At 36.4% G+C, this 288,358-nt stretch overlaps 6 protein-coding genes and 2 long non-coding RNA genes across 13 annotated transcripts; 5 read left to right on the forward strand and 3 right to left on the reverse strand.

Moving 5' to 3' along the window:
* Positions 1-14,212: 14,212 nt before the first annotated feature.
* Positions 14,213-62,964, reverse strand: rab32a (RAB32a, member RAS oncogene family). Its single transcript, XM_088625174.1, has 3 exons — positions 62,582-62,964; positions 33,536-33,816; positions 14,213-18,222 (listed from the first exon to the last, which is right to left on the reverse strand). The coding sequence occupies exons 1-3, from the start codon at positions 62,793-62,795 to the stop codon at positions 18,073-18,075; spliced, it is 645 nt and encodes a 214-aa protein (XP_088481300.1). The 5' UTR covers positions 62,796-62,964; the 3' UTR covers positions 14,213-18,072.
* Positions 62,965-63,796: 832 nt separating this feature from the next.
* On the reverse strand, positions 63,797-154,264 carry LOC148674707 (metabotropic glutamate receptor 1-like). The gene is made up of 9 exons (XM_088625172.1): positions 154,112-154,264; positions 151,810-152,674; positions 142,839-143,088; positions 83,608-83,843; positions 76,089-76,335; positions 74,157-74,325; positions 73,058-73,184; positions 67,938-68,868; positions 63,797-66,173 (listed from the first exon to the last, which is right to left on the reverse strand). Exons 2-9 carry the CDS (start codon positions 152,519-152,521, stop codon positions 65,354-65,356), a joined length of 3,492 nt encoding a protein of 1,163 aa, XP_088481298.1. The 5' UTR covers positions 152,522-152,674; positions 154,112-154,264; the 3' UTR covers positions 63,797-65,353.
* Positions 86,642-88,020, forward strand: LOC148674708 (uncharacterized). The gene is made up of 2 exons (XR_015935369.1): positions 86,642-86,751; positions 87,823-88,020. It is a non-coding gene; the product is annotated as an uncharacterized LOC148674708 (long non-coding RNA).
* A 17,434-nt stretch (positions 154,265-171,698) lies between the features above and the next one.
* On the forward strand, positions 171,699-207,392 carry shprh (SNF2 histone linker PHD RING helicase). 3 transcript variants are annotated; one of them, XM_088625175.1, is made up of 30 exons: positions 171,699-171,806; positions 172,861-173,489; positions 174,274-174,403; positions 174,946-175,164; positions 175,994-176,072; positions 176,625-176,775; positions 177,691-177,784; positions 178,094-178,350; positions 178,685-179,389; positions 180,741-180,992; positions 182,145-182,223; positions 182,660-182,823; positions 183,534-183,790; positions 184,323-184,444; positions 184,879-184,967; positions 185,127-185,219; positions 186,221-186,328; positions 187,463-187,605; positions 188,046-188,219; positions 190,824-190,886; positions 195,441-195,666; positions 195,909-196,046; positions 196,562-196,663; positions 197,149-197,220; positions 198,794-198,982; positions 199,388-199,480; positions 200,854-200,940; positions 202,576-202,754; positions 204,407-204,487; positions 205,355-207,392. In XM_088625175.1, exons 2-30 carry the CDS (start codon positions 172,887-172,889, stop codon positions 205,449-205,451), a joined length of 5,046 nt encoding a protein of 1,681 aa, XP_088481301.1. In that variant the 5' UTR covers positions 171,699-171,806; positions 172,861-172,886; the 3' UTR covers positions 205,452-207,392. The 3 variants fall into 3 exon arrangements, 2 of the variants coding, with proteins under 2 accessions (XP_088481301.1, XP_088481302.1); XM_088625176.1 differs by having other exon boundaries at positions 171,716-171,802; XR_015935370.1 differs by lacking the exons at positions 197,149-197,220; positions 198,794-198,982; positions 199,388-199,480; ... (2 more) ...; positions 204,407-204,487; positions 205,355-207,392 and having other exon boundaries at positions 195,441-195,670.
* Positions 207,393-214,394: 7,002 nt separating this feature from the next.
* Positions 214,395-229,230, forward strand: LOC148674710 (pancreatic secretory granule membrane major glycoprotein GP2). Its single transcript, XM_088627179.1, has 9 exons — positions 214,395-214,694; positions 215,986-216,074; positions 217,989-218,093; positions 222,516-222,676; positions 223,224-223,359; positions 225,728-225,822; positions 227,026-227,194; positions 227,725-227,839; positions 228,679-229,230. Exons 1-9 carry the CDS (start codon positions 214,607-214,609, stop codon positions 228,852-228,854), a joined length of 1,134 nt encoding a protein of 377 aa, XP_088483305.1. The 5' UTR covers positions 214,395-214,606; the 3' UTR covers positions 228,855-229,230.
* A 4,052-nt stretch (positions 229,231-233,282) lies between these two features.
* fbxo30a (F-box protein 30a) lies at positions 233,283-244,636 on the forward strand. Its single transcript, XM_088625177.1, has 3 exons — positions 233,283-233,469; positions 238,737-240,874; positions 241,257-244,636. Exons 2-3 carry the CDS (start codon positions 238,754-238,756, stop codon positions 241,458-241,460), a joined length of 2,325 nt encoding a protein of 774 aa, XP_088481303.1. The 5' UTR covers positions 233,283-233,469; positions 238,737-238,753; the 3' UTR covers positions 241,461-244,636.
* A 1,445-nt stretch (positions 244,637-246,081) lies between these two features.
* epm2a (EPM2A glucan phosphatase, laforin) lies at positions 246,082-280,172 on the forward strand. 4 transcript variants are annotated; one of them, XM_088625180.1, is made up of 5 exons: positions 246,082-246,170; positions 246,573-246,825; positions 264,468-264,642; positions 275,581-275,825; positions 277,077-280,172. In XM_088625180.1, exons 2-5 carry the CDS (start codon positions 246,576-246,578, stop codon positions 277,361-277,363), a joined length of 957 nt encoding a protein of 318 aa, XP_088481306.1. In that variant the 5' UTR covers positions 246,082-246,170; positions 246,573-246,575; the 3' UTR covers positions 277,364-280,172. The 4 variants fall into 4 exon arrangements, with proteins under 4 accessions (XP_088481306.1, XP_088481305.1, XP_088481304.1 ...); XM_088625179.1 differs by having other exon boundaries at positions 246,108-246,279; XM_088625178.1 differs by having other exon boundaries at positions 246,109-246,318.
* LOC148674713 (uncharacterized) lies at positions 272,445-284,743 on the reverse strand. The gene is made up of 2 exons (XR_015935371.1): positions 284,399-284,743; positions 272,445-272,709 (listed from the first exon to the last, which is right to left on the reverse strand). It is a non-coding gene; the product is annotated as an uncharacterized LOC148674713 (long non-coding RNA).
* Positions 284,744-288,358: the final 3,615 nt, after the last annotated feature.

A 288,358-nucleotide genomic window follows, 5' to 3' on the forward strand; every position in this document is an offset into this window, starting at 1 on the left:
GTTGCTGAGAAGTTTTCAAGGGATCCTAACAGAAAAAGCGGGAATGTGCCGTATACTGTAACTTCTACTTCTACACATGTGCTATATGCAATATGTATTGGTGGTATAATGACTTACACTAAATATTTTCAGTTTTAAACAGGCTAAACATTCAAGCCACACAACCCAGCTATGAGGGACTGCATCTGGCAGTAAAAAAAGGATAGTTGAATCGTTCCACGACAACTGCTTTTCTGAATAAAATGCAGAGCTCTCTTTGTGTTGTAGCTAAGGAAATATTTAATGTTTGTGTCACAATAGTGACCATCTGTAGGTAGTGTAGTTTAATAGTGTAGCTATGTTTAAGGAACTAGGACCTTTCTCCCTGCACAAGTTCTCAGATCCACCAGAACCACCAGTGCACTCACAGGCCAGCACAGGAAGGTGCTCTTTTATTCCTCTAGCAATTACAATAATATACTGTTCTACTGTCTACTCAAACAAAAGAACAAAAATAAAAGTATTCACAAAGGACAGCAAAAACCCCCAAAACAAATTAACATCATTGGCCCCAATCCGAAGAGCAAAGAAAGAAAAAAAGATCCCAGGAAAAACTAGTTACATAATGCACAGTTCTCTCTCTCTCCATTCTTTGCCATGTCCTTACAAATCCAGTCATTGAGTAAAAAATGCCAAAACTCCAGTGCCAGGGTCCTCTCCATGATATTTCCCTCTGTCCTCCCCATGAATACTCCCTCCAGTCTGGCAATCCATCTTCAAAAAACAAAAACCCAGAGCAGTCTTTCAATTGTCTCACTTGAACTTCTCATGTCTTATTAGTCAATGAGCTATGTGTTTCAATATACCTCCTGTGCAAACCACAGCAGGGGAAGAAGAGAGCACCCAAGACCCCAGGCCTCTGCTGACCTATAGTGTCTTCTTTCTGGCCAGAACTCCAGGATTGTCCAGGAGATTATGGAATGTAGACAGATACAAACAATGCAGATTTCCAGGTTACATGGCCATCCTTCCTTTCACCATTGTCTTTTCTGGTTTTAACATGCTTAGTACCTCACATACAGTATCTAATGTGTCACCCCTGACTTTGTGATAACTGGTACTGTAGGTGTCTAGGCAAACAATATCACTCAATCTGATGTCTGTTGTAGTGTTTGCTCTAGAAATAAAGGAGGACCTTAAGAGGAGAGATAAGCAGACAGAAATTCAGAAAACACCATACTGTACATGACAAAGGCACTGGCCAATATACAGTATGCATAATATAGCTCCCAAGCCTCTGCCCTACTTTCACTTTTGTCACCCCATGACATTTGTTCCTTTTTTAATCGGAATATTAGCCAATGCAACAGCAAGCTGCTCTCCTTAACTAGATCAGGATACTAAATTTAGACTTAATGCATTATGTAGATAGATTTACTTTTAAGTAAATGGTTTGAACTAGTATCAAATTTTCACTTAATAATTTCAGTTTTTATTCTCATATGCTTATACTGCAACTCTTTGCTGGCAACCTTTTTTCCATGTTGTACTCATTACATTTTTTCTGATGTAGCTTGGAATGTTCCACCACATTTTCATACCCAGTACAAAAAGAACATGAGTCCTTGAACTGAGTATAGCAATTATACTGACTGACAAATTAACCCGTGGTGTCATTGTTACTAAGTTGTGAGATCAATTTAAAACATAAATAATACCAATGGTATTATCTAATGGTGTAATACTGCATCAAATATTGTTTTTACTTTAGAATAAAATTTAAATTGCAATTTAAACAGCTTTTTAAGGTCAAATCGAGATTTACAAGAATCTGACTCTTCCCCTGAATAGTAATCAACTACTGGTAATACTGATATTACTGATACCCGAAGAAGGCTCGACAGCTGAAACATTGTGTTTTCTTTCTTCTCTTTTCAGCATGGATAAAACCTATTGCTCCTTTACAGCCTATGCATGCTAATGCAGCTACACACCTGATATTATTGATACAGATGTTAAAAAGAGGTGTTCTGGTAGAGTTCGGAGGACTTCTATTATACAGCATGTTATCGGATTTGTTGTGGGCTGTTCTGCTGAAAGTGTCTGTGAAAACAGGAAATTATTTTTCAAACCACAACAAAATTTAATATATTGTTGCAGGCTGAGGTAGGTGACAATGGAGGTGTCTAAGGCTCTAAGTGTGTAGCACCTTGAAGTGTAAACATTTCCAGCTTCAATGCAGAGGGGATATTTTTTGAGATGTAGTGGGTTCAGAGTCTATTCAAAGAAAGAAAAGGAAGAGAAAGCAGGGGAAAAGAGGGTGAGAAGATTAGAGAAAGAGTAGAAGAAGAGAGGGAACTTAAAACTTGTGCCAGGTGAGAGTACCTACTTCATCATCATCCCAAAAAAAAACCCAGATTTGAGCTTAGTATTTGAACCTTGCTACATTGAGCTTGCTGTTCAGCATTTTTATGGAATTTGAATTTCCAGCGTAAAAGATACCTCAGTTAAAGACAGCCTTTCCTACTTCTGGGAACATTTTTAGTATAGGGAGATAGGCTCCCATTTATTTTGTGGCATCTGGATTTACAGAGAGAGAGAGATTTATCTGCAGTTTGTATTGCATTTAGTTTAGGAGGCAGCTTATCTCTTTTTGGGCTTCTACAGGCATTATTTAAGAGTCAAGTACTTGGTATCACCCTGGGGTTTTCTGGGTGATGTAGATGTAGGCCTCTGAAATGGCCTGTCTGTAAACTTGTAAATACAGTAAATTGTGTGTGGTATGTTTATGTTGTATGTAATGAATATTTGTTTGACCAAGTGTGCATTAATTATTATTCTTTTCACAAAAGGTGTGCCAGGGAACAAATAATTCACATGCCTCTAACCATACCAACCACTTGCATATATTCCTGGCAGAAATGAATATGAATATTTATTTTATTTATTGACTAAACTGCACTATATTTTCCATGATATTGATATTGTCCATTTCTGTAACCCCACATTTGCAAGAATATTGTATTAAATATACTGCATAGTATACTAAGATCTAAGGAAATAGAGATAAACTCAGAAACTATACCTGAAAATATGTGTGTATTTTCAAGCATGTACGACTGAATGAACTGTAAAAAAAGTATAATAATAAAATAATAATAATAATAAAAATATTTTCTATATTACTAGTATACAGACATGACAAATTCCAGTTATTAATGTAAATCCATGGGAATACCTGATGAAAGTTTGAAGTGCTTGGACAACCTGTAAACATATTATGAACTGGGGAAGAAAGTGGTTTATTATCTGAATGTTTGACAGCTTCAAACTTGTTATGCTTGATACACACTTATCAAAACTTAAGCCTTCACCGTGGCCTTACTGTTGCTGAAAAATTAATACCTTTAAAGTCCTTGACAGCCCTTCAACATCGTGTTTCATTAGCTTCCTCTGTCCAGCCCCAGATCAAGCCAAGCCATAACATACTCTGACAGCAATAATTCCTTAAATGTTGGAACCTGGAGGCGCCTTGGCTAGACAGGTGAGTGGGCCCTTGCAAGGTTGATGAGCAGGGAAAGGAGACCGGGACAGGTCGAAGCCAATGTGCCCATGCTCGCTCCAACACAGGGTTCCCCTTTATGAAAGAACAGGGGAGGACCAGGCAGATTGACTATTTTCTGCTTTTTCACTTAATAGAAATAGGAAGAAATCTCCTTTCTTTCTCATTCTTCTTCGTCCAGCGCATCCCTGGTCTTTCTCTCTCTGCCTCCATACTGTATCAATTTCTCTGCTCTGTGAATTGCACATCCTACTGTAATGAAAAGGGCAATAAAACTGTCTGTGAGCCTGTAAAGGTTGTCTCCAGCCTGTCATTCGCCTGGCTGCCAACACCGGCACTACCAGGAGTTTTAGTTACAATACCAAGCACTCAGCTTCTCATTCTTCTCCACGCGTTCAAAAACACAAGGATTGTGTCTTATGTTCTGCAGTGAATTTGCACACATTTTAGCATTGTGTTTATGGATAGCAGAATAAAATATCAAATACAAATCTCTTAAAGAAACATTACTGTCAACATTCATCATTTTGGACTATCCAGTACACATCTATTTTTTAACTGATGACTGGATGGTTAGCTTTACCATTCTGGTTACAAGTTGGTTGTAATGTATGAATGAAGCTTGTGCTGTTTTACTTTTGTAATTGGAATTGTAATGCACCTTGGTTTGGTACAGTATATTCACGATCCACTCCCCCCAGAATGGATTGTTCCTGTGTCATTGGCCCTTTCCCTGCTGCCCCTTCTTTTCCCACTTTTTACCCCCTACAAAAGGACTGAGAGACCCTTGCTCTCCCTCTTTCCGCTGGGGATTATTCAGGAGCTGCACCTGTCTCTCTCCTCTTCTTCATGACTTCTCTACTTCTGTGAGCAGCACTCCCACTGTAAAAAAGGGGCAATAAATCTTCCCTATGAGCCAGAACAACAACCTCCTAGTCTCCCTTCTTCCACTGCCTGCCTCATACATGCTCAATATCACAATACTAATAACAAGTAAAATTGATCAGAAGAAAATTATAATAACATGGAATTAATAGGGTTGGCGTTCACTCTGTTACAGTGTATGGGCACACACTGTGCAGAGAACCTGCTCCACATCTTAAGTTACCTCTGGACATTTTCTTACATCAAGCAAGGTTTGTGTGTGTTCCCTCTAGACAGCAGTGTGTATTTTCTCATCCTTATTTAATTCAGCTAAACACAGCGAGAGGGTTATTTGTATATTTCAGTATACACAGAGAAGTTGGTGACATTTTTAGATTCTTTTTTTCTCATATGGCATTAAACTAAAAGCTGTTTTGTGAGTAGATCTTCACAGTTAATCAAATCACTTATGTGTTGCGGAATATGTAACAATACAAATCAAGATTGTCCCAAATGTTAGGCAAACTTCCTCAGTGCTTTAAATCCTCCGCTCCATTCATTTTATTGATGCTGATTTTATCTTCTCCATTGTAATAGATGTAATCTAACTGTCTGTTTAAATTTGATTTGTTCAAATCTATCTGCAAAGCAAAGGCTAAATATATTATTTATGCTTTTACAGTTTAGTATTTGCAACTAAAACATTAAATACCACAGCTGTCATTAGAGACTTCTGTTTCAAGCCACTTAAATAAAGTCAGAACACAAAGCTTTTGCCAGTTTCCCCCTGCTAGTTTCACATGCAGTTCAGCTGAACAAACTGTAATTACATGTCAAGGTCCTGTAATTCACAGATGAAACAGGCTTACAAAATTATGCCCTTTTAAAATGTCATTAATGTAAATCTGTCCATGATGATAAACAGATAAAAGGAATTGTATTCTTCAAGCTTATCACATTTTCTTTGGTGTTTAAAATTACAATTATTAATCAATTTAAATTAACCTAATACTATTTGAGTAGTGCATTGATGGATCCATAAAATCATTAAATGAATTACAATGAATCAAATGTTAAGGCAGAGCTCTGTACACTTTGTACATGATGATGATTGTGTGTGGAAGGACGACTGCTCATAAAATGTAAACACCCAATAAGTATTGTATGAACACATTCAAAACAGAAAACCAAAAAGGTCAGAGTACAATAAATGACTTGAAATACCTTTTTGCAATTTTCTTCCAGAAAAACAAATCCAAATAAGCAAAACAATCTTTGTATCTGCAACAGCAGGACATTTAGCAACCACAAGCAATGCATATGATAAAATATAGATCATATTATAATATAGATCATATAGAATAAAAAGCATGTTGGTTTGAAAGACATTGAGGAAATCAAACAAAATTGAAAAACAATAAACAGTACAGTATGTAATATTGTACAGTAGTCTGCTTATCATGGTGAAGTTTGTCATACAAAGCAAATCAAATCTTTTAATGTTTTACAACATTTGTTTTTCGCTGTTTACATTCATTAGTTAAGAATATTAACATTTTCTGTGACACTGATTATGTTTGAGGGGCAAATGTTATTAGTATTTTTAACACACCTCAGGAAAGGAATTATTAGAAATATCAGCAACATTTTAAAATAAAGACAGCAAATTCCTAAAGAATTTTGACTTAATATCATAGGAGTAAATTTGCTCTCTGAAGACGGGAGTTGTTGATCCAATAATGATCACTAAAAGCCCTACACTCATGATAAAGTAAAGTGGCCATGATAAAGTAAAGACAACATGGTGGTCTGTTGGTAAGAATTAGCCCTACTATCCTGGGTTAGATTCTGAAATGACTGTGAATGTGATTTTCACGTTTTCCCCTTGTTTTGCTTTGGTTATCACTTGGGGCTCATACTGTATTTTGAGTCAGCTCCCAAATTCATGATTGGTTACTCACATTTTTTTCTTTTAGGAGGGAATTTAATACTGATATCTTGTAAGAAATATATGGTTTTGTTTGTTGTAGGGGGTCTTATTTCCATTATAACTAGTGCTAACTATGCCAATATTGAGGGATAGAACCAAATGAGCACTCTGGGACAAATGACTGTTTCTTGTTTGTGACCACTCTGATGCTCTTTAAAATTAGGCTTATTTATGGCTTATTGTGTTATAGCATTCCTGTTTATCAAGATATTTTCCTTATTATTTGGAGAAGAATTTAAGTTGTTTTACTTTTATCACACATTTTCAATTTTGGCTCACCTGATACCAATTATTTTCAGAACTTTAAAATGGGTTTCCTGTTTCTTTATGAAGGCTAACAGCTTGAGTGAGACCATTGTAAAAGTCTCATTAAGATCTTGTGGTTAAAAAAACTAAAATACATTATTCTTTGAATTTATACAGTAGATTAGCTCTTATACTTTATCTTACATATTTCATACAACAGATTATTTTGACATTCCAGCCACTGATTTTTGTGAATCTAATTTGTTGGACTGGAATCTGATTTTTGTTGTATCATGTTGTTTTACAGTATGAATTTCAAAGCCTATACTAAGAGCTTGAACATATGAAAACACTGAGTTCAGGCCAGTCATTGAACCTGATGATAACATACTCTGTCCTGTGCAAATACACTGGGAGAGCAAAGTTAATAATGTTTTTCTTTGCTTTGTAGATTAGCGATTCGTATGTGTGATCATGAGACTTAATCTAAATGATAAGTAGAATACACGATTAATTTTATGTAATTCCATTCATATTTTAATTATATTAGAACAAAAACATACTTTATTATAAACCCAGTGATTTCAAGGGACCATAAGTATTGAGAAGCTTTCTCTACTTTCTAACCTCTTTGTCCAATATGTCTATCCTGTCAAGAAACAGGGGCTCTGTAGTTGGGAAACAGTTGGGATACGCCATGAATGGGTTACCAGTCCATCACAGGGCACACACAGACACAAACATGCACACACTCACATCAGGGACAATTTAACAAGAAGCCAATTAACTTACAAGTATGTGTTTTTTCTGTGGGAGGAAACTGGAACACTGGGAGAGGACACAGAGAACATGCAGACTCCACACAGATAACACCCCAGGTCCGAAATTAACCCAGGGCCCCAGCACTGCAAGGCAACAATGGTAACCACTGCGCCACCATGCTGCCCAGGAACACATTCATTTTAAGTCAATTGTAAAAGTTGATATTTAATTGCATCTCTCCTTGAGGCAATGACTACACTATATGCATATCACACTGTTTGCTGTGTGTAACCATTTATGATACTTTGCTGCAGCCACTTTGAGTTTGTAGCTATTCATGGGATGTTCTGTTAACAGCCTCTGCAAACAAGAAATTGAAACTCCAGATTTAAACCCAACTGATCATGTTATTTACATTTTGCACAAAAAAGTAAGCAAAAACACCCAAAGAATCACAAGAAAAAAATCATAAATAACAGTTTTGACATTTCTATCTTCTATGCATTCAAAAAGCCATGTAATTGAATAGATCACCAAGAACTTTCAACAAAATGAAAAGCTTTTTAAATTCTTAGTGGTGAATGAAACATTATTAATTGTCATAACTGTTACATAATTTGACATTTCCTTGAAAGTATAATTGATAACAAGGACATTTGCACTGACTTTAATTTTTTGCATGACTTTCATACTTGATACATTGAATGGTTCTTATCTTTAGAAATAGTCTCTGCATTTCTCAATCTATAGCCCCATCATCTATCTCTGTAGGTATTCCAGTATATTACCACGTACTGTAGATGCAGTAAACTTCATGCCATTCTCAAGATAAGTTCAAGGCCCACCTTTCTAATATGAGAATTCTTCTTTTTTTTCATGACACATATTCATATTAAACCATACTGTAGGTATTAACAGATACTTTGCTTCAGTTGTGTCACTATTCCTTGTCTGTAGATTTTAATTAAAGGGTGTTAAAATACAAGATGTTCTAAATAGTTTTAAAGGACTCCTGTAGATTGGTAATAATCTCAAATTTAGGTTCCCTTGGCATGGCACTTTTACGGTGAATTTCTAATCAACAGGGAATGTTGCATATTCTGCCAGCATGACGCTCAGTGCGCCTGACTCACAGATCTTTGGCTCTGGAATGGGGTACCTTCTGTGATACATGTTCTCCCTTTGTTCACAAGGTTTTTTTCTAGGGTGATCAGGTTTTTTCCCACCTTCCAAAGACATGCTGGCTGAGTTAATTAAAGTCCCTAGTAGTCCCCGGTATGTGCCCTGCGATAGACCAGCATCATGTCCTACCTTGAGCACTATGTGCTTTTTGGGTATTCTCTAGGTACTGTATCTCCAGATCTTAGGAACATAAGAATGGTTATGAGAAGAAATTATTACATTCATCTGGCCTGTTTGGTACAGTAGTTAATGGGTGATCAATTGATTGGAGGATTTCTAGACATTTCTTGAAAGAAGTCAGCGTATCAGCTTCAACAAAATTGCTGGGCATCTTCTTCCATATTTCCAAGAACCTTTTGTGCCCACTTGTGTCCTCTGTTTTGTGTTTCACTGTGTTTCAGAAATTCACTGGGTTGACTTTGGCAATGCCTGTAGGAATTTAGGGTACATTAATCCTTGTAACAAGAGCACTTCACTTCTGAGTACTTACTAAAACAAACATACACATACCTATTTTTTTAATTGACTTTTTTTAGTCCCCCTGTTAATCTAAGCTCCAAGCATTAGTTTGTTCTTTCATTTTCATTTATCACTTCTTTCGGGTATTGTTGTTTTAACCAGTTTAACGGAAATTGTAAGGGTGTGATACTAGTTATAGTGTAGAATAATATTTTTAATGTATAATTTGTAAACATAATATTTATTCACATATTTTAACATTTAAAAAAATGAAATGTTTTATTTTGATTATGCACGCTATGAATGTACTGTACAGTATCAATCAAAATCACAAGACAGCTTAATGCTCTATCTCACTTTTGCAATTGTGGGTTTTATTCTATCTTTGACTGCACAAGATTTATTAACTAAACATAATAAACAATTTTTTTTAAGTAAGACATTTAGATTAGGTCATTTTGTATTTATTGCATCATGCAAATGAGATAATGCAAATATTATTCCTCCACATAATTGCTTCATAATACATTTAAACATAACAGCTGGCATTAAAAAGATGTGCTGGTAAAATCTGCTTGTTGTAACATAAAAATGTATAGTGCCAATATATTCAAGTACATCCAAAAAGTCCTTCAATGAATGGAAAGAATCTGAGATTTTTTGGACATAGTGTTGCTTTTACAATAATTCACCAATGAGATAAACTGTGGAACCAATTTATGCTCATATAACAAAGGATGAGTGTACTTATATCAGGTCTCCTCACAGTATTCTCTGTTCAAGACAAGGTTCAAGTGCCTACAGCCTGTCATGCTATTTCATTAAGACCAGGAATATAGCTGGCTCCTTTTGTCCACGCTGATTCCAAATTATGATCAAAATTATACACAATATTCTAAATGATTCTAACATAATTTACATTTTATGCTTTTAACAACATACACTAATATTTTTTGGCTTTATTTCTGCCCCACATTGTCTTGAAAATAATACATCATAAAATAAGTACAGTACTTGAGAAACGCTGCTTACATCCTATATATTTTTATGTATAAGATATTTTGCCTTGAATACAGAATGAAAAAAAATGGATTTGGTAGACAAAAATGTATTTATAAAATTGATTTTGTAAACAAAAATGTATTACATATTGCTCCATTTTCCTCCCTTGCTTCATTTTCCAGACTGATATCACTACTGTACATTGTGCTAATGTACTTTATGTGTGCCAGGTTATAGTGTTTTCTGCCTTGTGCGCTGTGTTTCAGTTATATGCTCTCAGTTGCCAGGCTTCTTAACTACCACATGCAAGGATGAAAAGAGAATGCATTTTCTGTAAGTGAAACTGCATTTCTCATCTATATTTAGATTATATTCTTAAAGCTATGCATTTTGTGAATATTGAATCTTTACATGCTTAAGAAGCTTTAGGCTTTTCAGACAGAAATTCTTTTATTCAAAGAGAATAGAGCACATGATACATTTTGGAATTTATCAGCCATGTGACATACAACTTCTTCCATCTGGTTTACACTTCCCAGACACAATCTAAGAGCAAACTGAAGATAAATGACTAAATACACAATTTTATGAGCAAACAATAGCCACAGATCCAAAATATAATCGTATCAGTCATTGTTTTAAAACTGTCCTTTAAGTTGTGGGATTTATTCACAAATGTACTCACAATGACTCCAAGACAAAAGAGGTTCACTGTATTTTTGCACAAAACAGTATGATGCTGATAGTTTCACATATAGCACAGTACACAATTAAAAAACATACATATTTTACTTTAAACACAGTGATACATTTAAATATTCTAATGTAACATCTGATGTATGAAGTTTTTGTTTATTTCTCGATACATATTCAGTTTGGGTTTGCACAGTGGTGCAGCAGATGCAATGCAGTTTGCATTGCTATCTGGGTTCAATTCTGGATCTGGGGTGCTATCTGTGTGGAGTTGGTATGGTCTCCCCATGTTCACATGGGATTCATCCTGGTGCTGCAGTTTCCTCTCACAGTAAAAAGTCATACTGGTAGGTTAATTCGGTTCCGGAAAAAATGTTCCATAGTGTGAGTGTGTGCGTCTGAGTCCATGTGTGTCCTCGGTAGACTGATATCCCATCCAGTATGTATCCCACTGTGTGCCTATTAGATGCTGTGGATATGCTCTGGGTCCCCTGTGACCCTGAATTGGATTCAGTGGTTGGAAAATGGATGGATATTCAGTTAGATGTGTTGTGCGTAATACTCTACTGTTTCTGATCTGTTTGCAATTGGTCATACCGAACATCATACAATCTGTCAGTTATACAGTAGCTTTAGAATAAACGATTTGTGTTGGTCATAGGCAATTTTATAATTTTAAAAGGAATCGTAACAGTATCATTAAAGAGAGTGAAAATAAAATTCTCATTATCAACAACAATAAAACTGTTACAGGTATGTAGGAAATACTATTGATTCACATAGAAATAATGTATTTTAATTGAATAAGAAAAATATTGTTTTCCCCTGAATATAATTGTTGAAGAAACATATTGCACTTAATACCAAAAAAAACCTCAAGAGTCCTTAAACATCAAAGAAGATTAAATAAGAAACTGTACAGTTATTATTTTTTGACATAGTGGCTCTAAAAACATTCACTGATAACTCAAATTAGTGTAATTGAGAACAAAATGCATTCTCTTGAATATATGTGCAAAATTTTATTTTATTTATTTTCATTTTAGGTAGAGCACATGTGAGCTGAACAGTTGATTTTTCTAGGTTATTTCCCAAGGTTAGGGTTTTGTATCTGGTTCATGTGTATCTTATAAATATACTGCAAACTAATATATTTATAAGGACATATCAGTAAAGGTGACAAAAGTAACTTTGGCTCTGACTCACTTCAGAGTATCTTTAACAACATGTCAGGAAAGCAGTTTAACCATGTAATCTGGAGAAATACATTTGAACAGCCTGTTTTTGAGAGAACAGGGCACATGTGTAAAAAACAAATTTACCAAAGCAGATATTAGAAAATTGCCAAGACAAGTCATTAGATGATAGGTCATCCTATAGTGGTTGTATTGGAAAGATCAAACTCTCTCAAGTTTAATGCTTGACCCTATGAAAGGTATTCACAAGGTTGATACTTGTAATATGTGTGATAGTTCACATGATATTACATGAAACAAATTAATAAAGAAGAGCTACAAAAAATGTGCATAAGATGCTTCTTTTATGACTGACACACACAAATATCAGCTTTCCTTCTGTCTTCATTTCTGTTTGTAGTTTGAATTCCTAGCTTTTTTACACAAATAACCCATTTCTAAAATCTAGCATCTTAAAATACTACTAGAATTATATTAATGATTTCCATGACCCTCAAATTTATCAAATTTTAAAAAGGAAACAATTAAAAAGAATGATTAAAGATAAGGAGGATCAGAAATGGTGAGAGTTCAAAGAGCCCCAGGTACTATATGTAAATACACATTTCAATGCAAGGACTTAAGGTTACATGACAGGAGGCATGTACACAGACCAAAAACATGCTGGTAGGTTAATTGACTTCTCTAAATTGGCCCTGGTGTGAGTGTCTGCATGTTTGTGCCCAGTAATGGACTGGCATCCCATACAGGGTGAATCCCACCTTACGCCCAATGCTTCCTAGGATAGACTACAGGCCACTGTGACCCTGAATTGAATAAGTAGTCATTGAAAAGTGAGCAATATTTATATACTATTTGCACTACAAAATAAGATAAGTGACTTCGCCGTGGCACCATGGAACAACATCTCTTGGGTCAAAAGCAAAACTCAGGCCAAGAAATATTTAATAACAAGAAACGGCAAACATACAAGACAATCCCTTTACATTGAAGGGATTGATTAGAGAATTGTAAAATTCCTTTTTTATCTGCATAGTCTTGCTGTAGCAGTCAGGCATATTACTCCCACAGGCCACTGTGGTTGCCAACAGCAACACTGCAACATTGGTGTGAGAAAAAGTAAATGCAGTATTCCAGTGAATGAAACTGTGGTACAACAAGATTTCCTACCCGTTCAACAACAACAAAAAAACATTGCTTAGACCTGTTTGAAAACTGATGTAATTTTTGGGGGATATAAAAAAAAGCTAAAGAAAGTAATACCCCATAAATACCATATTTTTATCTTTAATAAAGATGAAACATTTTCTGTTTCTGTTTCATTGAACCTTCTTCTGAAGGATTTATTTTTCATAAAATGAGCACCATATACTGTATTATCCATACAGTGCTCAAGCTGCCATTCTGGTCTTATGTAGGCATCACTTTATGGACCAGATGTCCAAATAATCCAATTTGCAGTTCTGTTGCATCCTACCTACTAAAAGAAAGCCTTTATCAGAGGAGGTCCAAATTACTGATTTCAATCTGTTGAAAAACTTTAGAGAAAGAATTCAGCGAGCTTTGTGGCAGCTTTCTGAATAAGTAGCAGTAGGTCATTTGTGATTAATTTGGCATGTAGTATAGCCTACTATACTACAGCAGGCCTTGTATCCTAGACTAGAAACTGAAAAATGTTCTGGGTAGCTGTCCTGATCTATCTTACTTGGACCAAACTAGGCACTAGTAACAAAAAGGAAGGTGGAGAAGGGGAAGTAAAAAAAGAAAGCAAATTTTTTCTGAAGGTATCCAACACACATTTTATATTTCTCTTCTCTCAGCTATACAAAAATGCAGCTGTTCTTGAGAAAATAAGAGACACTTACTTGGCATAACTCTGATAATTATAATTTGCCTGCGATAATTATAATTTCATTTGTATCACACACTCATAGATCAGGCGTGTTTCTGATACACAGCTTCCAAGTCGTCTTTGAGATAATCCAGTACTTATTTGGTGCTTCACTTAACTGGAACAGACGAGAGAGAATAAGAAATACTCTTTTATAAACCTACTGTATAATTTAGTGTCTGTTTGGTTGATTGTTACTCACAGGGTGGTGATAGATTGAAGCAGCAGCTTAGGATATGCCTTCCAAAATTAACAAACAGGAGCTATTCTAAGTCCTATAATTGTACATACAGTATCATTGTAATGTTTGAGAAACCTCACATAAAAATCTACTCCATTTATATGGTCTCCTACAGGAATTAAATTTTTCAGTAAGGACAAAGGCATATTTTTTATTTGAGTTTATTTGACCGCCAAGACATATTGCAGCCACAAAGTGAGAGCAAGCTGCAAAAAGACAAAGTCCTAATGCAAGAAATTGTATATGGCTAATAAAGTGATCTTATCTTATCTTACCTATTACAGAGTACATTATGACACTCAGTACAGACAATTTCGTTCAACTAGCATTAAATGTATTCTTCCAGCAGATTTTTAGATATTTAGGGGCTAAGGTATGCATAGAATTTTTAAAAAGATCTTAAATTTAAAGATCTTAAGCAGTGGCACTGGAGCTCCATAGTCCAGAAGTCAGAGTTTTCAAGCACAGGCAAATCTTTAGTCAAGTGTGGCTGGGATTTTCCAAGTGACATGAATTGCTGGAGTACAGTTAGCACAAGTTTCCTAAGATTGCAACAGTTATTCTAAGGACCTGCTGGGCACAGCTGGCTTGTACTGATGTCAGTGTCTAGTGCACACTGACCTTCAGTCAGTGCTAACTCTCCTGTAAAGCACTGCAGGACTTATAATGTGTCAGTGAAAGTCCTTATTCTTTGCATTTGGAATTTGGACAATTTCAAATATTATGAAAAAACTACATGGAAAATAAAAGTTTTGTGTTCACTCTGGTTTGCAAAAATTCTATTATGTGCATTATGTGCACATACAGTACAGTAATAGAACAGTACATTTTTAATGCCAATGTGTATTTTAATAGGTTTTCATAGAAAAAACTTTTAAAAAGCAATTCTGCAATTATTTATTGTTTGCTTCTATAATCCTGGTTGATAAATAAGAGACATTATTGCCATACACAGTGAAAACAATACTGTTCTTGTTTCTCAATGCACATGTAAAACTATTTGAATTTTTGAAAACAGAAAGGAACACAATCAATCATATTGATATCTGAAGCCTTTTAGAGGATCCGATACATTTTTCTCTAAAGGTTTAACAGGATCACTTTACTGAACTACTTACAGATTGTCGTCAAACATGAATGGTTTAATATTATGTGATTTTAGTTTATTTCAATGAAAGACATGCACACTTCAGATTCATCCTTTTCTAGTTTGCACAATCTGTTCAGCCATTAATTAAAACAAAATAAAAATCATGCATCCATTTCAGTTTTGTGTCATAAGCCTCTACAACGCTAAAAAGCAAAAAGTAGGTAGCACATTTATGTGCAGAGCTGCCCAAAACTGATGAATAAAATCGCCATAGTTAAGCGGCTACCAGTTAATGATAAAGTTCCATAACATTTAAGTAAAAAACAAAATGGCTGGTTTGATGACTGGTGTTTCAGTGCATTTCGGATCATTTCTATAGAGCTGCATATGCTTAGTTATATACTTCTAGTATGTAAACTATTAGTTCACTTAAAAGTATTTTATGAAAAATGACACATTGCATTTAAAAAGAGTGAATTTTTTCCTCCATTTACTTGAACCATATAAATGATAACAATAGGAATGGCAGTAATGTTATTTTTAAAGGACATCATTTGCAGTATTTTAATGCCTCTTGGTATGGATAGTAATTTCCCACAATTTTTATTGGTTATATAAATATAATTTATATTTAGATTTAAAACTATTGGAATATAGTGTATAGGGAACTCAGGGGAAATATCTTTTATATTTTGCTTTTCTAATAGTAATTTTACTCTTGTATATTTAAGTATCTACCACAAGCCTTTGACAGATCTAATTCCTATTCAATAAACTATTTTTTACATTTAAAATGTATCTACTAGTGAATTTCTAAAACATTCAGAAAAACACATGACTTGTTTAGTCTGTCACTTATATATTAAAGAATTTAATAAAGATTTAAAAGATAATAAAATGGATTTTCAAAAACTGAATAAAAATAGAACATTAAAGATAAGAATTAGCTTAGAGAATTAAATGATTAATGGCTGCAAATATTTTAAATAATACAAAAATGATATAATTTGTCATGTTACCTCTTTTACACTGCTTCAATTAATCTCTGAAAGCAAACCACTGAATAGAAGGCAGCTCCACTGACCTTTCTCTAATACTGTAACTGAGTGTGCTGCATAATTATTTAAGCTCATGTTAATTAGTGTTACATGCAACCCCATCCTAAAAGTGCTCTTAATGTTTTATACATTAGTTTACTGGAAGGTACATTACAAATGATACAGGTGAATTGCTGAATCAAATTATTGCTAAGCCCTGTTAAGCGTTCTCAAACAATAAACTAGAGATTTTATGATTCATGCTAAACCCATCAGTCCTTTTATTGTAAACATTTTACATAGAATGATGTCCTTAAAAGTGTCTTTGAAGTACCTTTTGCATTGTGAAACCTTGATATTCATGGCTTTACAAAAACGTACTAAAAAAGATTTGTAATTTTTGATTAATGTAACCCTCTTTATTATAGTATGTTGTACAGTATAAATGCTTATATGCAAAATATTAGAGAAATATTTATAAACTGAGGCACACACTATTTAATTACATTAGTTATCTGTCAATACTACTGTTTATTCCAAAAATAAGGCTAATGCGGACATTAATGTAACCTTAACTACACTATGTGAGAAAGAGGCTGTTAATTGAATAGAAAGTGAGTTTATTCTAACCTAGGCCTGGAGTTGGTTTTTTAGAAACCCTTTTTACAGACAACTCTTCAGCTTGGTACAGGCATTCCCCAAGCCACAAACATGCTCAATAAGATATTATTCTTGAAGGTGGGATTCTAATTAAGTGGTGTTCAGTCATAATCCGACAGATGGGAGCTTCTCAGCATCCTCAACCAAACACAGACCCCAACTGTCTGAACCTGCAGTTCCTCTCATACTGAGCAGGATTACTACTGCAATAACACATCATCCATAGGGTAAAGTAACCTGTCTCGTGACATGAGATATATGTATGCTAACCCGTACATGCTCTCTTCTAGAATTAGAACTACTTGCAGCAGAAAACTGTATCATGTATGCATGTACATGAAACACATGTACTGTACCTGCTACATACCAGGGAGAGAAGCACAAGTTCACTGTATTTGTGAGACAGAAAGCCAGGACCCTAATCACGGCTAAAAATGTAAGAACAGTGCTAGTGATACACCTACCTGTATATCAAAGAAAAAAGAAAGCCACAATTGTATGATAAAATAAAAAAATATAAGATAGTATTCAAAGATGGAAGAAAGACTAGTAAAGTGTTTGTAAAATGCACCTAGTTAAAATTTCATGCAGCAGAAACATTTATCAAATCAATTATTTAATTTCATGGTTTCAGCTTTGTTGGTTACTTAAGATGTCTTCAATGGAAATCAGTAAAACTCTGGCACTTAAACCAAATAAAGGAAGACAAACATATACAACCCCCTTTTTCTCACTGCAAAACTAAAGCAGAAACTATATTCATAAAAAAATGTTAGGTCATTGTTAAATGAAGCAGCACCTTTCAATGTTTTCATTCTAATTGCTCAGACAGAAATGTGATATAATACAATTGGGCCTCTGTGTAAAGGGGTATATTAAAACAAGAACATTAAAAATTCTAGCCCCTATTTCTACCAGTGAGACCACTGAAGGCTAAAAGGGCTTAGGACTCTGGGCCCAACTTAGCCAAACCATTAGATTTGAGGAATGATCATATTAACATTGTGAAAGTTTTCTGAGACATACCACATGATGCCACAGTGCTTAAATGGCCCACGGAATTACAATTACAATTACAAAGTAGTGGTAACAGTTAGCCAGAATGAGGTCAAAGACTGTATTACTGACTTTAGCTCAAACTGACGTGGGATTCAGAGTTTAATGTTGAGTCCTGAAATCCAGTCCTTGACTTGAATGTTCTCTTGATTAGCTGTAACGCTAGCAGCACTGGGACTTGCTCTCTGCTGCCACAGCTTCCTGGTCCAGTTTCACCTTGTCTCCATTACTGTCCTCATAAGGCAAGCCCTTGTCATTGGCTAGGATGTTCTCCACCAGGAAATGGGCAGCTTCATCCACATTTATGTTATCCTGAAACACAGCAAAACAGACAGTGAGGGGTGGCACGTCAGATGCAGTGGTGTTAATTCAATTACCACAACTGCGAGGTAAAAATAACTGTAAGTTGTTCACTACAGTCTACCTTTCTGTATGTGACATTACAATTTAAATTTAAATAAAAAACATAAAAGTATTAAAATCTAAATGTTTAATGTTGATTTGGGGAAATGTTTTCATTTTAGTGATCAAAAGAAGATAGACCCTAACTTAAATTTTACAGTGAGAACTAACCTTTCAAAAAGTAAAATAAAATACCTAAAATCATTCATCGTTTTTTGGACTGCTTCTTACATTTCAGAACTTCCAGAGTCCAATCCCAGCATGTAGCGGGTGCAAGACAGGGTATACCCTGGATGGGACACCAGTCTATCACAAGTCAGACAAAGAAATGCGCACACTCAAACCAGGGCCAATTTTTCCCAGAAGTCAATTAACCTACCAGAATGTTTTTGGACTGTGGGAGGAAACTGGAACACCCGGAGAAACTGACATAAACATGGGGAGAACATACAAACTCCATGCAGACAGGACCCAGGATTGAACCCAGGACCCCAGTACTGCAAAACAGCAATGCTAACTATTGTGCCTAATACCAAAAACCAAAACCAAAAAATAGAACAATTGGTTTATTACTTCTTAAAAGAACCAAGTCCATCAGTTTACATTATAAGCAATGTCATAAGCCTGTATTGTTTGAATATGAACATTAACTGGATCCTTAAGCACATTTAACTTTACTAAATGCAGAACCTAAATATTAACCGATTCTATTCCTGTTGCTTAGTTATTTCTCATAACTGTCTTATTTAGTTATACAGCATTTGATTGGGCTGACTGTGAGAATAAAAATACATAAAATAATATTCCTCACTTCCTTAAGCGCATCTGCGAAAAAAACATCAGTACCTGCCAAATAACTAGCATTTAGTCCTCCGACACTGAGGTTCTAAAGGGTCTAGGTTATATGAAATTTTATTACCATAATAATGCATAACTTAATTATGTTTAAAAAAATAACATTCTGGAGAAGGAAGCCATCACACCCTGATGGAGGAACATGATTCCTGATCAATAAAAAACACCGGAAGTATGGTTAACAATGACTGAAAAATCGCTAGAGAAATATTCAATGAAGTCACTATACACTGAAACAGTGTTTTATTTACTGTGTCCTGTTAGAAATTACATTGTAAGATTCACATCACATTTCCCTGATGATTTTTTTTTCTAGTTGTATTTATTTTTGCATTGCATTCATTTGGTGATGTAAAATTGCATATTACATTGTGTTCCACATTTTTGGTATTCATTTTGCAATGACTTATATCTCTTTAAATCATAATTAGCAAAACTGGAATCCAGTGATAATTGCTATTCACCTCAGTGCTGCAGAAAATAAAGTTTAGTATGTCTATCAAAAAGATAAATGCACAATCACATCGATTTGTAAAATGGGGACTAAAATATACTGTAGGTCAAATAGGCTCCTAGATCAGTGATCACCTGCAAAATTGTGCTTGTGGTTTTGATAAAGCAAAACACTCAACAGTTGTGATGTGATGTGAAAAGCACTTTGGCCCATTTCATATTTCGCTGGGTTTTATTGCTTTAAAGTTGGAAACAGAATTTGCTGAACGCAAGTTCAAAAAGGAGATCAAGTGAAAAAAATAAACACAGAAACTGCAAAACACTATATATGAGTCTGGAAAGCAATAACAAAACAGGATCTGCCTCCCTTATGTCAGTCATGGACTACATCCTATTACAGACACTTTCTCATTTTAGGTGTGTATGACAAAAACCATAACTGGAGAAAAGTCTGAATCAAAGGGAAGTTGAAAGAAAATCTCTTGTCATTAGGCTGAACTGTAGTATTGAAGCACAGCAGGAGCAAAATTAAGGGAAAAAAAGATGACAGCACCTTGACAAGAAGTCAATAAGGACAGAAGTCAGTGATGGATGATTTCATCAGGTGATATTTAGCCCAGCAGTTGCAAAGTATTTTTCTACTTCAAGCACCTGAAGGAGCCAATTTCCACACAGGTGTCAACAGAGATTCAAACAGCTAAATCACATTTAACTAAAAATGCTTCCTTTTTCTCCAATTCTGTGGAAGAGAATAACTGATTTCCCATTTGTAACCAAATAACAAACCACACAAAAAATCTTCTCTATTTGAGAGTAAAACACCTAAATGAACCTTTAGTCTGAGAATTGTATTCTGCTATTCAGCAACAACAAAGATGTGGTATAAATACTGACCAGTAAATCAGGTGTAGTGGTAGTGGTAGAAGTAATAATAATAATAATAATAATAATAATAATAATAATAATAATAATAATAATAATACCCACAGAAAGTCAGGACCTTCGTTTTATGTCTCATCTGAAGGATGGCGCCTATTTACAGTATAGTGTCCCCGTCACTATACTGGGGCATTAGGATCCACACAAACATAGGATGAGCGCCACTAACACCTAGTTAGTGGCCCCACTAACACCTCTTCCAGCAGCAACCTTTTCCCAGGAGGTTCCCACTCAGGTACTGACCAGACTCACACCTGCTTAGCTCCAGTGGGTTGCCAGTTGTGAGTTGCTGCTGGTGTAACATCCAAAACTCCAAAATACAATAATTGAACCCTTTAATTAGGAATATGATTGCAATTATCTTGGGTCACTGTGCTGTAGTGATGTTAAAGCACTTTAAGTTGTCTGAACATTAAATTAAATTATTATGCTAAGGACTTGCTCAAAACACACAGCGGTATCTGAGGAACACAACGAATGGCCTTCCTCTTCAGGGATTATCCTGTTATGTGGCAGTGTACATGATGTGACTGTCTGACATTACATCAATTCCAAGTCATATACAGTAGATGACCAAACTGATATTTTGTTAATCTCGCTGCTCTGAATAGGCCTACATTCCTGATGTACTTATTTATTTAAAATAAAATAAGGCAATATTATTTTGCCTGGTTACAGTGAACAAATAAATGTTTTGTTTTAGATACTTTGTCTAGGCATGTGTATGGAGTACATTCACAAAAATGCACAGTATAATTCTTGCATTTGCAAACCATTTGCTATAGTCTTTACAAAATGTTAGCATAATATAAAACGTACACTAACAAATATCTTGTGTACATGTAAAGCACAGGAGTCTAAAACTGATTAGCACAGGTCAATAAAGAGGGTGAGAATTTTCAGATCACAACCCCCAACGTGTAAGGATTTCTGCCAGAATATACCCGAGCAGTTGGTATAGAAAACTCCAGCCTGATACCAAGTACTGGACTATTAAATAATGCCTACTGTGGTCAAAGAGGAGATAAGCTGCCTTCTAAACTAAACAGAACTTATGATTAAACCAACCTCTCTCTCTAACCTGGATGCCACAAAATAAATGAGAGCCCATCTCCTTATTCTACTATGCATCCACTAGCAGGAGAGGCAGTATTAAACTGAGGAGTTATTCTCTAAAAGCTACAGAATAGCAATCTCTCTTAGCAAGATCCAAATACTTAGCTCCAACCGGGTCTTTTCTGATGATCTTGAACATCTGTCCTTCTTTTTCCCTTTTCTTTTTTTTGCTCTCCTTCTCTTGATCTGATCTGTTTCTGGACTGTTGATTGACACTTAACTAAAGTGAACTTTATGAGTACTTTAATTAGACTCTAGAGCCCCTACATCTCTGCTTTGAAGCTAGAAATGTTTACACAGCCAGGTGTTACACACTTTATCTAGAGCCTTTGACACCTCCATTGTCACCAACAGTACCTCACCCTGTAAAATATAATCATATATTTCTGGATAATCCTTAAATGTGCTGTTTTAATTTTTTTTTTTAATTTAAAGATTCATTTATATACTGTGCAGAGTTAGGCAGGACTGTTGACAAAGTGTGCTGTGCAAATTGCACAGGATACAAGGCTTCAGTAAATGAAAAGGTTTAATCTTCCTTTGTACATGCATGCAAATTTTCACAGCTGTGCAAGAATTAGACAGCTTAGTCCCAAACAGTAATTACAACATATGCATATAATAAGCATCAGAGCCTCTGCTGGTGTGTTATATGTTAACAACTTTCACCATTATTAACACAGCTTAGCTGTGTGAGAAGGAACCACAATTTTGTTCCTTAGAAAACTGTAAATCACATTGATCAGAACCTACAAAACCTGTTTTTTTGCACTACACATCGATAAATTAACAAGGCTACAAATCAGGGATTTTTGTACTACAAAATACTGCTCTTTCAGAATTATCTTAACAACCAAAGTGAAATGAGATTGACAGAAATTTACTTAGCAGTGTACAGCATGCACAGTGAGAGTTTCATGTCAGAAGTTTTGTCAGCTTTTAAGGTTAAACATTCAACCTTACAGATTGGAGCGAACCTGACCTCTTTCCTCTAATGAATCTTTCCAGTAATGAAAGGGGAATAATGTCTGAAAATAAATTAATAACTCATAATCAATTTGAAGAAGAAAATAATAAATACAATGAAGGTAATTTAGTGAACAATCTGGAAGCGTCAGCCTAGAAATAGACCAGTCTCAGATATTTGATGCAAGGTTTCTGCGTGTGACCACAGGTGACACAAAGTCAAATGGGTGGAACATGGATGATATACAGTACGGATAAAGTGAAATGTCACTGAAGCAGAGACAAAGTTAGGAATACCCTATATACTGTATATATAGAATGTCCATTTTGCAGTCAATACAGTAGCTCAAGAACATGTCCTGAATAAGAATGTGTTTTTTTTCATTATATGTTTCAATACTAGATCAACATCTAAGAAAATGCAATAACAACCAATTTTATATATAATTTAAAAAAACATCTTGATATTAGGGAAAGCTAGGTGGTTCTGCCTCTTCCATGACTTCACTTTTTTCCATTCTTCTGCAACTGTGTTAAATAACCTTTTGCTATAATTACTGTAACTGAGCATTATAGCATTATAGTCTCAATCTGCAGCTGTGCTGCAAAACACAAAGAGTTTACAGCATCATAAGACTGCCAAGACCATTTCATTCTTATTGCTTACGTCAAAGATGAAGGCTGCCTCACAGACTGCTGTCTTATGAGGTTATTTGCTTCAAACAAGAAAACTGCTTTTTTTTGTTAAAGGAAGAAGTGGGAGGGGAAGAAAGAGCAAGGAATTGAGTGTCTCTTTCTATCACAGGCATGCGCTAACCAAACTGATTCTGACATTCTTGCCATATCATTGCAACAGACAATGTACAATTGAGATACGAACACTGTCATTTTATGTACTTTTCTGTTTTAAATGATACACATTAGAAGTATGGAATGGTTTCATATTAAAGAAGCTCAAATGTTCTGTGAGGTCTATTTTATCACAATGTCACTCTAATCTATGAATAAGAATTATTACATCAGGAAATTAATTCCAAATTTAGGCTTCAAGTTAAATGGATAATAGGACCACGGCTTCCCCCAGGTTCTGCTTTATATTGTAGCTTTGAAACAGAAATAGGAAACAAAACCAAAGTGCACTAATCTGAAGTTCTGAACATATTACGGTAATAATGTAATATTCTGTTACACCTGAGATATGCCACAACTAAATCATAAATGTACAGTAGCCAACTCAAACACAAAATACACCTCCTCTTCTACAAGAAGGACAGGTAAACACCCAGTGCACATTCATAGATGCACTAGAACATTTGTGTAGAAGCACTCTGGGCTGCGACCGGCACGGGGGAAAATCATAAATCAATAGGAGGCAACATATTCACTAATTTTATCTGTCCTTGATTGTTAAATACTGTATAACTAGGGGGTTAGGTGTACATAAATAGGCGTATTATAGACAAGATAGATGACATTTAAAACATCCCTGAAAAGAGCACCCAAAGTCTTTTTCCAAGTTTCTCAGAGTGGTGAAGTAATTTCTCTACTTGATCTGTTGTGTGGTGAGCTCTTGTCACTGGGATGCAATGAGACATGCAAATGCAAGACATTTTTATGATTTAAATAATACAATTATATGCATGTTTAACTTTGTTCTCATTTCTTATTCCATGCATGTAAATCTCTATCTGAAATCTCAAACAGTGTTTCATGGGTTGTCTCACTACACAGTGGATCAGGTGAAGTAAGAAATCAATCCACCAGTTTGAGAGAATCTAAAAGAGAGTCAGCATGTCAGGAAGAATGCCCTCATGTACCAGCTCTGATATTCTTGATGGGTTTGTAGTCCAACTATCAATCGTTAAATTTCATATTCAAAGGCTTCAAACAGCATAATGAAGGAATTACATTTTGTTACAATGAGTAATTTGATTTTGAATTACTTATTGTGTTATTATTAGTTATTGTGAATTAGGCATACTTTAAGTAGTTGTCATCTCTAAATACTTGTATTAACCACCTTTTAATGCTAAGTAAAGTAATTAAACTGTTCTCTCGCCACTTGTTTTTGTGCATGAAGTATCTAATTAATATTGATAAAATAATTTAAATAATTCATTTCAGAAAGAGAATGTTTTTGTGTTATACTTTAGTCGAAATCAATAATCTCCAAGCCTGGTTCTGGAGAGTCCTAAATCTTAAGTAAGTCATACAGGTCACCTGTTCCTAAAGATTGGCAACATCTGCTAGTTACAGTAGGTTAGTACAATAACTAACTTGATATTTTATTGATATAATTTCTTCATATACTGTACATTTAACAGCTGTCCTATGTAAATGTCTTACAGTGGCTAAAATATTTACACTGCTAAGAATTTTTCACACTTTATTGTTTTACAATATGGAATCATAATGTATTTAAGTGGGATTTTTTGCCAATGATCGCTATAAAACTCTCTGTATGGTCAAACTGAAAACAAAATTCTACAGATCCTCCTAAATTAATTAGAAATATAAAACTTCCATAAGTAATCACCCCCCTTTGTTATAACACACCTAAATAGTGTGAATCTCGAGAAACTAGTCGTTGTGTACTGTGTAATGATTTGCTGCATAGAAAACCCCAAGCCCCATTCTAAATATTTTTAATGCAGTGTAGTGTGCACCAAAATAGAAATGACCCAATTTGGTATCTGAAGCCACAGTTATACCATAATCAAACAAAAGGAAAGTCTAGTTTCAATCCTGGAAGTTGAAGGTGCTGAGAGTCTCAGGAAAGCATGAACATGATGCAGAAATATACACTTATGGCAAGTAACTATCAATGCCCTATCTGCTTGAGAGACATTTCTGTCTTTAAAATGTTCAAGTGTTGAACTTACCGTACATTAACAGTGACTGAAGCTCAAGCAGCTCAAGCAGCTCAGTGCTGTTGTGAGAATTCGCAGCAGAATCCTTTTTATAATGAATTTCTCAAGCACTCCCTCTAAAAATTCTAAATGAGTTGAGCACTCTGTACCAGGGGTAATTAGATGCCATACCATCTAATCAATCCCAATGCAGGATTTATATCTAACAATCCTTACTTGTTTGATTGAAATAATAATTAATTGAATTATATAATTAAACAGCTAGTTGCATCAAAGTTGAGTTGATTGGAAGGTCTGATACATGGCTATCTGCTATAGACAGTATATATGAAGTACCTCCATTATATATTTGTACACCTTGTGGATTCTTAGTATATAGAGAAGCAGTATAGCCTATTTATATTTGAATTTTAAGGTAAACTTTTTCATTCACATTATCTAAAAAAATACCTATTTATAACTTAAAATTTGTAACTTTATAAATGAAAAACAGCAAAAGCAAAAATAGGAACAGGGCTTTTCCAATTCCTCACAGACTGAAAATAAATTAGAAATGGATCCCTAGATTCTAGATAAACATTAGGCATGATAAGTTCAATTATTGTAAATTTTAGCTGTGCTATCATTTTATAATTTGCAACTGAGTTTCGGACAAAAGAGCTCACACATCATGCACAGTGCCTGTCACATGGTATCTCCCAGTAAGAAACCCCAAGCATGAACGTACCATTTGTAATAAATTGTCCACCTTTGTGTGCACACTAGCAAGAAAGCAGAATGGCACAGGCACAGTAGATGTTCCACATGAAGCACAGGGACATTCCTCTATGAGGTCTTTAAATCAGATCTATAGTCAGCAGTTATTTTATTCCTGCTCATTTACCCAGCTAACCTCACTGGTACAGAATTTTGACAGAAGAAAAAACTAAAAATAAAAAACTAATTACATTAGTCGGGTTAAAAAAGCTGTCCAGCTTTCAGTGTCCTGTCTTGATGAGTAACTATTTTCTTCCAACTGCTTTTTAACAGACTACATTCTGCAAATCACATAAGAAGAAAAAATGACCATCTACATGAGGGAACTAACATTAGTTTTGATAGAAAAAACACCATGAAATGATCCCCAAAACTGTGCAGCAGGAGCAACAGCATCACCTCTTGCCCTGATCCTGATACTGTTACCAGGGGTGCCAAACTGGCTCAACTGGGAAAACCTTTTTTTAGGTTGCCTATCAAACATCAGTGACAAGTGCCGTGACACCTTTTAACACAGTGTAGATCAAATGATGTAAAATACACCACACCATAATTATTTCATTCACTGAAATGTTCTGCCAAATAATTCAATTCTAATAAGCAGAGAGTCACAGAGAAAATACACTGGCAGAGAAACAGCTAAATGCACAGGATTATTTTTTGCTAAACAGAGGGCTGACAAAGAGACTTCTAAACTTGCATGTGAACAGCAAAACTCTTCATCTTTCTTCATGACAGGGTACTGTAGGTCCACCTGACCTAATTTCAGTCTATATGCATTACTTCAGAGCACCAGGGGATTACAGGCTGAGAGCATTTTTAATGTGCTTCTATGTTCCATAGAGTACAAATCTGAAAGAGACTCCTTTGACCTATTTTTGTTCAACTTAATATTTTTAGATTTAATATTTTAGATAAAATGTAAAATGATGTTTATGCCACCCATGCAGTTTTAAACCTAAACTGAGAAGCAATTTAGACAGCTCTGAAACACACAAAAAAGAAGAGCTCTTAAAAGTGCACTCATTTGGTGGAAGAGATTTACATGAATACTACTAAACTTCTCAACATTTTATTTCATCTCAAACTATTCACATCAAATATCTTGGCAACAATCACATTTTCTAGGTGTTCCATCACACAACTTTCAAATACTCAAAATGTGCCTGCATTACTGTGCCTTTTAAATGCATTTCTAGCAAAGTGAACTCTTTACCTGTGTGAAAAAATGATGACAAACCCTGACCCCTGTGCTAAAGTCCTGCAATCAATTTATTTTAGCTGATAGTGAAGTTTGGATTTAAATGGCAAGCCACTGTTTAGCTTTCTGTATTTAAACAAAAAAAAATATAATGACTGTAACTGCTGTCAGACCCCTCATTTCCATAATTTCACAAATGTTACCACAATCACTGTTAGTGTATCCTTAATGGGTATTATTATTGCACATAATCTCTTTGAGTTGAAATGGACATCTTACATTACAATGTTTAACCTCTAAAATGACACCAGAATGGTCCTTCCAGTTGCACCCTAAAGTATCTGAATATGCTTCCCAATGCAGGGAGCTGGCATTCTTGTGCCTGACACACTTTGCTTCTAGGAAAGATTCAGTTGCAGTAGTACTGTATCACTGAAGTCCTAACTAATGAAATGTAGATACTGTTGAAAAACTAAAAATATTTAAACAGTATTTCCAAAGTTTCAATGTTGCTCATTGTCACAGCAATTAAAAAAAAATATGTTAGGTTTGATAAAGACAGGTGTAGGCACAGTTAACAAATGATATAGTACAGTAGCACAGAACAGCAGTAAAAGTGTCAATGAAAACATAGGCATCCTCTCACGAGGCACCAATAAATGTAGGGGTTTTGTGCATTTACTGGGACAATTATTAATTGTAGCAGTAAGTCACAAAATGATTCTTTGATGGCTATTAGAAAACCGACCTTGTGGGATACTCAGTAACACACACACACGGATACTAATACACGAGAATACATTTATTATTGCATAAAATATGCATATAAACATAACAGGTCTTATAGTGAGGGTTGGCAGAATACAAAAAGTATATATTCAATCACGAAGAGTTACAAACCAAGAGGGACATACATTCAGTATACCATTCATTAAGACTATTATCGTTTCGTAAATGAACTTGGATTACAACTTCTACACTAGATACTCAAAAGCAAGTACATCACTCATAGGAATTAAATTGATATCAACTGGCGTTGAGGTAACAATTGAATTCTCGAGCTGTAATGCACAAGGTTGAATACTCATCCAATCTGTGGGGATTCAGATCTCCCGCGGACACAAAGGAACAGTGGCAGGCTGTTGCTGTGTCCAATCGGCGTTCTCTGGCCCAGTGCCAGGCAGTGCTGATTCGGCTGGAGGGGTGGGAGAAGGAGGGAAAGATTTCTGCTGCGGCGCATTAGCAGTGAGCTCTCTGAAGACCGGCTAATTAGTGTTGGCTGAACTAGCAGAGTTTGTGCACATGAAAAGTGACAGCGGGTCCCAGTAGGTTACACTCTTTAGACGGGAAGAAGACCGGTTTGCTCCCGATGTAGCGCTAGTCCTGAATACTGATATTCAGCTGTCCACAGTTCAGACCTTATTTCACTTGTTGATCAGGTGAGCGTTCGTGGTGGGTTCACGAGGCTTGCTGCTGGGCTAACCTCGGTGGATCCTTTGGTTACGCGCTGGCGACCTCCGTTCTCGACTCTTAGAACAAAGTCCTGGCACTTGGACATACTGGCTGTTACGTGATTGTCTGAGATGAGTCTGAGGATGTCCTGGAGTAGCACTGGAGGAGCCCTGTGCTGCCTGTTTTATCTGGAGGAACTAAGGTCGGTCATTGGTTTAAAGTTCCGCGGGCATTCGAGACCCACGTGGGGTTACCCTGCCCTACCAGTTCCTGATTGGCTGATCGAGGTGGATGATGAGTAACAAGGCACACTGACTTTAGGGTTGTAAACCTTGGGATGAGACTCTCCCTTGGAATCTCCCAGACAGTAAGGCGCCAGAGATGACCATTTATTAGGGTTGCTGGAGAATCTCAGCATTGGGAGCTTCTCCTTATCAGGAAACTCTATCAGCTAGAAAAACACCTTAAATATGAACCAAATGAAATGGCCTCTCTGTATCCAGCACCACTGAGATAAGAGACAGAGAGACTGGCAAGGGAGCAGCAAACTTAATTCCTGTATTTTTAATAAGCCTTTCCACTACAAAAGCAAAAAAATAAATAAAAGTGTGACTATTTTTATTTAATTTTTAAATAAGCAAGGAATTCAGTGGCCCAATTAACTGGCCTTATGGTATGCAGCAAGACTGTTAGAGTGACAACAGTGCCCAGGTGATTTTCAAAAGTATTTAAACTCTCCAAGCAAAGGCCTGCACAGAACAGGAGCGCCAAAGTGACTGTGGCATCATTTCAAATCTTGGGCCCTATGACATGTTCAACACATGGATATGTCATATTTGTGACATGTAGCATTCACTTCTTAAAACCTTGTTTTCACAGAACAAGAAATAAGCATGATCAAATTGATACCCGTACAAGGGGAACTCCAAATCTTTATGGTGGAAAAAATGGTTAATTAAAGGAGTTTTGGAGATTTTGAAAATAACATTGGTTTTGTATTCTCAGGTGCATAACCTATACATTGATGAAACTAAAGCTGTGGTGAACAATTACTGTACCTTCCACATACAGTATCTCTTTGGAAAAGAAGTGCCCTTGGTTGCTGTGTAAGGATCATGTAGAAAAAAAAAGCTTTTTCTACAATCAGAACAGAACCAAGGTCAGGTAAGATGTTAATTTAAAAATTATTTTCACCCCACATTTTTTTTAAGCACAATTGTGGTATTAAATAAAACAAGAATACCAACAAAATCTCACCCCCTAACATGTAAGATTGCTTATACGTTCTCTAAATAAAAAGGGAGTGCACTATATTAAAATTAATCAAATTGTAACAGATGTTTGTTGAAACACTGTACATCAAAACAGTGAGCACATTCTTTTTCTTCTGTAGGTTTCCAGAAGAGGGCTGCTGAATACTAAAGGATCAGGGATGACAAGCAGAAACAAGGAAACTGGGATGACTTAAGCAAAGAAAATAGCAGAACGGTTTGTAAAAATCAAACAGCTGAAAATGGTCTTTGCTACAAGCCATGTTTAAAGTTTTATGTATTCCTTTTTCAGGTAGGCTATGAACTAGGAATGTGAACTCTCCTGTAGCAGGTGAATGTTAATCTTCACAAAATATTGATATTATCTTAAAACCTTCATTTTGTGACGTCCGACATCCCTCCCTAGAGGGCGGTCCACTACTCCTGTGATTAAGCTCCCCAGGTGTACCTTCTTAGGTGTATTATTTTAAAGACTAGCTCCTCCACTAGGGCTCATCATTAGGGTAAGGATGTCGCGAGGCCCGCCTAGCACCAGGAAACCCTCCGTCTCCTGAGGGCATAGGCCTCATCCCTTACACTTCCTGCTTCCTGAGCCTGGGGTCTGGAGGATCTCGCCCAGTCACCCTTGGACCTCTGTTCGTGTTTTTCCCCCTTCCCGAGGGATTTTAACCTTGTCGCGTCCCATGAATCCCTTAAACGTTGTAGGTCATTGCAATATGCACTGAATAAAGTGATAATGAGACACATTTGATTAACTTTCCTTTTTCAATTAGGTACATATTCTTACATGTAACACATGTAATAAACTTAATAAACAGTATTAAAAAAAGTAAATTCAGTCATTAAAATCACATTTAGGTGTTATTTAGGTGTTAAATGAGCAAAACAATTCTAAATGATTTTCTAGTCAAGCACAACAAATCACTGTAGAAGTCATTAAATTGCAGAAATTGCTGGAGTGGCTAGACGGAATCTAATCTGACCAAATCAAGTAGATGATCAGCATCAGTGAAAAATTACTTTATATCACTCTTTAAATTAATTTGGAAGGAAGTGTTCTTCCATCCATTCATCCATTTTCTACACTACTTTACTCAGTACAGGGTCACAGGGGGAGCTGAAACAATGGATGCAAGGCAGGATGTGATGCCAATAATTTTGGGGGTGACTATACAGTACATACAGTATAAAAAGGATGGCCAACCCTGGTCCTGGAGAGTAACAATCCACATGAAATCTTAATGCACTTGAACTAAGTTTCACAGATCACCCCTAAATCATCAATTTGTAAAGATGATTAGTCTTGATCATATAAGCAAGTGATTTATTCAATGAAGTAGTTCACAGATCATGCAAATCTCAACACCCCATACAGCAGCTTTCAAAGACCATACATGGCAACTGAGGTCTGAAGTGAACCAATAAATTTACTAAACTGATGAAGGTTTACATGTTCCAAGTCTTTACAAATTGTTGATTTAAGGCTGAATTGTGGCTCTCTGGGACCAGGACTGGCCATCCCTGACATACACATAATGACAAATGTATACAATAAATACATTACTGTAAATACAATTAACAAGTTAAAGCTAGGATCTCTTGCTAGGCTTATTTCATCAAGAAACTGGAAGAGCAGCTCTCTCCATAATCAGCTTTAGCTACAAATACATCTAGAGAAGTAATTGCGATTTAGAACTCAAATTGTTTCAATCAATGATCACAAAGCACCTGTTCTGTATTAGTAGCATCTGAAGATCTAAAATTGCCAAGAATCACAGCTAAGTCAAAGTGTACACAGCTAAGTGTATGTTACCACAGCACAAATCAGTTTCACAAAGTTTATATTGTTTTTTCTGAAGTCCAGTCAGAATTCCAGAGTACTACTCATCACATAGTCATGCTGACCTTAGTTCTTAGTTACATTCTGAGGATGAATTAAGACAGACACACATAGTGCAATATTTAATTATTTTAATGCTGAAATGGATTTGTATCTCAATATCTAGCATAAACGCCATTTTAAAGAGAACGTCATTAGATGTGATGAATTACTACAATTAAAGTTGTATAGTTACTTCGATTTTTTCTATCTTTGCCCAAAATTGAACTACAATGCTTCAAGACCTTTTCCACAATAGGGTTCCACCGGTTGTCTTAAACCTCAAGGCTGAGAATTTTTTGCACTCCTGAACTCTGTTCACAAATGACTGTGTGTCTCCACTGACGATTGTATAAATAAGTTAAACTTTGTCAATAAAACCAGTGTTGTGGTACTAATTCATACTGAAGATAAATCTTGAGTACAAAGAAGATGCAATGGTGAACTTGTGCTCAAATAATGTGAAGCTCAATTCAAGAAAACCTAAAGAAGTTATTGCTGATAACACAAAAGAAAAGACACCAGTGTAATAAATGGTTGGAGCATCAAAGCTGCTGATGAATGCAAGTTTCTGTGCATCAACATCTCTAATCTCAAGTTGAATAACATCATTTATACCATTGTAAAGAAAGCACAACAGAAAATATTTTTCTTAAAAAGTGGAAAAGTGTGTAGGTCAAGTTAACATTTTAAAATACATTGCAAATACAGCGTGGTTCAGAAGTGCATCAAAATGTGTCTCTAACAACTCTAAATCTACCATCAGGAGGTTTTTTTAATCAGATTCACCATGTTATAGACATTATAGATCTTTTAAAGCAATTGTCATGTATTTCAGAAAATGTTTAGATTCCACAGCTATTTAAACATAATATCATGGTGGACCTTATATATTGCTCACATCCAAAAAAGGCTCCATAGTCAAAATGTTGTGTTTTTTTTCTTCTCTTTTCAGCATGGAATAAACCTATTACTTGTTCCTTATATATTGTAATTTGTCACTGTACTGTATGTGCAATAGATTTGTATGAAGTGTGATATATTATTTGTGTACGAGTAGAATAATGAATTGACTTATCTGCAAACTCACAACAAAAACTCTTTTTATTCTTTGTCACTTGGCAGTGATGTACTCTTACTGAGCTTATAACACCTTTCTATTCTCACACACCATATGTTAATTTGATGACCTTGATGATCAGTATAAGTGCACTGCACATGACTGAAAGCCCTTACTGTAAGGCTTAAAAATATGCAATATTTTCTCTCATGCAAGTTTCACAATTGAAAACAATTTAAAAGCTATTAAATTATATACTTTTGAAAGATTATGTGCATGTCCTTCAAGCCTTTATTACTTGCACAGCTCTTATTCTAACCTATAATTCCTCTTGAAAACACAATGCGTGCCTTATTTTAAAGCCCACACACACTACTGTAAGTAGCTCTAACTAGCATCTCTTACCTTTGCTGAGGTTTCAAACCAACCCAAGAAGCCAGACTCTTTGCAAAAATTGTCCATGAGGGTGAAGTTGTCAGTGGTGCTGTCTTTCTTCTGGTCACACTTATTGGCAAGCAGCACAGCAGGGATAGGATTCCCATTGGTCAGCTTCACCTTGCTGTCCAGGTCGTGTTTCCACTTTGAGACTGCCTCGAAGGTGGACCCTCTTGTGACATCAAAGACAACAAATGCTCCAACTGCTTCTTTGTAGTACACCCTGGTCATGTTACCAAACCGTTCCTGACCTGAAAAAAAGGGGCAGAATTTTAATGAAACATAATTAACATAACATAATTTAATATAACAAAAACCTCCTAAATTTCAGGAGAAAAATAAACTTTAAATTTTACCTAAGCAGTGCCATTTGTTTGTCCTTTCTCCAAATGTGCGTGCTCTGTACCTGATCTGTAATTTTCATTTGTAACCATGAAGTCAAGAGGCATCTCTAACAATAAACAGCATCTAACCCTTTCAAATTTATAGGCTCATTACAAATTAGGAAAAGTCTGCAAAAAATATTAAGTTACATCTCAGCACTATCATCTGTTGAGAGGTATCATGTAACAGCCCATGCAGTTTTCCACATGCAGGATATAAATGCTTCACAAACATGCTCCCAGAAAAAGATCCTTAGATCATGTCTTGCAAAGCAGGGAGAACTGGGATCATTAGGCTTCGTTTCCAATCTATGATGTCACTCTCTGCTGTCTAAATGTGGAGCAAAGCTCTCTCTTGTTTTTGGGAAAACCTTGGTCTAAGGGACATTTCACAGCAAGATCCACTTTCATCTAGGAAAATTCCAGTCCAAGAAAATTAAACCATTTGATTTTTTTAACTAATTCTTTTTCTTTACATAAATCTGTTTCTCCTACAGTTGTCATCATCTTAGCAATTCTGTAGTGTGTAGAACAGGCTGAACAGTCACCTGAAAAGTAGTAAATGGAGTTAAGTTTTCCAGGAATCTCCTGCAAATCAAATGCCATACCTGAATGACATTTACTGAGTCTATTACTATTAACAATACAGATTAACTTTCAACACCTGAGACACCAAGAGACAACAAATGTTGGAACGTTGGAACTGGCATCCTATATTGGTAACTGAACTGAGATAAAGCATAGTAGGGCTTCTCAAACACTTAATTAGGTTCTGCATGAATTGTAAGGAGCTCACGAAATTTTACCGTGAAAAAAATAAGCAATGATGATGCAATATTCTAAAGGCTGGAAAAGCAGGAATTTAATTAGGACATTATTTCTTTGTAATAAAAGCTACTCAACTACTCTTTGCAAGAAAGGGAAAGAAGACACCATAGTATTATGACAGCACAATGTTTGTACTATAAATCATCTAATAAGGAATTCTTAAGATGATGGGATCCATGTGCACCCTTTGGACTGCCAAATTAGTCTATTTAATGTAACAAAATAATAAAATCTGAAATGTAAGCTTTAGTAGATTTGACTTCTATTTTTTAAATTAAAATACAGATTTGTAAAAAAAATCTATTGTAGTTACATCTGCAGCTTTCTTGTTGTTTAATAGACTTTCAAAAATTGTAGAATCAACTTATATATGTTCCATCATGTTAAATATTCAGCTGTATATAATGCATATTTCTGTCGCAGGCTCCTTTAATGGGACGATCAAGAATCTGCTATGTAAATCTGTCCACATAAACTAATTCACACTCAAGCACTTGCAGGAACAGCAAGCTTCTAAAAGAACAGGCAGAAATAATTAGTCACACTCTCACTCCAGGTAGTAAAGCTGGCAGAACTGCTTACAGGATGTCATTGAATATTAAAAAATAGGCATGACAGCATTCTGTCTCTACAGCACAAAACAAAGGCACAGTTGGTTAAAAGTGTGGTGTGAACCTAAAATAATGTGTGAATGTATGACAACATACAGTACAGTTCTTACTTTGTAAACTGGTTTTGATTTTCCTTGCAGTGTGTAGGAAACCACATCTTACACATATCTACTTTTACCACTGTAAAAATATGAAAGGGGATTAAACTGCATTTTGAATTGTTCTTGACACTTGTTTTAACACAGTTAATCTTTTCAGTTTGTATTGTATACAGCACACTTTGTAACTCAAGAAAAGGAATTTGTTGACAAAAATTAAATCTACACAAACTAGACATTTTTATTAATGGAGTTGGAATAAAAACACTCCCAGCAGTGTTTTAAGTTGAATTGTATTTACATTCTTTGAAAAAGCATAACCTGAATGTTTGTGGAGGAGTGGTATAAGATAAATATGTGATCTTGTGAAATGAAGAATACTAGCTGAGGAACAGAAATCTCGAGTGAAAAGCATTTAAAAGATATTCAGATATAGAATATATAGCCTGAAAAGGACAAACAGAGCACTGTTCTTGACTGCACAGCTGATGTTAAAGTAGAAGCTCAGCAGTTCATGTGATCATCAGCATTTGTATGTGGTAGAGATTAGGAAGAAAGCATAGAAGAGAAGGAAGTTTACTTCTCACTATGGAAACATAGAGTCTAATAGAATCTTACTGAATTCTAGAAACATACTGTATGTATTAAAGGGCATATTTTCCTCAGCAAAACTGACTTCAGGTGTTTCTTTCAGACAAATCAGTAGGACTATCTTGCTAAATCTTTTGGAGGCTCACTTGTAAATGAAAGCCTTATTTTTAAAAAATATAAAGATCTTAAAACACGGACAAACCCAAAATTGAATAAATAGGACATACAACACGTTTTGAAACTGATACAAACTGGCTCTCCAGCTCAGATCTCTGTGGAACTGTTACATGAGGAGATTGACAGAGGAGAGAAAATGAAGAATGCCTCTAGTAGAGATCACCCTAGGAGGCTGTCACAATGTCACTGTTCTTGCACTAACAAAACACTCCAGCTATACTATTGTACTTTTTATTAGGCAAGAGGCAACCCAAAGCGCTCCATCATGGGACACTCCCAAAAGGCACAGTTAGGTGCATTTAAGCCAAGGCTAGTAAGAAGGGTAAAGACTCCTACAATCCTCTGTTTTCAAAAATGGCTCAGCCTGTGGCCTCCTTATTAAACTTGGCTTCATTTTGTCTTTCTTCTTGCAACAAGACTTAACATGGGATGTTAATACAAATGTTCATGGATTAGGAAGGAAACCTGTAATATAGGCTCTTTTTCATTTTAGAGAAATTAAATATTAGTCATTGATTTAAAACAATGGAATACTTCAAATCTTCTTAATAATATCAATTAGGACTTTTGTCCCTTTTAGAAAATAAATGAAAGGAAAGGCTTTCACTGGCTAATTAATCAGACTGGTTTACACAAAATGTATATATTAATGTTCTGGTCTTCCTTTATTAGGACCTCCATAATGCTAAGCTGCTTTAAAGTTCATCTCACTTCTGCAGTCATCTTGCTATAGGCCACTGCTCATAATCCCAGATGTAATAACTGTTTGGGGCTGGAAGCAAACACAAAACCTCTCATTGCTGGTCAACAAACATCATCTTGGTCAGGAAACCCTTCTTTTAAATATGTATAAAACAAATATACTATAACAAAAATTAGGGAAGAAAATAACCTATGCCAAGAACTGTTATGAAAGAGTGTTAGGGGGCTGATAAAATTATAAGAGAATATCAAATTAATATCCCAATAAAATAAGAATCAGGTCCTGAGATCAGTTTGCTTTGCAAGCACGCTACTTAATTCTGCACTACAACATGATAATGCAATATGGACCTGGCAGCAATCGCAGACAGCATAAACTATTTTACAATAAATTACACCACTACACAAACACACAATGTTTACAAATATACTGTATGCAGATACTACACTTCTGTGCATGTCGGAGCAATATAGACATAGAAAATGCAAATTTCTGACTCTAATCCAAACAAAAAACGCCTCAATGGGTGAAGGGACAACTTTTGTCCTATTAAATGAAAGTATCTTACCCAGGACTAAATCCAGCTTTCTAAATGTTTGTGCACAATTTAATGGGAACTGATTTCCCTATTTTAAACCTCAGGACTAACCAAGAACAGATGCTTTCAGCCTGAGGATACCACAATCTAGGACATTAGAATTTCTTCTAATAAAACAGCATACCTCTTTTATGAAGACTAGGAAGACTCTTCCAGTATTCAGATTACCTGTACAGAATGTGGTATTAAGGATGATGAAAGTATAAAAAACTCTTTTGGTTTAAGATTAATTCACTACCTAAGATGCTGCTGTTGCCTTCCTTTCCTCCTTTAATTCTCACTTTTATTTTTACTGTCTTTCTGTATATCTTACTCTGAGACCTAGCCATTCCTAAGATCCACCCCTTTGAAGGCTGACATAATGACCACTAGTACTAGTATTTTTCGTTGTAATGATCTAACAGTGAATTAGATTAATCTGAGATAATCACACCTTTCATCATCTGTATCTTTTGCCATGTTTACTTGCCATCAAGGTCCAACCACAGCTCTGTAAATACAGCAAAGCAATGCTCAAACAGTACGCTGTAGAATCAGAAATCAATAAAGGAAGCACAAACATCTACTGTAGATAACCCCCCATCTGTTACAATATAGATCTGTACAACTTATTTCTTAAAGACTGTTGCAACAATACTGAGGTTCAAATATTTCTTGTTAAATTCATTTTCAAGATTGGATTTTAGTGATATGTTAGAGAACAGTTTGCTAGAATTTTAAAGCTAAACTCACATTTTGCCAGCTAACCATATCTTTTCATATTGGCAAAAAAAGAAATGCACACAGATCTTCAATGAGCACTGACACAAATTTGGGAGTGAATGGAACATGGAATGGTTTTTATATACAGTAGAGTGCCATCCCCAGCCAGACCAGTTTTTAACTTAGTTAATCAGAATTTACCACTAGGTTCCCAGTACCCAGTAATCTTACTCAGATTAAATTCTGAGTATGCTGTACCTTTCAAAAGTGGAGCTGGTAGAACTCAGCCACATAATTGCTCTTTATTATCCTACTAAATTTAGTCTGCACCAAAAGGAGGTTAATTCATAGAGGACAAGACACAGAAGAGAACCACTTCTTACTGTAACTGTAGTTTAGTTTTAGAATGTCATTCTAAATATAAAAACTATGTAAAGCATTGCTATTAAAATTATTAATAGACCCTACAGAAACAGTGGGGGACCGTTAGTGATAGTCTATTGTGAGTTCCAATAAGCAGAAATTCTTATATTTCCTTCTTGAGGAAAACCTATGTAACTGATATTAAAATTAAAACACATGCTCACACAACATAAGAACACTTGCAGAGAATGAAATACTTTGCTGCTTAAGGAAATTCATGGCACACATTATGAAAAACCTCATTATGCAACAACTGTGTTGCAATGGGACAATGTTTATGAAACATGTTGCTGTGCCTTCTTGCATGAAAAATGCAGTGCAGATAGACACATGAGACTGCAGTTACAGAATTTTAAACAAACTGACATCCCTCATTGCTGCTAAGGCAGAGGACAAAGAAAATAAATTACATAACTGACCTCAACAGATGATTCAAACTGTCACTAGAAAACTGTTGTGAAACAGTGAATTTTACACAAAGACAAAATAAACTGAAACAGATATTCTGACCAGATTTGTCTTATTTCCATTCAGTGGTTGCCTTTAAACTTTGAAACCAGTCAATACTGTAATCTCAAGATTTTGCACAGAAGAAAGGCTACAAATAAAAAGTTGTTTGGCCCACCTTTCTCATTTAAAAGTAAGTATTTTAGTCATCTAAGGGTCTCTCTGGTCTCTAACCATTTTCTGGGGGATCACAGGATCCTGGCTTGAGCAGTGTGATTGGGCTGTTTGTTTCAGACACACACCCCTCTCCTGTTTTCATTCTTAAGCCTATTTCCTCATAATTGTGTACTCAGACAGCATGTTCCACGCTTGTTTCTAAGAAGAAAAACATAAATGTTGCATTTATACCATACTGTACAGATGCAGCCACTTAGAACATGCAGTATTTCTTCCAAATGCATTACTTGCAATGCCACGCGTTGTGTTATCCAATTCACTAGCCAAAGATGATCAGTAAGTGGCTCTTGTGGTGCATTAGATGTTAGTGAAAGAATTGTTTCATTTAATCTTTATCTCTTCTGTGAATGTTTAAATAAGCTTAATATGGAATATTAATATGGAATTTTACAAATAAAGTGAAATTTTAGTAGCTGAGCAAAAAAGTATCAGAACCATAACATCTCTGAACATCATAAACAATTTTAATTTAAGGAACATAAATATATTATACACACAGTACTGTATACGGCTGATAGAGGTAGCTAAAAAATAACACAACAGTAATCCAGTTTCTTCATAAACATTTTATGCATCAAAGTCTTTAACTCGGTCACTTACTGTGGTTATTTTGTGGTACTGTGGTAAGTTTTGACGTACTCATTCTAACTATACTCATATACTTTATAAGAAGCTGTGATGTTTAGCCTCTTCTATGAATACTTGCTCTTGTTATTGTTGTAAACATAATAGTACTTTTATCCTATAATACTTTTTTCCATTAATATCATATAGCTGGTAATAGTAGCGTATTCCACTTTCTTCTTAAGCATCTGCATCAATTTCTTTGATCTGTTCACTTGTGATTATTTTGGAAACATTTTAATGTGTTTCAGCTAGTGTACAGTATGTTACTGAGTGATGCTTTGGTACAGTGGGGGTAAGTGCGTTCCTATCACCCTGAAGGTCACGTTTTCGATTCCCAGTCAAGGGAACTAATTTTATTTTTAACAAAGATTCCTTCTCAGAAAATAAAATAATAAATAATATGTACACTATATTAACATTTTTATTATTTTATACATCACAACATGTTAAATATTAAAATGGTATTAATTAATGAGAGTATAATAACATCACTGATCATTATTAACAATAATAATTTAATATTAAATATAAATATTCCAATTTAAATGCAATGCGTACTATATTTTATGTTAATATGAATGAATGATGTTAAGCATTGTGTTAATTACCACATTAATCTGGCCGTGTTTTCAGAGCACAACGTCATATAAGGGTTGGTGTGGTGATTATCATTAGATCACAGGACCTGTCTTATGCCTGCTCTTAGTGTTTTAGAATCCTAGGTCACATAGTTTGGGTCTTGTGCTTACAACAGTGCCTAAGGTTTAGTTGGGTGATGTTCTCCCAGAATATGTACATGATTGACTGGAGGTTCGGGCAACCCTCCAAAATCATAATTTTTGTCAGAGAGTTTCTCAATTTCTCCATAATAACTTTGTCATAATAACTTTTTGATATAATTTGTCATTATTTCAACCAAAACACTTGTCCTTGATACTTCACATAAATGTTCCCAACAGTAAGAATACTTTTCATAGAAATGTAAAAATAATAGCGAGACTGAAGCTGCTTTCACAAATTCCAAGGAAATCAGGAAATACAAAAGCAAAGCTGTGTGGCAGTAACAAGCTGTGAACATTAGAACATTAGCTGTGAATACAGGCTGCTCACCAGCAACACAATAAAATGGTATTCAGGACATCTTGGTTTTTGAAAAGCCCTATTACCCCATAATTTTATTTCCAATTACAATAGACATAAATTGGCCAATTTTATCCTATACGTTTTGTATTGGATAAAACAGAACTTCACAAAAATCTTGAATTGAGCTTAAATCAAGACAGATACCTAACACACTATTCTCTCCTCAAACTGGAAATTACAGACTTTTTAGAAACCACCACATAAAATACCACCATTTTTCAAAACCACACCACACTGATTGACGTGAAACTTGGCAGGTGCCACCCTACTAAATCTTGCACCTCTAAGGATATAGCAATACTTATTACCTATAACAGACCTTCACCTCCCCTTCAGTCTCATATCGCTTACTGTTCAAGTGTCCCACCAATGACTCCAAAATTGGTAGGTTTATCTCTAATTTTCTTTTAGTTTGATTACAGTTCAGTAGTATTGTTAAAGAAAGGTGTAAATTCATCTCCCCGTTACCACTATTTTTCAAGCTCTGTCGATATCTAAATTTCTTCTTTGCATGTAGGTTGTTTTGTTACACAGTGTAGGTGGGGACTTGCTTGGAAGCCTCCAAAACTGCTGAATGTTTTCTAGTATAAATTAGGCTTTTCCACCAGTTGTCAAAATTCTATCAATGATTTCCTTTAAGGTGGAGAGATGCAAAAAGTCACAGCACAGGTCAGTGCAGATTTGAAATGTTTTATTACAAAGGCCCCCAAAAAGCAGTGCAAAGAGTTTTGTCTCCTCAAATCTGTAACTCTGAAGCCAAATTGATTACTCTCCTTTTGAACAGCAAGGAGCAAGTAACTTTCTATGCTACCGTGTTATGTTAGCAAAAAAGGAAATATTTGGAAAGGATATACTGTACAGTATACTGTACATGAACATTAGCACAGGAGGGATATCTTCAGACATTTAAAATCATTGCCCAGAGAACAGATATGCTCTACTGAGAAAAAAAAAATCAGCTGTTTTTTAAACGTAAAGGGAAAAACATTCTAAATAAAAGTGAAAAAGTGCAGAATGACGGCAAGATAGTGTTTTTGCAACACTTTTGAGCCGGTTAAGGCGGGTAAATTTCAGCCACAGGCTGCAGAGAAACTGAACACAGCAATGATGAAAGCACACATGGGACAAATTTTTAAATCACCACTCACATGAAGAATTCTTGTGTTCAGTTCAGTTTTGCTTTTGGTGCTATTGAAGTGGCTGACTGCATAAAATTTGTAAGCTTTAAAACTGAAGTGATACCTACCAAAATTTCTCTTTGATTGTTAGGAAGAGAGCAAAAAGGAAAGCACCAATGCTTGTCCTTATGTAAATCTCTGAAAGGCTTTGTAGCAAATGATTTACACTACAAAAAGGAATCCACTCACTATTTGAACCAGAATATTTGTAACAACACAATCCCCCTTTTTCTATTTCACCAAAGTCTTATTAAACCTTAATAATAAATACAGTAATAGCAATAACCAGAACAAAAATGGAAGACACTGAATGTAATAGCTTATATAGCCCTCAAAGGAAATTATGAAAATAGAAAATGTTTTTTCTGTAGAAGTTTTGGCCAGGCATGTTTGTTGCCACAACACTAGTACAGTCCAAATCCTGGGAAGTTGTCGACGTGGAGATCAGAGTTATTACATTGTGATATTTCAATGAATCTGGAGAATCGTGTTCATTCCTTATTCATCCCTGCAATGCATACTGTAACTTACACTAAAAACATAATTTATCTAAGGGAGGCACAACAAGTGACTTCTATACAATTCTATTCAAACACATAGTATTTATGGAGCACAGGCTGAAGGATCCAGACATTTATAGTGTGAGCCTAGATCATACCACCAGCCAAATATGAATGTGATCACCAGAGCTTTCGGGCAACCAATTTGTCCTGTGAAATGCTAAATTCCTGCTAGTCTGCAGTGACACCAATGAGACACACTGTTCTTATATTGGGGACTTCTCGTGTCAGACACCGTGGAGCTTGCAGACTTGGTAAATTACTAATGTGTCTGCAGGTGGGAGCGTCTGCACGTCTCAGTCTCTCAAACAGGCGCAGAAGTCACGTCTTAAAAAACAACCAATTAATCCAAATTGTGTGTGTACATAAAGACGAGAATATCTGATGATTTCTAATTTAAAATGGCCTTTTTCACTAACTACTAACACTAAATTGTCTGCAGAACAGAAAAAGAAAGGATGTAATTACCCTGCTACTGCTACACCAAATTACCTAGACTTTATCCTAAAGCTATATCATATAAAGGTACAGTTCCCTCCAAATTCACTGATACGTCTGACAAAACAGGAACAAAAAACATTGTATTACAGAATGAGTTAACAATTGGATAATGTTGTGATATAAAAATATAATAGTGTAATAGTACTGGAGAGAGAAAAATTATATTTATCATAACTGAATTCCAGAGGATGAGAGGGTAACATTTATTCCTACCTGTTAATATTCTGAAATATGTACACCACTATGTTACGTAGAAAGAAAAAAATACTATTGTATACAGTATATTAGAGGTACATAAACAACAAATATTTTCAGGAAACTGCAGGACTCAAAGCCATTTACTGTATTACTAACATCACATGTACAGGTTGAAATAATTTAGCTGGAACCTTCACAACATAATGACACCTGCTATTGTAGATGGAAAGACAAGAAACAAAGGCCTGAAGCAGAGAGCATGAATAGATAAATAAAATGAGTTTCAAACCTTACCTCCTTATATGATTGTTCATAAAATGACTAAACCACTGTCACACTATTATATACACAGATATCATTACAGGATCACAAAGTCACAAATCAGGTCAAACACATTATCATTTTCTCATCGGGGTTACAAAGATGGTGAATATTTAGCCTATAACAAAATGCGCTTCTTAAAAAGTTGAATTTGTTATAATATTTAAGGCAGGACCTATGGAGGCAATAAAATGTAAATGAGGGTCATGAGCACAGGCAATGGACTGATCTTGAGAAGGCTCACGGGAAGATCAAACAAAAGTAAATACGTCAGTCCTGGCCGGAAACACTGACTTACTCAAAAATGTAAGGTAAAGCAGAAAAACAGAAAAATGTAATAAATCAGAGTTTGAATCAAATAATATTAGGTGTAAAACCACATTGAATATCAGAACTTAAATTCTGATCAATTGAGTCTTTTAGTTTTTACTTTTCACATGTTACTCCATTCACTACAATGTAGAATTCTGATTTGACTTTTAATCCAACTCAAGAGTTTCTGTATTTGTTATTGATACGTTCTCCTTTCTTGATTGCTTTGTTTACAGAAAAAAATAAACAATCTGAAATTAAAATGACCTACTATTTTTCCTACGTTTTGGTAAACTAATAATACAATTTGCCCAACTAATAATACAATTTGAAATTCACACCAAAGGTACCAAGGTCAGGCTCACACCCAGACCAACAAAGCAGGGAGTCAGTACTGCTAACTGTCATGCCAGTATGGCGGCATGGTAAAATGTTTAACGGCAATATGAGGCTTTTCATAAAATCATTCTATACAGCAGTGATGCTATATTTTCAAATTTATAATAGAACTGAATAATATTCAATTGACATGAAACTAGAACACTTGAAACTTACGATTTAAACCATTTTATACATATTAATAAGAAGAAATTAAGGACACTGAGCATTTATACTGTAGCTAATTTTATCATAGCTATAAATACATATTAAACTATATATATTTTATATTATACTGTATATACATTTTAACATGTATTGCTCCCTGATGAGAAAATATCTTTGGAAATTATTATTAAAAATCTACCTAAGTGTATACGTAAATCATTCTAGCAAATAAAAACAGCACTTAAATATGAGTGCCAGGCTACTGAGTCAGCAGGCACCGCGGGTAAAGATTCATTTTATCAGAGTGCTCTAGGAACATGGCTTGGTAACTGCAAGCTATAATTTATCCCCAAACAATATTTCAAAAGGCACAGGCCTTCTCTTTATCTTATCTTTAACAACCCTGCCAATTCTGCCTACATGAACATAGCTGTTTGCTTCCACTGTAACCCTGCCAAACACCTGGCACACTTTCTCAAAATCAAAACCTCCCCTTCACTAAACTGCTCCCACCCCACCAAAAAAAAGGCTAGAAATTAAATTAATAAATTAATTTCTGCCGATCGTGTACACTGAGTCATAGTACTGAGCCAGAAGACAACTTTTTAGGAAGGGCTTTCTTGACTCTTAACATAAAGAATTCCTTCTCCCTAAGGACAGTTACATTTTATTTCTTTTCTCTTAATTCAGTGTGAAAATCTTCCATGGAAAATGTAATTTAATCTTTTAGAACTGATACTGCACAATGTAATGTTTCATTTCTGTAGCACATACCTCTTACTAAGGAAATAGTAATGGGAAATGAAGAATATTCAGTACAGTATATTTACTGTGAATAAAGGAAGCAAAGGGATGCACAATGTATGTGAAGTCCTGTGCACATCACATGAGCTGTATGTTTGGTAGATAAGAATTCTAGTGGAACTCATAAGAATTGAACCCACATAACCCACATAAGAATTGAACAGATGAATCAAACCACATAGCCAAAACAGTAAAATTTCAAATTAACATGACCTTTAAATAATCCTATGGAATGCTACATATGTCCTTTTAATATTTGGCATGTGTTGTTTAACTCCAGAATTTGCTAATGTATGAGTGTTACACTTCAGATTTTCAGAATTAATTTCTCAAGAGATGCTATAGCCACTAGACTTTCGCTCATAGGGAGTTATGAAATAAAAAAAAGATTCCCAGTACAGAAACCTACTGTATGTCTATCAAAAGGGATCAATGTTAAAATTCTTAAAATATTTAATCTCATGGACACAAGTGAAGTGTTCCAAAGCAAAAAAAAAAGCAAGCAGTGCACCTGCAGGGTGCTTAAACTAGCATTCTTGGTGATGTGTGACATCCAGTTACTTTAACATGTGTCTGGTACCACACGTCTGGATATTGTATACAAAAAAGCTTCTCCAAAAGGGCCAACAGCAAAGCAATTGAAAGATACTGTATAAATTCACAAAGAATATGCCAGTTTTGCCTTTAGAAACAGAAGTACTGTCAAATGTTATAATTAAAATGTCAACAATTTCATAGCCCAAAGGTTACTGATAAATCAGAAACCACATTCTACAGTATGTGATCCATGATAAATATCCATATTATTGTACACTATAGACAGGCAAGTTCATTTGGCCCAACTAATAATACAATTTGAAATCCACACCAAAGGATCTGGTGGCATGGTTTTAATATGGGCATCCGTCCTTTGAGATAAACAGGTATAGATATACGTATCCGCTTCACGTGTATTTTTTATTTCAATGCTATACATTTCATTAGCAAAAACAACATTTTTTAATAACATCTCAAAATACAGTATCTCAAATGAAAGTGATCTTGAATATTCTCTTCACACAACCGTTAAGTTTGTTTCCACAGAAGTACAAATATTTTATATTTATATAAACAAACAAATTAATAGCAGAATGCTGACAACAGTATTTGAGACAGAAACTGCACAAAACAACAATATTTTTACCAGCAAAACCAAAACACAGCACCAAAGATTATACATCACAAGATACAAGAAGACCTAAGATTTTTAACAGTAACTGGATACAAAAGAATAAAGTAAAAGAGTCTTTTTCATAGGTATATTTATGTAGCGTTTCTGTTTTATGATCAATTTTGCAGCAATGTACTGTACAATCGCAAAAGCAAAAATTCACCAAAACACATACAAACCATTGTCACCTAACTTCCAGAGTAAAACTTAGCCCATGTGCCAAGGAAGTAAACAAAAGAAGAAATGGCTACCAAAGGACCCCTTATGTTTTCAAACCGACCAGCTACGTAAAAAGCTAATCGGTAGAAATCGCTGTCATTCAGCAAACTCCGACCATTCAGAGACTTAGGGTGGGTTATTAGCTGTTTTCTGAGTTTTTTTAGAAGAAATGAAGTGAAGAAAGATAACATAGCCTCTTGTCAATCTGTCAAATGCACACCAGAGGTGTTCAGAAATGTGTAAATCCCACTTTTTTCTCACATCATAAATGGACTCTTTAGCACTGCCATAAATCAATGTAATGAACAATTTATACTTTTTATTATTAATTATTTCACATTTTTGGAAGGGTGAGAAAACCATTCCAGGTCCAGTCTCTATATAATTTCCTTAAGATTTTTTTTTACATTTGTTCAATCACTTTCAAATTTTATACAGTAAGTAGAGAAAATCTAGAAAAAGAAATTTGCATCATAGGTGTGCAACAACTTGAGAAATTGACATTTGAAGGAAGACAATAAAATGTGTCTGTGTTTTTTTATCCTGTTTTTGAACTGGATGTTTCTTTCCAGTGTGTGAAGGACATAAAAATCTGAAGGTTCAGACAGGATGTCCAAGGATGTTGGAAGGTTAAAGACCCAAACCAGGCCTGCACTGTGGATAATTTCCATGATAATTCAATATAGTAAAGGGTACATCCATTCCGGGAGGACACTGACCTGGATTTCAATTTGGGGGAGGGGATAGATAATGTTAAGGGTCTTTAATATAAGTGCCAATAGTCATAACAGACTATAGAAGTAGAACAGCCAACAAAAGAGAAGCTTTTCTCTCCTGTTTACAATCACTGGTTCCTAAGGTGGTTTTTAATATTGCAGCTTGTGTATTTCACAGAAATTGTGCAGCTTCTTAAACAAATCAAATATTTTAAAAAGTCAGATGCTGAACAATTACTTTGTAGATCTCAAGACCTTGAGAACATGTAATCTGTGAATCAGTTACGTCAGAGAAGAGAAAGTGTGTCTGAAGCCATCGTTGACATGAAAAAGTGAGATTGTCAAAAAGGGAAGACTGACAGCAAAAACACCTGTGCTACACACTTCCATGTATGCATGAGTGATAAACTTGCTTTACTAGCAGGTATGGAGAAAAAAGATAGCAACGTTTCCAGTCTATTTTAGTATAATGCATGATGTTTGGGATAAAAAATAGGCCAAATATTTATTTGCTGTAATTATAAAAGTATGCTATCGGTCTTGGATTCTTAATTAAGACATCTATGAGGCAAGGCAACATCAAGCAGTGCTGTGTTTATTTGAGATGTTTTGCAAAAAACATTTTTGCCAGTGGGATGTTGATGCAGACTGTAATCGTTTTAATCATTTTAAACAGTGTATTCATTTTAAAAATTACTACTACTGTTATTAGGATGACTTTTATACAAATTGACTTACATTTGCACCCATTTATACAGCTCAGTATTTATTCTGGATGAGAAGCAGCACACATAGGTGAAGAACCTTGCTTATGGGTACAATATCTATATTTCATTTGTAATTTGAACCTATAGCCTTCCAGTACAAGTCCAAAGTCCAGGTGCTCTACACCTCTTCCCAAATTATACCAAAATGCCCATTTCTACTAACTATGGCATCAATTTCATACTATTCCTACTATTAAGTGTAGCTTTATATAAAAACTGATCAGTTACACAATTCTAAATGATCAGTACTATCACCTTTTAGACTGTTCTTGTGAAAACTCAGAAGATAAGCAAGGTTGGACCTAGTCAGTACCGGGATGGATGGCCTCTAAGGAAAACTAGGCTGCTGCTGTTTGTGGTGCTCGTGGACCAGTAAAGGAGCATTTTTTAGTCTGGACAATAATTTCTAACCCAAAGATAAAACACAGTAACCAGACACACTATGCTATAGGAAATACTGCCTTTAAGATGAAATATAGAAACAGAAATACTGAATACTCAGTTCATAACCTGTTCATAGCCCTGTACATGAACTGGCGTCTGGAAAAATTGGTCCTGTTGTGAGCATGTGTTTGTTCTGGCCTTGCAGAACAAAAACGAGTTGAACAAACTGATCAGGACTGGTGGCCAGAGTTTACCAGAGCATCCTTTGACTCAAAAAACATATTCATTCTGAAGTGACCCCTCTCATCCACTCTTTTTAGAATATTGGAGGAGGAAGTACTACAGTATATATATAAAGATTTTAAGGAAATATTTATTTACTTCCTTTATACTTAAAAGTATTCAATTGTTGCACAAAAAATGAATTGATTGTCTGAAAAAAATTATTTGCGGATCTTATTATTGTTGTTCTTGTTATTGTTTTAGACTCTTCACAAGCTGTCTGTAGTATTGCCGTACACAAATGCAGCCATTCAGAATGCGCATTAATTCTTAAAACTGCAACGCAGTACAGTGTTTGATTCACTGGCCTAAGACGGTTGATAGGTGGCACTTGTGGTGCGTTAGATGTTAGTAAAATGGTTGCTTCATTTAATCGGTTTCTCTATCATGCATCTTTAGATCCACTTAATATGGATTACTAATATGGAAGTATGTAACTAAAGAGAACCTTCTGGTAGCTGAAAATAAAAACAACAGAAGTACAGTATAATGTCTCTGAAACATCTGAAAGTCAAAAACATAGATTAATGTATGAATATACTGTAAATCTATTATACCTTATGCCCATACAGTAGCTGTTAGTGGTAGCTAAAAATAAAGTACACAACATAATTCCACCTTCTTCATAAACATTTTCTGCATCAAATGTTTTACTCTGTCACTTGCTGTGGTCTTTTTGGGAAGGTGTTGACAAGTTCATTTAAGTACATCTGTTGAAATGGAAAATCAAACGCCAGAGTGATGCATGTGTGGCTCAGTGGTAGAATTCTGCACTATCATGTGACTGGGTCTGAATTTGATTCCAGCCAAAACCCAATTTACCTTTATAAGAAATTGTCACTTGTGGATAATATAGACCTCTCACAATAAAATAATATGCAACTATATTCACATTTATGATCATTGATAGGGCTTCAGTTTTGGCATGGAGTGCGGGTATGCCACAATTTTAGTTATCCACGCAAATCCAGCATTTATAATGCGAGAATTTCCCACACGCATTTATTGGCAAGCCATCTCCCAAGTGGAATTAGTCTAAATCAATCCACACATATTCTCTGTCAGACTGAGTTTACCTGGAATGTTGCATGACACTACTACACGATACAGTGATGTCACAATCTTTGTGTGGTTGCATTGCATGTCTTGCATTCATTATAGGAAGACAAATAGAGATACATAACGGATTTTGAATCAGTTAACTTTTGTTCAACGTGAAAACTTCAACATCAACCTAATAAACTTGATCAAAAATGGAATTTTGGCTGTAAAGAAAGTCTTCTTCTGAAGAAGGCGAGCCCCCACAGAAAAAAATACCAGACCCTGAACAATGTAATGATGGAGATAAAGAGATTTACAAAAGAAACAGCGAGAAAAAAGCGTGCCAGGATAAGATTCAGGCAAGTCGGCTGAAAATATACCCATGGCTTGAAATGAAAGATGGAGAAATGAGCTGCTCTGTTTGCAACATGTCCAGTAGTGTGAGGTTTACTAGCCGGTGTTAAAAACCGTCTACATTAATTAGACACCCGAATGCAGTTGCTCATGAGGCAAATATTTTTAAATACGACTGAATTCTGTATGTTGATATGTTAGTGTTTCCAAAGTTGTTTTACAGATTTGTTATTAACTACTTACAGTAAGTAAACTTAGAACATAGCGCCTTTTTCAATGTGTGGCTCGACAGACAGGTTGAAAATTTAAAGTAAATGTTCTTTGAATTGCCTAGCAATTTAAAAAGGATTAAATCAGAAACTGATTACAAACGTCTTTGGTTTATAAAAAAAAAATAGACACAGCTATGAAGTATTATGACAGTCACTAGTTAAAGCCTTTTTTAAGAGAATGTAACTGTTTGGTGTTTCCCTTTTAAGGCTGAAATGCCAACTCTTCTGGTTTTTGGACATACTTTACTGGTTACTGTTATCTTACTGTTCACAAAAAAACACACTTACTTAAGTAATCCGGTTGAGTAATCATACTTTGTCTCCTGGTCCTCATTGAATCTTCACACCCTCAGTATAATCAAAACCAATCAAAACACAACACCCACTGGCTACACCGTGATCTCACATGCAGGTGTGAAATACAGTAGGGCTAATAACTTCTGTTTCAAAAGATTTCAGATTTATTTTATTTTTTATCTGTTGTAACTGTTAATAAAATGGCAAACATGATTGTGATTGCACTGTTCGTCACCTAATATTACATGACATACCCGTTAGTTAGTGGGTGGGTAGAAACTGTTAGGTCTTGGCGTTTTCACATTGGAAAAAAAATATGCATGTGCTGTGTTGATGTTATTAGTATTCTAATAAATAAGCCTGCTTTATTACTAAATCATCATTTGGCACTCCCTCAAGGACTATATTCGGAAGACAGCAAAACAGAGCACAAAAGAAGAATTAATCATAGCAATTCCCAGGTTCTAGGAGGAGCTGCCCAAACAAAGCTGTAATAATGTTATTTAACAGACTTTTGTGTTTTCCCAAAGGCTGTAGAATGCAGTGGGGCCACTCAAGAATGTAATTTCATGAATGCATTTGTTCTGTCTTAAACCGTCACATTGTAAAATAACAAAACAATTTAACTTAAGAGGGAAGTGTAATGTTAATAGAAAAATAAATATAATAAATAACATGAATATGAAACTGCTTCTCAATAATGTTGAATGTTTTTTGTGTGTAAATGTTCAATAATATTATAAGTATAATGTGTAAAATATATTGTATACAGTATAAACAGTCCACCCTAACCTGCTTCTCTTCAGCTGGGACAGGGGCTCTAGTCAAGAGAGATGGGATATGACTAACTCCAAATATCAAGATATTTTGGCATAAAACTTGCTGGCCTCTGACAGAAAGCCGAAGATGAAGAGGAATTTCACCTTCCAACATGATAACGACCCAAAGCACACATCCAAGTCAACCAAGGAAAGGCCTCAGAAAAGAACGGTCAAAGTCTTGGAATGGCCCATTCAGAGCCCAGACCTCAATCCCATAGAAAACCTGTGGAATGATCTAAAGAAGGCTGTGCACAGGAGACCCCTGTTCAAGGAGATTGCAATTTTATCCCACTCTTCCTTGCTGAAAAGTTCAAAGTCCAGGTGCGCAAAGTTAATAGAGACTTATTCACAAAAACTTACTGCTGTAATAAATGCAAAACGTGCTTCCACAAAGTATTATTTGGGGTGGGGGGTGCACACTTATGCAACCAGGGTGTTGTAGGTTTTTTTATTATCAAATATCAATAATAATTATCTATTTGTATCCATTTTGTTGGTTGAAAGGTCACATTAAAGATGGAAAAAAGTCTGACATGATTTATCTTGATTTCTGGCTTTACATCACAAAAACCTGCAGTTTCAATAAGGGTGTGTAGACTTTTTATATCTAGTGTATATTACTGTACTTACAGTATGTACCGGAAATGTCTGCAAATGTTGTATATGGTTTTGGCAACACATTCGTTTTCAAACACAAATAATTTCTCATATCCGCAACAGTGTAATCATCACATTGTTTAGGTTACAAGCTTAGTTTAACATACATAACTGAAAAAAGATTGTCCCTATGGGGCTGAGAATTGACAAGGAATCGAAACCTGGATTTTTTGTTCACAAGGAATCACTGTGCCACCTGGCAGTTCTGCAACAAAATATTTTTTAAAGCTTGGTACAATGTGATATGTACACCATATTATACCTCATTATTTGTTGTACATTCTCAATGGCTGGATCTGTATGTTATATGTTGATGAGCTCTTGACAAATTTCTTTAGGGGCAATAAGGGTTAATGCAATACAGTGTGTGTGTCCTGAATTGATTAGCATCCTGTCCAGGGTGTACCCTGCCTTGCTCAGACTCCCTGGCAACCCTGTATTGGATAATGTGGTCAGAAAATGGATGGATGGTTTACCTAAAGCTCCCCATGAAACACTTTTACCAGTACGGGTGTTGGTGGATAATGGCTGCCACATAAAGTGGGGCTCTCTTACATATAGGAGGATAGTTCATGATGCTTTAGGATAAAATGCACAATACAAATTCAATTAACTATTATTAATCAACAGAAACCTTTATGGATTGCCCCATCTGCAAAGCTGCTGAAATGAACAGCAATATTAAAAAGAGGACAGGACCTTATTCGAACCAGCTTGAGCTTGATCACTTGACTTCAATTAAAATGTAGAACTTCATCATACTGTACATTTAAAAAAAACTGGCAAATATGATGTAATGGGAATAAATGGACAATGTAATATAATCAAGATAATCAAAAATCCTGGCTGCTTCAACCATGTTCAAATGACAGTGTGCTGCAACTGTCACTGTTCACTGGGCTGAGATGCCCACCCCCATCTTAATATACACATCATAAACACAGATGATAAAAACCTATATTGTACCTGTGCAATAGAATGCTTTCCTAGACCTGAAATCATCAAAAATCCAGGGAGTGCCTGCTGCACTTTCTTAGAGTATATAACAAGAATATTTAGATGACTCCACATGTAAAAGAGTCTTTTATCAAAGCCCCTAGCAACCTCTCTTTTCTCATATGGCATTTATCAAGATATTATCTGTGGGTAGGTTTCCATGGAAACCAGCCAAGACACAGAAGATTCAACGGTGAAGGACGAAGATTGTGCTTGTTAAGAGACCATCAATAGGCTGGTGCGATGTTCCCTTCTTGGACTGAGGCTCAGCAGCTCCCAAGTGAGGCAGATTTCTGAAACTTAAAATCTGATTTGTGAAGTCATCATGTTACGTGGACAACCGTGCTCAGAAGTTGCTCTTCAAAGTTACCTAATTAAGGTAGAGCAGGACTTACAGTACAATTCCAGTTCAATGCAACATTCTTCCTAGATGTTAACACTGGAAGTAATTTTAAATTCACTACAATGTGAAAAATACAGTGTGAAAAAGAAGGGAGAAGTTCCCTTTTCCACTTTCCCCTCCATTTCTGTCTCACAGTATAAGATAACTACTCCTTTAAGAAGTCTAAATCTCTAGCATTAGACACTGGCTTAAGGCACACTTATAATCATCTCATCTCACAAAGACAGATCAAATGAAGTGTTTCTATTTCAACAAGGATGAGGGGGTGGGATGTCTTTAACAATTCTGGAAAGCCAGATTACTATTATTTAACTCATGACATTTATCGCTAAGACCAATTTGGACTTTTTATTTCCAACATTACCAAACTGAAGAACTGAAGAAATGTTATGGATTTGCAGAGAATTGACTTTTTCACAGCTGTCAACAGGATAAAATTTCTGGAACACTGGCACAGTTCTGTGAATGACAACTGCCTGCCTGTTCATTGTTTATCACAAGTCGAAAATAAGCTTCCCCTCACCATTAATCTGAGATAAAATGACTCCTGGCTCTTACAGCCCATTTCCTTCTGTCTCGTCGTGGATGCCACAAACCAGTACCAACTGTGACTGCAGTAATTCGCACTCCTGTGTGGCAGTCTCATAGACGAAGAGAGGATCTGACAGACATGACTGTTAAAACATACTTTTCTGAACACAACTGTTGTTCTGTAAATTATTATGCTTCTTTCAAAAGTGGCTTTAACAGCTGGCAATCTGTTTTTTTTTTCTTTTTTAAGTCTTAATAGGTCAGCTCCTTTCCATTATTGCTTAATTTAGAAATTTATAAGGAATTTTCCAATGTATAAGATCAATTTATTAACCCTATACAATTTCTTGCATTAGGAATTTGTCTTTTCACATACCCCAGCTTGCTCTCCATGATACTATATTTACAGTACACATGTACGCACACACAAGTAAACACACTAAATGGTGTTTTCCACATGCTGTAAAACTGTATGGGGGGCTTCTCTGATGCATAATTCCATCTTCTTCCTGCACAAGCAAAAATACTCTTATTAATTAGGTTCTGTATAGATCTATATTTCTTTAAAAGGGTCACAAAGCATGTGCTGTATGAGTTTCTAAGAATTTCTAAAACCTTTTCCAACTTTATAGATCGATTTTTGTTTGTAATATTATATTTATATTATATAGAGGTATTGTTTTGTTAGGGAGTCTTTACAGCATGGTATTGTTAATAGGTTGTACTGCTGCAGGCTCAGCTGAGGTTCATCTATTGCAAAACACTGCTAGATTATATTGCTAAAAAGCTCTCTATGAATCTAAATTTAATTAATTCATTCTCTCAGTAGTTTTCAAGAGTAATGCCATTCAGAAATTTCTTCCATATAATAAAGTACAGCATACTGCATTGGCGTTTAAACATTAAAGTTAGTGCTTGGAATCTTTGAAATGCTGTATAATTCAATAGCCACGGACTAGCGTTGTCCACTGAATTTGCTGAAAATCCTATTAGTTCTCCTCAAACAATCATGAATGACAGCAGAACAAAAAGCTATGAGACTTCACTAACAGACCCAATTATATGTGTACATCCCAAGATTATGAAAAGTACTCACGTGCAATATTCAAACATAATGCACTTAATGTGTCACAGGTTGAAACATCTTAAAACACACCCATTTCTGGATCACTGCACCATTTCCTATTTTTGTAAGAGTTAGGCAATCAAACATCTGGTGTTTCAACTGAGTCACAGAAATCTGGTAAAATCATGCAATGCATGCATGCATGTTCAATTCCTTATAATATTGATTTTTTTCTTTTTACTTGCATCACAAAAAGATACTAAAGCAAACAGTAATATCCTAGTGGCAGGGATCCTGGAAGCATTAAAACCTGCGAAACTCCTGAGAAGTGCCACTGAGATTTTGTCTCAAGAGAGGGTGAAATCAGGGTTTTCTTTCAAGCAGATAAGTTCTGGTGTTTATAAATTATAATAATTAATTTTCTGTTTCTCATACACTCAGTTCACAACTTTCTCCAGCCTGTCCCTTTTGCCCTCTCTGCCCTAAGAAAATATTCTGAATATTCATCAGCACAACTAAAATATTTCCATATTGTATGAAAAGTCTCCACAAGCTTTATTTAAACTTGTCATAACAATGTTACTAATGTAATCCGAAATGATGGTCACTCCAAAAAAACTCAGCGATCCCTCAACACCATATAATTGTCAGCCTCTATGTGCTGACAGTCTTGAAACCACTTGAGACTGCACTGGTCCTAAATGACAGAAATCATGATTAAACCTAAAATACTGGTAATCTCAAGACTAAGCCTAAAATACTGGTAAAGCAAAGACTTTTCAAAACTGTTTTAAGTCTTGCAAAAGTAAAGTTGTTCTGCAATTAAAATCTTATCTTGAATCATATGCAATAACTGGAACTTTGCAAGTGTTAATAGCATTCTCACTACAGTTTCCTATTTAAATTTTTGTGCCACCATTACTTGCTAAACAACTACAAGCCATGTTAATATGTAATTTAAATGAACCTAAAAAAAATGCGATTTGTTAATATTTTAAAGCTTTCATATGTGGACACTCTGTACAGAATATATCCTACTGGTATCAACTACTGCATGGTAAAGTAACTACCAACATGCTGAAAACAAACAATAATTGATCGAATTCTGACCACATCCGCCACCCTTCAGAAATAAAAGACAAAAATGTTCATATACGTCTTACAAAGAAACTTTCTTTATCGTCTACGAGTTTCAGTGTCACTCTACTACCGTAAATAATAAATTATTTATTTTAAAAATACTCATTCAATGTAATTGCACTAGATCTGCTTTAATAGCAACTCTCCCTTAGAAACATATAATAGTGGATACCCACAAAAAAAAGATACATCACTGGATGCAGGATATGCAAATCATTGTTCGAATGCTGCTCTGTGTTTCTAGACATGATAGTTGATGACTATTTTTTTGAGGTGCTGTGTCACACACAGGAAAGCACATTTACTGGTTCTTAAAGGCAAAAACATTTTGCTTCATTTTGGTTGTTGTGAATATGAAAAATATGTCTTGTGTCAACTACAACACTGGAGATGTCAATTCACTGTTGATAGACCTCAGGGACCGTCTTAATAGCACCTCTTCTCTGATACTGGCAGGACAGTACAAAGCCTTTACATTTGTTACATACTGTATGTTTTAACACTCTGCACAGTGAATACATACTATGAATTCACCTGTGAAAGTGTCAGCTGTATTTCAGCATGTTTTAAAATTTTGTGCTCATTTGCCCAAAATAATGATTATTGTATTTCACTTGTCAGAATCAAGTGAAGGTCAATTGCTTAATTACCTTTAATATGAGTATATCACTTCAGAGACAAGTACTGCATTTCAGAGCAAAACACTGCATGACTCATCCACACTAAAATTACTAAGTTGCTCTTAGAAAATCCACACATTTTGTGCCTTCATATTGAAAGGACAGTTACACTTTAACATTTGTAATTATTGTTTTATTGCAATAAAACAAAAGGACTCATAATATCATATTGGTTACTCCTGTTGTAATCTTCATAGAAACCTTTTAACATTTCCTTAAAACAGGAAATGGATGTGAACACAGTATTGTTACAAAAAGGTATATCCCACTGTAAAAAAACAGACCAGGATTTAAGTTAACTCAAAACCTCAGCAAGTCCCTAACAACTGAATATGTCCCTTCTTACAGACCTAAAGCAGCAGGTTCTTCAGCGGGATTCCCCAGGCCTACAAAACTGTACATAGTACCATAAACTAATCTAATAAAACACAATGTTTCTTGTGAAGAAGCACAACACCAGATTTTGTTTCTGAACAGGAGTATATATTTATCAAATAAAAGTTAAGAGTTACTGAAAGTTTTTTTCAGATAATATATGAAAAGTGTATAATTTTATTATTTTTAATTAGGGGCTAGTTTATGGGCTATACCTATAATTTACATATGAGATAAATTCACCAGTAAATAAGTGGATAATGATTTTTACAGAATCTGTGACCCTATGTTTGTTATTGAGTAAAAAAAGAATAGTTGCAAAATTAGTTCAATTCATTAAGATATTTAAACCTGCTTAATATCAGTATTACAGTGTTAAAGTGGACTCAACTAAAGTGCTTCAACTACATAAACCCAACTAACCACATACTGTAATAAAGATTTTTTTTTCAACCGAATTACAACTTTAATTTGTTCAGAAAAGTTTAAATAGGTATTTGAACAAAAATATGACCGATCCTCTATATGATCTACAGTATATCACTTTACTGTTTTTTTGGCATTTGTTGTGGTTTACTTTATGGAGATGAATTAAAGGTATTTAATGCTTCTTTTGTTATTGATGCTTGCTTTACATATTATGCGTTCACTGCTTTTTTTCTTTAACATTTTTAAATTCACGTGACTGCTCCTTTCGTGTTTTTCCTTTGTTCTGAGCTCCTGGAGCCTCCTATATGCTAAAGCTTGGGTAGGCATTTCAATCTGATTATTTTGGCTAGCTGGTGGTGTGTCCGTAATTCTTCTTTGGCTCTAGCTTCCTTCGGGAGACTTCTCCAAGCCTTTTTTTTCTCCCTCTCTCTTGCTCAAGTCTCCTACATTTCTGAAAGCCACCCAAATCTGCCCTTCATTAGGTAAAGCTTAGTGAGATTTCATGTCTGGACCACTTCGTTTTAGATTTTAGCACTTGAGAGAAATCTGTCCAACTGCTCAAGCTAAAATGTACAATAAATAAAATTACATGATGAAAATGTTTTTTTTCAGATACTTTTAATATGTTTAATTTGTTAAACAAAACTAGCAATGCAGTGTAAGTTGGCAACTGGAACTGGAGTGTCAAGAATAGTTTAAAACATAGGAGGCCGGCATCGAGACATCCCAGATCGACGGAGAAAACATAATCAAAATCACACAGGGATATTAAAGGATTGCCGTCAGTGCTGTGAAGGCAGTGAATGGTCCTAGTCGACTCCTAGTCGGGGAGTCAGACGCTCACTTTTAGGTCTGGCAGTGAGCAATAGGGGCTTACAAAGACACTGTTGATGTGCAGCACAGTGGAGTCAGACCCTCACTGGCATAGAGACAATGAGAGGCAGGGTTCTATAATTTATATATTATATAATGGTTTTATATTAAATTGAATTCACAAAAATTAACTACAGACCGTCTTCTTTTTTTTCGTTTCAGCTGAATGGGACAAATTGAAAGTTAAATCAGTCAGGATCTCGGAGTTCAATAAACGAGCACATGGGTGTAAAACCTTTTGCATAACAAGACCGTCAAAGAAACAGACCTTAAGTTTAGATCAGATGACACAGAAGGTGTCGGAATTGTTTCACATGATAGCCTGGAATTCCTCCAAATGCAACGTTAATCACTCACTACACCACCTGGTGGTTTTACAAAGTAGTGCAGTCCTGCATCTGATTATTTAAAAAAGTAAAAAGGTATTGTATGTTTCAACGCGGTGAAACAGAGTACACTATTTGCATCATCTCACATTATGCTTTGAGCATTCTGAATGGCTGGATCTGTATAGGACTCTGGGATCCTCTGAGATATAAATCTGTATAAACGCTATTTTATCTATCTGTAGTTAGAACTTTTTTTTACAAAAATTAGAGTAAAGAAGAGGAAGAGAGGAAGAAACTTGGGAATGACACCTGAAGTTGTTTTTTGTGTTAAAAACAGAGAAAAACAAAAATGGCTAGAGATTGATTAATTAATAAATAATTTTAACAATCTGAATAGTATTATTCGTACTCAGGAGGAGGTGGCTCCCGGGGTCTCCAAAAATTTACTATAAAAAATAATTTAGCTATGTTCATATCACTTTTATATAACGTTAAGACATTTTTTACATACAGTATTATTCTTGTTAAGAATAATTACTAGCTATGATTCTGCAAGCCTGTTTTACCCCAATTCCCAAGGATCAGTGAACATACAATTCAGTGCCACTTATAAGTACAGGATAAAGTGTGATCGGATTACCATCTAGAGAATGCAACACTTAATAGGCATATTCATATCATGAAAGAGCCATACAGAGCCATACAGTGACTATAATGAATGATCCCCATACTGTGGGCTTTTCAATCCCAGAAGGCAAATACAAAAACATAAAACGTAAAGTGGGAACAAAAATATTGATTAACTTTATGCTTTTAAACAAGAATATTCATTTTAAAACATTATACTACTGCTTACATATTAGAGGGATGAAATACATAATTATTCAATTTACTTAAACATTGTTTTATTATTTAAAGAGTTGTTTGAGGACTATATACAGTACAGTATATACAGCTTACAGTAATAAGCCATGAGTGACAAGTTAAAATGCGTAAAAGTTGATAAAGAAGGCTTATATTAAAAAAATTGTCAAAGTGAAAGCAGAGGTAACAGTACACTAAAAAAATAGTGGATGAAAGCCAAATCTACAATTTCTACTGTTTGTTTGGAGCTTATGTGACAGGAGAATTTAATTATATAATATTGTATGCCATTAGCAAGATGTGAGCAGACTTTACATTGTACAATGGCTGCAGACTTTCTTGTGGCAAATACTGGTAACACTGAACTCTCACTCTCAAATCCTCTCAAATCAGAACTTCAAAAAACCTCCTCACCAACTGCTATGGTTAGAAACACTCAGCTACTGAAGTCCAATACACTCACAAACCTAGGATTTCTCCAGGACACTAGCCTAAATTTCAATGGACACAATGAGTTTACTATAAAACATTGTCAGCCATATGTGAAACACTGCACAGTACTCTCCTGTAGTTTCTGTCTCTTCCCTATTATTATACTACTACACTATGCTTAGTAAACCAAAGTCCATTAAAAAACAGTGTTAACTTATTACAGCATAGCTGGCTCTTGTACGATAATTGATGCTTTTTGAACTACAGTAACTCCAAATTTCCACCTGTCAGAGTAGAACTTCATCCTTAAAACCACTCTGTCCCCTTCCAGTACTAAGGTCATCTGATTATGAGGTACACTACAGAGAATTGTACTCTGAAACTACCCCTCTCCTCAGTCAGACATGAACTGAAGAGCTATTGATCACCTGACTTTCCTTTAAACCACTTTCTTTCTTAAAACCACCGTGATATGGTGCTTGTTCTCATCTATTACACAAGCTTCTTCCTCTTTCATACTGATTTCTTCATTCCCTAAGCCACCTTAGAAATGTTAACGTCATTTTGACGGTTTTCATAAAAAAAAACACAGAACTTTTTACTATTAGTAATAAATACTATAGTTCAGGTGGGTAGCTGCGACAGCATGCGTAGGCTGCAAAGGAACAAGTAATGAAAAGAGAAGAAAGAAAACACAACATTTACACCCCAAGAAGGCCCTACAGCTGAAATGTTGTGTTTTCTTTCTTCTCTTTTCAGCATGGAATATACCTATTACTTGATCCTAATAAATACTATCCCTGCTTTAGGCTAGATCATGTTGTCATGATGTGGTTCTAGGTAACACATTTGAGAAGAAGCTCACCATGAAATATAATTCAAAAAAACTTTCAGCAGTAAATTTTAAACCATACCGCACAAAATATTGTTACCAAAAATTTCATTTGCACAACACTCAAAACAGTACCGCAATCACACCAAATAGGGCAGGTTCACAGAACACGGTATGGATACGTAATATGTAAAGTGTTGTTTTCCTTATACTGAAAATTACCCTGTAGGTAATGTAACCATGTAGATACTGTAGGTAGTAGTGTATTCTCACCGTTAAATCAAGCAATAGTAAAGGTGACTCAGGCATCTCCACCTGCGCATGAAAGAATCTGTTCTCAGGTACAGCAATGACTTTATTGTTTTAATTCAGACAATACCTTCTTTTCTTCCAAATGATAATAAAGGTCTGGCAGTTGTTTTAAACCAGTTCTTTAAAATGTTTCATTTTCACACACTGAAACCAATTATACTGTAAGTAATCTAATTTTCAAATAAAAAACTGCCTGGTTATTTATAATGGGATTTCACAACCATTGGGCGGCACAGAGGTTAGCATTGCTACCTGGCAGCACTGGGGCCCTGGATTCAATCCCAGACCTGGGGTGCCATCTGTGTGGAGTTTGTATAGTTGCCCCTTGTTCGTGTGGGTTTCCGCCCATAGTCCAGAAACATACTAGTGGGTTAATTGGCTTCTAGGGAAATGGCCCCTGATGAGTGAGTGCGTGTCTATGTCTATGTGTGCCCTGGATTGGACTGGCATCCCGTCCAGGGTGGACCCCCTTCTTGCGCCCGTTTCTTTTCGGTATGGGTTCTTTTCCCTCTACGATCCAGAATTGGAAGAAGCGGTTAGAAAATGGACGGATGTATTTCACAACCACCAGACTTAATATTATTTTTAAAATCAACTGAAATAGGCGACACAATAAAGGTGATATTTGAGTGCCCATTATAAAGCGGCGCACAATTTTTTGAGTTTCCCGTTTCCAGTGTGCCGCGCTACAGGACTGCAGACTGCAGACTAAAGTTTAGGTAACATACTTGATTAAAAAAGCTTACCTGCTATGTCCCATAGCTGTAATCTCACCAGAGTCTTGCTGTCCCAGTTGATAACTTTTAGAGCGAAATCGACTCCAATAGTAGCCCTGTAATGCTGTGAAAAAAGCTGATGGACGTAGCGCTTTATAATGCTCGTTTTCCCTACACCCAGCTCTCCAATAACCAAAACTTTAAACAAGTACTCCTTACACTCTGACACAGAACCACTAGCCATGACAGAAACTCTCTTTAGCCGTCTCTCGCGGTTGCCTGTCCTCCTAACTGTCAGTACCTGTAGCACTATCGTGCTATACCGTTGGGGTATTCGTCTTGTTTCGAAAGTACAATCCCGCAGAAAAAAGCACTTTCCCCTCTTCCTGCTCCTCTTACTCAACAACCACCTGACTGAGTCACAGGACCCGGAAACTCGAGTTGAACCACCCTTTTGCGTGTTCTAGGTTTGTGTTAGTACACATATTTTATGGAGAGGGGAGAAATTCCTTCTTACTGCGTGTTTATGGGTATTTTAAAATAATTTATTGTGTGCTTTTGTCTAGCTATCCAAGAGTTCTTGAATGCGAACGTCTGGAGTTGACTGCTGCTGTACTTGTGGACGGTTATGGAACACGATTGGTAAAAAAGGAAGAAAACGTTTTGAGTTTCAGCTCATTAAATCCAGTCTTCCCCCTTATACGTACAGTATGCACTGCAGATGACTTTCTAATTTTAATTTAACCTGCTTACAACCCCCTTTGGAAAAACAATATGTTCTTAAAATTAACCAGGAGGGTGGAAAATATTTGAATTTCGGTTGTGTCAAATATTCAATGGATTGTGTAATGCTTTCTAGACAAACATGAAAAGACAGTGCTGGAATATCTCTTAAAGCTAAGTGGTTTAAATCGGGAACACCTCACTAATTTTAAAAGGATACGCAACCTTCCCAGAAACCCAAAGGCACAAAGTTGTTTACACTTTCTTGGCTTCTACCGTGACTTTGTCGAAACTTGTTACTGTAACAATTAACATTACAGCCGTTTCCACTTCTCTAGCTGATATTCATCATGATAAGTGCTGTATAGTAATCCGTTCAAACGATTCAGAATTCCAGTGATACATTAAACACACTAAAAACAAAATACTACTTGAGAATTATTTAAAGGAAAACATAGTATCATTACCCCTAGCAAGATATCATTTAAAAAATATAATAGGAATAAATACAAGGGACAAGTGTTTTAACTAGAAAATATTTATTTTACATCATTATTAAGATTATCTTGACAAAAAAGTAATTTCCCCCAATAGTAGTCCTGACCATTTCAAATAGGAGTTTTTTTTCTATGACTTAAACTGAATATTATTTTCAAACTACATACACTGAGTAGACTATATCAATTCATCATAACAATAATACTATCCATTATAATTATGTATTTATATGTTGGACAGATGCAGTCTAATACTAAGCTACTAACTTAGAATCCAATAATTACAGCTGTAAAATGTTCATATGAGTAGATCATTCTCAGCAAGATCTTAACTGCAACGCCTTATTACTAGAAGCAACTACAAACTGATGTACCTTAAACCTATAGCTTTTAAAAGATTTTAATACTGACTTGTAAATGTATTCTCTGAAAAGTTACCCAAATTTAATGCAAACATACTTTCTCCACAAAACATTGGTAAGACAATTTCCAGATTATAGATACTTCACATTTTTAAAATATATAAGCAATTACATGTTTACAAACATAGCATCTCTGTATGAAAAGAACAAGATTTGACAAATTACAAACTTTGCAAATCCCAAATCATTACAATGACATAAAAACATCAGGAACAAGAAAATATTAATAGCGAATGTACTGTACTGTATATGTTCATTTTTTTAATCACAAACTCCTGGCATTCAACCAGTCTCGCTCATCTTTTTATTGTAAAGCAGAAACAAACAAGCTCATTTCTTATCAACCTCTTATATTTTTTATTATATTCTGTATTATAGTCATCTAATGTAATATTAATTCTTGTTTCCATGTTTTTGTCATGTAAGGGATTGATTTCAGTCAGTTTTAATACTTTTAAACCTGCCTTTCCAGCTGGTTATCTGAAGCAGTCTCTTAAAGCAAGGATACAGAAATGAGGATAGAATCTAAAAATATTAACCAAAGATAATGTAAAAGGGATACTTATGATTTTGAACACAAAATATATAAAACATTGTTGTTGTTGAAGGAAATGAGACTGTATATGATAAATGTTTGCTTTGATTTGAGGCCAAATGGCATGAAAAAGTGTCACAGTCCTTAAAATGCATGTTTTGTACAATACCTTTTGTACAGATACCTTCCATATATCTTAACTACAAGCTAGAATCTGCACATAAAGTGGTCTTTTGTGATTTTCATCTGCTTTTTGCTGCTTGCACTCATCACCTGAAAAGCTGTACTTAATTCTCAATGAGCTGCCCCATGGGACTTCAGAATGAGGAAGAGCTAATTACTTATGAAAGCTCCCCTCATCTGTATTTAATATCATAATACAAAAAATCACAAAACTACCCATATATTTTTTAACTTCTCTTGTGCTTTTTATTTATCTCCTTGTTACGCAGACTAAACAGTGTCTTTGTTCCTACATTTTGAAATTTACCAAAGCAGGCACACAGTCCTTGAAAACTACTTACTACTGGACATTCCATTTGCTTCTGATTTTTTGCTCTGACTAGCATTGTTCAAAACTACAGAAGTAGTCAGTTATTTAATGGTCTTAATTTTATTTTTTGCCTCACAGCGTTGAAGAGCTTTGCTTATAGTCTCTCAGGATAACAGATGCATATGTAACATTTGGCGGGGTGCACAGCACAGATTCGGACACAGGTGAGCTGGGAACAGAGCTGCCAGAACCTACAGAATCTCTAAAAGGAGAGGGTGGTGTGAGTGCTGGAGAATCCTCCAGAGTTAGTTTGGTTGGAACAAGGTCCTCTTCTTCATGGATCTCGGCATTGTCGTACATGTACCCATGGATAAGGTTAAACTGCTCACTTTCAACCTCCTCAATTGGGGAAACAGGCTCCTCACTGAACGTGTCCATCTGGAGAGGAAGGACTTGTTGTTGCATGAGATGAGGCTGATAGATGGGCCTCACACCATTGCCTGGGCCTGGAAGAGTGATCATGGAATTCAGATCCTGAATGCTGGGAGTGAACTTGCCAACTACATCTTGGAGCTGATCCATTATCAGCTGCGGGGGCAGGACACTATTGTGCATGTGCTCTGGCGAGTACATTTGAGATTCTTCATTTTCTTTCATTGGGCCTGTTGCAGGCATTCGCCTGTGTACCATCATGGAAGGGCTAACAGGCCGGTTGTACCTGATGGAGTCGCTCTCATCTTCTTCGGCCACATTGTACAAAGTCTTGGTGCTGAGGTCCGAGAAGTTGAGGCTCTTGTTCTGGTAGGTTTTAGTTAGGGGTTTGATGACTGCCATCTGATTCGACCCTGCCTCCTGTCTCTTCACATGGACAGACAATCTGTGCCACATGTGCTGCCCCTTCGGTGGCTGTCTTGCACCTGGTTCAGACCATGACACAGACTTTCCATTAGAACTATGAACAAAATAAAGACGACTGTTATTTCACAGGAACCCAGAAAGTGGAAGCAAAAAACATTTCTGGTTCATGTAAAAAATGTCATTAGGTAGAAAAGAACTATAAAAATACATTTAACATTTACGAATTTTTCATAATTTCTTAAAAACTAATGGCACTCTTAAGTAATGCTAAAACTTGTGTGTTGAAAGTGCAGAAATGTATTTGTGCAAAATACCACATAAACAAGTTTTTTTAAATAAGTTGTATCTTACAAGCTTACTGTATGTTATACGTGTACACTTAAGAATGCTTATTAGCTTTAAAAAAAAGGCTGCAGGAAATGGCAACAAATTAACTCCTCCTTAAGAAACAACCCAGAGTTTTAAACAGTGCATACCATTTTTTGTCAGTACAATGAGTCTTTTAAAAATAAGGAGTGGTATCAAAGGTTTAGTCAGTGAGATAAAAGTCTAGTGAAAAGCAAAAATCGTTTACTCACAAACCCCTGTTCATCCTTAGAGGTTTGAGCTGTGAAATTTTAGAATACATGCTGCTTTTGTCATTTTTGGAAGACATTACATTTTTTTTTAAGCATATTAAATGTGTCTTGCCAGATTTGTTGAGTGGGAGAAGATTTTGCTAAAACAATCTGTTTTATTTTCATGAAGTACTATACAGTGTAATTTCTTAAACAGTTACTCTTTTTTAAAATGTACAGTATATTCTGCATAGCTTAAAATTCTTGCAATGGGCTTTATACAAGCATTTACAGTACAGTATATCATGTTTCAGTTACATGTCATCTCCTAAAAACAGCACTGTGAAGGTGAAAAATGTCACACAAGTTGTAAAATTCAATTAAAAATCCCAGTGGGCAATTTAACTTTAAAACATCATACTCTATTTAGGAGTTTGAATCTCCTTTTGAATAAAAAAGTGTCTTGATTACTTTATGGTTTCCACAAGCTTGATAATAATTAGGTACAGAAAACACTTTTAAATACTAAGCAAACTTTACCTCAATCTTAATATATCTGTACAACTCAAGTTTTCCTAAATTGATTTAGTTTTTTAAAATTATTTTTCATTTTCTCCTCAAAGATGTCTGTAATCAATTTTTAAAATTATTTCATTGTGCTCTCATTTTTAAAAACACTACTGATAAGAAATTGTACTGTATTTCAAGTTTCTGTAACATTTACAAGGTTAATTAATTTACTGCCCTCAGCATTGATATTGAACAAAGAAGAGTACATTTCTCTTCTTCAGTACAGAGTACATTTTCTCTTCACAAAATAAGTGTTTATGTGCTCACGAACAACAAAACAACGTTTTATTTTAAAAGAGAAGTTGAATATTAAACTGGTGGATAAGAGTGGTAATTCTAAAGGTGCCATGGCAAAATGACCCTACTTTGAAAAAACTACTTAGCGTGCTTGTGCTCACTAAACCATTGAAGAGCTTGTAATAATGTAATGGTAATACTGCTCATGCTTTGGTATACTTACACTAAATCTAAAACAAACATATTTACAGTCGGTCCTGTTTATACATGATTCCTGGAAAACATGCAGTACTGTTTATACCATTTCAAATAAAACATTATTCTACTTTTCTTGTCAATTGTTATGTATATTTTTCTAAATTTAGCAAATTTAACTTGTACTGCAACTGCACAAAGCCTTTGGAACTTTGCATGTGTTAGGGGTAAAAGCAATGTACCTACCTATGAGAAAACATACTTGTACAGTATAAACTTATTCTATTGCATTGACTTACTTGGCATTTCCTGTAGCAGGTTTCTTCCTTCTGAACATATTTAGCAAGCTGTTGCTCCTGCAGGCTATTTTCCCATCACCTACATGCATGCGTACAACGTCTGAAGTGGTAAACGCGCTGCGGACATTCCTTTCAGGTTTGGCTATGATTATGTACATCTTTGGGGTGAACATGCACCCCAGGGCCACTGTCACGCTCAGGCTCACCGAGAAGGATGTGGTAATTATTTTGTAGTTGCTGCCAAAATATATAGGTACAAAGGCCAGCCATATAATGCAGGTGGTGTACATAGTGAAAGCTATATATTTTGCCTCGTTGAAGTTTGCAGGGACATTCCTGGTCTTGAAAGCATAATAGGTGCAGCTCATTATGAGCAGTCCATTGTACCCTAGAGGGGCCACCATCCCAAGGTTGCTGGTGTTGCATATCAAGTAGACCTCCCTGATGCTGGGATAAGACTTGATAGGTTCAGGAGGCTCCATAATTATGAGGGTGATCTCCAAAGTTAGCTGAACACTGATTAAGATGGAAGCAATCACAACTTGGGCCCAGGCGCTCATGAATCTGGGTTTCCTGGTGCAAATCTTCTTCTTGCTGCCAGCTAGGATCCGCGCAATCCTGTTGGTTTTTGTGACCAGAGCTGAGTAGCACATGGCTGAAGACAGCCCCACTAGGAGCCGCTGAAGGTAACATGATGCCACAGTGGGCCTGGCAATAAGAGTGAAGGGGCAGATATAACCCAGGAAGATGCCAGCTAGGATGATGTAGCAGAGCTCACGGCTGGAAGACTTGACCACTGGAGTGTCACGGTATAGCACAAAGATGAAAGTCACAAACATGGTGACCAGGATTCCCAGACAGGAGAACACCACTGCTGCTATGGACTCTGCATTGCTCCACTCAAGATACCGCAAAGGTATGGGCTCACAACCTGCAAAATTAGACAGGGCTTTATTGAAAAACCACATCAACATGAATTTTAAATGAAAATCATACAAATCTATAGATGTCTAAATTTAATATTTGCTTCCCTTGCGTATGATAGTATAGTCATTGAAATGTTAATTTTTTATTCTTTTAAATTTTTGCTGTTTGTACATTTCTGTTACATAAAAAAATGTAACGCACACCTTTCTTCAAAGCCCAGAGTGATACTGGAGTTTGGCTTCAGGTATGGCAATATATTTTTTAGACATTGGTATATTTTTAATAGTAAAAATGTTTTGTTAATGTAACAAGATTGTAAAGCTATTTCGAACTGAGACCATGTGAGGTAGGTGGAGTTATTATGACCAAATCAGCTGAACTGCCACTAGAGGCTGTTAAACACCTCTAATACGCCAATTCCTTGTGCTTAATGTACTCCTGAAAATCTCTCATATAAAGAAAACTCATAAATTGAAGACTAAGTTACCATTAATTTACATGGGGAAAATTATAATGCGTTCCTGAACCCAAAACATCCACCCCTTTTCACCAGTAAATGATCAAAATACAACCAAAACCATTTAAAGTACAAGCACAAATTCTATTCATTATGAATAATATTAATTATTTATATAATTTTTTATATTATCAAAAAATCTAATAACCTTCAATGGTATTTTTACTGTAAAGGAGAGATATGACAACTTTCTTTCCCAAATCAATCGGTGATACTGTAATTATTATTTTTTCATTGTTTTATTTAGCTATTAATAATTTAAGAAAAAATGTTTTATTTTCAAATCAAACTTTTGAGAATTAGGAAACAGCTTAGCCTTCATGTTTCTTATTGATGGTAACAGTGATGAATGGTAGGTGCTGTACATAATAACACTCACATCCTTATTATTACATATATACTGTAGCACACACACCAGATGAAGATAAATGTGGTGCCTGACAAATGTCTTTGTTATGCTGGCTTTCATCGATGCATCATATCACATCCAGTTTTATACTAATGGGTATGGATTTGCTTTACTTTTTTGGCTTAGATTTTTTTTAATCACTTTCTTTAAAGATTTTCCTTTCTTTGGGAGCCATGTTAAGAAAAGCACTGATGGAAGTAATGTAAAACAACACTAGCAAACATAGGGGAGGTTGCTTTGGCACACACATGTTGCTACATTGGAACTGAGATGGGTAAGGTAGCAAAGTTAGATCTTGCTTGTAGCCTTTCTAGTATTATCAAGTTGTGTGTTTGTTATTTGAAATTTTGTTATTAATTGTAACTGCTCGTGTAAGCCAATTCTTGAAAATGGAGGGCTCATACTGTAAATTGAGGGATAGGTGTACTTTAAATACTATAACTACACTTGAGTTGAATCTGGTAATCGGTAGTTAATTGGTGAAAGGCTCAGTGTTACATTCTTACATCGGGATAATTTAGTGTGTTTGGTATATAAATTCTTTCATAGTATTAGTTTGTGGGTGGATTTTAGTAAATATTTGTCTACAAGGGTTTTGCTGTACTTCTATAGTTTGTTGTAAATTTTTGTAAGTGCTCTAGCTCTGCAAGTCTTATTTAAATTGCAGCTTGTCACAACTTGATAGTTAAAATTTGAAAGTGTACATTCATTGTTTACAATCATTTAGACACTGTCATAATTTACAGAGAAATGTAATTAGTATAATAAAAGTACAGTCTTTCCTAAAATAATCTATTTGATTAAAAGTATCCAGAAAATAAAATACGTATGTACAGATCTCTGAAAACTATACTAACTGTAAGTACCTGTATTTCCATTACTGTATTTTACTTCATAATGCTGAAATGTAGGTATGCAAGGCTTGCGGGCTCTAAATTTACATAAATGTTGGATTATTGAGTGAGAGAAGTTTAAATTAACATAGTTTCAGTCTATAGAATTTTTATTATTTTGTTTTTATTAATATACATGATGGTATTTTGTAGTTCATGCTTTTGCCCTTAACCCCACACTTTAAGGTAACCTTGAGACATTAAACAAATGTCCTGACTATATGTCATTAAAGATAAACTAGAGCTGTTTATAAGAGCTGAGGTGTAAACTATGGTGTCCTGGTTTAATAACATTCTGCTCTTGCATAATCTGCCCAGCCTGTTCTCCCTTAATTCAAGTGATGAAGCAATTTCATACTCCTCCATCTGATGTGTTTAGCGTGTCTGCTGGCACATAATGGCAGCTACAGTACGCATCACCCAGGTGAGAGCTGCATGTTATTGGCGGGTGACGCAGGTCACCTAATGTTTATAAAAACACTTAGAGCCTTCACACAAGTGTAAAATTAGGTGGAGGTGTATTTACAACTGGAAACAAGTGGCACTTTTTTACTAAAAAGGTTGTGGGAGTATGGAACAAGCCCCACAGCCATGATGTTGAGCTGATACATTGGTGTCTTTCAAAAAATGTCTGGATGAGATCCTTGGATATACTAGCTGCTAACTTCCAAATGGGCTAGATGGGCTGAATGCCCTACTATTATTAACTGTTCTGATGACCTTAATATATGATGAATATAAGGAGGGAGAATAGATGATAATAGTATGGAGGCCACAGTGCTTAAATACTGCATGAATAGCCAGGAGCTTTAACTGACAGAGGAATGATAGTACAATTACTGTAGGTAAGAAGCAAAAAACCTAATTTAGAATCTGCTCTGTTGGATATGAATTAAAAACCACATGGCTTCACTGTGTATCATAGCTTTATAAAGCACTCATCTGAACCTGGCAGAAGAGCTCCCATTTTGAAAAGGCACCAAATATCAAAGTAGGTTTTTAGATCAACTAAAAATAAAACCCTTCTGTTCTGAGACTGAAAGCAGATATATTACAGTCAATAGGTTTGATGCACTTTTTCTGTATCTTTACTTTCTGCTAAAAAAATCAACATTTTTAACAAACTGCTGCCCTGCACATTTTAGTCATTGTAACTGCAGTACAAATATAAACAAAGTAAAGGTACATGAAAAATTATATCTTGAAATCATACAGCATATAGTAGATGTATTTGGATTTAGAATATCATCATGTTTTGTAGTTTCCGTTTCAATCAAATGTCTACATTTGCACTTACTTGCAAGAACTATTTGCTTATTTCCTACTGCTCAGGTCTTAAAGAAAAAAGTGCTTTCTTTTTAACAGTTTTTCCAAGACTGGTGCTGCTGTACTATCCTAATTAAAGTTAAAATATAATTGTGAAACATAATCAGTGTCAACTTACTGTATTTGAAAAGTAATATATGGATTTTAACATGATCTATACTGGACAGGCTTGAATCTCCATGTTTGTGCGGCTTAAATCTCCATGTATGTGCAGTGTTGCTTTAAGAATTTCTGTTGCTAAAACAAATAGCTAAATTATCAATGCACTACAAAATCAGACAGCAAACAGCAGATGGTCTTTTCACTGTAAAATGTAAAGTACAAGCTCCCCAGTATGTGTGACAATCTAACTTTAGAAACATTTAACTTAATTTACTGAAACATGCAATGGGAGTACATTTTTCTACATAAAAATGGTTGTTTAGAAATGTAAGTGGTAAGGTGTTAGGGTTTAAAGCAAAGCAAAACCCAGACAATCACCCTTATCCTTCTGGAGAAAAAACTCAGAGGCAGATGACCGGCTTGTTCCAGACAAAAAAGAGCACTGTTGTGAAAAGGTTTGATAACTGAAGGAAGAGGGCACACAGAACATGTAGAAGCTGCATTTATTCATACTAGGACGATGCACTGACAAGGATGAGTACTACACCTGAGGTTTGCACCTAGGCTTTAAACATGCTAGGATGCTTTATTTTTTTATTTCCATATTTGATATAACTTCTTATTGTAGATTTGCTCATCATCAAAAAAGACAAAGGGAGTTCTATGACATGTCCTATACCAAGACCTCTTTCAGGATACGTAAAGTTGGTGTTCTGGAGTGTAGAACAGAAGTCTTTTAAAGAGCAGGTAAAGAGGACTACAATCTATCAGGACAAATAAAACTGACAAAATTATATGCTGAGGCCACATGCACAGACCTTCCTCAGAAAGCACAATAGGATTTTTTTAAATTTTCAGCTCGAAGCAGTTTCTTCTAAGTAAAAAACAGTCAAAACAACAGCAGCTGATCCACAGTAGAGTGAAAACATCTAAAACGAACACATACCTTCAAGCTCCTCATCTGGCCACCATCCTAGGTCACAGGCCTTACAGGTAAACTCATCCTGAACATATTCATTATCTTTGCAGGCTGTACAGATCCAACAGCAGCTGACCTCTCCTTTTCTGATAACCTGTAACAATACAATCTGTGAGTACTGTACATAATTATGTATTTACCCATAAGCTCACTTTTCAGCACTTTCAAATTAAAAAAAAAACAATCAAGTGAATTCACTACTTAAAAGCAGCAAGATCAATTTATTTACACAATTTATTATCAGAATGTGATCTTTGGAAGAATTTGCCTGACTTGATATGTCAGAAATATGGAAAAAAGATTAAATTTATGGACTATTATGACAGTTCTTATGTGTTTGTTGACCATTAAGTATAGTCAGTGATATGCTCATTTATTATCTTACTTCAGAGCAACACTTGAGTATATTTGAAAGGAGTTTTGTCAGAAAGACTAATGATGCCAAGGATTATAGGAAGAAAAACAACAATCATTAATATAATATATAAACATGTTACGAAAAACATACTGTGTTTGTGTTGGAACACTAGTGAATGGACTGCAATGCCTGTTTTGTGGTAATATTTTGTGTCAGTTTATCCGACAGTATCATATGTGTCACGGATGTCGGAAGGGCATGCCATGGAATGACAAGGAGAGCAGTAGAGACCCTATGCGTAGTGGCTAAAGGGGCAACACGTGGGTTAACCCAGGCTTAGGGGGTCAGACGATGTCGGTAGAGAAACCTATGCCCTGGGACGTGGGGCGACCTGGTTATAGGTGGGTCTCACGACATCAGTACCCTCAATGCTGAGCCAGGAGCAGAGCAGACACAAGAAGTAAATAGGCAACACAGGAAGACACACCCGAAAGACATGAATAATCACAGGGAACTAGGAACAGGGAAGAAGAGCAGCACCCTCTAGGTGTAGAGGGCATGACAATATGGATCACAATAATGTTGACACTAACCAAAGGCAAGGAAAGGAAAATAAACAAGCACTGATAAAGCATTCTGGTTTACCCAATGTAACCAAACTGGTAATGTTTTGATAATGATTACATATCATCTCTGGACCCACTGTACCTTTATCTCCCCCTTTGAGCAAGGTTCGCTGCATACAGAGCGCACCATCCCACTGCGGTTCATTTGAATTCTGTAGTCATCAATATTTAAGTTTCCTTCATGCCAGGATCCAACATTGATATAGTCATAATGACCAGGTTCCACATACTGGAGATTCATGATATCATACCTAAAAGTAAAATCAGAGATAAAGTGTCTCAGGATGACCACTGTCACACAAAAAATATGCTGCTTGTCCTAGAGTAAATACATTATATGATTAAACTAGTGTGATACAATTATTTAAACTTATGGTTCATCAGAAAAACTCTCACTCATGGACTACTAATGAACACTTTAGTATAGCAATAGAATAACCGTCTTTAAAGTCTTTGCAGTGATACCTTGAACCTGTTCTTAATATCAGAATATGACTTTTAATACAGAAGCTTATTAGAGCCAAAGAGAAAAAGAAATATCTTGCTTATACGAGATAGTATTGGATTTATATGAGAAAATGATTGAGTTTAAACAAGAAAATTATTGCGTTTAAATGCAGTAGTTAATTTGTGAACAACATCGCCTACTATTTTATTGCATTATATATGTAATAATATTGTACCGAGCAAAGTAGTTTTGACTTTAACAACAGAATAATATTGTTACACTCTTTTTGGAAAACAATAATGTATACATGAAGTAGAGCACAGTCTGTGAGCAGTCCTCTGTTAAATGCATGTGCTTGTCGCTGTTTCTGTGACAAGTAGAAATGACACAGCTTTCCAAACGTATGTTATTCTTGATGTGAAACTGCAGAAATATGTACTGTGCAGGGGGTTTTGCAGACTCTTTAAACATTGAACAGAATACTGACAAAGATTCCTACCATGGATTTCAAAGATTAAAACAATATTGAACCAGTCACCATCTAGTGCTGAATTTGTGTTTTTACATTAAAATCCTCAAACCTTCTATGGTATTATTTATATTTACAAAATAATGTCTTTACTATTTTATTTCAATCAAAAGAGAAAATGGAAATGTACATGTTAATCAAACAAAAATGGAGCCTCAAAAACTCCCTGGGTTTCCATATTAATGTATACTTTGTGATGGTCCAAGGGGCTATGTCTTCAAGGGGCGTTACTTCCCCCTTGGTTTCTTACAATTTTTAGAAGCTTTCCCCTGCCAAGAGCCTGGACTTCGGCAATTACTGGAGCAAAGATCAACTGTGCACCCTGCTCCAACACATACAGTATAAAAACAGTGCCAGACCAGTGACGTACGAGAGAAGAAGTCGGAGTATGAACGACACAAGACCTTCACATCAGCTTCTACCTTGCACAAGCTGATACACCACTAAACTAGCTTCTTGGCTGAAGACTCCCGACTCCAGACACTCGGCTGCCTACAAGCCTTTGGGCTGAGGACTGGCAGTGGTACTATAACTAGTACAGGCTGCTGGCTCACTAACACAAAGATTTCACTTACTCAACCTTACATGCCTCGGATTGCATACACACTCCTTTTTTACTACCTTAGCCATCATGGACAAGCATCGACCACCCTGTTGCTGTGCCAGATAGAGAGCCGAAAATGGTTCAAGTCAATAAAGAGCAGTCTGACTTCAGACCTGTGTGTGGTGTGCATTTTTGATTGGGGCCTTATATAGAGCCGGTGCTCCTATTGTGAGCTGCCCATGCACCATTCACAATTTGTAATTTGTACACACAACATAACTTATTGAATTGAAGTAATATTTTTTTTCTGGGACACAAATATATGAAAATCAGTACTTATGTTACCATAAAGAAACAAACATACAGAGAAAATAGTCATCTCATTTTCCAAGAAATAAATGTTTAAAAAATAGTAATCTTTGCAAAGCTTTAAAACGTTCTTTACAAAATGAATTGGTTCAAACTCTTGTAGATATAAGAATAAGATCATTACCTGCCAAGTGTGTCCCCTTTCTCATCAAACCGTACCTCCTCTCCAGATATACCTGTGAAAGAGGTATTTAACAGGAATTCTAGCAGCTTGCTGCCATCAATGGGGTTCATGGCATCACAGAGCCCAGTGTGTCCTGAGCACAATTTATGATGCATATCATGTAGCCCATGGGCCATGGCATAAATGGCATTGATGACGAATCCCATCTTACTGTCTTGCACATAGTTTTCTTCCAAGCTCTCATTGCCTGAAAATAAACAAAAGTACTAAAAATTAACAACAAATAACCTAACAGCTTATATGAACTGAAGAAATGTACTTATGCACAAAAGAAGTTGCAACACTTGGGTCAGAATCGATTAGTCAATTAGTCAAAAGTCATTTAATTGGGTTAGATGGGACAAAAAGCCTCCTTTCATTTGTAGCCTTTCTTATTTTAAATCACAAAATGCAGATGAAAGAATCGTGATAATTTTCAGTATTGATGGGCAGCTTCACTCTTCCTGAAATTTCTCAAGCTGTGGACGCTAGACAGCTTAGACAGATGTGACCGTCCTGGGGTGGTGACCCTTGGCCCTACAGGATATGGCCTGTCCCTTACAGAGCCAGGTTTATTATGCCTCTGGACTATTCTCTAGTCTGTTCGAATAGAAAATCATATTCTCTGAGCTTTTATCAAAGATGGGCCAATCATACCAAAAGCAACAAGGTAATCTTTATGAGTGAAGCAGGGTATAATCCTCATTTTATGCTGTGCTTACATCAGATGTCATGTCTTAAATCACGTCTTTCAAATGGCTATTTATACCGTTTCTCATATATTCATTATGGGATTTTAACTCAATTAAAATGCCAGATACTGACACTTTTAAGAAATCACATTACGTGGGGTCAATATTTTGCAATTTAAGAAGTAGATTACATTATATATGTGCCTCAGGAGCAACTGCTAAGTCTAGCATTTTCATTGTGCATCTTATAAGATGAATAACAAAACACAGAAGCTTTCTAAGAGTTAACTACTGCATGTACAAAATGGACCAGGCCTTTTAGCACATCATAAAGCAGCTGTAAGGACTGTAAAATGTGTATTGTACAAAATTGCCTTGTTTTGTTGTTACAACAATAATTCTTTCTTGCTATGACAATGTCACTCAATGCAGTAACAAAATGTACAAGATAGTTTATACTGTTAGGAGAGGTACAATAGCTGCTGAAATAAAGTATTTTGGTCATGTCAGATGCATGAATGATACAAAACGTTTGGAAGTTTGTGTATGTTGTGTCTCTGTAGAAGACAATAACATGGGTGTTTATTAGCAGTTGTAATGCTACAAAATCCCAAACTGACAATTGAACATTGGTTCTAATGGATGTTTTTACAACATGTAGTCTACAAATACTTATTGTCACATCCATTTTGTACAAAATGAAAACTAATTTTTAAATGCTGTCACAAGGTTTTTTACAATCATGGCTTCATCTAACAAAGCACAATATATTAACTTAAATAGAACTGGACCATTACTATTATGCAAAAGTTTTACCTACTGTGTAGTACAACCATTTTGTCATTAAAATTAAATAATTATTAATCTTAAAACAAACTAAATTGGCAAAAAATAATTAAATGGTCAGAAGGTACTAATGCATTCAACCAGTAAACATTTCCATGCACTGAAACACCATTTAATTTTCTTTAAATCTAGAGCTTAATAAAATTCTGTAGTTCACAACAGGGAGTCAAGATGATAGATTATTTGTACTGAATCTGTCAGGCTCGCCCCTGCTGCAGAGCTGCGGAGTGAGTTACTGTAGTGTTTGCCATGGTAGCTGGCCACACATCCACCCCCTGTCACTCTGTGCCTGTTACCATGGAAATGCATTCTGATGGGAAATCTGCATCACCTGTGGGCAACATACATCCATGTCCACACCAGGTGGTGCAGAATATTTAAGGACTCCTAGCACTTCAAGGGTTCTTTTACAGAGTTTTTTTTGTCTGAGTCTCTCAAATCTTTTCTGTTTCCCTAGCTTTGCCTTGCTTGGAATCCCAACTTTTGCTTTGTTTATTATCTCATCACCAGGTCACACATTGGCTTGTTACCTCTCTGTGTTTTCTTGGCTTTGAATTATGTTTTGTTTATTACAATATCTTCTAGATTTGCACTTTGCTACAGACTTTCACTGTGTTTCCTGGATCTGACCCTCATGTACAGTAGGTCTGACCACACCTATTGGATTTCCTTTGTACCTTGGACTATATTTCATATCACTTTCACCAGTTTTGACACCCTGCCTGCTCGACCACGAATGGTGACAAACGTGGACTGTGTTTGCTCCCTGATTTCCTTGCCTGTCTGCTCTTGTCTGTCCCATGCGTGCACAACACAGTGCATTTCCATAGTCAGAGGGATAATTTGGTGTTTCCCTGTCTCATCTACTCTGTTGCTCTGCATGTGGTTCATCTTAGGTCTCATATACCCACTACTAATTCCACATGAGCAGCAGGATATTACAGAATCATTTTATTTCTTATATCAGGGAGTTTAAAATAGGATAAGCAAAATAGAATGTTTTTTTATTTTTTTGTCCACAAGTACATAACAGTTCTTAAATATGAATTAAAGTCTATTTACTGTACCTCTTGAAATTCAGGACAGATCTAATCTTATTTATAATTAAATACTGGCAAAGTGAAGCATCACATGTTCTAAAATAAGCATCCTAGTACATTCTTTTGGCTTCCTTTCTAAGAGTACAGAACAAGCTACCCTGACTTTTTTCAATAAACAGCTGGATGACATCCTTGGATCAATAAGATACTAACTGCCAAATGGGCCAGGTGGGCCAAGTAGCTCGTCATGTTTGTATCTTATCTTATTTCCTTTATTCTTAAGAGTCTATTGCATAATGTTATCTTAAAGATGTGCATTAAGTTTCTTTGCATGATTGCTGAAAAATGCGAATGCTTTATTATTCATACATTAAGCCAGTTAGAAGTAGTATCACTCAATACTGCCAAAACTTACCATTTTATTCTATCTACATAAGAGGTGTGGACACAATTACTGAAATATATTCATTATATATTATACATTTTTTTTTTAATATGAGAAAATATTTCACCAAGTGTGTTAAAAGTGATGCAGTGCTGCCTCGCTGTGCTGGGGTTCTAGGTTCAATTCCAAACCTAAGATGCTATCTGCATGGTGTTTGTATGTTCTCCCCATGTTTACATGAGTTTGCTCCAGTTTCCTCTGACAGTTCAAAGATTTACCGGTAGATTAATTAGCTTCTGGAAAAATTGTGTCCAGAAGTGTGTGCGTGTCTGTTTGTGTCTGCCTCCTGGCAATGGATTGGCGTATTTCTTGCTGGGGTCTGGTTCCCTCAATCCTGTCTTAGATAAAGTTATTATGAAAAGGATGGATAGATTTTTCTTACTTTGTCCCATGTAGGATATTTCATACATTTTTAACAGTTATAATATTCGAGTTAAAACATTCACTTCATTAAACGTTAGTGTATTAGAAAACAATCTGGAGTCCGGTTAGACGTATTACAATTATGTAACTAATAAAGTAATTAAATGTACTATAACAGAGAGCTTTGGGTGGAACAAAGAAGAAAAACACTAGGCCTTTCAAGAATTGAGTTAGACACCCCTGGTCTAGGCTCCAACATGAGGTGGTAAATTAAGTAAGTCACAGCATGGCTCTACTTGTTTCTTTATAGTTTCATATCTTCTAGTTTAGCTTTAACTATTCACACCCAATTGTGAAACTAAAGATCTGAAATCTCTAATATTCAAATACAACAACCACTCAAGGGAGATACAATCTGTTGCACTGATAATACCGCAGCAAAGATAATGTTTAATTAATTTCAGAAGTTTCTTTTACAAATTTGCCACCAAAATACTAACATTTGATTTTTATTTTCCTCTTGTCACTTGAAAGGATTGATGTCTGAGCTTAGAAATGAAATTGTTCAGCAATAAACTTAATAAAGCATCACAAGGGAAAATTATTGAAACAAACAAGAAAATACTTACTTAGATATGTTCAGACACATTAAGCAGATATTGCTATTCTTTTAATTTGTAGTGGCAATGCTTATTAATAAGCCAGAAATAAGTGATGCTGTGCTTTCTCAGGGAGGCCTCTCTCTCTCATCTCTGTGGAGCAGGACACACACAGGCCATCCCATTTTGTTTCTGATTTAAAGTGTTTTCTTGCTGATTAGGAACAATTCCCAGTATCCCGAGGCAACCAGGGATGCGCCTACATAATGGATGGGCTACTCCTGGCGCCAGAGTGTCTGGGAGACCCACTCGGACCTTACAAACACCTGGTTTATGGTCCTAGGGTGAAGAGGTCAATGTTATTCTTTCCTACAGTTGACCAATCAGTCAGGAACCTGCAGGGCGTGGTAACCCCATGTGGGTCTCAAATGCCTGCCAAATTCTCAACCAACCATTGCCCGTCTTTGTTCTAGTTAAAAGACACTGCCGAGCTCTCAGACTTAATCACGTTTCTGCCACTGTTGTTTGAGTGTGGGACTTGCAAAATTGTTCCAAGCTGAGCCAGGGGGAAGCCTGCGCATAAAGACAGATCAGCCCGAGGTGGATGTCACGGATGTTGGAAGGAACGAATCATGGAATGGCAGGAGAGCGTGAAAGACCCTATGTGTAGCGGCGAGACAGGGGGTAGCCCGGGCTCAGCTGTTCAGGAAGTGCCGTATAGAAACCTATGCCCTAAGGTAGCGGCCGTGGGGCGAACTGGTGCTAGAAGGGTTTCAGGACATCTGAACGTCAATGCTGAGCGAGTAGCAGAGCAGAAGCAGGAAATAAATAGGCTACACAACAAGACACACCAGAAAGACAAGAATAATCACAGGGAACTAGGAACAGGAGGAAAGTAGAGCGCCCTCTAGGTGTTCTGGGCGTGACAGTCGAGCCTCCAGCAAAAGACCTCGTGAATTTGCTGGTGCCACCGTGAACATGAGGACCTAAAGAAGGTTCCACAGCCAAAACATTGTGTTTCCTTTCTTCTGTTTTCAGCATGGAATAAACCTATTACTTTCCTTTACAGCCTATGCATACTGACGCAGCTACAGTACCCACCTGAACTACTTCCTTGTTTTGTATCTCTTAGTGGTTATATATTTATCTTTTGTATTCTGATAACCTTCACAGTAAGATCTGGTATCTGTATCCAGGCAGACAGTTATATGTATTTATATGCACAGTTTTATGTATTAATAAATGTATTCCGTGTATTTGAATCTACAGTATGTGTGTGCATTGCTGATTGTTCTGATGATTGATCCTCTAATAGCCATAAAAGAATCACCTCGTGATGTACTGTTACAATTAATAGATTGTTCCAGTAAGTTCACAAAACCCCTACAAATTAAATATATAAATAAACCCCTTAGTATAAATGGCTGTTTATGTACTTTAAGCACTTTTATGAATCTGCTACAGCTGTTCAAATATTAAGTATTCGGTGAACGCTAAACCATTGCATTATATAATTATTACTGATATGCTGATTTTTCAGTGCTTTAAGGATGCTGGATTTGTCTACTTATTTTCTATCCTTGGGTGATACTTTCAAACTGCAATGGACCCTTATAAAGTTCTGTATTTCTGTAACCTCCACTGTTTTGGTAGGAGCAAAAACACTACAGAAGCAAACTATCTGGACTACAAGATAAAATAAAGAGCGTCTTTATTTAACATATTTCTTTTCACATTGGCAGATGGAAAAATGTGAAAAGAACAATAATTAATAAATAATTAATTCATGTTGGTGACTTCACTTTGGTTTTCTTGTGCAAAAATGTTTAAATCAAACTGATGAATGATAGTTTAGTAAAAATATATTTTGCCATGCCATATATAGATTAAAACAAAGTCAAAGAAATATTGTGTTGCACATAATTCAATGAGTATTTGTCAGAGCATTTATCTTATTCAACATTATATGACACAACCAGTGAGAGAAAACTCAAAATTCAGAGAAAAGACCATAAAATAAAACAGAATGAATGTACTGTAGTACTTTTATTTTTTACAAGTGTTTCAATAGATAGTACACTTGCTGATGGGATATGGGCAAATGCACTGTAGTAGCACTTTACTTTCAATTATCCAGTTAATCTAAAATATTATTTTCACCTCTTCACTATTCATTTCAGTTTAAGTTTCCAATTGGTTACAGTAAGCTAATAATTAGATGTGAAAAAGATCCTAACATCAAAAAACCCATTCTCCATTAGTGAACGTTACTGTTCAAGGTACTTAAAACATTATTATGTAGGTCACAAAAAGACACACCAATTACATGTTTTAGTACAAATAAGACATTGGTGGAAGTATATTTGTTCTGAAAATATACTTTCAGTTTATATTTTATACAGTATTTGTAGTATTTAGTTCCCCCTATTACATGAAACTGGAAATACCATATATACTGTATGTAATAGTGCAAAGAAACTCTAAGAGATGTTTATGAGAGACTCATAGAAAGCAGCTGTTCTGGAATCTTGTAACTTCTTCAGATGAGAAATGTCATGTTTTTTTTCTTTCCCACTTAAACCCATTCATATTATTAGAACATACAGTTCTTTTAAAACTCTGAAATCCTTTTCTCTTTTAGATAAACACCCCACTTATTCAACTACAGCTTATCCCTGAATCCCTCTACTGCCTCACCTGCCAACACCTACTGGTGCAGGTACCACACCTACTCTGATCATCAGCTATAATGAAAACCTTTTGTTTTACAGCATCTTGTTGTAGCAAAGGGTGTCTGAGTTGAGCTGATTTCTTATGCATAGTACTATATAGAGTACAACCATTTTCAAAGTTAGTTTTTTTAAGTAGTAAGACTGGCATATAGTTTAGGATTATCCCTGTCCTGTTCTGTCATTCATATCATGATAAATGTAGGAACATAATGATCTCTGTTCTCATCATACCTTGATAAATTGAACTAATTTGTTATGCATAGTACTGTATATAACCATTTTCAAAATGATTTTTTTTCAATAGTAAGACTGGCATAATTTATTTAGATCATATCTTGACCAGCAAACTCAAAGCAATATAAGTAGAAAGTATTTGCCATTAATATTAGCATGTATAAGCTACAGTAAATCGGTTCAGAGTGTAACTTGTGTGCTTTATACATGTATCCTTTCATCCCAATTTAAAATGATGGGCCACTCAGAAGACCAGTTAATCCAACTCAGCGGGGGTGATTAATACTTGTCTGCTTGACAAGTCACAGACAGAATCCACCAGACATTTTAGCACCCTAATTTGTTCAGCCATCTTAGCAAGTCTTAAAAACAGCTGTGTGATCTGTAAACAATATTTACATTTTTTCCTTCTTTCTACCACCCAGAGAGCAAAACTTTGCAACCCAGGTACAACATCATGGCAATGGTGCTGTTATTTTCAGCTTCACAGAAGAATAATTTCTCACTGCAGCATTTTAGTGTGTTTTACCTGTACATGTTTTTTTGAAGTTGTGATTCTCAAGAGGGTGTCCAGGGATTCTGCACTGAAAGCGATGCTGCCAGAATTCAGGAAACCACGGATTCCTAGTATTGGTGTTGAGCCGGAGTTTCAGGTAATAATCGTCAAAGGAGGTGACCTCTTCCGACTGCAGCTTCATGGTGATACCGCCCACTGCTTCCTGTTCATATCCTTCGATTACCTCATCTCGGTCTGCCCAGCCGTCGCTGAAACACAAAATGAAATATGCTGACATATTTGCTTAAACACTCTGTGAGATTATCTGAAGATGCACGGCTTCAGCAAGCTGCAACTGCCACATGGTCAAGGTTTGTCTTAGGGATAAAGCTAGAGCCAGAGTCTCCAGTGATGTTTAGGGAGGAATTACAGTTAGGGTGAGGGATGGAGGCAGGGCTAGTAAGGAACCATTTAAATAAGAAAACTTTATCTAACCATTAGATTATTTTATGGTCTTGGTGAGCAAAATGGAAACACCACATCGTCATGAACAGTCAGCTGCATGAAGGGATATTTAAGCTCTTAAATGTGCTCTAAATGTGCAACAGATTAAATTTAATAATACATAATTCCAAACTAATTATTTTACAGATATTGTCTGTGTTAACTCCCAATGCATATAAAAGAAAAGAAAAATGCTAAATTTAATAATTTCAGTCATAAAGAGGAGCTGCTTACCATATAGGACTAAAAAACTTAAAGGACTCTTTTTCTATTTAGGATGAGCAGAGAACTGATTATTCACTGATTTACTGCTTACAATATGGATTAATCACGAGCCTGTGATATTCTCTCATTCTTTCTTCAGCACTGAGCAGAAATGGAATTTAAACTCCGAGGGAGGTAGTCTACAGGATTACTCCTGTCCTGTTCTGTCATTCATATCATGGGAAATGTAGAAGCACTAAAGATCTCTGTCCTCACCATACCTTGATAAATATGTAAATCATCAAGCAGCTATCTCAAAGTTTCAAGAAAATATCTCAAAAGTGTTCAATTAACAGTAAGCATAGACAGACCAAGAAAGTGCACTATAATTCTGGTACAAAGCTGCATTTCTCTTCATGGCACTGATCATTCTGCATCCACCCACTAAAATGACTCAGTGACTTAAGTGGCAAAAAGGGAAGAAACACAATTTGGTCTTTATGTAACACAGAAGTGCTACTATGGAGGAGTCAGACTGAGAGAAAAAAAGGAAGTTAATTGCTTGTGCAACAAAAGAGCTAACCACAATTGTCCTAGTATATACAGTAGTGCTCACTATAATGCCTCTTCATTCAAAAGGATACAACAGAGTTTCAGATGGACTAAGCATCCCAGTATTTCCACCACTGAAAGAGTTACATGCAGTAACCATTATGTGCCTGCAGCATCTGTATACAGTACATTGAATGGTCAGATGAGAAAATCTTTGCTAATTAAAAGTGGGCAGCATGGTGACTTAGTGGTTAGCATTACTGCCTCACAGCACTGGGGCCCTGGGTTCAATTCTGGACCTGGGGTGCTATCTGCTTGGAGTTTGTATGTTCTCCCTGTGTGTGTGCTTGGGTTTCCTCTGGGTGCTCTGATTTCTTCCCATAGTCCAAAGACACACAGGTAGGATAGGTGGCTTCTGGGAAAACTGGCCCTGGTGTGACTGTATGTGTCTGTGTGCCCTGTGATGGACTTCTGCCCTGTCCTGGTTGTAGACAGCCTTTTTCACCAGTTGCTTGCTGAGATCAGCTCTGACTTCTCCATGACCCTGAATTGGAAGAAGAGCTTACAAAATGGATAGATGGATGAATTAAAAGGTATCTTAAGGTAGGTCAGACTGTTAAACCCCAATGTGAAATTTAGTGGCACTCTCCTACAAGCCTATTCTTTACATGGAAACGTAAAGACCCAGTAATTACGCACAGTGTCCGCAGTCACCACACTGGGAATACTGTACATTGGAATTTCTGGTTCAGAACAAAGATTGCCACCCACTTCTATACCAAATCTATGGAGCAAAACAACATCTGAAAAGTAGACCAATTTTGGATTCTTTCTTCAAACCACAAAAGACACCACTGGAATCACTCACACAAGAACCACAAGTAGGAACCTCTTCATGTGATGCAACAACCTCGGACTATGTATCCTATTATAGTGGTTCAAGACAGTCGTGATGGTGAAACAACAGTTGGTGATTCTTCATCTGCCTCTCCATCATCATCCTCTGATTAATATTCTCTCTAACTCTTATCTCAAGCAAAACTCAACCACTCAAATTAAGAAAAAAAATTAAGACTAAAATTCAATGTTTACATATCCATGCTTTTTGCAATAAAAGTATTTCACGTGTATCATTACTTAAGAAATGAAACAGATTATGTTTATGTTGTAAAGCTTTGAATTGAGTCGTGACGTGAATGGAATTTCTCTGATACCATAACAGGTTATTAAGAATGAAAAACAACTTAAAAACATCCGTTTAACATTAAGGTTACAACTCACTGTTCAGTGTTCAATGCTTTTTACAGTAAAAATGTTTTTGTGTGAGTCATTGCTAAAAAAAAAGGTTTATATTATATATAAAAAAAGATTTAAAGACACAGAAATATCTCTATTAATTACTTTTATGAGAAAAATAACAGTTTAATGGTTCAAACCCCATAACTTTTTTGTATTCTTAACGGGGGGGGATTCTCCCTTATATGTTGATTCGCTTTAAGACGCTACTTTTTGTCTACGTATAATGCGGACCCCCTGTACTGACCAGGTATATTGTTTTTTCTCTGTTTATATTAACTGATCACATCCAGAATTATTGTGAGGAAACTCACAACAAAACAAAATAAATTAAACAAAATAACAATAACAAAAGCATACTGTAAGTTTATACCAAATAAAGTATACACAATGGAGCATCATTATGCTATTAATGAGGAAGTTATTCATGAGTGAGTTCTCAAAATGAAAGCAGATATCCTGAAGGGGTATAATAAACTGTAAATATCACAGACAGTGCAGAAACCAAAATGTAACATGCTGTAGTCAGTCTGAAACAGAACTATGTTTTTAATCTTACAGTAATGGCTCTGCGTTTTTCCCTTTAGATGACTCAGGGACTTCAGAGAAGATGAATTAAAGGTAATATACAATTTTATCTTTCGGGGACATCAAACGTAGAAATAAGTAGAAATAATGTCCTTTGCAACATCATGAAATGGTTCTCTTATGACAGAAGCAATTTCAAGACCTTATTGTACAGTACATGTGCAGCATGCAACACAGTTTTACCTGATCATATCTATGGAACAAATTACTTTAAAAAACACTGGAATTGCTCATCATCTGGAGAGAAGGATGCATGCTTAGACGCAATATTATGCATGCTTGACTGCAGAACTAGAGTATGCATGCTTACCAGTGCCATCTGAAGTAGAGAGCTCACCCTGTGCCACAGGCTATTGCCTCTACTGTTTGAGACACTGGGGAATTCAAGCTATTCCAAATCTTAAACATTATGAAATTTCACTCTATGTGCTGTAGCTCATGGCATGGGCCTTCAGATGTAGGATTGTTTCCCTGTACAATTAACAGTTTATTGCTAATAAGCACTTTATTCTCAGATAAACCAATTAGTCTACTACAAAAATATTTGACTATGAAAATGTATTTCATTCTATTGAATACATTTCATATATGTCAAATTTTATTGAATGTCTTCATCTTAATTGGCAGGAATTATTGCTTAGTTCTGCAACAACATTAAGAAATTTCCCATTCTAAAATTGTCACTAGGGTTGTATTCAACAATACAATTTATCCGTCATTGTACTGTATATGTACTGTTTCAGGAGTTGATGTAATTATGACACTGCAGAAAACAAGCCAATAACTTCTCATGGTTTTTGTTTACGAATGCAGAAGTAAATATTTTAATACTGTATATAATGCTGTATATAATATATAATGTTTTTACATGCATGTAATACTCATGAAATGGAATTGGTATTGCAAATTGTCCACAAAGAAAATTCTTTATAATAAAGATATTGTCAATCACTAATAGTCTTCTAACACCCAGACTGTGACCTTAAAATATAAGGTCTTTGGGCCTTTTTAAATGCTTTCATAAAACTCTATTGTATTTATCCTTTAGTATTTATTTCTCAGCTATTTTAATTTTTAATATGTTATAACTTTTTTCTTCCATAGATCTGGACAGAAAGGTGCTCCAAGGATACTGGTAAAAACTACAGTATGTGGAAGTAACAGGAGGCATTTCTTTACCCAAATGGTTGTGGGAATATTAAACAAAATACAAAGCCATAATGTTAAAGCTGAAACTTTGGCTTCCTTTGACAGAAATAGCTGGATGAGATCCTTGGATTAATAAGCTACTTTTGTAACCTTTTTATTTATTTTTTCTGGGTTTGTTTCTGGGTTTGTTTAACTATTTTGGAATCTTTCACTAGAAATTAAGGATATATCCTGTGTTTTTGATTGGTGTGGCTTTAACAGACTTAAAGCGGCCCTTCCCTTCCAGTCCCTCACAACATTGCAAAAAGCACTGCTTTCTAAACAGGCAACACAGCTGCTTAACTCAGAGTGGCTGTTCCCCCTGCAACTTAACTGCCCTGATTACTTTTAGAAACATAAATTAGCTAAATAAATGTGTGTTCCCTTTTCTCTGCACCCAGATCTCTCACATCAAGAGTGCAGCTGTTTTCTACATGAACTCAGCCCTCTCCAGAGAGTATATAAGAGTTAAGCCCTGACAGGATCCATTAAAAGGCTATCAAAGTGGTTTTATTTATTCATTGTGTTCCACTTTAGAAATATCTTTCAAGTAGATGGCAAGCAGCGCTCAGAACCCACATTTGCTCTCTTCTAGTGGCATTTTCATGCTGCTGATTTAGTAACTATCATTTATCTTTTTCAATCCAGTAGACTGCACTATGATCTTTTAGATTTAAAATTGGTAATTGTGATGTATTTGTGAAAAACCCTCTCAATTTAAAATTGCCAGCTATTGAACTCCGTTCACTGCTGTGATCCCTGTACTACTGCAGCCTGATTAACCTCATTCTCCTCCAAACACACCCACTGTTGATGCTTCACTGTGCCTTGTGAGACAGTTGAAACTGCCTGGAAGAGTGGAATATCCTTCCTTGAGAGAACTGTGAGCTCTCAGGGACCAGAGACTGTCAGGAAGTACTGTTGCGTTTCAAGACTGGCTCAACCCTACCCAACACTGGAGCTGCACTGCTGATTGGCTGTGCCCGCTCTAGGGTCATCCAGATAACACACTGTATTAAATTAATGATATATCCCAGGCTTGAACCTCCAATGTGTGGAGTATAAGGTTTAACCTGTTCTCTAGAAAAGTGTCTTTATCAAGCCCTCTTTATTTCTGTTTTTTTGTTCTGAATGGGTAATTTATTTGAACATTCAATGTTTTTAAATCTAAATTCACATGAATAGTAATCGTTATAATGCTTCTTTCATTACTCATTTCTTTCATTATGCTTCTTTTATTTTATTTGTACCATATAATCAATAGTGCAGTTCAGTGACACTGGGTAAAACTTTTGTGGTTCAAATCAATTGTAAGTAATTATTACTTGATCCCTTTGCCAAAAATTCAATTTGTTTCTTAAGAATCATCAAAATGTCTTTTTGATCAGCACATAGCATATTGCTTAACAATATACGTAGGGCATATTCATAAATTTTGTCATCCCATTTAAATTATTTTAAGAAGTGTTTACTATACATATGATACATAAGAACTATTTCATTGTAAAAATTCTCACTCATTGCAATGTTAGACACAATGCACATCTTGATATCACTTTGCTCCTTCACACAATGTTTGTGTAATTCATAAAAGTGCATCATGCCATTAATTGAAATCAATGAATACATTACATGAGGCAGAGATGTCCAATGATATTATGGTTTCTGAAATGTGTATATAAGCCAAAAGTGTAAATTTGAAAAGTAATTTTTATAAGTAGATTGTTCTATTTTATAGCTATATCAACTGCATAAATATTAAGCATAAAAACATACCATTTTATTTATGGATACATATTTTTAGAAAAAATAAAGTATATGTGTACTTATTAAATGTTTTTGACTGATCATTTTGATCAATTGATCATTTAAAACTAATTTAAAACTGTGATACTCTAAAGTGACTTTAGACTGTAGTGCTAAATCACTAAATTATCTAATTAGTGAGAGAATGGATTGAGCACAGGTGATGAAATGATTTAACCTGTTGAAGGTGAAGCCTTGAGAAAGCTTTACATTGCAAAGTGCATCTAATGGTTTGGTTTCTGATGCATTTTTAGGTGTGTGAGTGCAGTTGTTTCCCAAAATTATTAGATATGTAAATGTATTTTTATCCATGATTATTGATGATTCACTACATCAGTAATTATGTCAATATCAGTATCAATGATATTGTTCTTTTTTATACAGGATTGCATTTGATGCATCAGCCCCTGTGCCAGCTCTCTCTTGTATTTTCATTCCTCCACCTGTTTTCTTTTTTCACAACTTGGCATGCCTCCTGGCCCAGTGGTTCTGGAATTCTATGACCTACTTTCTCACAACTCTAAAAACATCTTCACACTTTGTTTTTGTCCTGCCATATTTTTTTCGGACACTCAGACTTCCTTGATTATTATTCAAAATTATTGTTTTACCCTCAGTAATGTCTCCTACAGCAAGATTATTCTTATTACCTCTATCATTATGGTGCTGTCAGACATTGTGGGCTGCTGACATCTTATGTAAGGTCCCAGCTTATCTGCATACCTCTGGCTAAGCAAAATCACTGCAGCTGAAAGAAAGGCCAAGAGTAAAGCATAGTACTATAAAGGAATGAGCTGTCCTTGTTGTCACTATGCAATCTACAGAGATGCTGCACAATTTGACAGTATATCTCCTCAGGAGAGTTCATGAGAGGCTGCTAGGTAGAATACTGTAACACAGTTCACTTCATGTCCTCAGAGTAAAAAAAAAATGTGTCCTCAAAGTTCAGCAGAATGTTTGATGTGGGTATATGCTGCACAGTATGAATAGTTTTAGACATCTGGGTTGAGGTATTTGCTAAAATATACTTCACTTTATGGTAAAAGGCAACTGATTTCAGAAACTTGCTAATGAAACAAAATTACTGTATATTTCTCAAAAACAAATGCAGGACACATTAATTACCCATTTCTGTAAGTAAGAGAACAAGACTCTGGATTAGTGCAACATGTTCAATAAAAGTAAATAATGCATTATGCTTCAACAGAAGACTATAGCAAGGTACTATGCTAAAAATATATGTTAAATAAGTAACATTTGAATTAATCTAGGAACCAATATACAGTGCTGAATTAAAGACAGAACTGCAAAGCACAATTTGTTTACTAAATGTATAAATAAATGATTTTACAAATGTATGAATCATCTTATATGCCTCAAATTTACCAAATAGTGGTTAATTCCATGCTGAAAAGTAGTAAGAGAAAAAACACAGCCTTTCAGCTGTTGAACCTTTTTAAAATATGCGGTAGAGATGTGTGTATGGTTGTAAAGCGAAGGAGAACAACAGAAAGAGCAGATGACCATGGCTAAAGTAACTGTGAAAGTATCCAAACTAATGAAAATATAAGGAACAAATTGCAGGAGATATGCAAAATGCTAAAATCTGTAAACAACAACTCAAACAAAAATGGCAGCTGCAAGCTTATGGATACTGCCATAGTGAAGGACTTAAATGCTCAGATGTTAACAGTTGAACAATTGATCTTGAAATTGGACTTTGTCTTGGGCAAACAATGGGATACAAAAATTAATAAATTCACATGGAAAGGGAGAGGACCACATATTAAATTCTCAATTTTGCAAGATGAAAGATCAGTAACAGGCTTATCTATGCCAAGCTATTTTATTTCTACTCTTCTGTTCTGTAAGAACTATCAGTTTTGTTTATCTTCTGAAAGTCCTGTATCTCGGCATCCACCTGAAGAAAGCCTGGTCTCTCCATTATTGACTTAGAGATTTAATTTATACTAGTGCTCCCTCTAGGCACTGTAGATGGTGTTTTGGACATTGGATAATTATATACTTCATTGCAACTTGTAATTTAGTAGAAAGATTCACAAAGTTGACATACCCATTCTCCTCTTTTCCATAATCACAAACTCCTTAAAGATAATTCCCCTTTATCCTGTACTCTTTGTAGAAATAATGGGAATTACATTCTAGCAAGCTTTTTAACGAGAATGGCTCATTACAAATAGCTACAGTAGTACAATTTGCTGCTCTTCCCTTCTCATTCTGTTCATATTTGGTTTTCCATTCTGCTGTTTGTACATATGGCGCCCCCTGGGGACAAGGCTGTCTTCGCACCTAGAGCATGATCTAACATTAACATGTTTATGTTAATGGGTTCATACAAACCTTCAGCGGTAGTACTGTAAGTGTTAGTTAGGGATTTTAATTTTAAAGTACTGAATACATTTCTTTCACTTAATGCCTTAAGGCAAGTGGGATAATCAAACATTAGCTTCCAGAAAACCCAGCTATCAAGTGATTCTCCTGAATTTTCATCACAGAGTGTATCTGACCCCTTGTAGACAAGATTATATGAAGCTAGTCCCCAGTCTCTTGTGTACTGCTTGTCCAAGGGTATTATTTACATATTTTTATAACTGTTTACATGTTTTATGAATGTCCATATGGAGTTATGTTTTGGAAAGAGATTTATTCTTCTTTATCTCATATCCTAAACAAGAATATGTTCCAGAATGATGACATGAATCTTTGTTCGGTTGGCTGGTGGCAATGCTGACAAAAATATACTGTACATGTATTGCTGCTGTGCTGGAAGCTCCTGCTTTTCCTACTTGGACAGCAATATCAATATAAACCAGCCTTATTATCATTTAGATAGTTGGATCCACGGTGCCTGAAAGTGTGGGTGGAGTGGTAGCTGGGGGGCCATTGAGGCTTGGAGAGCTCCAGCTGCAGTAAGCACACTCAAAACTGGCTAATCCTGCTAAGAGGTCCTTTCCACCTACTGTATAAGGAGAGGAGGGGCTGTTGAGGTTTTATACCGCTCTGTTCTTGTTAGTTTTGTTTTAAGGAAATTGAAAGTTACATAAAAGAATGTGTTTATGTTATCATGAAGAACTGTTGATGTAGACTAACATCAAGATCAATTTTACATATCCAGTGTTTGATAGCACAGCTGTGCTGGCTAGAACCCCACTGGCTATGAAATTTGAACCTATATGTAGTGATACAGAAATATAAGAATAGGATATAACATATAAGTTGTATACAGTTACAGATACACATACTGTACTGTACTTTGTTTGGTGAGGGACATGGAATGTAAAAAGGATTTAGCTCCAATTCTGTAGGGACCCATTCAAATCAGTGTTACAACACAATCACATTACACTACGCATATGACTGTGTGGCACTGATTTAAAAGCTCTTACAGAGTTATATAAACTCTGAGATGACAATGTTTGCATGGCTGTAGAATACAAACTGTTCCTGAAACAGCTAGTTGTTGCTTGACAATATCTATAAAATCTGCCAGAAGACAAAACAAATAGTTTGATATGACCAATAAGCAGCAAAGGATTCAACCAATTCTGTGGTCTGCTCAGTGTAAAGTATCGGTGTACAGAGATGGAAGACCACCGTCCATGATCATGGTGACTTAATAACTTTATTGCATCTAGATTTGTTCCATTTTCATGCATTTCCAAACCACAGCATTACAGAAAATGCAAATACACTCTCCGAAATTACTCAGCTGAGCTGAGTAATAACATGATAACTCATCAGCAGGATACTACATGAACAGTTTATTTATTGTTTTTTACCAAAAGTCCTCTCTACCTCAGAACCCATCTATATGAGCAGGACTTGACCAAACGTAATCTTCTGATTGGCTATGATGGCATAAGGAAGACAGAGAAATCTATAATACAACAATACAATGACTAAAGGCTGCTTCAGATATACAGTACATGTAAAATATGAGTCATTCTATCCCAAGGGTCACAAAATGTTGAATGCAAACAAAATCTAAGCAAGTGATAATCTGCTTGTGAAATTAACACCTGCACTCTTCTATTGATAAAAAGAAAGATCAGAGAACATCATATCCCTAGAGTACTTTGACCTACTTTCTAATACCAATGAGGAACTTCAATTCAGCAAATCTTTTTTCCAGGTTCTTTTATGATTGTTAGGAGCTTGGAAGAGAAAGCAGAAATAAAAAGTCAAACTGCTGAAAGTCTTGAATATATTCCTGTTAAATGTTTCCTATAAGGGGTCTAAAAATTCATTAAATTATTTAAAGCAGGTTTAAATCTATAGCTCATGGGTGAGCTAAGGTAATAAATACATAAATTAATTAATTGTAATTATTTATAATTTATACTCTGGAAATATGGAAGAAAATGTTGAAAAACCTTGTCTCAAAATACGTTTATCTTAAATCTATTGATTCATTTATTTAAATTTCATGATTCTTTCATAGAATTTATAAATAGGGCTCAACAGCAGAACTTCATCTGCACTTTTTACTATACCAGCAACCTATTAGCCAACTAAGGTTGGCTTACAGGTCTCAATCAAGTTGAAGTGAAGTAAGGTAGTGTTTTTGAAAGGTATTGTCACTTCTAGAATCTGCCAGAATCTGTCACATTTAATGAGATTTTACATTTTTGAATGCCAACCTCATCTGTGAGTGAATTGGCATCTTGAAAAAAGCAAACAGAAACCCAGTAGCTTGAGAAAATAGTTCCAGGATGTTGTATACTCAGTGTCTTAGGTTTATTCCATCCTGAAAAAAGAAGAAAGAAAACAATGTTTTGGCCATTGGCCTTCTTCAGGTGTGAGAACGACAAGGCAGTCAGCAAAGGTAATGTAGCAGGAGAACAAAGGCTGGGAGAGAGGAGGAGTGACGGGCGGGAGCAGGGGACAGAAAAAGAGGCAAATCAAGAGGTGTGAAGTCATCACCCAGATGGCATCTTGTACCTCCAGCAACCTTATTTACTGTATCTCTTATAGTAAATGCCCAGCCATCTACATTGGAGAAACAGGAAGGAGACTCAGAGACCGCTTCAGAGAACATGTTAGGGCTGTGAAGATTAAAGATCTCTCAAAGCCCATTGTTTCTCATTTCACCTCTGACGGCCACGACCACTCTAATCTCTCTGTGTTCTCAAAGATGGTTTTCCGAACTCATACATCAGAAAGACTACAGAAACCAAATTATCCTGCAGCTAGGATCACACCTTCCCCCTTCTCTTAACGACAGACTACTTTTCTTCTAAATTTTCTCTATTCATAGGAGGTTTCATTTCACACCTCTCTACACCTATTCTGACTTCACACCTCTTGATTTGCCTCTCTTTCTGTCCCCTGCTCCCACCTCTCGCTCCTCCTCTCTCCCAGCTGTTCTCCCGCTTCATTACCTTTGCTTACTGCCTTGTCTTTCTCACACCTGAAGAAGGGTCCACGGCCGAAACATTGTGTTTTCTTTCTTCTTTTTTCAGCATGGAATAAACCTATTGTTCCTTTGCAGCCTATGCATGCTGACGCAGCTACCCACCTAAACTACCCTGGCTTGAAATAATTCTCTCTGAAGTCCTATTGTTTATAAATCAATAATTTAAATATTTTTTTTATTTATTTTCGACAGAGATAGTATACAATCTGTAACATTATCTCTCCAATGTATTGTACCCTGCCTCCGTTATAAACTAATTTGCTTTATAAAGTACAAGCAACACATTAAATTATATACTACAACTTAAGATGCAAAGAAACATTCCTTGCTTAATGCATTAATTGTGGGTTTTAAAAAGATAAATAACAGGATGACATTTGTTTTTCAGTGCAAGGTTTGCTCCACTTGTTAGATCTCCAAAATATAGAGAACAGCCAAAGTGATATTTAACTGAAAAAAGATATATTGTAATGCCGTCCTGATTGTAGCATCTTTAGAGGGCAGAGCCCTTGTTGAGAAGGGACGCGTTACCTAGGTAACCACAGCTGAACTGAGTTGGAGTAATCATGAGATACAGCTGGGAGTAAGCTTTAAGAGTACGTGCAGTACTTCCCTCAGGGGAGATCAAACAAGATCTCAGGGCTGTGCGTGCGTGCGTGCGTGCGTGCGTGCGTGCGTGCGTGCGTGCGTGCGTGCGTGCGTGCACACCAGGAAGGGTGCATTAGATCTCGTCTCCCATCTGTGGAGGCCACACAGCAGCAGGTGTGAAATGCTGCTAATGTCAGCAATAACTAAGAGTGCAGCTATACTTTAAAAAAAATTAAATCAGACTAGTGGCTGCAGGTATATCTCAGTAAGGGGGCGAGAGATGAGCACCAGTGTTGGAGGAAACTAAGGAAAGAACAGTGAAAGAAAACTCCCAAAGAGGGATGGATGTGCGAGTGAAAGTCCCAGGGGGAACTGTAGAGGAAGGCCTTGAGAGAAGAGCCTTAGAACGGGCATGAGATTTAAAGGGACTGCGACCTGCTATAGTGTGAGAGCAGGACTGACAAGGAATTTGCTGTATGAGTGTCGGAAGCAGTAGAGGGACCCTCCCCCAAATGATACGGGGTGTCAGGGGAGAGAGTGGGGTTCTTCTGCAGACCTCTGATGGTGGGCATGTGATGGTGACATGGTGAGGGTGCCACCAATGCTGCACAGTGTGGAAAGCGCAGTGGTGGATGGACATGAGGAAGGTGCACTGGCAACTGACAATATATAACCTATATATAACCTTTCCTGATACAAGTACTCTTTCACATATGCTCAATCATGACTGCACGAGAGTGAGCCACTATGCAGGTTATGTGAAACGGTACTTGTAATCAGGAAAGTGGTCAGTCTCAAAACAGAGGGAGGTGTCATTGGAGGGTGAAGCTTGTCAAGCTTGGAGTCCAGAAGCAAAGCGCTTGACAATATGAGGGACCAAGAGACAGCTTCCCAGAAGGTACCTGCTGGAGGGCAAGAATGGAAAGTAAAGCTCATTGAGCCTGGGAAGAGAGCGGAGGGTTCGGAGAAGCAAGTGACCTCATTGAACAATCTCGGAGGAGATTGTAAAGGAGATTGGTGTGATTGAGATAGACATTGGGCCTTCGTCTCTGAGCTGTGGGCCCAGAGATCTCTAAACATATGGTGCCACCTGCCTGGGTTACGCTATTGAGGGTGGCAGAGTTCATCACTACAGTGCATGTTAAGAGAGTGCATGCAGAGACACCATTTACAAATAAAAAAGGACTGAGGAAAAGTTCTCCAACAGGCTAAAAGTGGTGTGTCTGGAGCAGTGGCCTGTTCCATGCCCAAGTGGTGGCCACTACCCCCGTGGTATCACAATACTGTATATCTAAATTTTGTTTCTCTTTTCAATAACTTATTTTAAATATATTTCTGCATTTTTATTTTTACATTTACAACATCATGTGCAAGCTCAGGTCATTAGATAAAAAGCTAGAAAAGAATTAGCTACCTGTTGTCTACAGTTAAATGTGGATATAGATGTTAAGTGTGCTAGTCATATTACAGCACATCTAAAATTACTTTTTCTATATGATTGTATAGGTACAGGTTGTATAGGTAACTGACATAGTTGAAGTAATGATTGTTGTGAAGTCACTGTATAAAGTACTGTGTACTGCAGCCTGTGTATTGTAAACCACTGATAATCTGATCCAATTTATGTTCTTGAACACAGTTATCTGAGGTCTTTTAGAAGCCATTTGAGCTCCAATACTTTGTTAAAAAGGAAATTAAAATATGAAACTTAATAGATCTCAGTCCAAAATATAAAAGAAACACAACCATGCAAGACATTTACACAACACTGAGAAGCAGCACTGCATTTCAAAAGGTAAAATCACATTTATTCAGAGCATAAAGCATAGAAACAAATTATTTGAATTATACTAAGCCCGTTATTCTAAGGTGAGATTTACTCATTTTTGTATAAATAATTAATGATTTTTGATAGAATCCTGTTATAAAATCGTAAGATCTATTAAATGAAATCAGGAAATGTCCTGCAACTACATTGTCTTTTGATCTGTTTCTTTTTAGAAAAAATATTTTTACTTCAAAGTTCCTGTAAATGCAATACACATACATGTATATAACAAAGCTTAAATAACTACATTTTCACCAATCTTTTCAAAAGTAATTAGTATATCTGAGTTATGAGAAATCAAACTGCTAATAGTGGAAAATGGTTTTCTATGTTTTGCCACAAGTTATAGGAAAAGTAGGGTGTCAAGAAAGATAGGCAGTAACTGCAAGCTGTTAGTAAATGTCTTTTTTCTTCTGGAGCTAGATGACTGTTGTTGTCGCCAAGAAAAATATAAGAAAGTTTCAGATGAGAGGCCCACCTTTGCAAATTAGATTTTTAGTAGCTAATTGATCTGAGAATTTCATCCAGTTGTTTCTTCTACAATAGACTGGCCAGTTTGTTCACACTTGTGTAAAGAAGTGCCTCCTGTTTTCAGTTTTACATATAGAGTACTTCCACATGGTTACCATTTGTGTCCTGCACAGGCACTACCTACCTTTTTTTTAAGTGAGCAAGATCACAAGTTTCTCCTGACAACACACCCACTTCCAGCTACATTGTAAAACACCTTCTACCCATGGAGTCTGGCAACACATAAACAAAACAGACAGAAAGCACTGTGAAGTCATGACAAAGAAAACACAAACCACAAGTGCTACTAGGATGTGGGATGAGGGTTACCAGATGTAAAATTATCACTTGTTTTAACATAACATTGAAAGTCTCATGAATTTACCACCTAAAATTAAAATTCCTAACACGAAATCTTAAGTACAGACACACACTCACTTGACCTACAGTACTGTTATTATACTGTAAGTACAACAAAATTACCACATACAGTATAAACTGGACATTTAGAGGAAGAATGGGCACCTATTGTACATAAGAGAAAAGGAGAAAAGCAAATAGATTATAAATAGGAACTACAGTACATTTTGTAGAGTCTTCCCGCTATAGTTTGCAGGTATAGTATAGCAAGGCATACTGCATTGCTATTTCTTCCTGCCAGAGCCTCCAACAGGGGCATATTTTAATGGAGCACAGTGAGTTGTCAGACTCTTAACCTAGAAGAAGCCGCATCAGTAAGAGTACACCTTACGTAACCTACATAACAAAGCTTACAGGTGTAACTTAAGTTTGGATGAATTTTACAAAAGAAGAGCTATGAAGTAAACTATCCACAAGCAGTCTGCTTGTCCATAAAAACTTTATTTACTGAAGCAAAAAATATATTTTAGGAAATGGCCAATTTTAATAGTGTAGTTTTTATACTGTAGTTATGTTAAAAAGTGTGTAATTCATCATCAAAATATCCCTTTTCAAATGTATTTTTGTATGCTTAAAATTCCCTTTATCCCGCATGCTAGTTAATATATTCAGAACAGCTTCTACTAAGTTAATGTATGTACATATCAATAAAAATATTAGCATAAAAACACATACACAATCATGCAGGGCAGATGTAATATTATTTTTTACAAATAAAAGAAAAGTTTAATGACACAATAAGGCTGTTTTCATGCTCTGTCTGAAAATTCTTACAAAGAAGTGCTGGTGCCATTTTATAGAAATTAACAGATAATACATTCATCAATGAAGATTCATAGCTGACAACAAGGTAATAGTTTTCCATTTTATTTTTAAACAGGAAAATATTTTTGAGATTTCATTTAATGTATTTCAATCAAATTCTAATTAAGCTGACAAGCTAATGAATACGAAAGGAATAGCATAAATATTTTAGTATTTGTCAGCACCTCACTTGGCTGAGAAAATGACAGTTCTGTCCTTAAGGTCGAGACTTACAATCCCGTTTTTTGTGAGGGTGGAGGGAAGGGAAGGGTTCTAGAAAAGCTGCATGAAAAGGGGTATTCAGCAGGCAATACTTATACATTAGAGAGAGGGAGTGCAATTACAACTCACCTCCTCCTGAACTTCTGCTTAAGAGCTCCACTATACAACGTCAATATTTTCTGTTCCTGATTAGTTTGATATGATGTTGGATAAATCGACTGCATTGATAGTGTGAACTTTGTTTAAATACCAACTAGGTTGAAGTTGATATTGACAAAAGCATATGCATTAAAACCCGTTTTGGATTTTGCAGAGCATAACACAAGAAAACAGTCCAGAATAAATCAAAATCTTATGAAATGACAAGTCACTGTTCACTAAGAGTAAATATAAAATGAATGCTTCTTAAACAAACCTTACTCTTGCATTTTAAATAGTTAATTGTGCCATTTTATTTTTATTTATTTCCAATGTTGATGCAGTCGTCCCATAGACCAGTGGCTCTTAGTTCTGGTCCTGGGCAATCCCTGTATCTGCTGGATTTTGTTACAAGTCAATTGTTAATCACAGATCCTTTTAATTGAACCATTTTATGTTTATATCTGTGTTTACCTCTGCAATTAGTCCTTGGTTTAAAAAAATATTGCATGAAGGGGGCTATTTATAACAACTTGAACATACAAAAGCCTTTGGGTCTTTTCACACTATTAAATCAAGAATTTGCTCTATCTCTCTAAACCAGGGGTGGGGAACCTTTTTTCTGCCAAGGGCCATTTGGATATTTATAACATCATTCGCGGGCCATACAAAATTATCAATTTAAAAATTAGCCTGCTATATTTGGTCAAACATGTAATTAACTCACCCCTAATGTGATGACTGGAACTGCCTCTCTTTGGTGACAGGTTTTCCCTTCACCTCCATGAACTGCTTGACTTCATCCCGCAGTTCGTAAAACACAGTGTGTTAACACATTCACAACGTGTACACTCCCAGCCTGCCTGGCACTGACTGCCCTCTGAGTCACCGCAATACAGGCATGTGGGCAGCCGTCGAGAAGCATGCGTGTCTGTCCCGTCATGTACTCGTATGTGTCCTATCTATCCCGTAATGGACGTTCCTTGCTTGTCCCTCAAAATTAACGTTATTATTATGATTCACTTAATATAAATTTATGTTGCTATGAAAAAAGCTCCTAGATTTATTGAATTTCAAGTCCCGCATGCGTAGGGCTGGGCGATATGGCCAAAAACATTATCACAATAAAAAATTTCATATCAGTCGATATAGATAATTATCACGATAAATGTCAAATCATTATTTCTTTCAAGTTTAAAGGCAGATTTTTTTCTCCTGAGTGAAAGTTGGAGAAACCAGACAGTTAATTGGTGAATTAAACAACTCTTTATTTTAAGAACACATCACTTGCCAAACAGCAGAAACATTAAACAAATCTGTTAGCTGCCCGGTCTGCAACACGCACGCGCACTCGCGCAGTATTTAGTGTAATAATAATGTACATACGTAAAGCATGAACATTTATCAAACTTTTGTTACAATTATATAGAGGAAAATTATATCGCGATAATTATTGTTATCGAATTATCGCTAGGCTCTACGCCTGCGGTTGCCTTGGCAGGGCCAGACCAAATGATTTTGGGAAATGGACGTTCCCCACACCTGCTCTAAACAGATCTTAATATGTTTATAAATCCTGTTTATGAAGAATGGACACATTCAAAAATGTCAAAGGCAGAAGTTCAATTACAGTCTCCTTCTGTAGATGGCAGTTCTAAAATTCAAAAATTGCTCCATGTTGATACTTATTGTAATTAACATTTACATATTTAGGAGCTGAAAAAAATTAAAAAGATGTAAAGGTTAATTCCATGGTAGAAAATAGAAAGAAAGAAAAGTACAAACATGTAAGACACCTAAAGAAGGCATTCTCAGGATCACTAACGGTTTTACGGCCTTACGGCTGCTCAGACCTGATTCCCTTTCCGGAGATACAGGTACGTCTAATATTAGTAATCATGATTCCAATTATTCAATTCCCACATTTTTCTTTATAATGCTGAGGCACTTCTGTTGTGGTGCTTCGTCATTATTCCATCACCGATTCCCAGCCAGTACTGCCCTCATACCTCTGTCTTTGCGGGCCAAATTTTCAGTGGCTAGCTTTCCTGGGCTGCTCCTCCGCCCTGGAATTTGGACCACACTCACCTTCCGTTGATTGCTCGACTTCATCCCAGTTCTGTTCCCTGTCCAGAATACCAGGGCTTCTCAGCAATTGCCCTCAGTCCGTGCCGCTGACCCAGCCTGCACTGCTCCCTTTGACTCATCAGCCTGAACAGCGCTCCAGTTTGTCTCCTCAGTCCTCTCAGCACTTCCCTTCAAGTCTTCAGCGTCAGCCTGGTGACTCCTGGCTCTTACCCTGGAACCCTGAACTCCCTTCCACTGGCCCCACCTTCTCTGTCAAGAGCTCGACTACACTCTGGTGGCAGCATCCCCCGTACAGAACCCCAGGCCTCTGTGTGCTGCCTTAAGTCCCCAGACAAAGCAGCCTGTATCCCTACTTAAACCTCCTCCTGAACACAGGCCCCTTTTGCTGACTGCCCTCATTACCGATGCTTGCCTGGCTTCTCTTCGTGCATCAGGGCTTTTTCCTTCTTCTCACATTCTCTTTTCCAGGCTGCCTTAGTCACTTTTTTTCTTTTCCCTTTTTAGCCACTTTCCAAAGCCTAAGCTACCCTTTCCTCCCTAGGGAGCCAGGCAGTAGGAATCTGCTCCAGATCAGTGTGAGTGACACCCTGTCAGCCTGCGCCCCCTGTGGATTCCAGTGTTCTCAGGCTCTGACTGGGAGCAGCCCCTCCCCAACGGCTGTGCTGACACAGGGTCCGGAAGATGAGAAGTGACTAGAGGACAAGTCACTTTTTACCTGCTCCTGACTCCCCCTGTTTGGTCCAAAAAAGATCCTGGGCATCTTGTGCTGATTACACCGGGTGCTTCCATCAGAGTTATGATGATAGTTGAGAGCTGAGCTGACAGCACTGCCTGGCCTGTTATTGAAGGAGACCTTCCATTAGGGCGTGCGCCTTGAATCACTGGCTCCAGGGCCCTCTGACTAGACCACCAAGTGGGGGTGACCTGTCCACACCACCACCCATAAACTCCCACCACCCTTTGTGTAAAGAAGAGCCTGGTGTTCTCAGTCCTAAACACCTTCTTTAATATACATTTACACTCTCAGGTGTTTATTTCACGCTTTATCCTCCAGAAGTAAATTGGATTGACTTTGAAAATACTTTTAAGAATTCAGAATACTTGTATCACATTCACCTGTATTTTCCTCTGTTAAAAAAATGTCCCTTTTACATGTCTGGTTTTATTTTAACCTTTTCTAGAAAACCAATATCCTTTATTGTAATGCAGTGATAAGAAATGAATATAACATACTAAAGGTATATGTTATATAGTTTTGACACAACATAATTGAAATCCCAATTTAAATCCTTGTGTATCCTATCTTATTTCTGAGCAGATTTTATTGCTGCCCTGGTTTAGAGGAAGATAGTGATGAGGCAGCATAAATACCTATTTTGCTTTTAAAGGCTGCTTCTTCAGGATCAGTTCAGTCACATTGTGTTTATAATGTACATTTTCTGTACATGTACAGTATGTCATGCTTTGCAGTTGTTTAACAGGAGATAAACGTCAGAGTTTCAGTTTTGTATTAAATAGTACTGTATAGTCAAAGAACATCTAGTTCTGTAATTATAAATTAGCATGATTCTGATTCTAAATTTTGGAGAAAGTACAACGAGAGATGCTATCTAGGGCTTTGAACTACAGAGTCACAGAAATCAATAGGTCTGTTTTGAAGACTTGGTGCTTTTTAACAAACTTTGTGTTAGCGAATTAGAGCTAATTTATTTGTGTTACATTGACACATGCTACAAGAGCATCTGTGAATTGACTCACGTTTACAAAACAATTCTCAGGAATTTTAAATGAAATCTTTTAAAAAACCCAAGCAATTAAAACTGTCTAACTATCTAAACAGGGCTATTATAAAGAAAGGACACTTTAACCTACAGTACATATTGCCATTAAGCCTCTGTCCTAGTTTACCACATACCCAGCTAATATTTCACTTGTGCTGAGAATTAGTTTTGCCTGATTTGCTAGGTAGAGAGTAGTTAATTGCCTTGTAGATGACATGGAATGATTTAAGCAGGCAGATTAAATGGTGGAGGATAGGACATATGGGTGAATGTGCATTCCATTCATACCACTTAGGCACACTGCAGGGTACACTATGTGAGGTGTCATATATGAGCTGGTTAATCTGACACTGATGAAGACTGATGTGGAATATTTAATATGCAACTTTACAGTACTTCTTCTTAATGTTTCTTAAGGTTATTTCATAGCCTATGTTTTGTGGTATATTTAAAATGATTATGATCTAACAGAAACATACTATTTTAGATTTCTAATGATCAAAAACATTCTATACTGTGTGGGAAATAGCTGATGAATACAGGACAATAATCATGTATTTTTCCTTTTTATAAGGTGTTCACTTACAATTGAATTGTATGAGCCATTTCCTCCAAACAGCAGCAAAGCTTGCATTATTCAAAGTCACACAATGTTTAGCAAACATACTAATAATTTTTTAAAACACAGTGAATTGATGTGCATCTCTGAGCTATTTCCAGAAGCTTGCACATCTATATGAGAATGGTCTTCAGTTAAGAACTAGTCAAAAATGTTTTCACAGTGGGAAAAAAAATAACAAAATGTGCCACCTACTCCTATAAAATGTCATTTGCCTATCTGCTGCCTGCTATCTCACTTTACTTATGTAAAATGCAATATCATTTTTAATATAGTGAAAACAAAAGTGAAACCTTACACTCTTAAAAAATATCGACTTTTTAATGTTTGTATTTACGGTATGTAATATTCTGTTCACCGTTTTCATGTTTTAAGATGCTTAAACTCCAAGCTTTAGTCATGCGTTATGTGTTTCCCAAATACAATATGTGATAGCAGGAAGGCCAAGGAAATTTGAAAGTTTATTTGAGTTAGTGGTCTGATTTCACTGAAATTGAAATGTAAAACAACCTTAAGTTGACAGAGTGGCTTGGTTGAACTGGATTAATTGCCATCGTGATGTGACTTTTCACCATTGATGAAAACTTCTGGAATATAAAGTATCCTTAAAACTGTATTTTCTTTCAAGTCATAGGCTCACTCAAGAATATTTTGCTCTTGTGGGAAAAATTATAGTATAGGAGGAGTTGGTGGTTTTTAACAACCTGCATATTATTTAGCATTTTGAAATATTTACAGCAGTTATGCCATATTTAAAGGCCTTACAGACATGTATTCAAGAAATATTTAATATCATTGCCAAGGTATAAACTACTGTACCTGTCCCAAACTATCAGTCTATTTAACATGAAAACATTTCAAACTGCCATGCAGGACAGAAGAGGCATCAAAACAGTATCAATCCCTATCACAATAAAAGTGTTTCACCCCTCACAACCTGGAAAAATAAACTAGTAAACTAGAGTATAATTTCTCAGGTGAGTTGGCAGATATATTAGATTGATATTTGAAGTTCCCTGGGAATGTGTCTATGAAGTCTTTAAAAGGCTGTGAAAAAGCATAGTGGCACTTTTCAAAGTTGCTGTAAGAACCTGGCCCAAATTATGTGATCAGTAAGATGAAAACATTCCTTTTATAAAACTTTTTTAAACAAAGGGAGTAAAACATGTTTTGAAAACAAATTCTTATCAGTGCTGGGGCCACCCGGCTACACAATAAAGAGTATAGAAAAAGTAGCTTCTGTGTGTGAAATGTCAGAAGATGTGAACTCAACAAGCTTTGAGAAACAACAGGGCTGTTTGATAGATTGATAGTGATATGAGACAAAAGTTGGTTTATCTTTTCACTCCTTAGGAAAATGCTGGTATTTTAAAAATGCAAAATTTTCCAAATCAATAATACAGCACTGTTTGAATTTTAAAATTTTAAAATAGTTTCATGTGATCCATCTTGCTTTTTGTGATTATTGGATGTGATCTAGGTCATCACCCTCACCAAGAATAAGCATCTCTGAGACAATGGGTGGCTTCAAAATAACAGAGAGTATAAAGGGAACCCCCCCCTTAAGAATAACATACTGTAAATATGGAGAGCTTGAGAGTTGACAGAATAGTTAATAGTTAATGGAACAGTCAGGTTAGGGACCATACTGTAAGAGATTTTGCAAATACAGCACAGTTCTATTAAAAGTCCCAGTTATGTTCCTAAATGATGCAACTTTTAGCTAAATTAATTAAAAATAATTAAGATCTATAAGGAATAATGTAATTAGCATGACATATTTTCCCATACATACAATTTAGACATGTGTAATGTATATACAGTACATGTAAGATACCTACTGTATAACCTATAAAAACAAAAAATAGAAACAGATAAATAGCAATAACTCCTCAAAACCAACATAATCATTTACTGCTTCAGGGCAGATATTTTCTACATGCTGCTCATGCATTTAAAGTTATTGATCACACCTTGATATAATGGTTGGATCAGCAATGTATTGCTTGGTGGTGAGAGCTCAGTTTTTATGTTGTGGCATTACAATTCCTAACCTACGTCATGTGCAATAGCATTGTCTACAAAAAGAATCATTTTTAATGTTAGAATTTACAATTTTTCTTTAAAATTTTTTTTTCATTTCCAGAGCAAGAAATCTGTGAAACCACCTTCATTGTTGGCTTGTTTCATACTCCCACAACCCTTTGGGTAAAAAGGTGGCTTCTGTTCCTGGATTGGACTGCACTGTATTCTAAAGCATAGCACAGTTTTAATGCTCTTGCAAATGTATCCTTCCAATCATGTTTATGTGTGCAAACAACCAGCAGTATAATATTAAAATACAAAAATAATACAACTTGTGCTGAACATTTAGTGCAATTTGTTTAAATCTAAATTAAAGGTAAAACATTTACACCATTAACCAGTGATGTGCACAAAAATTGGAATGTGCCTTATGTAGTCACCTTTATTAAATATGTCTTACATCTGCACATTGGTGGCATGAAGGCACACTGGTTAGCATTTCTTCCTCGCTGTTCTGTATCCCCAGGTTTACTGGGGTGCTATCTGTGTGGAGTTTGTATGATGTCTCCATGTTCACATGGGTTTCCTCCCACAGCCAGGATATGCTAGTAGCTTGTCTTCTGTAAAGATTGGCCTTAGTGTGAGTGTGTGTTTGTGTCTGTGTGCACCATGCGATGAACTGGTGTCCTGTCGAGGGTGTATCCTGCTTTGTGCCCATTGCTTGTCGGTATAGGCTCCAGGCCTTTAATAGATTTCTGTGCTAACACTAGGATAAAGTTCAATAGTCCATTTTAAACTGTTCTCAGTGTTCTCAATTGTGAGTCAAATGCTCCATTGTGTAATAGGATCTATTGTTTGGAAATTGTAATAAATAAAATGTTGATACAGTGTGAACTGAACATTAGTAACAGTAAAATGCAATCCTTGTCATACTAAGACGTGTTCCATCCATCCAGGGTGCATCTTATGCCTGTTTCTTCCTAGTGTAGACTAAAACATTCAAAATTCACAGTCACTAAATTCTAGAAAAGATGACAGGTTGTTGTGAACACAATGTACCTCTTTTACGTTTTCATCCGTATTGAGATAATCTATATGTTGTATTAATGCAAATTTCAGCAACGAGTAATCAGGAAACAATTTAACTTTACTGTATGGTTTTAAAGGCACCACAGTACAGTATGCGTGAAATGTTTTTCGTAATCAAAATTTAAATTGTTTCCTGATTTCTCGCTCCTATAATTTGCACAAGACAAAATATACAGTAGATTATCTCAATGTGCATTTAAACCTGAATGAAGCTCATCACGTTCACAACAAGCTACAGCATAATAAACTATTTTTATATATCCAACTGAGTAATTTTGTTTTGTTAAATAACCCTACTTTCTTTTTTAATTTAATTTAATATTTAACATACTGTAATACACAGTCTAAAATTAATAAAAGTTTTAACAGTATACAACATAAATTGTTTAGTTGGAAAAACACTGTCTCATGAGGCTCAGCATTGACCAGGATTCGAAGCCAAGCATTTTTTGGTGACAACCCAAATGCTTCCTCACATGACAATCAGAATTCAAGTAGTGCAGTCCGACAACAGAACATTAAAAAAGTGTTGTGCAGTATGGTGCACTGAGATGTGTGCATGAAAGATTGCTGTGGTAGCAGCAATGCTTATTAATAAGACAGGTTTAAGTATTACTGTGCTTTTCCTAGTAAGGCCCCATTTCTCTCTCATCTCTGTGGTCCAGCCAAAGAGCCATTCACGTGATCAAAGACTTAGGAATGTTGTGCTTCTGATAAGAACAGCTCCCAGGATCAGGAGGCAACCAGAAAGGCAAACAGCCATCATAATGGAAAGCCTACTCCTGGCAATGGGATGTCTGGTCTGAGCTACTTGGACCCTACAAACATCTGGTTTGTGGTCCTAGGGTCAGAGGTCATGGTCAGTCAGTGCTTAAGTTGACCAACCAATCACCAAACGTATCACCAAGGCCTCAGACCTTGCTCCTCTGTTCTCTCTAGCGCTCAACTCAAACTCAACCACATGACTGCCAGTGCTGAGAGCTGAGTACTGGGACTTAACTTTAATTCTAAGAGATGAGCCAGGGTCAAGCTCATACGTAAAGACAAAATTCTGCAAGCCTGCAGCACAGACTCTCGGACCCACAGTGACTTTCTGTGCACAGAGAATTCCTAGTTCAGCTGAGGGCTAATTAGCTGGTCCCTGAAGAGTAAACCTTGGTCCAGCGCAGCTGACAGACGGACACTCTCCCCCCCCCCCCCCCCCCGAAACTCTGGTTGCACCAGGATTGGCTGGCCTGGAACCTAGGAAGGATGGATTGGACGCTGCCACAGAGCCTGCCAGCTGTTCCTTTGTTCCTTTGCGTCTGCGGGAAATACGAATCCATATCTGGATAAGTTACCCAATATTCTACACTGCGTCTCGAGAATTCAATTGTTATCTCAACACAGGTTGATATCAATTTAATTCCTATTAGTTATCAACCCACTAACATTCACCACAATCTGGGAAGATGAAGAGACATCTAAACCTGCTAAATTCAATCTTTAATCTTTATTGTCAGTTTTTGGTACCTTTTTCCAATATAGCAAAAGACTTTGTGTAAAAAGTGGAGAAAAGAAAACACACCAGTACTTCCAGACCACTACACAGTAACATAGTGGTTCATTGCTATATCAATATCATATCATCTCTGAGCTCTCCCATGTGCTGGGTTCTGAACAGCCACAGCCTCCCACCTCACACTTGAGAGTAGTCTGGAAATTAGCATTACAATTCCTAGTTCTTCTTTGGATTTACAGAAAACCCCTTGAAGTTTACTTAACCGCAACGCTCAATCAAGTAAGCTGTGGAGTCTGCTTTAAAGCCTGTGAAATTAAACAGTATTTTAAAAGATGATCAATAGACTTTTGCTAAATGTAAAACAAAGAAAACAATTCATGATTATATATAGTATACAGTATATAAAACCTCTTGTAGAAAGAATGGTCAGTATTAGTATGGCTTGGATGGCAAAAACAGTTTTATTTGACTGTTTTATATATATTTATTCATTTCTTCTTGTAGTCAAAGGTTGCTATGAGACAGTTGTATCACAGTATATCATAGGCTGAGCTCTCAGCCCTCTTCACCTGGGTAACTGTGTTGGCGGTGTTGTCTGTTTCAGATATTTTTGACCATGTTTTTCCTGGATGTTCAGCACCTTCTAGGCTTTTCTGGACTCTATGATGTGCTGACAGTCATTTTAATTGTGAAGAGTGTATGTAATTTAATTAGCACAAATTGAGCACATTGATTTCTAGCACCATGATTAAAAATATCAGTGTTTTTAGAAATTAAATATAAAAAGAAAATTAGGTAAAAACCTTGTAGCAAACAAGACTCTTCTATGGTAGTTGTGTATTCACAAGGGTATTCTACTTTTTAGAATGGTGCATGATATTATTTTCCCAAAAATATTATTCATTTACATATCTGAATTTATTATGAAGATACCTGATGGATTAGTAACAAAATTGCTCACTATTGAATTTCTACTTTAGCTCTTTTTATGGTTTAGTAAAATCTCTAGTTCAAACAGCTATTAAGAAACAAAATTCAATTTTTACATCATTTTATTTGCAAATAAAGCCCATAAAGTGGCTGTTAATTCCTGTTATTTTTATAAATGTTTCCACACCATGAATTCTCCTAATCTTTCCAATAATGTAATTACAAAATTAATCTTGTTCTCTTATCTTCTCCATGATGTTCACGAAGAATTGAAGATTGTTTAGTGGCAAAACATCACTCTTATATCTCCATGGGCAATTTTAACTTGCTGACTTTCATTGCTTTATTATTGCCCCTGTATTTTTAAAACAAGAAGTCCAGAGTGGGTCAACATTGGCAAAATTCTTTGGGTTGCATGCATGAAACACAATGTTGTGCATTTTTAAATACACAGTACTTTGTAACAAGATAAGCTTAATCTACTGAAATTTCTAAACTTGTTTGACCACCCAAGTATCAACTGTTGTTGAGTGCCATGAGTGCCACGAGTGCCAAAATAATTAGTTATAAACCTTAATTTAAAAAAAGATGTAAATTATCCTTCTTTATGCTCAGTGTGTACTATATTGCAAGTCACATGTGAAAAACATTACCTGACAAATGATATACAGTAAGTTTTCAACATTTGTGGATTTAACATTCATGAATTTGATTATCTGCAAGTGATGGTTACCAGGATACACCTACACGGTCTTGTCTTTGTTTACCCCCAGTTTGGGGGGGCTGATTAAACCCAGCCCGCCAGAAATAATTTATTCTATTATAACCTCCTACAGTATGTCTCCTGTTCACTTTCACTTTCCCTCCATCCCTGAGTGCTCGAGTCCCAGTCAGCTGGGTCTCTTTGGGCGTTGCACCACCCTCTGGTCTCGTGAGCTTGGGTTCTGACTAATTACCACTCGTGCGGCTGTAACTGGTCACATCATAACAGAGAAACCTCATCTCTTACGATATTGACCTTTGCTCTTACACTACACCACTGAAACCTCAATAGGAAACTGGCTTCAGGGCTGGAGGAGATACCCAATAGCAGTAAACAAATAATTTGATAATATTATTATCGATAATAGTGCATATAGTCTAACTCCCATGGAGGACCTAGGCTCCTGCACAGACATAGACAAACTTGATAACTCAGACTACAGGGGGCATCCAAACAGATCATTCTGTATAGATTCTGCATAACAACTGTGAAAAGGTGCCATCTATGTGAACACCAAAAATAAAACATCACCATTTCACGCAGCCATCTACTTGGGGTATTTACCTGAATATAAACTGCACTTTTTTCCACATTTCAGGGTGGCACATTGTCCTGCAGCTTATACAAGTAATAACAATTGATCTGGTTGTTGGCATATCTATCTCCAGAATGCTGAACAGTGTTAACCTGTTTGCGCATTCTGTAACAGACCAGCTTTTTGCTTGGTTCCAGTGTGTTGTTATTCTTGAAAGCTAAAAAACCTGTATATTTATTTTAAGTTATCCAAAATGCACAAGAAATCAAAGTGTTTACGTGTACAAGAAGGAGATCCTGTGTGCAGAACAACATGGAAATCTTCAGGATGAAAGACAGTTTTGTGTGATAAAGTGATAAAGATATCACATATGATTGAAGCCCTTGAGGCAGCTACAAGGCTAAATATTCCAATTCAATAATTCAAAGCATCCTGTGCCTAGATAATGCATTTCATGAGGAGGAATGGGTTTTATCATTTTGCTTTAGTCTGTGTGACATTACATATCAGTTTGCTTTAATCTCATCAATCCCAAAAATCCCCATTTCCGGAACCCCCCCTCCACCTCCGGATTTCTCCCAGATACAAGGGCATTTACTGTATTATTTGCAATTTGTTTTTCAAACTCTTCTCCACTTTTCTTTATATATATATAACCAAGAGAACTTGTTTTCATTGTAACCATTTCTATTTAAAAAAAGTACTGTGCTAGGTAAAGTCCTTTTTTCAATTCCCATAGTCCAAATTTCTGGGTGTGACTTGTATTTAGGTAAATACAGTCATCCTTAGAGTCCCTAGATTCTGAGGAAGTAAGAATATCAGGAGAGAAGGCCATTTGGGATTTCATTTCTTGAGATCAAGCCATCAATTCTTGAACTCAGACGTTTCCTGAAGGAAGGAAGTCAAGGCTCTGCAAGATGACTGGGTAACTTCTTTCAAACTACCTCTTGTGTACAGAAGTGCCTTCTGAGCTAATTTTTCAATTTACTTCTCCATAGTTTCCACTTGTATCATATGGTTTGTGTTTCACTGTTGATTCTGCGTACCGCATTGACTCTGTCAATACTTTTAGGACTAGAAATATTCATATCAGGCCCCTTTGTAGTCTATTCTTCTCCAAACTAAAAAGGTAATTTCTTTTCAGTTAAGTTCTCCAACACATCAATGGCACAGAGGCATTTTTCACTTGAATTGCGAGGCATAATGGCTCCTTTCTGAGTTTTGTTTTTTAATTTCACAAGGTTTGACAGGTTAAATAATCTTTCCTGTGCCCCATCCACTCTCTCACTAAGACTAAGGATTTAGTATGTACTCTATGTAACAGTCAAGGTCACTCCAGTGTATCACAGACAAAAATGATCAATTTGAAAAATATATATATAATGTATAATATATAATAAAAAAATATATTATATATATAATGAAAAATATATTTTCCACACCTAATTCTGTGGGTAGATCAGAGAGACACCATAACAGAGCAGAATAATGTTGTTAGGTCACCAGCTTCTTCCTCATAGGGATCAAACAAACAGGTGTTTGGTTAAAACCCTTCACACTGCATCAACAAGTTTGCAGATGACATGGTGGGCCTCATTAGCAACAACAATAAGTCACCATACAGAGAGGAGGTGGAGCAACTAGTGGACTGATGCAAAAAAAACAACCCATCTCTTAATGTAAACAAAACAAAAGAGATAATCATTGACTTCAGGAGGGCCCACGCTGATCACTCCCCACTGTACATCAACGGCTCCCCTGTTGTGACAGTTAGAAGCACCAAGTTTCTTGGTTTGGGAATTACAATGCTTCAGACCGCAAGACCCTGCAATGAATTGTGGAAACAGCTGCAAAGATCATTGGAGCCTCCCTCCCTTCCATTTCTGTCACCTATCACAAACGCTGCTTACACAGGACCTCCAGTATAGTACAGTAGATCACCCCTCCTACCCCTCCCATAAACTCTTTGCCCTCCTACCATCTGGGAAAAGATATCGCAGTGTACGGGCTAGCTCCACCAGACTCTGTAACAGCTGCTTCCCGCAGGCTGTCAGGCTCCTCAACACCCTGGAATCTACTTGCACCAACTCCAATTCCAGAAACAGGGTTTAAATCCCCCCAGTGTGTTGTGTATATTGTATTATGTATTTACCTTGTGATTTGCACTATCTGCACTTTGCACTATGTGTATCCTGTCTACAATGTCTATGTCACTGTCCTGTCTGTATTTGCACCGTGGACCAGGAAGAACGATGTTTCGTTTCACTGTATACTTGTAAATGGCTGAAATGACGAATAAATGTGAACCTGAACTTGAACTTGAAGTCAGGTATGGACAATTTTAAGAAATCAGTCAAACCTTCATGTTTTAGGAAAGTGGCAAGAATCTAGATTACCCAGAGAAGCTCTATGCAACTAAGACTGCAACAATGCCACCCCAAGCTATTATGGTAAAGGGTATTTACAGTACCATATATATTGTACATGGCTTTTCAAATAAAAAGGTAATTGTACCATTCAAATTATGAAAATAAATTTTCATTTCTGCAAACAAATTAGTATATTATCGACACTGAAAAAGAAAATCCAAGCATAAATTTAAATCTGTTTCCTCTTTACTGTCAGCTTCAAGAACACAAAGTGTTAAAGAGAATGACTTCTTTGTCTCCTTCATCTTGTCTTTGGAGCAGAATTTAATGCAGTACAGGAACTATATAAATAGACTCTATGATTTAGAAGAATGTTCCCCTGGTGACTGTTGGGGGTCTTGTGACTGATGATTGCTACAGACAACTTTTTAAAACATATTTTTTGTATAAAAACATTGAATATTCTTACTAGGTCATGTAAATTTTTTCTCAGGACACAGTTTCCTCTCTGCGTATGCATATTACCTATTGTATGTATTCTAACATAATTACATTATGCATACTTTAAATATAAATACAGTACAATAAATTTAACAATCAGCAGACTGAGGGGAAGATACAAAAACTGTACTCGTGTGTGTCAATTACAGTATTAGACTGACTGGCACATTAGATACATACAGTGCCTTGCGAAAGTATTCGGCCCCCTTGAACTTTTCAACCTTTTGCCACATTTCAGGCTTCAAACATAAAGATATAAATTTTTTATTTTATGTGAAGAATCACCAACAAGTGGGACACAATTGTGAAGTGGAACGAAATCTATTGGATTTTTGAAACTTTTTTAACTAATAAAAAAATGAAAAGTGGGGCGTGCAAAATTATTCGGCCCCTTTACTTTCAGTGCAGCAAACTCACTCCAGAAGTTCAGCGAGGATCTCTGAATGATCCAATGTTGTCCTAAATGACTGATGGTGATAAATAGAATCCACCTGTGTGTAATCAAGTCTCTGTATAAATCCACCTGCTCTGTGATAGTCTCAAGGTTCTGTTGAAAGCGCAGAGAGCATCATGAAGACCAAGGAACACACCAGGCAGGTCCGTAATACTGTTGTGGAGAAGTTTAAAGCCGGATTTGGATACAAAAAGATTTCCCAAGCTTCAAACATCCCAAGGAGCACTGTGCAAGCGATCATCTTGAAATGGAAGGAGTATCAGACCACTGCAAATCTACCAAGACCTGGCCGTCCCTCTAAACTTTCAGCTCAGACAAGGAGAAGACTGATCAGAGATGCAGCCAAGAGGCCCATGATCACTCTGGATGAACTGCAGAGAACTACAGCTGAGGTGGGAGAGTCTGTCCATAGGACAACAATCAGTCTTACACTGCACAAATCTGGCCTTTATGGAAGAGTGGCAAGAAGAAAGCCATTTCTCAAAGATATCCATAAAAAGTCTCGTCTAAAGTTTGCCACAAGCCACCTGGGAGACACCCCAAACATGTGGAAGAAGGTGCTCTGGTCAGATGAAACCAAAATCGAACTTTTTGGCCACAATGCAAAACGATATGTTTGGCGTAAAAGCAACACAGCTCATCACCCTCAACACACCATCCCCACTGTCAAACATGGTGGTGGCAGCATCATGGTTTGGGCCTGCTTTTCTTCAGCAGGGACAGGGAAGATGGTTAAAATTGAGGGGAAGATGGATGCAGCCAAATACAGGACCATTCTGGATGAAAACCTGTTGGAGTCTGCAAAAGACCTGAAACTGGGACGGAGATTTATCTTCCAACAAGACAATGATCCCAAACATACAGCAAAATCTACAAAGGAATGGTTCACAAATAAACGTATCCAGGTGTTTGAATGGCCAAGTCAAAGTCCAGACCTGAATCCGATCGAGAATCTGTGGAAAGAGCTGAAAACTGCTGTTCACAAACGCTCTCCATCCAACCTCACTGAGCTCGAGCTGTTTTGCAAGGAAGAATGGGCAAGAATTTCAGTCTCTCGATGTGCAAAACTGATAGAGACATACCCCAAGCGACTTGCAGCTGTAATCGCAGCAAAAGGTGGCTCTACAAAGTATTAACGCAAGGGGGCCGAATAATTTTGCACGCCCCACTTTTCATTTTTTTATTAGTTAAAAAAGTTTCAAAAATCCAATAGATTTCGTTCCACTTCACAATTGTGTCCCACTTGTTGGTGATTCTTCACATAAAATAAAAAAATTATATCTTTATGTTTGAAGCCTGAAATGTGGCAAAAGGTTGAAAAGTTCAAGGGGGCCGAATACTTTCGCAAGGCACTGTATATGTAGCTAGGATGCTAATTGATTATAAAATTCAGTTCTCTGAGCTTTGGCAATGAAGATGCAATGCAGCCTGAAAGAAAGCTTTAGTGACATACAGCAGAGATGTAGTGCCAGAACTGCAGCCTACAATCACTCTAAATCAGCTTTCCAGACATTTTATAGCACTTTTCCCACTGGGTTCCCACTGGGTTGCTGAACTATAAGTCAAGGTGCATCTCATCTGAAAAGCACAATAAAATCAAAATGTTTAATGCAGCTGCAATTCAGGTATGCAAAGTTCAATGGAAGTTGAAAACTTAGCTGATCATGCTGTTTTCAATACAAGACAAGCTACTGTACAGTATGTTTGTTTTGTGGGCACTGTGCCACAATGCAGTACCAAATAGCTATTTATGCTTCTAGTGGTCATTTTGTTGCAATGTGATTTCTACAATAAAAACATTTTTTTCCGCATCACATTTCATTATAGAACATTAAAACAGAAAAGTATATATGGTTTCCTGTTATATTACACTTGCCATTACATTAGCTAGATCGTGCTTTAAAATTTAAAGAATGTACATAGATCCAAGAGAGTATTTAATGAAGTTTAATGTACAAACTGATGGAAAGGTTTGTGGAGAAAGAAAGGATCTTAAGATGCTACAAAGAACACTACCTTATTGGTGAGGAATGACCTGTCCTGGTCATACATGGCTACCTTTGACAATAGCTCACTCATCCTTATTGATGATGTAACTAATGGCAGCAGAACATAATTTCTGAAGTTTACATAAGTATTTGTCTACTTCTGTAGAAGAAAATAATTCTATATTTATTGGGTGATGTTTCACAATGCACAAAGAAAAAGATGTAACATCTTTGAGTGTCAATCTCTGAGTTTGCATTTTACGCCCCAAGAATAAGCTCAAAGTCACAGCAGTAAAGGCTTGAAGAAGCACCTGGAATCATTACACAAAGCTCAATGGGTCACAGACTTCACACAGTTATTGCTGAAATGGATACATGCAATTAAATACTGATTCTACAAAACCACACTCTACATAAAGGGAATCTGTCTCACTTTAAATCACTGGGCTGAAAAGAAAGTATGTTTTTTTAAGTATTATAAATGTATGCATTGAATTACCCACATACTATAAAACGAACAGTACCAGTCATTCATACTAGTCTCATGATCACACATACAAATTGCTAAATTGTAAAGCAAAAATAGGTTTGACTTTGCCGTGCCAATACTTTCAGACAGCAATGTACATATCATAGGATTACAAATTTTACAGTCCAATTAAAAAAATAAACACTATAAAAGTCAAATGAATATACAATGGAATCTGTCTACATAATCTTGTGTACATTTCAATATTTTGGCCTATGGAAACATGTTTTGTTATGGCAAGAGTTGGCCCAGTCAGTGTTAGTTATCTTAGGTATTGTAAATTTACATAATGAGCAAAGATACACCAATATGCTACGAAGGAAACAAAAAGCATACACTATCCCTGATTCTAGTCAGAGAGCAGGAGAGTAATCTATCTCCACATTGTCTGTTGTGCTGAGGGTATTATGTGGTGGGTAGTGGAAAGAATAATTTATATCATTGTTTAACATATCTGAATTCAATAAAACTGAAAGTGGGACATAATGGTTATGTGATGATTTCCATTGCTGCCTCACAGCTCTGGGAACCTGACTACAATTCCTTATTAGAATAACTCTTTTATGGATCTTGCGGATCTTTTGTGGATCATGACTTTTCTCCAGGTGCTCTGGTTTCCACCTGTCTCCAAATTGTCCCTGTTTGTGTATATGGTTATGTGCCTGCAATGAACTGAAGTGGTATTTATGGTGCAATCTCACTTTACGCCCTATCCTTCCAGGACACTCTGGGTTTTCGCCATCATTAGTAGGAATAAGTGATAGTCGTACTAAATAGCGGCTCTCTGAAAAACAAAGTCTTCTCAATTCCTTTCCTTTGTACAGTATGTTGCTACAGTATGTGGCAGAAAGTGGCTTCCATAAACATGTGATTCAAATAAGGTAAGGAGTACTCGGTCTTCTTGCTGAACGCAATGAACCCACTACAAAAAGTGAACTACTCATCTTATAAATCATCCTGGAAATGATTTCGTACAGCTTGTTGTTGCCTGACCTAGAAATCAACCAAACACAATTCTAGTTTTCCTCAGTCAATCTTATTGTCCCATCTCAAAAACAGCAACATACAGTACAAAAAATTTGCAGTTGGAAATAATTTCTTAAAGTCATTGAATCATTAAGTGCTGTGAATAATACATTTAGATACTGTAACAGGATCATAGATCATTTATGAATTCTATTGTCTACAGAGTACACATTAAAGCAGAGCATTTTCTATGTTTGAACCATGTGCCTCTCTTTAATTGGCCAGATATACTCAACCAGTGATATTGTCTTTCTATATTTGAATATCAACCTTTTCTCTGTGCATTTAAGAGCTTTCTTATCCTTACACAATTAACTAAATAATACTTTGGAGCTTGTGAAAACAGAGTCTGTTGAAAGCAAATTTGAGATTTCACAATATTCAGTGTACAGTATTCTCTAACAAAAGGATACAGAATTGCAGGTGAATCAGATTGTCTAACTTGCCTATGTGACTTATGCCTCACATGTCACATGCAACACACTGAATAGTATGTCTATAGAATGGTGTTCATTTCTGTCCTGTCCATCCATCTAACCAATGTCAGATGGTAAAGATAAAAGTAAAGATGAAGTTTGGGTAAAGCAGTGGTAAGAAAGAGATACTGTACAATGCTTCTCACATCTTTCACAGTACTGCTTCTAAACCTTTTAGTTGACCTGTAAATTTAACACACCAATGGATCTCACCTAAACATCCAACCCAAGACGTCACTGCATTGATTTCTTTACATGGCTTGATTGCTTGTTCCACACTCCCGCAAACCTTTGCTTCAAAACGTACCTCCTATTAACTGTTTTAATAGTTTACTTTCGCATAGTTCCCACTTGCGTCCTTTGGTTTGCGTTTCATTGCGAAACTGTTTATTTGGAAAAAGTCATCAAGATTTTATTGAAATCTGACATTAAATAGATCTCATGTTCTACTGAAAACCAAAACAATGAAATGATTACCTATGATTTCTGAAGTAGCTTAAAAATTGAAGAATTCCTCCACATTTGCATATTGTAGGTGTTAATCATATCTGGGTGTATTTAAAGGTGTAACCTAACTACAATAACCTACAAATCCCCCACACTAGTTCAGTAATACAGTATGTACAGTACCCTCTATAATTATTGGGACAGTAAAGTCAAAATTGGTATTTTTGCTGTATACTCAAGCAATTCAGATTTGAGATGAAAAGATGAATATGAACGTATAGAAAGTTACCTTTTATGTATTTGGTATTTTTGTCAGTAGGCCTAAACCAACACAAAGACTAGAGAACTGTTCATGAAAGAGAAGTAAGCAATCTGGATGCTGAAAGAAATCAGAAAAATTACTATTTTAGAATATCCTGAAAAATAAAGAAACCACTGGTACTTGGCAATGGGCAATGACCAAGTCAGCCAAGGAAAACAAATGCTGTCGAGGATAGAAAAATGATCAGAGCTATGAATAAAAACTCAAAATCAACTGATGCTGAAATCACTAACAACCTCCACGTTGCAGGAGTGAAGGTATCACAGTCTACGTTTCACAGAAGACTTCAGCAGCAGAATTATAGGCTACACCACAAGAAACAAACCTTTCATCGGCACCAAAGTAGAAAGGCCAGATTGCAATTTGCTAAGTAGTACAGAGAAGAGCCAGTAGGGTTCTGGAACAAAATGTAATAGACAGACGAGACAAAGATTAACCTCTTCAAAAGTGATGACAAGGTGAAAGTGTGGCAAAAGGAACGAACTGCAGACAATCCAAATCACCCAGTACCACTTAATCTGTGAAGTATGGTAGAGGTAGTGTCTTGGGCATGCACGGCCACCTCTGGAACTGGCTTACTCATCCTTATTGATGAAGTAACTAATGATTGTACTGTAGTATCAGAATGACTTCAGACGTGTACAGAAACATCTTGTTCTGTGTAAAAGAAAAGGCCTCCAGACTCATTAACCAGCATTTCGTCATGCAGCAAAACAATGACCCAAAAACACCATTAATGCAACCAAGTAGTTCAGGTGGTAAGCTGCGTCAGCATAAGTAGGCTGCAAAGGAACAATAGGTTTATTCCATGCTGAAAAGAGAAGAAAGAAAACACAACGTTTCGGCCGTGGAGAAGTTCATCAGGAGAAAAAAGTAACTTACTGTAGACTGGACAAGTCAATCTCCTGATTTAAATTCAATCAAGCATGCGTTCACTTGCTGAAACTTGCTGTCTTGCAGGCTTGATGCACTTACTGCCTCCAAAGGAGGCAAGCTAAGTTTTATACTGTTTTAATTTACTTTAAGTTAATTTGTCCCAATACTTACAGTATGCTCACACTCATGCAGTATGAGGGGATGGAACATAAAAGTATTGGTAGTATTCTAAAATGTTAAATCATTTATGCAAATAAATTCCAGAACTTTTGTCTCATATTAATCTTTTCATCTCAAAAGCAAATTGCTTGAGTATACAGCAAAAACAGCAATTTTGCCTTTACTTTCACAATATGAAGGGCACTGTATGTTGGAATATTTAATCATATTATGCATATTCTGTGCCTTAAAGTACATACTAGCAATGTTTGTGGAAACAGTGTGTTTACAGGAAGAACACTAACCCTCCTATTTTAATTACAGTATTAAGTTTTCATTTTTTGAACTAGGGTGAAGTATAGACTACTGTACATTTCTACTGTACATGTCACATGGCAATTCCCACGTATCCACATATTGAGTATCTTACATACCTACAAAATGTCCTCTCATATTAAAATGAAAATTCTCGAATACAGTGTAATGACTCAGGTTATCTAATATATGTTTTCAGCCATGATATAAATATCAGTTTTCAGCATGAGCTTCTGTGTCAGATCCCTGATGATTTATAAGCTCAGGCACCACATACTGCTGGTGTTCTGGTTTCTTCTGGAGGATCTGAACATATTATTTTGTTTTTGTCTCACGTTTGCTCATATTAATAATCTAAAATTACTTTTATGGCTCTATGATTGAAATATTATATTTTTGAGGCTTTAGGGAAAATTGGACATATAGTTTTGTGTAAAAGTAACCCCCTTATGGTTTTATGGTTTAACATATTTAGATATATTTGACTTTTACCTAGTCCTCACCAAGTCCTGATAGCACATACTGTAAAACTAACCTTTGTGTAAAAATGTAAGGGCACGCCTTGATTCAATTAACAACTCATGCAGCAATTTTCTTGGAGAAAAGGGGATTCCTTGTGGATATCCTTCCATTATAACCATTATCATTAAATCTGATGGTGAAATCATGAAGTCTTACATTTACCATAATGAGAGAGGCCTATAGATCCCTTTATCCCTTGGGTGAGACTAACAAGAACATCACATGATCAGATCTTGGAGAGAAGTTGCTAGGACGGCCACTCCTGGGTAGACTGGTAGTGCTCTTGAATTTTCACCATTTGTAGCTTATTTTTCTTATCATGGAATGATGAATTTGACATTGTTTGGAAATGGCTTTTTTACCCTTCCCAGATTGATAAGCAGCAACAATTCTTTCACTAAGACTGTCATGATTTTCTTTGGATTTGAACATGATGTGTTACCACAAACTTGAGAGCTTGAGACCAAATTGACAATGTTTCTCATTTTACATTCATGTGGAATCACTTCTTGAGGATCTACTAATCATTTGCACATTTTGGAGAAACTGATTCCCTCTTAATTAAGATGGTACAACTAAGGGTGCACTTACTTTTTCATATAAATAGTTTTGGCTGATATTTTAAATACCGACAATTTTTGTATTTTATGTTTTTATCAACTATTAGAAATTGGTGAGGACTAGGTGAAGGTCAAATATACTGTATCTAAATATTTTAACTAAAAAAATGTACTGAACATCAAAATAAACAAGTTGTAACTGCAACAAAAATGACCAGTTATCAGTTATCAGTTACCAATAAATTACAAAATTATTTTGTAAAAAGTACACTGATATTTTATAGAACATAAAGATAGTAAAATTAATGTTTAATTTGTCCTCAACAAGGCTGTCTGCCTTTAAAGTCACAGGCTAATAGTGTAAGTGGCCTCTTGACGGATACAATACAAGTTGTGTATCACTTGCCTGTACCAGGTTGAAGGACAGGCATGCCTGTTTATTGGCCTTTGAGCCCCAAATGCCACTCATAGTTGCAACTCATGCCACAAATGTTCATTGTGACTTGGCAATTGGATGGCAAGTAGGCCATCCATGGAATACGTGCCACATTCTCAATTAGCAAGGAAGCACCTGCTACACAAGCAACATGAGGACATGTGTTGTCCTGCAGGAATGTTATCAGGAAGGGCAGCAAGTGAGGTCCCAGTCCTTGATCAATGTAGAAAACTGTGCAGTCAGGTTTCCTCCAACCACAACATGCCCTTTAGCAAATGCACACACTTAGCCAGACCATCACATGGACCTTCCCATGGAATGGCATGGTGTACACAATAACTACTGAATCATTCTAAAGTCATAAAGCCTTGCTAAAGAGTACTTGTCTCCATTGTTCTTACGTTCATCTAAGGCGACACAGTCATAGCACGTTTCCAATAAACAGTACCAAGGAATGAAGCCTAAGCTTGGCCTAGGCGAACTGGGTGACTGCCAGGGTCTCAAGGCCGCCAGGGAGCCTTCTAAATGTGTAACACAGCATATTTTTTTAATCAGCATATTCAAATGTGAGCCAAAAAAGTTCCCTCCAGTGGCTCTTTCTGTTGCTTCTGTACTAATCTAGGCTGTTTGTTAGTTATAAATTATAATGTTATTAGTTGTCAATGTAAATGTAGTAGTTTATTTCACTGTTGATGTAGTAATTGGTTCTTATCTTTGCCACAAAAGGTGAGAGTATCAGTGCGGTTTCAGCTGCAACAACACCGAATGCTGTTTGTTTAATTTCTGAAAGTAGTAAATGTTGTGATGGTCAATTTTATTAATCTTTGATTACATGAAACATGTAATACCTTTTACTTTTGTTGAGAAAAGAAGAGCAGGATAAGCCATTTCAAAGCAGAGGTACACCATATTATTTGGTTTTGATTCTGTCAGATCCATGTACTGTACCAATCAAATGGTAGAGAAGCCACATTTCCTAACTATCCTGTACATGTTCACTACTTAAGGTGTTTTACTAGACGTTAACAGATTCAGGCTTCACTGTATTACTTTTAATGTTAAAATATGTGTTATCTTCGTAAAATATGTGCTTCCTGATCTTTTTTGTGATTAAGTAAATAAATGTTTCAGCTTAAACAGTAAAAGGTTTAAAGTTACATAATTAATTATTTATTTAATTCTTCTACATACTAAAAAAATTCAGGTGAGAGATGATAGTAGTATATGCCTAAATTATGATCTGGGGGGACCCCTTTTCAAAATCTTGCCTAGGGCCCCCAAAAAGCCTGGACCAGCCCTGGATAAATTAGGTATATTAATTCTTTTGTGAGTTTTTATCTATTGATTTTCAACAGTCTTCACACTCAATATGTTAATGTTAAATCACTTCATCACTTATTTTCAATCAAATGTCATTAATGAAGCAAGTTAATACTCATGCAAGAGGCAAAGCCATTTATGTACATCATTAGCAGTAATTAATTAAGAATTAATGTAAATGATTCCAAAACATTTACTCAATATCCAAATATGTCTACTTCATTTTCCATCTACACACATGCCCTAAACACACATTTGTTCTCAACTGCTTTTTTCTTACCTTTCCTTTTTTGCAAATACATCATGGGTAACTTTTTTTTTGTTCAAAGTTAAAGTCAGTAAAATATTGCTACTGTGAAAATCACTTTATTAACCATATACAATTTCTTGCATCAGGAATTTGTCTTTTTGCAAACCCCAACTTGCTCTCCATGAAACACACAGACAGAGAGAGAAGCTTGGGGTCAGAGTGCAGGGTCAACCCTTTACTGTATATGGCATCCCTGGAGCAGGTGGGATTAAGGGCCTTGCTCAGGGGCCCAACAGAGTAGGATCCCTCTGCCACCCGTGGGATTTGAGCCGGCAACCTTCTAGCCACAGGCGCAGATCCTTAGCCACAGTGCCACCCTGGTGCAGCTCTGCTCTAATCAATGATGGTGACTTGTGGGCTCAGAACAGCCACATTGCTGTTCTCCAGACTGCCAGATTGAGTAGCCTGCTGCAGAAACACTCTACACTGTTTACACTTTAACAGGGAGTGAAGTCACTTTTGTAACAGGCTTTATTCTACTGATCCCTGTTGTAACCTGAAATGTCTGCAGTACTTCTCAGTCAGCATCTCAAATCACACATTTTCTTTACCTTCTCTTTCTTCCCAGTTTCCCAGATTGAAAACCATAGTAATTTAATTCAAATCAAATAAATTAGCGGTAGAGTTTCCTCTACTGATTGAAATATGTCACGATTGTAGTCCCTCCTCCTTAAGGGCGCTCCGGCTCTTTCACTTTGGATTTAATTCTGTGCACCTGACCCCTGTTCCCAGTCCACCTTAAAAGTCAGGCGCTGACGTTCATCCTGGCTCTGCATCTGGTTTCCGCATTGTGCGAGTCTGGGACCTGGAAGCGCCTGGTCCCGTTAAGGTTTTAACCTCTGTCCCCGTTCCCTGTCCACCGGTTCTGACCCTGTTCCTGTTTGAATTCCCTTTTGGATGGATCACCTGGCTATGGACTTTCTTGCGTTTTTGGATTCCCTCTATGGATTACTTTTGGATTGTTTGCCTCGGCCACACCTCCCCGTGCACCAGCGCACTTTGGACACGAACCCCATTTTCATCCCCGTATTCCTGCATGACTTTTTCCTAGTGTTTCCCCACGTCTTCGGATTGTGTCGTCCGCATAGGGTCCGAAAAGAACTGATCGTTACAAAATAATTGTTAGCACTAGACAAGATCATGTAATATATAACTTAAAATTCCTCAAGATCAGATCTTTGGGATTCTAAAAGGATATAGGCTGGTACTGAATATTTCAGCTTTTAGTTTTTCTGCATGATTGCAAGAATGGACTTTTATCACTGTACATTATGTGTAGAGAGTCACTTACTTCGCCTAAGTAAATTGAAGAGATAAGCATCACTAGTCCACATGATAACTAAATGTTCCCTCTGGCGTAGGGATTTAACAAGGATGGAAAATGTGGGATTTTGTTATTTTTGGTGCTATCAACCAGAAATGAGCACAACTAATGGTAATCCAGCAGTCTTTCACCAACAAACATTTTTTTTCTCTCGCTCTTAATTATTTTGAAAATTTAGCACATCTTTAAAAGTGTTTCAGAAATGGCGTGTGTTGATGTTTTATTCATGTACCTCCAGTTGGAACTAACAAGTTTGGTCAGGAGATTTTATTTCCGTTATACTTAATGTATTATGCATGTGATTTTTACATTTCTATCACTTTATTTCCACAATAAGAAAATTATGATCCTGACTTTTCTATCAATGGTTTTTATTGTTGTCTTGATTAATAAAAGGTATAAATGGAAACCCATTGATGGACAAAAATGAAAGAAAGATGCTTAAAGATTAAAAATCCTATGAAGAAAAAAGGGAAAGTAAGTCACATATTGTCAACACTTTTGAGTGTCTCCTTCTTCTCCCCCTGTTCTATTTCACACTTTAATCAAACAAATATTCTTCGCTGCATATAAATGTTGCAATAAAGCTAATGGTCAATAGCAATCAAATTCAAGTTACAAATATTTGCATAATGAGAAATGAGCACTTTAATGAGTGCCAGTTCTACAATACCAATGCACAGAAGTATATACATGTAGCTATGTTGTTAAAAATACAGCTCATTAAAATAAACACACACAGACATCTATTTTAAGATCCCAGTTTAGTGGGATTCTTAGAAAACTATTTATAATTATTACTATAATAATAATAATAATAATTAATAATTAATTACTATTGTACTATTGTCTTTACTATTTTACACGGCAGTTAATAGTTTGTGAATGTTAGCAACATAATACATTAAATCAAATAAAACATTCATTATCATCTATATTTATGTATTAAAAGTATTTTTAATAATTATGAAAATCATTTTATATAGAATACTATGTAAGCTGCTTTTTTTCTACAAGGACATATATGGAGAATACATAAAGAGGCATATACTGTATACATAATGCATGTAATGAAAGGGGAATTAAAACAAGTTTGAAAACCAAAAGCTTATCATTTCTACTGTACTGTATATTATTCAAAATCATGCAAATTGAAGTATAAAATCCTCAAAGTTTATATATGTATTAAGTACAGATTGTTTTTTGATATTACAAATTCTTTAGTGCATCTAACTTCGGCTGCTTCCTGAGAAGGCATGTCCACTCTCAAAGTCTGTCAATAAGCACCTTGGATCTGTCACAAGTAGAACCAACTTGGGGCACTCTTCTTCAAGAGGAATTACACCAGATTAAACCATAACCCTTTAATATCATCGATACTTTTTTATTTTTCTGTGTCCCCAAATGTTATAATCTGATTTCATAACTTCCCAGGTAATTGCATTCTGTGGAGCAATTGCTAAGTATTTCTAAACTTAAACATGCGCCTGTCATTTCGGAAACTGTTTACACTTGGTCTTCCAGAATGGATCAAATGCATTACTGGTGCAGATGCAACCAGTCTAATTATACGGCTGCTTACGTATTAAAGAAAACATGCAACAACAGAAGACTATTGACCTGTTTACAAAACTAGGAGTGTAACAAAGGGCTACTTTCTTTCTTCAATGTAATGTAATGAACTGGGTCCCCTCCAATATGTAAAACTCTTTGGATCCTTTGGAATGAAAAGTGTTATAAAAATGCAAAGTGCAATTATTATAGAAAAAAAACAGAATCAAAACATAAAAAACATTTAAAAAACATGTAGAAAATTACTAAATGTAGAGGTAAACTCTTTGTGAGATGCAACAGTGGAAAATACTATTGTATGTTGTCATTTTGTAGTTTGATTTGTGAAAAATAAAAATAATTTAAAAGTACTATTTAAGCAACAACAAAAACTATTAAGCTTTACCGAATGGCAGAAAATAAAATTTCTCCTGATATGTATTTCAAACTTTTTATAGTTTCTTTTTTTACATTCCTTTATGGTTTTACCCATCACTCACTGTTTAACTTTATGGTTTTACCCATCACTCACAAATTAACTTGATGAAAAGATATTCCAGTCTGAAAAATGTTCAATTCTGCACACGTAACAGCTTTAAAAAAAAGTAATTCCATGGTATGACAAGAACCATCTTAAGGGACAAATTTGACACTGTCCCTTATTTTAAGTATTATTCAATACAGGGCTGCTAAGCTTCTGGCACTCATGGCTCTCCTTAGATGTCTGTGTAGAACATGCACATACTGTAAGTAGGGCAATGATGGTACTTTCTATGGGCTTTTCAAAAGAAAACATTAATGTTCATTTATTGAAACAAGCACAAAATCAGACACAGTATGTATTTGCAGTACCTGATATACTGAAAGTCTTTGAAAATGTAAATGTTTACTAAATTATAAGGAAGCTGATGTTGGAGGTAAACCCTCCAGTGCTGTTTCATTTGTCCTTTTTATACTGTACTGGCTGTATTGATGGAAAAACTTGAATATTCCAAAAAATCTCAGGACACTAGATTCCATATCAAATTTAATGTATTTTTAATCTCATGACTTTATTAACCTGTTGACATGGTAGAACCTCAACCTTTACCCTACTACTTAACAACAGAAGGAATAATAAAGGAAAATCTTTTTCAGCAGTTTGGTCAAATCTCAATGAATGTGATATAAAGGAAAAACACGTTAAAAGGTTACTTGACATACTGTAACTTAACTGTGCACAGGTGAGGCCGAGGCTGAGAAGACCCCTGAAAGAGATCAAAGTGATCAAACTTCATAGCAGTGATCATGGGGAGATATTCAGTTTCAAGAGCTGAAGATATACAGTAGTTAGCAGATTGAATGCATAAAAGAGGAAAGAAAATTTTGAAGGACAGTCTGGGACACAATGGGAATAGAGTGAGGGCAAAGAAGGGTAAGGAACAAGAAGTCCAAAACTCGAAAGCAGGACTGCTGTGTGTACTTGAAGTGGACTGGGCTCACATTTAATGTAAAAACCATAATTTCAGTATAGAATAGTTCAATGATTAAGCACAGCAATTGGGATTCCTTGAAGAGCTGTAAAGAATGTTACACCAATTGAAGGGATAGCCAGAAAAACATTCAATGCTGGAGCTGGCTTAGTTAACGAATCAAGGAGTGACAAGTCACTATCAATTTGTAAAAGAGTAGTACAGTAGGTTGGAAGAATGGCTGTCCTAGATAGGAGTACTGTAGTAGAAACTGTCAGGTTTAAAGGGGAACTGCAACATTATTTTTATATTTTGAGATTAGAAAGAATCAGCATTGATGCGGGTATTTCAAACCACAATAAAAGTAAAATATATGCATTAACTTGCAAAATCTACAATATGCAAAATAGACATATTTCCAGGTACTGTATGTGTAGTGCCATGTTCTGCGATTCAGAATGAGGCAGCAAAACTTCCGGGGAACAAATCTCTTTTAATCCAATAGAAATATTACTTTTGATTTTGAGACAGTTTTACTGAAAAATATTACTTACCTGTTAACTCTGCATACAGATCACATTTGAACATTTCTGCTGTGAAATGTCTGCTGCACAATCTGCACTTCTTTGCCTGTACATCACATTACATTAGGCCTTACTGTGACTAGTGAGCACGAAGGGTCTCTTCATGTCGCAATATGTGGGAACTCGAATGCAAGTTTGCAACAACATGGCAACCTACTGTACTTTCACAAACTTCATCGTTTTGTTCTTAATTTGAAATATGTACAATTGTTCTATAACATCAATGAATTTATTTTGTTACGGAGATTTAATAACTGGTCTGAGAAATTGGGACTGCAGTTCCCCTTTAAAAGGACTTTTACCTTTTTTAGTTTGAAAAGATGGATTTAAAGTAACAAATGAGAAAAATGTATGAGGAGTGGTGTCAAAAGTGATCTGAGAAGGTAATGCAAGCATTCATAGAGATACTGAATTATAGCTTCTAAAAAAGTGTAGAGCTGGCAGGCTCTTAATTTATACAGTACGTAAAAGAGTGGAAATGGACAAAATTCAAATTTTGAGTGGGGAACTACGTCAATGTGTGTTGTCTGCAAAGGAGAGAATAAGGTTGATTCTACGCTGAAAACTACAAAGAAGAAACACAATCACCCAGAGAGAGCTCAACACCTGAACAATGTGTTTCTTCTTTCTGTTCTTCAGCATGGAATAAACCTTCACTCAAACTTCTGTTAAAATACAGTATGCTATTGTTTCATTTACACACACTAGAATTTGACTCATGAATTTGCTTTTTGTGAGGCTTGCGATGAAGAGTTTCATATGCATTGGATAAACACTCATTTGTTTATTCACATAACAATATACTGAGAGGAATTACAAATGGTTACTAATTTTGATTTTTTAGAATTTGATCTCGCGTCTTGGTTCAAAAAAGAAATAATTATATAATACATACAGTATGGGCCTCACACAGGTCACACAGTTATATACACACTATATCCTGTATTAATGTACATATTCTGCTTAAGCAGGGTGCCGGCTATGGGGAAGAAGCTGTATAGAGGCCAAGCGGTTTCTGTTTTGATTGACCAGTAGCGTCTCCTTGAGGCAAATATTTTAAACCGATGTTTTGTTTAAATGATGGTGTCCTGGATGGAGGAGTCATCAATAATCTCTTCTGCTCACTTTTCTACTCGCTTTTCAATGGCAAATGGGAGCCAATAACTGTTTTTGCACAGTGGACAATGCATTGCAATTTGCCCCTAGAACGGACAGACATTTTGTTCAACCAAAAGGTTATAGAAGCTGTGAAAATGCCTTTAATAATGAATGAAAATGAAAATGGACTGGAAAAAACTCAGATTTTTCGGTTGTTACAGGAAATTTCCAGTGTGCTTTCTTGGTAATGCTGGTAACACTTGCATCCCACTTGAGCGTGTTAATGATGGTTACCATGCCACTAGATGATCCAGTTCCTTTCTGTATCAGGTCTCGTTTCCATTGCTGAAAAGCCCAACCTGGTGTCATCTGCAAACTTGAGTAGTTTGACAGATGGGTCACTGGAGGTACATGAATCTGTGATAGTTTTGAGATATTGGAGTATCAGGCGGTCAAAGATTTTTATTATGACAGAATAAGTGCAACTAGTCTACAGTCATTAAAACAAGTCATTTTATCCATCTTGGAAAGAGGGGCAACAACAGAGGATTTGAAGCAGACAGGGAGCCTCACTGTTCCTGTTCTTTAATGATAAGTGTTGAGAAGCAAATTGAAGATTCAGAGTTTTCTGCTGGCTCCAGGGAAAGGGGTTTGGGGTGTTAGGGAGGGTGTGAAGTGTTAAAGGACAAAACAGTTTGCATGAACCATTGTTGAAGAACCTTTGCTTATCAAATCTGCATTAAAACTTGTTCAGTTTGTCTGGTAGAGAAGGGTCAGCTACTGCAAGGGGAGGCTTCTTTTAGTAGTTTGAGATAGCTTGAAAGGCCCCTCCAGACTGTGGATGAAACACTGTTAGAAAACTACACTTCCAGCTGCTTCATATGCAGTATATGGCTTTTCCATGTTTGATTGTTTTGTTGAGATGAGATTTTGCTTTACTGTAGTCCACAATATCTCTGTTCTCCTCCTTGGCTTTGCGTAGGACTAACAAATATTTGCAGCAAGATCAAATGAGATCCTCTCATGATCAGTTGTGGGCAATTCTGCAAGTTTCTGGGGAACAGGCCTGCATCTGCTTATAGTTTATATTGAGCTGCAAACAGCCAATTCAATCCATTCTAGAATTCTTTATTTCTTTTGAATGTAAGTAAACCTTAATGGAATATTATAGTACAATACAATTTTAAAAAAGCATTGTGTTTTCATCAATTATTTTCATGTAATTTTTTTTTATCTGAAAGTAATTTGCAAATTTCAGTGTCCGGTACTAAATCTAAACTTTGGTTATGACGTTTTTGAGAGCATTAAATGTACTGTAACACTCATTTAGGTTAGAAGTTGCAATAGATAAATTCATACAGTAACAAACAGAAAATGAATACTACATTATTTATTTATCAAATTATTATATAGGAACAAGTAAAGATTTGTTCCATGCAGAAAAGAGAAGAAAAGAAGCACAGCATTTCAGCTGTGGAACTGCAGCCTATGCATGCCGACGCAGAAACCTACAGTACTTAAACTTGTATATATAACACTTTTAATTCCTTTAATAAGCATTACAAATCTTAAGGAGGGATCAGTTCCTACTATGTTAATACTCTATTAATGCATTATGTGATAAAAAATAAAGGGACCCTGATCTAGTTCTATAGTTCTGTATCATTTTTGGTTCATAGAAATTATGTCTTTCTTTACATTGTGTCCAGCAGGAGCTGTCCTTTCCACACTAAAGCAGATCACCAAACTGCCAGAAATGTAAGATTTGAAACATGCAGAGGCACTAATAATATGGTGAAAATATTGGATTTATTCACTACACAATGTATTGTGCCTTATTCTTGACAAAGCGAATCACTTTTGCTGGCCTGATTTTAAAACACCAACTTGATTTTACGCAGTTCATAAGAGTCAGGCTCTGTTACAAACAAACCTTATAAAATGTGTTATATTTAAGACTGGAAGTGTTGTACAGTATATGCACCATCATATAAGATTTAAGGTTTTCATGTAATGCACATGAAAAATGTATTTTAAAATTAAAAACATTTTTAAATATTAGAGCTTTACTTTAAAATGAAAACTGGGCTTCACACTAACTTTTATAATTATTCTTATTGAATAATTATACTGAATCATAATTAGTACTATTGCTTGAAAATCTTCAAGACTTGGAACTAAACAATTCCCTTGAAGTCTATACCTGGTCATTCATTTGTGCTTTACATCATATAATCATTCTATGATTATAGACTAAATAATAAAAGCCATTTAACAATTAATCTAAATGTTTGTGGATTGGACAGGTCATTTAAATCTAAGAACAGGAGGCATTTCTTCACCAGTGCTGTGGGAGTATGGAGCAAGAAACCCAGCAACAGTATGCTGCTGAAGCTAAAACAATTTATGGGCTGACAATGCCTCCTTTCATTTGTAAACTTTCTTAAATTCTTATTTAAATTCTTAATTGAAAGTTTTAAACTTCCAACTCTCATAGTACTGAATCATGGAAAAATATATCTGGCCTCTTGCAAGGATTAAAAATGCATGTACTATATACAGTGGGTAATAATAAGAATTGCTGCCACAACGTTATAATCTTATATCAATTGCCATTGAAATAATTAGTGACAGTAACAGTTTTTTGGCGAAACAACTTTATCATTATATACAGTAACATAAAAAGTGAAGGTAGATCATTTTTTAGAGGTGTTTTACAACTGTTAACAGCTTCTTCTAAAAAAGTGGATAGATTTTTTAATGTTCTGTTCACGCAATATTCCAAGGTATGAGCTGAGGTTTTCAAATCACAGTGCTCTGAGAGATCAGGCCATGAAGCAAAACCAGAAATGTATCCTTATATCTTTTACACAAAACCAATGCAATAAGTCTGACATTAATTTAAAAAAAAACAAAATGCAGTTTGACACAGGGTCAATCACAGGGAAGAAAACAAGTAAAATTGTCCTATAGCTTGCATCAGGCAATGACATGGCACAGACCAGGAACAAAACTTTGAAGAGATGCATGGAACATTTCTAGGAAAATTATTAAAAATTTCCCCCAGAAACAGAATCATGTTTTAAATTATTCTTTATATTTAAGCCCTGAAAAAGAAAAAAATATACTTTTTAATTTAATATTAATAAAATAAAATCATTGAAACGTAACTTGCTGAAATTATCATTCCATTGCAAAGTATAGTTGCTATGGAAATATGCAAGTTGGAACAAACCAGACAACAAGGTCTCTTGCATTTCACCTAAAAGGTCTGAGTGTTTTTTATGTCTGTGTGCTGCCCATTTGTGCAATGCACTGCTGTTGATAAATACCATTAAAGAATGTTGCATACGCTTGGAACCTGGCACACAATTGAAGCACCACACTTTTAATGAGATATGCAAATTGATCTTAGAATATTTATAATTCCAGGTTCAGCACATCGTGCACTAATTGTAATTAAACACATTCAGCACATCTACGAGAGGATAAAAATCTCAGCTGGTAAATGGGAATCTCATTTTCAACTCCTTTAGACTATAAGCTTCATTAATGATTTCCAATGAACATTGCAAAGTAAGGGTTTTTCCAGTCTGCAATAGACATTTTCAGTGCCTTTATTAAATGTCTGACTTCTAAAGGCACCTTTTCCACACCATAATTGGCAATGTAATTTACTGTGTTTCAGCCTCCGTGTTTGATTACATTTTTCTCTTACAATTTTCCATGTCTCCAGTGCAATTATGAACGATTTAGAAACATGAGCTGGACACCCCCTTGCTAAGTATTTGATGTCAGTTTTGCTTTTTTAACCACAAACTACATTGCAGGAAACACACAAATGTTTGCACCACACATAAGCACAATTTAAAAGCTCCAATTAACCAGCATGTTGAAATAGGAAGATCATGCAAACTCCACACACAAGGCAGGACCCAGGACTAAGACTAACCGCCATGGAGACCCGCAGCCCCGTAGTTATAATTGGGAAACAGAGAGAGAATTGTTGGTAATAATCTTATTTCTTTCTATGGATCTCCAGGTTATTTCTATGGCATGTGAGAGAAAATCTCGTTGCACACAACGTACTTGTATATACTTGATGTTTAAATTTCTAACGTTAGCCCAACTATTCCCAGTCAATGGCCCAGTGAATGAGGAGTTTGGAATTAAGCCAGTGGATGTGAACTTGTAAAGTGACATAGATGAAAGACTTTATTTCAGCAATCATTTTAAAATCATAGGCAGAGTGAACAGGAAAGGGAAGGCGATGTTACAAGTTTCAATGACTGTTGTGCCCTAACATTACACTGATTCTGAATGGGTTTTTTTCTGATATTCGTGTTAATGCTCTTTGTCACATCTCTTATTTCCGATACAGAGAGTAATCTTCTGAGCAATACTTACAATGTAGACAGAAATGCTGCTTACATTGGATTATATTTACAATATGGCCCATGCACACTTTAGTGTATGGTAAAACAATTCACACTATAAGTGATGTTCTAAAAAATGGTGAAATACAGTCTTATGTAGTTGACACAAATATTCACTTAAAGTAGCTTCTATAAAAAAGGCACTTTAAAAAAAAGGCCATAGGTTTCATTTCATTTTACTTCATTGTCAACAGAAATACTGTACAAAGGCCAGCTTAATCAATTTTCAAACATTCAAATATGCTGTCAGATTTTGAATGCACATCTGAAAGCGTATCTTCAGTACATGAATGAACTGATACTGTACGTCTTCTTTTTATGCACAAGAGTTTCAAATGCAATACTTAATTAAATAAATCCTATACTGTATCTAATGTGAAAAAACAGCAGTACATAAAGGGAGTTACAAACCTTTTCCATCAGAATATAAGACCTTTTTCTAAATAAGACTGTCACAAGAAACTTCAATTTCCTGCATATCCACTGGAAATACCTAAATGAAATGATAGAAGTGGCCAATTAATTTTTCCTAAGTCGAGTTGTCAGCGTACCCATTAGGAGAAGTGCAGTTATTACAGTACAGTACATCTATTAGTAAGTGAGATACAGGTTTGAGAACCATTATGGAACTGTGATTACAACACAAAATGCTTTGAGGTATACTTTGAAACCATACAGCTAGAGTTTAAATCTAAGGATTTCAAAATCAGGAAAACAGACTGCTAAATAATGTCAAAATGTAGAAGAGGAGAGAAGTTATTGTGAGAATTAAGAGAAGTAGAATAGGATAGAATATTTGAAATCCATTGAGAATGGGTGGCAGAATTCTAAAGATATTGTGCTTGTGGCATAGAATAATTTAATTCCCAAATTAAATAAATCACAGAAAGTTTTATATAATAAATAAGAACATTTATAATAAGAAAATAAGCATTTTTACAAAGAACAAGACAAGCACATGTCAAAAATACATTAGAAAGGCCAAGAGACAGTCACTGGAGATAGATTGTTCTTTAGCATTTCATCAGCAAAGGAATGGGAAATGTTTTCCAGAGATAAAACCTTCAGAAGACAAGATAAAAGCAAATGTTTCACATGGATATTTCAGACAGGTATTTGCTGTGAATGAAATTGGCAACCTTTATTGAATAATATCAGTTACAGGAATTAGTGGAACTTAAAATAACTGTGATTCAAGAGTCTTATGGTGATCTACCAGTTATGCTTAAAGCAGTTTGGGATTACATTTCTCAAGGAAGAGTACTCACTCAGGACAGGTGGACTACTCACTAAGTGGATACACAGTAGCAAATGTAGCACGCATTTTCATCCACTTTTAGGAAAAAAGAGTTGAGCAAGATACTGAATTGAACCAATGTCTTACTTCTAAATAAGTACAGTTATGGAGACAAACATCAGAGCCAAACTACATTATCTGTTTGACAGGATTCAGTTGAATACTGCATCTATCCATTTATCCATTTTCTAACTGTTTTATCCAATACAGGGTCGTGGAGGTGCCAGGACCTCTCCCAGGAAGCAACTAGCATAAGGCAGGGTACACCTTGAACAGGTTTTACTGTTTTTGGATTGATAACTTGGAAAAAAGACTGTACAGAAAAGAAGCACAGGCTTAGATTAGAATGATGTAATTAGAGGAGTACCTCATGGATATGTATAAGGACAGCTGCTCTTCTTAATTAACATCAATAATATAAAATGTGGTACACATTTTGACAGGGGATGCATCAGAGATATTTCCAGATGTTCCCTCTTTTAACACCATTCAAATGTACAGTTGTCAGTCACTTTTTCTTTCATGTTATATAATGATTTCACAACAAGAGCTGATCTAGGAAATCTGTCTCGTTGAAATCCTACTGTAAATACAAAACTCAAGCCTTTAAATTATCTGTTGATCAGATCAATTCATCAATAAATCTGGATAAAATAATAGAGTTAATTTTCTGATTCCTGTTTGTTATTGCACCATTTGCCAACATTTGCTTGATACATGCCTGCAGTTGTGAACTTTACAGTTCTGCTAAACGAAATTAACCTTTCTTCCGTTCATAATATGAATACATAATATGCATATTATTAGCATGTAGTATTGGTCAAACATATATAAACACATGTAAGTAATTATCATGTAAAGGAACCAACACAAATGTTACCAGATTCATACTTTTAGATTTTCATTTGACACTTCTTCACTAAGCATTAGAACTGTTCTACAGTAAAGTGGAGACTGACAATGAGTAAAGTTGATCTAATTTTGCAAGCAACATGTTAATGTTATTTAAATTATACAGTATGTGTACACTGAAAGGGTATTCAGCAGGAGCATAACTAGAAATCCCTGGAATACATGCCCAATCACTTGATCCACTGCTCCACTGTATACTGTATATTTGCCCAAGTACAGCAATTTGTATAATTTCTTACGTTTGTATAGTTAACTTGTAATCCCAACTCATATTTATTTCACTTTAATTTCTACTGTAGGTGTGGTTCTAAGTTTGGCTTAATTCTAATATAGTTCAAGTAGGTAGCTGTGTCAGCATGTGTAGGCTGCAAAGGAAAAAGTAAAGGTTTATTCTATGTTGAAAAGAGAAGACAAGAAACGTTTCAGCTGTGGAAACGTTGTTTCTTTTCTTCTCTTTTCAGCATGGAATAAACCTTTACTTGTTCCTTAATTCTAATATGACAATTCAAAAACACAGAAATTGCAAATGTTCTATTATAAAAAATAGCTCTGCTCTTCCAACTGCATATCAGTAAGGACTGTTTTTAATTGAGATCTAATCACCTAATGTCAAAAGCAGAATTACCCTTCTTTAGTATCCTATAGTTAGTGTTATCAACAGCACCTGACCACCACAGTCTTTCAAAAGTTAACACTGCCGAAAATGCTGATGCTTTTGGAGAGTTCATGTCTTGAATATCAAACACAGTTACAGTAGCAACCATCATTATAGCTGCTCTCATGAAAAAAATATAGATCACAACTCATCAACAGATAGCTTTTCTTTAGTGGCCCAGCCTGTTATTATGACTCATGTATTGTGCTTTGAGTCAACAATCCAAAAGCGTTTTTTCTCAGCTCACTTTCTATGCTTCCCTTGGAGGATCTTCTCTCTGAAAAACTGAAAAAGGGCACTGACACACCTTTAAATCCTTTTTTTTCTGCTATATCACAGATTTATCAGGATATCTACCATATAATACAGTATGTCACAATAAAAACATTTTAAACCAAAAAAAATCAGAATTTAATAAACAGATTCATAAACTGATGCAGTAAAAGTCTACATCTCTATTTGAGAGCTTTTAAATTTTTCCAGAGAGTCTTGTAAACTACATACAGTACTGTACATATACCTGTTTTTCTACAAAAGCAGCTTCAACACACTTCTACCAACTATTTGCAGGTGGTGACTTGATTATCACTTTTAACTAATTAGCTGCATATTTACTTTAAAAAATATACATGTAAATATATATTCGAAGGAACATCTTTCCAGGCTTGTGTGGGAGGTAAGAGCAGTACTCAGAATGAATTCTGGGTATGAGTGCTAATTAGTTCTTCATCCAATCACAATGCTACAGAAGACAGACTTCTCTTACAATGTGTTGTTTCACCTTTTTGTTTACATAAAGACAAAGGTATCTGGCTTTTTTACTTTACATGTGGTATATATATATAAATTAAACATTAAAATACTGTACACACCTGTATCAGTGTACATTTTCCAAAATACTACACAGAGAATTAATAAGAACGTTATATCTGATAACAGTGTGTTATGATTATTAATCATGGATTAGGAATTAAGTAAGTTTGGAGAGGAGAGATGTGTCAGTGTGTGAGTTACAGAGGAACAAGCAGAGGTTTATTCCATGCTGAAAAGTAAAACGAAGAAAAATAAGAATATGCCACCACAAGCTAGGCTCCACAGTTGAAATATTGTGATTTTTTTTTCTTTTTGTTATTCAGTGTGGAATGAACATCTTCTTGTTCCTTAACAGGCATAACGTGTCATTAGGGAAGCTGTTTCAGTCCTCTGGGTGATGTAATCTTTTTTGTGAGCTGCAGAAATCCCAAAGTGAAAAAAGGGTAATCATCTAAGTCAACTGAGCATTTCAGAGGAAAATATACAAGCTCTTTATCCTCCTATGCTAATTCAAAGGATATAGATGTGAAGTTAACTTAATTAAGAATTGACAGTTCTGATTGAGCAGTAAATAGAAAAGAGATGGTAATTACAAAATTACCAAAACATATTTGATATAAGTTACAAAAAGAGAGGATTACCACAAATAGCCTAAGCAGGATGATCAGTTAATTAAACTTATTATTAAAATAATCATAACACCCCAAATTGTAAAGATTATGCCAAGAATATACCCACGCTGTTGGTATAATTGGAGGCACCTGAGTTATTTGTTCTCTGGAACAGCTTTGGTGAAATGAGTGATAACTCAGGCACACTGGGTTAAAACAAATATTAATATTGATAATAACACACATTAAGAATACACAACATAAAACACACTCTACTACTGTATTACAGACTAGGCATCTTCGCGGCCTACTTTACATCCTAAACAACCAGAAACACCCCAGACTGCTACCAAGTTTTCAAAGATCCGATACAACACCTACCTGTACCTGTGCACTGGCCAACAAGAGAGATAAACCTGCCTACCAACTAAATGGAATACAACTTACATTTAAATCTCTCTCTATACAGTATAGAAATCTGGACGCTACAACGTGAATGGTAAACCTATATCCCTGTTCTTAAAATGCATCCACAATCCAGGAGAGGCCGTTTTTAACCAAGGAATTCTCCATCTAGGAAATCAGAGTTTCCGAAAAAAATCAGAATAGACTCTCTTAAAAAAGTTCAAATACTGAACTGGAATCTGCTCTTAAAGGCTGATCGGAACTAATAATAATAATTGCTTACACTTATATAGCGCTTTTCTGGACACTCCACTCAAAGCGCTTTACAGGTAATGGGGACTCCCCTCCACCACCACCAATGTGCAGCATCCACCTGGATGAGGCAAAGGCAGCCATAGTGCATCAGTGGGGAGGAGAGCAGAGTAATGAAGCCAATTCATAGAGGGGGATTATTAGGAGGCCATGATTGGTAAGGGCCAATGGGACAGTAGTTACACCCCTACTTGTTTCAAGAAACAGCCTGGGATTTTTAATGACCACAGAGAGTCAGGACCTTGGTTTTACGTCTCATCCAAAGGACAGCGACTGTTTACAGTATAGTGTCCCTATCACTATACTGGGGCATTAGGACCCACATGGACCACAGGGTAAGCACCCCATCTGGCCCCACTAGCACCTCTTCCAGCAACAACCTTAGTTTTTCCCAGGAAGTCTCCCATCCAGGTACTGACCAGGCTCACACCTGTTTAGCTTCAGTGGGTTGCCAGTTGTGAGTTGCAGGGTGATATGGCTGCTGGTGGGTTCTGGTGGCTGCTGGCAGTTTGTGAGTTATCTAATGATTATTCCATATCAATTAATGAGTAGGTCTTCATGACACTTCAGTCGGTATTTACATTTTTGGGTCAGAAAATGACTCTCACCTAGATCTTCACTACACCACTCTAGCTGTAACACTATTCTATGCAAGTAGAAATGGATATTAGAAAACAGTGATGGCTATTTTGTACATTTCTTGGCAATTACCAAACAGTTTCTTGACATTACAAAACAGTTTAGATACCCTACTGATTTGTCATACAAAATTAATGTGATTTTTTACTTTTTGACTGTTCTGCATATTACACCTCACCTCTATCCATCTATTTTTCTTCCCCCTTCATCCAATTCAAAGATGTAGAGGAGCCAGTCTTGGCAAGCAACAGGTGCCAGTCCAGATACACAAAAGGCTAGTTTTCCCAGAGGCCAATTATCTACCAGTACTGTATGTCTTTGGTCTGTGGGAGGAAACCCACATCAACATGGGGAGACCATACCATCTCCACACAGGGAGCATCCCGGGAATTGAACCCAGGTCTACATCACTGAGAGGCAGCAATGCTAACCACTGCACCATTGAGCCACCCTCACCTCATTTTATTACTACCAAAATAATTACGAAGTATTTACCTATTATGATTTTTTGTTACAACTACCTGTCACTAATTGCACCTCATTACCTCATTAATTCTACTCACCTGTTCCCATCACCATTTAAACCATCAGTTCCCACAACACCTTGATTGGTATTGGAGTCTCTAGCTCAACAGATCGCTGCTTGCTCAGTTGCTCTCTCGTGCGTTTACCTGTACCGTTCTTCTGGCTTTTTTACTGTATTCTTGGACTTTCGGATTTCTCTCTTTCTGGATTGCCTTTTTCGGATTTGTTTGCTACCTGGACATCGGCATGGCCCACATAGGGTCCTGCTTTAATTACGGCGTTTAGCCTTAAAACTTTTGTTTCTAGTTAGGCCACATAACAATGATATTCTTTTTTGCCACAGTTAAAGCTTTCAAAATCTGGAGAAATACTGGGTACACACAGAAATGCATTTATTAGTGTGCAAGTTGATAACTTTTTGACACAAAAAATTACATGGAATTAAAAGTAATATAATGTAGAATTTGTGGAAAAAGTGGGTAACAGGATTTTATGAGAATAAAATATTTCTCATGTTCTTACTTAATTTTAATCAATATTAGATCACAAATATTCAGTTTGTATATTTTCATAAGTGCAATAACTACTCCAGTATCTCAAAGTCAGTAGCTTCTGAGTTCAAAATAGAAACTCTCATGACTAACCACCCAATACAGAGCAAAACTGTGTGTCAGTGATCAACAGATCAGAAAGATCAGAATCCTAAAATATCCACAGAAGCTGGGCAATTGTACCAAAATTCTGATTCCTGAGTACTGACAGAGAAGCTTTAATGTTTATCAGAGGACAGGCATTTCTGCTTCTGGATATTTTTAGTTCTACGACTGTCTAACCACCAACACAAAGTGCCCAAATTAAATCTTAAGTTTATCTTAGTGGAGCTTGGTTACCTTTGTACGGTCACTGAGAACTGCTTCGGCTTGAATTGGCGACCTGCACATTTCCAGTAAACATAATAACATTGGACCAACATCAGTCCTTATATTTGGCCAATGTACTTTTGCTCTCAATCAATCAATCAGAATTAGGATTAATGTGAATTTTAATTAACATATAAATGTAAAAAGGATGAGGCACAGGAAGCAAAAATAATACTAACATTTGTCACCAATGTACTACCTCAATCACATGTTACCAGCTGCAACCAGAATCTAACAAAACAAACTAGGGCCACTGTGACCCAAAGCCTGCAGGTTATTTTAGCTGTTAGATCACATCTCTCTCACATTCTCTCCCAGAGGAGCATTTTTCCAGAACAGATTCTCAGGGCTCACAAGCCACAGTATTCTACCCTTAAGGCTTGAAATGCTTTTCAAAAAGCATATTGATGTCTTATTTGCTACTAAGAATTAGATTTAACTAAATTAATTAAAAAATTAAAATCCTTGAGTTCTTATAGTTGTGCTGTATTTGTTAATGTTTGTAAATGCTGTAGACAGTATGAACAACACAAACTTGCAGAGAGGCCAGGAATTGCTTTCCAACTGTTCCTGTTTTCTTAACAGAAGGAATTGTTTGGATTGGCTACTGTAATTGTTAGCACTGGCAACCTAGCCACCTCAGTCATGGTTGAGAAAGTTAAAATGGTCAATTCACCCGATCTCATCTTGCTGTTAAGGGTGTTTTTGCCCACGTGTTTGTGCAAATCAGTAGACTACTGTTCTCTAATTTGTAATGTTTACTTTTTTAACTTCAGTTATATGCTAATAAATACCTTTTGGGGATGATACTCCATTTTGAAATGGAATAATACATTAAGTATGTTAGCCTTGGTAGGATTTTATAATGATATACTGATGTCAAGCAATTAACAAGGAACATTCTCAGTATGGAGACCCATTCCACCACTATGAAATACTATTAAAATGTTGTCTTTTAAAATGGATAGTAAAAATCCTCATGGTGTTTTTCTTAGCAGGACAAGAATTTTAACAGTCATTATAACATACTGAACCCAAGAATATTTTGCTTGATCTCCCCTTTCAAATTCAACATCAGCCCCAATGATGATATTGCAGCAGAGATTCAATGCAAATGAAAAAAAAAGATATGTTTCTGCATCCTTCAGATCCAGTGAACACGTATAAAAAAGCTCCTTCAGTACTGACATACTGAATATTTCATAGAATAAATTAACAGTAACGCATTTAAAAAAACATTCAAAAAGCCATGGGAAGGAAGTCAGCATATTGTGTGAATTTCCATCATACAATGCCACTAATTTACCTTTTTTTTCTGAAATCAAGCCATGTTTCACATTATCTCTTCCATTTCCTATATGTCTGAGACACTCTCATAATTCATATAAGTATCTACTATTTCTGTACCTTATTTAAATAAAATGTTCTGTAGGCTCAACAAATAATTAGAGCCACATTTCTTTAAATGATTGTTAAAACAAATGTGTAACACATACATTAAAATACATGTATCCAGAACAACTGTAAGCACACAATGCTAGAGTGTGGGGTACTTACATTGCTTACAATTGACATACTGTAGGAATCAGTATAGCAAGTCATTCGTCCCTGAGTACCCTAATTCAAAAAATAGAGTGTGGAAATGAAAGAGCACTCTAGAGAGCAGACTAAAAATGAAAAGTTGCAGTTCATGAATATGCCTTACCTCCCAATTAGCAGGAACTCTCCAGCTACACCCAGTCGTCTCATGGCCATCAGTAGCCCCCTCACAGTCATGCCCTCGCAGAAGCAGACCACCACTCTGGCTTTGGGTAGCCTCTCACGAAGCTTGCGCAGAAGCCTGTCGAAGTGCTTCTCTCCAGCATTGCTGTAAATCTTGTCAGAGTGGGCAATGCAGAGGCCTTCCATTGCAGCAAGGTCCTTGAAGGCCTCCATTCCACTCTCCCCATAGTTTCCTAGGAAACAAGAAATTAAGAGTAGTTGAACCTGTTTTCAGTTTCCTAGATAGAATATTTTTTTTACAAAATAACATGAGTCAAATAACCAGTCTGTCATCTATGATTGAAGGGTCGCTTTCCAAATTAAACCAGTTTTACAAATAAAAATGGGCTGCTTTCACATTAGCAGTATGAAGCAAGTCAGTTACATGGTTTTCCACTTCATTTTAAATAATCAACCCAAATGACACCATATTTGAGACACAATAATGCAATATATGAAAATAGCCTTTTAAATATTAAATTGAATGTCTATGTCTTTACAAACAGCAGTCAGATTGTCCAGAAAGCAGGAACTATTAAACCAGCTCACATTTGTGGAACAACTGTGTTGCGTAAAAAAGAAAAGAGAAATAACACACCAAACATTAGCTTCAGTAGATGAGTCCTTAAATCTTACAGTGCTTAAAAAAACAAGTCAACAAAGGTAAACACTTATTTAAACAACAAAACAAAATAAATGAGGTTTTTATACAGTAGGAATGTGCTTATCATCTACTGTATGTCTATTAAAATACAAAAAAAAACCAAAGCACGGGACTCAATGTTATTCAAATAATAATTTAAGGCAAACATCCTTTATGTTTTTCCCCAGACAAAAATAAACAGTGTTCAAATTAGAAGCCATTCAACAAGTAGTGTTTGGGGAGTTTTTGACATGGGTTAAAGGATTTGTCCAGAGCAATGTTCTTTAGGTTGGATTCCTTCCTGAAAGGAAAATAAATGTATTATTTAAAAGAAGGAAACATTTTGACTCACTGCTGTAAATCATTCAGGATGTCACTGGTCAAATAACCTGTCAACAGTGGTGTCTTTCTAGCATGCCAACTAAATGTCTCATTACCTGTTCTATTGCCAGGCATTTCTCTTACTTTTAATTATCTCATTTTTGGCACATAAATGACTTACAGCTTAATATGGTGGTGGCAAACAATTACATGTACCCAGGAGAGGGTTGGCTGAAGGCTGAAGGAGTACAATCTTTCTCATTACTAGGGCCTTGTGGTGTGCTGGACTCTGTAGGGATGCTGTTTTTACCAGTATTTCAGTGAAGGAGTCGGGAATGAAAACAGGGGGCGTGCCCATGGAGCGCTGGTGTTCAGGGGAGGTGTGGCCGAGGCAAACAGTCCAGAAGTGAGTCCAAGGGGGAATCCGAGACGAGGCAGAAGTCCAAAGCCAGGCGGTCCATCCAAGACAAATGGTATTAAAAACAGGAACCAGGTCGGGACCGGCATAGGAACAGGAGCTAAAAACTAAAAACTTGACTTGACAGGTGCTTCCAGGTCCCGCACTCGCCTGGTACGGAAACCAATGCAGAGCCCGGAACAGTGTGACGGTCTGGCTTTAAAGGTGAACTGAAAAGGGGGCTGGAACAGGGAGCAGGTGCGGGAGATAAAGGGAACTTTGTAGTGAAAACCATTATTTAGTTAAAAGCATGATATGCAAAATCGGCCATTGTGTCATTGTATGACAGCTGTCTTCCTGTCACAAATGATGCTTAGATCTGCATATCCAGGCAGCTCTTTTTGAACCATAAATGACTACAAGAATGTTTTAATTAGTTTTAGCTTTGAAAAGTTTTCTCCACAAAGGCTACAACTGAGCAGAATATAATTACAATACTTAATGACATCTCACTTGGAGAAACAGGAGCAGGTGTACCAGTTCAAAATCAAACCCAGGAGGCAGTAGATCTGGGTCTCATGATGCGACGGCAGTTATTGTGCGCCAGAACGCTCACCACACATCAGCTAGCAGGGGGGAGGAGAGCAAATGATGCCAATTCATAGATGAGGATTATTAGGAGGCCATGATTGGTACGGGCCAATAGGAAATTTTGGCCAGGACGCTGGGATTATACCCCTTCTCTTTTCAAGAAACACCCTGGGATTTTTAATGACCACAGAGAGTCAGGACCTCAGCTTTACATCTCATCCAAAGGACGGTGCCTGTTTACAGTATAGTGTCCCCGTCACTATAGTGGGGCATTAGGACCCACATGGACCACAGGGAGAGATCCCCCTGCTGGCCCCACTAACACCTCTTCCAGCAGCAACTTTAGTTTTTCCCCAGGAGGTCTCTCATCCAGGTACTGACCAGGCTCACACCTGCTTAGCTTTAGTGGGCTGCCAGTTGTGAATTGCAGAGTGATATGGCTGCTGGCTCCTGGTTGTTATCCTATGTGTCATTACTACAAGTGCAACATTTAGGTTTTCCTAACCTATTGATTATTTTACTCAGGAGAAGTCATCAAAAATTCCTTACATTGTGTTTATAAAGAACATTTTTATGTTTAATCAAGCAGGTTTAAAATAGTCAAGCAAAGTTCCACAGAGATATGTAGGCTTTTAAATGAAAATATCATTATGGAATGTTATCGCTCATTATTAAGAAAATATTTTGTTAGGTTAACTATATTTTCACAAAACTGACAGTTGTACATGGCATATACCATTGGGAACTGACGTAGACCAACCTGGCAGTATACTGTCACATTGTCTGAGCCCATACCTTTCATGATGCACTCAATCAGGACACGCACAAACTGTCACATGCAGGGTAAATGACAGAAACATTCTTATGACTGGTGTCAGATATTACCAAGAGGAACAAGCATATACAGAATATAACTTCTATGAGTCATACAGTATGTAATGGAATTCAGTGTCTTGCCACTCTGTCCTGCCTGTACAGTATGTAATATTGGCATCAGCTATTGGTTCCCCTAATTACAATTTCAAATACTCTGTTGAAATGTTTCAATGTTTGATCTATGCTGCCCATACTTAACAAGTGTTTATATTCATTCAATCTCCCAGTAAATAACTATTTATGACATCAACTGTTTCTTTGCCACTTTGAAATAGCAGATTCACTTTGCTGGTTGATGTCTGAGATCACCCTTACAGCTTAACAGAAATACGATAGCATCTCTCTGACAAGACTCCACTAATCCAAAAGTACAGTTACACATTTATGGTTTGTAAATCTCCAGGACTCAATAATCTCATCACATGATCGGCATTCATACTGTACTGAGTTCAGCATGACACCATACCAAGTCCATGGTGGCAGTATGATAAATAAAATAGATGAGTAGTGTACACAGAATTTATATAAAATTTGACTTATGTATTTCTTCTATTTAGTTTTGTAAATATTATGTACAACAGTCTAGTATACTGTACAGAGTATATAAGGATTCTCAGTTAACAATTCTACATTTTTCTTTTTGACAGCATACTGACAGCAAGAATGTGAACCAACTATGAACCGCTGTAAACAGACTAATTCTGACTGTCGTCTTGAACTGACAAACTGTATATAGTTCTAACTGAATACTGACCTTGGATTGTGATTGGTGAAATATAGGTTCATGGACACAAATACAAAAAAAGCTTGCTACCTATGATATACAGTACATGAGGATTATTTTGTGTATCTTCAGATTTGTTGTGAAGGGGTAGTCAGATAGAGGAAACTGTGGAGGTTGGCTATTTGTTATTTCTTTTGCACATCTGCCCACATTGACTGAATAAAAAGTAATCTCTTTATAAATTGGATGTGTATGAGGGCAATTTTTAGAGATACTAATTCACCTCTACCGTTTGTTATTTTTGTGGTTTAATAATAAAGTTTGTGATAGCTGTTCATTATAGCTGTTTCACTTATTTATTGACTGCAAACACAACAATTCTGAGGGTTGATTATCTAAACTCTATTATGCCTCTTGCCTCAGTATTCAGTGCTTTCATAAATAATTCAGAAAATTCAAAGATGTAAAGAACAGGATTGTAGGCCTATTCATTTTATAATTACATGCATTGAATTATTTTAATTTAGACCCATTTAGGTAGGCAAATCATTTTTCAAAAGGATTTGATACTTTAGTTTTCAGAGCAAGAATCAATCATGACATTCAATATAAAAAATGTATAAAATGTAATTAAAGACACGATACATAAATAATCAGTAAACTTATTTGATTGCCAAATTTGATTTGATTAATTGTATTTGCCTCCTTAATTCAAGTCTTATCTTCATAAAAATTTCATTTCATGGAAAATGTTCTCGTGGAAGCATTTGCATTAAAACCAGGAATAGTAAGCACTTTACTCAAAAGTAAAGTAAGAGTACAGAACAAGCTACTCAGACACACTGCTGAAGTTGATACTCTGGCTTGTTTCAAGAAATGGCTGTATGGGAACCTCAGATCAATTAGCTGAATGGCCTCCACTTGTTTCTTACTGTTCTTATTTGCTAAATGAAATGGTGACCCAGCATCTGTTTTACATAATTTATTGGATGCTGTATTATAAACATTATTGCTGAAAAGCTATTAATCAGAGAATCACATTAGAAAATATAGTAAATTATAACTGAATACAGTATATTTAATCGCAAATAAAGCCCTATTCCAAACTTGAATCAAATATGGCCAGCAGCCATATCACCCTGCAACTCACAACTGGCAACCCACTGAAGCTAAGCAGGTGTGAGCCTGGTCAGTACCTGGATGGGAGACCTCCTGGGGAAAACTATGGTTGCTGCTGGAAGAGGTGTTAGTGGGACTAGCAGGGGGTGCTCACCCTGTGGTCCATGTGGGTCCTAATGCCCCTGTATAGTGATGGGGACACTATACTGTAAACAGGCACTGTCCTTCAGATGAGACATAAAACCGAGGTCCTGTCTCTCTGGGGTCATAAAAAATCCCAAGGGGTTTCTCGAAAAGAGTAGGGGTGGCCCTTACCAATCATGGCCTTCTAATAATCCCCATCTATGAATTTTCTTCATTACTCTGCTCTCCTCCCCACTGATACCTGATGTGTGGTGAGCGTTCTGGTGCACTATGGCTGCCGTCACATCATCCAGGTGGATCCATTGGTGGTGGTGGAGGGGAGTCCCCATTACCTGTAAAGCGCTTTGAGTGGAGTGTCCAGAAAAGCGCTATATAAGTGTAAGCAATTATTATTTCCCCATCTATGATATTTGTACCTCATATTTAAAGAATAAAATATTACATTGATGTTATTTCATGATATTCCATTGAACATATGAAACATCTCTGCCACATGTGTTAGAAGAATTTGTTGTTCAGTAATGACAAATGTAATGACAGACTTCAGAAAACACTTGAGAAGCTGGGGGTATAATTGAATTGTGCTGTAGTTCTACACAAATATCAGGATAATGTTAGCTGGAAAACCTGGAGAGTTTAACAATAATGGTGGGTGGTCAGCATGGAGAAGCCACCCCTGGAATTAGGGGGTTATACTTGATCTTCTCCTGTCTTTTAAACCCCATGTGAAACAAAATTGATTAAGACCTCTTTTTATCTTGATTTCTGCAACTGTTTGCTCTTTGGGCTCCCTAACACTCTACTTAGTAAGTTGCAATACAGTATGTCCAAAACTCTGCAGCTAGGCTATTTACTCACACTAGACCCTGGGAACACATTACTCCTACTCTCACATCTCTTCATTGGTTGCCTATAAAGGCACCTAATCAATATAAGATCAGATCCTGTACATTTCTGATCTCCTCCATGTTTACACTCCTTCCCATAGGCTCCCATCAGTTGAGGTCCTTTGCTCATTGCACCAAGGACTAAGTCTCAAGACTGTTGGTGACTGCGTTTTTTCTATCACTATTATGGAATTCCCTACTGGTGTCTCTCCGTGAGACAAATTCTTTGATTGTTTTTAAATCTAAGCTTAAAACACTTCTTTTACTGGGGCCTAGTTTTTTATTCTGTTCATTCTTATAGTTTTTTTTATATATATTTACTTTCTATTGTATTTTTTACCATTATATACAGCATACTTGGGTTTGGAAAGGTGTTTTATAAATAAAAGTTATTATTGTTACAATACATTTGAAACATCACATAAGCATTACATTTGAAACTACAGTATTTAGTGGTGCAGAGTCACTATCATTGTCAAATGCTGAAGGCTTGTTATATCAGGCTCATTTTTAAAATTATGACAAAATATCATGAATAATTTGATAATTACTGTGCACTACACTTAATGTATGATAATGGAAGATAGAATATTTAAACAACAGCTTATCTCAGGGGGATTCCTAACCCCCTAGGGCTTTGATCTCATGTTAACAGTCACCTGGAGCACTTTCTGCAACATGAATCAAACAAGAACAGCTAAGCAACCACGGGTTTGCTGTGGCAGTGATGGATGGGGGAAGGCGGAATGGCATTTTAAAACAGTGATCTCTAATGGAATGTTCGTCAATTTATTACTCTTTTTTAAATCAAGATGGATTAGTCATCTGCAAAATCTACAGTCCTACAGCCACAAGACATCCTTTGTAATGTCTCACTGAATCCTTCTTCTGCTAGGCTTAAAGAGGACTCCTGAGAGCTCATTTTATATGAGGCATAAAAACATAGACATGTGACAAGCAGGGATTGGATGTGTATCACCAGCCTTGTGCTTCCACATTCAGCACTCTAAATGCAAGGAAACATAAGCCTGGCTCTTTTCTGCATGAAGTTGCCATGTCTGTTTATCATTCACTACCACCTGCTAGGAATCAGCTTCAATACCACACAAGCTTTTCCATCTCACAGATTCCGTCATTGCTGTGTGTTTCCCGATTTCTCAGTACTTCCTAAATTAAAACTGGAAATACAGTGGGATACAGTGAAAATAGTCGAGTCATCTGAAAAGGAAAATACAATACAACCCAATACAAGTAGATTCAAGAAGGCAAACTGGTTCTGGGGAGTTCGTTTTGCAAACATACAGTACATCTAGGATACATCTGGGCTTCAGTACTCAAACCAGAAAACAACTATCAGTTGTATTAAATGATATACTGGCCTTTTGTATGTGTCTGCTTGTCTAAGCCTGAAGACGGTTTCATATTTTAAGGATTGTGATAAAGCAAGATAACTAATTAATATTTATACTCATAATTTATGATCACTGAATAAGGAGAAAAATTACCAGGTAACTCCTTGTAACACCTAAGAAGAAATACCCAACTAAGTTACCATGTGTGGTCAGAGCCAGCAGTTGCAATGAATTATTAATGAATTATAGGTATGAATATGAATTAGGTATTGTCCAAATCCAATGCTGTGAAAGTTACAACCCCATATGTTTATTCATGAATACATGAGTTTTTACAGTTTAAGAAGGACTTTGATCTGGAATTTTAATCATTTAAATCTTGTATAAAGCATAAAAACATCCTTATCTTTTTCATTCATTTATTTGTAAGATGTAGTTCCTCCTAGTCTAGAAATATATATTTTAGGTATTATTTTCTATATTTTTTCTAGATAAAATATATTTATCCTTCTACATGTAAGTACATAGATGAAAGTATAGAAGTTAAAACAGAAATTCAATGCTTCAAAAAAACAACATGTTGTATATGTACAACATGAAAGTACATGTTGAACTACAACTATGTCCCAAACTTTCTAATAGATTTTGATTATATAATTATAATAATTATATAATACTTAATAATATAATGCTTTAGAAAGCTAAATAATTTAACAACAAAATCAGTTGAAGGATTAACATAAAACTTAAATATAAATATACCATTGCTTCAATGTTTTATAAGACTTTCAACTACTATATACAATCTGCACAAACATAAATAGGATAAACTTGAAGGGAAAACAATAAAAATGGTTGTGGCCAACATCTATATTCTATGTATAGATGAGTATGACTACATTGGATTAAAAGACATGCATACACTTATACAGTAGTGTTTGTAATCATAACAAGACGTGTTATTGCAATGAAAAACATTCTCAGCAAAACATTTCCATTCACAATTTATTTTCTGAAGGTTAGAAAATGTTCATTTTCATGAGACCATCAATTTATTATGAATGTGAGTATTAATGATCTTTTCATCCATTCAGTCACAGTGCTACAGGAGACAGAACTGTGTCCTGAATCTATACCCATTTATACCCCGAATCTATATTACTATTAATTTTAGAAATTGTTGTTACGAGATGTATGCAAGCAACACAACCCATTTTTAACCTGCACCCACCCACTCCACTCAAACACGGAGAATTCAGGGTTTAAATATTTTTTTTAAATAAAGAAAACAGCATCTGTACACAAAGAGCATTTAAAGTAATATAACAGGTCATTTCTGAGGGAAAAAAAGTATTAAACAGTTTTGTGATTTGTCAGTTTTACATGTATAAAAATATAATTATTCGATTTACTAATAATTTACTGAGTTAAAAAAAACCTTTAAAAAGTTCTAATTCGTATTTAGTATTAAAAGAAACAAAATATAATGGAGTGCAAGCGTTCTTGTTAGATGTACATGTACATGACCATTTGTCAGGATGTAGACTGAATCAGGACAAAGACATATGGAAGGTTGCTTTTCAGACTGCTAATCTGGGAGCAGAGAACCCAAAACACCTACTGGTCTTGGTAATTTACAGAATCCCCCCAGAGTCCACAGAGCTGAAAGTGCAATTCTTTTTTTGAAAGACTGTTTTCTACCACAGTGACCTTTCAACGGCAAAGTATAAAAAAGGACACAGCATTGAAATAGCACCACTTAGTGGAAGAACGGCGTTTGGCCGACTGCTGCAGATAATACTAGTCCCTAGGCTGTCTTTTTGCCACACTAATCATAGCCGTGTAAATAATTAACCCTTACCTTCTGTGTGAACAGCCGACACATATGTCCAGTTGTAGCGTTTGACTATGTCCAACAGGGCTCTAGCTTGAAGAATATCGGACGGCACCACTCGTAGAAAATACTTGAAGAGCGTTTTGTCACTTAGGTCAATACTGGTAGCAGAGTATGCTATCTGGGGGATGTTGAATAGCTGCAACAAATTTTGCACTTGTATAGCCACCGAACTTGAGCCCGGTCCAATGACACCAGCGATTGGTTTCTTCGTTCTTGGGGGAAGATTAGAAGGTATCCCATCAATGCACCATCTGGATCCGTCTTTGTCATCCCTTATTGAAATCAGCGAATCCCTTATGAATTCGATACTTTGTTCCAGAGCCACAGATGAGTGCCAGCACGAGTCCCTGATTTCGCAGCCCAGAGTAATATTTGGTAAAAGAGTAGGGTCTGAGTTGATTCTGTCCAAGGTGTGAAACATCGCCTCCACCCTTTGAATGCCGTACTGTTCCCTCACTTCTCCACATTTTCTCTCTGGGACATTTTCAGCCGGGGGTTGGTGATGGACAGAAAAAAGAGCCCCAATAACTATATCCCCGTCCATTCTGGCAACAGAGCGAGAGGAAGATATCGTCGCCAGTGATCTTTCATATACGGTATTAGAAAGGACAAATGTTTCAAATAATATCGTCGGGAAAAACAAAAACCCGATCAAATTCATTTCGAAGTGTGTCATGATCCAATCACGCCAACAGTTCCAACGGTAAAATCATATCCGTTTCTTGCAGATGAAAATGATTCTTGACTGTTTTTCAGTGTATCCAAGTTTTATGACGGAGCCAAAGGGAACAAACATTGTTTCTTAAATTGACCCAGAAAGGGAGAATACCTGGAAAACAAAATGTATTTATTCAAGTTTAATCACAGCAATGGTAATATTAATGTTAATATAATAATGTGTGCAATACATTTAAAATTTATATTACTATTTTTAAATTGCTAAAGTGATTTTTTTTAAACAAAATGCCAGCACCCTGTCCACGGTCCTAAAGGATTTGTGCCTTCTAAAAGTATACTCTAAAGGCACATGTTTTGCACAACAGAATGAATGCAGTCCATTCTAACCGCTAATAAGCTGTGCAGTGCTGAACAAACGCCCCACACCTTTGTTTTCATTGCCGAAAGTACTTGAAAGCAATTGATAATATATATTCTGCTTGTTTTGACGGTGCCAAATCCAGAAATTTTTAACAAAAACGGGCCAACGCTAAATAAAAAAATACCCTGTTATGAAAAACATAAGCACAGATGAATGAAATTCGATTATATACTGTATGCAATAATATTATGCAGCTTTGGGCTAATCAAATTCACGATAGATCAGGGAACATAGTTCGTTTCCAAGAAGAAAAAAATATTAAATGGGTAAAGGAAAAAAAATAGATATTGAACGCAAAAATACAGGTCAGGTTGTGTAAATATATTATTTATATCACCATTCTGGTTATTTCACCGAGTGTATCTCGGGAAGTTTCCATATTTTATTAAAGATCGCATAGTTCTCTCACTCACTTGAGAAAATTCGGTTATCGAGAAACGTTGTTTCAGCACGTTGGACAGAGCTGCACTTCTTCACTGGTTATCCGCTTGCCTCGTGTAGCTCAGACGTCTTTTTGAAGATATGTGCAACAAACAAATGTACTTGGATGCATTTTATGTCGGTGAAGTCTTCCATTCTTGACTTGCTAAGCTTTGCCTTACGCTGCACACACGCACATCGAATACTTTTCACGCATTTGTGTCAAGGTACAGTCTTTTTTCGCAAAAACATCATTTTAATATGGCTTATCTAAACGTAAGAAAAATGAAATGAATTAGGGATTTATCTGTGGAAAGTAATGATTGTAGAGGTTGAAAAATATAATACTGTATTTGTATATAATAATTGGCTACGGGTGCTACCATTACCAACAAGTAAACGTCGTTATTTTTGGAAATGTCAAGTCTAAAGAGTTTATTTTAAACCTTTCAAAAATGACGATTCCTCACACGTGTGCACTGCAGTTAAATCACGTTCGTTTTTTGCAGGAATCATTTTTGCTCTATTTCATAAGGATGCCATTGTCATTTACAAACCAACTTCAATTTTATCTGATGAGAGATAACACTCAAGAAAAATACGAAAGGAAATCTGAGAAGCAGTATTCTTTTTCATTCATATTTGTTTTCGCCTTGCACCTTGTCAAGTGCATGAAAAATACATATCTGTAAGCAGGATATTGAAAGAACAACTTTAAATGCATTTGACAGAATAACTTAGACATACCTTAATCCGTGAAACAATGTGTGTCTCTTCGTCTTCCTTCTCAACCACGCAGTCCTTGGCTGTTACTTGAGTTTCTACAGTATGTTTTTTTTTTAAGTATGAAGGCGAGCGCCCCCATTCAGTCAATAATTTACTGCATCAGGAAACCGGGTCACACAATCTGCAGTGCTTGCCCGTTACAGAAAGGAAGGACATATAGAAAAAAATAAATATATAAATGAAGTCGACAGTCTACCACAAGCACATATGAACATAAGAAATGTTACAAACGAGAGGAGGCGATTCGGCCCTTCTAGTCTTTTTGGTGTTAGTAGCCAACTGAACCATGGATCTCATCCAGGGCACATAGCAGAGTAGCTTGTTCCCTACTCCTACAACCTTTCGAATAGGTGCCTCCTGTGCTCGGTTTTAAATGCACTTCCATGTGGCCTCCAGTAAATAGCACACAGTTTTTGAGATGTGGAAAATCTACTAAACAAATATTTTATATAGCACCTTTTAAATGCCGTAGCACGTCACCCAAAGTAAAAAATAAATTAAATGAAAATGAAAAAAAAGAAAAAAAGAAATAACAGAAATATAAAAAAACAACCAATTCACTTAAAAATGCTTTAAACAATGCATAAAAAGTTAAAAGTTCAAACAAAAATAAAATAGCAATATAAAATAAAAAAGCTAAGCTATGAAAAAGGGCTGAATTGAAAAATTAAGGTCTTGATTTAAACATTGCCAAAAATTGTTAAAACCCTCCAATGATCAGGTAGAGAATTCTACAATTACAAAGCTCAAAAACAAAAAGATATATTCCCTATCCTTCTAAGCTTCCCCCTCAGAACATAAAGAGCCACTATCAATTGACTCCAATGCACAATGCATAAGTTTGATAGGAAGAAAAGAACTGTGAAATGCACTCTGGTGAAATTATATTTCAGGTTTTAAATGCAAGAATATTTCAAATCAGTTCTATAGCTCACTTTATGCCAGTCCAGAGCTGTCAGCACAAGAGACGTACAGTATGTGTTCTTTTTTGTAAGGACCCTTGCAGCCAAAATGTTTACAAATTGTATTTATAATAAGGTGTGGCATGCAGGTTACATTAGAGCAGTCTGCACAAAAAAGCAATAACTAGTATCTCAATATTAGATAAAACAAGATTAATGATAAAAAAATACATTTATCATAAAGAGGAAATAACTTTTTAATCTTGTTAATCTTTTTAAAACTTAAAACAGAGACAAATATGACAGCAAGATTCCTCACTTTGGATTTCAGATTAGTAGTATAGCCACCAAGGTTGATTTTCAACAAGTACTCTTAAATAAATTATTTGTTACTCTTTCTGGAACAGTTTCTGTGCTGTGACCATAGGAAATTGAAACTTTTAAAAAATATTGTTTGGATCCAATAATCTGTTTAGATTTTGAAAACATTATTCTCAAGGAAACATTAGAATAAAACATTATTTTCTATTTTTAATGTGTTTGTTGCCAAAACCAAACACTTTTAAGTTAGTTGTTTTTTTTAATTGAGGGACGTTACCAAGGTATAATAATAGAACAGACCAGAACAATTCAGTTTCCATTACACTATTTACGTTTACAAAAACATCTTTATACAAGTGACTAAGAACATGTTTCAGAAACCTCTTTGCAATGGGATCCAACACTTTTATGGAAGATTTGATCTGCATTATATTAATGTGTTGTTATTGGAAAAGATAATTAAAGTCAAAACAGTGAGGATAATATTCTGGAAAGGAAGAACTATAAACAAGATTCATTAAGGGAAGCTAGAAGCACCAAGAAGTTTGTGTGAATTCTACCTTGAATGTTCGTAGCAGCAAAGTATGTCCTTGAAAATATTAAATATTTAAAATGATATTAAAATAAATATGAATAAATATTAAATATTGTTTGCTTCTAAAATTTAAAAAATCCCAAAAGCTTTCTGTGCACTCCTGGGAAAGAGTGATTTGTTCTAGCTGTATGAGTGGAGCTAATCCTACAGTGAATCTGCCTCGATGCCATTCACTACAACCACCAGCTTGGGTTTGCTGGAGGGCAGGTATATCTTACTGAGCCTCCAGCAGTCACAGACTCCTCACCTTAATGAGTTATGCCCAGCACATTATTACAAATAGATGCCATGATTATTTCTGCCTCCTTGATATGTGTGTGTCTGGTAGCAGCATGTATTTTTGGTAGTGTCTGTGTTTTTGATAGTGTCTAATAGTGTCTTGTTCTTCTCTCAGTCAATTTAATTTTCATTTTGGTTCTTGCATAAACACTAATTTTAAACCCTCTATTACTTGTGGTTAGACCCATAGGTAGTGGTTCTCTTCTACAATACTTTGTGTACAAAAGATCAGCTATGTTGTATGTGGGCTTGCATCCTCTTCCTCTAAAAACCTCTGAAATCAAAGGTGTAATGGTCAATAAGCAGAAGCAGAAACTCCACTGATCAAAACTGATCAATCTGTTGTATGAGCTTTATTAAAGTCTTATGTTTCCCTCTTTTAATGTTTCACTGAAAGAAGAACAGTGGAAATATTAGCTTTTTCTTGAAATGGTTTGATTTGTTTAACATAAATGTCTGAACACATTTCATTGCACATTTTGTAACATAATCTTACCTACAGTATAATACACATTAACTTTACTAAGAATAAAAATAAGAATAAAATCTGTGTCTCAAGACCTAGTAATTTCAATAAAAAACATAAATATGAAACATCTCTCATAGAACATGGATAGAAAATGGTGTATTAATACAAATATTAAGCTTTAAACATTTCTGATTCACCCTTTAACATTTGTCTTAAGGTTTTTTACAGTACAAACTGGGTTACATGTACAGTACCTGAGTAAATCAAAGGATTGCCCAGTGGCTCAATATGACTCAAGTTTAATCTTATTTGTAATTGTACTTCAGGGTTATTTCCACAATACTCAATTATAACCTTGGTGCTGAAGATGGATATGATCTCTAACAGTTTCAGCTGATGTCCGTTAGCTCAGATGACCAATCATAAACACCCTTGAGCAAATTCTATTGAGCCTTTTTTTCAGTCCTTTTCTTGTTTTGCATGCTCATATCCTCCTAACCAGAGTCTGAAGGAGCTTAACAAAGATTCAGAAGCTAACTTTTGCTTTTTTGTCTCATCTACTGAAAGGCTACATACAGTAATATCCCATAGATGAGTAGTTAGTAGTTTTTATTTGTCATTTTGTGAGATGATGCAAAAGAATGACTCTGACATATCTAAAATATATTTACAGTGCCTTGCGAAAGTATTCGGCCCCCTTGAACTTTTCAACCTTTTGCCACATTTCAGGCTTCAAACATAAAGATATAATTTTTTTATTTTATGTGAAGAATCACCAACAAGTGGGACACAATTGTGAAGTGGAACGAAATCTATTGGATTTTTGAAACTTTTTTAACTAATAAAAAAATGAAAAGTGGGGCGTGCAAAATTATTCGGCCCCTTTACTTTCAGTGCAGCAAACTCACTCCAGAAGTTCAGCGAGGATCTCTGAATGATCCAATGTTGTCCTAAATGACTGATGGTGATAAATAGAATCCACCTGTGTGTAATCAAGTCTCTGTATAAATGCACCTGCTCTGTGATAGTCTCAAGGTTCTGTTGAAAGCGCAGAGAGCATCATGAAGACCAAGGAACACACCAGGCAGGTCCGTAATACTGTTGTGGAGAAGTTTAAAGCCGGATTTGGATACAAAAAGATTTCCCAAGCTTCAAACATCCCAAGGAGCACTGTGCAAGCGATCATCTTGAAATGGAAGGAGTATCAGACCACTGCAAATCTACCAAGACCTGGCCGTCCCTCTAAACTTTCAGCTCAGACAAGGAGAAGACTGATCAGAGATGCAGCCAAGAGGCCCATGATCACTCTGGATGAACTGCAGAGAACTACAGCTGAGGTGGGAGAGTCTGTCCATAGGACAACAATCAGTCTTACACTGCACAAATCTGGCCTTTATGGAAGAGTGGCAAGAAGAAAGCCATTTCTCAAAGATATCCATAAAAAGTCTCGTCTAAAGTTTGCCACAAGCCACCTGGGAGACACCCCAAACATGTGGAAGAAGGTGCTCTGGTCAGATGAAACCAAAATCGAACTTTTTGGCCACAATGCAAAACGATATGTTTGGCGTAAAAGCAACACAGCTCATCACCCTCAACACACCATCCCCACTGTCAAACATGGTGGTGGCAGCATCATGGTTTGGGCCTGCTTTTCTTCAGCAGGGACAGGGAAGATGGTTAAAATTGAGGGGAAGATGGATGCAGCCAAATACAGGACCATTCTGGATGAAAACCTGTTGGAGTCTGCAAAAGACCTGAAACTGGGACGGAGATTTATCTTCCAACAAGACAATGATCCCAAACATACAGCAAAATCTACAAAGGAATGGTTCACAAATAAACGTATCCAGGTGTTTGAATGGCCAAGTCAAAGTCCAGACCTGAATCCAATCGAGAATCTGTGGAAAGAGCTGAAAACTGCTGTTCACAAACGCTCTCCATCCAACCTCACTGAGCTCGAGCTGTTTTGCAAGGAAGAATGGGCAAGAATTTCAGTCTCTCAATGTGCAAAACTGATAGAGACATACCCCAAGCGACTTGCAGCTGTAATCGCAGCAAAAGGTGGCTCTACAAAGTATTAACGCAAGGGGGCCGAATAATTTTGCACGCCCCACTTTTCATTTTTTTATTAGTTAAAAAAGTTTCAAAAATCCAATAGATTTCGTTCCACTTCACAATTGTGTCCCACTTGTTGGTGATTCTTCACATAAAATAAAAAATTTATATCTTTATGTTTGAAGCCTGAAGTGTGGCAAAAGGTTGAAAAGTTCAAGGGGGCCGAATACTTTCGCAAGGCACTGTATGTTTGACATAAATCTATGAACAAATTCTATTTCAGTTTTCCTAACATAATCTTACTTTTAATGTTTGCAAAGGTTTAATGTTTTCAAAGGAACAAGTAAAGGTTTATTCCATGCTGAAAATAGAAGAAAAGAAACACAATGGTTTGGCTTTGGAGCCTTCTTTGGGTGTGTTTTATTTTAATGTTTAATTCAGTTTGATGTTTTATTCTCTGAATTTGTGAAAAAAAAACCAATTACTTAAACTGGCATAGTACTGTATTCCTGGATTTATTTTGATGTCCAATAAAATATTTAGGATTCTATAGAAAGGTACAAGTAATCTCCTGAAAAGCAAACTAATCATCTTGTTGGCAGGAGCCTCCTTAGCATCAGATTTATCCACAATAAAATGTACAAGAGGAAATTCTCCTGCTTAAATCTCCTAAAGTTACAATACCCTTCGGGCTCCAAAGTCACCTTGTAAACAGAGGTGGGGGGAGAGTCTCCTTATAGAGAAAAATAACATGTCTTCCTTTCTACACAAGAAGGGCACTATAAAATGGAACTCTTTGACATAACGCTATCCATTCATCCAATTTCTAACTGCTTCTTCCATTTCAGGGTCACAAGGGTGCCAGAGTCTATCTTGACAAGCAATGGGTGCAAGGCAGGGTACACCCTGGACAGGACACCAATCCATTACAGGGCAGACACACACAGACACAAACACAGATCTGTACACATTCACAGCAGGGCCAATTAACCTCTATTAGTATCTCTTTGGAATGTGGGAGGAACCGGAGCACCCAGAGGAAACCCACGTGAACACAAGGAGAGCATAACAAATCCAGTGGTTAATATTGCTACCTTGCAGCATGGAGCCCAAGTTTCAGTTTCAGACCTAGGATGGTATCTGTGTGGAATTTGTACAGTATAGTATGTTCCCCCTGTGTTTGCATAGGTTCCCTCCAGTTCCTTAGTGTGTCTGTCCTGCAATGAACAGACGTCCTGCCTTGTGCCAGTTCTTTGTTGTGATACAGTAGGTTCTGGCTCCCCTGTGACCATGAATTGGAAGAGGTGGTTAGAAAATGGACAAATGGGTTAAATGGAAACCAAAGCAGCCTCTGGGCATTAAGGACTGCCCAAATAGAACTTTGTCTTCTTATCTAAGCTTAACTTCAAAGGACAACTGATTTATTTTTGTTGTCCTATTGATGTAGGTCACATCTGGTCATTCATTTGTTAAGACTTACAACAAAATCCAGTACCTCTTTCGTCATCTGCTTAATTTCTGTCAATTCCCTTTGAAGTGAGGACTGTTATTGTTTAGTATATTTAATACATACTTATTAGAAAAAAAACAAAAGTAGAGCAATCACAAATACAAAAAGACTTTTCATGAAGACCGATCTGAAACGCTTGATAGTTAACAAAACAGCATCAGAATAAAACAATACACAAATAAAAAAAAGATAATTTCTATAGACTGCTCTGTACAAACAAGATAAAAACAACCCCAGATATTATATTTGGAAGCTAATTTTACTGTATATATATATATGAATAGCCAGTGTTCTTTGATTGGCATCTCCTTGGTGACAAAATAATAAAATAAGCCAAATTCATTCAAAACAGATGCCATAATGTGTTTGTGTGTCCAAAGGACAGCACCTGTTTACAGTATAGTGTACCTGTCACTATACTGGGGCATTAGGACCCACATGGACCACAGGGTGAGCTCCCCCTGCTGGCCCCACTAACACCTCTTCCAGCAGCAACCTTAGTTTTTCCCAGGAGGTCTCCCATCCAGGTACTGACCAGGCTCACACCTGCCTAGCATCAGTGGGTTGCCAGTTGTGAGTTGCAGGGTGATATGGCTGCTGGCCTAGCATAGGAACAACAAATTGTATTAAAAATGAGTTAAAAATGTGTTTGTATTTTAAAGCAAGACTTGTAGTGCATACTTGCAGCCAATTAGGCACACAGAAAAACAACGTATTTTCCTCTCAATATGTAAGAGGTGAAAGAAACAGTAAAAGCAAAATGTTTTTAAAACAATTCCACAACAGTCAAATAAGAATGGCAGTCTTGTACTATCCAATTATGACATACTGTTATGGAACCTGTTACACTGTACCGATTAAACATTGATGTCATGAGGTCCTATTTTAAAGTCTCCTTCTTCACAACAGACAGTCAAAGACTTTCTGACTGCACTGTCTCAAGACATCTTGTACATCAGTGACCTTGGAATACACAGAATGGCTGGGATTGTAAATATCTACAAGTATGAGTACATTATGTTCCAGGGGGTTATTGAGAGATGACAAAAAGGCAAAGTTGAATAAAATAAGCAATTTTTATCCATAAATTAAATCTACACAAGGAACAAAATGCCTTTTTTGCATAACAATGGCTTTGCTCAAGAAATTGACATTGCTAATGCTTATTCTACTGTACTAAATTAAGATGTCACTTTTGTGCCTCATTTTCATATACAGTACTTAACTGTGGTGCTAATGTTTTTATGTTGTCAAAGATAACTTTAAGTGAAAAATAAAATGGGGGTGGCAAACATAGAACCAGCTACAGGGCAGGATTTGGCTGACTCTTGGGACATGAAATTCAACTTTGATACTGTATGTGAAAAGCGATCCACACTGGTAGAAGAACCAGACTAGACTTATTACATAAGTGCTTCTGAGCTGCAGGAATTTACACACAAAAGGGATCTGGGTGTGTATGTAGATTCTTCTATGTTCTTATCAAGTCAGCATGGGGAAGCAATGCAAACATTTTTGTATATCAAGTGCGGAATTTAAATCCAGGGATGTTGCAGAGTGCTTAAGCTCTACAATGCACTATTAAGACCTCATCAACAAATACAGTGTTAATGTTTGGTCACCTTACCACAGAAAAGATTTAGTCTTTAAATTTATTGAAAGAAGAGCAACACAAATGTTTCCTGGTCTCAGGGGACTGTCTTGAATAGACAGCTTGAGGGAGATATATCTCTTCAGTCTAGAACCGAGGAGACTGAGAGGAAATTTGAGACAGGTATGCCAAAATTAAAAAGGATATTAATAGGTTTAATCCATGGGGCTGCTTCACACTTAGTGGTGAAACGAGGACATGGAGTCACAACTGGAAACGGATCCCATTAATACGGATTTCCTAGTTTTAAAATAGAGACAGTTCTTTATTCAAAGAGTAGTAGTTCTCTGGAAAAGGCATCCCAGGCAGTTGGTTGAGCTAACCTCTGTGCACTTTTGGACTTAAGTGTCTGACAAAACTTTAGACTTACTAGATAAACAAAACAGCCAAAAGAGCAAGGTGGACTAATCCGCTCTTGTTTGCAGACCTTTCTGATTTCCTTATGTTCTAAATCACTCATTTCCTTTTCTTTGTTATGGAATAATAACCATGGGCAATCTCTATGTGTCCTATTAAACATTTTTTAACAAAAGTGTTAAGATGTTTTACATTTTCATTTTTTTGCCTTTTTGTGATTTACAAAGACATTCATATGTACAACACCTGCACAATTTTCAGTTATTTCACATATGTTTCCATAACCTTTCAAGATATACATTTTCAATATCTGTAGCAAAAAAAATATTCTGAACAACCACAATGACACAAAATGAAAAATGTGTATGAAAAATAACCAAATTAAATTTTGTTTTGGTTTTGAAAAGGATTATTAAATGGAGGAAATAGAGAAAATCATGACATTTCACAAAGAGAATGCAAACATCTCTCAGTCACCATGCATACTGTATGAGAATAATATGAAACCACTCAAAGACTGTATTCAGTTTTATTGAGCTGTATTCAGGGCATCTTCACTTACCTCATTGTGAATGAAGCATGAATGCACATGTCAATGATGTTTTGTTGACTTTCCTCACTTAAAAATAAAGAGGTACTAGCTAATACCAAAGCCTGTCATTTTGTATCATATATTAATTTTTAAGCTGCTGTCAAGTAACAAATATTAGTTATCAACATATTTAAAAAGCAGGTTTACAATACTTCAAATGGAAAGAAATGAAATTTCCCCCCCAAAAAAACCCATCCCCAATCAGATTACGCCTATGAAAAAGCTGTTTTTTTTAAGCTTGGACGCTTCACTATAGAAACTCTCACTCTGGCGTCTTACACATTCCCAAGGAGCTGTTCTTTCCATGACAACCTGACAGCTTATGTGACTGAGTGCAACAACTAAAAATACATTGCAAACAAAATCTGAGTGTGAAATGAGAAGGAAAAATAAGAAAGTGCAGAGCTATTTACATGCCACTCAACAGCTGTTTGTTAACACAATGAATACATTTTATTAAACAAAGATTTATAAAACAAAAATTTAAGAGCAAGGGGTCACAATTCTTCCAGACCCGAATAAATTTAATGTAAGGATATATTATTTACATGTCAATTGCAAATGATAATTATTGCAATGTTTTCAAAGCTTTCTCACGTGCTTAACAAATGCACTACTGCAAGCAGTCATCCATGATTTGCTCTTGCAGTGCATATGCAAATTAGGGTATGTAAACCAAAGAAGTAGTCTCCTAGTTAAAAGCAGTAATGTTATATGATGGAACAGGAGCCAGTTCTTAAATTTACACAAAAAACAAAAACCCAGACATTATGTGACATTTTTGTGAAGTCACAAATGCAACTCAAAGGTAAAGCGAAGAATGTGCATGCTCAATGCTCACTGGTGAGCCATATACCGAAAAATTATTTGCATGTTAGTTATGTCAATATGGAAGTCTTTCTTAGAAACAGACACCAAAAAAAACCAATAGTGGGGACTGCTTCAAGGAATGCTGAAGAAGACTTCTGGAGAGCTGGTGAGTGTCTTGACACCCATTCTAAAAAAGACTAACGAGAAGATCTTCATAATGAAATAGAGGATCATTTATATTTGGAAACGTGACCCTAAAGGACACCCACATGGCTTTTGAAAATGTAGGATGTGTTTAACTTTTTGCAGAGTAATTGTTGAACAAACAGCAGAAATGGACATATACAAAGCATCCTATAAGGAAAACCTAGATTTTCAGAAGGCTTTTGACTAAAGTCCTCCAAACTACAGGCATTAGGCTTTCAAGGTAATACATGTGTAAGGACTGAACGCCAGTGAACAACCAGGACCCTATGCAGCACATGTTGGTGCAAACAAATCCAAAAAGTACAGTCTGTGGGTCTGTACAGATCTGGGTCAAAAAAAGCATGGAAGGGGTTTGCCAACAGGCAAAAACCTCACTATAGCAAGAGACTCCAATACCAAGCAAAGGAATGTGGGAGATGTGAGGGTTTAAATAATGAAGGAGGCAGGTGTGATAGATTAACAAGGTGATGAGGTTCAATTAGTGGCAGGTGCCATGCATAGTTGTAACAGCATGTGTTTGGACTAAGAACTGGTTATTGGATAAAAAGCAGACAGCACAGATAAGGGTGAATGCTTCGAGTACAACAGGGCTCTGTATTAGTACCACTGATCTTCTTAATTTAAATCCATTATTCTTATATAGCTGGTAAACTGGTCAGGTGTGCAGATAATAACAAATTAGGAGGATTTTACAAACAATGTAAAAGCTGCAAAGGAGCTTTGCAAAGATATACAGGTAAAGAAAATCGAGACTGGGCAAATGTCTGGCAGATGGTGTTTAATGTAATTAAGTGCAGTGTATTATATGTAGCTAACAAACACAAAACCATAAGGTAGTAAATGGAGCTTGAACAGGGAGTACTTATAAATAGGCTTAGATGTTTATGTGGACATACTATGTAACTTCTAGACAGTATGTGGAAGCAAATAAAAACAAAATATTGGGATATTTAGTTAAAAGTGTAGAATTTAAATAAAGGAAAGTCATGCTAAATTTAAACATGCTAAAAATGTAGTAGTAAGTCCGAAAAGAAAATATATTTTTTGTCATAATCTTATAAAAAAGGATATTGCAGCTTTGTAATAGCAGTCCGGCTGCTTGGGTGGGGAGATGTTGTTACCCCACACAACATTCAATCCTCTCTGCTGAAAGCAGGGATTTTTGCCCTCCACACCAGGCACGTCTGCTGCCAGTGACCCTTCCCACAGCCTTATGCACACACACACTCGCGGTGGCACAAGGGCCACAGAGGGCATTGGCACTGGTGATCTTTCTGCTTGTTTGGGAGGAGCCCTCTGGCACCTCTCCTGGCAGTGCTCCCACAGGTGTGTGGCCAGAGTGGTCACAGCATCCTTCAGCCCTTCAGACAGCCCTGCTCAGAACAAGGAACAGAGTACCAAGTCCCCCATTTACGTTTGATGGCCAGAGTGTTGAATTGTACTGCATATGAGTGGGTTGGCATGTCTCCCTGCTTGAGGCGGAAGACTTTGTGAGTTGGCTCTGTGACTCGGCCTGGTGCATCAAACATCAGGCCTAATCCCTTTGTGAATAGGGAATAATCATGCTAGAGCTTCCGCGGACAGCAGGGAGATAATATATGTCACGGATGCCTGGTCTGGCAAAAATCAATGCCACATGGGGTCAGAAACCCCTTGCAGCCATCTGGGTTTCCTGAGTATGGAAGAGGGGGTCATATCTGGGGTTCTGCCACATGGGGCCCTGGCATCGGAACTGGTACTGGAGGAGGAGTAGGGACATGCGCACAAACTGTAGCATGAGTCTGACTGGAATGGGCTGCCGGACCTGGGAGTGATGCGGGAACTGCAATGCTGGTGATGCTCACGATGGGGAAACTCCAAGTCCGATGGCTTGATGATCCAATCTTCTTCCATCTCTACTCAGGCCCATTCAGCGGCTTGCTGTTTAACCTCAAAGAGTAAGCATTACACCTCTCTCCCACAGAGCTGTCCTGATGCCGTGCACCTAGTTCCAGGTGGCGGTGCCTTCTAGGTCTAGGGGTTGAGGTGGTGTGTCATTGTCCCTGGCTCTCTGGCTGAGAGGAAGCCTTCACTGGTGGGAACTGCTGATTGGCTGCCCGCCTGGCTCTGGAAGGGCCCTGGGCATTGAGTGTGATTGGAAGAGACTGCAGGGCTCACGTTTGACGATGCACTGGTTGTCCTACAGAGCTGCTGTGGGCGCAGTTGCTGCTGATTCCGCCTGCAATGAGATGGGCATGACGGGTTCTCTGGTGGAGGAGGAGTCCAGTTGATGGAGGTCCAGTTGGGCTTGGGATTCCCAGAAGAAATCCAGCCCCAGGATGCATGTCCCCTGGATGGTTGCTTCCAACTCAGACCAGTATCTTGAATTGCTAGTTCCCTGCTACTAGGACCGCAGTGGTCCACCCATTCATGGGGGTCTCTTCTCCTGTGGCTGTACTCAGTTTCAGGTTGGGGGGTTACAGCTGGACATCTGGAAGAAGTAGGTCAGGGTGGATGAAAGTGACCATCAACCAGGACTGAAGCTGGTACGTAAATTGTTAGTTATTTTTAACCTGGACTGGTGTTCTGCCTTTCTAAATATTTGAAAAATCTCACTCTGAGATTTCAGAGTCTCCCTGTGCAAATGAATCATGAGGGTCTAATCAGACACCCTCCTTCTGTATCAGGTGCACCTTATCCCTTAGTTTTATTGTGTAAATGTCTCATTGCAGTCCCCTTGTGGCTCCAGTCTCTTTGTGAAACAAAATCTTTTTGGAAGTCTGATTTCAGAAGAAAGCTGACCCTAACTCTAAGTCAGTACTCATTAATGTAAAATTCTTCTACACAAGTGTTATTTTTTAGGAAAAAATTAATATTACTGTGAATGTTTGTCTCTGTTTGGAGTTCTGGTTGTATTTTTACTGTGTTAATTAAGAATGTTTCACCTGTAATTCCAATTGAAATCAAACTTACACTTTTGAATTTTTGTTAAAAAATGTGGGAATGGGCACAGTGCTAAGTATTGTGTAAAACCTTCTTTAAAACCTCTTGAATAGTGTGAAATAAATCTTATTGGAAGTATAGTTTTGGAAGAAAGCTAACCCTAACCCTGGCTCAGTATTTATTAAAATAGAAATCGTCTACACAAAGGTACTGTATGTATGTAAGAAGTTAAGCTCACTATCAGTTGTGGACTCTATTAAGAGATGATTTGGGGTTTCATTTTAACAGTTAAGACTGTGTCAGATGTAGTTTGGTTTTAAGATGAAATCCATACTGAGGTCAAATACTGAGGTCCTTTGGACAAATTGCTAGTGATGAGCACAATACAAATTTTATGTACAATATACAGTATGATCTCAAAAAAGTCAATGTAGAAATTAGTGAATATAAAATACTTCATTAAAAGTATGAGAATAATATAAAAAATCTTATATGACATCTAATTTTAGAAGAAAGCTCACCCTTACCACTGGAGCTTATTAATATAGAAGTCGGCTATAAAAAAGGTAGGTACAAAGAAAAAGTTAATCTTACTTTCAAAAATTGACTCTGTGTACAGTTCTGGTTATGTTTTCACTGAGTTAATTAAGACTGTGTCAGCTATTGTTCTGGTTTAAGAGCAATGACTTTTGAGGTCATTTGAATGAATTCTTTCTGATTGGCACATTAAAGGTATAAGGAATACAGTATACAGTATGGGCTAGAAAAAAATTGAATTCAGCACTAATTAAACATTTAAACCTATTTAAAAACTTAGGAATAATGTGAAGAAAAATCTTACGTGAGGTCTTTTTTTAGCTAACCCTAACTCAGGGCTTATTAAAATAGAAATCTTTCTATCATTTTTTGTATAGAAGTTCAAAAATATTAATGTTAAATGCATTGATGTAACCTTTTTAAATACAATGTCATAGAAAGAAAGATAATTGTCCTCTGAGTATAACAGTACATGTTTTTAAATTAAAAAAAATAATCTTTTCTTATCCATTTGGAACACCCATTGATTTTACTGTGCTGTATATTATAGTTTGTAAAATTTTGGTTCCATTTGTACTGTGATTATTTAGACTTTTTACACCCTCGAAGAACGCTCCACAGCCGAAACATTGTGTTTCCTTTCTTCTCTTTTCGGCATGGAATAAACCTTTACTTGTTCCTTTGCAGCCTACGCATGCTGATGCAGCTACCTACTTGTACTACTTATTTAGACTTTGTCAGCTTTGTTGAGTTCTATTTTAAGAGGAAAGTCATACTTTTGAAGTCGTTTGGACAAATTGTCACTAATGTGCATATATATTAACTTTATGCGCAATATACAGTCTAGAAAAAAGTGAATGTAGCAATAAGTGTGTATTAAAACTTTCGTTAAAAGAATGGGAATAATGTAAAAAACTGTGTACAGTTGAGATTATGTTTTCTTTCTTAAATGTGAATAATGTAAAAAAATCTTATTGGATGTCTAATTTAAGAAGGATGCTAATCCCAACCCTAACTTGTGGCTTTCTAATGTAAGAATATTAAAAATTAGTGTATATATTAGGAAAATATTTATCAGAAAGTTTGTCTCTATTTTGGTTTTCTTTTTACTAGGTTAATTAAAAATGTTTCAGTGGTACTTTGGGCAAATATTCAAAATTCTCATAGGCACTAACTCTGTGGTCTTCATCGTCTTCTTCAGTGAAAGACAATGTCCCAGGTGGAAACTACTGCAGCAAATGGCTTTACACTCAAATTCAGCAGCTGAGGTAGGTTGGAGACAGGAGTTATAGGACATATTTCTTTTGTGTATTTTTTAGAAGTTAAGTGTTCTTTGCAGTACTATATACAGTATGTCTCTGGTGATTTTTGTCATTCCTCCACAGAACTCAGGCAAATGAAAGGAGGCCAACAATGTCATCCAGACCTTTTTTTAAATACACCATCACAATCCATCACAATAAGGCTGTGTAGCTTGTTCCTCACTTCCACAACAAGTGCTTACAAGTACTACTTGCATTTTATACTACACATCACAATATGTTCTGGATGTTTAAGGAGCTTCTTACAGGTTTGGGAACATCGTAGAAAAACATACAATAAAAGCAGTGTATAATGAACAAAATTTAAAGCAGTTGGGTGATAAAGAGAGGAGAAATGGCAATAATAATGATCAAAAACTTTTTATAAAACCCTTTAAAAAGTTTCTTCTCAAAGCACACTACAAGAATAGTAAAAAAAGACAGTTAAAACAAAAGACACAATAACAAAGACAGGAAATAATATAAAGTAATTTGCACAATTAAACAAGAGAGTTTAGAATGCAGTAGAGAATGTAGGGGGAAACACAGATAATAAATAATTTAAGCGTTTCAAAAAATAAACAAAATTGAGTCTGGATTTGAATGTGCCCAGGGAAGGTGACTCTCTGATATCCTTGTGAATAGAATTCCAGAACTGTGTGGTGTAACAAGAGAAGGTCTTGTCACCCACAGAGTGTAGGCAAGTTTGGAGGACAAACAACGAGGAGACCAGAATCAGACTAACACAGGTTGCGAGGTGGGGAGTTGAAAATAATAAGTCAGACAGGTACTAAGGTGCCAAGCCATACAGAGCGTTATACTGTAGGTGAGAATGAGGATTTTGAAGTCGGAATGAAACCTGATAGGAAGACAGAGCAAAGATTCCAGGACAGGAGTAATGTGATTACCTGCACGTGACCTGGTTAGGATTCTGGCTGCGGAATTCTTGACACTAAGGTTTGTTTAGTCTCTGTTACAATCTGAGACAACATAAGACATAGTTTTCACCATATTTTGCACAGGTGAGTCAGACATCAAGCCTGGATCAAATTTCACCCCAAGTTCTTCAGTTTAGATTAAAATTCAAATACAGTGCCATCCACAGATAGGATTGCTGCACTGACTTTAGATAATTGATGTTAGGGGCCAAGAAGCATGACTTCATTCTTATTGCAGTTCAAATACTGCCAGTACACATGTCACCCTGCAACTCATATCTGATAACCCACTGAAGTTAAGCAGGTGTGGACCTGGTCTGTACCTGTATGGGAGACCTAGGAAAAAACAATGTTGCTGCTGGAAGAGGTGTTAGTAGGCCAGCAGGGGGTGTTCACCCTGTGGTCTACAGTATGTGGGTCCTAATAACCCAATATAGTGATGGGGACACTATACTGTAAAAAGGCACTGTCCTTCGGCTGAGACGTAAAACCGAGGTCTTGACTCTCTGTGGTCATTAAAAATCCCAGGGAGTTTCTTGAAAAGAGTTACCCTGGCCTCCTGGTCAATTTTCCCATTTGGCCTTTATCAATCATGGCCTCTTAATAATCCCCATCTATGAATCACCCTGTGAGCATTCTGGCACACTATGGCATCCAGGTACTGTAGGTGCTGCACAATGGTTGTGGAGGAGGAGAGTATTCCATATCCTGTGTGATTGGAGTGTCCAGAAAAACACTATATACAGTAAGTGTAAGAAGAACACTTATTAAATGAAGAAAATTGAGTCATCCACAATTTTATGCCAGAGATGTAATTACAGAGTGCACAATAGGTTACTTTAGATTTAGTAGTAATGTAGATTTGAGATGTATTTTTGAGACCATGTTATTTTAATAACTGACCAAGTGAGAACATGTCAATGTTGAATAGTAGGGGGCACAGTAATGAATCCTGAGGAACACCAGACTTAACAAACCCAACTTCAGCACTGAAACCCCCAAGGGAGACAAAGTGTTAACGATCAGTAAGGTAAGAATTGAACCATTTAAGAGCAAAGTCAGAAACTCTGAACACAGTCTCAAGACGTCTAAATAAGATGACATGATGGTGTCAAAAGCAGCATTGAGGTAAAGGAGAGTAAGGATTGAAAGAGAAATCAGCAGCCATAAGAAGATTGTTAGTAACTTTAACAAGGACAGTTTTTGTGCTGCTTAATGGTCTGAAACCAGACTGGAGGGGTTTGAAGAGATTGTTTGCAATTAGATGGTTGTTAAATTGTTCCAGCACATTCTAAAATTTTTGCAATATAAGGTAGGTTGGATTTAGGGTGACAATTGCTTAGATTGTCCATATTTGTTTTTTTAGGCACAGAGGTAACTGCAGGTGTTTTTAAGGCTGTTGGTACTACTCCAGTGCTCAAGGACTCCTGGCATTTATTAAAATGTAAAAAACGTAAATGTAAAAATGTGAAGAGTAAGAAACTCTAAGAAAGTGTTGCAAAGTTGGGATGACACAGTAATGGGGTGGAGCAGTTTGTATTGAGCAGTTTATTAATGGTGAAGAACAGGTATCTAGGATTGTTATGGTTGTTCTCAATGATGTGGGAAAGGGAGCTGGATCTAGCAGATTTTTTTGCATCCTTATATTTAATCAAGTGCTCCTTCCAATACTGAAGATATACATTCAAGCCACAAAGACACCACTGTAGTGATGTGAGGGTTTTCATTTAATTTTAAAATATCCATAATAAAACACTGTTTTTCTATAATGGTGACGTATTTCTTTTTTTTTCTTCGTTGGTCATTTTTTTTTTGTGGTTTAGTGTGATATTATTTAAATGGATCTTTTTTTCCAAAATCGTTAAACATGCGTCTTAAGAATTTATAACTGCTGTCACCTTGATTATGAAAAATATATTTTTCTTATGTTGAAAATTAAATATGTAATTTCCATTTTAAATAAGTTGCACGTTATTTGTGATTGTAAAGCAACGAAGAGCAAATTTAGTGAGAGGAACACATTTCAAATCCGACCTCTCGTTACAGGCGTTAGACTGCCCTCTGGTGCAAATTTCATCATCCAACTCTTACTTTCGGAGAAGGTTTTACTTCCTGTGCTTTAAAGATGGCGGTGAAAAGTGTAGTGTTGTGGTTGTTATAGGAGATAATACTTCTAAGGCGAAAAGGGTCTCTGGTCAATATTTCTGCAAGTACGTTCAATATTATTACAATTTTGTTTCTTTAGCGTTTCTCAGTTAAAGGATTTTAACGAAAACCGTCAAGAATTAAAAATGTGCTGCCTTGTTTTGTAACAGTTTGCTACGTTTGCTTTGTGATGATAATCTCCACTGTTACTATTATTATTGTTGTTGCTGTTGTAAATTAAACTTACATAGCCAGAATGCTCTGTAGGTTGCTATGATTTATTTTATTGTGAAAGTATAAATAAAACTTATGTAAATACCGCGATTGGATCTCTTATCAGTCTATCATGGATAAAAATAAAAAAAAACTTAGCAGACACATGACTGGGACTAACCGATCAAAATAGTACTTAACTATGATCATGTATATTAAACAAAGGATATTCTTGTCCGTTCATAACTTATAATGTTAATTTCGCTTGTGCGACATCCTTTTGTAATCGGTAACGTTTCGTTTGTAGTTTAAGACCACGTTTGATTATTTTTATTTCCAGGTTTACCACTACAGTACAAGCCGCCCCTCAAGCCTCAGTTCATATAAAAGAGCTTAAACACCTCTTTGTATTTCACTGCGTTGCCTTGTTATAGTGTCTTGCTTGACTGTGGTCACAGTCCTAAATGATTAATGTTTTGGCACATACTGTACGTGCTCCATGCAACCATAGTCTCATGGTAATGTAGTGAAAAATCCAATGTGGAAAATATTGAAAATATTTTATTTTAGGTCACTTTGCCAATGTTGATGTATCTCGACCAAGATCTTTATTACACTTATATAGTATATAGTTCATGTATTTATATAAATATTATTCTCAGGATATTAAGTTTTTTTTTTTTAAAAGTAAACTAAAAAAATAACTCAGGTAAAAATCTGCCAAGCTGTAAATTCAGTTCATTTTCTCTTTCTGAGCATGCAACTCTGCATATCATACATTTACTACAGAAGATGCTTAAGTGTTTACACAGGTGCAATTTCAAGAATGAGCTTTTTAGAACAAACAGGAAATGATAAACTGATTAAGAAGTAGCTGTTTCCCTTCTTCTTTCACATTTCATGTAGGGTGTTAATGTTGAACTTGGGAAGCCATGAGTAGCAGAAGGAAGAGAGCACCTCCTGTGAGGGTGGACGAGGAGGCCAAGAAGAAGCTCAGTTGGAGCATGCATGAGGACCTAAGGAAGGAAGATGTGATTATAGAGGATGTCGGTATTCCACACACAGGTTGCTCGATTACTCCTCCTACTGCTGTTGGTGAAGAGTATTTAGAGGAAGCCTGCAGTGCTGTGGGCCAGAGATTCCCTGGCTCAGACAGGCTATGTGCACCAGGAGAAGAGCCCACATGCTCTTCATCAGATATTCCCACTCCTTTAACACTAAAGGTCCTGCCTTCTTCTGATTTGGACCCATTCTGGAAGGCTCTGATTGGAGAGTTTAGCCTTCACTCAAAGCAGTTTTCCTTCGATATTCAGAGCAGGACTTTCACTCTTCAGAGGAGCAATGGCCAGCTGGGTGTGTCTCTCCCGAAGGAGGGTGAAAGTGAGGGCCCAGAGGAGCCTGGCTGCAGCAGTGAGCAGGCATGCCCAGTCGAGTGCTCTCTAAGTGGGGCTCTGCTGGAAGACTTGGCGTGGCTGCAGAAGAGAAGAGTTATTCAGCTCTGCCACATGCAGACAGACGTCTTTGATTGTGTGAAGGTATGCACTACCACCAAAAACAATAATAATAATAGCAGTAGTAATATTAACTGGAAACAAACAGTTAAATATTTTTTAATACACTTTTTAAAAAATATTTAAGTTAGTGCTCTGTGGCATTTTTTTATTCAAGTTGTGCTTTAACATTTTAATTATATTTTGTAACTGCAAAATTAACAACACATTTACAGGTCTCCAATGACTGGTCCTGGTGAGTACCTGCCCAGTTAGTCTTACAGGTCACACTAATTACCTGGTATTTAGAGATTAGGCAGACTTGGTAGTTATTGATCAATTAACCAAGTAATTTGTTTAATGAAGGGTGCTCTGGTCTTCAAGTGCAGAAGGGTCTTCTGAGTTACATAATTTAACAGTTGTTTAACAGATCAATTAAGTTATTCCAGATATTTTAAAATGATGATTTTAAGGCTGCTTACAAAACTATTGTATATTGGTGCACTAGGAGCAGCATTGGACTATAATTAAATGGGAGTATGGACAACTATAATGGTATAAAAGTGTTAAAAAGATTCAAGTTTTTCATTTGAGGGAAGTAAAAATGAAAACGGAGGCATTCATTTCTCATTTTCCATTTTCTTTTTTCAAATGAAGAGACTTAACATGTTCTACTAAAATTAGACAAAAAATAATTATTCTCAAAGATGTCTTGAATGGAATGCAGAACTCAAGTTTAATGTTAGATCTCTAAAAGATGTCTTGTGTGATGTAAACCATCTTGTCTGTTCTGTAAAATGGGTTTTGTTTATTGTTTATTGGTGGAAAGTTGGGCATATTCATCTTGGAAGCTGGACTAGGAAAGCCAGAGTTCCTGAGTGAAGGAAATGGCCGAATAAGAAAAGCAAACCAGCTTATCCAGAAGCTGATGGAGCTCTTCTATGACTTCATAATTCCAGGTAAATTATGACCCATAAAAAGGAACATGAAAAGCTGTACATTTGTATAGAAAAATATTTATTGTTGGGTTTTTTTTTTAATCACCACTAAGATTTAGGTTAAAGGTGAGGCAACTCCTTTAAATGGATTGAGGCTGCCATAAGCAGTCAGAAAATATTTTTGTCAAGGTCTAATGGCTTTAGTCCGTACACGAAAAAGACGCTTGACCTCTTTTAGTCCAAAAAGTGCAAATTTCATTCACTGACTTAAGCCAACATTCCCTAAATAGTAGCCAATTTGGATGGGTTTCAGTGAGCCAGGGTATCCTTAGCAACCCCTGTGAACTGCCAGGTATCTGCATACTGCAATATTATCAGTGGGACACACTACATTGTTCCAGTCAGTGCTCATCGCACATCGCTCTGACATTGAAGGTTTCTAAAAGTCTGTCCTTATTCTTCTTGTGCTTGCATAAGTGACATAATGAAGATGTTTTAACGTTCTCTCATCATAAGTAGGAGTTAAAAAGATTATTTAAAGATAATGCCTGTTCTGTTTATAGAGTGGGGTGGGAATGAAGAAGAGGATCCTGACACTGATCTTGAGCGCCAGAATATTGAAGAACTTTATGATCATGTCAGACACTTCGACCTGAATGAAGGCCATGTTATGAGAGATGACATTCAGCATCCAGCACTGATCCCTGTACTAAGACCTTACCAGTGCCAAGCTGTCAACTGGATGCTGAAAAGAGAGAAATATAAACTTGATGTGTTACAAGGTATGTGCTTGCTACCTGTAAATAGTCCTGTTTTCTACAATGTACAATTAATTTGTTTTGTGTTGTTAAATGAAAATATTGGCGAGTCTGAGCTGGATTAACTGAAAATCTAGTTATTCCTTGAATTAGACATCCATGTTCAATCTTCTTCATATTCTGTCATTTTATTGCCAGTGATAGAAAACCACATACTCTATGCTTACATTTTGCTGTACAGTATATTAAATACAGAGCACATTAGTGAAGAAGAGGAATAATAACTTATATGTTATATATAATATAATAATAATGGGTCGTTGCATTTTCACATATTATGCACTCAAGAATGTGACTAAATCCAAAATGAATTTCATTCAAAACATTGGATCTGACCTCATCAACGCCTCCAGCCATAGGATTGGATAATTATCAAAATTATCTCTGACTGAAAGGAGAGATACAGCTATGTTGTCATGTAGATGCATCATGTAGTGTGATGGTGTGAACCATGAAATCATTTAGGGTCACTGGTGAATGTTTCCTGTGCAGAGAACTGATCTGGAATAATTTCTTTAACATGTTAAAGTTAAATTAAAGCAGATTCTCTAAAGTATTAATAGAAATCGGGACCCCAGTTTCAGGATCCACTGTTTTAGTCTTAAGGGTTGTTATTATGGATTAATGAGTTTTTCTGCTCTGGTGAAAAAAATTGAAAGAATTGAAAGAATTGTGCTTAGTCAGGCATAACTATTAAGCAGCTGCTAGTGTGCTAAACCAAAAAATCATTTTATTTAAATGAAAACATTAATTTATTTTCATTGTAAATAATAAAACAATGTTTTAATTTCAGAAAAGTCTCTACATTTCTTATGGCGAGATGTAGTGACGATTTGTGGGAAGACACTGTACTATAACCCCTACACAGGCTGGTAAGACACAGTATTCAGTTTCTTGGGGAAGTAATATGAGATGTCATATGTAATCTATGTGTGGTTTGAGGATATAAAAACTAAGATTAGTTAAACACCGTATTTTATTTCTGTTGCAATTAAAAACATTTACATGTATAGTACAATTGTGGCTCAAAGAGTTTCACGAGGTTTATAGTTCTAGGCTCAACCCAGAGTGCAGGATGTTCCCTGAAGCCTAGATGTCACTGTTTTAGATTCAGACAATGCCCCCACTCAAAGTGTGGCCAGGAGTATTAAGTTGTTCTAAAAATGTATCTTTATGTATTAATATACAGTATGTAAATAATTTGTACATATGTAAAAATTTATCTGATGTAAAAATGGCCCTTGTCTTGGCTGGTGAGGATGAAATCTTTCTTTGGGAACAGTCTAGATGCCTTTGCAATGATGAAACTTGAATGAGAGAAATCCTTCAGTCACTTTTGGCTTGGATGCTGGGCTCCTAGTATGGTTGTACTCTTCTTGTCCTTAGTCTGATGCTGGGCTTTGCTGAGCGCTTCTTTGTTGCAGCCTGATACGCGAGTTCCCGCTTGCTGGTGGTGACTGGCCTGGTGGAATCCTGGCTGATGAGATGGGCCTGGGGAAGACAGTGGAGGTCCTGGCTCTCATTCTGTGCCACACCCGCGAGGGCTTGAGCCAGCACGGTCTTCTACTACCTGAGGTACTCTCAGTTTATGGGCTGTAGAGGCTGGAGACAGCCCAGAGAGCACGGTCAGGTTACAGCTGCAGATAAGAAGTTTTGCATTCCTGTGAAGGTTATACAGCTTAAGTTTAATAAGGCTACTCTAATAAGGACTCTAATCACAGATAGAATCCTGCACAATTGACATATGAATGGGAGCAAGCTTGCTGCTCTGAAATTTAGTTAAAATTCTGGTTTTACAGTGGAACAGATCTAATAGGGCACTGTTTGTTAAAAAAATAAAGTACTGTACTTTATAAATTACTTATAAATTTAATTAATGGAAATGTTGAAAATATTAATTTAATGGAGTAGCACAAATGCAAGTGTAAAAATGTTACTGCCAGTCTGAATCAGTTATTATGCTAGCATGGTTTAAAGAAATGGAATGATCAGGATACTAACTGGTAAACAGATGAGAACTTTTGTTTATTGCTTATTTTCATTAGCCTTATGTATAGGACGGAGCGGTGGCCCTTAACCCCAGCTGCTCCAGGGGCACTGTACAATGGCTGACCCTGCGCTCTGACCCCAAGCTTCTCTCCCTGTCTGTGTCTCATGGAGAGCAAGCTGGGGTATGCGAAAAGACAAATTCCTAATGCAAGAAATTGTATAGGGCTAATAAAGTGATGATGTTATGTTATACAAACAAATACGTGGTTATGGAGGACGTCATGGAGTGTGTATTTTACTTCAATTGTTAATTGAGTTGCTTACATAAAAGATAAGAAAAACACTTTGACTTCGCGAACAACTCTAATTTGTCTGTTTGTCTAATGTTTATATAGTAATAAGAATAATATAATAATAATATATTGTCTAATATTTATAATATTTAGTCTAATATAATTTGTCTAATATTGTCTAATGTTTTTGTGTCTATGTATTTTCTAGGGAAGATCGGTAAATTATTTCGTCCCTCCTCCTCCAATAGACAGAAAGAAAAAAGAGTGTGATATTAAACCCAAAGAAAAGGTCTCCTATCCAAGTAAGCACAGAAAATGTATTAAAATACAAATCTATGGTTTGTAACATAAGTATTATGACGAGACATACTTTTCAAATATCCCCTATTAATCCCCAAATAATGGCAGGTACTTAAAGTGCATCACCGATTAAACAATGAAATTCTCTTATAGGTTGTTTTATGAATTCCCCTTTGTGCAGAATGAGTAACCTTTTCTCAATCGCTGTTAGGCAGCATCCAGAAATCTTGCAAACATTTTAACATCTCTATCATCTTGAAAACATCTTTCTTTACATCTCCATTTGATTTTGTGGTGTTCTGTGCCTGTAGCTCTGCGGGAGATGCTTCTCACTGCCATCAAGGAGATGAAGGTTGGAAAAGGGGCCTCGGTCAATGCTATTTTCACTTATATCCGAGCTACATATCGGTATGACCTGCAGAGAAACCGCCGTCTCATCAAGAAGACCCTGACCAAGCTGATTGGGGAGGAAGTGGTGGAGCAGGTGAAAGGCAGAGGGCTGGCAGGGTCCTTCAGGCTTGGGAAAAACTACAAAGAAGCCAAAAGGAGCAAAGGGGCTGCAAAGCCTGTGAGTTATTTTGGGTTTTGAGAGGGAAACAACATTCAATTTATATCTTAATTTATGTAAAAACACAAGTTTTGTCCCAGCAGAAAACATTTATTAGCTGTTGTGTTCAATTTTAGCATTTCTTCTTCATTTTATTTCTTGGGGCTCCATAAAGAAGGGCTTTGAATGTTTTACATACTGTGACATTTTATAGCCTGCCTTAACCTGTTTCCCTATGTCGGGTGATAGAGTGTTACTTTTGGGAAAAGTAAGAACTCTAGGACAAAAGAATATATTATTTTCTAGAGGTTCTAATGATTTCATTCTGTCATAATATTATTTAAAACTTTTTCAGAATTCTGACCTTTCCCTAAGTAGCCCTGGCAGTCGCTCTCGCAGAACTCGGAAGTCTTCAAGTGAGGTGAGCTCAGAAAACATGGAGACACCTCTTCATGGGGATGCCTTGGAAATCAACCCCTCTGTAAGCGCCTCACTGGAGGAGCACAACTACTGTGGTCTAAACAAAGAGGGGGCTGTTGAACCCAGCCCCTCAGAAGATGTGCCTGAATGCAAAACCCAGCTTATACAGTCTGTCAACAGACATGACAGCCCTGTCACAGATGATGAAGAGGCCCAGAATAGCTGTCTGCAGAACATGACACATGAAAAATGTGACTCCACAGTAAAGAAAGAAAGCAGCTCAGACTGCGTACAATCAGATTCTCTATGTGGCTCCAAAGCACCTTTTCCTGTTGTATCCTCCACAGTTCTTCCCTTTAACACATCCAATTATCGCTTTGAGTGCATCTGCGGGGAGCTGGGCCTGATTGATTACAAGGCCCGAGTGCAATGTCTGAACTGTTTTCTGTGGCAGCATGCAGAGTGTGTCAACTACAAGGAAGCGAACCTGGGCACAACCCCTTTCTACTGCCCTCACTGCCTGGTTGCTATGACACCAGTGCCCACAGGGGCAACATTAATCATCTCACCTAGCTCTATCTGCCACCAGTGGGTTGATGAGATTAACCGCCATGTGAGGTCATCTTCTCTGAGAGTCCTGGTAAGGTCTTTATGAATGAATCTTTATCTTTATTTTTCTCTTTCTATTTATTTTGGCCCCTCTCAGAATAAGAATACACCAAGAACCAAAGAAAAGGGTCTTCTCTATTTTCTGCAAGTTTTTATTTTTATTGAAGCCATAGCTTAAATTGCCACATTTTTGTTTTCATTAGAATATTTTAATTTGGTGGGCTGTTGGTTGGAACTTTGTTTCCAGCTCACATTATTTTAGAATCTTGTTTTGTAAATCATTCTCATGCATTTTTATACAAGAATGGATTGTTTTTTCTTCAGTTTGCTTTAGCTAGGGTTTGTAATAATAAAAAATAAAATACTTTAAAGCTACTTGAAAATAAAAGGGAGAACAATAGGACACCGAGTTGGAGATTATCTCAAGGACTTGCACACTTTTCTGTTGTTCCACTTCAATTTGAGATGGATATAAATATTCTTTTTCTGTTTACATGAAGTTCAGGTTGAAAACAAAGGTCTCCACCTTGAAATGTCACCCAGATTCAGAATAAAGGTGTGCAGGCGTTGCTGAGATGTCATTAGTGTGACAGATGAAGAAGGCAATAAAGGGCTTGAAACACAGTGTTCTATTTTAGGTTTTGGTCCTTGTGGCATCCTGCATACTAATGACATTCTATGATGCAGAGCATTGAGCCATTACAAACAAGCTCAGTGCAGGTTCTACTCATTTATTCCAGGAGACAGGTTTAAACGTGTCATATTAAAACTGTTGCGGTGTGAGAAATAAAAAAGTAGAAATTGCAGCATGTTAAAAGAGCATTTTTCACTGTCTAATAAGCACGCCCTTGAGATTGATTCATCAAAAGCTTCAACCCAGTGCTGCTGAAATTTTAATTTTTCTGGATGAGTTCACTAAACCATCAAAGATTACTGGGACACACTTAAGTAAAAGCATTTTAGGTGCCTGCTTCCCTAGCTGCATGCTGAGCAATAAAAAGCTAAGTAATCAATGTGTATTTGAAACATAAGTGTTTGTAACTCATTTGAATTTCATCAAAAATTGGATGGCAGAGGAAAAGGGCTTTGATGAAAGGAGGGTGACTATGCTTCTCCAATCTTCCATAGACTACCGTTGCAAACAGTTGCCACAGAAACAGATGCCAATACTGTCAAAGTCATTCACTGTGCACTGTGGTTCTGAGACTTTTTTTTCTGATAACCTTGAAAACTGGCTATTTCTGTCTTTTTAGAGTATGCTCTCCACTTCTTAGTAGTTTCTCTTTTGTTGTGTGTGCTAATGATTTATTTTGTCACGTAGTGTAATAATGGAGTAAGAAAACGAGAGCAAAAGTACAGTGAATGCCTCTGCCTTGCTTCAGGTTTACCAAGGAGTAAAGAAACATGGTTTCATTCAACCTCACGTACTGGCTGAGCAAGATGTGGTCATCACCACTTATGATGTCCTGCGCACTGAGCTCAATTACGTCGACATTCCTCACAGCAACAGCGAAGATGGCCGCCGTTTCCGTAACCAGAAGCGCTACATGGCTGTTCCCAGCCCCCTGGTGGCTGTGGAGTGGTGGAGGGTCTGCCTGGATGAAGCTCAGATGGTGGAGTGCACCACTGCCAAGGTAGGGGCTGCCAGGGGCTGTCCAGGTATGGCATTTCTATAGACAAATATTGGCTTCCAGTGCTGCAGTAGCTTTATGTGTTCTTCTATTACTGACCTCAGACATTAATCCTAATTGACAACAAGCACAGCTGACCAAAGCTAACCAAATAAAATGGTGACAACATTGCAAAAGATTTTTAGAAATATTGTAACAACAGAATGAGATATAACATTGTATCAGTGCAAATTTGTAAACATTGCAAAGCACCAGTGGAAAAAAACATTGAAAACCAAACAGTCACATTATTTTACCAATGCAGCATTGCACCTGAAGCATGAGCCTGAAACTCCAGGGCCTGTTGCAAAATGATTGAGCAGTGTAAAGGAACTGTCTTATAACCACGTTACAGTATAGAGTGGTTTCAAATAACAAAATGCAAGAATGAAAAGTTGTCTTTGGTGTTGGTGTTGTCTTTAATTTAAATAAAAAAAACATTTTATTGATGAGCGTGAGATAAAATTACAGAGGCATTCCCCAGAACTGCTTTTTAACTGGTCTTGGAGGATATAACAAAATCCTGAACTAAATTACTTTCTTTATAGTCTTTGACCTTGACTTTTTAAATTCATTCAGATGAGAAACATGGTAAAGATTGAATAACCAGACTAAAGATTAAAAAATAGTTATAAAAAGAAGCAGTCACAGTTAAATCATTGATCACTGTGATCATCCATAAACAAAACAGCAAAACAGAGTATAGGAAGAAACTATAGCATTACTGTAATTAACAGTACAATATAATATAATTATTGATTTAACATATTAAAATATATTTTAAACAGACAAGCAGTAGGTAGTGCATTGACGATAGGACAGAGACATATAATACTTAAGACTAAATTCCTTCTCTTTATATTCATGTAAAGGCTGTTACTGTTGAGATCAGTCCCAATTAAATTACATGGAGGTTTTTCCTATATCCTGTCACAATCCCCGCATCCTCTCACTTCCACTCGCCTCGGATTGTCCACTCCTCTTAATTTGTTTGCCATGGTTTTTTAGCTAATATATTTTTTTAGCTCAGCTCCATAAGAACTGATTATAAAATATGCATGGAAGACAAACTGATGTTTGATATGAATTTAAGTCTTTAGCTGTGTGTTTTTGCAGGCAGCAGAAATGGCTCTGAGGCTGAGTTCCATCAACCGCTGGTGCGTTAGTGGTACTCCTGTACAGAGAGGCCTAGAAGGTGAGCCCTGGAACTTCACAGCACCTTTGAAGTTCAAACTGATACTCAGCAAAGTTAGCAGCTACAGAGATTAGATTATTTGTTTTGCTTGTTTGTAGTTATAAGAATACCCAATGATTTTTACAGAGACACAGTCGACACAATCCCAATTTGAATGAGTTATTTTGTAGTTCATAATGAGACTTGGGATAATCATGAAATTTGGGAAGGAAGCATTTACTAACCCTACTGTTTCCTGTCTCAGAATTATTATTACATGGTAGAAATGAATATTTTTTTAATTTCACATGCTTTATGTCAGGGTTTTGCTTACATTCATACAAGTGCTTTGTCTGATGAGATTATTTGCTTTCGAACCAACTTTTGCTGCTATACTTCTCATTTATTGTTCAGCAAAGCTATTTGATTGGGTTCAGAGGTTTCTCTTTGTGCTAAGATCTGTACGGCTTAGTGCTGTTCCTGGGAGTTGACCCATACTGGGTGAAGCACTGGTGGGACCTTCTCCTTTACCGCCCATATCGCCGTGGAAACTCTGAGCCACTGTACAACCTGATTGGTAGGCTCATGTGGAGATCTGCCAAGAAAGATGTCATTGATCAGGTATGACACAGATAACGGGGTAGACTATATTCGAGGTGATAAAGTAATTTAGGGTGATTTCTAAGTGATAAAGATTTGCTCTTTTTAAGAAATTGTGAATTTTCCAAATCAAACAGTAATTAACACAAAGACCAAAAAGTACAAAGAGGGGGAGCTCACACACAAGAAAGGAAAAGTTGGCTTAGTGAGACTTTTAAACTCCTGAAGAAAGCACAGTTCAAATGTAGTGTAACAGTATTTTGTCCCATGAACACAGCTTTGCAAATTGTTAAAACGCTGCAAAGAGATCGCAAATTAATAAAATGAAGTTACAGACCAGTGGACACAAGTTGAAACTACATAGATATGCTTTTAAAATCAAGAATGTTATTGATGTTCACACTTCATTCAAGGGACAGCTGGATGAGATCTTTAGATCAGTTGACTGCTTGTGAGCTAGGTGAACTCTATTATCTGTTCTTATAAAGAATGATTAATAAGGTATCTCATTCTCCACTTCTTTCTGATATAGGTTTTTAACTGTAGACTATTCATTGTGTATTTTTTTAAATCTGAAAAAATGTCTGTTTTGTCAAGTCCCTCCTGCATTAAAATATACATATTTTTAAAAACAAATGGTTGTTCATCGTCTTTAGAATTGAATGTAAAAATAAAGATGTCTACATATATAATTTCTTCCATTTACGTTTTGTACTATTTTTCTTTTTCAGATCCAGATTCCTCCTCAAACAGAAGAGATCCACTGGCTTCACTTCTCCCCAGTAGAAGGCCATTTCTACCATCGCCAACATGAGGTTTGCTCCCAGGATGCTCTGCTGAAGCTACAGAAGATTTCAGACTGGAGCCTAAAGCTAAGCAGTCTGGACAGGAGGACAGTCAACTCCATCCTTTACCCCCTGCTGAGGCTTCGTCAGGCCTGCTGCCACCCCCAGGCTGTACGGGGAGAGTTCCTGCCCTTTCAGAAGAGGTAGGGATAGCCAGAGGCTTCCCCTGGCTGGTTGTAGGATTGGTTAAAAAAGGACATTCTGAAAGCAAATCAACTGCATCAGGCAGCTCTTAGTGTTTAACTGATTAAATGGATGTAGATTTATTTTGGCATTGATTAGCACTGCTAATTCTGTCCTGCACTCCTGTTTCCAGCTTGTATGATTTTTCCCTCTCAACAGAATGACAATGCTACCTGCACCAAAACTGCACAATCCAAATTATATTGTGAATAAAGGTCACCAGAGTTTAATTTATACACACCATTCTACACACGTGTAAATCTATATATTTTTTTAGTTTATAAAAATGATAAAAACTATTTTGATTGCAAACAAATTGCAGACCAATAAACCTTTTGTTTAAAAAGCTGTCATTTTATAATTGTTTTATTCCTTTCTTGAAGTTACCCTATAAATTGCTGTAACAACTGCACACTTGATTATTTTAGGGTAGATTTGTCCTGTACCAAAGAACATAGATTGACTGCATCTTTTTCTCTCTGGACTGAACAGCACTATGACGATGGAGGAGCTGCTGAAGTCCCTGCAGAAGAAGTGCAGAGTGGAGTGTGAGGAGGCCCATCGCCAGCTGGTGTGTGCTTTAAATGGGCTGGCAGGAATTCATATCATAAGAGGTATGGGTAGAACATGGTTCTTCATTTAGTGTTTCCGTATTCTTTTTTTCTGAAGCTGCATTTGATTATATAGCATGTGAGCATGTGGGTTCATCTTTGATTTTTGTAAAAAGTATTAGTCATTCTTGAGTATTATTTATCATTTCTAGTACTGCGTTGTTTTCTATTCGGTATTCAGCATTCAGCTGTGGTTATGTGTCCACTTTGCCTAAAGTGATATTCATTAGCTTTCTTTTGCCCCACCCGTAATTCAGAATAATTGTATATTTTTAAATCAAAATCATGTCCTCCATATTTGTCATCTTATTTTATTATTATTAGGACTTGCAATTAATTTATCTTAGGTCTCTCATTCTGATTTGCTATCATATCACATATCACTTCTATGTCCTGAAAATCTCTTTATCTGTTCATAACATGTTTGTACTTTTTAGGAGAATTTGTGTTGGCTACAGAGCTGTACAGAGAGGTTTTAAGGTCTTCAGAGGAGCACAAAGACAAACTTAAAACTGATTCTCTTCAGGTTGGCAGATTTTCTAATTTTCCTTTTAGTTAAGAGTCTGGATTACAAATGTTTTTTGTGGCCTACATTTAGAAGATAATTCTCTTAAGTTTATTATTATTATTATTGTTGTTATCATTGTTGTTATTATTGTTATTAGGGTTCTTTTGTTTATTACAGAGATTGCATGCTACACACAACTTAATGGAACTGCTGAATGCAAAGCACCCTGGTATCCCCCCAACTCTTCGAGATGATCGCCTGAAAGAGGAGGTGAGGAGGAAGGGATCACTTCAGAGCAGAATTCTGTCTCACCAGGGAAGGAAACATCAGTGTGTCTCAGTTTGCTATGCATAATAGTACTGCTAAAATTTGTTTTAAACAGTATGGTTTGCAGTCCTTTTGGTGTTGTCTTAAAGTGAGCCAAATATTCCCATAAAAGGTCAGAAAGGAACCTGCAATCTTTTCCAAGTTTACTTCTTACTAGTTGGAAGATGAGTGAGTAATTACAGGAGTAAAAATGATCATTCACACCTTCTTTTATTGAGAAATACAGATTTCTTTAGTTAAACTCTAGGACAGAAATTCAGTTCCCTCAGTTTTAACATTTGAAACCATCAATTAATGTGGAAATCCTGAAACATAGGTGTTGCATCCAATAATTTTCTCCTGAAGCTAATACTGTACCATTCCGTCAGTGCACATTTTTTTCACCCTGCTCAGAATACTGTAAACTATTCATTGAGGTAAAATGTCAGGTTCTGACAAGGTAGCACCTCTGATCTGAGCTACATTCCCCAGAAAACTGTAGGAGATGATCTGTCATCCTCAGTCACCTTGTAGAAGACAATTTGTCAGGTGATATTTAAAGAACAGGAAGCCGAGATATCCAGATAGTCATTGACCTTTTGCTGTTTGAGAAAAGGGAGCAAGGAAGCAACTTTTGGACATGCCCATGGACTTTCTTTGAAACATGATTCTTGCAAATGTTTTGGGGGATTTTTGTGAGTTTTGAAAAGTGGGTTCCTTGGTATTTATAGAGAGGGTGACTGATGGAAGAATAGATAGAGCTCAAGTAAGGGCTAGTGTGTGAAGTTTTCTCACACTGTATAATAAAAGCGGATTGTTTTTTTACATCTAAGGCAGGTCTCTAAAACACAAACGGAACCTATTTAAAGATGCGTGCTACGGCACCCCGCTCGTGGCTGTATCATACAGTATTTTTCCATTGCCATGCGTGACTCTGACAGTTTCTTATTGCTCTTCACTGGCAGGCAGAACAGCTACGACAGCACTACATGACCAAGTCCAACTCTGAGGTAGCTGACGCCCATCAGGCCCTACAGCCCATCCTTCAGAACATCAGAGAGCTCAAACGCAAGGTAATTACTGACTCCTGAAAGAAGGACTAGCTGTTAACTTCATGGCAGTAGATTTTTGGTTGAGCTTAGATGACTGGTATTTGTACATAATAAGAATGGTGAGTACATGACTTTAAAATGACCAATCATACCTCTTTAGTACTGTAAGGTGCTCTTGCAGTGCCACTTCCTCTATTTTCTGCCTCATTTGTTGTCACTGTATGCATGTTTAGCTCATTAAGTCTGGCTGAACCTTTCTTCTTTGTAAACTGGTCCAACATTACAGTTCTAAAGTCAGCACTTTTTTGTGCTTCTGTGTATGTGATGCATCCTTTTTTGAGTTCAAGGTAAATATTTGTTAGTGGTGTTATATGCAGGTGGAAATGTGACTTTTGAGACAGTAGCTGATTACACACACTGAGAGCAATGAGGTGGAGCACTGGCAGGAAGTGATGAGCTAATTCTAGGCGCGTCTATTTGACCAAGATCTATAGCTGTCTTCATGACAACAAATAATCTGTACTGTGTACTATGTCGTGGAATTTTATCGAAGAAGAGCCAGGAGAGGTATTCTCATTCACTCAGTAGGGTCTTTATTCATATTGCAATATGGGAGAAAGCCATCACACGTCTCTGCAGAGAAGTGAAAGCTGATTCAAAAGCAAGCAGGGAGAACCCTTGTTTTATATCTTTTTTAAGCTGATGCAACACTTCAAGGACAGGCAAAGCAGTAATTTTCCATTCCTTATAGGTTTCTTCTTTAAGCAAAGAAGTGCAGTTATTTAAATAGTTTCTCATACTCCCTTCTTCAAGCAGCAGAGATAAACATTATTAAAACATCCTGTGCCCTTGACGAGTTGGGTGCTATCACACTTTGTTCTAAGTATCCAGCATCTTCTGCAGCACAGCTCTGTCCGTAAACAACATTTTTAGGATAAAACACCTTTTCTCAGTAACTTTCCATTATAACTGTAAAATGGTACAGATTAATTACTGGTACAGTTACCATTAATTAATTGATGGTACAATTCATTTACTGCACATAACTGAAGTAATTCAAAACATGTTTGAATCAAAGCCCTGCTGCACTGTTAGGCTTGTTGTCATTCGCCTTTTAATTCTCATAAAATATATCTGATTACCCCTGTGCTGTAGATTCCCCCAGGATCACCATGGTGGCTGGATGTGATTCAGAGAGCTATACAGTGTGCGATCAATGACGACCTGGTTCTCCGCATTCAGAATGAACTGACCTCCAATTACAAACAGCAGGCTGCCAAACTCTCCATGGCTGATAAGTAAGTATAACTGTAATGGGTAATGGGTAGGTGCATCAGCATGCGTAGGCTGCAAAGAAACAAGTAATAGGTTTATTCCATGCTGAAAAAAAGAAGAAAGAAAACACAACGTTTCGGCCATGGAGCCTTCTTCAGGTGTGAAGAAGGCTTCACGGCCGAAACGTTGTGTTTTCTTTCTTCTTTTTTTCAGCATGGAATAAACCTATTACTTATAACTGTAATGGGTTGTTAACAAAAAACAATTTGATTAAACTGACTACCCCTATGCTTTCTGTTGATTGTAATAGAAACAGTAACAAAAAGCAACATATACTGTACCTGTTGAACAGTTTTTTTTATTGCACAGAGAGAGGGGCTAGAACCTGAAAGATTCTGTCTAACCTAGGTCTGAAGAGGTGAGTGTTTATTTCTCATGCTGCTTCTATGGAATGTTCTGTCAGGTTCAGCGATTGCAGAGGGCTGCAATTCCTGTTGAGCTCGCAGATGGATGATCTCATGAAGTCCCAAAGGGCCGTGCGAGAAAGTGTTAAGAAACTTGAGGGTCCACCCTCACAGGAAGTCATCGAGGAAGCCACCATCTGTCACCTGAGACCTGTCCGACTTCCCCTCAACAAGTAGGCCTTGAAATGAGAAGTTCTTCAACTTGTGACAATATTGCGTTTTAGCATATTTGTTTCCCAGTGAGGTATTTAATTTAATCATTTTAAAATGTCACTATAGGAGTCAATTTAATGCTAGACTATATATAGTGTCTTCAGAAAGTATTTAATTTTTATCCTCCACCCACCCGAACAATTGCAAATACTGTTGTTATGACCAGAAATTTTAATGCATGAAATGTTTTTTCCCCTTGTTTCATACAATTTAAAAGGAGCACATTAGCATTCAACTTCTTATTCTGAAACCAGTCCATTGTCACTTTGGCTGTATTTCTGGGGTCGTTGTGCTGTTTGAGTGTGAATCTTCACCCTTAAAGGTTTTCCTTAAAGATTTGCCTTCATAGGTCTCCAATCATTGTTCTCTTTATCCTGCCGATTGCCCCAATTCTGCTGTTGAAAAGCATCCCCATAAAATGACACTGTGTCACCATGCTTCATGATAGGGATTGTTACACGGGCAATGAACAAAGAATTACATTTTTGTGTCATCAGACCAGAGTATCTTTGGCACATGGTCTCATGGTCTGCAACAAGCATTTTTGCATTGCAAGTTCCAGGTGTGCTACTATGTGGCCTGTTCTCAGGAGTGCCTTGCCATTTTCCCATAGAAGCTAAATGTGTAGTACTGCAGAGATTATTGTCCTTTAGACAGGTTCTCTCATCTCCCATGTAGCTCTGTACTTCAGGGTTAATTGGGTTCTTGTCACTTGTCACTTCTCTGGTCAAGATCCTTCTTGCCGAGTTGCTCCGTTTGGGAAGACAGCAAACTCTGGGAAGAGGTGGTTCTGTGTTCATAACATTTCCTAATGATTGACCAGATTGTGCTTCTGAGAAGTTTCATCACCCTAAATATGTTTTTATACCACTCCCCATATCTATGTCTTCTCACAATTCTAACATGGAGTTGTAACTACAGCTCCTCTCTGATGTACAGTGTCAACTGAGGAACCTTATATAGACAAGTTTGTTTAATCTGAAATCATTTCAAACCAATTCAACTGACTACAGGTGGATACCATTCGAGTTTTGGTGATACCTATCTGAATACCTATCAGATCAAGACATTTCAGTGTTTTATAGTCACATATTAACAAATTCCACATATTTTTTTAACTTTGATATTATAGAGTAAGTTCTGTAGATCAGTGACAAAAATTCCCATATAAAAAACATTACATATTGTGAAAAAAATACAAGAGGGGTGAATATTTCTAAAGGCACTGTAACACTGCAGTCAACACTGTAACAGTCCTTTGTTTGGTTTTGCTCCATTTCTAAAGGCATTTTAAGTTAATTTGCATCCTTTATTAGAATAATATATAAATTAGATTTCTTATGTTTCATGCAAAGATGTTCTCTGCTTCAGATGATCAGATAATGGAAGTATGAAAGGAATGGTATATAAAGATAACATATCTCAGGGTTTATTATTTTGCACATTATTTTGTATTTCACAAGCTAAGGAAGATAGTGTGGTAGTTTAGTTTTTACATGCCACTTTGAAGCACAGGTCTGTTACAATGACTGTTCCAAATATCAATTCATGTCTTAAATGATAAACTGATTTATCATGAATAATTGTTTTTGAAATTAAATGCATTTTGTTGAAAGTTATCAAGAATACTGCATACAATCATATTTCCAGTAATTTCATAATAACAATCATCTGTTATTTCATATTCTTTTTTAACATGTATTTTCTAGAGCCCAAGCTAATTCCATAGAAAAGGAGACAGAAGGGGTATTCATATATAATTTGTGAAATGTGTACTGTAAGCTCCTGTTGAGATTATATGATTGCATGATACCTGAACACTTATAATCGAACATCACTTTTCATTGGGCTGTTTTAAGACATTGTTTAATTGTCATAATTGCTTTTAATAACAAAGCTAAAAAGCCATATAAGTTTTTAAACAGCAGTGTATAATGATATTCGGTACGTTATATTAAACATATTTTGACCTTAAGTGGTCTTTTAATTACTCAGACAGCACTCATGAAAGGCAGTGTTCTCTCCCACTTGCTGCTTTTAAAATATGAATGCATATGAAATATATATACTGTAGTAATGCAAAGGAACAGGTAATGGGTTTATTCCATGCTAAAAAAGAAAAGGAAGGAAACACAACGTTTTGGCTGTGGAGCCTTCTTCAGGTGGGGATAGTATATAGTAATGATGTGACTGTAGAACTTGCATCTATAGAAGTAACTTCATCTTGTATTTCTTTTCCACCCCTATGGTGTCTCTTAAGAGCTTTGCAACTCATAATAGATGCCCGCTTGCTCTAGTGTATCATCAGGTCTGTCTTTTAGGGAGAAGCTGTTGGAAGCTGCTTTCCAAAATAAGCTTCTAAGAGCTCTGACAAAATGGCACATTGACTAACACCTAATTTACTATTTATGAAAATTGTAATTTGAGATAATCCCAGGCCTGTTTGTGTGCCATTAGTGTCAAACTTACATCTGTTACATCTGTATATAGTTTATATATACAGTATATTATATATTATATATATTATTTATCCAATTGAAAAACATTGTTAATATTTTTTGCAGTTGTGTGTTTTGCAGAGCTGATGAACTTTTCACTGACTATGAATCCAAACTCTTCTCTCACACGTAAGTATATGGTGTTAATTTAAGATACTGTAAACTGAATATTGAATACTGTCGCTATTCACAACACACAAGTTTGGAAGCACTGCAAACTGTAATGAAGGACTGACTTTTCTCATTTCTTCTCTCATAATAAAAAGTTTGACATCTCTGAGTGTGTAGCCCTCTATCCTTTAAAAGCATGCCACTGACCTGAAATATTCATTTAGATATAGTGGCACATCAATGTGGATTTCCTGGCTGTAAGTTTATATAACATCTAATGAAGACATCTCATGACTGTTTAGTCCGAGTTTCTCTAAGAAAGACCATCACAGCTTTGAACAAATCATACCATAGCTTCTTTCACAGTATTTTATGCAGAAAGAGGTACAGTGCCTTGCGAAAGTATTCGGCCCCCTTGAACTTTTCAACCTTTTGCCACATTTCAGGCTTCAAACATAAAGATATACATTTTTTATTTTATGTGAAGAATCACCAACAAGTGGGACACAATTGTGAAGTGGAACGAAATCTATTGGATTTTTGAAACTTTTTTAACTAATAAAAAAATGAAAAGTGGGGCGTGCAAAATTATTCGGCCCCTTTACTTTCAGTGCAGCAAACTCACTCCAGAAGTTCAGCGAGGATCTCTGAATGATCCAATGTTGTCCTAAATGACTGATGGTGATAAATAGAATCCACCTGTGTGTAATCAAGTCTCTGTATAAATGCACCTGCTCTGTGATAGTCTCAAGGTTCTGTTGAAAGCGCAGAGAGCATCATGAAGACCAAGGAACACACCAGGCAGGTCCGTAATACTGTTGTGGAGAAGTTTAAAGCCGGATTTGGATACAAAAAGATTTCCCAAGCTTCAAACATCCCAAGGAGCACTGTGCAAGCGATCATCTTGAAATGGAAGGAGTATCAGACCACTGCAAATCTACCAAGACCTGGCCGTCCCTCTAAACTTTCAGCTCAGACAAGGAGAAGACTGATCAGAGATGCAGCCAAGAGGCCCATGATCACTCTGGATGAACTGCAGAGAACTACAGCTGAGGTGGGAGAGTCTGTCCATAGGACAACAATCAGTCTTACACTGCACAAATCTGGCCTTTATGGAAGAGTGGCAAGAAGAAAGCCATTTCTCAAAGATATCCATAAAAAGTCTCGTCTAAAGTTTGCCACAAGCCACCTGGGAGACACCCCAAACATGTGGAAGAAGGTGCTCTGGTCAGATGAAACCAAAATCGAACTTTTTGGCCACAATGCAAAACGATATGTTTGGCGTAAAAGCAACACAGCTCATCACCCTCAACACACCATCCCCACTGTCAAACATGGTGGTGGCAGCATCATGGTTTGGGCCTGCTTTTCTTCAGCAGGGACAGGGAAGATGGTTAAAATTGAGGGGAAGATGGATGCAGCCAAATACAGGACCATTCTGGATGAAAACCTGTTGGAGTCTGCAAAAGACCTGAAACTGGGACGGAGATTTATCTTCCAACAAGACAATGATCCCAAACATACAGCAAAATCTACAAAGGAATGGTTCACAAATAAACGTATCCAGGTGTTTGAATGGCCAAGTCAAAGTCCAGACCTGAATCCAATCGAGAATCTGTGGAAAGAGCTGAAAACTGCTGTTCACAAACGCTCTCCATCCAACCTCACTGAGCTCGAGCTGTTTTGCAAGGAAGAATGGGCAAGAATTTCAGTCTCTCGATGTGCAAAACTGATAGAGACATACCCCAAGCAACTTGCAGCTGTAATCGCAGCAAAAGGTGGCTCTACAAAGTATTAACGCAAGGGGGCCGAATAATTTTGCACGCCCCACTTTTCATTTTTTTATTAGTTAAAAAAGTTTCAAAAATCCAATAGATTTCGTTCCACTTCACAATTGTGTCCCACTTGTTGGTGATTCTTCACATAAAATAAAAAATTTATATCTTTATGTTTGAAGCCTGAAATGTGGCAAAAGGTTGAAAAGTTCAAGGGGGCCGAATACTTTCGCAAGGCACTGTATATACAGATGCAGCCATTCAAAATGGGTGAGGTATTTCGCGGCATACCCCGGTGAGCGTGTCGCGGTATCACGCGGTATCACGTGGTGTCACGTGGTTAATTTGACGGGAGTGGCAAGCTTCCAATGTCAACTCGACTCGATTGGAAGACAATGAACGTATTTTAGCCCTAAATGAATTAATAGCAAACATGGTTTACATAAAATACATTTTTCCAAGAAAGTTTATAATAATACGATCTATACTTGAAATCTGAGCCTAAATATAAAGGAAAAGCATTTTCAGAGAGCAATCACGCTGTGTTTATGTAGACAAAGCGATTAGGTTTATGAGCAATCTAATTACCTATTCGCTTAAAACGCTATATAAAATAAAGTTTATTTAGAGATGAATGATCAGTGTCGCAGTTTAAATAAATTTTGTAGGAGGGCTTGGACAGATTCCAAGTGCATTTTTGCAATTTACGTTGCATTGTCCAATGTTCAAAGCTTTATCAGCTTATTTAAAATAAATTTTTTGAATCCCCGGCGGAACACACTCCATAGGAATCAGCGCTTTTATACAGTATATCGCCTTTAAACACATATATTTTAACACGCGTTTACGATTTAAATCAAAACGCGATTCAAATCAATATAAATGTATATTTTGTAACGCATAGGTGACTATTCATTGTTATTAAAAAGACTTAAATTCGATCATGTTGTGATATTTAGAAATATAAATTTGTTTGGTGCGAGTGAGGTTTTATTAATCAAATTCTAAAAGTATGCTTGTTGACTCCGGTATCACGTTAGTTAAAGACTTCGAAGCTTAAAATGTTTAGGGAGCAATGGAATACTGGTGTGTATTTTTTTCTTTAAAGTACCAAGACCAGCTATATACTGTATGTTTATGTTCCAAAATTAATATCGTTTATGGCCTTCACACGCGTTACAGTATGCTCCTATTCTTTTTATGCTCAGCTACTAAGATTTCCCTTCAGTGGTAAAATTCAATATCTACAACGGGCACAGTAAAGACGTTTACAGTAAGTCTTTCTACGACAGACCAACGGACCACGAGTGCCCCTGTCGGTCAACCAATCACGTACCGCGGTACCCAGCGTCATCTTGGGTCATGATATGCGACACCGCAGCCAATTACCTGCGGTACGTGTCTGTACCGCGCACTTTGAATGGCTGCATCTGTATAAGTAGGTACCTGCATCAGCATACGTAGGTTGCAAAGGAACAAGTAAAGGTTTATTCCATTCTAAAAAGAGACGAAAAGAAATACAAAATTTCGGCTGTGGAGCCTTCTTTGGGTGTGAGAAAGAGAGGGAAGTCAGCAGCTGATATCATAGGAAAACAAAAGCTGGGAGTGTGGGAGAAGAGGGGAGGCAGAGTGGGCACTCAGGTGGTGCAAAGTCTAGAGAGGTGTGAAGTTGAAACCTGCAAATAGAGAGGATTAGAAGGAAACGAGTCTGTTATTGAGAGAAGGGGGAAGGTGTAATCCTAGCTTCAGGATAATTTTGGTTTCTGGTGTCTTAAGAAACCCTTCTTTGAGAATGCAGACGGAGAGATCAGTGTGATCATGGCCGTTAGAGGTGAATTGAGAAACTATGGACTCGGAGGGATCTTTAATCCTCACAGCCCTAACTCTGAAGCAGTCTCCGAGTCTCCGTCCTGTTTCACTGATATAAATAGCTGGGCATTTTCTGCAAGAGATGCAGTAAATGAGGTTGCTGAAGGTACAAGATGTCATCTGAGTGATCGGGAATTGCCCTGAAGGGCCTTGAATGAGTGTGGTGTTAGATATATATTTGCAGGTGATACAGCGAGCTCTGTTGCAAGGGAAAGTACCTGCTGTGGATGATTGTTGAGGGCGGTCAAGGGAGCTATGAACAAGAAGGTTAGGCAGATTAGGTGATCGGCAGTATGAGATGATGGGGCAGTCAGAAAAGAGGTATCGATGGAGGGATCATCCTGTAAGATGGGGAAAGAAAGGGTGTTAGGGTGGTAGGGAAGCACCAAAGGAATACAGTTGTGAGGCCAGTAGTTCCTGATTGAGTTGATGATCTTAGGGCTGTTTTTGGCTCGGGTGAGGGCCCTGTCAATAACATGGGTGGTGTATCCCCTTATCTTATCTTATCTTATCTTATCTTATATTATCTCATCCCCTGTTGATGAAAAAAGTGCATTTTAAGTGCTTGGTTTTGGAAATATATGTTGTCACTGCAAAGTCGTCAAAGTGTGAGGAACTGTGAAAATGGGAGAGTTTTTAGTATGTTTGGGGTGAAATGAGCTATAGAGGAGATAGTTGTGTGAATCTGTGGGTTTGTAATAGACTAAAGTAGAGGGTCATGGATGGTTAATGGATAGGTTTATGTTTAGAAATGGAAGATTATTTAATGTTCATTACTGCTATTAAAGTTGCTAGTGGAAGCAGTACACCTAATGACACATAAGAAAATATAAAAATCATATGTTGAGCTTTGACGTATGATATGCAGTACATTAAATATATTTGTCTTACTTGTCTCCTTGTTATTGCACAACATTCAAACTTCCAGTGTCAAGGGACAAACCGCCATCTTCGAGGAGATGATTGAAGACGAGGAAGGCTTGGTGGATGACCGGTTGCCGACTACCAGCCGTGGGCTGTGGGCGGCCAGTGAGATGGAGCGTACCCTGAAGGCCATTCTCTCCTTTGCCAAAGCTCGCCGTATGGACGCCAGCCTCCTTGAAGAAGGGACCACTTTTCTGGAGATGTTTGAATGCTGGAAGAAAGAATACAAAGTATGTAAGGCACCATTGAAACAACTGGCTTAAAGATTTGGTGTTTTTTTAATAAGGAATTTTTAAAATCTTGTTTTTCTTATAGACTATAGCAGCTGCACAAAGCTGACCCATTTAGATAAATATTGTTGAAGGAGTAGAAGAATTTATTTTTTTTGGTCACCTGGATTTTACTGTGGAGCTCCAGAAAATAAGTTGAAAGGCGGCATTCTGGCAAGGCTCCTGTCTGTCTTTCTGCTTAGTTGCTGCACGAGTACTGGATGGTGCTAAGGGATCATGTCTCGGCCATTGACGAGCTGGGGATGGCAACGGAGCGCCTGCGTGTGCGACATCCTGATGAGCCCAAGCCCAAAGTGCTCCACATCATTGAGCCTCACGAGGTCAGTGCTACAGGCCAGACAGAAAGATAAGGCAGGAGACTAAGGGAGTGTGATCTCAGTCACCAGGGCCATATTGGATAAAATGACTCTGTAATACATATTGAGAGGAGGAGAGACTTAGCTCCGTGGGGCGGCACAGCAGGGCAGTGGTTGGCATTGCTGCCTTGCAGTGCTGGGGCCCTGAGTTCAATTCCTGAGGTGCTACCTGTGTTGAGTTTGTATGGTCTCCGTATGTTTGCGTGGGTTTCCTCTGGGTGTTCTGGTTTCCTCCCACTGACCAAATACACACTGGCACGTTACTTGGCTTCTGTGAAAATCGGCCTGGGTATGAGTGCATGCGTGTCTGTGTGTGCCCTGCGATGGATTATTGTTGCAGGCAAACATCATAAAACAAATCACAGAAAAATGTTTCAATGTTTCAAATGTGAAAATGCTTTCAGGCATTAATCGGTCCTGCATATGGCACTTTTCCTCAGTCACTCTGATGTACTCAAACTATTTTCATTTCCTTTTAGGTGGAACAAAATAGAGTTAAACTATTAAATGACAGGGCTGTTGCAAAATCCCAGTTGCAAAAGAAACTTGGGCAGCTGTTATACCTTACAAATCTTGAAAAGGTAAGATGTAATTTAGAATACAGAATCTCCTTTCCTTTCATGAGGAATTAACTGTGGAATTTACTCTTAAGAGATTAATGGTTTCCCATTTTGGGTATTAAATTGTTTTTTTCCCTACATAATTTGATGCGTTCATGTTTAATTTAGCTCTGAAATTACATTTTGCCTTTATTAAATCTATGTCTGAAAACATACAGTTAATATAGCATTGCATTTTATTTTAATTTGTAATTACCTCAGGTTTTATGTATCCAAAAGTAAGCATTCCAATGACTCTTCCAAGATGAGTTTGCCCAAAATTTATAGAAATGTATTAGGATATATTAAAAAAAAACATTTCATCGATAATGGTACTTAAATTCATGAAGAGGGTTAAAGGTGCTGTAAGTAATGCTTAACCATTTGTAGGCCATAAGGTGAACTGAGAATAAATACACTTGTAATTAGTATTATAAATCTCCTAATAATTAATTATGTTTTTAAAGTCACAGGATAAATCCACTGGGGGCCTGAATCCAGAGCCTTGTCCGATCTGTGCTCGACCACTCGGACAGCAAGTAAGGTTTCCAGACACATGAAAATCGTGAGCAAATGTTTAAGAGTCTGAAGACAAAATCAGGGCAGATATGTGACTGAGCAATATTAAGTCTGCACTCTATGTTGAGGGTTTAGAATTAAGGATTTGTTTATGGTTAAGAGGAGTTGTGATAAAAACTAATGTTGCTATTAGTATTTAAGGATAAGATTAGGGTCAATGTTAGTGGTAAGGGTTAGAATTAAAGGTTGAGTTAAGTTAAGATGAGAATTTGTGTTTAGTTTTGAGTTATTACTGAGTTATTAATAACAAGGTGAGTGGCATGTACTACAGAAAAGAAATCTTGATTTAAGTGAAGGTCCTGTACCCACAAACTAAATAGGTTGAATACAGTAATGCAGTCTTTCTGTATATGATTATAATGTTGAGTATATTTTTTATAGACTGAATACAAGCATGTGTAAAAAAAAAAACAGTTTGTTTAATTTGTTGTTTTAAAATAAATGTATATGCAAAAATGTATTGTGGAACATTTTCGAAAACAAGTATAAAATACTAAAGTGATATTAGTTTTTCTATATTAATTTTACCTGATGCTGTAATTCTAATTCTGAGGTTTTTTTTGTTCAGCATTCAACATTCAAATTAGATCGTGCAGCTGTACTGTGAGAGTGATTACTGATGTGAATTTAAATTTCCACAAAACAAGAATTTGCCTATGAATAATTGTGATGTACTGTAGATTGACATGTTGTTTTTGTGATGCAACTTTGCTTGGATTTTTCCAGAAGTCTTTTCTCTAGAGGGGGTCATGTTAGGTGTATCAGGATGTTTCATTGTGTGATCTGTAGGGTTTTGTCTCTGCACTCTAGAGACTTTAGTCTCTCTGAATTACTGTCAGTAATTTACAGTGAAAGAACAGTGAGAACACAACAAAAATATTTCCCTTAATATTGATTTAATAGCATGTTGCCATTCTGTAAAAGAAATGGAACCACCTGCTATGCTTAATCAAGAGATAGTACTAGAGTACATTCTGACCCTAAAGGAAGATTGGAATTGTAACGTATTTTTTCTTGTTTGGTGTTAAACATTTTTCTGTTTAATCATGATTATGATTATGATTATGATAGTGCTATTTATTCTGTTTATTCTGTTCATGTAAAGTGTAAAGTTCAAGTGTATTCTGTTGTCCTCAGCCAAGAAAAATATCTGGTAATGCTGCATACACTGTATATAGAATTACAAAGCTGTAGTTCTGAGTGAAAGCAAAATTGAAAACTGGAGACAATTTCTCAAGTCAATAAAAGAAGGATGTGTATTTGGAAGCCACTAGTCAACTATGATTGACCCCATTAAAATGAGACTACATCTGCCTTTGGAGCAGGTATCAGTATAAAATAAATGACCAGGCTTCAAGAGACCTTATCCCCATTTGTCTTTTGTGAAGTTACATCCATCTAATATTTCCACATGGAAATCAGAAGTAAGGCTTTTATCATTGTCAATTTTCAACTAAAGAAAAGGCCTGCTGAAGGGTTCTTGTAAAACGCAGTATTTCCACAAACACACTAGCATTTTGTTTTTTTTCACAGTGGGCAGTTTTGACTTGTGGCCACTGCTTTTGCAACGAGTGTATTGCCATCATTGTGGAGCAGTACAGTGTTGGGACCCGCAGGAAAGCTATCAAGTGTGCTATCTGCAGACAGACCACCTCCCACACCGAGATCTCCTATGTGTTCACCGCTGAGACTGCCAATCAAGGACAGGAGATCCCTGTCAAGGTATCACAGGCCTGTCAGAAGCTCTGTTTTGTCCTCCTTTGCTTCATATCCCAGCATCCTTTCTTTCTCTCCCTCACACCTGAGGAAGGTTTATTTTCTTTCTACTTTTCAACATGGAATTGACCCCCTACTTCTTTCTTTGCAGCAGATGCACCAATGCAGCTTCACTCTAATCTCTTACAATACATACATAATTTAATATCCTTTTATCTAGCTCTGTATAAAATTATTTATTATATTTTATGCCTTCAGTTGTATTTTGTTTTGGTATAATGAACCAGGCATTCTTAAAATGTTGAATAGTACCATATTCATGTAATGATTTAATCCTTTAATGATCTTTGTGATTATTTCTTCAGTACTGTGTGCTTCCACTGATGGGTAAACTTTCCTTGTCTTCTGCAGGGTAGCCATTCCACAAAGGTAGAAGCTGTAGTGAGAGCCTTAAAGAAGATCCAGATGACAGACCCCGGGGCCAAATCGCTAGTCTTCTCCATGGTAAATTTACAGTTACAATGATGAAAATTGTAAACGGTTGATTAAAAAAACTATCACTAACACTAGCTTACATCAGTTTAATTTGGATGAAAACAAGCCCTAAAAAATAATATATATTTTTTGGTTGTCTAGGAAGTAAAGTTCTTTGCAGAATGGAGCAGTGAGTAAACTAGTTAAACTAGTTAAAAGTAAAAGAAGTCTTTTTCTGTACAATCTACAGTGATAACTGGTTGTGTTCTACATTCTACAACATGCTATCTCACAGGAAACAGGCAAGGAATGAGCTGGCATGAACAGCTTCACTGCTGTGTAATTAATGAGATGATCAAGGTCCTAGTCTGGGGATCTAAAATTGCATTTTACTGATCAGTGTGAATGTCCCACTAGTTTTGTGAGATTTAAGAACCCATCAGAGATGCTGTTTTTTCATATTGAGTTAATTGGTGTTGCTAAATTGTTCTTGTGTGTTTGTGGGTCTGCTCTGTGATGTTAATTATAGATCTGAACATATTAGACTTCTGTCTTCTGCAGAAACAGCCAACAAAGAACTATACCTGGCAACTGAGGTAAAAATACTGCTCAAGGAATTAGAGAGAGGGAAACTGAATCCTTCAGATTAAGATCTTGCTTAGAACTAAGTTTTTCTAAAACAGATACTGAACAAATAATACATCACTAAATAATGCTCTTTTCACCTGGTGGAGAGGAATTCAGAATTTTTAACATATAAATCAACAGTCCTTCACTCAGGGCATAGTGTGTGGAATTTTCTCTGCTTAAAGTGGGAGAGTAGTACGGACTTGTTGTTGGAAGGTAATGAATTTAAATCCCAAGTGAGACACTGCTGTTGTACTCTTGAGCAAAATACTTCACTTGAATTGTTCCAGTTACTCAGCTGCATCAATGCAAATGTAATACACTAATAATAACTTTGGATGCTTGATTTGTGAAAATAGTTTTTCCTTGTAGTTTATTCTCCTTATTACTTTGCTTTCTCTCTTCTCTTCACACCTCCCTGTTCCTGTCATTATTTTATCCTGTCTTCTCTGTTGATATTCTCAGAAGGCTAACATTATTTCACAGCAATTAGTTTAATATGAGTTAAATATTATAACAGCTGTTTGGCTATGTTTACTGCTTCAGGTACATGACAGAACCATGACAGCTATGAAATACTCTCAAGGATGCATGTTGCTTTACTTCTTTATAATAGGGTGGTGCTTTGATGTGAAGCCATCATTTGTATACTCTCCCACATGTAACAGTGCAATGTACCTTACAAATTGAAACTGCATTAAAACTTTTTTTGTATTGAAAATATAATGTCTCTTTAACTGTACGTGATTTGTTTTTGTTATGTGTTTGTATTACAGTGGCAAGGTGTACTGGACATCATTGCACAGGCCCTGTATGACAACAATATGGAGTTTTCTCAGATCAATGGGATTCATAAATTTCAAGTGAGTGCTATTTGTTACTAATAAATAGAAAGCTTTGTGCTTTTTAACAAAATCTTCATTTTGTGAATGAGGGTTAGATAATAATCTGTTTAAGTGTCCTTTTTGTGGGTTAGGGTCGGCTAGGGTAGTCTTCAAATTTTATTTTTTCAAGATCTGATTAGTCTACTATTAAATACATTTCTACTGACAGAGACTTCATGCAGTATTTCAAAATGATTAAAACATTTTTATAGCTTCCCCTGAGCACTTGAATTTTTCAGTCTTCAATCCTGACTCACAGAGGCCAGATTAACATAAACTGCAGTCATGTTTTTAATGGGAATATAGATGGATGTGAAGGCCATAGCAGATTGTATGAAAATATTTATGGATGTGAGTCTCCAGAAGCCTGTTGTAATCTTTGATACGCGTTTATCTTACTGTTCCTCCACCCTTGCTTGCTTGTGAATTGTATTCTGGGAAACTAATTGTCATCCTAAAGGAAAGCTGTTAATTTCACAAAATGGACATAAACTGGTAAATCTTTATTTGGTAAAGCTCTTCTTTCTGGAGTATTTCTGATACTTCTCCTACTGCCCAAAGCAGAATTTGCTGCTGTTTGTCATCTTTGGTGAGAATTCTGTTGCACCCTCGAACACAGCTTTGTTTATGAATTCATCAGGATTTCTGTGTATCTTTTGTAATCCTTACTCTGTTGATTATGACTATGGAATGAATGAATATCATCATGAATAATGTGTGTAAGTAGGTTAGGTAGTTATTATTGTTATTAATCTTTTGGTAGTCATCTTTAGTTTTTAAACTACTGAGACACTGTCTAGTGCACTAACACCTCTTTGTACCATTTAGCACAAAAGTTTAAGTACTTTGTGGTATGATTAAATATTTTGTATTTAAGATTTAATTTTGATACGATAGTGTTTAGTTTAAAAGGCACCCTAAGACTTCCATCTTTTTTACTGCCAATACTGTACTGAGGACCATCCTAAAGTGAATATGTAAAATATTGACCTACTTCCTTTTACCAAAAACTAAATCACTTCCAATACATGAGTTAAAGTATAAGAGTTACTTTAAGAGATTTTTCTTTAGTGGAACAAAGTCTGTATGCATTATTGTCTTCATATGTATAGAACTAGTGGGAATAAAAACTCTTCAGCAACAGACTCAGTAGATCAACCCCTTTTCTTAAGCAGCTCACCTGCTTTTAGAGAGTAAGTTTCCAATAACCCCTCCTCACATCTCACACTCATTTGTTACCAAAATAGCCAAATCGGTCCAGTCCTGTCAGTCAGCAGACTGTCATTGGTGCTCCTTTCATTTACTCACCAACAGGCAATTACTGCTTATAAGTACAATAGATTCCAATTAACTCTAATTACCATCATACAAACCAGCCATCAGCACACCCCCTGGAACTTTCCTTAAAGGTCCCAAAACTAGCCTATTTTAAACAACCACACACCTGGTTAGCATCTCCGGCTGCCAAAACAGAGAATTACTCTTCAACCCTTCGGTAGATCAGTAGACTGGCACATTTTTTTAAGGGTTTCCCTCACAGCACATCATTTTTTCCCATCTTTTAAAACACTGAAATATAACACACTATGTGTTTCATCTGTATTTATCTTTCAGGAGAACCTTTCGTCCTTCAAATATGAGGAAAAAATCAACATATTGCTGCTTCCTTTGCATACTGGTTCTAACGGGCTGAACATAATTGAGGCCACCCATGTACTTCTTGTAGAGCCCATCCTCAACCCTGCTCATGAGCTGCAGGCCATAGGCAGAGTTCACCGCATTGGACAGACAAGGTTACCCGCCACTACTAGCTCTCTTCTGTTTTATTCTGTAAAGAAACTATTGGATATACAAGTACTCTACAGAACAGTAATGAGAATACTGAATACAAGTGCAAACTGAAGCATTGGCACTATTTGTTTAAATAATGTTTAAGCTAGTTTAAATAATGTTTCGATTGTTCTTATTCATTAATTTCTTGTCAAGGCTTTCTGACCAGTGATCTGTGCTTTTGACTAGTAAGTTGCAGATCTTAAATGTTGTCCCCTGCTGTTAAACATGAGTTGGTTCACCTAGAATCTTTACTACTACTCATAAGGATAGATCGGTTTATAAAACAAATGGCATTTATTTGCACTAAATGAGTTACTGGATAAAATTATTTAAGATAGAAAGTTCCTGTATGTTTGTGTTTAATTATCGGTGGTGAAAAGTCTATACTAAATTTGCTTTCGACTTATTTTCCTTTGGTCTGCTTTTGTACAATAACATCTAACATAAAAAAACACTTATGACATCTACAGCTGTAGATGTACAGTGTAGCGAAACAACATATAATGGATAATAAGAACAGTGAAAATAAGGAGGGTTAATGAACATAATAACTTAAGCTTTGCCCATGTGTTCCTTAATCAGGGTGGCTTTTTTCATAAGAATAAATAAAATACAGACAGTGTAGGAGTCATACGTTGGATAGAGTATGTGTTTCACTTGTAGCTAACCAAATACAATACAGAGGGTCCCAGTTCAGTTCCAGTCACATTCCTAAATACTGCAATTAATAGCAAAATGGCTTAGAAAGGGGAAGTGACATTCATAATGTAATTGACCTGAGATACATTCCCAATATACAGTTTACACACAGGTACTGTATGTACATTTAATGTACAGTACATATTAACCCATAAAAACAATAAATAGAAATAGCATCACAAACTCCTTTGTAATTTTAGTCTTGTCAAAACAAACAGTCATTCACTGCTTCACGGTGGGCATTTCCACACACTGTTCATGGATTTAGAGTTAGAGATCAAACCCTGATCCATTGATTGGATCAGTGATGTACTGCATGGTTGTAATTACTTAACTTTAATGTTAATGCATAACAATTCATAATCTAAGACATGTACAGCAGCACTGTCTACAGGAAGAATTTTTAATTTTAGATTCTGCTCTGCAATATATTTTTATTTTTAGAATAAAGTAATCCACAAACAAATTACATTCCATGTTTTTGGTGTTTTGAAAAACAGCTTAACTGCAGGGAATCTAAACATCGAGTTCCTCACTTTATCAAATACAAAACAATGTATAATAGGGACCATCTGTATGTTAGCCACCAAAATAGCCTAAACTGAGTGGTATTCAAGAAAAAGCTAGTAAAGCCATCTTTATTTCTTTTTTAAAGGCTTTTTAATTATGTTTTTTCAGATATCACAATTTTGAGCCACACTTATAATTACAGTAAAGTAGCCAGCCTTCTTTCAGTCAAACCAAACACTACATTCTTAAACATGTGTGGCCTAACAGCTCTTGAGGACAATTCTCAGCTTTGTAACCACTTTGTTCAAGAATTTCACAGTCAGTTTCAATGTTGAGCCATGTTCTTTTAAGCAACAATTTTATAACTTTGTCTTACTAACAACTTCTACCCTTTTGTTTTCAGACCCACTTTTGTTCACAGGTTCCTCATAAAATCGACAATAGAGGAGAGAATGCAGGCCATGCTGAAAACTGCAGAAAGAAGGTAGACTCACTTTTGATTTAAAATGCTCCATTACAGAATTAAAAAACTGAACAGAAATGTTTCCTGTGCTTTCTGTCATTGTTACAACCATGTGCCTATAAAAGAAGTCTGTAAGAATTCAGATTAATTGTAGCACCAAATTCCAGTCTTGGGTGATCATTACCTAGGTTCATGCAAATCCAAAAGAGCAGCAAAAATACCGAAGCCCATCATTTTTAAAAAGCACTGCTACTGTAGGTCTCTGCCTAGTTTTAGTAGTACAGAAGTATATGAAATTAGAGAAAAGAAAATAGTTCTTTATTTGTTGATTCATCATTCAAATGAGTAAGGTTCTAAGATGATTTTGACAAAAGTTTAGTGACTTAAGGTATTTCAGCAAGTCCACAACCTATAAAGTGCTGCAGGGTTTTTTTTAAAATAAAATGTGACCCGATGTCATTTCCTCTACAAACAACATAGTAAAGGAAGTGAGATAGGTTTCTGAAATATCTAAAGTCGGGACTAACTTCTACATCTTCTTTTGAAAAATACTGAAATCTGTGTTGCTGAAAAACATTTTTGGAAGTTACATTACATTTATTGGAAGTTAATGGTTAACAGTTTAGCTGTGTTAACGTTTGTTTAGAAAATGTGTTATTCCTGGGGAACTATTCACCATTCCCCCCAGGATATATATTTTTATCCATCTTCAAGTGTCGGATTGTATGGTTATTGCAGAAAGTATTAGATAGAACCTTGCCAGTACAAGGACCTACACATGCTCTGGAATGTGCCATTGATATGAAAAATGGAACTTTTGCTAACCATGCACTTTTACAATGTCTTTAGGGTGAGTAATGGTGCTGTCGTTGATCTTGATTTTTCTAGCCATGGCACTACCTCCTTGAAGCACTCTGAGGCATCTGTTCTGACTGTGGCAGACTTGGCTGATCTTTTTACAGAGGACACTGAAGCTTTGGAGTGATACCTCAGATTTTTCTATTGCTTTATTTTGAAAGGGACTGAATGCTCCTTAGGTCAGGGTGACTGTGTATTTCTCCAGTCTTCATGGTGCAGTGACCTGTATTTTTATATATCGCAAACAGATTTTTTTGTATTTGTTGGAAATGCCACAAAACCTTTGTGCACGTGGAAGCCTTTTAAGTCTTTCACTTGAAACCTCGTAAAATATAAGGTACCACACAAGTGGCATTCTTCTGATACCCCTAGCATCCAATGAAGATTATCCTTCTTCACAAATCTATCAAATTTTCTTTGGGTGCTTTTTTAACCTTTTTGTTTTAATTTTTCACATTGATAAAATAAAATATATGAATGAGACAGAGTGAAGGGCTAATTGAACATATTTTTTTAGAAAAAGTTATGTGAACACACTGTCACAGTTTTAACTAATAAAATTTTAGCTAGCGATACGTCTTTCAAAAAGAATAATTAGCAAAAGAATGTCATCAAGTGCTATCTAATTGTATTTCGGCCTCCACCAAGCCTTGTGCCTGAAGATTAATAGTAATAGAGTCATTGTGAAGGATGAGTTGAAGATTGTGACAGTTATATCTGAAAACACAGTTATTTACACCCAAAAGCTCTCTATCACAGGACACTTCCAAAATGTATAGATGAGTACTGGTACTCAAGTAAATGTGTGACAGAGGTGGTCAGGGGTTATCTTCATCTGAAATTGCCGGTATGCATAACTGCATAAATTAAAAATGCTACATAAATCAATCCATTTTAAACTAGCACAAACAAATTTGTAGTACTTTTCTCTCTCAAATAGAAAGTTACCTGAGAGTGAATTGATTTTATAGGAGAGAAGCAAGTTGTATAGAGAAGAGACTTGACCCTTTTTCAGTGACTATTGAAGCTGTTAGATCAGCTGTTGGATAAGAAAGATAAACACTGTTCAGTGGCAAGCTGCAGATGCATAGGGCTGAATTGAGTCTGAGATGCATAAAATTGGAAAATCCAGGAACTGAGTAAATGTAGTCCTGAGGTGGTCGCATGTCGTTGACCGAATATGTCACCACAGGTATGGATAAGTCTGTACCAGAAATGCCCAGAGGGGCCATCTGTACATGAAATCCTCACACCCTTAACTCATAACACAATTTTATTACCCTTTCTTTCACACAGCACACAAATATCTCACACTGCACAGACCCTGACATAAGTTACAGTTTTAATTTTTTCTTTAATAGCCACATGCTTACCTTTACTGCTGGGCAGCATTTCCAGCCTGCTGCCACCATTCAGTCACATACCATTTTTTTCCACACACTGCTTCTTTAACTGACTCACATTTTCTTAATTCACCTGGCCATGACAAAGCAGGAGAGAAGACATGCTGCAGTCTGAAACCCCATTTCTGATGGGAAGTTCCAGCTGCCTTCCTGTTCACTGTTCATTCATGCTAGCAACCCTTCCCAGGTGTCCGTCACTGACAGCCCTCCATCCAGGGAACACCCCCTCTCCTGTTTTAACCAGCACACAACTAAAAGTCTACTATCACCAGTCTCTCTCTAAGAGCCCTGGTGGATGGCAGTGACTCCATTCCAGGTGCATTTCTTCTGCCTCTATGGAACTTCACAGGCTACCACCACCACTGCGCCTACACACTGAGACACCTGTCTTTTGCCCTCAATTATACAACCCTTACATTGCAGACACTGTGCTGCTTCACCTTGCAGTCCAGTCTCTGGTGAACTCAGACACACAAAACCCATCCTTGTAGTTTGCTGTCACATTCTCTTACACCCGGCCAGTCTACTGTACATACACCACTCGTGCACCAGCCCACATCTCTCTCACACTGGAGCAGCCTGCATCACGCACATATTCACAACAGGTTTGAGAGAGTTCTCCACCGACATGTTTTTCTGCTTTAAGGAAAGCAGTTTTATTTTCCTCTTGCTCTCCAAAAGACTCCCAGCAATCTCTACAGAGAAGTCAGACAGATTGTTTATATATGATTGCTCGCAGGTGTAGATCATACCATCAGTTGCCTGCAGCTGTGGCTTCATAAACAGACACTAACAGCCTGTCACAATGTCTTGTATACCAGAGTAGATAGGTGAATGCCTGATGGCCTCACCGCAAGATGTAGCTTCCTAAACAGGTGAAATTTAGAGGTCTACCAAGAAAGCAGTTGGCTTTGTTGTAGTTGTCCAGTGGGTTTGTCTTTCTTCAAATGGGACCAGTCATTACAGTGTTACCTTTGGGAGCAGAAAATACAAGATGTGAAGATTAAACAATAATAGATTAAACTTCCTCAATTGATTGCGAAAAAGTTGATGCCCTTAAGTCCCACTATGTCTTAAAGCTCTTCATCTGAATGGTGACTCCGGAACTTAGGTACAGCCAGGTCATCAGAAACTTTGGAGTGCTCACAGATTGTGAACCTGACCCTTGACCACTCTGTATGTCAATGGGAGTTATATAATATTTAACCAGCAGTTCTAATGACAGAACAACCAGTAATGATGAATACCTATGTCCACTCTGAATTGAAGGGATGACACTGTTCTTGTCTGCATGCAGAGGTTGGACTGTTGCATTGCCAAAACCAAAGTGTTTAACAACAGCTCATGTAGGTAGTTCCATTACAGATGACGGAACATCTTCTGTTCATTTGTTGAAATGCTGACTGTGGGAGCTCCAGTGCTAACTCCAGTACTAAATCACCATCTTGGTCATGAACCACCTGAAGTCCCCTTAGGATCTTTTTTTCTGGTAGATAAGGATTGGTGGACATTCAGGCTGAATTATCTCCAGGAGAAGGAGATAAGGTGGTCTGAACTTCCAGCACAGGCCAATATAAAAAAAACAAAAACATTTTAAACAATCAAATAGTTTGGTTGTGATTTTAAACAAAACCATCTCCGCTGTTGTCTGCCATTTAGGAGATGTTAGGTGAAACATTATCTTGCATAGTTTTCATCTGATATCAGGACATACAGGTTGAAGTTGGAAGAAACAGATTTCCATTACCAAAAAGACACTTGAAATTTTTGCTTGAAACAGAACTTTATAGTCATCAGTCACATGTTCTCTCTTCCTTCCTGGTTTCACCCAAGGATACAAAGCTTTTCCTTGTTTAGGAGTGGAATTTGATTTCTGTGACATTCTGTTAGATTAAGAAATTTAGTCCAAAGACGATTAAATGGAAGCTGGATATGAGCTTAACACTATAGTGCAATTACCTGGAAATGTAAGACTTGTCTATTTATGCTATAAACCATTTTTTACTGGTTAATCACTCTTAGGAGCATTGGAAGTAATTATGTAAATCCTAGATTAATAAATTCAAATAAGAGTTTACATACTTGGTTTTTATTACACAGTTCATAGTAGCAATGAGAGTTTTGTACTTGGGTTATTATTATTGTGAGTTATTGGGTTATTGTGTTATTTTTTAAAGCAACTGTTTTACAGTGCTGTTTAGCTCGATGCTTTTTATAAACCCAAGTTTATCACACAGTAGTCATTATCCTGTTTCTCTTCTTCATATTTAATGAATGTCCCTCTGCTAAGTAAATAAGAGGATAGGGTTGTGGAGACACTGGGACAACATTTTCTATAAAGCATAAGCTACCCACCTGGCTGACCTCTTGAAGAGTTTTTTAATTGCAATTATTTTCTGCATCCTAAAGAGGTATTACTCTTTTTTTTTCTTAATCACATTCAGATTGCATTCCGGGCTAATGTGAGTGTGTTTATCAAAGTTGAACAGCAGCTAATGTATTAGGAAGAATTGCACTATAAGGGCCTGAATACTCAGTGGTCAACAATGCCTTTCTTTCAGCATTTGTTTTTAATATAAGAGACAACACTGATGTAGAATTTCAATAACAGAAATATTCCATCACAATATTCCAGCTAAAGTAGATTTGTACATTTATGTAATTTGTATTTTCTTTGTGCAATTAGAGTTGTTCTAATGTAAAATTATTTGTATTTGTTCTGTTCTTTTCACAATAATGTTGCTGGTCAGTGAACCTTTATGTTAGAAGCAGGTTGTTATAAAACTTTCTGCAAATAAAACTTGTGCTGTCTGAAGAAATTTATTTTTTATCTCTTTGCTTTGTTTTCATTTCATTGTCTTACTTTAAGTGTTACTATTGATCTGGCCTGTACACTATAAATGTGTTCTGTGGTGAATATACAGTGTATAATTAGGTTTATGCTACAGCTATAGGATTATACCATAACTATAGCATTTAAAAATATAGACAGGTTACTGGATTAAGGTACAAACCTAAAGAGGAGTTGAAATATTTAATGTTCAAGGTTTTTCATTATAATAAATAGGCTGACACTTTTATCCAAACCACTTCCCTTTGTACCCATTTGTGTATACAGCTGGGAATTTTATTGGAGCAATCCTGAAACACCTTGTTCATTGATACCACAGCTGTGGTCCCCTTGGGGATTGAACCCACAACCTATCACACCAGAGCCCTAAAAACACCTCCATTGCTGACTAGTACTATTTGTCACATTATAGCAAATACATGTTTTTTTCATGTGTCATGTGTTGTCTTATACAACATGTAGAGCATTTTCAGGTTTTGTTAGTTTGTTTCCTTGTTAAAGCTGCTCGGAAGGAAAATGCTGGCCCCTCTAACCTGTGTAAGACACAGCTAGCTAACTGAAATTGCCTTTCATTCAGTGGAGTCTTTCACTGTTTCTCCTGGAGTTAAAAGAGCAACACTTTGGTTTAACATTGGGTTCCTCTTATTTGCAAGACAAAAACATGATTCAGTGTCAATAAAACCTTTCCAGTAAAGTCAACTTGTAAAAAGACAGACAAAGACAAAGGAAGATGGTTTCTGAGAACAAGGTTGTAGGGAATCAGTCTGTGACATTTAGAAACCAAACAACTGTTTGAAATTAAGTTGCAAGACTTTAAATGAATTCACAATACTGTATGTGATTTCTTCAGCAATGTCTCAATATTTAAAGTTCACTTGCCAGATGCAACAAGTACTGGCAACATTTTATGCTAAAACCATCTATCTAATCTATATCTAATTATCTAATCTATACTTCTGAGCTGAATTAAGTAGACAATTTTAAATAAATCTGGAGAGAATCTAATGTTCTTACATGTAAAGATTTGAGCAGGTTGAGCTAATATTTCATTGACAACCTTTATTTCAAGAACTGTTATTTTTTAGTGATACAATTGTCAATTGTCATGTCATTTGCCAAACCTGCTTTATACCATATGGTGTCACGGGAAGCCGGAGCCTACAAGTAATTAGTCAAATTAAAGTAATAAATGTAATTAGTAAAATTTCTGTTATTTGATCACTATATCCCTTCTAAGACAGCTTAACATTTACTCATCTCAACAAGTAGGAATGTATACATAAAAGGTGCAGGAAATGGTCGCTTGTTTAGTCATCCATAAAGAATTTACATCCATAAATTCACTTTTCTTTAAACAAAAAAGATGCCCATGCATGATCACTCACTAATTCAGATTTAACATTCTCTCAATACGCTGTTTGCTGCAGGCATTGCAATGGGAAAGTCTGTCTCAACCTTATTCTATCAGGCATCGACAGACCTGAAAAAAACAACTCTTTTGTAGAAGACAATTTTGTTCGCTTTGTGGAGGTGGAGGTTGCTCATCTAAGGCTGACCTCTGCTGCTTTTACCTTTCTATTTCCAGTCAATAAATCCCTACTAAATCTGTCATGTGATCATTGACCTCAATGTGACCTATTTCTCAGTGTATATGGTAATTCATTCGATTAGCAGCTTGGGTGTGCACGCAAAGCTGCCTCTGATCCGCACTAGCATTGCCTGTCTTCAGTCCTCTAATCTTGTTTTTTTCAAGTCTGGAAAATGTCATGGCCATACTTTATTACAAATGAGTGTCATGGACAACAATTACAGTATATAATAAGAATAAGTTCTAAACTTAAGAAATACTAGTGTTTATACAGTATATAAATTATTGTATTTTTCCATTATAAATAATGATTTATGAGAACCTTTTTGCATTTTTTCAGCATAAAGTTGAAAGAAAATCCCTATGATTACAGAAGTGTGAATTTCTCCTACTGTTGTGAAAATTTTACGAATGAGAAAATTCTTGTTCATTCTTTGTTTATTTGTTCAACTGCATTTGTAATTGATGCATACGATTGCTACTTATGCCTTACCTGGAAATGAGATAAATAAAAAAACATTTATTTTTCTATTTTTTTTCTTATCTGAGTTTCTCTTATCTGTTAATTATATGATGTAATACTCCTTTTAAAACCAAACCAGAAAATGACAGGAAATTACATTTGCAAACATTGATTTAAAAAAAAAGATTTATGAACTTGGTCAACACTTTCCAACACCCTTCTTTTTTTCCACCGTAAGTATATACTTTGGAGGTTTAAAAAAGGAAGAAGCATTTCCCTACATGAAATGGATGTGTTTTTTTCTTCTAAGATCACTATGATGTGTGATGATGGCTACAGCAGGATGCTGCAATTTGCTTTGCTTAAGTTTTTGATTATGCAACCTGAAATACCTGCATATCTCAAATAGTGGCATGCAATCACAGCAAATTTAATTACATGTCATTTGCACCAGAATCATTTTAAAATCAGCTTGTTTTCTCTGTGTGACATCTTTGCACAATGTTCAAAAACAATTTTCAGCTTCTGTGAGTGAAAGCAGGCCTGCAGTCTCAATAGACAGAATTCTGAAGTATCACTGCAGATGAAGTCCCGCTGTGTCTATAAAAAGTTTTTTTTTATTTTTTAGATTTAGTTTATTTTATTAAATACAAATGTGTTTATTAAATCTGTGCAATTAAAAAAAGTAGTACCAGTTTAATAGTTAAGTCATTTGAATATAGTCATTCTGACATACTGTACATATCAACCATACAAATCAACCAAAACTTGAAAATGTTCCTATCCATAATAGATTTGGCTGTTTTTTTCTGAACAAACTGAAATTGGAGCTGTCAGCTCTTAACAGATCCTGAGATATGACTATTTCTGCAATACATGGAGAGTAGCTGAAAAAACTCACAACATATTCAAAAGCACTAGTATATACAGCCATATATTTAATATTTACATAGGTTTTAGTCATAGAATATAAAACACACACGCACATAATTCTAAAGACTAGTTTTCTCAGTTATATAATGGCACAATGAGTCATCAAGGAATTTTCTTAGCAGCTTCAGTTGTAAGAGGTTGCAGAGGCACTGTCAAGGTAAGATTTATAAACAAATGAACAATATACATGTACTGTCCATGACACTGATATATCTAACCCTGGATAACATCTCAATTCAGCACCTTTTCTATTCTGAAAATAGAAACAATTTGTGTGGACAAATCTTCCTGGCAAGCAGAATCCCATTTTTAGTATCCTGTTCTACTCTTGCTGAGCTAAAAACAAACTTTTCTTTAAAAAAAAATATTTTGATAACTTTTTGCTTTATTTAACATTGGTTGTTGCCAATTAAATTGTTCAGGTATTTAGAGTCATCGTACAGTAGGTCCCAATATTAATCAAGATGTAGATTCTAAATCTGGATCAAATTAAAAATGATCAGAAATAATGGAAATCATCAATGTTCTTTCTTGTTTCATACTCAGTGTAGAATATTTGCTTTTAGGCAACAGAAAATACAATTTTAGAGTTATTCTAGAGTTAAGTGTTTAGGAATGTAGAAGTTGCTCAACCCTATTTCTGGAGATTTCCCATCCAATAGGTACTTTACATGATTAGTTAATTGTTTCCTAACACATACAATAACTCAGAAATTTAAGTGTGTCAGATTAATCTCAGAGCAATGGGATGTGCACAGTGATGCAAAGTTAAAGTTGATGTGCCTTCACAGTTTCTCAAGACATTTTTCATAGTTGTCTTAGGCAGATGAAGGCCACGTGCCTTTTGATCAAATCCTGTTGCTCTCCTGTTTCTTCTCAAAATGGAGAGAATCGGAGACAGAAATGCAAAAAGCAGAAATAACTTAATTCCAAAAGAAATTTAGCCTTTACTGTTAATAAATTAGTTCAGTAAGGTTGATTATTCCCTTTTTTCAGTTACCATTATCATTATGTACATGTGGGAAGACTGTGTGCATTGTCCTGAGGTGCTCAGTTGTAAACAGGAATATCTGTTTTTACATGTAAAGCAACTCACACAGGAAATGTCTTTATTGTTTTACCTTCAGTCACATAAAGCAAATGTAATAGTGATGTTAACGAGTATGTATAAACCTTTCAAAGCCTTTGGTCTCTTGTCTTTTCAGAGGATGAGGTTTTAATGATATTGTCTTAGATTCATAACAATGGAATATTGCACCATTTAACTCTTAAATCATGAGGGATATTTAAATCACAACCACTGAGTCTGCTTAACCTTTTCAGTACAAAAAAGCCTTCTTCAGAACCTGTTATAGCACTTCTGATGCTTCCATAAAATTATTTATATCAATGTGCCAATTTTCATCTGAATCTGAGACACATAAAAACATTGGTCCGCTGAATCAACCATTAGAATAGCCCAATAGCTTAATTATCTCAATATCTTTTTCTAATACTTCAGTACTACAAAAAATTGTTTTTTTCCCTGATTCTTTCCCTTGTTTTTCGTGCTATCCCACATATACTGTAACTGAGATTCTTGATTAGAGTAAAGCTGTTCTCGTAAGAACAGCAAATGGAAAAAGGCACAAAAGAATGACAAACTCTTTCTCGGATTCTCTTGGAATGTGAAACTGATTACGCATTTTATTTATTTTGTCGTAGAAGTAGATGTTTTCTCCGTGGGCAATCCCAATTATCACGGCTCTCTTTTTTTCTGTTTCCGAGTAGTTTTTTGTTACCTTGGACTCCCCTGGCTTCCCCTATTCATGTCTGGAATCTCATTGTTGGTTTGGACATCATTCAAGCCTGTTCTTCAGGGCTGGAGAGAGGCAGCGACTCCATCAGAGCAAACTCAGTGTGATGGAGCAAGGGGAACAACATTGAACGCTGAACAGTAGTAAATTATTGTGGATAACATAAAAAAGCTTCTGGAAAGAGCCAAGAGGCCGCTGAGGACCAGATTTGACGTATTTGCCTGAACTGGTGTGAATTTCTTCTGACAATGATTCTCATAAGTTTGCCATTTGTTTTGTCCTTGCTGACTATGCGAGTGATTTCTTCAACTCAATCGTATTTTCAGACCGAGGAAGGTAAGTCTCATAAGCCACACAAAATGTCTAATAAGACATTTACAGGTCATTATGGTGAAAAAAATGTTAAACAATTTATCATCTTTTAGTTTGATAATGATTATCAGCAGTGTACAATTTCAATTTTGTGAGTTTTTATAGCTATATTATAATATAACTTGATGAAAAAACAATTGACAAATCTTGATTCTCTTGCTCACATTAGGGTTGAATGTCTAGGAAGTCAAGCAAAACCATCTTTCCCCAGATTCAACATCATTTTGTAATGCAGAATGTCTAAAAACAAACTTTTTTACAATGATTGTTGGTGTTCCTAGGGCAACAGGCAGGAATTAGCAATAAAAACAAGACAATGGAGCAGAAAGGTAGAAAAAGCTGGGTAAAATAAATATCAGACTACACCAATATCTGTCAATTGCATGGATAGTTAACATTACAGTTGACAAAATGCACTCTAGATGAGGAAATTCACAATTTCCAAGGTAATATAATACTGATTATATTAAAAATTAACCGCTCACTATCATTTGTCTTTTATTTACATTGATGTTTTTGAAAACTGCCGCATTATTTTTATTTCATTATTCAATGACACAATATATGTGTCATTGGGAGACATTTGTATTAGACAATAATTTTTAAAATAAATATAAAAAAGGTGCACCATAGTCTGGGGTCTTAGGACAATTTGCCCACAAATTATACAAATAGAGTATGCACTTTGCTGCGACACAGCGATCAATCAATTTGTGCTGGATTATTTTTTCAGTAACTCCAATACCCATTATGTTGTTGTAATTGTAGTTACTGGGATTAATAGTTAGTGATACATTTAAATAAATCCTTGTGATACTGTAAATAAAATGTATCATTAACTACTAGCGACTGATTTTCATAGTTTACTTTCTTACTGTTTTTTCAAACATTGTGTTTATTATTACAGATGATTGAATAATGCATTAATACATGTTCCAAAGTATCTATCTCTTAGTACATACAGTATCATGAAGCATGTGCAGAGTGAGTGCCAGTGTGATAGTGATGCTAAGACTCCTGCTGAAGTACCCCTGTGGTGAAGTTCTCTGACATAGTTCTCAGGACATATTCACATTTGTATGCTACTCAAAACTATGCCTCAGACTGCTGTATTCTCCAATAATGATGACACTGGATGTGAAATAATGATGTAAATAATTGTAAAAATATATTTTTGGGAAAGGGGGTAAGAATAAAGCCTTTAAGGTGTTATGAACATAAATAATGATCAAAACGTTTTTTTTCTTTCACCCAGAAATGAATGAAACTGTCGTTTGCACTAATGACCACATGGAAGTGATCATTCCAAAGGATTTTTTTGTCAGCAAAGTTCCACCAGTCTATGTAAGCCAGTTCATTTTCCCCTGTCACAAACCAGAAGTAGTAGTAAGCTAATATCTCCCATTTCTCATTGTATGTCATGACTTATATTTCATGTCATTGTATGTGTGATTTGTGAAGTCATCTATATATTGGAAATAATTAGAGAAGAGGGGAAAGTGGGTAAATTATATATGCAATACAAATATTTTTGTATTTTGAAATGTTACCAGCACTCCATCTGCCTCAAGAACTAAAGTATATAAGCATACAGTACATAAGAACATTATGGCTCCTGAAAAGGAAATCTCATTTGACTAAAGCATAAAAATAAAACTTCTAGGTAATGAAGACTGCTGCTTTTGATAGATTACAGCACAGCATTAGATTTGACACTGTGCTGTAGGACTCCAAGGTGAAGGGGGAATGAAACTGTTACGATTGATGATAGAAGTGGACAAGGAAGCAAACACAAACCATCCAAAATAGATTTAAATTTACTAAGAGTACATTTAAACCCAGTGGTGGTCTTGTGAATAATCTTGCGGAAAGTAGAGGTGAGAATGTTTCTTCAGGAAGAGTAAGACACCATTAGTGGAACATGGTCTCACATGGACAAAAACATAACCCTTTGCTGATAAAAGCCAGTTCATCACAGAGCAGACACACCCTGGACAGGACGCCAGTCCATCAAAGGACACACACACACCCTGGACAGGATGCTAATTCATCACAGAGCAGGCACACATACAAGCTGGAATTTTACCAGCAGCCATATCACTCTGCAACTCACAATTGGCAACCCAATGAAGCTAAGCAGGTGTGAGCCTGATCAGTACCTGGATGGAGACCTCCTGGGAAAAAAGGTTTCTGCTGGAAGAGGTGTTAGTGGGTCCAGCAGGGGGTGCTCACCCTGCGGTCTAGGTGGGTCCTAATGCCCCAATATAGTGATGGGGACATAAAAAAGGTGCCATTCTTTGGACGAGACGTAAAAAGAAGGTCCAGACTCTCTGTGGTCATTAAAAATCCCAGGGTGTTTCTCGAAAAGAGTAGGGATGTCACCCTGGCATCCTGGCCAAATTTCCCATTGGCCCTTAGCAATCATGGCCTCCTAATAATCCCCATCTCTGAATTGGCTTCATTACTCTGTTCTCCTCCCCACTAATAGCTGATGTGTGGTGAGCATTCTGGCGCATCATCCAGGTGGGGCTGCACATTGGTGGTGGTGGAGGGGAGTCCCCATTACCTATAGGTGCTTTGAGTGGAGAGTCCAGAAAAGCGCTATATAAACTATATAATTATTACTATTATTATTATGATTATTTTTATTAAAAGAAAGCAAATCAAGAAGGATGAAGCAAAGGATCTTCTTTTTTAGAATTATCTACCAACTTTCAAGGCAACAGTAACGTCTAACCAATGAATAAAACCACTCACCAGATATACATGTAAGAGCCGACATGAAACATGCACAACCTCCCTATTGGTTTGATAATTTACAATGACCTCTTTCTGCAAAAATGAGTTTGAGATTGAAATCACCCTTGAGTAGTGTAATTACTCTAGATGTTAAAATTCATGTAAATGTATTTATATTGTAATCAAAGCCGTCGTCAAAATTGTCACCGATGTTATCTGAACTGATTGTAAAACCTTAGGAACTGGGACTGATGCTTTGACCCAAAATATTGCTCAGATCTAATACGTAATCTCTGAAATCAATGGCTGTATAGTACAATTTAAAATACTGATTTACAGTATTAATACAGTAAGTACAGTATATAGTAGTTACATGGTTAAATTATTTCATGATGTACCGGTTTATATTGTTTGTGTTGCTATTGGTCAGAGCAAAATTTATGAAAGGTTGCTTGCCGTATGTGTTTGTTTTTGTTGGTGTAATACAATATCTCTTGTTGTGGACATTTTATACCACAGATCTGGGATTTGCACCTTAATGACCCTGAATGCCGTGGAACTGAAACAGAGGATGACTATGTCTTCATAATTAAAACAAATCTCTCTGACTGTGGGACGATCATGGTAATGTAGCTACTGTATTTACATTCCCTTTACCTCTACCCTCTGCAATCAAGCTAAGAGTATGCAAAGACCGCCAGTCCCCCATGAAATGAAACAGCTCATTATGCTTCAGTCAGCATTGTTCTTCAAACTTGGAAACCTTTTTTTTCCCTTAAGAACTCTTTTAACTTCTTTAAGAAAGCCTATGTTCCCAATTCTCAGTTTACTAATATGACCTCAGTCACGGGAGTGCTAATTAGGTGAAAGAAAGCACATTTATTTCACAAAATTCACATGGGATGTTTCTAAACTTAGTTTTAAATATTTTTCCAATTGAAAAAGAATAAGGAAAACTGATTGGTTGAGCAACTACAGATTATGTGGCCAAGCTGAAGTGCATTGTACGATGCAGAGAAAGAATACAGTTCAGCTGCCAAAAGGTGGTCTTTCATTCATTTCCCCAAGTGTTTCTTTAGAGGGCTGTCAAGAAGGGAATGACCCACAGCACTAAATTATCTGGATTTATATGGAAATTATAGCCATGTTTTCAGTGCCATGAATAGCCAGGCCATATGTCAATGTCCAGTTTGTTATTAGCTTTATTTTTTCTAGCTCTTTTCATGCAGTGGCCACATTACTAGAATGGCAATTTTCTATCTGGAAAGATATAAATTTGAACTTGAAACCACATTAACTATAATTGAAATTCTTATACACAGTGCACAAGGCATTCCAAACATGTAAAAAAAGCATTGAAAGCATGTAAAAGGTTAACTTAGCTTTGTGGGGGAGAATGTTTCTTTTTTTCCAGCTGTTTTATAAGGGAATTTGCACACCAAACTGGAAAAAAACATTTAGGGGAAGGCTTGGTTTGGATTAATTAAACTACAATTAATACAGTCCAGTGTTAAAATGTAGTCCTTATTTGCAAGGCATAAGCTAAAATGTTACAAAATAAAAAATAAAAAATATGAATATACTATATATAATAGCATAATTTTAATATTCTGTAGTGAGTACTGTATAAAAAAAGGAAAAATATAAGGTAACATTCTGACTGGCAATAATTTTATGTATTCAAAAATATGTATAATATTAGTTGTTTTCTAAATCAACTTTGGTCTAGCCTGTAATTACAGGTCTAAAGATTCAGATTAATTTCAGCTGCTCTACTGTACAGTATATCACTTGGCCTAAGACTGCCTCAGACCTATTTATTTCAGCATGGTTCTACTTATTGATGAAGCAGAGCATAAAACACAAATATTTAGAATTTGTGAAATGATTATAAAACAAATGCTGTATTGGTAAAAGTAAAGTAAAATTTAAAATGTATTCTTTAACATTCAATATTGTCCTTCATGTTTTAGACTAACAACATTTGAGGGGATTTTTTAAAAAAAAACATTTGTGTTCTTAAATGCATTATTCATCATTTCTATTCAGATCTGTATCAACAAACACCTGATACGGAAACTTTATATCTATCAAATTAGGGTATTGCATTTCCTTCAGGGTACTAAGCTGAATCTTTGTATCTCACTAAAAACTAATGTGTTCTCAAGAAACTGAATGATACCAGAAATCGGGCTTACCATAACATCAACCAATTATAAGAAAAGCATCAGGTTAAAGACTAATTGATATTTGTATGGGCCTACTGAAAACTGTTGTCTTGATTTTCAGTTCTTTATTACTCTCCTCCTTGCAAAATAGAATATGAAGTTTGTACCACATTTGGTTTGCTTTGCTGTTGTAAATAAACAAAATGAAGAAAACAGACTTACAATTACAGTCATTTTAAAATCCTGTTGGGTAGTATGGTGACATAGTGATTAGCATTGCCGCCTCACAATGCTGGGGCCCTGGGGTTCGATTCCTGGGGTGCTATCTGTATGGACTTTGTACTGTATGTTCTCCCAATGTTTTGGTGAATCCTCTGGGTGCCCCTCGTTCCTCCCACAGTCCAAAAACATACTGTAGGTTAATTCCCTTCTGGAAAAGTTGACCCTGATGTGAGTGTGTGCATGTCTGTGTCTATGTCTGCCCACTCAGGGTATATCCTGCCTTGTGCCTGTTGTTTGTCTGGATATTGTCACGCCCTCTGCAGCCAGAGGGCGCTCCTTCTCTGTCCTGTCCCTAGTTTCCGGTCTGCTGTCCTTCCTGTCCCTCTCTTTCCCTTGGGCTATATATTTCCGGGTCTTGCACTCTGTCCTCGCTCAGCATTGACGTTCGGATGTCCTGAGACCCGCCTAGCACCAGGGCGCCCCACGTCCGCTCCCTGAGGGCATAGGTTTCTATACGGCATTCCTGAACTCTTTGCACTAATGAGCCCGGGCCTCTTTCCCGTCTCGCCGCTACGCATATGGGTCTTTTTCCGCTCTCTTGCTCTCCACGGTTAGTCCCTTTGGACGTCCGTGACAGATATGCTCTGGCTCCCCTGCGAACCTAAAAGGGGTGAAGTGGTTAGAAGATGGAAGGATGGATAGATGGATGGATAAAATTCTGCTTATTATAATTCAGTACAGTACAATCTTGCATTTGCAGTATGCAAAACAGATATACAATATACAACATAAATACTGTATACAACAGGCAGACAACAGCAATGCTCTACACACATAGAGTAGATCATAGGACTAATAAAGATGATTTAGTTGTTTTTATATCTCAGTTTAAACATATTTCTATGTAATACCTGTAATAGAAATAGAATAATATTCATTATTTTAGGAAGAGGGCTAGTATTGACAACCATTCTCTTGTAGTCATGGATGGAGATCTATGTCAGACATTACTAGACCAGTGTTCCAAGCTAGTTCCAAGCTAGTCTGAAGTGCTCTGTATTTGCTTATTCCACGCTAAGCTTCAGCATGTGAGAAACTAAAGATAGACACAATTCTTAATTGACATAAGCTGTTACATTGGTTAGTAAGTTTTATAGGTTTCTTGGAAGCATGGCCATAAGACATTATTTAGACAGTTTGATGTAATAAAGCGTTTCATTTAAATTAATTATATTAATTAATTTATATTTACAGTATATTTTGATTCATAATAACCTCCAACTAGCACAAGTATTGCATAACAATGACTCGGGACAAATAATAGCATCTCCGGCTTACTGTAAATAAAACATACTTATCTCCATGATTTCCAGGGCAGGTGAGGGGACGCCTCACCAGGTGATAACCATCAGGGATAATAAAATGTGTCTTAAGGACTGAGTGAAGAGCAATTTATCCAATTAAATAGGTATTGGAGACTTAACTCTTTGCTCTCTCCAGGGACTGGATGTAAAATTCTGAAATTATTTGTATTCTCCTTTGTTGTCCCACTTTTTACTGCCACATTAATGTAAATGTCACATTTTTAAATGAGAGAGTTATATTTTTATGGTGCCTGTATTAAAAATATTCCTAAGTGTCTGCCTACTACTGAAGAAGGGCTTAGAACACTGAGACAATGAAAGGGCAGATTGGATGACTGGAGTTCATTCAAGGTGGACTGATAAACTTTGGACTGTGCTTACACAGTTGTCCCTATTATAGACCTGTTCAAAAGTTGAGAATCAACTCTGACTGTCATATAAGTTTACTCTAGATATGAAATGATTTTTTTTGTCCATTTCAATTTTACTGTGGATTTGTAACAGAGCAAAAAGTGATCTGGGAAGTCATTGCTGTGTTCTGCTCATTGTTCTGCTTTGGGGATCAGACAACCTTCAGTCAGACAATCTTCAGTATTGACTGTGATTGTCCAGTGAAACATAATAAGGGAATTAATCCCTTTAAAATAGAAAAGACAAGCAACATCAACAACGATGATAACCTTTGTGTTTTGAGATTGTCTAGTATCGGTGAACTGTACAGTATGTTCTGATATTTCTGCAGCACTTGGCTAATCCGTGCCCTTTTGTTGTGAGAGGTTATGCAAGACAGACATGCAGGGTGATGCTTGGTGGCTGTAATGTCATTGTCATTAGTCTTGGTGATGTTATACACACATTGACTTGGCAGCACAAGAAGTTTTGCACTGACTCTCACTCTGGCCATATTCAGAGTGGAGACCTATTACACAACCTCGGGTAAAGGGCAAAATATAATGAGCACTCTTTGTTAGTGGCCCTCTAATTGTAAACCCAATGATTTTGCAACTCTCTGCTTGCATTTATAGATTTTATACACAAAGCAATATGGGTAACTTTCAGATATGCTCATTGTATTCTTCAAGGCTACCCGATGTATTTTAGACTGTTTAAACATAATGTTTTGTATTTTTGAATTTTCAAATGACAAAATGGTTTCCACTGCATTCAAAGTAGTGTACGACTTTTAAAAGAGCTTTACAGCAAAACATTTGAATGTACGATGTTTTACTGTGTTTTATACCGTATGTCGTTTAGTTTCTCCTGGTGTTAAGAAATATTTTTCTCGATTTCAGGCTTCAGATAATACCCATATCATGTTTATAAACACCATACAAAATAATGAAACTGATATTATCACAAGAAGCTACATCAACATTACTTTTGTCTGCCGCTATCCCATCAACTATATGGTGCAGCATCCCAATGGTGAAAATATGATAAGTGTCGACATCAGGTAATATATTAATCTTGGTGACAGCATCATGTTAGCCTGTCTCAAAATTTACCCAGCCTTATGTACAGTAGCTACTGTAATGTTATTACACAGGTATTGTAGGTAGTATATAAGGTGCATAAAACTATATTATAATAGGCTTATATTACCATTTGTATTGACATTGCAGTTTAATTGTAAAACATGTTTTATAAATGATGCAAAGCAAATGTGAACTGGTGTGTTAAACAGGTGTTGTAAATGGGCTAAAGAGAAGGAAATTTAGGTAATGAGTTCCAGGTGAAATGTGGAAGATCCATGTGCTACTGTACATTGGTAAGTTTTTAAAGTGCCATTAAACACAAATACAATCATACATTAAATGTATGATGGCTAAGCAGATGAAAAACATTCAACACTGAAATACTTAGAAAGTTTGATAGGAGGAATTTGTTTATTGTCATCATCTCGCCATTATTGTTGTTGTTCTTGTTGTCAATGTCATTTTTGTTGTTGTTGAGTGTCTTTAGCACTTTTAAGTGAATAAATTCCATATTATTTTTCACAGGACAATTACACTCAATACTGAAGATGGCAACTTCTCTGTGTCCATGATGTTATATAAGGACAAACATTTTGAGAATAAATGGACAACAGTTCCCTTTCTAACTCTGGAAGACAACATATATGTTAAAGTCTTTATGGTGAGATCAATTTCTTGTGGTAAATATTTCTAAAAAGCATTTTATTAATTAGTTGACTGTGAAAATTGTTGCCTTCAATCTGAAGCAAGACAGTTTTGCTTACTTTGAGCTTCTATTTTTCATTTTATTACTAAGCTTTAGGCCGGAGAATCATATCTAGACCAATTTGGGAAAACTGTCAATAAAACTTCCAGTCCTAAAACTATAGAGAACATTTAGAAATGTAATTGTTTCTGTTATTACAGTCAATGTTCACTGCTCTGTATACATCATCTTTCACATAATTCTGCCTTTTGTGCATACAGTAACACAGAATTATGTGCATCAAAGTCTTACCCATCCTACTAATAAAAAGTGTGACAGTACTGCAACAAAACTATAGTTATGCAGAACTAATTATATTATAGGTAAAGTTACAGAAGAAACAAATGACATTTTAAGGGACAGCCAATGTAGATTTAGAAAGTGCACATGTGCTTTAACTAATGCACTTGAAATCTTTGAACAAACAATAAGGATAACAGTAGTTCAAGTAGGTAGCTGCATCAGCATGCATAGGCTGTAAAGGAACAAGTAAAGGTTTATTCCATGTTGAAAAGAGAAGAAAAGAAACATAATGTTTTGGCTGTGAAGCCTTCAAGTAATAAGGATAACAGATAACATTGAATTAGTAATAATAATAATAATAATAATAATAATAATAATAATAATAATAATAATAATAATAGTTGCTTACACTTATATAGCACTTTTCTGGACACTCCACTCAAAGCACTTTATAGGGACTCCCCTCAACCACCACCAATGTGCAGCATCCACCTGGATGATGCAACGGCAGCCATAGTGCGTCAGAAAGCTCACCACACATCAGCTATTAGTGGGGAGGAGAGCAGAGTAATGAAGCCAATTCATAAATGGGGAGTATTAGGAGGCCATGATTGATAAGGGCCAATGGGAGATTTTGACCAGTATACAAGATAATATATTTACACTTCCAAAAAAAGCTTTTGAAAGTTTCCTCATAAAAGGTTGACTCTCAAATCTTAAATCCACAGAATCCTAGAATAGACTGAGTAACAAATCGAAAACAGAGTTATCTTAAAGAGAACAACTTCTAATTGGACAGACATAAGCAGTGGCGTGCTGCAGGGATACATTTTGGGCCCTTTGTCTTCTTAATCTAAAGGGCAGAGAAAAGCTTTATGAACTCATAGGATGCTTCATATTCTCCTATATTTTAGACTTAAAATGTATTTAGATCTTCATAAAAAGATTAAGATTAAACATATTCTAGTAAGGAGCTGTGTTATTTTGCCTTAACTGCATATTAAACAGTAAAGGTTGGTTCTACTGTAGGCTGAACAATAAGAAGGAGAAACATAGTATTTTAGCTGTTGAACCTTCTTAAGTTGTGAGAGAAAGTAAGAAAGAAAGTAAAAAGGTTTTACATTTTGTATTTAGAAGGACCACTGGAATTATTTTAATTTGTGTGCTTCCAGAAAAGGCCCCAATCTATACCAAGAATAAGCAGATGAATATCTCATGACAAACAAGTTATAGCTTGTAGACACTTATAGCTGTCATGTAATTTTTCTATCATTTAAATGCTTGGTGGATCCAAAAGTTTAAAATATCATTAAAGATTAAGAAAGGATAAATACACTGAAATTAATAAGTGTTTGACAGCAGGAAATGTCTAAAACATTGGATAAAAAGGCTGTAAGCATTTTTCTGAGTGCTGGTACAGGACTTTCTTTTCAGCTTCTTTTCACCGAATAAAAGCACAGACATAATTTGGTCAGTTAGTATTGGGCAATTGATGGCGAATAAAAATATTTCATCTAACCTTGACTTTATCCCAGAATTTCATGAGTTAACAGTGTGTAGGGAAATAAGGATTAGGTCTATTGCAATAAAATATTACTTTTATGTGAAAGAATTGAGTCTTCGTTTTGGCTCACGAGTAGACATGTTAATATGAGGCCCCAGCCCAGGATCTTATAACAGAGATTAATTTACCTAATGTGAGCAACAGGTGCAAAGCTACAAAAATCAAGGATGATTAGAGGAGTTTGCTTGTATTTTTTCCAGTTCAATGTCCATTGTTTTGGACTATCGAAATATTCATGTTTTATGTTGAAATTAATAAAACTTTGTAACAAATCATGATGACTACAACCATGGTTCACTTGCAGTTTCAGTGGCTTTGAGAGTCATCTGAGGTTTAATATTGCTAACTTGGACTTACACAGTGTCTGTTGATTTCTCTGTGGAAATGTTTGCTCACTGTAGCACTGCCTGTTGCTTAGCAATGTCTTTTATTTATTGTGTATTCCTAACTACACTCTCCCATCTGTTTCCCTTGCAGCTACCTGCTCATCTGATACTGCATCTAGAGAGGTGCTGGGCTACCCCGACAAGTGACCCATACAGCAGCATCCAGTATATGTTCATCTGGGAAAGGTCTGTGAGCACACCGGGTGATAAGGAAGATATTACTTTATGTTATGTCCCCTTTGAAATATCATTCCTTCATTAACATGAGATATATACCTGCTGGACATACCCTTACAAAACAAAATTCCACATGGAACTGAGATGCTAAATTATTCTAAATCAGATTTAAAGTGGTGATATGGATGAAGAAAAGTTTTAAAGTGTGAAATATAAATAATGTGAAATATACGGTAAATAACAAGAGTGGCACTGTGGCGAAGTGATTAGCATTACTGCCTTGTAAGGCTGGCACTCTGGGATCTGCATGGAGTTTGTATGTTCTCCTCATGGGGTTCTTCCTTTTCTCCCACAGTCCAAAGGCATACTGGTTTGTCTGGGTATGTCTGGCTTTTGGGAAAAATGCCCCTGGTGTGATCGTGTCTGTGTATGACTGGCGTTCAGGGTGAACCCTGAAAAATGCCTCTGGTATGATTGTGTCTGTGTATGACTGGCGTCCAGGGTGAACCCTAAAAAATGCCCTTTAATTCCATTAAGTGTCTTGAGAAAAAAAAGACACTACAGCAGTCCCTAAGACAGCAATACTTTGGTTCAAATCACAGCTGAGTGCCTGGATCCTGTGATTGATGATTAATTTCAGTATGTTTGTCCAAGACCCACTCCATGGCTTTAAATTGCAGTTACTTGGGCTTAGCTTAGTCAGGACAGCTCCAAAACTACAGTACTGTGTGTGTCTGTAGTATTGTGAATGTCTGTAAGCACCTAATCATGTCTTACTCTCTTTGTGGCTAACAATATACCTGCTTTTCATTTTCTATATTTACTGATGGTTAGTTTGTAATCTTTACATAGTGGTGCTGACTTCACAGTAAGAGAAGAAAATTAGTTTTCTACACTACCAGACCCTTGTCTTACCACAGATTTCAGCTTGAACTCAGACAACTATATTACAGTGCTTCACCTCTCTGTTCTCAGCTGTGTGACTGGTCTCCTCTATGCTGGACATCTAAGTTGAATGGTTTCTAAGGTTTTTTGCAAGGCTTTGAGTGCATCTCCTAATTACCAATGAAAGCCTTGTGAAGGATATGGTGTTTGGAGGAATTCCATAACAAGCACTGTCTGAGAAACAAGAGGGAAGATAAGCCTCATGTAATTACAATGGATAATGCCTTTAAGATGAATGTCTGAGTTTAATAGTGTTTTCATTCACAGTTGTCCAGAAGTAACTAATGAACAAACATTAGTAGTGCTGAAGAATGGCCAGGGTCCAGAGGCAATGTTTCGGATACAAATGTTCAAGTTTGTGGGCAACTCATACAAAGACGTATTTCTGCACTGTAATGTTCAAATCTGTCACAACACTGCAGGAGTCTGCCAGCCTGTAAGTATTCTCTTAGCACCACTGACTGACCCTGTACTTGTATAACTGTAGAACTTTTCTGAAATATATTTGTGTTGTTTCTTTTAACTCTGTCAGAAGAGAAAGATATTTGCTTGGCATTTCACTTAGATTTTTTGATATCATAATGAAATGAAATATTTCCTAGCTTGTAAGTGAATCATCTCTTTTTATACTTACACTTTTTAAACATTATGTGTAAGAAGCATGTCTTGTAGATTTGTTAGACATTTTATGGATAGTATCTGTTCAGAAATATCACAGGGGAATTATTTTTTAAGCTCTTTTTCAATTTTTTATATTATATGATTGTTATAAGATATTGTTAGATGTAGGGCCTTATCTTGGAGAATTATAGGAGAATATGATTTTTTGACATTTCTTTGAGTAAAGTACAGTAAAAAAATGAATTACTTTCAGTTACCATAATTACCATAAACTATTTAATGCTTCCTTTAAAGGAAGTTGTGAAATATGTGCTCTTCAGTTGAAAATGATTGATCATTTAACAGAACTGTTCAGGACAGGAAGGTGTAATGCGGACAAGAAGAGATATCACACCATCTCATACTGTGTCGTACGGACCCATAAAACGGCTACTATCCAACACTGACGAACCAGGCCTAAGTAAGTCTATTCTTTATCCACAATTTCTAACATTTCGAAATCCTTATTAAAATAGACTCTGTTTAAAAAAAAAAAATTAAAATCTTTTAATCTGCAAACCACTGCGTAAATAAAATGCATTCAAATGCTATTTAATAATAGTTGTTGTATTAATTATGATAATCATTATTAATGTATTGGTTGAGGCATTTGAAGGTAATACATCTTATTTCTATGACATGTGTATTGACATTTGAAAGGTCTAAAATTTTACAAAGCTAATATAGTTTATAATGGTAGCACGGTGGCGTAGTGGTTAGCTGCCTCATAGTACTCGGACCCTGGGTTCGATAACACACCTGGGGTGATATCTGTGTGGAGTCTGTATGTATTCCCCATGATTATATGGGTTTCCTCCCACAGTCCAAAGACATACTGGCGGCTTAATTAGCTTCTGGGAAAGGCTATATCCTGCCTTGAGCCTGTTGCTTGCCTCGCTGGCTCTTGCTCCTCTGTGAACTTGTATTAGATAAAATGGTTAATAGCAGAAAAACTGCTTTTAGCATATAAAACACACCTCAGTATTACTGTATAGACAGCAGGATGCACAGAAGAATTTGTTTTAGGTTTTCCTCATCCTTAGAATAAAATATTAGTTTCACTTGTGGTTAGTTGATGTGAGCCTGTAATGGGAGTTGTGTTTAGTCTTTGGCATATTATTTTCTTCTGCTGTGGATACCTGGATAAAATAATCATACTTGAATGTTTGACTGGCTGGGGTCAATATCTTTCCCTGAAGAAGCATCTCTGGGAAAAGCACTATAAATACTACTGAGTGTTTCTTGCTCTTTACTGTGCAGGCACCGGACACTTGCCACCAGTGGAAAGCTTAGTGCTTGGAGGACTGCTTTTGGTTGTATTGCTGATCACAGGTGTGTTTGGCAAGCTGTGGCTACAATCGAGAAGAGCTTATCCCACAATGCAGGCTCAGCTCACCTTGTCCAACATTCACCACCACTCTGAGGTTGCCTTTTAACTTGCCTGTCTGTTGACTGAGTTTTGTATCACATTTACTGAACAGTAGCTGGATTTTTCATTGCATACAATGCAGTTTTAATGTAGTTTATTTGTATTACAACATATTGTGTGTTGATTTTTATCTCAATCATCTTTGATACCAAGTGACCAAAAAATGTGGGTGTAATAAACTAGTATACTGTAGATAGCAAATTATTTTCACCTTCACATGTGAGATAAATACAATATTAAGCATAAAAGACAATAACTGCTTATTACAAAGTATTATTATTACATTTGTAATATAACCTCATTGGAAATGTGACCTGCACATACAGTATGCTGTTTTCATTATTTTATTTTTGTAAGAAATTGAAAATAAAAAATTAACATGACTAAGTGAATTTCTTCCAAATATCCCAGGTACCAAATGATGAACTAGTTCTTATTTTTCATTAAGAATCTAAAATAAGCACAAAACCCCAACTCTGAAATTCCCACTACAGTGATCTCCCTTGAAAACAAAATCAGACAAATTTACAGTATATCTCTGTAGGTTTATGTCATATGAGCATGGAATTTAGATACTGGTGGTATACAGCAAAGCATTCTCTCTGTAGAACACAGAAGTTCATTATACCTCTAAATTAGAAAGAAAGGAGGATAAACAGCATCACACACTGAAGACGGATCCACATTGGAGGTGCTGTGACCATTTTTCTTTCTTCCTTCTTTTCAGTGTGTGATAAATTAAAACATACTCCTTTGCAACTGATGCAGCTCCCCACTTGTTTCTCTCCTGATGCGATTTAACTCTAAAATTTGTGATGAGAGTATTGTTTTCTGAACTATCTTTAGATGTGACTTTAATGCTGTGTTCAGGTCACTTAACCACTCAGACCAGTCATGACCGATGTGTAATATGTAGTTAAGCTATGAAGATTCACTCTACAAAAACTACCATGGTCCCATGAGAGTACTGTGCTAAGATAAAATCAGGCAGAATTCAATCAAAAGTGGTAATTCTGTTTAGGAGCATTCATCCAGAGACAACAGACACTTTCTATACAGAGAGACTGAGGAATCTGGAACAAACATACACACATGTCTTGGGATTCCTAAAGAAATAGTTTGATGGGAATCTTGGGTCATTAAGCTATGAGAAAGCTGATAAGGTAGTTGGTGTCACGGATGTCGGAAGGGACGAACCGTGGAATGACAGGAGAGCGAAAAGACCCTATGCGTAGCGGCGAGACGGGGGGTTAGCTCGGGCTCAGCTGTTCAGGGAATGCCGTATAGAAACCTATGCCCTCAGGTAGCGGACGTGGGGCGACCTGGTGCTAGGCGGGTCTCAGGACATCTGAACGTCAATGCTGAGCGAAGGCACAATGAAAGACCCGGAAATATATAGCCCCAGAGAGAGAGAAACACCGGAAGGACAGCAAAGAACCGGAGATGAGAGACAGGACAGAGAAGGAGCGCCCTCTGGCTGCAGAGGGCGTGACAGTTAGGTCAAGCATCTTCCTCTTGTTTGTAATCATTTGTAATTTTCTTACATAGTCTAGGACTGGTGAGTACCAGCAAAGCTCTTATTATAAAGCAGGAAACAGTAGAATTGTGGGTTTTTTTAATTAAACACTCAGTTATTAATATTAATAATTGCTTACACTTATAAAGCATTTTTCTGAACACTCCACTCAAAGCGCTTTACAGGTAATGGGGACTCCCCTCCACCACCACCAATGTGCAGCATCCACCTGGATGATGCGACGGCAGCCATAGTGTGCCAGAATGCTCACCACACATCAGATATCAGTGGGGAGGAGAGCAGAGTAATGAAGCCAATTCATAGATGGGAATTATAAGGATGCCATAATTGGTAAGGGCCAATGGGAAATTTGGCTAGGACGCTGAGGTTACACCCCTACTCTTTTCAAGAAACCCCCTGGCATTTTTAATGACCACAGAGAGTCAGGACCTCGATTTTACATGTGCTTGTTTACAGTATAGTGTCCCTGTCACTGTACTGGGGCATTAGGGCCCACATGGACCGCAGGTTGAGAGTCCCCTGCTGTCCCCACTAACACCTCTTCCAGCAGCAACCTTAGTTTTTCCCAGGAAATCTCTCATCCAGGTACTGACCAGGCTCACACCTGCTGAGCTTCAGTGGGTTGCCCGTTGTGAGTTGCAGAGTGATATGGCTGCTGGGCACAACAGGGCACAATCCACACTTACATAGAGCACTCACAGAAATATCTTCTATCATGGAGAATGAATAACATACTCAAGATGTAAATTAGGATATGGAGGTTAAACTTGCAGACACAGCTGGGTAGCACAGATCAGAAAATGACACTAGGTAAAAAACAGAAGAAATTAAAATATGTAAAACATGGTTCAGGTTCACAGCTGTGGTTTTTATTATCCCACAAAGGCTCAATCCTGGTGTCCTTAGGGACCATCAGTCTTCTTTACTAGGTCCTAGGCCAGGGATGTATGGGTGGTGGGGGGTTACTGTCTCACAAGTGTCTCACAAATGTCTCCACCATTAGTCTTTATCAAAGCACTACAGGGTGTAATTCTTTAGAATATCCTGGTATAGACCATATTAAATCAGCTTTTAACTCACAGAATGATTTTTTTTTCAATCCAATGACACATTCCAATCTACCATTTTGCCTCACTGATGTAGCATCACAGATGTAATAACTCCAAGCAAAGCTTGTTTTTCAAAACCCGGTGTAGGCAATTCTACTTTATTAAAGCATCATTTTTAAAGAGAGTTTACACTCTACTGACATTTTTGGTTACAGGCTCTCCACAACAGAAGTCTGTTGAATTGCAATATGGCCTGATCAATGGCCCGGGCCTCAGAATAAAAGTTCTGAAGCTCATAAGACTGGAAAGGGTTACAAAAGGTTTTCTTAAGACTTGGGCCTCCATCATTCCACAGTCAGGCAGATAGTTTACAAATGGAAGAAATTCAGCACCCTTGCTACTCTCCCTAGGCATGAACATACTACAAAGATCAGTGCAAGGGCACGCCGTACAATCCTCAAACAGGTGACAAAGAACCCTAGGTTGACGGCTAAGGATCTGCATCTTTTGCACTTGATAACGTCTGTGTTCATGAGTCGACCATAAGAAAAACACTGAACAAGAGGTTCTTGGGAGGTTACCATGGAGGACACCACTGCTCTCCAAAAGAAAACATTGCTGCCCGTCTCAAGTTTCGTAAAGACCACCTGGAGGTTCCACAGCACTACTGGAACAATGTTCTGTGGACAGATTAGACAAAAGTTGAGCTTTTTGGTAAATGTACACAGTATTATGTTTGGAGAAATCAAAACACTGCATACCAACACCAAAACCTCATCCCAGCTGTGAAGCATGGTGGAGGGAGTATAATAGTGTGGGGCTGCTTTGCTGCCTCAGCCTGGACAGATTGCAATCATTGAGGGACCAGTGAATTCCAGGTTGTATCAGGACATTCTACAGCAGAATGTCAGGGTGTCTGTCTGTGATCTAAAAGTCAAAAGAAGTTGTGTCCTACAACATAACAATGATCCAAAACACAGAAGTAAATCAACAACAGAGTGGCTCAAACAGAAGAAATTCAGTATTTTTGAATGGCTAAGTCAGAGTGCTGACCTCAATCCCATTGAAATGCTGTGGTGTGATCTGAAGCAGGCCGTTCAAGCAAGACATCCCAAAAATGTACATGAACTGAAACAGTTTTGTATAGAGGAATGGACCAAAATACCTCCTAACCGCTGCACAGGTCTGATCAGCAGCTACAGAAAATGTTTGGTTGAAGTTATTGGCAGTAAAGGAGGTTTCACTAGTTTCTAAATATAAGGGTTCACATACTTTTTCCATCAATGACCTTGACTGTTAAAACCACTTGTTCAATAAAGATATGGCAATATAAAATGCTATGTGTATTTGTTAAATAAGACTGTCTTTATTTATTATTATGACTAAGATGAAGATCAGATCACGTTTGGAGCCATTCATACAGAAATCCATATAATTCCTAAGAGTTCACAAACTTTTTCTCACAACTGTATCTCTCTTTAGCTTTTTATATATATATATCAGGCAATAAAGTAGCATAGGCATTCAAAAACGGCCAAATAAAAACTGTCTTTTTATATTAATTCATTAGTTCTGATTTTACTAATCATATTAACTGATGACAACACAAACAGTACTCTCTGCATCAAAACATTATATAATAGAACTGTCAATACTTTTAAATAAAATAAATCAAATATATTCATTAAATCTAAATGAAAAAAATAGCTCTAATTATCTGTATAATTATATTTAAACATAACAATAAAAGGTAAATGTAAGACATCCTCATGAGAAAACAACACACGAGTTGCCTTTAATCAGTTTCCCGACAAGCCGCACTCTGACCGCTGCGCGATGACGTCATAGACTGGCGTCCCGGCCAGAGGAGAGACTAGACCCCGACAGAGGGAGGGAGAGGAAAATCGTGAGACAGAAAAAAGAGAAGAGGCAGAGAAAAGAAAAAGCGTCAGTTTTGTCAACTATTGGATAAGACCACCGAAGAAGGAGATACGAAAGTTCAGAGTGACAAAGGAGCGGGTTTGTGGACAGCGAAGGTAGGAGGGGTGTTTAGTTTAGCTGCTGTTGTTGATGAAAAAAGTTTAGTCCAATCGAGCAGAGTCACAGCTTGGGGAGACGGGAGTCTTTGCTTTGTCAGGATTTGTTTTCAGCATCAGCAATTAACTCGATTCATGGAAAGTAGTGAACTCCAGCGGCCCTGGCGCTTGAATTTCAAATGTTGTTTTTTTTTTAACGGAGAATGGGGAAGGTAGTTGACTTTTTATTATAGAAGGGCTCTCGGGTCCTTACTGCGTGAGCCGGTACGCCCGGTTCTGTTGCCCCTTGGCGAAGTTACATGGTGCAGGCCGAGGGGTTTGGGGGAGGGGATCGGGAGTCTTCTGTTAGTTTTCGTTATATAAACAGAAACGCAGACCTGTCAAAATGCAGCACAGACCACTGCGGGATAAATAAAGGACCCCGAGTTTGTTTAACGATGTTGCCAGTGTCGTGGCATTTTAAGCTTGATAAGAGACATTTGTTTACTTCTGAGGTAGGAACTGCAGTCCACTCGCCACTTAAGCTGTAATGCCGGCTTTTTTTCTTTTAAGCGTGTTAGTTTGTTGTCCTAGGCTTGTCGTCAGAGCTGGTTTTCACTGTTTCAAGCTCGTTATTCTATCACGAAAGACTGTCAAAAGCACTATAACTTTTGAAGTAACGCATGCAGCATGTGATATGTTCTTGACATGTAAAAAGACCACAAGGCATGGTCAATGCTTACATCCAGCCTCTTACTTTGATTAAACATTGTGTGACTTGTTTGTGGCTAGCTCTTTGAAATGTTGTTTCTTTAAATAATATCAAGATCGGAGACGTCTGTAGACTATTTAAGTGTGAAAGGTTTTTATTTTCTGATGAAGAGGGAGGGGGGGAAGGCTCACATTTAATCTCGGTTCGATAAGAGTTTAGATCTTATCAACTGGACGTTTATGCGGTTTATGCACAAATTGGCCAGATCCACAATTAAAGAAACATTCAATATAATCATACTTATTAAGTCTTCTGTCTGCACTGATACACTCAAAATAATTTAAAGTTAAAATTAAATTAAAATTAAAGTTTAATTTAAAATATTTTGAGTTTGGCTTTTCCTGCTCCTTTAACCTGAAACGTATCAAGCTATTAAGAGAAACATCCTTGTCAATGTAACCTGTAAGTGTAATGTAAACACTTAGTTTCATTAATGCCTTCTGATAGTAACTTTCCTTTTGTAGTTGATTGAAATAATTTGAAATGTCTAATTTGGAATTTTTAAATATAAATCCATTCCATCCACGAAAGTGTTTAGATCTATAATAATCATGCAGCAACTAATCAAATTGTCTAGAGCTACAAACAACACCTGTAAAAAATATAAAAACTGCACTGTTATGATATGATAATACTTTGTCTGATTTCTGAGAAATGTGTTTTGCATTCAGGCAGCCATGTTTTACATGCATAGTGACGTACAAAAAACGTGAACAGGGCAAATAAATATTACACTAAAATAAATATAAGATTACATAAAAGACATCAATTCAAACATAGTCACTATACTTCATTGCTACAGGAATCCACACAGTTTACCAGAACCTGTAAGTTTACTTGCCCACAATCACACAAAGTCCCCATAATTGTATAAAACCCCTTTATTTTTTTTTGCAGACCCACAAATTGTACTTGCGAAAAAGGAATTAATCATTTTGTTACTTATTAAAACTTACAATTAAAAATAAACATTAAATTGCAGAGTGCTGTGATTGTATTTGATAATTTTGACAATGTAATATGGCAGTTCCTACAAACTTTAAAAATGAAAGTGTTGTTTCATTCTCAGTATGGTGCAGATTTTGTTTTAAAATATAAAATTAATTTTGTTGCATTTGCAAATGCAGCTTATTAATTGTCCTCACAAACTTCAGAAACTATTCACATAGAAAGTTTAGGTGAAAATTGTATTTATCATATATAATGGATTTCTGTTTATTATGAACCATCTTTAAAATAACCAAGACCTCAACGGGTTGCACTAGTGTACCCATACATGGGGCTTCACAACCAAGATCAGAATGAAAGAACAACAAATAAACAGCACAAAAGTATAGCTAAAAATAAAAACTATCAGCTCATGACAGGAAGAAAGACGCTGGGGCACTTACACAGCAGCCAGAAACCTATTTAAGTCTTGGTCTTTCGACACACAATTGAATAACTTATCAATAACGAAAACAAATATATGTTTTTCTTTAATCCTGATCATGGATTTGGAGCCCCAGGTATGAAAACAGTAGTGCAACCCTTTGAGATCTTTATTTTAAAGATGTTCCAAGATGAACAGAAATCCAGAAAGATTTCATCTTACAAGTATGGTTTTACACCCCATATTTATGTCCCTCTCACAACATAGTGAGAAAAAATAGTATTAAAATCTCAGTTTACCTTCTGAATATTATTTTTACATCACACTATTTTTTTATTTGGAAAAAGGGATCTCAGTGTGATAAAATGTATAAAATGAAGGTACTGTCTAGTATTGTTTTGCCGTTAACAGGTTTAATGATATCTTTGTCTTGATCAACAAATTATTCTGGAATGTTAAGATTTTTGTCAGATGATTTGGCTCAAAATGGCTAGATGCAGTAGGATGCCAAAAGAATGCCAAAATTCTGTAGTAATATTTTCACAGGCTGAAACCTTTTTTTAATCTAACTGTGCTCTGTAAATAAATATTGATTAAATAAAAAACTATTTATTTTTGTTAAGCACCTTTCCCTAATTAAAATTATGTATGTGTTTGTCAGTTCAACCAATTTATTAAAATTGAAAACCTTAAAAGTCTAATTTACTTTTTGAGGGCTTCCCTCAATAGAGTAGCTTCAGTCCCAGTGGCCGGGCCAGATAGTAGGTGATTCCTCTGCTGTGCTGTACATTATTAGCTGTTCCTCATTAGTGCTGCTGCAAGTTTGCTGCCAAATGTCAGAGACTGAGCACACATTTCTCCTATTATTTATAAGCAAGATGAAAGCTTGATGTTTAAAAAAATTAATATACCAGTAATTTATTAAATGTATGATAGCCTATACATTTTCCTGAAATGACTGAAAATGGTCCTTCTGATGTAACCTTGAGGTTTTAAAAAGTGCAGTTAACAATGGGATATTTTACTTGGTAGATGCTGTGCTTTAGACACTCATCTGATCTTGCTCTAGGAACAAGGGTCATAGCCCTCTAACTGGGATTATTTTTAGTATTTTGCTGCAAGTTCAGTCAAGCATTTGTGCTTCTTTCATTACCAGAGATGTTGACACTTACTCAGCAAGTGAAATACAGCTGTTTTTGTGTCAGCTGCATTGGTCTGCTTGATGATGCAAGTTCAGTTCTGTGCGCTATTTCTGTTTGTCAGATGGTGTGCCATAGGCTTCTGAGAACCCCTGCTGAAGTTTACATTTCACTTATTATGGGTTGAAATCCTCTTCACATTTTTTCATCTAAGACTTCCATGCCTTTCAAGACTTTTAAAATAAAATTTTCTGTAGTGAACAAATCTGAATGTTTCAGCTACATCCTGAGAGGAAAAAACAAATCAGTGCAACATCCTATACAATGTCTTTAAATCTTAATTACCAAAATCTCTCTATATATAACAAATAATGTGAAAAAATATTGTAGTGCAGCATTCCAATTTACAGAATGGCAGAACTTTGTCATAGTAAAAAGTAATGCTTTGAACCGATTCTTTTTGAAGCAGTTGCCTCAACTTCTTGCATACTGAAATAGCTCTTATTTGATGGCAGAAGGTAGGTGAAAGAAAGTTTTGATTTCTTTATGTATACCTAATGTTAAGGAGAGCTTGTTTTTAAATAACTTCACAGATATGTGTGAAGTTGACTACAAAAAGGGTGTGAACCATTTTCTTAAGACATAGATAAATTGCATAATGATTGCTGGGTGTGAAAACATTATGTCAACAGGTATGAAATGTGTTAAAATACTATTTTAATCACAAACTGTATGATTGTGTAAAGGTGATAATCCTTTGGATTAGAGTTGGATGAGTTAACCAATCAATAGTGATCTACAGGAGACCATTTGTACACCAAAACCAATTGAATTAATAAAGTTTATTTACTATAGCACACACTGTGGTTAAAGCAAGTTGTTAGGTTCTTCTGTGAAGATGCATTTTAAGAACATTTAGTAATGTGAAATTGCAAAACCTTGGGTGGAGCAGTGGTACTGTGGCTAAGGATCTGTGCCTGTGGCTGGAAGGTTGCCGGTTCAAATCCCGTAGCCGGCAGAGGAATCCTACTTCGTTGGGCCCCTGAACAAGACGCTTAACCCCAGCTGCTCCAGGGGTGCCATATAAATGGCTGACCCTGCGCTCTGACCCCAAGCTTCTCTCTCCCTGTCTGTGTGCCTGTGTGTCTCATGGAGAGCAAGCTGGAGTATGCGAAAAGACAAATTTCTAATACAAGAAATTGTATATGGCTAATAAAGCTTTCTTATCTTAAATGAGTACTTATCAATAAACACTTTCTGGCACTGGATATTTTTTCACTTTTTTAGATATTTTTAAAGCAGTTAGACATGATAATGGATTTTAAAAACATGACAAATGTTCAAGTCCTCAATTTTAGGCAGCAGTTACAGGCTGAAATGTTGCTAATGCATTGCTGATGTTATTCTTAGAACCAACGTTGTGATTTAATTTCCAGAAAGCTTTCTGAAGTCCATTTATAGAAATAAGGATTCTGGATATTGTTGTTGTTATATGAAATGTAATGATAATCATTGAAGAGGGAAATGTTGCTTTTGGTGCAGGGATGTATGTATCTGTTTTTAATTATTTAATTTGGAATGCTTAAGAATATGTCACTTATCAGTAGAGAAATTGTTACTATTACATTTTTGTAAACACATATTTGCTATGCATTGATTTTATTGGTTACGCACAGGAAGGCAATAAATAATTATCCCTCCTCTGCTTACAAAACAACATGAAGCAGCTGTCCCTTGAGAGGGAAACTGGACTTAATTTTCAAGAAATATTCCATTCTTCATTGTGGTGTATTACTTTTCTTTTATGCAGTCTTTACTGGTAGGCCTTAAGCTTAAAATGGAGTGTATGAGACTTTAAAAGGATAAACTGTCTAAAACAAAAATCCTTAAATATTTCCTATTATAGTAAATGTAAAGTTTCTTTGGCACTATTTGTTGTATGACATTGTGAACAGTAAATCTCCAGATTAGGCCTACAACTAATTCTCACTTAATTGTCTTCCAGGGCTGGTGACCCCCAAAATGGAGGTGCAGCAGCACATACACTGCATGAACTGTGTCAACCGGAGATGTATGGCCAGGCTGGAGACTGGAGTTTCTTGTGACCTAATTGGTTGTCCTTTAATCTGTGGAGCTGTTTTCCATTCATGTAAAGTAGATGAGCATCGCCTGTTGTGCCCTCTTGAAAGAGTGCCTTGTTTAAACAGTGGATTCGGATGTCCATTTATAATTGCAAGGAACAAAATAGCCGAACATCTTGAAATATGCCCAGCGAGTGTGGTCTGTTGCACTATGGAATGGAACCGGTGGCCAGTGAGCTACGCAGATCGGAAATCTTATGAGAACCTAAGCAAAGACGTTGATGATGTAGAACAACTTGATATGGCATTAGCACTGCAGGATCAGCGAATGCTTCTAGAATCGCTTAAAGTGGCCACCATGGTATCCAAAAATGTTGACAAACAGCCCAGTACCAGTGAAAAGATGCCTATGGCATCCAGCATACCAGAAGACAAACCTGCAAATGGAATTTTTGCTATGGATGCAGAGTCATATGGTGAACTTTACAGAGCTACAGTAGAGACTACGAGAAGCTTAGCTGCAGCCTTGGACATACTGAGTAATGCAACACGGGATATGGACTTAATCAATGGAAGTCTTCCTGAAGAAAAGAGTGAAAGGAACGGTGATATCCATGTGAAGGATGAAGTAAAAGCTTTGGACTTGGAAAATGTTGAGATGAAAGAGCATGATGAGTCTGGATTTGAGCTTGGAGCAGTTGGTGGAGTGGATCATGATGTAGTAGCAGAAGCACTGAGTGATAGAAAAATGTGGTCAGAGCAAAATGGATTAGACTTTTTAAAAGAAGAGGTAGAGGAGGAAGAGATAATGAACATCGTTGAGAGGATGAAAAATCAGAAAACCCTTTGTAATGGATTTCACAATGCAGAAGGCATCCGGGATGAATTGGAACAGGAGGAAATGGATTTAGAAGAAGCTGAATCGAAACACTCTGAAATCAATGGGTCTTGGGCAGTCAGCATGCCAGAATGTAGGTCTATGATGACTTATAATTCCATACCTGTTGTAGTGCAGGAACCTTCTGGTTCTCGGCCATCACCTCCACCACTACCACTGCCGGAAATCCTGCAAAATAATGCCCTGCAGTCCTTGCCCATTGACAGTGAGGACAGAAGGTTTGAACGCAAGTTACAGAATCTCCAGTTTCTTAGAGGGATGAGCGTATTTACATTTAATGGACGCAGAACTCTATTTACTGATCCATATTCATTTCGTGCAAAAATGGAAGACAAAGCTGTTGACACCTCTGACCTAGAAGTGGCAGATGATCCAATGGGTCTTCATGGAATTGACCTTATCACAGCGGCCTTACTCTTCTGTCTGGGTGACTCACCAGGTGGCAGAGGAATTTCAGATAGTAGGTTTGTTGATGGTTATCGTATTGACTTTGGTACACAAACCTTTTCGTTTCCTTCTGCTATCTTGGCAACAAACACCATGGTGGGTGAAATAGCTTCAGCTTCTGCTTGCGATCATGCAAATCCACAACTTTCCAACCCAACCCCCTTCCAGACGCTCAGGCTGGACCTGGTTCTAGAATGTGTGGCTCGATACCAAACCAAGCAGCGATCTATGTTTACTTTTGTTTGTGGGCAGTTATTTAGGAGAGATGAATTTTCCTCTCATTTTAAAAATGTTCATGGGGACATTCATGCTGGCCTGAATGGTTGGATGGAACACAGATGCCCTTTGGCTTACTATGGCTGCACCTACTCCCAAAGAAGGTTCTGCCCCTCTGTACAAGGTTCTAAAATTATTCATGATCGACATCTAAGATCATTTGGAGTCCAGCCTAGTGTACCTGCACTGTTGACGGAACCCATTTCCAACAACACTTGCTCATCTGGATCTCACTATGACCATTTGAGTAATCTTCCATTTGAGGTTCTGCAGCACATTGCAGGGTTCCTGGATGGCTTCAGTCTGTGTCAGCTGTCTAGAGTATCACGGATGATGAGAGATGTGTGTGCTAGTTTGCTGCAGGTTCGTGGAATGGTTATTCTTTTGTGGGAAAAGAGGCAATATCCAAATGGACCTTCATCTTGGCAGATAAAAGACAAGGTTGGTAACTAAATGGTGGCATGACACATCACCTAGTTTGAAAAAGCCTTCAGATCTGTCCCATTTTCCATTTCTGCAAACAGAGATAGCCTGGTGAAACTGTAAACTACTTTTATAGAAATTGTTAGTTGCAGTGGTTGTATGTAAGAGAGTGAAAAATGATATCTTGACAATTCTAAGACTTTATTCTGCTCAAAATAATAAGTTAAAGCATAAAATCAATGTTTTTGGTTTTACCAAGAACTCAATATTTTTACACATGCTTCCTATTTCTGTGTTGTAATTCAGGCCTGCTGAATATGTTTTCTAATGAGGTGAATGTATAGATGAGTACCTAATAATGAAAAGTGTTAATCACTTGTTTAATTGTGCATTTCCCTAGGTGTGGAGATTCAGTACAGCTTTTGGGACTGTGCACGAATGGAAGTTTGCTGACATTACTAGTATGGCTGACCACCTGAAGAAGTGCAAGTTCAATACTGTGGAACGAAGAGAAGAGGCTATCCCTTTGCCTTGTATGTGTGTGACAAGGGAGCTAACTAAAGAAGGACGATCCCTGCGTTCAGTTTTAAAGCCAGTATTATGAAAATACATCTTCTAGTCTGCTTCTTCCACTCTGATTAAAGAGCTATAACACTCAACATAACCTCTTTGTAATTTGATACTTTTATCAATGTACTGCAGATTATGTATACATAAAAATGTCACTGTGTATATAAACTGTTTTGATGTTAAAATTATTTTTTATATAAAAGTACTGTGCTGTATTAAAGTTTAAAAGAGGAGCCTTAATGTATGAAATAACACTTGACTTGCTGGAAATAAGTTTCTTTTGATCTTTATCATTAATTTCCCCTGTGGGACTCTGATATCTTTGTATATTGTTATGTTATTCTGCATGGTTTGATATTTAATTAGTACCCTTTGGGTAATTCAAAATGTTAAGAATATGCACACACTAGCAAGAAACTCAAGGAAATTTTATTTTGTCTTTTTTTTAAAAACTGACCAAATGAAATGTGCATTTATCACTTGTCTCAGTATGTGAAGTGCATGTATTTGTATAATCATTTTTACTAGCCATATCTTGTCTTGTACCTTACCATTGAATCTTAACAGCTAAAGGAGTTAGGACAGCATTTAAGGCTCAAGAGTTTTGTTTTAGTCTAAAAACAAGTAGGACATGAAGTCTTGCACCTAACATTTATGTTGATGATAGGTTTTGTTGCATGGTGAGAGTTTGCAGGATATTTTCACAGCAAATTGCAATGTTGTGTTATGCAGATCTTTTACAATATTGTTTTGGAGTTCTATACAGTGCACATAATTATTTCATTGTAATGGTAAATTAAAACAAATACAATACTGTAGTATAAAGATGATCACCTAGCACTTTATTGCCTAAGTGTAATTTTAAGTTAACTTTTAATTTGTAGTGCACCTCAAACTTTTCTTTAACACCGAGGAAAGACAGGAAGGATTTTTGTATAAAAACCCCAAAGTTGCCCTCATTTTTCTTGTGTGTATTAACATACACAGAATTCTGCAGTGGACTGCTTTACTACCTGTTCATGCACATGTTTCAGGCAGTAATGTATGTACTTTGCGTGCAACTCTCAGCTGCTTTTTAGTGTTATGATTGAATCTGCAAACTGGACACAAAGAGAGTAAAGAAACACGAGAGAAATAAATTCCTGCTGCTTAACACTGGGGTGAAGTAGTTATTTTTTGTTTGCTCCTTGGAAGAGCAGTCAGAATCCTGCATGATGTGCCCTTCACCACCACTGCCATCTTTTAAAAGTAAATGAGTAGTGGGGAAGCTATTGTTTGGAAACACAGTTACATTTATCTAGATACCTCTGACTGGAGGTGAAAGCACTTTAACAGTAATGTTCATCACAGGTGCAGTGGGCAAATCTAAATGCATGTGATTGTGTTGCTGTTTAATAAAAGGAATGTACAATTCTACTGCATCTTCCTGATTTTTTTATTACAGTCCCCATTCATGAAAAGGCAAGGTAAACAGAAAGAGCAAGCTTTGTAGGAATACAAGGACTGTACTATTTCTCTACAGCTCGTATCCTCAGAACTTGTGAAAATGGAATAACAAGAAAGATTAAATTTGTGCAGCCTTTGGCGCATAAAATAAAAGACCATAGTGAATTTGCTCCCTATGTGTCCTGTATGCAAAATCTAAACAGCTTACATTTTTGGTGGTTCAAGATTTATTTTTTTGTCCCCAATTTGCCACCCCTGATTGGTGTTTCTGTATAAACAGCTCCCTAAAGCTTTTTTTAATTCTATTGTATAGAAATAGATTTTGAAGCTCGCTTAGGACATTTTGTATAACTTTTATTTCATATAAGTGGATAATGGCTGCTTGTTGCTGGGCATATAATGAAATGATCGCAACTTGATTTCAGGAACTTATACAGGATACCATACAGTATTATTTAGATTTTTTTGTGGTTTGAAACGATTAACACTATCCCTAAATGGGGATTTAAAGTTTACAAAAGCTGAAATATATCCGTCTTAATGCATTTTAAAGAATGTGGAATCAATTCATTGATGTATTCAGATGAGTTAGGTTTGCCTTTTATATTCATATCTAATACATCATACTTTAGATGAGTGCACTGCAGACATTTGATGAGATGTACAATCTGAGAAACCGTGGTATTTAAATTGATCAAAATATACACAAGACAATTAGGATATGATCTGCTGCTAAAGAAGTGGAAGCTGGATTTGTGATTAATATAATATTACTTCTTCCTCTTGCTAAAGGTCAGAGTTTTGGTTGAATAGACATAATTGCAAGAGTATTGATTTATATCACCCTGCTGGGTTGTTAGTGTTAAATCAAATTATAATTTAGGATTGCTCTTTGAAAATATTTTTGGACTTTAATTATTACCATTCTTTTTAGGATTCAACAGATGATTAAGTTTATTTTGAATACAAAATGTGTCTGTGTTTTATATAATTAAAATAACAGCTTTATAGAAATTGAGACTGGCAAATGTTACTACTCTTGAATAGCTTTGAGGCATTTTTGGAAGGTGGAAAATAAAATTTGATTTGAAATTCAAATCACACCCACGAGATGAAACGAGACCTTTTTGTCTTAAATACTGAATGTGTTAAAGGTTTTCTTACGGCAATGAAAAGAAAATAATGAATTTTCCTTGTTCAAATATTCTTTATAAAAATCAATTTAATGTAAGTAACAAGCTTTTGAAAAATGGTCATTTTCAGATTGTAGTAATAATTTGATCTAGGAGGAGGAACAAGTAAAGGTTTATTCCATGCTGAAAAGAGAAGAAAAGAAATGCAACTTTCAGCTGTGTGATCTATGCAGAATATATATTTGAACACGCTTTTTGTCACACGTATTAGTCTTCCTTTTAGCTTCACAGAATTCATAACGAGTGTGTGATAAACTACTCAGAATCCTGTGTTTCTCTCCCTGGTGTATGGTCATATTCCCTACTTACTCCTGTCTTCGAAGTGAGAGTAGGAATGTGATTTAAGTCATCCAGGAAGTGTTGCTTCTTTGCTTGTGGCCCTGAAAACCCGTGGGAAGATTTGTTATAAGAAACATTTATGTCATTTGTTTGAAACTGTTGATCATACAATCATTAAAAACTCCTGCGGTTTGCAGTGATCCTTTTATTAGAGTTGGTTGTCTTGATGGTTGTAACATTCAATGCATATACCTGTTATAATTTTGGTAAATAAAATTTCCTTCACCCAAGAGTCCTAGGCTTGTAGTGTTCATATATACACATATTCTCTTGCAAAATGAAAAGCTATCCTTTTTTAAATAAAAATATAGCACAGCCAATGGCATCACATTAAGTACAGTTGTGAACTCCTACTATAAGCATAATAAATGCTTGGGCTGTCTACCTGAAACTTCAGTTTGCATAATAAAGTTCTGTAATATTAATGAAAAAGAACAATTTCAAATTAAAGCAATTCCATGTTCACTTTTTTAGCTTGAGCAATTTGTCCCTTAGGCTTTTCTTAACAATACTAGATCTACAGTACTAAATTATTATTCAAAACATCATACATACAGTATGAATGTAAGTCATTTAAAGTGCAAACAATCCACAACATACTTGAAATGGGGAAACATCCATTACCTTACCATTTTAATCATGACCTGCCTAATTTACTCATTAACCTGTTTCAGATAGGAGGCACCATCCTCCTGGGAGAGTATTTAACATACTGAAATTAGGTTAAGTCATTTGTTTTATGGAGTTCATTCTCAGGCTTTTATCCACCAACAAAAGAAACTGAGCTGCCTTGTGTCCCTTCTTGGCAGCTGGTGTTTAAAAAATAATCAGAGTACTCTTCAGTGGAGAAGAGAGTTCAGTTCTGGCAAATGGCAAGCATAAGATGATGGTACTGTATGACATACCTCGGAAATAAAACTACTTGAAAGTGACAAAAGATCATTCAGCTTCCCTCAAGGGATCGAGGTCTAACCCGCACAACCTGTCAGTAGCTACCATTACACATCTATTTCTCCGAAAGTGCCCACGCTGAAATTTTCACAGTTGCAGAAAAATGTGGATGAGGCCACAATTAAGCAATGTTTTGATCCTGTGCCTAGTCAAGTTTAAAAATAATTGTATGATCGTATTTTAACCTCTAATTTCCCATAAAAATTACCTCTCTAATACAGAAGTGTTGATTTGAAAGCTATAGAACCCTATACTGTATATCTTAACATTGTAACGTTGAAAAATATATCTTATAACCAGTAAAATATAGAAATAATCGCTCCCTCATGAGGAGTAAGCGCTTAGAAAAAGACATAGAAATGGTTATATATAGAGATAGTGGATATAGAAATAAGTTATTGACATACTTAAGTACTAACTCTTGTTAACCAAGTCACCCCTTTGCATAATTGATTTGAAACATTCTTCATCTGTTTTGCGCTAAAGAACAATATATCAATGTTGACTACTGATAACAAAACAACTCACGTATTTATTTTTCCCTTCTTTTCCATTCAACATAAAAGTAGTATTCTGTAAAGTACAGTAATAATTTTATTTTAAAAAACAGCAAACGCAATAATTAAGACATAATGTTAACACATTATCGATTTAAAACATTTAACATATTTAAAAACTAAAATATATTGCGTAAAGGCAGGTTGTCTTCCCAGTCCAAAGATGGCAGTATCGTACACAATAAGATCAGCGTTCCTTGCCTTGCATAGCAGATTTGTGACTTTGTTGAGAAGGTTTAAACGGCTCTTTTGCTTACGGTAGTTCATTAATATGTTGTATTTCTCAATATTTATCAAATCTGAGAAATAAAAAGAAGGGAAGGCGAAGAAGAACAGTTTGTCTTTTACCAGCCACGGTACAGCTTAAGTACGGGCTGTTTACATTTTAGCAGTTTATTTTTAGAAGGTAAATAATTCGGCCCTTAAATCAAGGTAGATTTATCGTACTGTAGAACTGACGTTAGAGAAGTATTTATACTAATGTATATATACATAATTTTAGCTTCATAAAAAGATATAATAGGCATAGAAAAAAAACTCAAATTTGATCATTGATTATACATTAACATTAGCTTAATTGTCGCGTAGTTGAATTACACTGCTATCGTGGCCGGCTGTTTTAGTGTCCTGTCCGTCTTGTCTTTTCTGTCTCACGAGTAGAAGATGATGTTGTTCAGATTCGGTGTCATACTGACTCCGGAATGCGAGGACATAGAAGTGTTCGTGCTGGGTTCGAGGCCAGAGATGGGCGAGTGGGATCCTAATAAGGCAGTGCCAATGAAACCCGCGCAGACTGTTCTGTCAACATGCGAACCTTTTTTCTGGATGGGAGAGATACTCCTGGAGGAGCCCTTCAAGGACACGTTCTGGTTTAAATACATTAAACGAGTCGGCGGCAACTTCATATGGGAAGGTACTGCACTATGTTTCCCCAGGAAGCTAATTCCTTATATCTGAACTCATTTCCCCATCTTTCCTTTCCGGTTTTATTGCGATAATATTGTTTTAATTGTAATTAATAATTGATGTGTTTATATAACCTTATATAAATCATTGTTTTGTTTTACATAAAATATACGTTATATAAAATGAGGCCTTTTTGATTTCAGTCAAAACCATGAATTATAATTACGATTAATCCCATGTACTTAAATGTGCAAACTGTTTAGAAAGCACGTGCTCTAACACAGTTGATGTGATGTAACATCAGTAACAGATATGATGTTACTTAAGTGACATTTTCTCTTTAAGTGTTCATTGAAGATATTAATATTGCACTCAGTGTTCATTTTGGTAACCTTGGATGTGCAAGAGGTCACAACGCAGGATGTCTTGTGGCTCTGGTTACATAAGAACAAGAACATACAGTAGGAGAGGCCATTCTGTCCATCTAGCTTGTTTGTGTATTTTCAGTAGCCAATTGATCAAATGAAATCCTGGTCACTCTTGAAAGACGTCAAGGTATCAGCTGTAACAACGTGGTGACTTGTTCCATACACGCACAACTTTTTGTGTAAGAGTGCTCTTGTGTTTCAACAGGTAATTGGGCCAAGGGTCTCATCAATAAGCCACGTCAAAGGTTTTTGAACAGCTACAGTAGTAGTTCAGCTTTAGGCTGAAAGAGATGTAACACTACTATCTTTTCTCATTCCCTGGTAAAGGCATCTTTTCCAGAAGTATAAATTGACACCTGGTGTGACGGTTATGTCAGCTCTTAAACTTTTTATTGTGTTAATAACACATTCAGGATCCCTATTTGCAGCACTAGTGTGCATGCAAAGAGAGATGGCCTCATTTAGTAGCATACGCTACAGACCAAATGTAAAACACAAACAGAAAGTACGGTTCTTTGCTTAAGCTTTATTGATGAGAGTCATTATAACGTATTACAGCAGTAAGAAAAACTGTGTTTTTATGTATTACAACTTTTTTTATACGTGATATCTGTCCTGGAATACTACAGTAGTGTGGTGGTTTGTTAGTGAGAGAAATTTTAAGAGGTGGAGTCTTAAGTAAATGGAAATTATTTAGAAATAAACAATTATAATGTAATCCAAAATAAGTCCCAATAATATAGTTATTACTGCTGAAATTATTATTCTGTGCCACAGAATTAATCTTTTGTATATTAATGGGATAAACTAAATAATATCTCATAAAATAAACAGTAATCTGTTTTAATTTTAGGCACCTATTTTCCAATTTACTGGTACTGTATATTTCATCAGTAGCAAATAAGCTAATGCCTTCTTCCATCAATTTTATAACCCCTTTATCCAATTCAGGGTCATTAGAAAGACCAGTTCTATCTTGGAAAGCCACGGGTACAAGGCAGGATACACCCTTGATGGGACACCAGTCCATCTCAAGGTACGCACAGACACAAACAAAGACATACACGCAGTTTCACACACATTTTCTCACAGATAGCACCCCACGATTTGAATCTGGGACCCCAGAACTGCAAGACAACAATTCTAAGCATGTGCTACTGTGTTGCCCCTCTGTTAATCATTCTAGCGAATTAAAACTGAATGTTCGTGATGTTTGAGTCAGAATTAGTCATAATAATATAAAACTGCTTGAGGCAAATTTTGTAAACTTTTGAAGCAAATGTTGTAAACATTTTTAAACTAAAAAGAACATTTTGTTTCAGTCTATTCTGGATAAAGTGGTACATGTACAGTACACTATAATTATATTGTGAAACTTTCCAATTTAAAAGGTTTATACATGACCATTAGGTGTCAGTAGAAAGCTAGTTAAATTGTTTTAATCGGGGTCTCAAATGAGCAATAAAGTACAGTTTTATTTAAAACAATGTTGAGTGCTTTGTGTAAATTAAAAAGTGTGTGCAAAGGAGTATCATAGATGTACACCTGAAACAGGAAATTAAAAACAGAATTTACAGAAAGGCAATTAGGTTTTCATTAACATATTAAAAAGTTAAAGTTGAAAGTCTAAGTATTGCTTATATTTTTTTCAGAACTGTAAGTGAAAACAAATATTTCATAACTTGACTTGTGCTTTGAAAATTATTTTTTACTTTTTTGTTATTTATCATGTCAGTTGTATCAGTATTACGGCTTATACTTCATTTCTGTGTTGATTATCTGTACTTACTACTGACATCATCTACATGTACATAAACTCTGGATATTCTGCAATGTAACTTGTAGTTACTGTATGTATTGACATCCATTTTTGTCTGTTCAGTTCTAATAATTTGTTAGGTTAGGTTTGTCTCAGTGCGATATTCCATGAACTCCCTAAGGACTGGTTAGCAGGTGAATCTAAAGGTTTGAGGAAAGCTGGATTCCTGAAATTACCCAGTTTCTCACTATATGCAAGTGTCCTTAGACCCCCTACAACACTATCGGCAAATCGTCCACACTTAACGAAGTACTCTGCTTAAGTAATGAAATATCCCAATTAAAACGATGATCAGTATTTGTTATCTGCGTTGCTAAAACTGCCAAAATGAGTTGATTAAGAATTTGTGTGAACAGTCTTTCAGAAAGATAGAATATGAATGCAAGAACAGCAAAATATATTTCGAAAATCACAAAACAAAAACACTGAAAGATACCAATACGCACCATGTGTTAAGAGTGTTAAGAGTGTTAGGATTGGTACAGTAAGTTGAAGTAGGACTAACTCCACGCATTGTGCTTGTTGTCTAAGGTGTTAACAGCCAGCAGTTTCTAACCTGGCTGACTTTGCAGCCAACCATAGTATGCTGGGAGACATTACACTTCACCAAGACTGATGGAGAGGTTAAATGTAGTGGTCTGGCTAAGAGTGGCTAGTCGCTACAGTATTTCATTTACAGTGATTAATGGCATCCTGACAAAATGCCACTACATTGATCAATGTCTATGCAAGCCCATCCTGACATGATGTTCATTGGTGTGTATTTTGGTTACATTTTTTGTGATTTCTGTGTTTAAAATAACTCGTGACATTGTTTAGATTAAGCATTATGTGCATTTATTTTGCATATACATGATATCCCATTTCTGCAAAAGCAAAGAGAAAACCTTCTACCCCCTCCATATTTTACTGGACATACAGTACTACTGTACACAAAAATGTGACAGGTCTTTCCTTCCATATTTAATCTTGCCATTGAAAAAAACTTCCAAGATATTGATTTGTACGTACAATTATTCCTCTGTGCTTTTTTGACCACTCTTCTGTGTGTTGTTTAAGTTCAAAACTGGCTGGGAGACCAGTGAGAAGGATAGCTCCTGTTTTCCTCATCTGATTGAAGACTTTCATGTGGCAGTTACAGCATCTCTGTCTCAGAGATGCATCTTGTTATTCTCGTAAATGGTGAGATTTAAATCCTGAGATCAGCAGCAGTTTGACTGGGGAAGTTAGTTGTTTTTGCATTGTGAGTCTGACCTCTTTTCTTGCCCCCATTACATTGAGCAGCAGCATAATAATAGTACTTGGCTTTTAGAAACAAAGGTAGAAGGGGACTCATTGCATCCGGCACTGAAACACAGTACCCTCTGGGACTGTGTGCATAAGGCTGTGGAGTCACCTTTGAGAAGAATCTCCCAGCACCTGTTTACACATTTTACTTGGGGCTCGTACTGTATGTGGCAGTGCAAACCACTTACCATTAGGGGGTGCTACATCATTAAAGATACAAAATAAAGTACGACATATAATTACCACCCAGTAAGTGCACATGTGTGTCTATATAACATTTCTGTATAAAGGTGTCGAAATTACTGGAAAAAACATAGTTGAACTAGAAGAAAACAGACTGCTGTGTTGTTTAAAATAGAAATTTCAGGAAAACATTATGAGAGAAGTGCAGCTGAGAGACCAATCACTCAACAGATGATCTCCGCAGGCACTCATTTCCTGTTCTGCATTTTGTGTTTATGCTTAGCATGCTGTGCAAATTACCAAATAGAAAATCAATTGTAAAAAGAATAGTTATAAAAGCAAATTAATGAAGTCCTGTTTGGTAGATTCACAGCTGTTTGTAATCTGTGTTTTGCTGACAGGTTTTATTCACAATAATGTTTCCATGCATGCCTATTTGAGTTTTACAAGTTACTAACATTTATAACTATTTATAAGGTCTGTTGTCTTTTAGGTTGAAGTGATGTCAAGGGTAGAATTTATGAATACAAAATAACTATCAATGTTTCATAAAAAAGTGACAGTAAATATTCAATGATATCCTTGATTCTGTGCTTCTAATTTCCCTTAATTGTAGAAAGTTGAGTCAGGAATAAGACAGACACTGAAAAGGTTTGAGCAGCATGTCTAGAGAGTTATTTAATAATTGAAATATTTTGATATGTTGTATAACAACATCTAACAGAACTTATTTTTTGTAAGATGCGTCTTTAATATTGATATTTTTCCCTGGCAGCTGGAGGCTGCCTCTTTGATGGAAATTCACCGTTATGGTGGCATGGCTCAGGAAGTATGTCTGAGAGACAGTGAACGAGATGGGCGCATCAGAAACCCAAGCTTTCATTTTGAAGTCTTGAAGAATGTCAGAATGCTTCCATACTTAGCAGCAGGTATCTGAAAGACAGGATATTTGGCCTCTTGCATATTATTTTCAAAGTGAGGAATTTTGTTTTTGTAATAAAAGTGTAAATCACATTATTGTGCTTACTTCAGTGGAGGGGCAAGCGATATCAATATTACATGAAATATTTGTTTTAAATAAGCCCTGAAAGAAATTAAAACAGGATTCTATAGGAGTCTGAACATCAGTGCACTTAGAACTAAAAAAGGGTGCTCTTTCTTACACAAAGTGGAGTCTGGAGGACGTCATCCAGCCATGTTCTTATATTATGTTTTGTGTGATGATTTTGTGAAAAGCACGTTTTCAGTAGTAATTGCCTATTGTTTTAGGCTGATAGTTGTGCTGGGTAATCTGCAACAGCTTTCTCCACCTGGGAATTTAAACCCATAACCCCTGTTGAGGAGTCATGTACCATAAACATTACTCCCCACAGCTGTTCCTATATAATTCTTCCAGCAAGACCGTACAGACTGAAATTGCTGCATCATCTTTAGGATTCTGTAACATGTAGTCTGAATTTTTCTTCCTGTGTAAGGTTTTGTAAGATTGTATATGATCCTACTTCTGGATCTTACAGGATTCCACTGATCCTGTGAGATCTACAATATAGTCCTAGATCTCGATCTCTGTGGTTCTGTATAGGATCTCAATTAAGTACATCCCAAAAGAACCTTGTACAAAATGCCTAATCTGGAATCTGTATACAGTATCCTTTTTTGTTGTTTGAAAATTGTAAGACTCCTTTGTGATCCCAAGATCCTGTGTGATTAGGTTCCAGATCAAGGTTCAGTAGCATTTTTAGTAACAGTAACAGGAAGTGGAAATTCTTCATCATAATTGTATATAGAATATAGTACAAGACTGCTCAGAAAGCCCCACGTTCATCCCACAGTCCTAAATTCTCTCATGAAAGAGTAGAACATGCTAAAGTCATGCTAAGTTAATAATAATAGTTGCTTACACTTATATAGCAGTTTTCTGGACACTCCACTCAAAGCGCTTTACAGGTAATGGGGACTTCCCTCCACCACCACCAGTGTGCAGCATCCACCTGGATGATGCGACGGCAGCCATTGTGCGCCAGAACGCTCACCACACATCAGCTATTAGTGGGGAGGAGAGCAGAGTAATGAAGCCAATTCATAGATGGGGATTATATTCGGAGGCCATGATTGGTAAGAGCCATTGGGAAATTTGGCCAGGAGGCTGGGGTTACACCCCTACTCTTTTCGAGAAACACCCTGGGATTTTTTAATGACCACAGAGAGTCAGGACCTCGATTTTACATCTCAGCCGAAGGATGGCCCTGTTTACAGTATAGTGTCCCCGTCACTATACTGGGGCATTAGGACCCACATGGACCACAGGTTGAGCGCCCCCTACTGGCTCCTTTAACACCTCTTCCAGCTGTAACCTTAGTTTTTCCCAGGAGGTCTCCCATCCAAGTACTGACCAGGTTCACACCTGCTTAGCTTCAGTGGGTTGCCAGCTGTGAATTGCAGAGTGATATGGTTTAAGTTAAGTGCAACAATGCAAGCACATTTTACACTTTTTAAAGAAATGTCTGAATAAACAAGTTTGTTGCTTGTAAACAAATATGTACGATATTTTATGCCATATGTATGCCTCATTATCAAGTAGAAGTTGCTTGTATTTGAAAAGGCTGTGGCTCCACTTAGGTTATTGACCATTTCAGTTGCTATGGCAATCATTTGTATCTTTGGGTAAAAGTAAATATAATTTTAATTTCATACAGATGACCACTTGTACTTGTACTTGTACTATTGTGATTATTATTATAGTTTCCTAGATAACCATATTATAATACATTTACTCAGTAATTTCGAACACTGTTGTTACAATAATATTAAGTTATTAAAACACTGTTGTGCCGATATATCTAGCTATGTGATTGTTATAAGAAGTCAATATCAACAATTAATTGTTGAAGTGGGTCAACTGTGGTACATATTTGTTCCATGAATTAGCAAAAAATAATTTTAATGGTTTTAAAATTTTAATGGTACCTGCTCAGCAACCTTTGCTTCACCCTTTTTTTGCTTTGTTTCTTTTTCAAAGCAGTATTTTTTGAGCAGTTAAACAGCAAATGACATTTTGTACTGGCATTGTTGAAGAAATGATAGCACTTGTACTTTACTGCATCTTCTGTCATGCAGAGAATTTACTCTGTGAAACTTTGTACCACTTTGGGTAGTGTGGGTTTTTTACCTCGACTGCTTAGATTATCTTCAGTAGTAGATTTCTATGCACTTGCCATGTCCTATGTGAAATGTTCTTCTCAGGAGCCCACAGTTTTCACCACATACCTGCATTTAAGACTCTACAATGGTATCACTTAGAATACTTGTATAGGCCTTGGAGTAGTGTTGCATTTTCTAATGATTTTTTATCTATGTAACATTTAGTTTTTACACAAAAGCTATGCATCTATAATACATCATTGGCATTAAGTACATGTACAGTATATTATACAACATTTTACAGCTACTGTATATACTAACAACTATATATTTGCATTATATGCCTGTGTAATGGGAAATATGTTTTGCTCTTTAGAAATTACTTGTATACCACTAAACGGTACAGTGGATAAAGTTGTCCCCTAAGCAAATTAATCTAATGTTTAAGTTACTTTTCATATTACCTTAATGTTGATATTTAGAGTTCTTAATCTTGAAATTTGGTTTGCAATCCTGACAATTACATTTCAAATCAGATTTGCTGATATTTTATAAATTAGGCTTCCTCCCAAGGAAACTACAATGCAAAACTAACAACATGCAAAAGTCTCATGGTAAACAAGCACATTCATTTTTGTTTTTTTTATAGGCTGGAAGAGCTGAATTTTTAAAGTTTTGACCAGAATTAAACATGCTATGTTTTAATTTTGTTTAAGACAATATCTTGGTTTCTTTCCAAAGAAGAAATGCCTGGACGTTCCTGGAGATACCTAGTTCAGTTAGCTGCTACATTACATACCAGATGGGCTAGATGGACCAGATGGTTTCTTCTCATTTGTAACCTTTCATATGTTCAGTGTTCTTACACTGGATCTAAAGTTTTATGTTGATCTGGACTGAGGGCTCATTTCAGTGTGTTATAATCCCAGTGCATATTTATAGTGTGTTATAAGATCTGAAGTAGGCCCAAGCTGTGATGAAGCTGACAGGAAATGTTCTGGGACAGGGAACAGTCATGTTTTGAAACAATACACAGTTTTGATAATATGGCAGGGCAGCTTGTTCTATACCCCTGTGATGTTTTTTTGTTAAGAAATACAGTACCTTATATTCGCTGTTTTACTGTAAATGAATTTCCATGTAGTTTATACTTTTGTTCTCTAGTTTTCATTTCACTGTTGATTGACATTCTGTGGATGACAATGACATTGTCATTGCTTTTAAAGATTTTGAATGCTTGAATGAGGTTCCCCTCATGGTCTTTTCTGTTTACCACTTACCGTAAAAGGCTGAGTTTCTTCAGCTTGTCAATGTAGGACATTCCTTTGAGCCCAGGAGTGTATTTAGTTGCTCTTCTCTGAACTGATTCTGGAGCTGCAATATCGTCCTTGTATCTTTTATGTTTTTTAGCTGTTCTCTTATGAGCTCCTGTTTTAGATTTCTTAGACCAGTGGGTGTTATTTGCAGACAACCACATTTGATTAGGTTCCAGGTTATACCTATGCAGTTAGGATAATCAGACATTTATTAAACCTTCTAATATAAGGTGTATCTCCATTTTTAACTTAATATTTGATTTTTAAAACAATTTCTATCTTTAGTTTGGTCTATTGAAAGTAAGCTTTTCAGAGAATCCCTTTCTATATAAAATATCAGGTGTGTGGCAGGAGATCATTAATTTTGTTTAATCAGTTGAATAATATTTTGTGTCAGTGATAGCCTGAATTATAACCATTGCTTTCTAGTGGTGTTCTGATGTTTTTTAAACATTTGTCTGTCCAAGATATCAGTCCTTCTTGTGAAGAATTGTAAAATGAAGAAGTGGAGCATTGTGGATTTGATTTGCATTCCAAAATTAATGTTTGCCTTTATGTATAATAAGTTCAATTTCAAATGAAGCAAATAACACCTCATGTTTTTTCTAAACTATAACATTTTTCATTGCCAGCAACTACTGTTGCATGCTGTATTGTTGTGCATTTGAAAGATAAACTTTTTTTTGGGCTTACACTATGTATGTAGGGTTCTGTGTATAAGTGGTAATTAATATTTGTAGTTCTAAGAAATATGTGTTTTTACTGTGTTACTTTTCTCGCTTTGCTGCCCTAACTTTCCATTTCAGAAAGATATTTTAAATTTTGCTCTGTTGAACTTCATTAACCATCTTTCAAATATACAATAATCTTGATTGTTTTCCAAGCTGGTTTAATCAGTGTGCACTCTATGTATAAGACAGAACAGAATTAAAATTGAAGGCTGTAATTGGAATCTGTTAAATGTACACAGTGGCAGTGACTGGGCATTTTTGACTGACAAAATAAATTTGCAGAGTAAGGCCTTGTGGACTGAAGATGATGTACATACTTGGGATGAAATAGGATAGGGCTCTTTTCCCTGAATAGACAGATGAGAGTAGAGTTCAGGTCTAAGTGGGATGTAAATGCTATTTTTGTAATTGTTTTAGACAAAGCAGAATTATGTGGCAGAACTCATTTTCGCTTCAGTGGGCCATACAATGAATTCAGGAATTTCACTGACATCTGCAGAATCCAGAATGCAGTGCTGCATGTCACTGAAATAGTTTCTCTCTGAAAATCAACTGTAGCTGCTTTACATTTTGACAGTATAAGATGGGTGTTTCACAGTGGGCTTTCACAACAATTTTTGTTTAATCATTTTAATCTTAACCAGTCACTGCCTTCATTTGACAATGCGCTACTGTTAATTATTCTGAATTAATTTAGAATTTATTAAGCCCATCATAATTTATCCTGGTAAAATTTCTTCCATAAAGTACCCCTCTGCTTTAAAATCTAAATCTCTATGCCACTGATATTTTGAATTTGTTAAAATTATTAATACATGAATTGCTCTGAAATATTAAATTGGTTTCCCCTTAGGTATCATAAAAAGACCATTTCTAAGCAGAAATTATAAAACATTTTTGAATCTGTGAAAAAAAAACAGGATTATTTCTGATATTACACTTTTTACTGATAAGGCAAAGCAGTGCAAAGCTAGGTATTATCCAGTTGTACTGTATAAATGTATTTCTACTGTAATGTTTCATAAGATCACCAAAACGTGTTCAACGCTTGGATGACCACGCTTGCTTGACTTCTAATGATTTTTGCCTTCCTGCTCCTGTGCATTTCTCATTTGTTCCCGAAAGCAATGCCTTAGATTAGTTATCGATGACCCCATGGGAACCAACAAGCCACCCACTTCTCCATGCTTGGGAGGCTATGGAAATGATGTCTGCTTACAGTATTTCATATTCCAGTGCAATGTGTGGCTCTTATATAAAATAACACTTTCACAAAATAAGGTTTTCTATGTAATATTATTACAAAATAATATTTGCAATGAACGTTTTTGTAGGATTAGTTGACAAGGACTTGCTTTGAAATTATGTACAGTACAAGACATTCATTCTATTCACATATTTGGGGACTACTTCTGATCAGAAAAAGAGAATGAAGTAAAAGCCATGTAATATTAGAAATGTAGTAATGTAGCTGAAAGGCTACATCTAACTCTGTAGTAATATTCTATAATAATGAATTAATTTAGATAAATACGCTGTGCTATTTTTGGTGTTGAATTTGTCTGAGTGTATGTGTGTGCTGTAGAGGTGTGCCAGTATTGCAATATCTATGTTTTTGTCATGTCTATCTCTGCATCTGTATCAGATGGTATGATACCTTTTTGTATGTTTGCTTTCTTAACCCCAGAATATTAAAGATTTTTAAGGAATTACCTGCAAAAATTACAAATGACCAGACCTTTCTTCTTCCTGACCAGAGATCTTCCCCCCACCAGAATATAGACTACCTAAAGTTGTTCAGTAAGGATGTGCTCAGTAATACACTAGAAAGAAAAAAATGGGTGGGGTTCTTGAGTGGTTCTCCATCTCTAAAAGCACTTACCTGAACACAGGTTGAGCAGTGTGATCCATTGGTCCTAGGTTTCAGTCTGGGTCAGTCTGTGACTAGGACTTCCCAGGTTGTAACACACATTTGGCTGAACAATACAAAGGGAAGGGTGATGTTAGTCTGCCAGGATTCTCTCAGCTCTCAGCAAAACACAAAATAGGACAATAAGCATACAGTATACTGCAGAAGCATCTGCTTGTTTGCACCGATTTTTTCAATTCATACGGTCTGCGGCGTCTTGGCAGGTAACTTTTGCGAGGCGCATGTTGTCTTTCAGCCGATCCAGCCAGCGCGTAAATGGTCGTCCATGGGGCCAGCGGTCTTTGCCATTGATGTGTCATTGTTGCGGAGCATGTGTCCATACCAGCGCAGGCGCGATTCCCTCATTTTCTCAGTGATTGGGGCGAGTGTTTCTCGCACCTCTTCATTCATGACATGGTCTAGTCTTGTCAAGTCGAGGGTCCATCACAGTATCTTCATTTTCATCGTATGGAGTACCTGTTCATGTTTCTTTGTCGTTGGCCAGCATTCAGTTCCGTATAGGGCCACTGGTCTGACCACTGAGCGGTAGACTTTGGATTTTAGGCGCAAATGGATCTTCTTGTCGCACAGTACTCCAGTGACATGCCGCCATTTCATCCAAGCGGCACTGACTCGCGTCTTGGCGTCTAGGGTAGTGCAGTCAGAGTTGACACATGAGCCTAGGTACTTGAACTGGGTCACTTTGTTCAGTTGGACCCCACCAGCTGTGATTGTGCCATCGGTTTGATCACCGCATTCCAGGTACTCCATCTTCTTGACAGTTTCATCCCGAATCGTTCATTGATCGGGAAGGTGTCTGAGGTTCCAGCTGCGCAAAGTACTGAGCTAGTGGCCTTTTGGTACAGCTGACATAGACTTAGGGAACGTGGTGCTGTCGCAGCGCCAGCCAGATGAGATAGTGCGGTACCCTGTCGAATGCTGTTTCTAGGTCGAGAAATGCCATGTGAATCGTTTTTCCTCTTCTCGTGGTGCCTTTCCATCAGTATGCGGGCTGCGTGTATGGCATCTATTGTTCCGCCGTTTTTCACAAAGCTGCATTGGTTTGGCAAGATATTGACGATGGTTCTTAGTCGTGCGTCCAGCACACGCTCGAAATTCTTCATTGTATGGCACAGCAGCCGGACCGGCCTGTAATTGGAGCAGTCGTTAACGTCGCCTTTGAATATTGTGTATAATTTTGGTCATCATTTCTTGCAGTGGGCGGCATGTTGGCACAGTGGTTAGCATTCCTGCCATGCAGTGCTGGGGCCCTGGGTTCAATTCCCTGGGGTAATATTTGAGTGGAGTTTGTATGTTCTCCGTGTGTTTACTCCTGTAGTCCAAAGACATACTGGAAATCTGTCTCTTTGGTTCTGTAGCTTCTTTTGTTCTAAATGTTTATTCACCAACTAATACATACTTTAAAACCCATGAAGTTCTCTGAAGTCATACATTATCCAGATCTGTTGTTGCCTTCAACGATAGACTAGAGGGATATGCAGGACATGCAGCTTTCATATACAGTAGCACAGCACAAGAGAGAAATAGAATCACACAAAGATATTAAACGCTGACTAATTATTTTTAAATAAGTAATGACAAAGTTTTATTGTGTTATTTATCAGTAAGGGTTAGTTGTATCTACTATTAGGACTTGGCAAGGACTAAGCAAAGGTAAAATATTCTTAGTATGTTAAACCATAAAATGTTAAGGGGGGTGTACTTACTTTTTCACAATGCTGTATAGGTGTATGTACATATGCTGTATATACTCTACTGTACATATACAGTGGTGTGAAAAAGTGTTTGCCCCCTTCCTGATTTCTTATCTTTTTGCATGTTTGTCACATAGAAATGTTTCAGATCATCAAACAAATTGAAATATAGACAAAGATAACAAAAGTAAACACAAAATGCAGTTTTTAAATTAAGGTTTTTATTATTAAGGGAAAAAAAAATCCAAACCTACATGGCCCTGTGTGAAAAAGTGATTGCCCCCTAAACCTAATAACTGGTTGGGCCACCCTTAGCAGCAACAACTACAATCAAGCATTTGCGATAACTGGCAATGAGTCTTTTACAGCGCTGTGGAGAAATTTTGGCCCACTCATCTTTGCAGAATTGTTGTAATTCAGCCACATTGGAGGGTTTTCGAGCCTTAACCGCTTTTTTAAGGTCATGCCACAACATCTCAATCGGATTCAGGTCAGGACTTTGACTAGGCCACTCCAAAGTCTTCATTTTGTTTTTCTTAAGCTATTCAGAGGTGGACTTGCTGCTGTGTTTTGGATCATTGTCCAAGTGTGCTTCAGCTTGACGTCACGAACAGATGGCCGGACATTCTCCTTCAGGATTTTTTGGTAGAGAGCAGAATTCATGGTTCCTTTTACCACAGCAAGTCTTCCAGGTCCTGAAGCAGCAAAACAGCCCCAGACCATCACACTACCACCACCATATTTTACTGTTGGTATGATGTTCCTTTTCTGAAATGCTGTGTTACTTTTACGCCAGATGTAATGGGACACACACCTTCCAAAAAGTTCAACTTTTGTCTCGTCAGTCCACAGAGTATTTTCCCAAAAGTCTTGGGGATCATCAAGATGTTTTCTGGCAAAACTGAGACGAGCCTTTATGTTCTTTTTGCTCAGCAGTGGTTTTCGTCTTGGAACTCTGCCATGCAGGCCATTTTTGCCCAGTCTCTTTCTTATGGTGGAGTCATGAACACTGACCTTAACTGAGGCAAGTGAAGCCTGCAGTTCTTTGGATGTTGTTGTGGGGTTTTTTGTGACCTCTTGGATGAGTCGTCGCTGCGCTCTTGAGGTAATTTTGGTCTGCCGGCCACTCCTGGGAAGGTTCACCACTGTTCCATGTTTTCGCCATTTGTGGGTAATGGCTCTCACTGTGGTTCGCTGGAGTCCCAAAGCTTTAGAAATGGCTTTATAACCTTTTCCAGACTGATAAATCTCAATTACTCTGTTTCTCATTTGTTCCTGAATTTCTTTGGATCACAGCATGATGTCTAGCTTTTGAGGATCTTTTGGTCTACTTCACTTTGTCAGACAGGTCCTATTTAAGTGATTTCTTGATTGAAAGCAGGTGTGGCAGTAATCAGGCCTGGATGTGGCTAGAGAAATTGAACTCAGCTTTCCAAAGATGTAATAAACCACAGTTGATTTAAGTTTTAACAGGGGGGGGGCAATCACTTTTTCACACAGGGCCATGTAGGTTTGGATTTTGTTTTCCCTTGATAATAAAAACCTTACTGCATTTTGTGTTTACTTGTGTTATCTTTGTCTAATATTTCAATTTGTTTGATGATCTAAAACATTTCAGTGTGACAAACATGCAAATAAATAAGAAATCAGGAAGGGGGCAAACACTTTTTCACACCACTGTAGCTGCAAAGAGGGGTCTAGTTGCAGCCTGGAGAAAAGCATTTACATTTTCATGGCTCTTTCTGTAATTCCAGGGAGGGGGAGGGGCAGGTGGTTTGGCTTTTAAGACAACATGCCCAAGGTCATTTGTTTCTGTGAAACAAATGTTTAAAAAATCAGCCACTTATTTTGTGGCTGCAGTGTGAGCCTTTGTGTGAGTCAGACATTGTAGGATCTTTGGCCTTTGTGCTTTATACAGTACTTCAGATATATTCTTCTGTCTTTTACAATGAAAAGGCCTTGAGACCAAACATCAATTTCTGTTAAGCTCAAATTTATTCTCAAATGTCAATATTATACTTTACAATGCTGTTAATGACCTCCCTTGGTTTATTCATTGAACTGGTTTCCATTCTGCTTTTCTTACCTTTTTAGTCTAGAAAAACGTGTGAGATATACACAAAGGGAAGATTGACAACAGCGTAAATGCTAATGGTAGTTTGAAAATGTGTATGTCAGTAAGGAATTTGTCATGGCAGAATTTGAAGACATTTTTTTATTATAACATTTTGTGTGAATGTTTTAAGATTTAAGGTGTTCAAAAATTAATTAGGTACTTTGAGGATTTATCTAGATAACTTAAGTTTGTATGTTTGCAGTGATTAAACTTTTAATGAAGAAAAATAATGCTTAGAACATGTAAGTATTTATATTTTTTAGTCATGGTAGTGTAAATGTCTCCATAAATAATGCATGCTACAAAATTAACAAGTTGCAGTGCTATTTTATTTGGTTTTATCGTATTGGACATGTACACTCGTTTTGCCTATTTTATTGCCCTGTGGTGTTTGCCCTCTGTGAGCTAATGTCAACATGAAATGTATCAAGACGTGATGAAACTTATAACATGTCCAACAGGTTAATGAATTTCATCCTGGGCTACGAGTTCAATACTCATCACAGTGAGATGACGTTCAGCTCAGTGTCTCCAGGCATGCGGTGAATTGCATTTTAGTTCTGTGATTTATTATTGGAGAAATACTAACATTTATATTATTTTCTTGATAAATTTGTGGTCAGGAGGACTGAGCTTTATGTCATATCAAATAGGCGTATTTCATTTATCATCCGGAGAAAGGGGACAGCACATGGTTTAGGATCTTTTGGATGTTTTTCTGAAGTAATCTTGACAGCACTGTAAAACATGTTAGTGAAAGCCATGGGAATTTATAATTTCTTACAAAGGGGAACCACAGCAATACCACTGGCAGGAGTTTCATTTGGACTCTTCTAATAGCCTCAAGAGGTTACACCCTGTCTTATTGCAAACAGGTAGAGATCCCTCTGAATAGCACTTTGTTCAAGAGCAAAAAGGGAGTTTACCCCATGCTGGCTAGACCTTGAAGCTTCACGTTGTGTTTTTCTCATCCTAGTTGAGTCACAGTGCAGTACCGAACATCTGATCATTGTAAATTTTTAGCTTAGTTATTTGACAGTAACAGTTAGACTGCTGTCTACATAGTGATAGCAGGGGTGATTGGTATGGATGACTGCTCTGATCTCTGTGTCTTTGATACAGGCTGCATGATGGCTTTGATGTACATGAATGACATCTCCCTTTCCACTGTATGTGTGTTTGCTGCAGCTGTCAGTGAGCCAGACCTACTGTAGATGTCTGTGAAAGATGTATGGCATTAATACAAAATAATCCAACAGTTACTTCACAGGTGGTAATTGTCCCAATCATTAACTCCTTAAATGGCTGCCAGCCCTTCAGTTGTGCCTGTACTGCAGCACAGTAGCAGACTGGAGTCTACATAGTGATACTGTAGTAAGGGGGATAAGTGTTTATGGTTTTATCACCCAATGATAGGGAAAAGTTTTTCCACAAGCCGTAAAATAGTGTTTGTGTTTTTTTGTGGTAGGGTGGTAACTTTTGTATGCATAAGGCCATTCATTCTGGGGACCATTAAGGTTGGGGTGTCCATTTACTGAAGCTTGATTGAAGTTTTATTGGTTGAGCTGTTCATAGAGTATGCTTTGACCCTTATCAGTCTCTGGGCTATTTGGAAAAGATTAACATAAACAATTAACTGATCAGAAGTAATCTGCTGTTAGCAGGTTTACTGGTTTTATTAAAATAACACGGTAGAATAAAAAAAAGCTGTAACATGAAGGTAATGTTGCCTATATCATCATCATCTCTTTTAAAATGACCTCCATTTGTGATAATACAGCTAATCGAGTACCATGTCTTAGCCTGTACAGTATAAAAAAAACATTTTTGGCAAATAATTACCAGCAGGGCATGAAAAGTGAGGTATGACAATACAGTTTTAGAGGATGATATTTTGTATTATTTGTGTGAATTAATATTGATTTTTCCCTCTGAGCAAAAACAGAATCATACCATATATTTAAATACACACTATTTGGATACATTAAATTTTAACCAGGATAAACATGATTAAGTTTATCTGCAGGTAATTTACTTCAGTATTCTTGGCACATTTTTACATTTGACACATAGGTTGTGCAAAAATCATTTCAACTATGAGCCATCAACCTCTGATTTAATGACAAAATAAACTCCAGTGTTTTGCACTTACGATATCGGTGCTTTCAATTACACCTGAAATCATACATACTGAAACCATCAGTCTGCATAAAACAACCAGAATATAATAAGGATCAGTTTTAGGATGCCTTAAGATAAGAGGCGATGGACTTGAGAAGCAGAGACTGAAGTCTTTGTATAAGAGGTACTTCATTGGCAGAGCTCAGCTACATCACTGTCAATGTGAGAATACAGAATTTCACTGCCACACTGTTCTTGTACAGTAGAAATATTGGCCAATAATGTAAAGAAATGCACAAGTAATACGTTTCTTAATATGTATGCATATCAAATTGCAATGTACCATTTCCTCTGTGTAGAATTTTCATGGTTTATTTAAGTCCAGGCGACTTAATTTGGGATCTTTGTTGTTTATTTGTACCTTGAGTTTTTCATAAACATCCACACACTCTTTGAGAAGTACTTTCCTTCCGATGTCCAGTGGCCCCTTTCAATGCAGTTGTTGAATTGTTTAATAAAAGTTGGTCTTGCATAATGAGAGTTGTTGAATTAAGATCATATTGTAATAGAATATATATTTTGCAAGTAATTTCATCAGCACTGCACACTAATTATCTTAAAAATTAAAATCCTTCAGCACTCAAAAGACTTTTAGTAAAAAACCTGAATATGTTTAATGGCTGATAATATTGTAATGAGAAAATCAGATAAGAGTAATACAAATACTGATCAGGTTTCGTAATTTTATCCAGTCAGAATGCTGAATTAATCCATTTGGTATTTAATTTTTACTCAGTATTGGTATTACCATGTTATTGTACAAAACAAATGTATTTCTCTTTAGCTTTGGCATCATTCTGATTGCTTTGGTTCTTTCCCCCAGGCAATGGTCCACACCATGATAGATGTTGTGTATTCAATGAGAGCAACGTGGTGGATGGTGTCTACTGTCACCCACCAGGTCACTGGATCGAAACGTCTGGGTATACCAATGAAATGAAGCACACCACTGATTTCTATTTCCACATTGCAGACCACCAGTCCATGCATTACTCACGGTAAGTGTCTCAAGATGCATTACAATGTTGAACGGAAAGTTCATGAAAGTCTCCGCAGTCAATCTATTATCAGGGACACACACTGCTCTTCACACCCAGCTGCACTGCCCCTTTCTGACTTGCAGAAATAAGGCAGAGCCGTGTCTTACTCAGCCCATTCCCATTCAATACAGAATGCATCGTGATTTATTGTTATGTGGTTTTAGCTCTGCTGTTCAGATTAAGGGATTGTAGTGAATGACTTTGTTGATTTCCTTTTTGTCTTACCCCCTCCACCAAAAGAAAACAAACAAGTGCCAAGCTCAGTTTTTTTTGGACACAGGTGCATTGTTTTCTCATCAGAAAAACTAACAATGTGTGTTTTGTTTCCCCTAAAAGCCTCAAAAACCATGCCGGTGTAGATAACGCATTGCTTTAAGTAGTCTAGATTTGACTGATTTAAATAACTGCTAGGCGCAACAGTGGGATACATCTCTTTCCCTCACAGCTTGTCATACAATTAGCTTTACGTTCATGGAGGTTTCATCTGCTGTAAGAGCAAATGACTAAACTGTACTGCAGTATGAAAAACAATGTTAACAATGAAATCTACCGGCAAGGCATATGGAACTAAGAAGGAATTGAGTTTTGCATCCATGCTGGTAAAGGTATGATGTCTAAATGTGATATTGTATGTCTTTCCATTTGTTTACCCCATTGAATGTTTTTTGTTGTGTAATCCATTTGAAGCATTATTGATGTAGAATGTTGCAATGGTAACATTTCAATATCTTTCAGACATCAGAAGAAAATTATTACCATGGTAAACTTCATCTTGAATACGAGTGGTATTTTAGTTGACTGTTCTTAATAACTTTGCACAATAATTTTTAGAATGCAGGTCACATCATTTGTATTCTTTTAACAAAAGCCATTGTTTGCCTGCTGCTTGAGAGGCGAGACAGAAATGCCATGTGTACAAAATGTTTAAATGCAGCCAAATTAATAAGTTTCCCCAAGGCGGAGTGGTCTTTTGCAAAGTGGTGTGCCACTTAATAGGGACTTTAAGCATGCATCCCTATGAAGAATATTCAAATTGCTTTTTATCATAATGTGCCTTCATACTAATCTCTTGCAGGCAATCATTTTATAGAGCTTTCTTGTTACTAAAAAACAAGAAACAAAGTCTGCATTGGAACACAATGCGACAGGAAAGAGGAACACAAAGATTTTAACCTAGTTTCTGACATTTTTGGGATTGTGAGAGCAGGATTTATGGCCACTGTTTCATTATTTAGTTTGAATAAGTATTAAGTAGTCAGTGAAACAGTAGTAAAAACAGTAGTTTTGAAACAGTTCTAAAAATATTTCTGTGTGAATATTTTCATTAAATAATTTTGCACCTTGGTACAGCTAATATAAATATAACTATAGTGTATAAGCTTTCCAGTTTTAACTTTAAAGCATCATTTCCAATGAAATTCTCATTAGTTTCAGAGATCATTTTTATTTTTATTCAGCCACCACTTTAGTTTTTCATTAAACAAAAAAGGAAAGGTTAAGATGGAACAGTATCAGTAAGATTTCTCTGGTTTCCTCATGGATCACTAGTTCCTTAAGAGTCTTTTGAATTTGTTAGAAAGCAGCAGATAAAAAAAAACTTTAAAGACCCCAAATTGATCTGCAAGAGCAAGCTTCTGGGCGTCTTTCTTCCTCAATAACAGTAAAAAATGTAATGGTTAAGTGAGGATTCTTAAAATGGTGTCTGAAATACCACCAGTGTGTCATTGTCAGCAGTGTTTCTGGCAGCCCATTGCTCTTCTTGCAAGTGAGCAAGTGAGAAGAGGATTGCTTTATTGTCTTTAACTATGTACACAAGGCTAAACCACCCAAACAAATCTGAGAACCCTAAATGCAGTTCTGATCTCATCAGGGTCCTTGAGATGGAAGAATGTTTCCGACCACCCACCCACACACGGAGCAGGAACAGTAACATTCTGTTCCCAAGGCAGCTTTTCTAGCTCCAGGTTGTCCCCCTGCCAAATGTCATCTGAGGGAGAAGCATCTGCCAGACTGTCCCCTCCTGGCCCAGTGTGGCAGGCTCAGGCCTGGCCCCCCAGTCTCCCCCTGCTCCAGGGCTCAGATCTGGAAAGGCGTGGTAGAGAGCCAAGCTGTCCCATTTAAGTGTAGCAGCAAAGCATATTATTTCACTTACAATTAGGTGCTATTAAAGATTATATGAGATCTTTCTGTTGCCTTTACCAAGCAGCTGGGGCCTCTGTGTAAAAACAGAGGACTGCGGCAAAAGGTCCTGCCTGTGACAAGAAAGATTATCAAGATCCGGAGCACAGACCATCATAAAGCTGCACACTGTAATGAGATGGTGCAGCTCAGCTCCAAACACTGCATTTACTCTATGAGAATATATAGGTGCATAGCATTCTAATTCTAATCGGTTATTCTCATGCAAATCAAATCAGAGACAAGCCTATTTTATAGAGTTTTCTTTTGTTTTTGCAATCACAAGTGGCTATATTGTGGTCAGCACTTTTAATTGTTGAAAGGGAGTCAAATGATAAAAGTGCCTTGGGTTTTGATAAATTAAATCTGCTGTTTTGAAACACTGTAATGATGTCTCCTTTGTTTACAAATCTGCATATTAAAAAGTGTTTCTGTTAAAATTTACTGTGGCATAGTATACAGTTTTAGGTTTTGAATATATTTTTTGTGTATAATTCATGATGGCTTATAAAACTTGAAAAATGATAAGTAAAGGGGTTTTTCAGGTCTTAGAATTACCCAACATGACAAGGGCATTTTGATGACAAGGTCATGGCTACTAATTCACGGAGAAATGCAGCATTTTGTTCTTTGTTTCCCTTAAAGAAACCTGAGACCACTAAACAGTCTGCAATGGTACACAGTCTAGTATGTCTAGCCTAGTGTAGATGTCATTCTGTAACAACCTTAAATGTTATTCTCTACTTCACTGGTAAAACCCCATAATAACGTCTCACTCCTGAATTACAAATTTGCATTCATCCATCTATCCCAGTTTATTTATTGATCATGTACAGCATCAGTATTACTAATGTAAACTTGCCGAAGCAGAACCACCTCCTTACTGTAGGTGTCTGCCACTGTGTCACTTCCTTCACTGCCAAGGAATGTTCTTGGGTTAATTGGTTAATAATGAGTTAACAATTACTGTAATTTCATGACTGGTGTATACTTGTGTATCAAATAAATCCCCATATTCAGTAGGACTAGATTAATGTGTGTAAAAATGCTAACTTAATTTATGCTATTTACTGTGAAGGAAATGGATTATAAATGTGGAATGTGGAAATGTGGTGGAATCACATATAACAATGTTAAACAGATGGCCACCATGTGCATAAACATAAACATCTTCTGTTTCCTTCCCATGCCAGCTTCCATTATAGGTGTTGACTTAATAATAATTTATTATAATTTCTTGCATTTATATAGCAGTTATCTTTTCATTCTGTAGTGTTTGGCATATAGAATGGGACTCAACCAAAGTGCAGGACATGTCTACTATGTGATGCACAGCACTACTGTAATTAGTCACTGCAGCTGACCATAACAAAGATCAGGTGGAGGAATGTAAATTTACTTGATCTAATTTTAAGTTAATGAACTAAGGGAGAATTTTAAGCAGGCCACATTGTGCAAACAAGAACTTGAATTTAGCCAGTACACAAGGAATAAGAACCCCTATTAATAACTTTTGGTGCACTAAGGTAAAAATTCTCTACTGATGTTGCTGATCTGATTTGGTATACTTCACTATCAAATATCGCTTTTTTTAGTTACCGAGGGAATTTTCCGCTGTTATTATGACTGCTGAGTGCATTCACCCGCATACTGATGCTGAAGCATTCAGCAAAGGTGCCCTTTGATGGACTGGTGTCCCATCCACGATATATCCTGCCTTGAGCCCATTGCTTACTGGCATAGGCTGTGGCTTCCATGGGACCCTACACTGGATAAAGTAGTTAGAAAATAGTTGGACGGATTGATGGATCAAGATGGCAGTTGGTGGCCAGTTCCTAAGAGTCAACCACAGAAAGAGAACCCAAACTCAACAGTTTATCCAAAAATGTTATAACAAAAATATGTTCTGCAGACTCTGCAAACATGAGATGTCATGGTACAAATGTGGAGAAAACCCCTCCACGTCCTCAGAAGCCATGAATCTGAAGATGTCTACCAGCTTTTCCTATAATAATAATAATTCCTTACACTTATAAAGCGCTTTTCTGGACACTCCACTCAAAACACTTTACAGGTAATGGGGACTATGTGTAGCCCCACCTGGATGACGTGACGGCAGCCACAGTGCGCCAGAATGCTCACCACACATCAGCTATCAGTAGGGAGGAGAACAGAGTGATGAAACCAATTCATAGATGGGGATTATTAGGAGGTCATGATTGGTAAAGGCCAATGGGAAATTTGGCCAGGACACCTACAGTAGGTAACATCTCTACTCTTTTTGAGAAATTACCTGGGATTTTTAATGACCACAGAGAGTCAGAACATAGGTTTTACGTCTCATCCGAATGACAGCACCCTTTTACAGTATAGTGTCCCCATCACTATACTGGGGCATTAGGACCCCCACACACCAAAGGGTTAGCCCCCCCTGCTGCCCCCACTAACAGCTCTTCCAGCAGCAACCTTAGTTTTTCCCAGGAGGTTTCCCATCCAGGTACTGACCTCACACCTGCTTAGTTTCAGTAGTGTGCCAGTTGTAAGGGTGATTTGGCTACTGGGAAATTATTGCTAATTGTTTGTAGGGTACAATAGCAACTAGTGCATTATTGTATTGTCTGTTCTAAGAATGCCAATTGAGTCTTCATTGTGATGGTCTAAGCTCCATCATGTATAAAAATAAGACCCAATCTAAGATGTAGATCATTATGTATATCTTGAGGGGGAAATGTCACAGTAGTGACAGTTTGCAGGTCCTAAAGCTGACTACGCCTCCTTGATTTTTTAAAGGTGCTAGGAACCTGCTCCCTGCATAGACTGTCAGAATCCCCTTGAGTCACTAGTGTACCCACAGACCAGCACAAGTCAAGTATATTAGATATTTGTGGTTTTATTCTTCTTTCGCACTTAAGTAAGAAAAGGAATTTCGCAATTCTACTTCAGTGGTCTACAGCATCCTCCTTTATTTTGACCATCTCAGACAGGTTGTTCTGTTATACTTTCCCTGCCCTGCTGTCTGCAACAAACGGGGGAAGAAGAGAGTGACCAAACACCTCTCATCTCTACTGATTGAGACTTATATACAGTACAGTATGTTATTTCTGGCCAGAACTTCCAGACTTAAATAAGGGGCAGTAATAGGGGTGTACCCCGGCGTCCTGGCCAAATTTCCCATCGGCCTTTATCAATCATGGTCTCCTAACAATCCCCCTCTATAAATTGGCTTAATTACTCGGCTCTCCTCCCCACTGATCGCTGATGTGTGGTGAGCGTTCTGGCGCACTATGGCTGCCGTCGCATCATCCAGGTGTAAAGCGCTTTGAGTGGAGTGTCCAGAAAAGCACTATATAAATGTAAGCAATTATTATTATTATTATTAATAAACGATCATGAGGGTACAAAGTCAGGGACACGAACATAGCTGGGACCTTCTCGCAGAACCAGCTGTAAACAATGAATGCGACTTGAAGAACTGTCTCTATGAAGATGAACAGTGAGTAGCGGTACTGTCCCTCCTTTTTCTTTTGTTTTTCCTCTTGGTCCCTCTTTTCCAGTGTTGCCCTACTCTGCACTCTCACACGTCTAATGTGTCCCCTCTGACTGTACGTATAATTTACGAGTGTCTAGGTAAACAATGTGCTGTATTGTTGGTGCTAGGCAGCAGAAAGACTTTAAAAGGAGAGGGAAATTGATACAAAAGCACTGGCCATCTGTTTTATATTGTAAACAGAACCCCCAAGTCACTATCCTACTCCCCATTTTGTCACCCCGTGACATATACTGTACTGCGCTGTAGCAGTCTTTCAATCATCCCACTGTGAGTGTAGAGTGAACCTGTTTAGAAATGAATGCAAGGTTAAATGAATAGGGTCACAAAAATACAGCTGGGAGGAAACAGAACATGTATTTCTGTTAATTTGCCACCAAAGCCAATATTTTATACATATTTACAATGCCAACAACACATGATAACACTATGCTGATATGATTCAGGTTACTTTACATAAAACCAATTTCATACAGACATCCAGGATTTGACATCCAAGTCAGTTCAGAAGCTCTAGCTAACTAAATGCAATAGCTTGGGAGCTAGCAAGTTATTTATTTGAGATTGTACTGAGAAGTAATATGAATCGTTTAAGTTAATCTCAGTGGCAAAATTAATTCACAAAAATATGTAAATATCAAAAATATGTACTCATATGGAAGAACCATTTATTTCAAAAAAATAGGTATTGAATATATGTTCATATATGTGGAATACATATATTGTTTAATATCCATACTATTTATCTGCTAATTGCACAATGCATGAAAATATTTAACAAAACATATGATCAAAATACTCATTTAAAACTTGGCCAGATATGCAATGTAAAAATCTCTTCCTACAAAAAATTTAAGGTTGTTTTTGCAATAACTGCAAGTAAAGTTCATCAGCTTTGCTTTAATTTCTTATTGAACAAACAAAAAACCTTAGTAAAACAATGCACAGTGGTACAGTATGTGGTTTAGAAACCCATGCTCAATATTTTAAAATGTGCATAAATATAATATAATACACTCTAGTACCAAATACTGTACATCAAATGAAAATATTTTGATTGTGAATAGTATTACAGTACATATATGTTTAATATCTGATTGGCCTATAAAGAGACTGGTGCTTTTGGATCCTCTTGTGATGATCTTACAAACTAGCAGTTTACCAAAGGTTGCCTTGTTATTGTTGTGCTGTCTGTCACTAGCACATATTTTTGTGTTTCTCCATGGAATTTAAATATATCTTTAGAATTATTACAAATATAATGCATTTTGGAGTTAAAAGTAACATTTAAAGGTATGTTATAATTTATGTTTTAGTTGTCTGGAATGTGACTATAGCTAGCATATCTAAGTATTCAGATTTGTAGTATTTAAAGTTTGTGTTTTTTCTACATATGTTTGACATATTCACTTAATTTTAATTAACCACCCCAAAAAATAAAATATACTGTCACTCATATATTTAAAATTATTTTATTTTTTTCTGGACAGGTAGTTCTCAATAAGTGTTTTGTCAGTTAACTTCATGAAATAGAATTTGATTTCAATAGCCATTTAGTGCTAGCCCAATATCAGACTTACTTGTTAAGTCTTGAATTATAAATGATAGGATTTAATAGAAAATTATAAAGTTTATAACATTTAAAACTTGTTGTTCTCATTTTAGCTAAAACAAAGGCATTTGGATGCTTTTCTAAATGAACAGGACCCATGCTTCCTGCAATATGCAAGTGCTCTGAATGAAAACAGTCAGGATATGTGAATGTTTTTTGTCCATGGTGGAAGATGAAGGTGTTTGTGGATTATTTACACAATTGCATTTGGGATCAATCTGCCCTTAATAACCCTTCACAACATTAATGGGGTGAAAATATGCCAAAAGTCAAAACCAGCATAAAGTCCATTGACAGCATAGCATTAACAGCTGACTTTCTGGACAAGCATTGCCAGAAGCCTATCGTGGGGTGACCTACAGTACCACTTTGTTAAGTACAAAGCTACACAATTTGAGGAATGACAGATCAGATTGTATAAGATAAGATAAGAGATAAGATCACTTTATTAGCCATATACAATTTCTTGCATTAGGAATTCATCTTTTCACATACCCCAGCTTGCTCTCCATGAGACACAGGCACACAGACAGGGAGAGAAGCTTGGTGTGAGAGTGCAGGGTCAGCCATTGTACAGCACCCCTTGAGCAGTTGGGATTAAGGGCCTTGCTCAAGGGCCCAACGGAGTAGGATTCCTCTGCCAGCCACGGGATTTGAACTAGCAACCTTCCAGCCACAGGTGCAGATCCTTGGTATAAATGGAAGGATAGGACAAATTCTGTCAGGATTTGAAATTCCTGCAAGTAAGGGACTAGTTATAGTTTATGATAGTTGTGCTAATACTGTAAAGAGGTACTGTAGATATAAAAATGCTTCAGGAGAGGCAGAGTTGGTTGACTGGTAATCACAAATACATCAGCATCAGCAAAGTCATTGAAAGTTGAAAATTTCAAAAAGACTGAACTTGCAAGTAGCAAACTGCTAATGAAGCACAAACATGATTCAATATCTGAAATAATACAATTATGTTTTAAAATGTTTTTTCATTTTTTTTGGAAACAATAACAATTATATTAATAATCAAGAAATAGATTAAAACAAGCTCCACTTCCTCCTGACCAGCCTATAGTTGCAAAAATGATAGACAGATAATATACAGTAAAACAATTTTTACAAAAATAAAATAATGATTTACATTACCCTTGACTCCCATGATCTAATAGCCTATATCTTGACACCAAGGATATGGGCTGTGGAAAGTTCCAAAAATAAAATGTCCAACAATAAAAAAGACCCATTGACGTCAAGGGAGAGTACCACACATCAGCGAAGGCAATGCTGTCTTTTTTTTGGCTGCCGTAGTTCTTGCTAACCATATCCTTTTTGCGAGATAGCAAACTTCAAAGATGAATCATCATACAATATAAGTGTCCAGTGGATATATTTCTTTAGTATCACACGGCTTTTCTTCCAAAACATGGTGAAAGAAGGATAGATTTAATGTTTTTAAAGAATACTCTGTTGCAGTTATTCAGATTATCAAGTAAAAATTCAATTGAATATTTAAAGACCTAAATACATATTTGCAGCACTACTCACTACAACCGCTAACATGCTAATGAATACCAAGAAAAGATCATATTATACTGCAAGCTATTAGTTTTCCCATTTTACTGTACCATTTTGCAACACAGTGCCATTCAAGTTTCAATTCAAACTGCATTGCTTTTGAAATGCCAGACGTGTTCTATGAGTGCTGAGGAGATATCAGGGCATTGTAGTCTGTAAATAGTCAATTTAACTTGATTTCATAGTTATTACAATTAATGCAGTTTTTATTTTTTTTATTCTAGGAAATATTCTAGGTGCTGGGCTAGTTTGTAGTATTTTTAAGAAGTTGATTACAATTAGCTTCCTTTGTATTACTGAAATTATTGTAAATTATTTGTAAAACATCACTGTGCCTATTGTGCATTGGGAACAAACAATTTCAGTCGGCCTGTCACTTATTTGAACATTTGCAATGTTTAGAAATGCTTTGTGGAGCTTTATTTTGTATTCTTCGTGCATATACTTTAACATATTTTGGTAGATTTTTACATTTCTTTTGGTAATGAAACTACTCATCTTTTTCCATGCACAACACTATACAGATAAATACATACACATACTTAAAAAACATTTTCCTAAAGTCATAGTAAAAGAAAAGTCTATGAGTCCTTACCTTGTGTGCAATGTTTATTTCCTTTCGGAATTGATCAAATGTGCAGTAACATCTTTGCAGTACTATGGTGCATAAGGAAACAAATTGCAGTGTCACCACTTAAGACTCTGCTCCTGTAGTTGTTATATAATTTAGTTCTTTTATAGCTTAACTGTGGGATCCAAGGAACATGGGATTTTATATTCTGAGACACACTGAGGCAGGACTCAACATAATTAGAGCAAGGGTATAAAAATGAAATAAAATTCCCTACAGCTGCTTCTCACAATTTGACACTCTTTTGTGTCAATGTAGCCATCTTGAGCCAAGTACCTGCAGCAATACTGAAAAGAAACACTGCAGCTGCATTATCAAGATCTTTCTTTGCTCTTCTGCAAGTGATGTCTTGCACTGTACCCTCAAATTTGACAAAATATGCATTGTTTTTAATAGTATTAATGTTTTGTCAAATGTTGTCTCTTTAGTCTGTTATTCATATTAGTTAATACAAAAATGTGCCTGAATAGCCTCTTGACAAAGGATTTGCAAATTGCCTTGAACATATTTATGAAATCTAAGCTTCTAAAAATTCCCTAGCATCTTGGGCTATCCTTTCTAAATTGTACCTGCAGTGTATGTGCATTTTATTAAAGTTAACTAAATTAGACTATGAGCATATGTGTTAGCTTTCCAGGACAGGACACACCTGTATGATTTCTTACACGCATCAGATTGTAACTACAGAGGCAATAAGGCTCTCTGTATAATCTGTACGTAAGTGTACTTCTGTGGCAAATGTGTGCTTTAACAAAGATTCACCTCAGCCTTCATAGGGAAAATGTATTTTGTGACAGATTAGCTCACTTCTCTTAATTCTACTGTTTTCAGAAACAATAATAATGATAGTAAAAAATGCCTTTGCAGTTTGGTGTGCAGTAGTTGCTTTCTCATGCATAGATCAAACTCTTAACATTACTGTATATATCTTCTAGCATCAGATCTATCAACAGCTTCATATCGGTGAAAATACTCTTAAAATTATAGAAACAATTCATTCTTTCTATATGCTCTAAGGGGAGCATGTTACTATACAGGTATGAAACGTTGTAGTCTCTATCCATTGGACCTTTATCCTGATGATTTGTTTTCAATAGTGCTTCATACAGGTACTGTACATGTTAATGCACTCCATGAGTGGCCAGCAGACCACACTGCATGAAGGTACAGGAGATAAGCAAATTTGCCTTAGGTTTGTATGATCCTTTGGAACCTTTTTTCCTAACTGGGAGAATATTTTGCTCCGGTGTCAAAAACTTTAAAAAATACCCCTACAGTCTTCACACAGGGCAAAATATTAAAAAATATATATGTATTGAGTCCTGAGGGCTTTGATTAATGCACTTTATCATTTTTAAGGATTCTGCCAAGGATTTGGCTAGGAAGTTGCCCACGTCAGCTAGAACACGTGATGGTAAAAATGAAGCACGAACTTGGAGTGACTGCAGTGATGAACTTCCAGACTGAATGGGATGTGGTCCAGAACTCCTCGGGGTGCAGACGTAAGAAATCTGAAGCCATGACCCCAGAGACCATGATGGAACTTTACAGAGATTATGGGTTGGTATATGTGTGGATTCCAACCCCAGATATGAGCACTGAAGGTAAACCTTGTCATGGTTTTACGCAATAATAGACAACTGTTTTCTGTGTTCTCTGCTAAAGGATTTATTTTATATTTTGTAGAGTTCAGTTGCGATCTGTTGATATACCAAAAACTTCACCTCGAATAGCTTACTGAAACAGACTTGCTTGGTCAAGACACTGTGTCTGAAAAAAAATATTCCTCAATAGGTCTTCAGGTGTTATTTTGGTATCTTCATTAATCTGACTAAATTATCTAGTGCAATATGTACAAATGTTGTCATTTTAGAATGAATGCAACATCATATGGTCTAAAAAAGAACTATAAATACAGTCAAAATATGGAAAGTAATAGATTTAATTAAAATTCAACCAAGCTAAATTTTCAGGCAAGCCATCAATTTTCACTGTAGAAGGTAGATAACTTATTTTAATTTTTACTTCTTATCCAGTGTTAAGTTCTATTCACTGCTTATTAGTCATCTCTCAAAACATACTGCATAGCAAATCATCAATTAATAGGTGGCCAGTCATAGTATCAGCATAAATAACATCTACTGCAACACCAGCACTCCTGTTACTTGTCTGCAGTTTGACAGATTTCCTTTCATAAGTGCTGTTAATGGCTGAGAAAAGCCCTAGAGGGCAAGGCTTTCTATATAAAAATTTAATATTTATTATTTCAGTCTTTGCAGGTTTATTTTTTGTGTTTGACAGCTCTAAAGGGAAGTTAAACAGGCCTCTCAGTAAGCAAAGCTAGAGCTATTTGGTTGCTCAGTCTAGGGCAACTTCTTCATTCTTACTAATCCTTTGAAGCTAATAAAGAAGATTGTTTAGGTTCAGTTCAGTTACAGAAAGTGTAGCACTGTGAAGAATAAAAAAGCATGGTCGAGCATACACAGTGGGAACTTCAGTACTGCCACAGTACGTCCATGGTAAAAGCATGTGAAAACTGAGAAGGTACTGTACTGTGTAAATTTCTCATGGTAAATCGGTAAGACATTAAATATAGGGTTACGAATGTCATTGATAAACCTTTCATAAGTTGAATATATTAATAAAATGTTAACAGTGTAACATAAATCTGATAACCAAGCTGTACTGTAGATTCATTACATGTTACAAAAACCTAATGTTGACCATAGCCTGATACACACCCTTGGGTAACAAACACACCCTTGGCTTATTATTCATTTCTGAAGTGTAATTTTGCAGCTCCTAAAATAAAGGTAGATTTTCATGAGGCAAATCAAATGTATACTGTTCTGCAGGTAGGACCCGGATGCTCCCCCAGGCTGTCTTCCTCCTCCACGGTCTCTTGGAGAACGGACACACAGTCTATGTCCACTGCAATGCTGGGGTGGGCAGGTCCACGGCGGCAGTGTGTGGGTACCTCATGTACATCGCAGGGTGGAGTCTGAGGAAAGTGCAGTACTATGTGACGGCCAAAAGAGCGGCAGTCTACATTGACGAGGAAGCTCTCGTTCGTGCCCAGGAAGACTTCTACCAGAAGTTTGGACATCTCCGCTCCTCCATTGGCTTAAGTCCTCAAAGTTGAATGCACATTTTACTGTAGTTACACAGAATCTAGTTGCACCTTACTGCTGTCTTTGTAATGGTTTCAGCTTCTCTCTAGAGCTACTGTAATTACATTGCAGTAGGCTGTAAATCATTTAATATTTGTTTTAATCTAGCCTCTTACGTTTTTGAGGTTAGTATTTGTATAGTTGTTTGAAACCTACCTTTTTTAGGTCTTTAGTCATTAGTGTCATAAGGACACCGGTAATGTTCACAGGTCCATAAATGATGAAGTTTTGCAAGCAGAACTATTAGACTAGTTTTGACAGATTTATTCCCAAGTCAAGTAAGGCTGGTAACACATACTACCTCACAAATGTAAATACAAAAATAGTCTCATTGAAACTTGAACCTAATAATGTCATGCTAGCATGCTTAAATTGGCATTCTAACAAGACAATCACCATACAAGCTCTAGTATTATCATGTCATATAGAATAGATTCTAAAATTAAATGCCAATGTTTTAGCATTCAGTGTAGGGAAAAAATAAAAAGAGTAATATAAAGTTAAATAGATGAAGAAATGAATGAGCTGCAATCAACAGCAGATGGAAAAGTGAGACATACAGTATTATTTATATTCATTTTCATTTTTGTTTGGTAATCCCATAAGTATTCTGTATGTTAAATACTTTTGATTTGAAAGTTTCCAAATTATAGAATAAACATAGCAAATATAAGCCAAGGTGTCCCTTATGTTTTTTCCAAAGTTCCACTGTGCTGTATTAGTATATATATTATAGACATATTAGGGAAATTAAAATGTGGATGACTGATTTTTCACTAATTTATATGAAATGTAAATTGAAGGTAACGATCTGGGTTTCTTTGCCTGCTATATCTCAGAAGAAACAGATTAGAACATATTTTGTCTGCCTTCAACGTAATGGTCAAAACTATTTACCTGCTTTTTAGTGTAAAAATATGATTTCAGTGTTTACAATGTCCAGGACATTACTGCTTTTCTTTTATTGTCATTTTTTTATTTGAAGAAAAGGATTTTCTCAGTTTTTCTTCATGTACTGTAGATCAAAGGAAAAAATACTAAAACCACCCAGCTTGGGCCATCAGACTTTAAAGGTTATTGCTGCTTGGAATTTAATTATGTAAATGTAAAACAACAGCCTGCCTGAATTCATTTCAGTACAGGCAGGTTTAAAAATCTTTATTTTGGAAAAAAGATCTGGGGAGAACTGACTGATGTATTCAAAATCCTGAAAGGATTTGTTAAAATAAGTCTAAGCTAATATTTCATAGTCAACACAGGAAACAAATGGATATGAAGTGTAGGTTCAATTAAGTCTAAGAAACAATTCTCTATACACATTGTGGGAATGGAACAAACAGCCAGGGCATATTATGGGTGATGACTTACCAGGGCTCTTCAGGAAGCAACTTGATGAGGTTTTTGGATCAATAAGCTACTAAAAACTGATGAAGCAAGGAGGAGTAGTGGTCCCAGCTCTGTTATCCTCTGGTTTGAAATTTCTGGTTATCTTATGTTTTTTAATTCACAAGATTCATCTTGTATGACTTTTCATATGATCATTGTGATTTAGCTGAGAGGTTAAATTTTGTTCGTAAATCGTTTTTTAAGTTTTTAGTGAGTTATCCTCCTTGAGGCACTTGCAATCTATTTGTGCACTAGAAGTTCTGCAATTCCTTTGAGGAACGTTTGATGTAAAATATCAACAAAACACAAAATAGATGAGGTTTAATGTTTTAAGTCCATAGAGTGTCCTGGTTTTGTTGTGCTCTGCTCCTTTAGGTAAACAAATATCAATTCATTTTTGGGAAGGTTAAAGAGAAATTAAGAGCAGCTTTTTATATAATAATTACTGGAATTACAAGAGACGTTGTATAGGTACCACAGAATGTAATTGGTCTTCTTTCATTCTGAATCCCAATAATGCATTGATTAAATTTCAGATTTTACTTCATCAAATGCCTAAAAAATGAATCAATGATCTTTGTTGGTCAGTTGTTAAATTCCTTTATCTGGCTTTACCATCGACAACTTAAAATTAGCATGGTAAAGTTTAAGATTCATGAGTCTTGTTCATTGCTAGAAACTTTTGATCATGAATAATTTTGAACATTTGATCGTGAATAAAAGAAAATATCTAACATAAGTTGTAAGAAGCGGAGAGAATTTTGATATACATTAAGCTTGTATCATACCTCCAAAATACTGTATTTATTTATATGATATATTTATATTTTAAAAGCTTTTAAACTGACCAGCTTTTCATTCATTATATATTCTCAGAATTATATGTTTCAGAAAACATTAAATTTTTTATATCCTTCAATAATACAAAAATTAAAATAACCTAAATGTAATTTGCCTTTTTTTGTTATGATTCTGAGTTTGGCTCTTTAAAGATTCTACCATCTGTCTCTAATCTCAGCAGGGTTACGAAGGAAGCAGTGTACATCTTAAGTCCTGGCTGAGTTACTTTTTTTGCATCATGAGATGAAGATGCCTTTTAAGCAAGATGATAACAAGAATCTTAAACACAGGGAATACACCAGATAGTGTAGGATCTTATTTGTCTCTGGTGAGAGGAAGATTAGAGACCCTTTGAGAAATGAATATTCAGACGGCCAGATAAGTGTGGAAAGCAAGCAAAATAAGCCAAAAGTGAAAGGAGTTGCTTTAAGTGTGTGTGTTGAGTAGAACAAATCTCTTAAAACCTGCAAAACCAGAGCATAAATACATTTACTTTGTTTAATATTCTGTTCATTAGTGGATTAATATATTTAAATAAAATCTGTAATAACTTGGTGTACTGATTCTTAACTTGCTTCTGAATAAACAGCTGTGTGGGTCACAGCAAGAGTGAATCTTAGGATGAAGGATCATATGGTATAGTTAATGACTAGATACAGTACTCGATTTTTAATAAACTATCTTTAACTTTCCTATTAATATACAGAGGGTTTTAACATGAAGCATTTGGCACTTTTATATTTGAATAAAATCCCAGATTTTATCCCAATGGTTATAACCAATGTATGTGGTCAAATAACATTAGTTTCATACTACTTTCCATTTGGATTGAGATCTGGGGATTGTTCTTACCAGGAAAGGTGATCTTGTACTGAATGCCTCAAGGCTTTGGGCGTGTGTTAATTGTAGTTGGTGAGCATTCAGATCATTTGTGCTTTCTTCCTTCTAACACCCCCTGAGAAGATCTCAGTGACCCCTTTACTGCAGCATATTCATTGCGATTATGGCTATATTGTTCTAAACAGAATATTCCATCAAGGAAATCACTTTCTTCACCAGCAGTGATTTTCAAAGCCTTCCCCCCCATGGTTTCCATTTGCAAGGCCCCGTCTGGTTTCACAATGTTGTCATCAATCCTTATCAGATTCCTATACTCGGCAATAGAGAGAACCTACAGTCACACCTACCCCATGAGGTACATAATCGTTTATCATAATAAAACTTTTGTGTTTTGCACTGTTGAGCCGGCACCCACAAGTAGATTAATCAGAAAAGCAACACTGACTGATGATCTTGCTGTACATTGTAAGTGTTGTCTATTTTTGCACAAGGTTTACAGAGAATAATATCTTATGAATATCGTCTGGCACAAGCACCAAATTAATTGGTTTTAGGGTGTATACTGTACGTGTTGGGTGATAAAAAGCAAATGAATAACTTATATTACTATTCGAAATTTATGAAAAATATGAAGTTACAAAAACACTTTTGTTAGCATAAACTGGATTTATGTACTGCAAGTGTGGTGGGACTGCTGCTACATGTCCCTTAAGTGGTGTTGCTTTTTGTGAAATAGGTCCCCTCCTACACATACAGTAAGACACTTTGATCTCTTGGGAGGAAAGGCACTATATGCTTACAAGATACTATTATAAATTGGGTTGTGAAAACTAATGCTTTAAATGTATATTAAGCATTAAAAATGTAACTAATGCTATTTCTTCCAATGCTCATGTTAAATTTTTAATGCCTCTGAATATGCTGCATGTATTAACTGTCATGACTATTTTGTGAACTTTTTTATTCATTTTTATATTTTACAAAAACAGCAAAAAAGAGAAAAGCAGCATAATTTAGCAACTATGAAAGATAGAAGAAGGGTGATAGAAAAGCAAATAAAGATTATTGCAAAGGAAGATTAAATAATACATTTTTTACAATTACTGTACAAAAGTAAAAGAACAGTAAAGCACTGTTCTAAAGCAAACTAAGAAATGGGAAACGTCTAGACAACGAAAGTTACATTTCCTGTGTGAATTCACATTTCATTCAGGTGTTCACAGATGATCAATTCCATAACATGCCTCAGACTGAGGAAGGACAAAGTTCTATATTTAATAATATTATCTTAGAAGTCGTAACTTAGAAGTTACTAGCTTCTAGATACTAGCTACTGGTACTAGAAGTACTTCAGATACACTAATAACCAGAGCCTGATGGTTTTCTACCAATTAGCTCTAAAAGTGCAGATTTCAATAGAAAGAAAGAAGCATCACCCTCTCCCCAACTCCCTTGCTGATTGTAAAACAGCAAAGTCCTTCCCAAAGTCTGGAAGTTCGAGATCTATGATCTATAATCTATCATCTATAGCCAGCAGCTACAGTATATCACCCTGGAACTCACACCTGGCAATCCACTTAAGCTAATCATATATATGGAGTCTGGCCAGTACATGGATGGGAGACTGGGAAAGCTCAGGTTGCTGCTGGAAGAGCTGTTAGACCAGTAGGGCATGCTCACCCTGTGGTCTGTGTGGGTCCCTTCACTATACTGGGGTATTAGGGACACTATACTGTAAAAACAAAAGAGCACCACCGTCCTTCGGATGAGACTAAAAAACTGAGGTACTGACTCTCTGTGGTCATGAAAAGACAGGCTGTGTTACCCAGATGTCAGGACAAATACTGTAATCCTCCTAATAATCCCCATCTGTGAATTGGCTTCATCACTCTGTTTACCTCCCCACTGATAGGTGATGTGGTGCACTATGGCTGTCTGTGCATCATTTAGGTGTTTGCTACAGATTGGGAGTCCCTTTTACCTGTAAATATTTATTTATTCAGAATATTTATTGTGTTTTATATTTGTTTTCGGCAAGATGTTTTGCTGTTTGGGAATTTAGATCTTTTATTCAAATAGGACCTTTGATTTGATCTATCCTAGTTCAACCTGTTTTTAACTACATTTTCTGTTTTTGAAGTCGTGAATTTACAGAACATGTCATTGATTATGGTGGAGACTTTAACTTGATATATAATCAACTACTAAACTCCTCTTTACCAAATTAGTAACTGTCCCTGAACCTATCCCCTCCATCTGCATCTAAATATTTTCAGATCTTTGCCATGAGAAAAAAATGTATTGTACTGTATGTGACTGACAGTTGATAAAAGTAGTTTAAAGATTTTATACTTTTTTTAAGTAGGCACAAACACTGTCCTATTGCTAATATTTTTGTTTTTCTATCTCTACTGCTGCACTTGGTTACAGGAATTATAAATGCCTGTGGTGCAGGAGTTGAAAGCAGCTGCTCAATCCAGGCAGCAGCAGAGCCCTCCTGACTCAGATGGTATTCCACTTCAACTGTCGCTGGTAGTGTGGGATTCTTAAATACAGACAAGACGTTTGGTCGCTTGGAATGGAACTACCTACTGGCTGTTCAAAAACACGCATGCCTTTCATTTATCAATGTGATTCATAGCCCACAAGACTGTCCAGCTGTACCGAGAACTGAGAGCTGTACTTATATTCCCATATTTGCACAGAGCAAATTGACTGCATAGGACTATCCACTTTCTCCACTATTGTTTGTTCTTTCAGCAGAACCAACAGCACAGACTATTAGATTTTAGAATTTATCAGCTTCACTTTTATTGACATACTGTAAAGGGGTCTAAATGCTGATGACATCCTTTCCTGATTCTCTCTGATATGTTTAGTTCAGACTCCTTTTTTAAAGTTATTTGGTAACTATGATCATCTCCATGTATATTAAATACATTGGTCAGAATCAATCCTTATGCTTCCGACACCTTTTACTGCTTTGACATCTTCTCTTCCTATTTATATTCTTATTTAATGGGTATAAGGATCTCCCCTAATCTTCAGTAGAGCTATAAAGAGAATACACTCTATGTCCTGAATAAAAGTAAGGCATGATTAGATGGTCACTCTTACAGTACTCTACATGAAAATGCTTCCATAATAAAAATGGATGGACTTGATCCCCAGTTCCCTTCTACTGTAATACCTGGTGCCCTGGTTGTACCTAATTTGAAACATTATTATTAGCAGTGAAGAGAGGCTAATAATTTCAGGCATGGTTGCATCCAATGGTATCAGTTTCATGGTGCCCAACTGAGATAGCTTAATGAAAGCAAATTAGTCTCCAAGATCTTCTATTTTCTGCTCCAAAGCACAAAACTGTCTAATTTCGTATTGGCTCTACTGTTACAAAATCACTGGAAATTTGGGAAAAGTGTCCACTTTTTAATTTGAATATTTTACTGGTTGGTTTTCTGCCCTCCAACTCCCCAACATGATCCTCAAGAAGTACTCTTACTGTTGCTGACATCTTTGATAATAATGAATTATTTGTACCCTGGATTTTGCACTTTTTTGGATCTGATGTTCTTCTACTGCTCAGTCATTCAGCCAGGGCCTACTGTTATACCTCTCACTGATTGGGCGATGGAATAGGTTCAAGGTGCAGGTTATTCTGAAAAACGACTCCCTTACTAGCTATCTTTATATGGGTCAGAAGGTTATCAAGCTTGGTGGTTGTCCTGATTGGGATGCAGCTTTGGGAACATTCTGTATGAATTTGCCACTTCAGTTAATCAATTTAAACTTGCACATTAAATGTATGAAACATCAAACTGGATGGAGAAAGATGGAGATACTGTAGCTCCTGACCCTCTATGTCACAGGGATACTAAGTGTGTACCTACATGTTGTGGTGCCTCTGGGGATAAGTTTATGTAAATGAGAGAAGTACTCACACCACACTTTTCTTTCCTGTGCTTCGTGGCACTTCTTCTGTCCAATTATTTTCCAAATCCAGTCCGTAATTCGTTCTCTTAATCCTGATCCGATCCGAGTTCCAAAAGTCCGTAATAAAGCCAATCCGCGATGTATCCTCAACCACAGTCCACAATCCGAAAACCATGAACCGCTTCTCCTTTCAGTAGTTCGTTATTCTTTAGTCCGATCTTTAACACACTCCTCTTTTCTCTCTCTTCCTCCAAACCGCATTCACCTTATCAGCTTCCGCCCTGTTCACTGCCTCCGGGGCACTTATATTTCGGTTCCTGATGAGGCTCAGCTGTGTCTCCTTGTTTCTCAGGGTAGACCCTTTCCATATACGGGTCAGCTGATTCTTCTTGGCAGCCATTTTGCTTAGGTCTATATCTAGTATTTTAAGTAGGTCATTCCGAAAATACCTGTTATGAATGACCCTTCCCCTGGTCATCTTACAATGTTTTCAGGGTGTCCTGTGATACAGCGCTTTTGAGAGGTTGTGACTTACAGTATGTGTTCACAGAAATACTGCCCTGAGTACTCCACTGAGGCTTTGGTTGTCCTGGCTGAGTGATGATCCCAAGTTACTATCAATCCTTGGGCACAACACTGTCTCTTCTTCTAACGGTAGATGAAAAATGTATTTTTTGAAGACTGTAATGTAAGTTTGTTGAAGACTGAGATATGCTTAAATTGCAGTTGGTTGCAGAAATTGTGTATGGAATGAAGCATGTGTTTATTATAATACGCAGCAACACTTCACAGTAAGTGGCAGTTCATGATTAATGTATGTAGATGGGGGACATTATAAGGATACTCCATGGATACTTTCTGATTTTATTTATTAATAGGAAGTCCTGCATAATTTTATATTACTTCCATATGAAATCCTATGTTCTGTCTTATTTAATTGAATTAAAAAAGCAAATTAGCCATGTTCCTAGTGAAAAAACTGAAAGTGTGGTAAAATGCTTTTGTTACCTTTGGGGCTTGTCTGATTATCCCCAGTTTTAATATTTGCTGTATTGTTGTTTTGTTCTGAGAAATGCATAAAAACGTTAATGAAATTTAACATTGTGCTGTGAAGTAATATCCCATTTTTTTAGGATCCCAAAAGTATATTATGTGGTTATTTTCCTAGCTTAAATGGCTTTTATATAAGCTTTTGTTTGTACTTTTAATTCAGCTCTACATTTTTCTTCTCCCTTAGCTGTGATCCTGTGATCCTCCCAAAGTGGATGAAACTCACTATTTATTTACAAGATTAAACACCTGAAATCGTTTGTTTAACATTTAAGGGTCTGGGCAGATGAAAAAACTGTGACATTATGCTAGACCTAGTCATCACTAATTCTTTCTTGTAGCATAACTTTTCCATCAAAAATATTTGAATTTTTTGAATGAGCAGCATCTGAGGAAACATAATTGGCAGCTGTGTGTCAGATAAGTGTCTGCATGGTTTTCAAAGTGTGGTAATTAAGCTTGTGGGTTTAGGAGAGCGAAATACAAGAATTAAAAATGAGGTAAGCTTCTTTATTTCTTTTAAAGCATGACCTAAAAGTGCATAACTGAGAAAACATATAAAAAATGAGTTCAAAAAGAGTACCAAAGACGATTTCTGGGATTTAAGGACTATTTGCAAGCTCCATATGAATTTAATTTCAAAACCCATATTTTATTATATGGATATCAGTGCACACTGCCAGTTACAATATATTGCAATTTACTCTTCATGCTAAAGTGCATTAAGATTCTGGGGGCAGAGATAGGCGAATTCATTATGATGAAGGGTGACAAAAAAAGGCAATGACACAGCTCTAACAAAAGCATTGTTTACTCCTCAGGGCGAAAGTCACAACAGGTAAAAGTTACAGTTACTATCCTAACTCTTGTATGAATTCCATATTGTTTTGGTGATTTATGATTTTATTTTAACTTTCTCTTTGTCATCCTTTTAAATAGTAAATAGCAATTAAACACAAATCATATAAAGTCCAGTATTTCCCTGCTTTTGGAGATTTTCAATGCTTAGAGAACAAACTATACTCTGCATCTAGGTAGTGCTCTGGTGTAAGTCACAACCTGTTCATGACACCCTGTTCCAGGGGAACTTTAGGAAGGTCAGATTGTGTAAGAATTAACCAGGACACTAGGGCTTACTCTATTCTTTTGAAAAGAGCCATAGGAAATTAAATGACTAAGTAGCCATGGTGGACTAATTCTAGAATTTATAGTCTAGAGGGAAGAACCCCAATAATTGGTCCAACAACACCTTTTACAGAAGTTTCTTGGAGGTCTCCCATCTCACTACTACCAGGTTCAGGACTGTTATGGTTTATTGATTGTTTTAAATGTGTGTTTCAATGTATACAGTATATCCAACATATTACCTCATACCATATTTCACATGGTTAATTCTGATTAATTGCAAAAGAAAATCTCTCATACATTAGCTTTTTAGAAATATTCTGAAATGGCACTTTTTGCAAATGAGAAAAATAAAAATGTTCACAGAACCAGTATCAAAACATCAAATGCCTATTAAAATATTAAATTATTTATATGTATAGGGACAAGCTAAAGAAATATAGATATGTAGTCCAAATGTAGATTTTTAAGACCCCATATTCTTTTATAGGAAATTTGGATGTAATGTTGTGTTACTGCCGCAGTCTCCAGTTCATTCAGTTCTATAATTAAAAAATTGATTCAGGAAAATTATTATTTCCATGAAATATTGAAATATATCACTTCAACAATGGTTACAAAAAATAAAAAACTTTAAATTACATCAAAAGCAAAGAAAGCTGCAGGAAAAAAAAAACTTTGCTTGTTCCCAGAGAGTCCAGTATTGGTTATTTATACATTTGTAAATGTTGGTTTTATGATCTTGAAAACAGATGCCTTTGAAAGAAATTTATTTGTTGGTGATTGTCAGAAGAAGGCATTGATTTTGACTTAGGGGAGCCACATAAACCTCTTTACAATAAATACTTAGGCTTTTTTACCTATGTGCTGTTGGCTCACTGCACCTCTGAATTACATTATGTCTCTATAGTGCACTGCACAAACTGCTATGCTATGAATTATTTAAGGAACTTTATGTGAGCTTGAATCTCCCTGGTATGGTGAGCTCAGGATCTTCCTTTAATATAGAGATTTTTGTTTATTACTTCATTACTCTCTTTTTTAATTAACTTTTTGATTCAAGTAATAAAATATATTATAAAGCCTGATACCCTATTTAACTCTTGATCTATTTTTTTTTTACTTTAAGAACATTCTGTGTGAAATAACATCTTCAAGTTTGAGTATTTTTTCTTTGGCATATACTGTATGGATCTAACAGGGGCCTCCCTGTTTAGAGGATTCCTATACACTGGTGTTTCTAAGTGTGTGTGTGGCATTCCAATGTGTCCTTACGAAGGTGTGGTGACTGAAAAACTGCAAAACTAACTTCTCAAATGTAATTCTTTTATGTAAGATGATTAATTAAACTGCACTTTCATTCTACAATCCATGATTTTTTAGGGAAATGCAAAGAATGAGGAACCTATAATGTTTGGAGGTTAATTTCATGTAGATGGTAATAGGATTTTAATTTAGCACTTGGAGTGGATGGAAAGGCCTTTAATAAGACACATACTTATAGTGTTAATAACCAGTTTAGGCTACAAGTTTTCTAATTAAAATACAGACCATGTTTCATTTTAAATCTGAGATTGATTTATTTTGCATTGGGGAAAAGACACTTTAGGCTATTTTCCATGGATCTATTGATCTTTGCAATAATGTGTCAAGTATACCTTCTGGCCATAGTTGTGACTGAAATATAAAAGCAAAGACAGGCTTATTTATTTTATTTCATAAACAAAACATGGTTCACTATTTAAACTAACTTTAATTATGATACTATTTAGCTTCTCAATTTACTAAAGCTA

The sequence above is a fragment of the Lepisosteus platostomus genome, chromosome 3 (assembly GCF_059453375.1).
Source record: "Lepisosteus platostomus isolate fLepPlt1 chromosome 3, fLepPlt1.hap1, whole genome shotgun sequence".
NCBI lineage: Eukaryota > Metazoa > Chordata > Actinopteri > Semionotiformes > Lepisosteidae > Lepisosteus > Lepisosteus platostomus.

What these genes read in the sequence shown, in the direction of transcription:
- epm2a (XM_088625180.1), top strand. Translation starts at nt 246,576, where the DNA reads ATGATGTTGTTCAGATTCGGTGTCATACTGACTCCGGAATGCGAGGAC. An exon ending in CAGTCCATGCATTACTCACG is followed by an intron (nt 264,643 to 275,580) that starts GTAAGTGTCTCA and finishes ATCATTTTTAAG; the next exon opens with GATTCTGCCAAGGATTTGGC. An exon ending in CCCAGATATGAGCACTGAAG is followed by an intron (nt 275,826 to 277,076) that starts GTAAACCTTGTC and finishes ACTGTTCTGCAG; the next exon opens with GTAGGACCCGGATGCTCCCC.
- rab32a (XM_088625174.1), bottom strand. Translation starts at nt 62,795, where the DNA reads ATGGCTAGTGGTTCTGTGTCAGAGTGTAAGGAGTACTTGTTTAAAGTT. An exon ending in ACAGCTATGGGACATAGCAG is followed by an intron (nt 33,817 to 62,581) that starts GTAAGCTTTTTT and finishes CCTTTTTTTCAG; the next exon opens with GTCAGGAACGGTTTGGTAAC. An exon ending in GGTTTGAAACCTCAGCAAAG is followed by an intron (nt 18,223 to 33,535) that starts GTAAGAGATGCT and finishes GCTGTGTTTCAG; the next exon opens with GATAACATAAATGTGGATGA.
- LOC148674710 (XM_088627179.1), top strand. Translation starts at nt 214,607, where the DNA reads ATGATTCTCATAAGTTTGCCATTTGTTTTGTCCTTGCTGACTATGCGA. An exon ending in GTATTTTCAGACCGAGGAAG is followed by an intron (nt 214,695 to 215,985) that starts GTAAGTCTCATA and finishes TCTTTCACCCAG; the next exon opens with AAATGAATGAAACTGTCGTT. An exon ending in CACTGACGAACCAGGCCTAA is followed by an intron (nt 227,840 to 228,678) that starts GTAAGTCTATTC and finishes TTTACTGTGCAG; the next exon opens with GCACCGGACACTTGCCACCA.
- shprh (XM_088625175.1), top strand. Translation starts at nt 172,887, where the DNA reads ATGAGTAGCAGAAGGAAGAGAGCACCTCCTGTGAGGGTGGACGAGGAG. An exon ending in ACGTCTTTGATTGTGTGAAG is followed by an intron (nt 173,490 to 174,273) that starts GTATGCACTACC and finishes ATTGGTGGAAAG; the next exon opens with TTGGGCATATTCATCTTGGA. An exon ending in ACATCATTGAGCCTCACGAG is followed by an intron (nt 196,047 to 196,561) that starts GTCAGTGCTACA and finishes ATTTCCTTTTAG; the next exon opens with GTGGAACAAAATAGAGTTAA.
- LOC148674707 (XM_088625172.1), bottom strand. Translation starts at nt 152,521, where the DNA reads ATGACACACTTCGAAATGAATTTGATCGGGTTTTTGTTTTTCCCGACG. An exon ending in CTTCAAAAAAACATGTACAG is followed by an intron (nt 76,336 to 83,607) that starts GTAAAACACACT and finishes GTTTATTTTCAG; the next exon opens with GCAATGAGAGCTTGGAAGAA. An exon ending in GCTCAAAGGGGGAGATAAAG is followed by an intron (nt 73,185 to 74,156) that starts GTACAGTGGGTC and finishes GTATTGTTACAG; the next exon opens with GTTATCAGAAAAGGAGAGGT.
- fbxo30a (XM_088625177.1), top strand. Translation starts at nt 238,754, where the DNA reads ATGGAGGTGCAGCAGCACATACACTGCATGAACTGTGTCAACCGGAGA. An exon ending in CTTGGCAGATAAAAGACAAG is followed by an intron (nt 240,875 to 241,256) that starts GTTGGTAACTAA and finishes GCATTTCCCTAG; the next exon opens with GTGTGGAGATTCAGTACAGC.